At 21.6% G+C, this 241,473-nt stretch overlaps 24 protein-coding genes and 5 long non-coding RNA genes across 83 annotated transcripts; 12 read left to right on the forward strand and 17 right to left on the reverse strand.

Annotated features, from left to right (window-relative positions):
* Positions 1-668: 668 nt before the first annotated feature.
* Positions 669-3,377, forward strand: LOC100870081 (kelch domain-containing protein 4). 2 transcript variants are annotated; one of them, XM_086914962.1, is made up of 8 exons: positions 669-1,095; positions 1,293-1,463; positions 1,587-1,822; positions 1,904-2,070; positions 2,160-2,309; positions 2,455-2,670; positions 2,914-3,096; positions 3,181-3,377. In XM_086914962.1, the coding sequence occupies exons 1-8, from the start codon at positions 982-984 to the stop codon at positions 3,339-3,341; spliced, it is 1,398 nt and encodes a 465-aa protein (XP_086771088.1). In that variant the 5' UTR covers positions 669-981; the 3' UTR covers positions 3,342-3,377. The 2 variants fall into 2 exon arrangements, with proteins under 2 accessions (XP_086771088.1, XP_086771087.1); XM_086914961.1 differs by having other exon boundaries at positions 675-1,095; positions 2,740-3,096.
* A 2,468-nt stretch (positions 3,378-5,845) lies between these two features.
* On the reverse strand, positions 5,846-7,369 carry LOC100863827 (facilitated trehalose transporter Tret1). The gene has a single exon (XM_086914963.1). It carries the CDS (start codon positions 7,367-7,369, stop codon positions 5,954-5,956), a length of 1,416 nt encoding a protein of 471 aa, XP_086771089.1. The 3' UTR covers positions 5,846-5,953.
* Positions 5,846-12,364, reverse strand: l(2)41Ab (lethal (2) 41Ab). The gene is made up of 9 exons (XM_012492023.3): positions 11,998-12,364; positions 11,206-11,828; positions 10,547-10,790; positions 10,066-10,476; positions 9,380-9,901; positions 9,020-9,307; positions 8,740-8,898; positions 8,066-8,668; positions 5,846-7,395 (listed from the first exon to the last, which is right to left on the reverse strand). The coding sequence occupies exons 1-8, from the start codon at positions 12,115-12,117 to the stop codon at positions 8,441-8,443; spliced, it is 2,595 nt and encodes an 864-aa protein (XP_012347477.3). The 5' UTR covers positions 12,118-12,364; the 3' UTR covers positions 5,846-7,395; positions 8,066-8,440.
* A 1,262-nt stretch (positions 12,365-13,626) lies between these two features.
* mRpL42 (mitochondrial ribosomal protein L42) lies at positions 13,627-16,241 on the forward strand. Of its 4 annotated transcripts, none has more exons than XM_031919230.2 (2): positions 13,627-15,043; positions 15,792-16,241. In XM_031919230.2, the coding sequence occupies exon 2, from the start codon at positions 15,792-15,794 to the stop codon at positions 16,149-16,151; it is 360 nt and encodes a 119-aa protein (XP_031775090.1). In that variant the 5' UTR covers positions 13,627-15,043; the 3' UTR covers positions 16,152-16,241. The 4 variants fall into 4 exon arrangements, with proteins under 4 accessions (XP_031775090.1, XP_012347479.1, XP_031775089.1 ...); XM_012492025.3 differs by lacking the exon at positions 13,627-15,043 and adding an exon at positions 15,056-15,315; XM_031919229.2 differs by lacking the exon at positions 13,627-15,043 and adding an exon at positions 15,100-15,560.
* On the reverse strand, positions 16,239-21,161 carry LOC100870441 (uncharacterized). Of its 2 annotated transcripts, none has more exons than XM_086914967.1 (8): positions 21,128-21,161; positions 20,451-20,582; positions 20,172-20,333; positions 19,796-20,025; positions 18,574-19,723; positions 18,266-18,370; positions 17,338-17,372; positions 16,239-17,256 (listed from the first exon to the last, which is right to left on the reverse strand). In XM_086914967.1, the coding sequence occupies exons 2-8, from the start codon at positions 20,525-20,527 to the stop codon at positions 16,436-16,438; spliced, it is 2,580 nt and encodes an 859-aa protein (XP_086771093.1). In that variant the 5' UTR covers positions 20,528-20,582; positions 21,128-21,161; the 3' UTR covers positions 16,239-16,435. The 2 variants fall into 2 exon arrangements, with proteins under 2 accessions (XP_086771093.1, XP_012347473.1); XM_012492019.3 differs by having other exon boundaries at positions 21,100-21,146.
* On the forward strand, positions 21,156-26,447 carry LOC100870559 (putative ATP-dependent RNA helicase TDRD12). Of its 2 annotated transcripts, none has more exons than XR_015294363.1 (17): positions 21,156-21,724; positions 21,890-22,158; positions 22,276-22,475; positions 22,560-22,692; positions 22,768-22,909; positions 22,974-23,138; positions 23,379-23,531; positions 23,616-23,768; positions 23,833-24,067; positions 24,131-24,274; positions 24,347-24,528; positions 24,603-24,728; positions 25,114-25,262; positions 25,328-25,498; positions 25,605-25,721; positions 25,839-26,018; positions 26,094-26,447. XR_015294363.1 is itself a non-coding variant. In XM_086914966.1 (17 exons), the coding sequence occupies exons 1-17, from the start codon at positions 21,548-21,550 to the stop codon at positions 26,304-26,306; spliced, it is 2,961 nt and encodes a 986-aa protein (XP_086771092.1). In that variant the 5' UTR covers positions 21,156-21,547; the 3' UTR covers positions 26,307-26,447. The 2 variants fall into 2 exon arrangements, 1 of the variants encoding a protein (XP_086771092.1); XM_086914966.1 differs by having other exon boundaries at positions 25,605-25,773.
* Positions 26,006-37,370, reverse strand: LOC100870678 (uncharacterized). Of its 2 annotated transcripts, none has more exons than XM_086914964.1 (14): positions 37,233-37,370; positions 36,470-36,740; positions 36,278-36,399; positions 36,098-36,219; positions 35,884-36,026; positions 35,641-35,809; positions 35,116-35,542; positions 34,702-35,039; positions 34,284-34,630; positions 33,617-33,690; positions 33,305-33,536; positions 33,046-33,218; positions 32,706-32,978; positions 26,006-27,552 (listed from the first exon to the last, which is right to left on the reverse strand). In XM_086914964.1, the coding sequence occupies exons 1-14, from the start codon at positions 37,368-37,370 to the stop codon at positions 27,367-27,369; spliced, it is 3,015 nt and encodes a 1,004-aa protein (XP_086771090.1). In that variant the 3' UTR covers positions 26,006-27,366. The 2 variants fall into 2 exon arrangements, with proteins under 2 accessions (XP_086771090.1, XP_086771091.1); XM_086914965.1 differs by lacking the exon at positions 37,233-37,370 and adding an exon at positions 36,851-37,170.
* On the forward strand, positions 37,159-38,967 carry Ntmt (N-terminal methyltransferase). 6 transcript variants are annotated; one of them, XM_012492089.2, is made up of 5 exons: positions 37,159-37,430; positions 37,974-38,163; positions 38,265-38,451; positions 38,515-38,623; positions 38,690-38,967. In XM_012492089.2, exons 2-5 carry the CDS (start codon positions 37,975-37,977, stop codon positions 38,916-38,918), a joined length of 714 nt encoding a protein of 237 aa, XP_012347543.1. In that variant the 5' UTR covers positions 37,159-37,430; position 37,974; the 3' UTR covers positions 38,919-38,967. The 6 variants fall into 6 exon arrangements, with proteins under 6 accessions (XP_012347543.1, XP_086771096.1, XP_003697652.1 ...); XM_086914970.1 differs by having other exon boundaries at positions 37,171-37,240; XM_003697604.3 differs by having other exon boundaries at positions 37,175-37,430; positions 37,971-38,163.
* A 55-nt stretch (positions 38,968-39,022) lies between these two features.
* On the reverse strand, positions 39,023-40,916 carry LOC100864377 (heparin sulfate O-sulfotransferase). 3 transcript variants are annotated; one of them, XM_012492087.3, is made up of 7 exons: positions 40,462-40,916; positions 40,117-40,343; positions 39,965-40,050; positions 39,758-39,896; positions 39,588-39,685; positions 39,348-39,505; positions 39,023-39,258 (listed from the first exon to the last, which is right to left on the reverse strand). In XM_012492087.3, the coding sequence occupies exons 1-7, from the start codon at positions 40,571-40,573 to the stop codon at positions 39,047-39,049; spliced, it is 1,032 nt and encodes a 343-aa protein (XP_012347541.1). In that variant the 5' UTR covers positions 40,574-40,916; the 3' UTR covers positions 39,023-39,046. The 3 variants fall into 3 exon arrangements, with proteins under 3 accessions (XP_012347541.1, XP_086771095.1, XP_086771094.1); XM_086914969.1 differs by having other exon boundaries at positions 40,117-40,380; positions 40,462-40,906; XM_086914968.1 differs by having other exon boundaries at positions 40,213-40,343; positions 40,462-40,895.
* An 873-nt stretch (positions 40,917-41,789) lies between these two features.
* AP-2sigma (adaptor protein complex 2, sigma subunit) lies at positions 41,790-42,755 on the reverse strand. Of its 2 annotated transcripts, none has more exons than XM_012492090.3 (4): positions 42,614-42,755; positions 42,293-42,442; positions 42,049-42,222; positions 41,790-41,972 (listed from the first exon to the last, which is right to left on the reverse strand). In XM_012492090.3, exons 1-4 carry the CDS (start codon positions 42,614-42,616, stop codon positions 41,871-41,873), a joined length of 429 nt encoding a protein of 142 aa, XP_012347544.1. In that variant the 5' UTR covers positions 42,617-42,755; the 3' UTR covers positions 41,790-41,870. The 2 variants fall into 2 exon arrangements, with proteins under 2 accessions (XP_012347544.1, XP_086771106.1); XM_086914980.1 differs by having other exon boundaries at positions 42,293-42,519; positions 42,614-42,749.
* Positions 42,658-52,011, forward strand: LOC100870925 (cilia- and flagella-associated protein 44). 6 transcript variants are annotated; one of them, XM_086914975.1, is made up of 26 exons: positions 42,658-42,775; positions 42,903-43,124; positions 43,197-43,359; positions 43,477-43,616; positions 43,715-44,009; positions 44,102-44,246; positions 44,344-44,534; positions 44,601-44,843; positions 44,916-45,091; positions 45,168-45,306; positions 45,367-45,640; positions 45,749-45,989; positions 46,057-46,324; positions 46,397-46,560; positions 47,354-47,566; positions 47,642-47,749; positions 48,002-48,179; positions 48,251-48,436; positions 48,504-48,701; positions 48,787-49,326; positions 49,405-49,573; positions 49,681-49,979; positions 50,052-50,248; positions 50,314-50,531; positions 50,610-50,752; positions 51,740-52,011. In XM_086914975.1, exons 2-26 carry the CDS (start codon positions 42,910-42,912, stop codon positions 51,905-51,907), a joined length of 5,271 nt encoding a protein of 1,756 aa, XP_086771101.1. In that variant the 5' UTR covers positions 42,658-42,775; positions 42,903-42,909; the 3' UTR covers positions 51,908-52,011. The 6 variants fall into 6 exon arrangements, 5 of the variants coding, with proteins under 5 accessions (XP_086771101.1, XP_086771102.1, XP_086771105.1 ...); XM_086914976.1 differs by having other exon boundaries at positions 42,692-42,840; XR_015294367.1 differs by lacking the exon at positions 42,658-42,775 and having other exon boundaries at positions 42,892-43,124; positions 50,052-50,244.
* Positions 52,012-52,616: 605 nt separating this feature from the next.
* Positions 52,617-56,055, forward strand: Tbp (TATA binding protein). Of its 3 annotated transcripts, XR_015294369.1 has the most exons (7): positions 52,617-53,542; positions 53,624-53,754; positions 53,814-54,057; positions 54,141-54,339; positions 54,442-54,566; positions 54,772-54,869; positions 54,988-55,224. XR_015294369.1 is itself a non-coding variant. In XM_086914981.1 (6 exons), the coding sequence occupies exons 1-5, from the start codon at positions 53,234-53,236 to the stop codon at positions 54,516-54,518; spliced, it is 960 nt and encodes a 319-aa protein (XP_086771107.1). In that variant the 5' UTR covers positions 52,617-53,233; the 3' UTR covers positions 54,519-54,566; positions 55,629-56,055. The 3 variants fall into 3 exon arrangements, 2 of the variants coding, with proteins under 2 accessions (XP_086771107.1, XP_086771108.1); XM_086914981.1 differs by lacking the exons at positions 54,772-54,869; positions 54,988-55,224 and adding an exon at positions 55,629-56,055; XM_086914982.1 differs by lacking the exon at positions 54,772-54,869.
* Positions 55,173-56,958, reverse strand: LOC100864804 (exosome complex component MTR3). Of its 2 annotated transcripts, none has more exons than XM_086914983.1 (5): positions 56,772-56,958; positions 56,328-56,541; positions 55,995-56,248; positions 55,624-55,770; positions 55,173-55,533 (listed from the first exon to the last, which is right to left on the reverse strand). In XM_086914983.1, exons 2-5 carry the CDS (start codon positions 56,473-56,475, stop codon positions 55,261-55,263), a joined length of 822 nt encoding a protein of 273 aa, XP_086771109.1. In that variant the 5' UTR covers positions 56,476-56,541; positions 56,772-56,958; the 3' UTR covers positions 55,173-55,260. The 2 variants fall into 2 exon arrangements, with proteins under 2 accessions (XP_086771109.1, XP_086771110.1); XM_086914984.1 differs by lacking the exon at positions 56,772-56,958 and adding an exon at positions 56,606-56,669.
* Positions 56,959-57,504: 546 nt separating this feature from the next.
* LOC100864566 (uncharacterized) lies at positions 57,505-59,360 on the reverse strand. Its single transcript, XM_031919172.2, has 5 exons — positions 58,850-59,360; positions 58,589-58,713; positions 58,166-58,504; positions 57,812-58,079; positions 57,505-57,732 (listed from the first exon to the last, which is right to left on the reverse strand). The coding sequence occupies exons 1-5, from the start codon at positions 58,882-58,884 to the stop codon at positions 57,654-57,656; spliced, it is 846 nt and encodes a 281-aa protein (XP_031775032.1). The 5' UTR covers positions 58,885-59,360; the 3' UTR covers positions 57,505-57,653.
* Positions 59,361-62,048: 2,688 nt separating this feature from the next.
* Positions 62,049-63,301, forward strand: ND-18 (NADH:ubiquinone oxidoreductase subunit 18). Of its 5 annotated transcripts, none has more exons than XM_086914988.1 (4): positions 62,049-62,168; positions 62,323-62,479; positions 62,615-62,941; positions 63,003-63,301. In XM_086914988.1, the coding sequence occupies exons 2-4, from the start codon at positions 62,424-62,426 to the stop codon at positions 63,178-63,180; spliced, it is 561 nt and encodes a 186-aa protein (XP_086771114.1). In that variant the 5' UTR covers positions 62,049-62,168; positions 62,323-62,423; the 3' UTR covers positions 63,181-63,301. The 5 variants fall into 5 exon arrangements, with proteins under 5 accessions (XP_086771114.1, XP_086771111.1, XP_003697619.1 ...); XM_086914985.1 differs by having other exon boundaries at positions 62,055-62,199; XM_003697571.4 differs by having other exon boundaries at positions 62,067-62,231.
* A 5,177-nt stretch (positions 63,302-68,478) lies between these two features.
* Positions 68,479-87,747, reverse strand: LOC100871164 (sodium channel protein 60E). 2 transcript variants are annotated; one of them, XM_086914990.1, is made up of 22 exons: positions 86,875-87,747; positions 84,581-86,458; positions 83,796-84,004; positions 83,477-83,697; positions 82,698-82,878; positions 82,459-82,536; positions 82,237-82,378; positions 81,764-81,898; positions 81,473-81,702; positions 80,774-81,336; positions 80,216-80,308; positions 78,566-79,985; positions 78,167-78,482; positions 73,635-73,751; positions 73,367-73,525; positions 72,943-73,239; positions 72,675-72,829; positions 72,015-72,501; positions 71,574-71,893; positions 71,108-71,467; positions 70,646-71,026; positions 68,479-69,247 (listed from the first exon to the last, which is right to left on the reverse strand). In XM_086914990.1, the coding sequence occupies exons 2-22, from the start codon at positions 85,979-85,981 to the stop codon at positions 68,860-68,862; spliced, it is 7,653 nt and encodes a 2,550-aa protein (XP_086771116.1). In that variant the 5' UTR covers positions 85,982-86,458; positions 86,875-87,747; the 3' UTR covers positions 68,479-68,859. The 2 variants fall into 2 exon arrangements, with proteins under 2 accessions (XP_086771116.1, XP_086771115.1); XM_086914989.1 differs by having other exon boundaries at positions 84,581-86,752.
* A 1,643-nt stretch (positions 87,748-89,390) lies between these two features.
* ClC-c (chloride channel protein 3) lies at positions 89,391-95,164 on the reverse strand. 2 transcript variants are annotated; one of them, XM_086914992.1, is made up of 12 exons: positions 94,917-95,137; positions 94,687-94,745; positions 92,791-92,900; positions 92,529-92,709; positions 92,078-92,427; positions 91,843-92,004; positions 91,487-91,774; positions 91,245-91,427; positions 90,947-91,161; positions 90,270-90,830; positions 89,755-90,132; positions 89,391-89,670 (listed from the first exon to the last, which is right to left on the reverse strand). In XM_086914992.1, exons 3-12 carry the CDS (start codon positions 92,887-92,889, stop codon positions 89,580-89,582), a joined length of 2,508 nt encoding a protein of 835 aa, XP_086771118.1. In that variant the 5' UTR covers positions 92,890-92,900; positions 94,687-94,745; positions 94,917-95,137; the 3' UTR covers positions 89,391-89,579. The 2 variants fall into 2 exon arrangements, with proteins under 2 accessions (XP_086771118.1, XP_086771117.1); XM_086914991.1 differs by lacking the exon at positions 94,687-94,745 and having other exon boundaries at positions 94,917-95,164.
* A 377-nt stretch (positions 95,165-95,541) lies between these two features.
* Positions 95,542-100,120, reverse strand: LOC100871281 (uncharacterized). 8 transcript variants are annotated; one of them, XM_086914999.1, is made up of 15 exons: positions 99,326-100,120; positions 99,146-99,247; positions 98,680-99,010; positions 98,521-98,565; positions 98,317-98,442; positions 98,070-98,228; positions 97,814-97,942; positions 97,530-97,714; positions 97,329-97,437; positions 97,016-97,237; positions 96,694-96,908; positions 96,404-96,623; positions 96,063-96,246; positions 95,848-95,950; positions 95,542-95,770 (listed from the first exon to the last, which is right to left on the reverse strand). In XM_086914999.1, exons 1-15 carry the CDS (start codon positions 99,575-99,577, stop codon positions 95,660-95,662), a joined length of 2,493 nt encoding a protein of 830 aa, XP_086771125.1. In that variant the 5' UTR covers positions 99,578-100,120; the 3' UTR covers positions 95,542-95,659. The 8 variants fall into 8 exon arrangements, with proteins under 8 accessions (XP_086771125.1, XP_086771124.1, XP_012347484.2 ...); XM_086914998.1 differs by having other exon boundaries at positions 97,016-97,246; XM_012492030.3 differs by having other exon boundaries at positions 99,116-99,247.
* Positions 100,121-100,179: 59 nt separating this feature from the next.
* Positions 100,180-104,613, reverse strand: LOC105736624 (uncharacterized). 5 transcript variants are annotated; one of them, XM_086915005.1, is made up of 9 exons: positions 104,367-104,608; positions 103,732-103,796; positions 103,511-103,668; positions 103,179-103,439; positions 102,485-103,114; positions 102,245-102,407; positions 102,011-102,143; positions 101,351-101,940; positions 100,180-101,279 (listed from the first exon to the last, which is right to left on the reverse strand). In XM_086915005.1, exons 2-9 carry the CDS (start codon positions 103,777-103,779, stop codon positions 101,187-101,189), a joined length of 2,076 nt encoding a protein of 691 aa, XP_086771131.1. In that variant the 5' UTR covers positions 103,780-103,796; positions 104,367-104,608; the 3' UTR covers positions 100,180-101,186. The 5 variants fall into 5 exon arrangements, with proteins under 5 accessions (XP_086771131.1, XP_086771134.1, XP_086771133.1 ...); XM_086915008.1 differs by lacking the exon at positions 103,732-103,796 and having other exon boundaries at positions 104,367-104,613; XM_086915007.1 differs by lacking the exon at positions 103,732-103,796 and having other exon boundaries at positions 103,576-103,668; positions 104,367-104,594.
* A 2,380-nt stretch (positions 104,614-106,993) lies between these two features.
* LOC100865279 (uncharacterized) lies at positions 106,994-114,506 on the forward strand. 5 transcript variants are annotated; one of them, XM_086914996.1, is made up of 6 exons: positions 106,994-108,163; positions 108,383-108,504; positions 108,629-108,781; positions 109,093-109,451; positions 109,538-112,102; positions 112,509-114,506. In XM_086914996.1, the coding sequence occupies exons 2-6, from the start codon at positions 108,384-108,386 to the stop codon at positions 112,665-112,667; spliced, it is 3,357 nt and encodes a 1,118-aa protein (XP_086771122.1). In that variant the 5' UTR covers positions 106,994-108,163; position 108,383; the 3' UTR covers positions 112,668-114,506. The 5 variants fall into 5 exon arrangements, with proteins under 5 accessions (XP_086771122.1, XP_012347547.2, XP_086771119.1 ...); XM_012492093.3 differs by having other exon boundaries at positions 106,994-107,211; positions 107,970-108,163; positions 109,538-114,506; XM_086914994.1 differs by having other exon boundaries at positions 106,998-107,211; positions 107,981-108,163; positions 109,538-114,506.
* On the reverse strand, positions 114,461-116,241 carry LOC100865403 (COMM domain-containing protein 3). Of its 2 annotated transcripts, none has more exons than XM_003697608.4 (4): positions 115,787-116,241; positions 115,373-115,543; positions 115,006-115,277; positions 114,461-114,925 (listed from the first exon to the last, which is right to left on the reverse strand). In XM_003697608.4, the coding sequence occupies exons 2-4, from the start codon at positions 115,503-115,505 to the stop codon at positions 114,755-114,757; spliced, it is 576 nt and encodes a 191-aa protein (XP_003697656.1). In that variant the 5' UTR covers positions 115,506-115,543; positions 115,787-116,241; the 3' UTR covers positions 114,461-114,754. The 2 variants fall into 2 exon arrangements, with proteins under 2 accessions (XP_003697656.1, XP_031775029.1); XM_031919169.2 differs by having other exon boundaries at positions 115,373-115,599; positions 115,787-116,069.
* A 6,024-nt stretch (positions 116,242-122,265) lies between these two features.
* Positions 122,266-123,923, forward strand: LOC100865564 (uncharacterized). Of its 2 annotated transcripts, XM_012492096.3 has the most exons (3): positions 122,266-122,456; positions 122,640-122,765; positions 122,834-123,923. In XM_012492096.3, exons 1-3 carry the CDS (start codon positions 122,445-122,447, stop codon positions 123,014-123,016), a joined length of 321 nt encoding a protein of 106 aa, XP_012347550.1. In that variant the 5' UTR covers positions 122,266-122,444; the 3' UTR covers positions 123,017-123,923. The 2 variants fall into 2 exon arrangements, with proteins under 2 accessions (XP_012347550.1, XP_086771135.1); XM_086915009.1 differs by lacking the exon at positions 122,266-122,456 and having other exon boundaries at positions 122,467-122,765.
* A 1,989-nt stretch (positions 123,924-125,912) lies between these two features.
* On the reverse strand, positions 125,913-140,504 carry gogo (thrombospondin-1 like protein golden goal). Its single transcript, XM_012492095.3, has 18 exons — positions 140,367-140,504; positions 140,111-140,198; positions 139,729-139,945; positions 139,432-139,618; positions 139,050-139,271; positions 137,431-137,580; positions 136,945-137,293; positions 134,450-134,580; positions 134,033-134,281; positions 133,207-133,462; positions 132,794-133,018; positions 132,307-132,454; positions 132,006-132,173; positions 131,783-131,915; positions 131,428-131,702; positions 131,173-131,289; positions 130,829-130,954; positions 125,913-126,424 (listed from the first exon to the last, which is right to left on the reverse strand). The coding sequence occupies exons 2-18, from the start codon at positions 140,169-140,171 to the stop codon at positions 125,950-125,952; spliced, it is 3,489 nt and encodes a 1,162-aa protein (XP_012347549.2). The 5' UTR covers positions 140,172-140,198; positions 140,367-140,504; the 3' UTR covers positions 125,913-125,949.
* A 2,655-nt stretch (positions 140,505-143,159) lies between these two features.
* On the forward strand, positions 143,160-146,699 carry LOC100865683 (SCY1-like protein 2). The gene is made up of 3 exons (XM_003697610.4): positions 143,160-145,243; positions 145,339-145,720; positions 145,837-146,699. Exons 1-3 carry the CDS (start codon positions 143,554-143,556, stop codon positions 146,300-146,302), a joined length of 2,538 nt encoding a protein of 845 aa, XP_003697658.1. The 5' UTR covers positions 143,160-143,553; the 3' UTR covers positions 146,303-146,699.
* Positions 146,700-150,106: 3,407 nt separating this feature from the next.
* Positions 150,107-196,465, forward strand: LOC105736618 (uncharacterized). 3 transcript variants are annotated; one of them, XR_015294380.1, is made up of 4 exons: positions 150,107-150,158; positions 181,760-182,158; positions 182,225-182,354; positions 192,315-192,696. It is a non-coding gene; the product is annotated as an uncharacterized LOC105736618 (long non-coding RNA). The 3 variants fall into 3 exon arrangements; XR_015294379.1 differs by lacking the exon at positions 192,315-192,696 and adding an exon at positions 195,961-196,465 and having other exon boundaries at positions 150,121-150,158; XR_015294378.1 differs by lacking the exons at positions 150,107-150,158; positions 192,315-192,696 and adding exons at positions 175,478-175,690; positions 195,961-196,465.
* LOC147656474 (uncharacterized) lies at positions 175,403-181,772 on the reverse strand. Its single transcript, XR_015294386.1, has 2 exons — positions 181,626-181,772; positions 175,403-175,679 (listed from the first exon to the last, which is right to left on the reverse strand). It is a non-coding gene; the product is annotated as an uncharacterized LOC147656474 (long non-coding RNA).
* On the reverse strand, positions 182,989-189,204 carry LOC147656475 (uncharacterized). Of its 3 annotated transcripts, none has more exons than XR_015294383.1 (7): positions 188,997-189,204; positions 188,521-188,897; positions 187,515-188,432; positions 187,074-187,353; positions 185,861-186,459; positions 183,291-184,664; positions 182,989-183,149 (listed from the first exon to the last, which is right to left on the reverse strand). It is a non-coding gene; the product is annotated as an uncharacterized LOC147656475 (long non-coding RNA). The 3 variants fall into 3 exon arrangements; XR_015294382.1 differs by having other exon boundaries at positions 185,861-185,986; positions 186,318-186,459; positions 188,521-189,204; XR_015294381.1 differs by having other exon boundaries at positions 188,521-189,204.
* LOC147656476 (uncharacterized) lies at positions 189,374-199,671 on the reverse strand. Of its 2 annotated transcripts, none has more exons than XR_015294384.1 (3): positions 199,544-199,671; positions 191,294-191,462; positions 189,374-189,497 (listed from the first exon to the last, which is right to left on the reverse strand). It is a non-coding gene; the product is annotated as an uncharacterized LOC147656476 (long non-coding RNA). The 2 variants fall into 2 exon arrangements; XR_015294385.1 differs by lacking the exon at positions 199,544-199,671 and adding an exon at positions 194,669-194,829.
* Positions 199,672-200,308: 637 nt separating this feature from the next.
* On the forward strand, positions 200,309-227,063 carry LOC147656477 (uncharacterized). Of its 4 annotated transcripts, XR_015294376.1 has the most exons (7): positions 200,326-200,522; positions 224,266-224,542; positions 224,632-224,724; positions 225,004-225,445; positions 225,527-225,821; positions 225,889-225,947; positions 226,918-227,063. It is a non-coding gene; the product is annotated as an uncharacterized LOC147656477 (long non-coding RNA). The 4 variants fall into 4 exon arrangements; XR_015294375.1 differs by lacking the exons at positions 225,004-225,445; positions 225,527-225,821; positions 225,889-225,947; positions 226,918-227,063 and having other exon boundaries at positions 200,348-200,522; positions 224,266-224,301; positions 224,385-224,542; positions 224,632-224,964; XR_015294374.1 differs by lacking the exons at positions 200,326-200,522; positions 225,004-225,445; positions 225,527-225,821; positions 225,889-225,947; positions 226,918-227,063 and adding an exon at positions 212,240-212,376 and having other exon boundaries at positions 224,632-224,964.
* Positions 227,064-241,473: the final 14,410 nt, after the last annotated feature.

Genomic DNA, 241,473 nt, shown 5'->3' on the forward strand with positions numbered 1-241,473 from the left:
AATAAGTAATAATAATAATAATAATAAGTAATAGAGGTAGAAATGATAATTATTTTGAAGATAATTTATAAAAATTAAAAAAAATTTTTTATAATTTATTTTGAATTCTATAACATAACAATTAATTCAAATGTTGAAGAGAAAAATTGTTTTCATTTATATCAAAATAAAAGATGGAAATAAATTAAAACATCACATGCTCTTTAGCAAAAATATAACAATTATTATATATATAATTTTTGAATAATTATGCAATCATGTGTACTAATTTATGATTATATTATATTATAAAAGAAATAATTTATTAATAGATCATGATAAAATAAAAATATAATAAAACAATCAATAATTATAAATAAATGATTTTTTTTTAGACATTTGTGTATTAATATATTCTTATTATTTTTTAAATTAAAAAAATAAAGTAAAATAAAAAAAATAAGATAATAATTAAATTAAATTATCAATATTTTAAAATTATAATTTCCAAAATATATTAATTATAGTTATATTTAATTATAAAAATATAAAAATTATAAAAATTATAAAAATAAAATATGAAAAATAATAAAATAAAATAAAATATATATTTTAGATTTAATAATAATTAAATTTCATTTCGTAAATATTTATATATTGCTTCGAAAATAAAAACTTATTATTTGCCCACATATAACATTAGATAGATGATTTATTTTAATTATGTAAAACTGTGCTTATGAATATTTAATCTTCATCTTGTTATTATACAAGTCATATTATAAATTTTATGGTATTTTATATATATATATATATAAAACGACAAAAATAAAAAGAAATATTACAAAAAAAGGAACTCAGATGTTCTTATTTTCGTTCCTATTTCTAGCTATTCATAAGTTTAATCTATGACCCGCAGTTTAAACAAATATATTTATATCGTAAAAAATTGAGATTTCAAAATTAAGTGTTTTCTACTTTAAAAAAAATTTATTAAATACAATGGGTAAAAAAGATAAAAACAAAAAAAAAATAAGTGGTAATGAAAAAACTGCACTTAAAACTGAAAAGAAGTTGAATGCTAAACAGAAAAAAGAATTAGCTAAACTTGGCGAGGTTAGATAAATATATAATATAAGGCATTTTTATAAATTTATAAAGCATTTTTTAAAAATTTATAAATTATAAAATTTTTATAATTTAAGATGTATTTAATTTAAAATAAAAGATAAACATTTTTATTCAATGTAATCATAATTCCAAATTAAATAACACAAAAATACAATACTGATTTATTTTTATATTTATTTTAGGATGACATAGAAAATATTATTGCTCAAATTGAAAAAGAAGAAGCTAAAAGACAATGTATTATTGAAAAAACTGTAGCACCACCATCTAGACGTATAAATTTTACCTTAACAACACATCCTTTCAAAGATGAACTTATTATGTTTGGTGGAGAATTTCATGATGGACGAATGGTAAATTAAAAATATATTATAAAATTTATAGTATAAAATTTTACTAAATAAAAATAAGATTTATTTTAATTAATTATTTTAATATATTTTGTAAATTATTTAATAAATCTCAATTATCTTTAGACATTTGTTTATGGTGATATGTTTATATATAATTTAAACAAAAATGAATGGATGATTATAAAAGTACCTGGTGCTCCACCTCCACGTTGTGGTCATCAAGCAATAACTACAGCTGCAAATAAAGGAGAACTTTGGATATTTGGTGGTGAATTTTCGAGTCCTTCAGAATCACAATTTTATCACTACAAAGATTTATGGGTTTATCGATTTGCAGAAAAGAAATGGATAAAAATTTTGTATGTTATAATATTTTTTAAATATTTTACTATTAAATATTCTTATTCGTTTTTCTTATTTATTTATTTTTTTTTTTTAAGACGTCCTGGTGGACCATCAGCTAGAAGTGGTCACAGAATGGTTCATATAAAAAAACAATTGGTAATTTTTGGTGGTTTTCATGACAATTTGAAAGATTATAAATATTATAATGATGTACATATATTTGATCTTGAAACATATATATGGCATAAAATTGAATTATCTGGTAAAATCTTGAAAAATGAAAAATTTGCTTTTAAAGTTGTATTATTAAAATAATAATTATTATATTATTAAAAATATATAAAATTATAGGTATTCCACCACTTCCAAGATCTGGAAGCATACTGTTGCCGATTCCTGAAAATAAACTTCTTATATATGGTGGTTATAGTAAAGAAAGAATAAAAAAAGATGTTGACAAAGGATATATACATAGTGATATGTTCTTAATGATTCCTGAAAGTAAGTAATTTTTATATAAAATATGAAATTTATATATAAATATATATATATATATATATATATATATATATATATATATATATATATAATATAAAATATTTCCATATTAAATTTTTAAATAATGTTATACATTCATATATCATAGAACATGATCAGACTGGTTTAAAATGGAAATGGATATCTGTAAAACAAACGGGAATCAAATTATCACCACGATGTGGCATATCAGCCACATTAATTCAATCAAATTTGGCTTATTTATTTGGTGGAGTTTTTGATGAAGAAAATGAAGAAGAACTCCATGGAATATTTTACAATGATTTATTAGTTTTAGATTTGGAAAAATTTCAATGGCACATAGGTAGGTATATTAATTATTTTAATATTATGATTAAATTAAAAAAATAAATATGTTATTGGTTAATATCAGTAACATTAAATGGAAAAAAAAATATAAGTACACAACATCGAAGAAGAAAACCGAAGGAAAAAGAGCAACAAGATGATTTGATTGAAAATAAAGATGACAATAATGAAGAAATGCAAGAAGCATCCTCTATTTTTATTAATTCTACAGTTGTTGATAATGATGGAATATTTACAGTTACAATAGGACCAACACAAAAAACTACTGTTGATAAAAAAGAAAACATATATAAAAATATGTTCATTCCATGTCCACGAATAAATTGTGGACTTGCTGTAAAACATAATGTTTTATATTTATATGGTGGTATGTTTGAAGATGGAAATCGACAATATACACTTAATGATTTTTATAGTTTAGGTGTGTTTATGCTTTAGTATATGCTTAGATAGAATTTTATAAAATGACAATAAATGTTATATTTAGTTATTTTTATATTTTTAGATTGTCGAAAATTGGATGAATGGAAAACAATATTAGAAGATGATTTATCTTCCCAAACTTGGTATGATTCTAGTGACTCGAGTACAGATAATGAAGATATAGATACAGATGATAACAATGAAAATGAAAATGATCTTATAGATATGCAAGTGGATGAATAATGAAAAATAATAATAAATATATATTATGAAATAAAATGAATTGAATATATTATTTTTTAAATTATTTTTATAATATTTAAACTTATATAAAGAAAAAATATTTTATATAAATATTTTATATAAAAAAAAAAAAAAAATCTTATATATTATAATATAAAATAATAACATATATATATATATGTATTAGATATAGAATTTGATTTAATGTCTTTATATCAAATCATTTATAATTAATATAATTTTGATTTAAATGTAAATCAAATATCCTATTTGACGAAATATAAAAAAAGTTTTATTATAAATTATTTTAATTTTCAAGCTATCAATATAAATCATTATCAAATATCAATTGATTCTTAAAAGCAATCAACTTGAATGGATGAAACAAATTTTTTAAGTTTTATGAAAAAAAAAAAAGAAAACAAAAAATAATTTATTTCTTACATCAAGAAATTCTCCTGTATGTGAATCATTTTTCTAATTTGACTTTATTTATAATTATCCATTATTTTAATTAGATATCATACCGGTATTATTTATTATTAATTTTTTATTTTTAAACAAGGATTTAAAACCGAAGTTTTAAAGATATAGTAAAATTGATGTATATATGATATTGTTATGATATCAAAACTAAAATAATATGTCTTTACAATATGTTTGCAAATGAAAAAAGGAACATTATGATTAATGATATTCCAATGATTGTCGGAATGTAGCAAATTGTTAATTTTATATTTTAAATGTTACAACATCATTTTTATTTTTCTAATTAAAAGATGTACTAGATATATAAAATATTATATAAATATTTTATGATTGAAATAAAAATTATTGTACACATGAATCAAAATTATAATTTGTACAATATTATTTATGTGTAGTAAAATCCAGAAATTTTTTCTAGATTATATTATTTTTTTTTGTGTGAAATAAAATAATAATACAAAAGAACTTATATTTAAATTAAAAAAAATTTTATTTTTTATACTGTTTCATAATTATTGAAACTTGATTAAGATTTCGAAAAAATGAATTAAAAAAAAATTATAAATTTTTATAATAACTTTTTTCTGATCACATAAATAATTGATAAATCTTTTACTGAATGATAGTACTTATTAAAAGAACTTTTATTTCAAAATTTCTTCTCTATCTTTTGAATCATAACACAACATCGAAAAAATAATCGATTTCCATTCATTTGGAGTTAATTTTGCCCTTTTAAAATTGAATAGCAAAAAAAAAAATTACGTAAGACATATTTAGACATGCATTATATATCACCAAAGTTTCGAAATTTTTTGAATTTGCAGATTGAAAATCTTGTTAGTAATGTCATCAATGCTGAGAAATTATTTGTATCTCTTAAATTTATTTTATCATCATTAAGATATAATTTATTCGATATTGTTAATAGTATTGTTGTTATTCGATATTATTAATATTTGACAATATTTTACAATTCAACAAATTGTAAATTTATTGTATTATTACAATACAAATATACAATTACAAAATTGTATATTTATAAATTTCTTATTTTATTATTTTTAAATTATTTTTAATTATTAAGGGGAAAAAAAAGTCTTAGTTTTAATTCTTAATAATTTTGTGATTGTGAACGACATATTTCACATGTTATTAATATTGTATTTTATTAGTAAAGATTATAATAAATTTTATTACATTTTAGTAAGATAAATTTAAATTTTATTAATATTATTAATGTTAATATTATTAAATTTTATTAATATTAATATAAACTTTGTTCTTATTAACTATTATATGTAACAATTATATTTGATAAATAGATATTATTATTATTATTATTATTAATAAAACTTACTAATTTTATTAAATTTACTATTAATTTTAAATTAAATTTTTATTAATATTAATTATTAATCAAATATGCAACATATCTCATTCTGTAATATTGTGTAAGTGACATTATATCATGAGATATTTCGTTTATATCGCGAAGCGATTAAACGATATTATTATCCTTCATAATAGAAAAACCGAAAAAAAAAAATTATTTTACTTTGATTTTTAATAATATATCGGTTTCAGTATAGCTTTTTTAGTATTTAAATAGTTTTTAGTATTTAAGGTATTAAAGTATTCAAGATTATATTTTAAATTATATATCAAAATTATATATCATCAAAATCATTTATTTTATTTAAATCATTCAAATAATATTTTTAAAGATTAGAAAAAAGTATTGATAACTTTATTAAAAAACTCGAAAATTATGTAAAAAATGAAACGAAATCACAAAAATAATGATAAATATTTCAAAGAATTATACAATTTTTTTTTATATAAATAAAAAATTTTTTATATAAATAAATGGTAATTTTATTTTAAAAAGATACTAAATTAATTTTTAGATCTATATATATATATATATATATATTATCTATTTTATATAATTTATTTATTAGTAGATTTTAACAATAATAGTTTTACAATACAAATAATTTAAAAACTGTGGATCATTTTAAATGATTTATTTTTAAATTCACAAAAGCAACATTATTTTGTTAATTCAATAAATTGATAAATTTTATAGATAATATAATATAAATAGTTTTTAAACAATATTATAAGTTACTTAATTCTCTTTGAATTTGTTCTAAAGATTTTCCTTTTGTTTCAGGAACTAAAAAGTATACAAAGAAAGTTCCAATAAGACAAATTACAGCAAATAACCAAAATATAGCAGCAAGACTAATTGAAAAATCACTGAAAAATTTAGTTACAATAAAAACTAATATCCAATTAAAAAGACAAGCACTACTTGCAGCTACATCCTTTAGTTCTGGTGCAAAAATTTCACCCATCATCATCCATGGAAGTGGACCAAAACCCACATTGAACATAATAATAAAAATACATATAGAAACTAAAGGTAACCATTTAATTGAATGAACATCTATTTCATTTTCTGAAAGATAGAAATAAACTCCAAGTGCACAAGATGTTAAGCATAAAAATATTATAGATATCAATAATAATACTCTTCTACCTGCACGATCTACTATTAATGTGCTTACAAATACAGCCAAAACTTGCATTACACCTACTATAATAGTCGAATAATCAGAATTTAAACCAGTATTAGCTTTTTCAAAAATATTCTTAGAATAGAATATAACAACATTAACACCACTTAATTGTTGAAAAAACATTAGACCATAAGCAATTATAAAACTTTTTAAAGTCGTTTTAGATTTAATTAAAGTCCAAAAAGAAATCGAATTTTTATTAGTTTCTTTTAATGCATCTTTTTGATTTTGTAATTCATTTTCTATATTATATTGAATACCACGTAGTTTGATTAAATTTTTTCTAGCAAATTCTTCATTGCCTTTTTTTAAATAATAAGATGGTGATTCTGGCATAAACATAAAAACTACAAAAAAAATAAATGGTACAAGAGCAGATATAATAGACAATATTTGCATATTAACAAAAGTTCCTAAAATATATGATAAAAGAATGCCTGTAGTAAGAAGTAATTGAAAATATGATCCAAGAGTTCCACGAATCTCATTTTCAGCTATTTCTGCTGTATATATTGGTGCTACTACACAAAAACCTCCACCACTAAGACCAGTAATGAATCTACCAATATAAAACATAATCACAGAGTTGGCAAAAATTATAAGCAACCAGCCTATACTAAAAGGTATCACCATCAAAAGCATTGAATATTTTCTTCCTATTATATCAGCAAGAATACCAATAGGAATACATATCACGGCTGAACCTATTGCAACTAGTGAACTAATCCATGAAAATTCATCTTTAGATATATGTATTTTATATAAAGATTCTAGATTTTTGCCATCATCACCAGCAGAAGAAGTCCATGCTAATGTCATTCCAGCTGCTAAGGCTCCAAGTGTTGATGCCAAACTAGCAATATATTGAACTAGTCTGTTAGTTGATATAACTTGATTTCCAGTATTGGAAATTAAAGTCTGTTGTGAAATTCCAAAACGATTCTCATTCATTTTCTTGAAATTATTTCAATAAATAGCTAAAAATAATTAATTTAATTTTATTTTCTGTAAGACTTTTTAAACAATTGTTAAAACTTATTGTATATTTGCTAGAAAAATAATATAATTTAAAATTTGCATTTATTGAATTATTAATAAAGAAAAAATTACTTGTATTTTTAATTAATACAATTCTATAAATGAATTTCTAAACTATAAACTTTCAATTTGACATTCTAATAATTCTTATAATAATTCAAAATTATTAAATTTACTTTAAAATTATAATTTTTGCACTGTTGCAACAAGTGCAACAGTGCAATATAATCAAATAAAAAAATTTAAAATCCTAATGAAATAAAAAACTTAATGAAACATTTTAAATATTTTAAACAGAGAATAATTACTTACATTTTATTTCAATTTAAATCTATTACTGGTAGAATTTTATTTATATTAAATTAAATATTTTTTTACATATAGTATTATCTACTATTATTATTATAAGTAATGAAACAAAATATTTCTTATTTTTTTAATATGATTTGCACTATTATATATTGCACATATATTGTAAATAAATAAAATTAGAAAAAATTTAAAACTAGAAAAATTTAAAAAATCAATTTAAGATAAAAATGTTTTTATGCTTATCTGTTTTAAATTCGATTATATATGATTTATAGTAATGATATCTTGATGATTTACCTTAATATTTCATATCAATGATATGACTGGATTAAAATTAATCTTGATCGAATTAATGTGATTCGTCTATCGCATTAATGTGATTCGTCTATCGCATTTGTTAAATATGAAGTTCTTATCTATATTTTCTTTATTCTTCTTAGATTATAATATTTTTAATCTTTCAATTTTTACCAAATTTTTTATTTCTTTAAATATTATTAAATATTTAAATATATAATTCGAAATTACATTCTTTAGAACATTGAAAAATTTTATATAATATTATTCTATTGTAACTTGGTAAAATATTTCCTTACTAGAACTTTGTACCTTTGTATTCATTTATGATAACATAATAATTATTTTACCTTATCTTATACATTCATTAATTTTTTAAAATGTTTGCAAAGTAAGTAACACTCTTTTTATGCTATTTTTTAATGTTGGAAAATCATGATTAGTTTTTTCTAATGTACATTTTAAATATTCTCTGCAATAATGTTCTCTTTGCAAATTTTCTTCAATTATATTTTCGTTTTTATAAATCATTTTATATATACCATTTTTTATATCATATAATTGTTTTACTTTCCTTTGCTTAAGAACTAAACTATGTAAATTCTAAAAATTAAAAAGTAATATTAAAAAAATTATAAAATAATTTTAATGATATGATGTATCTAAAAACATACATGATATTTTAATAATTCCATTTGTTCAATTTCGTTTTCTACAGTTTGAACATGTATTTTTAGATTTTGTAAAAATTCTTGACATTTAATTAATTTATCCTGAATGCTTGTTATTTGAATTTTTAATTTTTCTATCATATTACCCGTTTGTTTTGTAATCTGTTAATAATAAAATATATATAATAAATATATAATAAATATATAATTTATAAAATAATAAAAATAATTTATAAAATAATAAAACATAATAATCTTATAGAAATTAATTATTTTAATTTACCTTTAAAAGTTGTTTGATTTTTACTTTTTGATCAGATAAACGTTTATACATTATAATCTTTTCATTATGTTTTACTTTTGGATTCTTTTTAAGTTTACCAAACATTTTGTCAACTATAATATCTCTTCTTGTAATGCAAAGATTCATATCATGAATTAATTTTTCTTGAATTTTTTTTAAATAAGAAAGTCTCATTTCCATTCTATGAATTTCACTTTTCATTGAAGCTATACCTCCAGTACTTGATTCTTCTTTCATATTTTTAATCGTATCTTGTAATAATTGTACCTTAATTATATTAATATTATAACAATTATAAAAAAATAAGTGATACAGTGAAAAAAATAAAGTATAAATTACCTTTTTTTCCCATGCTAAACTTTCTTGTTGTGCAGAATTTAATTCTTCCTTAAGTATAATTTTCTCTGTACATAAATTTTTTAAATCACTTTGTATTTTTATAACTTCTAATTCTAATTCTTGAAAAGATAAAAGACATTCATTCTTCATTATACAATTTTTATCTTCCAATTCCTTTTCTAAATCTTTTTGTACTACTAAATTTGAATTCATGCGGGATAATTTTTGATTAAGAGAAGTTATAATTTTATTTACATTTGCTTCTTCCTTTATAAGCATTTCTAATGCATATTCCAATTTAAAATTTTTTTGTCCTATTATCATAATTTCCTTTTCAAGAAGATTTAATTCTCTTAACTGTGATTCTCTTTGTTGACTTAATGAAACGAAAAAACCTTGTTGACGTAACCAAAATTGTTGTGCTTTTTTAATATTTTGTTGAAGTTCTTGAATATTTTTTTCTAAACTAACAATTTTTAAGTCTTGTGGACTCAATTCTTCTCCGCCAATACTTGGTAATATCTAAAATTATTTATGTTTAAAATTATTTATGTAAAATTATTAATTATTTATTATATATAAATATATAATTTGTAATTTGTAATAATAAAATATAATCAAATTTATATAATAAAATATAATCAAAATATATTTTGAATTAAAAAATAAAGAAAAAAATGTACAACCTGCTCAATAAGTTTATTTATTCCAAGAAGTTTTGTTTGTGATTTTCCTATCATTGCTTCATATTTTTTTGTCTCCTTTTGTAATTCATCTATTTGTTTTTCTTTCCCAGTATTCTTCTGTGTCAATTCCAATAATTCTGTTTTTTTAATTTCAATGAGATTTTTAAGTTTTTCTAATTGTAAGAGATTATTTCCATATGTATTTTCTATACGTGCAATTGAAATTTCATATTCTAGTACAATATTTTTTGTACTCATTAATAATTCATTTATATATTTAGTTGTCTTATTGCATATAATTTTTTCTTCCAGTTTTTCAAATATTGTTTTTTCTAAATTATTTTGTTTTTGAAAAGTAGTTTCAAGCTTTTTATTTACTTGTTCTTCTTCATAAAGATAATTTTGATATTTCTGAAATTATATCAGTTTATAATAATAGTTGTAATATTTTAATTTAACAATTATAACATATTTAACATACACTAAATATAACATTATAATCATATTCTGTTTGTTCATTAATTTTAGTTAAGTTTAATAATTCTTCTTTATTTTTTGCAATTTTTTCATTGTACATTGATATTGCTCGTGATGTAATTTTAATATTATTTTCTATTCGAAAGTTCCATGATGTCAAATATTCATTATTTTCCATTTCTTTTTCTATTTCTTTATTTACTTTTTGTATTTCTAATAATAATCCATTGTATAACTTATGTGCTTCTCTAAAAAAATTAATTTTTTAATAAATTAAAAAAATATAAAAAATATAATTCATATGAATTCGTTTTTTTCTATGAAAAATTCAATATGAACAAAAAAGACAATAAATTTAAAATAAATAAAAAATTATTTTAAATGTATATACAATAAACTCCTACATACTTAGCATTGCTTTAAATAGCTAGTTAAAATATGACCATATTATGATATTACTAACAATTATTATAACAATTTTTATATTTTATTAACATATTAATAATATTGTACTATATTATATTTACATTTTATATATAATTAAAAAATATTAAGATACATATTTATATCTTATTTTATTTTTAAAGGAGTATATTGTATATAATACACTTGTATATATACTTATAATTTTTTTTTTACTTTTATTTTTTTTTTAATATTTACTTTTGTTCAAAATATAATTGATCATGAATATTACTTCTTTTAGAAATATTAGTTACTACAGATTTCCATATATTATGTAAATCTTTATGTTCTGTATGCAGAGTTTCTAAATCTGTATTTGCATCAATTATCATTTTATTAGCATCTTCTTTTTCTTTGTTTTTAATTTGTAATTGCTCATCAAAATAAGCTATTTCTGATTCAATTTTCCATATTTCTTCTTTTAATCGATATAATATGAAATCTCTTTGTTGTTTTTTATTAATCAATATCTTATTTCTATTAATATCTTGTAATGACAATTGTTTAGATATAATTAAATGATTATTTAATTCTTTCTCCCATTTAGACAAATAAGAATGAAATTCCAATAAATTTTTTAATTTTTGAGATAGTTTTTCTTTTTTATCTTTTTCTTCTTTCAATTTTGAATAATTTTGTTTTAGAATTTCTTTAGCATTTTCTATATTATTATTTTTTTTCTCTCTCAAAAATGTGACTTTTGACAATGCTTCTATATATTGTTGTAACATTGTATGTTGACGTTGAACATCTTGTTGCATTTGATAAAGTTGTATAGCTTCTGATTCTAATTCTTTTTCTGCACATTTTATTGATGTTTCCTAAAAATATATAAAAATATTTTATGAAGATATATTTTTGTTTATATTTAAACATAAATATATACAAAATATAAACAAAATCCCTATCAATAAATATAGTAAATATAGTAATATAAAATATATAAAAAAATATATTATTTTTATCATATTTTTATATTCATTTACTTACAAGATTGAGTATTTCTTCTGAAAGTTTATTATCAACATGCAATAAATGTGCATGTAGTGTTTCTTGAAATTTTTTCATCAAATTATCATTTGGATTCAGAATATGTAATGTAGTTGCCATAATTCAAACACAATTTATTGTGCTCTATTATGAATTTTTTAATTACTTAGAAACTGTTTTTTAAAAAAAATATTTTTTATCTTTTTTATATATTCACTTAAATAGAATTAATCTATATATGTATATATGAAATGTTTAATCTTCTTCTTTAAACTTTTTCTTGCAATACTGAAAGATTTATTTATGTTTCAATTTTATGGTAACCATATTAACAGTCGCGAAGTAAAAAATAATAGAAAGAAAACTTACAATATTTTTATTTTTATCAAATTTTTTCTCTTACTATTTAATTTTTTAATTGATATATATTTTATTATAAAAAATGCTATTTTATTAAATAATCATTTATTAAACATCATGTTCTAAAATTATAATTTATGTAATGTAATGTATATATAATTATTATAATATATACATGGTTTAATAATTATCAAAAATTTCATCAATATTTTAAGTTTTGAAATTGCAAGAAAGTTTGAAAGTTTATAAATTATATATTTCCCAGACAACATACAATATCAAAAGTTTTAATCAAAATATTTTTTTTTTAAATTTAGACTTTTTTTATATATTTTTTTAAATTTTATCGAATAAAATCTAAAAATGTCGATAATTATTATAATTCATTGATTTAAAAAATTGTATATATGTAAATTTTACAGGCAAATAATATATAATAAACAATAAATTATATATATAAATATTTATTAATACATATACAATATACGATTTACAAATTTATTTTTTAAAAATCATTTTGTTCGTTATCAATTGCATATTTCAAAAAATAATTAATAATAATTAATTCTTCTATTATTCGTTTTTTATATATATATTAAATAATTCTAACATATTTTTTATTTATTTTATATATTTTGAAATTCTTGTTATATTCTTATAATTTTCACTTTCATATTGTTTCTGTTTTTAATCTATTTAAAAATTTTTTTTTATGTAGTTAAAAAATATATTTCTATGTTTACATTAGAATGCAATAATGTTAATATTTTAAAAATCAACTCTTCTTTAAGATTCTTAATCATAATTTTATTCTCAATCAAAAATTTTTTTTTATTTATTATTTATTTTTTATTTATCTATATTTAATTATAATTCCTTTTTAAAAAAAATAAAATAACAATGACAACACTATTCATTCAAATCTAAAGCACTTTGAAATTTGTTTTATTTAATATATATTCTAATAACTTTATAATTTCTTTTCATGTTTATTCAAAATTGTTTCAAAAATGTTTATTCATAATTGTATTCAAAATTATTTTTTAAAACTTTGTCAAATATTGATTATAAACTTAAATAAATATAAAAATTTCTTTTTAAATAGTAGTATTTTAAAAGCAATTTAATATAATTAAATTAAAAGATATTAAATATTAAAAATTATATTCATTTAATTTTTTAACCAGTTTTTGAATATAAAAAAATTTGATAAATTTTATTTTTTCATTGTTTTTAACTGAATTTAAACTCTTAATTTTTTTTATTTCTGAAGCTGGTAATAATGGATTTTAAGGAAAATAGATTTTTTCATTGTTGATATTAATTTTATATAAATCATTTATTATACAGAATTTTTTAAAAATTTTTAATTATTTAAAAAAATTCTAAAATATTCAAGAAACAAAATATTAAAATTGTATTACTATACTTTGAAATTATACATTAAAATCTGCAAATATTTGTGCAAACTTATATATAATACAAGTTTTAAAAATTGTAAAATGCTTTGATAAAAACTTTGGGTAATTGAAGATAGTCAAAGTATTTTAATAAAAATATTATATATAACTGTTTATATATATTGTTATAGTATTTTTTTCATGCATTATAACAATATATAACAGTATCAGTTATTATGTCATGGATGATTGAAATATTTCCTTTTGTTTCTTTTGCATGGATTTTTGAATATTTTCTAAAATTCTATCTTTTTAATTTTGTAAAATATATATATATATATATGTGTGTATATGTATATAATTGAATGCAATTTTTCATATTATCAAGTAAATTATTGTACGATATGCATAGAATAATAAATGCATAAGAAAAATAATAATTTCCTTATTGTACTAAATAAGAAATCAATGAAAATAAATAAGAATTCCATCTTTTTAACATTATATATGTATATATTATCCAAATATATTATTTTTCTATGATTGCATATAATATGCAAGTATAAATCTATAATACATAGTCTGTATAGCATATATAATATCTAATATATAATATCTAGTTTAAAGCACTTATGTAAATTTTCTGTAATGCCATCTTGAATCTTGATCAAATATTTATATTTCATGTTCATATAATATATTATGTATGTATTAAAATAGATAAAGTTTTAATATCTGATACATCAAAGCTCATATATATTAGTAATGAAAAATATTTATTTTATAGCATTTATATCTGTTTTAATAGAATAAATTTAATAATAACAATTTTTATGATATTATTTTTATTTTTTTAAAAACATGTTTTTTATTATATTTGAATCAGACCAAACTATATATATATATATATATATATATATATATATATATTTCAATAAAATATTGAATATTCAATAAAAGAAAATTTTTATCTAGAGAAATCTTTAACTTTGCTTTTTTTACATTTTTTTTTTATCAATATCAATGAATTTCTTTGGTTTGGAAACATTGATGAAATTTTTTTTTCTATATTTTTTTTAATTATATTTATAATATAACTGAAGTTTTATATTTCAATAGTTCACTTATTTTTTTTGTAATAAATTTATATAAGACTTTACATTTTGTCTTATATAAATTGTATCATTGCATTTTTTAAATCGAAACTTGAAATCTGGATCCTTTGAAATAATTATTTCTTAAAAGAAATAATTTCTTAAAAGAAAAGGAAAAAACATATTATTAATGTTAGTATCGCTATTATTTATTATATATATTTATTAAAATATTATTATCATGAATTAAATTTTAAATAATTTTTAAATTATATTAATGCAAAAATATTAAATATTTGTTTTATTCGAATCCCTATTATTTATTTTAAAATTCCAAATGATTAAAAAATAGCAAAATTAAAAAAATTCAAAATATTACAACATTATAAATTGAATAACGTTATAAATTATGTTATAAATAACATAATCCAAAAATTAATATGGTCACATAAAAATAATAAGAGGTTAGGTATTCTTTTCGTAATTTATTGGAGAAGAATTGAGTCACATTAAGAAATAGTAGGAATAGTCAACTAAAGTCCGTATTTAACAATGTCTTTATTTAATAAAGTATCGTTTCTCTGCATTGTTATCTTTTGATCATTGGAAGCAATTTTGTTCCAATATCTGACAATTGTATGAATTAATAAAACAAATTTTTATTAAGTGATTGATATAATAATAATATAATAATATTATTTATATTACTGTGAGTTTTTTTAATTTAATTATTTTCATCAACATATTTTATTTCAAATGTATTATTTATAATACTTTTAATCATTTAAAATATACGTAAAGTATGACACAAATATTTATTAATTCCAATTATTTTTTTAATAGTTTAAGGTTATTTTTCAAATTTTCATTCTATATTTTTACTTGTATGCATTATAAAAATAATTATAATATAAAAATATATTTATTTATTTTTAAATAGATGAATGCTGTCTTAGGTATTGGACGCACAATTAATGTATTCTGCAAACGATATCTCAGTTCTTTTAAATTACCTTCAGAATTTGTCATACCAATGAGTAATGATATGATTATCTGTTGGCATCCAGAACGAGAATTTCCTTACAAGTATTCATTACCACTACCACAAGAAGAAGAGACTTTATCAAATTCTATTTTATGTATTGGTGAAAAAGAAATTGCAGATGTTTTTAAGCATAAAAGAAAAGAAGTTGTCATTGAAGAACTTCGTAAAATGACATACACTACAAAACATAGATGGTATCCTAAAAAACGATTGTTGAGACTTAAAAAAATAGAACCAGACAGACCATATCTGTAATATGTTATATATTTTTAAAATGTAAATTAATATAATAAAAAAAAGAATGGAATATTAGAGTAAGAAAAATAATAGAATTTTAAAAAATTATTATTTCAGTCTTTTTATTTATTAAATTAATTAGTTCCATTTTATTGCACCTATTTAAATATAAAATATTCCTAACTTATATATACAACATATACATACACACGCGCGCATATATATATACACACAAAAGTCAATAATATGTATTAATACATCTAAATAAGAATTAGTCTCTCAGAAAAAATGACATTTAAGTTCTATAAATTTTGAGGTAATATTTGTCTTTCTCCTTCATATAAAAATATTTGCATTGCTTGGTATAATAAATATCTTCCAAAGTTACATTTTTCCTCTATATCCCATGTTGCAACTATTCCATAATAATCTCCATTTTTACAATTTCTTAATTTTTGTATTCCTAAAGCATCGATCATAGCAGCTTCACGTGTATAAGCTTCTACTGGAATACTATTTTGAAAAATATGAAGACAAACAATTCCATATCCAGCATTCCAAATATTTAAAATGTGTTGAATTTTTGCATTTTCAGAATTTTTATTTGAAACCCATGTATCGAAAGCATCTTTAAGATGGGAGTATGGTCTATTGCGTGTACCTTTACCTATATAAAAAATAGCAGAAAGGAATGTAGTCCAAGCTATGGGTTTTGTTAGATTTTCTATACGAGAAGGTAAATCTTTTGTTATACGTGGATCTAAGAGTAAATAATTAAAGCAAGTTTTATTCATTCCTTCTCTCCATTTTCTAGAAGGACTTGCTAAGGAAAATTCTTTAAAAGCATTTTTTTCAATGATTTTGTATCTTTCTAAATCATTAACCCAATTTCCATACATTAGAAATGGTTTTACTTGAAATTCATAATAATCCATTTTAAACGAAGAATGATTAATTTCAAAGAATGATGAATTATATATTCCACTTTTTAATTTGGTGAGACGCTTTAAATAGAGTTGCCTGGTTGTATTAGTGATTGGTCCAGGATTATCGCCATAATAAATTAATTCCTTTCGTAGCGCTTCATTTGTTGGATTCATTGATAAGTTTAATGATTTAGGCCCTAAATAAATTTATGTAAAATATACTATAAAAAGTTATAAATTGAAGCATAATTATTAAATAATTATTAATTAAATCTTACATAATTTTTCAGATGAAGTAGAATTTGCAGATTTACTGTAAATAAATAAAAATAATAAATAATTATTTCATTATTAATAATAATTGATCACTGATTCAAAGTACAATAAAAAAAAAATTATAGAATTAAAAGAAAAAATATTTCAAATTTTTTTACCTTATGATTATTTAATTCATTTTTGCTTTAAATTAAGATTAAACTTTATAGTCTCATATTACTTTTTCTTATTATATTTTAATTAACAAATTGATATAGAAATTTTTATTTTTTTTTTTAAAAATTGAAATGAAATTTATTAGAAATTTGGAAATTTCATTGAAAATTGAAAATTGAAATTTCTCTATTTCTCTATTTTTGTTTTTCACTTTTGATTTTATTTTAGTGAAAAAAAATAATAGCTAATAATTTTCAAAACATTTTCTCCTTCACTAATATAATCACTAATAAAATATGATATTTAATCATGTAAATTTAACTATAATTTCTTTTAGTTGTACTATCAAATGAAACTAATAGTTGATCAAAACAAAATTTGATCACAAGAGAATCATAAGAAAAAATATTTGGTTTTAGATTTAGCAATTCATATATTCAAAAAATACAAGTTTTGATAATATAAAAAATAAGCATAAATGAAATTTCATGTATTTAATTATTGTGATAAATATGATTGATTTAAAAAAGGAATAGAAATTGAAATTATTAAAACAAATTTTACTTTTATATATTCAAGCAATGTTTTAAGAATTCATTCATAGTCTAATAATTCATAGTCGAAATTTATTATATATATATTTAATAAATGTATATGTATGAAATATTAAAAATTAAAATTTCATATTTCAGATAATTTTCTGATGATCTAACTATTAAATTTTATCTCAATCAAACATTGATATTATTCAAAAGAATACTTTTACTATCTTACCATGGTGATAATGTGTAAATTCTACGTTCTAAGAAAATTACACCTTCATCTGCATTTTCATATTTATATTCTTCTTGTACACTAACATATGATTGTGATCTGAAACTATTAAAAATAATTTATTAAATTTAAAATATTAAATATTTTTGAGATAAAATCTCAAGAATTATAATATCATAAAAATTAAAAAAACTATAAAAATAAATAAATTTTAATATAAGATAAATTTAATAAATTTTAATAAATTTTAAAATAAAATTTGAAATAATTGTTAAATATAAATATATATTGGACATAGATAATCTTACCTTGAAAGAAAAGTAGTCAAATTTTCTTTAAAAGTATTTATAGTATTATTAACTTTTAATTCTACTTCTTTATCTGAAAATTTTTCTTGTGAAATATATTCCTTTAAATGTTCTTTATTTTTTTTGTTAAAATCTATTTTTTTTATGTTTAAAGTTCTAAAATTATTATTAAGTTCTTCTATTAAATTTTTTTGTGATATACATGTTTTAATATTAATTTCATTTTTCTTTGAATTTATTGGTATATCTTCATCATATTTATTTTCATGTAATTTTATTGCCAGGTTTTTATTAAATTTATAATCCAAGTCTTTTATATAACTTTGATTTGGCGACAAAGAATTTGTTGCATCAGGACTTGTATTATCTGAAGAAATAAATTTATTATTTTTTCTGAGTTTTCTAAGTGATGAATACTGTCTATAAAATCGTTTTTTTCTTCTTGGAGTAGATCTTGCTATTTCTTTTCCTAAATTAAATTCTTCTGATCGAAATGACCGATTTCTCGTTATACAAGGTGTAAAAGTTTTAAATTTTAATTCTTTATTTGATACTTTTGGAGATAAATATTTTTGTTCCATCTCTATTGATTTATTTGATAAAAAATTAGGCGATTTACTTATGATGGAATCACTTGGATCATATACAGATATTAACGGAATTTTAATATTATTGTTTTGACAAAAATTTTTTCGACGGGTAATAAATCGTTTTCTTACTTTTATTTTTAATGAAAATTTATCTTTTATATTATATGATATATTATTATCAGTACTTATTGTAGATGATGGACTTGTATCATATAAAATTTCTTTGAATTGTTCATATTTCTCATTAATTTCATCTTCTTTAGAATTAGATTTTAAAGAATTTGAAAGTTGATTAATAATTTCATTGATTAAGAACTTTTCCTTATCCATTTCTTCACGAATTTGAAGTTCTGCTGCACTCGTCATTGCACTATTAACTTGATTATCATTATTTATATTATTGTAACTGAAATTAAAAGTATTTATATGTTTTATATCAGTAAATTTTTCATCTTTATGTTCTTTAAATGTATCAATTAATATATTTCTTTCAATAACATCTGAAATTTCTGGAACAATATATTCAGCTACTATGTTTTCAGTGTTAATCAGCAGTTTATCTATAAAAAATATTAATTTTTATTCATTTATTAATTAATTATAGATAGATAAAATTTATTTTTTTTACATACCAAAAGTTATTTTATATTTTGTTGGTTTTTCTTCTTTTGTAGTATTATCACAATATTTTCCAAGTATTACAATTGCTTTATAATATTTACCATCAAATGCATAATGAAAAGGACTACGTCCTTCATCATCCAAACAAAGAGGATCTCCACCATTTGCTAAAAGTAATTCTAAAACTGTGGCTCTACCCCATGCTGCTGCTACATGAACTGGAGTTAATCCATCTATTGATCTATAAGATTAATTAAAATAATATTTCATTGTTATATATTATATGAAAAAATTATATTTTTATATAAATATTTTTCTTCAAAATATAAAATTAATTTTATTTTAAATATTATAATTAATTATTTTAATTTTATTTTAATTAATTACCTGATATTTGGATTACCTCCATGACGTAAAAATAATTTAGTAACTTCTTCTGCAAATGCTTCAGAATCATTACCTATTACTAAATGAAATGGAGTCACTCCATATGTAGGAATTAAAATATTTGGATTTGCTTCCTTATTTAAAAGTAAAGTAGTTACTTGTCTATTAAAATAAATAAATAAATAAAAATTTTGAAATATAAGAAATATAATAATATGTAAATTATTTATATAATAATATCAATCTAAATTTATAATTTTTTTAAAATAAAGATCTTACTTTATATTATTATCTTCTAAACCATCGCAAAGAGAAGAAGCCAAAAAAAGACATCCCTTTGTTTTTAAGGTCGACATTATATTTTAATTATAATTGAAATTTTATAAATTTTTGTTCTATTAATTTTTAAACCTATTATATATTGAATATAAAAATAAAATATTTATTGTATGATAAAAATTATATCATAATTAAAATATAAAAGTATATCATTTATTAATTGAATGATTGAAAGAAATATTGTATATAATTGTATGTAATAAAATTATATTGTATAAAATTATAATATAAATATTTTAAAATTTAATTTATACATTATATATGTCATATAATTTTTTATAAAGTTTTTACAAATCATTTTTAAAATATAAAATAAAAAAAAATAAAATATAAAATGCTTAATATTTTATTTTTATATTTAAAATAATAATTTAAAAATTTTTCGATTATATAAAACAATATAGTTTTATAACGAACATAATAAATACTTTTCATAACAATAACTATAACCGATAAAATTAATAAATGTACATGGCTTATTAAAAATATATTGTATAAATTAATTATAAAATAAATGATAATTATATTTTATTAAAAATTAAAATTTTTTATATTAATTTTATTATAAATCTTTATATCAAATATTTACTAAGAAAATTTAAAATCAAGCACATTACAATTCACTTTATCTTTTTTTTGTTTGCCCTGAAGTTGTTTAAGTTTCTATTGACTGTTTACATTCTGTTTAAATTTATTTTTTACTGTATTAAGTTAAGTATGTAAAAGACAATTTTCAAATACTTTTTCATATACTTTATATTATATAAATAGTAAATAATAATTAATATTTATCAATTTTTATTTTAATAATGTACATATTTGTATTTGTTTATATATGTATAATAATAATTAAAGAAAAAATATGAGTAATCAAAATTGTTATAATACAGGTTAAATTCACATTATAAAATTTTTCATTTTGTACAATTTATGATATAAAGAAATAAAAAAGAAATATTTATATTATAAAATTAATTATATTAATAAAAAAATTAATTTATATTATAAAATTATATTATAAAATAATTATAATTATTATGTTGCCTCCTACCGTAACAGTAATTAAAGTAACAAATGTTTTAACACCATATATTATAAGAATTTGTGAAATCAAACATTATAATGAAAAATTAAATTCTATCAATAAGAAATTATTTAAAAAAAAAGAAATTTTTAAGACTGTTAAAAAATACAATGAACCAAAAATAGGAGATGTAAGTTTTTAAAATAATTTAAATATAATTGTTATTTTAATACTAATATTAATTATATTTATATATTAATATTTATATTATATTATATATTTATAAATTAAATATAATTCATATTATTTTACTTAAATTATTTAAAAAATTTATTTTATATATAAATCTTTTTAGGCAGTTATAGTATATAATAAATTACATACAACATGTGATTTTCCTGGATGGTTATCTAGAGGACATATTTGTAATATAGGAAATTTAAAAGATATATATAATATTTTTCTATCTGATCATGGTATTTGTGTTGTATTAAAAAAAGAAGATTTTGTTATTTGTTCAACTGATATAATTACAGAAGAATATTTGAGCTTTACAGCTGGTTTATATAATGTTTTACCTGCTGATGTAAAATATGATTTCTCTATGCATAATGAAACTCTAACGTATGATTAAATATAATAATTAATATAATATTAATATAATATATTATTTAATATATTGAAATAATTTATATATTTAAAAATTATATTATTCATTTTTTCTTTTTTGTATGTATAAAGAATTTTAGACGAATGGAGCACATCTGCAATTGAATACACAAAAAAATTAATAAGTGCATCTGATACAATTTATTTTGATTATTTAGTATCTGATCAATATGGAAGATATTATGGTGAATTTTACCTTAATATAAAAAACAATATAATATGTTTAAGTGAAATTTTAGTTCTTAATCATTATGCTGTTTATTTAGATAAAGGTAATCTATCATATTTTTATATATTTTTAATATTTAAAATTACATTATTCCTGATGCTTATTTTTGTATTTAATTTTTGTATAGAATTATTGCAATTTATAAAAAATCCTTTGAATGAAAAGCTAGATAGAAAAATAATTAATAATGAAATGATATTTTATTTAAACATTTCAAAAGTGTTAAGTAGCAATAATAAAGAAAAAGAAAAAAAAGAAAGGTTTGATAAAAAATATTAATTAATAATTAGAAATTAATATTTTATTAACATTTTTATTACATTTTTTATTAATAGTTTTGTAAACAAAATGAAATTTGAAAAAGATAAGTATTATGAATTTAAAAAAAATAAAGAAAGAGTATTAATTTATGGAGAAGATAAATATGAATGTTTAAATTCCACTTTAGATGCAAAATTTCCTGCAGAAATACACAAGGTATAATTATGCACTAAAATTATCATTAAGATAGATAAAAATTAATTTATATTCATATTTCAAGATTTGGAAATCATTGATACAATCTTCTAAACCAAGAAAAATACAATCATATATTTGGCCTGCTATAAAAAAGGGTTTAGATATAATAACAATTGGAACAGCAAAATCTGGTAAAACTACTGGATATGCATTTGCTATTTGCGGACTTTTGGCTAGCAATGCAAATGTAAAATATTATTTAAAATAATTATACTTTTATATTAATATTAAAAATAATATTATATAATATATTACATTTTTGTGTTTATATGTAAAAGAATCATTGTATTAGAAACTTTATAATCTCTTATTATTTTTTATCAGATAATTGTTCATTTTAAAAAATATATATTAATTTACAATTATTATATTTTTTAAAATGTCATGTTTACATGTCATATTTTAAGAAATATAAATTTTGAAATAGCTTCCTCAAGGAATAAATCCATCTGTATTAATACTATGTTCTTCTTCTTCTGAAGTATTAGAAGTTAATTTCTTATGTACAGAATTCTTACAAAATTATGAAAAAATACGATCAATTGCTGCAATTAATGGTAAATCAGAAAGATCATTAGTGGTATGTAAAGTTCTAAATTAAATATAAAAAAAAAAACAAAAATATTTATTTTAATGAAATAAAAATTAAATATTTTATTTTTAGGCTGAAATGTTTAATGGGTGTCAGATATTAATTTCTACACCTAGATTTTTAGTACGTTTTATGAATAGGAATGAAAAATTAATAAATTTTAAAAATCTTCAATATTTAATTTTGGATGGTGGTGATATTATCTTGAATAAATATTATGATTCTGTAAATTTTTTTTACATTTAATTTTTTTGTTTTTATATTTAAATATAATGAAATATAATTTTAGGTAAATCATTTATTTAAGAAATATAATATTATTTCTAATAGAGAATCAAAAAATAAAATGTTGCAAATTATAATAACTGCAGCACATTGGACACCGCAATTAAAAAAAATTGCTTTTATTTTTATGGATAATCCATGCATATGTATAGCATCTTTTTTAGAAGCTGCGATTTTTAAATCTGTACATATAAATATATATGTAATAAATTCAAAAAAAAAAAATGAAAAACTCTTAGGTAAAACATTTTAAGATTTTTATTTATACTAAAATTAAATAATTTAAAATCATTTTATAATAGATTTACTAAGTAATGGATATTCTTATACAAGAACTATAATTATTTGTACAAATAATGATGAAGCTGAAGAATTATATAACTTTTTACAAAAACATATAGAAATTCTTTTAGCTCATGGAAATATGAATTTTTTTCAATTACAAGGTAGGAATATATTTAAAAATTTCAATTTTTAATTCTATTATTTCTAAATTTAATATTTTTTATTTCAAATAGATATTAAACAATGTTGGAATGTTTGTATAAGCGGTTCTTATCCAATTTTAATATGTACAGATGATATATTATCTGATATAGATATTACAAATGTAACTTGGTTAATACATTATTCAATTCCCTTGCATTCTAAGACTCAATTTAATTTTCGATTTTCGACACTTATAGAAAATTTACAAATGGTACAATTATTTTATATTAACAATTTTTTGCATAATTTAATACAAAATAATTTTATACAATAAATTTATTTAAGGAAAATTGCAATTGCAAAGTAACAATAATGATGGATGAAAATAATGATATACAATTTTTACATGTAATGAAAATTATGCAACGTATGAATATTACAATTCCTCAAAATATATTAGAAAATATTAAGGTATATAATATACTATTAAAATAATTTAATAATTTAATATATATAAATATATATAATAAAAATTTGGAAATCTAATCACATTTTTCATGAAATAAAAAATTTTGTTATAAATATTATAAAAATAATCACTTATAATACATATTGACAATTTAATAAAGAAAAAATAATAAATAAAATGTCTAAAATTAGTAATAATAAAAAAAAAGACAATCATTTTAATGAATCAAAAAATAGATTTTAACTTATATTCATTTAATATTTTGTTTCTTGATATTTGTGTTATATATTATTTAGTATTTATTATTTAGAAAGTTTATTGTTTCCAAATTTTTAATAATAATATATACTAATTTATGATACAAATTTATTTTAAAAATTTGTTAAGTTTATAACAAATGCATTAGAAAAGAAAAAAAAAAATTATCCTATTTGCAATAATATAAAGTCCTGGGGATTTTGTAATAAACAAATTTCATGTGCATTTAGACATAAAATAATTTCAAAAATTGATAAACCACTCACAAATATTCAAATGTAAGTAAAAAACTTATAACTTTAATAAAAAATTTTTAATTAATAAATTTTGGATATTATTTTAGAAATGATAAAGTGAAATTCAGAGTAGTAAGTATACTTGATGCCACACATGTTTCTGCTAGAATTATATCATATATTAAATTTGATACATTAGAAGAAATAGAATTTCCTAATACACAATATATGTTAATTAGCAAAAGTATTCAAGAATACTATTCTAATGCAAAAAACAGGTTAATATATATAAAAATATGTTTATGATGTTTTAAATATTAATAAATTAAAATAATATTTTAAAAATTATTTAATATATTTATTTATATTTGATTTTTTTTACAGGAAGAAATGTGAAATAATAGACATTGGATGTATATGTGGTTTAGAAGAACCAGTAGATACTTTTAAAAGAGTACAAATTTTACATATTGAAAGAGAGAATAAGACAGGAAATCCAAAGTATGTAAATGTAAAATGTATTGATAATGGAGTCATTTTGAACAAAGTAAATGTATGTATTTAATTAATATAAGAGTTAAAAAAATTATATTAATTATAATATCATTTTTATGTTAGGTATATAATTTACTATATATGCCAAAAAAACTTGTAAAATATCCTATCCAAGTATTTGAAGTATTTTTAGTTGGTGTAGTTCCTCATGATGATGAATATGTTTGGAATAATTGTGCAATTGATGCTGTATATGAATGGTTTAAAGAAAATGTTGACAATAGATCATATGTAATTGGAACGGTATGTTATATATTACTTTTTTTTATGTTTTTATAATTTTTATGAATACAATATAATATTGATTTAAATAAATAGGTAAATTTACATCTTGGAAATACAATATGGGTAGATACTTTAAACGTTGGGACAAAATTGATTGGATATAAAGACTTAATTGGTTCGTCTATAAAAACAGAATTATTAATAAAAGATCATGCTATCAAAAATGATAAGCATTTAAATCAAATGTACCAACTTTGTAGAGATGCTGGATTTTTACAAATCAATGGATATGATTTGAATCTTTAAGAAAATTTATGAAAAATTATTACATTTAAATACATTTTCAAAAATCATTATATTCTATATTCTATATATATTTTTTCATTAAAAATGTAAAATAAAATATAATCATAAAAAAAATATAACAAATATTTTAAATATTTATTATATATTGTATTATTATTGTATTATTATTATATATATGTATATTGGATACATATACATAGATAGCATATATATATCATCAATTACCATAATATTAGTAAATTTTAATATTATTTTAATTTAATTTACCAGAAATAAATTCACGTGAAAAATTCTTAAAAAATATCGCTTAATTATTAACGAAACTTTATTAACTTATAAAATTTGTTAAATTATAATTACTTTTGTAAAAGAATGAATGACTATTTACTAAATAATTAAAGTTAGTTATTTTTTCATATTTTTAAAAATAAATGAATATATGAATTATATATATTTTATGAATACTATGATTAAGAAGATATCTATTTTCAAAAATCGATTCGTATTGGTTTAATTGTTGTTAAGATTTTTTTATTTACTTTTTTACATATAATTATAAATATTAATTATATATAATTATAAATATTAATTATTTTAGAACAATCAAATTCATTTTTTCATTTTATTTTCATACATTTTTTCACATTAAATAATATAACATTATATAATTTTCTTGGAATTCTTAATTTATTAATATTATAATTATTAATATTTTACTTAATATAAATAATGTTGTAATAATTATTGTAAAAAAATGTAAATAAAAGAGAAAAAAGGAAAGATCGAAAATATATTTAAGAAATAAAACAATTGAAATAAATTAATTAAAATATTTAATTAAATTTAAAAATTAATATAATTAAATTATAATAACAATAAAATTTAATTATAAGTATAATTAAATTTCAATTTCTGACTATTTATTTATAATCATATTCTGCTTGAGTAAAGTTTCGTCAATAAGTAAGTGGTCTACTTCGAAAATTCTATTAATCAGTATAAAGTACTATTTATATTAATAAGTTTAAAGAAATTATTTAGATAAATTTATAATTAAGTTTTATACAATAGTCAGGTACTCAGAAGCAAGTTGCATTGGATCAACATGATAAGAAGTAACTAAACGAACTTTCTGACCATCTTGTGTTGTAAATTCTATTGCTTGTTCGTTTTCAGCGATCCCAGATTGTTCCGATTCTTCCATTTGATTAATAGTTGCAACAGCATTTGCATCTGTATCTTCATCCTATTACAAAATTATATATAAAATTTTTATTATTAATATTGTATTTATACTATACAAGAATTAAATGTTAAAATTTGTAGATATATAATAATATAATTATTCTAAATAATAAATAATAAATAATAAAGGTAAATAATAAGTAAATTAAAATTATTTATTCGCAAATGATAAATAAATAGATTTTATTGATATTTTTAAAAAATTAATGTATATAATACTAAACACAAAAGTTATAAAAATGACAGAGCTTATTTTTCAAATTATAAACAATTTAATTTTTTTAATTTAACTAATATAATACTGGCCAAAGATGGCCAGTATTATCAGCTATTTGTCTGAAGTTCTAAATGAAAAGTTTAAAAAAAATAATTGATAATATACATATATTATTATACATATATACATATATTAATATTATATCATTTATTATATCATTAATTAAATTAAAAATCACAAATTTTTTTTTGTAATAATATATTAAAAATATATTTTAAAATGCAATTTCATATGTTGTATATAATTAAAAAGTAAAATATTACTTATATAAGATTTTTTGCGATAATAACACAATTTGATTGTTTATTATAATTATGAAAGATTATAATTATAATTAGAAAGATGTCATCATACAAAGAATTGTATTATTTTAAATTACTTAAAATTTTGATTATGAAAATGTGAAAAAACAGAATAATGTGAAGAAAAAGTAATGCTTACAATAGCGATTAAATATTTTATTTAACTAAAAACATTCTAATGAACATATTCAGGAAGAAATTATTTGTCACATAAAAATAAAACAAATTGAAAAACTGAATATAATATAATGTTATTGAAAATGGAATATAATTAAACTGAACTATGATAAATAAATAAAAATAAATAATTAATATATTATAACAACGAATTATGTATATAATGTTAATATATTTGTGGAATATCTTTAGAAGAATTAATTTTAAAACAAATACAAAAGTTGATATTGACAAAAATTCGATTGAACTTATAACCAATTTAAGTTTGCATTAGATAAAAGAAGTAAGAAAAAATTGCGACAATTATGTAATGAAAATAGAATGGCCTCAATCGACATTATTGTATATCATATTTTATATTTGTTTTGGCTTTTAGAATTGACTCCCTAAAAATGTTCTACAAATATATTAATATTCTATATTTCTAAAGATCTAATTATAAATATAAACAGAATACACATACATATAAATATATAAATATATTGTGAAATTTGTCTTCGTCATATTTCGTTTAGATAGATTCTATCTATAGATTCTATTTCATAAAGGATTAAATAAAAAAAAAATGTCTTAACAAAAATTGTTTGTTTTCAAGGGAAGATATCATATTGTGTAAACAATTTTTTTTCAGATCAAATAGTAAATAAGATTTTAAAGTCAATTTTTTTTTAAATGGAATCATAATTTGAATACATTAATCGATTTATCTAGGCATTTTTTATAAAAAAATATTTATTCATGTATGTCGAAAAATAATTATGAAATATTTAAAAATATTATAGTTTCATTTATAATTGAAGACTGCAAAGATAATAATCTCTCGTAATTGATTATAGTTTAATATGATATATATAAATATATAAAAACAAAAAATTGCATTTTCTATGTGTATTATATTCTATCACTTTAATTAAAAATAAATACATATGTTAATAAAATAAATTGTGTTTTATTTGTTGTTCTATATTAGAAGATTATTCTATTGAATTAGAGCTAATCATAAGCGATGAATTATTTTTCCTCTAAATTTTTTAATTTAAATATTATCTAACCAATGATTTTTCAACATAAGTTAATATTTTTTAAAGTAAACGAATTCAAAATTATATAATTTAATTTAAAAAAATGACCTTCGTATAATCTCTAGATATCAATCTATAGAAAAATTATCAATATTATATAATATATCTCTATGAAAAAAGCAATGTATAAATACAGAAATACAGAATTTCATCACTCTCCTCATTGTTTACAATCTTGTATTAAAATTATAATTTTTTTTAGAAAAAGGAGAATCCGTTTTTTTTTCACAATTTCAGAAATAATATACTTTTATATAATTCTAATATAATTACTTCTATACTATATATTTTTAATACTATTCCAAAAATAATATACTTTTCATTAACTTCATTATAATTTTATTATTTTAAATCTGGACAAATTAGTCTTTTTCTCAAGGTATATTTATTCTTGGTTTTGATTCATTATAATTAAAAAAAAATGCCATTATTTATTAATTAGAAGAACATTGATTTCATTGGAATTTTATATCTTGATGCATTGTTCTTCAATTGATTTCTTAGAATCTTTTACTTTATATTTAACTGTTACTATATCAAATTTTTCTTCTTAAAATATATGAAAAAAAAAAAATAAATTAATCCTCAAACTTAGTTTTGGATTTATATATATTTTCAATACAGTATAACAAAACAATTTAAAGAAAGAATACATTTATTATAACACATTTTTTTAACATCCAATAGAATCTACTAAAAATTGAGAATTAAGTGCAGAAAAATTTCAAAAATCTTATTAATACTTAATTATATAAAAGATCACTCATAATTTTTATTTATTTCTATTTTTTTTCATTCATGGTTTTTAATACATAATGGTTTTTAATAGTATATTTCAATAGTCTAATGTTCAAAAACTAATTATTACTAATATTGTTGCTAATATATATTTTTAGTTATTAGTAAAATTGATTTTTCATTAATGATCAAACAGATCATATAATATAATCGTATAATAAATATATTTATTTATTTTTTAATTAATTATTTATTTATTACTATAATTATTTTTTTATTTGTTCTAAATAAAAATATTGGTATATCTGACAACTAAAACAGGATTCATATATTATAAATTTTTTATTTTATATTTATTCTTATTGATTTTTATTTTTATCATAATTGAATATCTATTCAATAACTATTCAGAATAGTTTTCCTTTTATACTTCTATTTATTATAAGAATAAAGTTTAATTTTTATCCTCTTATTTTTTTTATTTTTATTCAAAATTGAATATATAGTAGTTATACTTTTTTTAATTTTATAATTTTTATGAAAAAAATTCAAAATTATTATAAAAGATTATTATATTATAGAAAGAAATAGAAATCAATATGAATTAAATTCATAACAAATTCATAAAAATACATATAATAATAAATAATTATAAAAAAATATATTTGTAATTATTTAGTCAAATTTGGAACTTTTCATTAAAAAAGAACAATTACATTTATTGTTATCTATATGTAATAACAACAATAAATATTAGTAAATGATGAGACATCTTATAATAATTATATAAATTTCAACTTTTATATTAGTTAATAAGAATTATTAAGAATTTTTTTTTATCATAATATATCATAGAAATAATATGACAATTGTAATGCATCACGATTAAGTTTCAAAAATTGTATTTGATATTGAAAGGTCACTTTTAATTTTAAGATAAATAAAAAATAATAATTAATAAACTATCAATAAATATATATTAACGAATAAATTATCCGAATAATAAATTTATTTAATTAATACTTATACAATATAAAATAGTGTTTTGTTTAAACCAATTATATACATTTGATTTTTTGACATGCAATCACTATAAAATGAAAATGTATTACTGAGTCACTTTTCGTAAGAAATTATGATTTAAAACTATACAAGAAATATGATGCCATTATGGAGATATATCTAATGATATTTAATTTGTATTATCTCGAATTATAATTTCATTATCGATTATATATTTAATAAATGCATGTATTAATTCTTCACAAAAATATTTTTATATTTATTTATTTATTTTATATTTAATCAGAAGTTTAATAAAAATTAGTAAAAATAGTGATTATTAAAATAAAGATATTGCATATGAAAATGAATAAAATAATAAAGATAGCAGTAAGTAAAATAAAAATAAAATATTAAAAAGTTAAGGTATTATTACAAGACATTAATACATTCGTGAAACGTTTCTGAAGACTCTAGAGACTAAAATAAACATAAAAAATTATAAAAAATATATATATATATATATATATATAAAATATTAAATATTATATAAAATTATATATATAAAATGTATATTTATTTATTATTGTTTATTTTTATAAGCAATTTAAATATTTATGTGACAAAATTTTATTTTATCTGCATTGTGCTTCATTTAATGAAAATTTATTTATAATTTTATAATTATAATTTTATATAATTAAATAAATCTTAATCATTTTTATATTTATACATTCATTTTGATCTTTAAATTGATCTTCTAAAATTATCCGAATATATTAATACTTTGTATAAAATCTATAAAAATAAATTGAAATTTTGAAACACTAAATTAAAACGTAATATTCAATGTTATAATTTAAAATAAAAGAGAATAAGATAATAAAAAAGAATTTCTTGTTTCTCTAAATGTAAATTTTTATGAATTTTATATAAAAATAATGTATTATTTTAATTTTTATAAAAATTATTTTAAATACTAATATGAGTATGTTAATATGAGTGAATTAACAAGTTAAATGTGATTATTTTCATAAGTATTAGAAATGCAAAAATATGTTCTAAATGAAAGTTATATAGTATTGAAGAGATCATGATAATTATTTAATTTGAGATTATGTTGGAAAACTTTATGAAAGTTAAATTTTTAGATGAAACATTATATTTTTTATTGTATATTCTTATAATTAATATTATATATAATAAAAGTATTCAAAAAATATCTATATATTTTTCATAAGCTATTAATGAGTTATTAACTTTCAAAATTTATGTATCATTGATATTATTAATAGTAATAACTAGCGTTATTTAATATATATTGAAAAGATTACTCAGTGTATATTTATGTATGCGTACAAAATAACACAAAAATAATTAAAATATTTTTTTTGTATTTTTTTTTCATATTTATAGAAATAATCATGTATAAATATTTCAAACATTGATATAATAAATATTTTAATTTAAAAAAAAAATTAAAAATATAAATAAAATATAAAAAAATTATAATTATTTCAATATTAGCTACTTATAATTCTATTTATTATTAAAATATTTTATTCAAAATTATTACCTGTAATGCCTTCACAATTGCTTCTGCATCTGTTTGTACAGTTGAAATATTTTTCACTTTTGCATCTACTGTATTGGAAATGTCAACATCTTTTATATCAGAATTTTGATTAACATGTACACTTAACGGTGTTGTTAATTCATCTTGTATTACGCCAGGATGGACTCTAATTTCTTGACCATCATTAAGTTGATTAACAAATTGACTTTGAGATAAAAGTTGTCTAGCATCTTGAATTGAAAGAGGAATTGGATTACCTTCTTCATCTGTAATCTGTAAATATGATTATTATTTATGTTTTTATTATTATTTATCATTTTTAATATTTTATTTGTTTTACCTGAAGTTGAAGATCAGATTCTGAAAGTTCTACATTTATTCGTTCATTTGAATTGCTATTTCCAGTATCATGATCTGGATTAGAAAGGATTCCATCATTGCTTACACTTAAATGTGATAATGATTGATTTACATTTGTTTTTTCTTCTTTATTTCTCATCATTCCAGCATCAACTGATTTCAATAATAATTGAAAAATATAAATAAACAAAATTAAATATAAATAATAAAGATACTATAAATTATTATTTCATTTTTACCGAAATGTAAAGTTCGAGATTGATTAGGATCATCTGGATCTTGGTATGAAACATATATAATTTGTTGAATACCATCTCCAGATGTATCATCTTGTGTTGCAATAACCTGAGCCATTTGATCAGTTAATGATTGTTCATCAGATTCTTGAGAACTAGGTAAAATTTGCCATACTTCTCCAATTGGAGATCCTTCTATTTCACTTATTGTAGAAAGTTTAGTTTCTCTGTGCACCTACAAAAAACTCGATAATAATTCCATATTATTAAATTTTTTTATATGCATAATGAAATATATATTAATAGAATTCCTACTTTTTTGTGCTTTGTTAAGTTTGAACAATCTGCAAATGCTTTTCCACAAACATCACAAGAATAAGGTTTTTCACCTAATAAAAAAAAATATAAAATAAGTTTAGAATAAAAGGTATTTTACAACTAGAAAATCTTTTGAATAATAAAAATTTATAATTTATCTATCAATTCTTTGGTATACTTTATTCGATTTTTATATATAATGGCTTATTAAATTATGAATTTTAATAAAAAATATTGATCAGTTAAATAAAATTTTTTAATGATTGATAAAATATAATATTAAAATATGTTAGAAAATATTAATAAAAATTGAATAAAATTTTCGTCTATAATCTTTTTTAGCCAATAAAATAAACATGATTATGTTCAGAAATCTTATATCAAAAAATTATTAAGTCAAGATACAATTGAATAAACATATATTAAATAAATATTAAATATTCTTGATTTTTAAAAACAAAACCATATCTGAAAAAATTTTTCATATTTCCGATTTATTTTAAATATAATCCCCTTCCAATTATAGCATCACATTCAGTATATACATTCAATATTACGATATTTGCGATATAATTAATTTTAAATACATTAATAAAATATATAATAAATACATTAATAAAAACAAAAAATACAAAATTCATAAAAATGAAATATAAAAAAATACCAGTGTGCAAACGAAGATGTTTTTTTAAAGCCCATTGTTCTGTGAAACCTCGATTACAATGAGCACACTGAAAAGGTCGTTCTCCTTTATGTCTGCGTACATGACATTTCCATGTATCTTTATGCAAAAAACATTTTGCACAAAATTCACATTTCCAAGGACGCTCGCCAGTGTGTCGTTTAACATGAAGTTTAAATTGTGAAGAAGTAGTAAACTTTCTACCACAATAATCACAGCAATAAGGTTTTTCTCCTGTATGTATTCGCATATGTTCTTGTAAATTTCCATTTTGTGAAAAACTTTTATGACATACCTCACATGTATATGGTTTGTGTCCTGTATGCCATCTAAATATAAAATTATTCGTTTATTTAATAATAAAATTTATTTAATTCAATTTTTGTATTTTTATAATAACCTGTAATGCAATGTAAGACTAGTTTTATGTGCAAATTGTTGTCCACAGATTTCACAAAAATATTTTTTTTCGCCAGTATGTGTAGATTGATGATTGATTAAATTTGCTTTTGTTTTAAAACTGGCATTGCAAGATTTACAAATATAAGGTCTATCATCAGAATGCACAAGTTGATGACGTTGTAATAATTGCTTATGTTTAAAACTTTTCCCACATTTATTGCAAACAAATCGCCGACCATTGTTGTGTTCCGCTTCTTTATGATATACTACAGAACTAGGATGATTAAGTACTTTTCCACAAATATCACATGGATATTCTTTCTCTAATTTATGTCTCTACAAAAATAATAAAAACTATTATTAATTTTATTATATTTAAAATATTTCAATAATTTTAAAACTATTTCTATACTTCGTGTATTGACATATGATGTTTTAAAGCCGTTTGTTGAGTAAAATTTTTATTGCATATAGTGCAAATAAATAACTTATCATGATCATGAACTACTTTAACATGTAATTCATATGCTTCCTTTGTTTCAAATAACTTTTTACATTGCTCACATGAAAAGTTTTTTTGGTAATCACTAGAATTATTTGAAAATTTATTTGTATGTTGTTCTTCAGTTAAAACATGATCTATTACGTTAGAAATATTATCTTCCCCAGATAAATGACGTTTTGATTCTAAACTTGAATCTTGCACAGCATGTTCGAATTCTTGATTAATATCATTTCCAATATGATGAGTTGCCTTTTGATGCAATCCTAAATTTTCCTTATTTGTAAATAATTTTTTACATTCTGAACATTCATACTTTACACCTTTGTGGAAACTCCTAATTAGAAAAATAAAATATTTTTATCATTTAATTAAAAATTAATAATAATATATATAATTAAAAATAATATTAAAAATTAAATTGATTTTGTTTACTTGTGTACAATGTATCTACTACGTTGAAGAAATCCTCGACCACATAATTGACATGTAAATTTATTTCTTCTACGACGTAATTTTGGTCGTCCTCGTCCTCTACCTCGATTTACTATCACTAATTCTCCAAGATCTTTTCCTTCTTCAGACTCTAAATGACCAATTATTTCTAGAATATACAAATGACTATCAAAAAATAATTTTTAGATAAATATTTAATTAATATTAGAATTCATTTCTTACCTTCATGACTATCAGGAACTGACATATTTAATTGTTCTTCAGAATCTTCAAAAGTATCTTGTTCATCATCATCTTCTTCATCAATTACTCCTTCTTCTTTATATATTCTTTCTAATTCTTTACCTTGAACTGCTTCCATATATCTAAATTATTTCATACTCTATTATAAAAATGATAGTAATTATTATCACTTGTTTTTTCTTACAAAAAATACCTTTTCGGAACTTTACGTTTTCTGCGACGTCTTCCATCTCCATCTACTTCATCTGCTTCTTCTTCATGTTTATCTTCTTCTTCTTGACTCACTCCTTCTAATACTTCTCCTTTTGTTAATTCCTAAAATTTAATAATTTAAAAATTTTTTATTTTAAACAAAAATGTTATCTTTACTAACAATAGATATATTTTCTGTTTGAGATTTTGGTGGACGCCCTCTTTTTCGTTTTGGTTTATTTAATCCTTCCATTTGTAAACTCATTTCATGATCCACAGCATACATAGAACCATCTGGCATTACTATATTAAATGATAATATGATAAATAATCTTAATTAAAATAGAAATTAATTAAAATATAAAATAATTACTTTTTATTATAATCTGTTGTTCAAATTGATCTTCTTCATTATATCTTGAAATATTATCTAAATGTAATGCTTCAGATCTAATTTCTGTGTTTTCCTTTTCAGCACGAAGACGTTCTCGTTCTGCTTTACGCTGTTGTTCTACCTGATGTTTCCACATCTCACGAATTTTCCTTTGACCATCCACCAATAATTCAAAAAACTGTATTGTAGCCTCCAATTGAATATTACAACCAGGACAAATAGTACGTGGTAATTTGCCATCATCATGAATCTTTAACCAAAATTATATTATATTATTTATTTTGAAAAATCAATTCTTTTATTTTAACATAACCTCAATAAATCAATAATTATTTCAATTATTATTCACTATTTCATTACCGTAAGAAATTTCTTTAAAAATCTGAAATTTTGTGCATTTCTAAATTCATATAACAAAATAATTGATTGTAAATTATTTTAAATTAAATATAATTATATAAAATTCATAACACACAGTATCACATAAAATAAGAATATTTATAAGAATATTTCAATACTGAATTACGAACATACAAAATTTATTATTGATTTTATTATTAAAGATATTATTCTATAATTGTAAATACACAAAATTTATAAATATTATAATAAATTTTCATATAATAAATAAAGTAAATAATAATGTAACATATAAGAAGGAAATATCGAACATTTGATTCAGGTAGTATTTGTATATGAAGCAGGAAGTCAAGTTAGAGTCTAATGTTTCGAAGCTTCATACCTTGAGCGGCAAATACCGATTGACCATAGAACTTAAATCTGGATCATCACCATCTCCCATGTAAAGTAATTCTCCATTACCATTATCTTCTGCACATAACCGACAAATTGTTGAGTCATAAAGTCGTACTTCTGCCATGATTCCAAGAGAACTGCTCACTAACGACTAACATCGATTTTATCCTAACCAAACTGACCAGTGAGTATGCACAACTACTACACCTATATTTTAACTATGCATAATGTAATCCTTAATTCAAAATTTTATATATGAATTTTTATATAAATAAATTATAATTTTTTTTGTACATAATATTTTCTTTTTATAAATTTATCTTTAAATTATAAGAATGCTTTATACACAATAATCGATATATTACCGATATTTCGATTAAAGAAAATAAGCAATATGTCGATATTTTACAATCGATAAATCGATAATTTATTATATATCGATAAAGTACATTATATTTTATTTTAATTATATTAGTAAAAAAAATTAAAAATTTTTGTTAATATATATCTTATTAATAATAAAATAAATATTATCTAATGAAAAACTTTTATTAAACACAAAAAACATTTGATTTATTTATATTATATTTTTTATGAAAATAAATTAATATTTATTTTTTATTAATTTCCTCAAACATGTGACATGAACTCTTGATAGTTTTTTATTTTAAATAATTAAATTATTGACATAAAAATAAGATTAAATTATATTAACTTAAATAAGTAGGATGTATTACTTATCATCATCAAAGATGGAAAAAGAAGAAAATACACTTGAAGAACATGAATTTTATACAGCAGCTGCTAAGTATTGGGAACATATTCCAGCTACAGTAGATGGAATGCTTGGTGGTTTTGGATTTATTTCTCAAATTGATATAAAAGGATCCACAAAATTTTTGAAAACTTTATTCGAAGTATGTATTGTAATTAATTTTTTAATATTTAAAAATATTTTTTATTAATATTCTTAAATATATAATATAATATTATAATATTAAAATTTATTTTATTTTAGTTAGAAAATCCTCCATCAAAAACATTTGCATTAGATTGTGGTGCAGGCATAGGAAGAATAACAAAAAATTTATTATTAAATCATTTTAAACATGTTGATTTAGTGGAGCAAAATTTAAAATTTTTAGAAGTAGCTAAAACATATTTGAAAAATTATTCTACAAGAATTCAAAATTATTATCCCATTGGTAATATCTTATAGGTTTATTAATAATATAAAAGATATTGAATTAATTAACTCATATTTCAAGGACTACAAAATTTTTACTTTAATACCAAGAAGTATGATGTCATCTGGTGTCAGTGGGTTTTGGGACATTTAAAGCATAATGATTTAATAGAATTTTTTAAAAAATGCTCGTAAGTACTATTTAATTTTAATAAAAAATATAAATTATTTTTAGTTACTTAATATAATTTTTATAGTTGTGGTTTAAGATCCAATGGTATAATAGTAATTAAAGAAAATGTGACAACTTCTGAAAATTTAGAAGTTGATACTAAGGATTCATCAGTGACACGACCCCTTTCTGAATTATATCGTATATTTCAGAAATCAAATTTAATTTGTATAAAAGAAGAACAACAACATAAATTTCCACGTGGATTATATCCAGTTTATATGTTTGCTTTAAAGCCAAATAACAAACTTTAAATCTAAATGTCAAAAATGATACAAAATTAAATAAATTTTTTTACCTGTACATTTTATCAGTTATAATTTTTAATGTTACAAATATATAAATAATAAGGTTTTAATTTTATAAGAAATTATATTTTTCTTTATTTTGGACGTATTTTTTCATACATAAATCGTTGATTTATATCTTGAGGAGATGCATTTATAAATCGTTTTTTTACAGCATGAAAATGCATTAGAGCAAAATTATATAATTCATTTTCCATCTTCCAAACAACAGATTTTTGAATTTTGTCTACCGTTTCAGGTCGCGGATTAATTTTTTGAGTCGTTTGACGTAAATGTGATTTATTATCTAAAATTTAATAAATTATTAATTTATTATTAATTATTAAAAAATCAATTTAATTTTTTTCTTTAATTTCAATTTTTATCTTTTCTTACTATGCAAAAAAGAATTATAAGCTCCTTTAAAGAAACGTGGAAGCACAATTTGCAAAATTTCTACAAATTCTGTTAATTCTTCTGTTACTCCTACAAGAAGATAATGTTTTTGTAAATTTCTCTTTGCTTCTTCTAATGCCCAACTATTTCCAATTTCCCTATTAAATAATATTTGTTTATTATAAATTATTTAATTATATTAAATTATATTAATAATTAAAATGATGTATTAAATCTTACCAACAAGCAGGATCATGACCACATAGAAATGGTATTTGTAACCACATATTATCAGGATCACAATCTGGTTGGCCTGCATCAATACACTCATCAAAAGTCTAAAAAAATATACATTAATAAGCATTATAATGTAATAAATAAATAAATTGTAAATTATAATTGTTACAAACCTTAGTATCTCCATGCTTTTTTCTAATTAAATGTGGTCTAAAATTATCTCCATATCTTAAAAAGTAGTAATACGAAACAAATCTATCTAGAGGTTTACGCAAGAGATTTATATACAAAGGTGTTTGTTTTATACCAAATCTAAAGCATAGATATAATTTTAAGAAACAAAATAAATAATTTTTATAATGAATATCTTATTCACTTACTTTTCAAAATTCAAAAATGCAACATGGCCATGATAAAATGCTGGTTTTTTTGTATTCCAAACAGTTATATTATTTGCAAATTGAATCTATAATTTTTTAAAATATATTAAATATAAATTAAGAAATAAAAATAAAATAAAAATTAATATTACCTGATTAGCAAGTGTAAGAGTATGCATATTATTAGAAACATTAATATGTAAAACATGATATTTGTTGTGTTTGCACAAATCGTAGACCAAACCTACAAAGCTGGTTGATGCTGTCTTTGGTACCCTGTTGTAGATAATGATGAGATCATCAAAAGGTGATTTGTAAGAATGCTCACTAGCTTCTATCCCAGTTTGAATATTGTTTTGTTCTTGCGTGATGGCATTGTCTGGAAGTACGATAGGATACCTATGTTATTCCATCACCTTTAACAGAACGAGATATTAAAAGGATGAAACTTTTGCTGTTATAAATTAATAGAATTAATTGTCTATTATAACGCCTACGCAATAATTTGTAGTGATCCTCCAGGAAATTTAATTTCATTTTTAAATAAATGATAGTGATTGTAAATATCACTACCAAAATCCATTGTAGTAGAAAACTTCTGTGTATCATATTTTCTTTATCAAATTTTAATAACTACATAAAAGACACACTTCATGAATTTCACACTAATTCTAATATTAATTTGTAAATATTTATAAATTTCGTTCAAAGATTTAGCAAGTAATTTATTCTAAACACTTCATCTTTTTTATTTAATACTATAAAAATGTATTATGCATTTTAGAAATATAGTCCTTTTTAATTTCTGAATATTTTATTAAATATATGCAAATATATATATACATATATAAATATATATATATTTTATCTTCATAAAACTCTTTTATCCATATCAATGAAATTTGCTTTCGATATATGATTCGATAACTTAAATTATCGATTAATCGTATTTAACATTTCGATTACACTCGAATTAATTCTCAACAAATATTTTTCAAAATATAACAAAATATTCAAAATTTAATGATTGCAAACTAATATTAATAATAAGAATAAGAAATAATCATTTATTATTAATTTGTATTAATAAATTTTTCATATCATACTTTTATAATTATTATTGTAATTATGTTAAATCATTACAATTATTTAATAAAATATTATATTAATAAATATAATATTATATATTTATATAATATTTATATAAATAAACAAATAAAATATATAAAATACAATTACATTGGATATATGCTTCAACTTCTTAAATTTACTTTATTTTTTTTTATTTTATATAATTATATATGGACATAATTTCAAATTTAATTTTTTTTATTTATTTATAATTAAATATTATGAAATTTATATATATATAAAATTCAATTTTTTTACTTTGTATATAAATCTATAAATTATATATTATTTATTATTTTATACATTAAATTATATATTTATAGATTTTATAGATTTATTTTTATATTATATTATAATTATAATTATATAATTATATTATATATTTATGTATATTTCAAAAATTTATTTAGAATAATGATATTATATATAACAAAATTTAAAATTATGTAATTATTATTTTTTAATTTATTTCAAAAGAGAAAATAATATAATTAGTAAATATAATTAAACAAAATGTATCATATAATAAAATTTATCAATATATATTTATAAATTGTTTGTATAAGATTTTAGCAATTTAACTTACATAAATTATATTAACATTATGTTATTTATAAATATCTAATTTTTGTTAATTTTTACTAATATAAAATTATTATATACAAAACTTAATGAAAATTAATTAAAAGTAAAATTTTTTGTTCATAATATATTTTATTTTTCTTACATTTTTATTATATATTTTATTAATAAAATTAAATAACATTAAATAATTTTATTCTAATGAATTTAACATCAAAAGCTGTTTCAGCACTTTCGTTTGACTAGTTTCCCTTATTTCTCCTGCTAAAAACATTTCATCTACAACTGTATATACCTATAAAAAGTTTTTATTAAAGAGAATTATGGAATTATGGAATTATGTTATAATATATATTTATATTATATATTACCTTATAAAAATTAAAAACAAGATCCAATTCACACACATTATGGAAATATTCATTTAATACTTCAACAAAATTATGTATTGCTTCTAGATAGCAGAGATTATTATCATTGACATCAACACAAATGCAAAAATATAAACCAGCATATCTTCTATATACAATCTTGAAATTACGAAACTAAAATATAACCAATTTAACATTTAACAAGTATTAAATAATATAATAATAAATTATATATAAAATTTACCTCTACAAAGTTTGTATGCTTAGCATCTCGTACAGTTACTACTGCGTGGACTTCTTCTATTAATTTTTGTTTTTCATCGTCATCAAAATTCATATACCATTTTGCTAATCTTGTTTTTCCAGCTCTATTTTGAATGAGGATGAAACGGATCTGTACATTATTTCGTTATTTTTAGAATTTATTTTGTTTAATTGATAAATAATTTCGTAAAAATATAATTTTTACTACTATAAGGAAAAAAAAAATTATAATTTTAACTATGGTAACGAAAACAAATACATTGAAAATACTACATTGAAAATGTATTTAATAATTACTTGCCATGATTAATTTGACTTTATATGTTAAATAATACTACAATTGATGTACTTAACAACCGACGATCAACAAAGAATACACAAAGAAGTCGAATGACATTTGTTACCGCCCCTGACTTATAAAAATTGTGAATTAAATCATTTTAATATCTAAAAATTTAATAAAGTAATTTGGATATTTCCATAATTGTAAAAGTTCAGAGAGAAAAAAAATTTTTATGAAAATAAAATGTAAAATTTTTGAAAAAATAGATGCTTATTCTTTAATAATCATTATCGTATATTGACCGCAGAAACAAAATGGCTAACGGTGGCAAATTTGAAAATGATGAAACTTTGAAAGAAAATGATGAAGACTTGAAAGAAAAAGAAGAAGAAAAAGAAGAAGGAGAAGAAGAACAAGAAGAACAAGATATAAATGCAGAAGAAATATTTGATGTGACAGATGAAAAGCATTCATTTATAGCTTGGAAACCTCAAGATGGAACTATAATTGAAAATATTTTAGAATTTTTGTATCCTTATTTTTCTTTTGCATTTTATATCTTTATTATTTTATATATTATATTTCTTAATATGTATATTAGTTATTCATATGGATATGATTGTCGAAAATATTTCAATCTCTGTGTAGTTGATCCAAATACTATTGCTTTTGCTACTGGCAATTTAATTCAATTTTTTAATGTAGAAGAAAATAAAATTTGGTTTAAATTAGGTTCTATAGGAACTGGTATTGGACACATTTCAGTAAATATTATATTTTCAATTAATATTAAGAAGAATATTATAAATTTAAAAATTTTATTTATAAATTTAAAAAGTTTTTTTATAAAATTATTTAAAAAATATATTTTTTTTTTATAGAAAAACCCTATTTTTGAACATATTGCTGTTGGAGCAAATGGTAAAAATCCTGTGATAAATATTCTTGATTGGCCTCATATGACAACTATAATTGTTTTAAAAGGAGGAACAACTAAACGTTATCTTCATTTATCATATAGGTTTATATTTAATAATAATTTTAAATATATATATATATAATTAATATTATATAATTAATATATAATTAAGATATGATATGAAATAATATTTTTTATAGTCCAGATGGTTTATTATTGGCATCACAAGGTGGTGAACCTGATTATTTCATTTCCCTTTGGAATTGGAAAGAATCAAAAATTGTTTTGCAATGTAAATCGTATGTTCAAAATATATATAATGTTACTTTTTCTAAATTCATTCCTGGTCAATTAACATCAAGTGGTATAGGACATATTAAATTTTGGAAAATGTCTAAAACTTTTACTGGATTAAAACTTAAAGGTGAAATTGGTAAATTTGGAAGTACAGAAATTTCTGATATTATAGCAATTTATCCCATGCCAAATGAAACTGTAAGAAAACATTAAATTAATTGCATAAAAAAAAATATAATTTACAATATGATAAAAATTTATAACTACACATTTTTAAATAAATTTTTTAGGTGATTTCTGGATGTGAATGGGGTAATATCCTTTTATGGGATGAAAGTTTAATTAAACTTGAAGCATGTAGAAAAAATAAAGAAACGGCACATACTGGTTTTATCAGTCAATTTGAATTTATTAATCAAGAATTGATATCAGTTGGTAATAATAATTTATAATTAAAATTCATACAATTAATGTGCAATTATTATAAAAAAGAAGAGAAAAAATATAAATAATAATATAATTTTTAATTTAGGATCTGATGGATGGATACGATTTTGGTTTTATGAAACCATAGATCATGCTGATCTTGCTGATGATGAACAATTTCTTGAAATTCAACCAATTTATGAATTTGAAATTACAGAAAATGAAGAAAATGCAATGCTTATAAGTATACAAAAACAGGAGCCAGATAATCCTGACAAAACAATTTGGTATGCTCAAGTAAGTATAGTGTAATCACACACATATATAAAACATAATATAAATATTGAAAAAAATATTAAACAGGATGGAAATGGAGGTTTATGGTTACTTGATCTTTGTACTCTTAAAAAAAAAACTATACAAAAGAAAATTTTTATATGTCATGCTGGTCCTGTTGTTGATATGGATATAGCAGATTGGGGACCTTTTGTAGCAACACTTGATAAAAATGGCAATTTGCATATTTATAATTATATAGAAAAAACATTAAATTTAATTTACAAATTTCATAATACTGGTAGCCAGATTATTTGGCTTCCATGTAATGTAAATATTTCTTTTTCTTTTTATTTTCTTTGAATAATTTAAATAGTATTATTTCATTAAAACTTTTATTAGATTGAAAAAACAGGCTCAACACTTATATGTGCTTTTGAAAACGGTATTATTAGAATGATTACATTAGAAACTACAAAGATTAAAAACAAAAATGAGAAAAATCATGTAAAATTAATTCAAGTTTTAAGACCACATTCAATGCCAATTACTGTAATGTCTTTAAATACATCTAGTAGGTATGTTATATATACATATATATTTTATATATACTGTGTAATTTTATTATTATTAATATGTATCACTTATTTTTAGTTTATTAGTAACAGGTAGTGATGATGCTACTATTTTTGTATTTAATATTCATACTCCTAATAATTATCCTACAATTGTACCTATTGGCTATGTGAAACTTCCATCCTCTGTTACTTGTATGGCATGGAATCCTTATGAAGTAAGTACAATTATTTAAACAAAAAAAAATATAGATAATAATTTTAATTAATATAAATAGGAAGCTACTTTGTTAATTGGATGTTTGAAAGGAGATTGTGTGGAAGTAAAATTACCTATAACACCTCAATCATATACAACAACTTCTTATGAGTTAATTAAATGTAAACCAGTATCATTTAAATTTGAATCAGTAAAATCTATGATAGAAAGAGAAGCTATAAAAAAAAAATATGAAGAAGAAAGGGAAGAAAGATTAAAAGAAAGAAAAAAAAAATTAGAAGAATTAATTGCTGAAAGTCCTCATATTGTAATTGATGAAGAAACATTTCTTAGTAAATACTTATTTTTAACTATATATATTAATAATTCAATTTAAATTGAGTATAACAATTTTTGTATAATTATGCTACAGTAATTTTTATGTATTTCATTTTTTTTAGTGGAAATTGATGAAAAAGAAATGATTCTTCCAGAAATTTATATTCCAGAAATTCCAAATAAAGTTTTAATAGCACAATATGGTATAAATGGAAATATATGGTTATTTATGGCTGGTTTTGATGCAGGATATATTTATGAATATCCACGTCCATTATTAGCAAAACCAAAAAATATTAAACTAATTAGACCTAGAATAATTGAATATGCAAAAGATATAGAAATGCATAATTTTCTTTTTCAGTAAGAATATTTGAAAGTATTTTTGAAAAACAAAATGCATAAAAATAATAATTTATATTTTTTTTAGAAAAAACAAGAAATATCTATATTTGGGAACACAATATGGACAAGTTTATGTAATTAAGATAAAGGAAGAAGATCCATTAAATTTTTCAGACTGTTGGATTTTACAAACACATGATCATTATAATGGACATATATCCAAAATTTTATTAAGTTATAATAAAGAAATGTTGCTAACATGTGGCCATGATGGAAATATATTTTCATTCTCAATCAATGATATACCAGATGAAAAATATGATATTCCAAAATTAGAGTATTTTCTTTTTGTAGTATGTTACATGATTTCTTAATTAATATTTTAATAAAATTGAATTTGATATAATATTTATAATTACATACAGCCTAAAATTGTTGAAGATATTGAAGATGTTGATCATCCAACTTTAGAAGAAGTAATTACTCGAATAGAACAAAATAGAATTATTTCTGTTGCAGAGGAAAAAAAGAAACATATTCTTGAAATTGTACGTAATTTAGCAGAAGAATTCACTAAAATTACTACAAGGTATATATTTTTCTTCATTTTTTAAATATAAAATCAATGAATATTATTTTTTTTATTTATCTTATTGTTATTATTATCATATTTTTGATTCCTTCAGTTCCTGCATTTATTGGATATGAAATATAAACTAGTTTTTGTGACATTTTTTAATTATATAGTACATTTTTAATATGTTGCATAATTTTTGTATAAGAATGATTTTTGTATTATATATTGTGATATTTACTGGAATAAAAAGAGTTAAAATAAAACAACATATGATAGTTCATGATAATAGAGATATTTCATTTCTAATTACATTATATCTAATGTAAATTACTTATAATTTACATAAATAAGTAATAAGTAAACCTTAATCGACATTTTTATATCAACTTTTATATTTGTTTTGCTTTCTAAAATTAACTCTCCAAAAATGATTATGAATATTATGAATATATTAATTCTTTCTATATAAGAATTGATTAATAACTATATTGGATTATATTATATAAATATTATATAGATAACATAATATAATATATTAAATAATATTTAGTATATAATGTTTCTTTGCCCATTATTTTCTTTTTTTGTTTTATCATTACTGATTATTTATATGTTTTAACTATTGCTTGATGTAGCGTTGTAATTTTATTATAAACATAATTTCTCAAGTTTTTTATTTGTTTCTTGTTTAGTATAAATGCATTTGTTAATTTTCTTGTTCTTTCACTTACTAATGTTATAATTATTCATTATTATCATTATTATTACGATTAAACTCTATGATTGTTTTTTTTTTTTAATTTAGAAATAAATCTCTTCTAAAATCGCAGCAAATATTACAATTTGATTTGGATCCAAGAATAGTAGAAGATTTAGAACAGCAATTGAAAACACAGATAATCTTAACACAACAAAAATTAGAATTTGAAGTAGAAAAAAATAAATTACAATTAGAAAAACTTATGAATCATTTTATTATGCCTATCACTTGTTTACCTTTTGCAGTTTATGGAATATTGTAAGTATTTTTCTTTTTTTAAATTGTTTATCAACAATTCTTAAAAAATTATGCCAATTAAAATTATAAAATTAGGAATGAAAATAAAGCAGTGTATTCTGTAAGAGAATTAAAATTAGATACTGATGGCATTTTAAAATGTATGAAATTGATGAAGCAAGAAGAACGACAGAAAACAGGCAGGTATATCTGTATTTTATTATATTCTGTTATTAAATTTATACTATATTTCTTAATTTTTAATTATCTTCTAAGAAATGGAATTGCTGCAAAAATTGGATAATAATATATTACAGGAAAAAACAATTTTGTATGTTTTTCACTATTAATAATATTAATAATTATATTTATAAGATCTATTTTTAATTGAATAATTTTTAGTAATGATTTTTTGTAACAACATTTTTTTTTTATATGTATATCTTTAAATTACAGAATAATAAAAGAACACATTGAGGAAGAAAAACGTGAGGTAGAAGAAAGAGAAATAAAATATATAGGACTCTTAGGTGAAGATTTTAGTGATTTAACATCAGGATTAGGATTACAAATTAATCAAATGTTTTCAAAATACAAGGAGAAAAAGATTAGATTAATGGAACGACAAAAAGAAGTAAGTAAATTGAAATAAAAAAATTACATTATAATATTTATTATTTTTTTAAAAGTATATTATATATACAGTGGCAAAAATTATATAGAAAAAAACCAAATTTGATTAAAGGTCGTTTGAAAGATACAATTTTTCTTGAAAAGGCAAGACAAACCATTGGTGAATATAATTTAAAAGTAGATGTAGATTTTAGTTTAACAAGAAAAAGAGAAACTGCAGCTATAAAATTTAAACAACTTATGGATTGCAGAAATAAGGTACAAATGCTAGAAAATTCAGTATTAAATATAAAGATAATTTTAAAAATAATTATTTTTCTTATAGCTTCATAATTTGCGAGAGAATTTCAATATGAAGTTGAAAGCAATTGCATTAAAAAAACAAAGAATACAAGAAGAGTTTGGTAAACTAATACAAACTCTTAAAAAAATTCATATAGAAATTCCATTGAAAAATGTAAAACCTTTACCATATCCACCAAAAGTGAATCTTGATATTGAATTTCCTGAACATAATCTTGAAGTTAGTTATATTTATAATTAATAATTAAGTGCATAATTAAAATTATATAGGATTATTTTTTATTACTTTATAATAATCATTACAGCTTGAAAAATATATATCTATGTCAGAAAAGATGCAACAAATAAAACGCGAAAAACAATCATTGATTGTAGATCAATTAATAGATTATTCTGATTTAGAATATGAAGTATTATATTGTGATGACAAAAGTATTCAAATTAATGAAGAACAAGACCTTCTTCATTCTCTTATTTCTTCTTCAACAATAAAAATAAAGGATCAGTCATCTATAGCAGGTGATTTAATTAAAAATCTTAACATAAATGACTCTATTCAAACTAGTTGGGAACGTGAAATGAAACGTTCTCGAATGTGGCGAAAAATATATGAACAAGATTGTATTTTACAACATATCAATACTGAATATAAACAATTGGAAATTGAATTAGATGAATTAGAAAAATATAGATTAGATGTTATATATCAAAGTATATATATGAATCTAAATTTGTTAACTTTATATGAAGAATTTATTATTTTGAGAGAATCTGAAACAATGGAACATATACTTGAAGAAAAAGTTACTCAGAAATCAAATGAACATACTACACTGGTGTTAAAGGTTATTATTCTTCTAATAAAAGAATTAATTTTTAATCATATTTTTATTTATTAACAATATTATATTAATATATAATAGATGCAAGGTACAAATATTAATATTACTACACGAGAAGAAGAAATTCGAAAATTGTATACAAAAATTAAAGATATTGCTACTGAATTCGCAAAAACTACAATTGATAGTAAATTTCATAACTTTCTTCAAAAAATATTTAAAAAAAAATATACAATAAAAAAAGCAAATGGTATTAAATTCTCTTATTTTCATTATGAATATATTTTTAATTAAATTTAAGAATATAATTTCAAATTATTAAAGAATAGTTAATTATATTAAAATTATAATTTTTAGCTTCTTTAGATTCAGTTACAGAATCAACAGAAACTACTGATGAAGAAACAGATGACACAATAGATTCTGAAGCTGAATATGTTCCATTTGATGAAAATATATGTCCAGTAGGATGTGATATACAATTATATGAAATGGCATTTGCCATGAGAGAAAAACGATATGCATATGAATTTCAAATTAGAGAAGAACAAAGAGAAATAGAACTTTTGCAAAAAGAATTGGATACTGATTCAAAATATTTAAAAATCGTTGAAAATATTTTAAAAAGTCATCAGGAAGAATTAGAAAAATTTATGGTATTTTCAAACATATTTCCAAAAATATCCTATTATATATAATTTATAAAATATGAATTTTATTTTTTACAGTTGGATAAACAAAAAAAATTAAATGAAATTAATGTAACAGTTATATTGAAACTTCATCAATTACAGCATATATTAGATTCTGGATCTATTGCAAACATTGAAGATTGTATAGTTTTTAATAAAAAAAAATTATCAAATTTATATGCTAGAGTAGGAGAGTTGCAAGAAGAAACATACAACTTAGAAGAAACACGCAAGTATAATAAAAAGAAATAAAATAAAATAGAAAAATATGTAAAAGAAAATTTATAATTTATTACAGAAAAAATGAAATACATTTAAAACGAATAAAATTGGACCTAAAATATATGAAAGCTCAAAACAAAAAATTAAAAGAAGAAATCAAAGAAAAGATGATACAAAAATTTGGTTGCAAAGTATCTTTGATTGAACTTTATGAAATTATTTTACAGAGATTAATTTATGATACTAAAATTGATGTACGCAAAATTATGAAGAATTTTACTAAAGATATAGAAAGTAAATTTTATAATGTTTATTATTTTATAAAATTATTTTAATGAAAACATATACATTTCTATTATTATAATCTTTCAGATACAAAATGGAAATATAAGGAAAGTTTAATTACCTTGGAAAATTTAATTCAATATAATACTGAAAAATTAAGTTTTTTGACAATATTAGAAAAAGAAAACTTTAAACTTAAAAAAATTTTGAAGCAAACTTTAATTTCAGAAGTAAAATATTTTAAATCTGCTTATTCACATATAGTGTGGACTATTTAATATGATTATTATTTATTTTTATTATTAATTAATCAAAATTTTTTTACTAATATATAATATAATAAAATATTTTTAATATAATAATAAATAATAAATTACTTACTATAAATAATTTCAGAAATGTTTAAAATAATATCATATATTTGTATATTTTTTTTAAATTTTTAAATTCACTTTCAATTTTTTCATATATAATTCTATAACATTTTCATTTATTAATTAACAAGATGAATTAATTTAATAAATTTAAAAACATTTTTTTTTTAATAAAAGAAAAACCATAGAGTAATATAGAAAAAAATTAAAGATAATTTTGAAAATTTATTTACAAAAAAAATATACAAAATAAATCAAATTTCATTATCTTAAAGATTCTTCAAGATTTTAACATTTATAATAAAAAATTTATCAATACATTAATAATGAGAATAATTAATATAATTATATTAAATTCATCCATCTAGTAAAACTTTATCTTGAAAAACCAAAATTTGGAAAAATTTTTTTTATTTACTAATATTAAAAATTATTTATGTTTAAAAGAGCTTGCCATATAATTTTAAAATTATATTAACTTTATTTACAATTTATCCGATAGTAATTGCAAACAAATAATTTTGACAAAATAGAATTAATTTTTAGAATTATTTTTGATCTTATTATTTTTAGAAAATTTATGATCTTAAATATTGATTTGTTTATCAATATAATTTATTTAAAAAATAATTATTAATAATATATCTATTAACTATTAATATTTTTAAATACTTATAATGATTGCTTGAATTCAAAAACTGTTTTTGAATTCTATTTATCAAATACTATGAAGAAATACAAAAATAAACAAATTTTTAGTTTTTCATAATGAAGTTCTAACATTATTAATTCTTAATCAATTAAAAATTATATTAGTTAAATAATTAATATTTTTCTTTATAGAAGGATATGTTAGAAATAGAACTTGAACATAAGACTGATTTAATTACACTTGAAAATATTCTTCACAATCAAATACAACAAAAACACATTCTACAAAATGATATAGAAAATCTTAAAGTTGGATCAAGAAAATTATTTTCAAATTGTTTGAATCAAAATATATCATAAAAAATTAATTTTAAATAAAATTATTAATTGTATAATATAATTGTATAATTTAAAAGTTTTTTTAATACTTAGAAATAAAGTTCTTGATTAAATGAAATTAAAAATTTTTTTTAACAAAACTTATTCTTAATATTTATAATAAGAAATAATAATAATAATAATATTTGATATATATATATATTTTATACTTACTTAATGTAAATTATTAAAATATAAAAAATATGTTTGTAATTTACGTTTATAATTTTTTCAGATTTTTTAGATTTATTATTATAAAATATTCTTATTTTCATCGATTAATTTATAAATTTATAAATTTATTTTAATTTAAATTTTTAAATTCTTTTTATATGTTTTTATAAATTTTGAAAATGATGATCTTAATTATTGGAATTAATGATTTAAAAGTTGTATATATAATTTTTAGAAATTTTAGTAATAATATAACGCCATATTAAATTCTTAATTAAGTTACTTAAAAAATAAAAATGGACCAAATTTGAATTATCTTTCAATAAAATATTTTTATATAATTTTATATAATGCAATTAATATTATTAATATTATAAGTATAATTATTTATATTATATATTCAATGAAAAATTATAAATTATAAATATATTATAAATTATATAATTTTTTTTATCTAAAAAATAATTTGAATTTAGCGCGGCTTTTATCGTCCAATTAAATTGTATAAAGAACTAACATAGAATCATGAAATTCTTTAATCGAAAGATAATTTAGATTTGATGTGTGTTCTTTTTTCTATCATCCAATCAGATTAAGTAAAAATTCAACATAGTCATATAGTTTCCAAAAATCCCTAAAAATGCAAAAATTTGCATGTAAATAACTTTTAGTCACTGAATTTCTATAACTAAAATTGTCATTTTCGAATTTTATGTATCAAAATTTATGAAGATATATAAAAAAAATACTTAAAATTTAAGTATTTTAAATTAAAATTTAATTTTTTTATTTAATTGTTGAATTTATTATATTTAGAAAATAATAAATAATTTTAAAGAAAGTAAATGTTAAAATGAAATGTTAATAACTTGTGTGTATTCTTTTTAAGCGATTCTAATTAACGTATTATTAATGATATAAGGAAATGTCAAATCTAGCTTAACGTTTAAAAAGTCTATGGTAATTTTTAAACTAAGGAGTAAACAAACAAGAATAGAATAATGAATAGAAAATAAAGATAAAAAGGAAGATATAGCAGAAATATAAATTTATTTCTGTATAAAAAGTGTATTTATTTATTCTTTCAAAAATTATAGAAATAGAAATTTAAAGTGCTTTTTAAATAAAAAAAAAATGGATCAAATGTTACCTAGTCCTGGATTTAGCATTCCAAGTATAGGTACACCTTTACATCAACCAGAAGAGGATCAGCAAATTTTACCTAATGCATTACAACAACAGCAACAACAGCAGCAGCAACAGCAACAATCACAACAACAGCAGCAATCACAACAACAGTATCAATTACAACAATTACATACTATGAGTCCAAACATGCAAAGTGGTATGCTAATGATCGGAACACCGCAAAAAAATATGCATGCCTATGCAACAACACCTACTTTTGCAACACCACAAAGTCTTATGCAACCACAAACACCGGTATGGCTAAATATAATAGTTTTTACATTTATTGAATATTATATTTTATATTATTTGAAAAAACTATAATATTGTTTATAGCAAAATATGATGTCTCCATTAGTGCAAAATACTAATCATATAGCTCCTCCATCTATAGGACCATCTACACCTGGTCCTATGACACCTATGACACCGGCTTCTGCAGATCCAGGAATATTACCTCAACTTCAGTAAGTCAAAAAATTATTTCATGATGAAAAATATCTAATACATTTCATTGATCTTACAGGAATATTGTTTCTACAGTTAATTTAAATTGCAAATTAGATTTAAAAAAAATAGCTCTTCATGCTAGAAATGCGGAATATAATCCAAAGAGATTTGCTGCAGTTATTATGAGGATAAGAGAACCAAGAACCACTGCATTAATATTTAGTAGTGGAAAAATGGTTTGTACTGGAGCAAAGAGTGAAGAGGATTCTCGATTGGCAGCAAGAAAATATGCCAGAATTATTCAGAAACTTGGTTTTCCAGTTAGTAAATATTTTTAAATCATTTATTTATTTTTAATCAATTATTTTTAATCAATTATAAATTTAATTTATTTTACATGAAGGCAAAATTTCTTGATTTCAAAATACAAAATATGGTAGGCAGCTGTGATGTGAAATTTCCAATTAGATTAGAAGGTTTAGTACTTACACATGGACAATTCTCCTCATATGAACCTGAACTTTTCCCTGGATTAATATATCGTATGGTTAAACCTAGAATCGTTTTACTTATATTTGTTTCAGGAAAAGTAGTGTTAACAGGTTAGTAATTATTGTATGTGTTACATATTTATATGCGTTATTCTTCTTTTTATATATATTTATGATTTATTTTTTAAATTATTATTTTTATTATTTGAGTAGGAGCAAAAGTTAGACAAGAGATTTATGAAGCATTTGATAATATCTACCCTATTTTGAAGAGTTTTAAAAAGCAGTGATTTTATTTTTTACATGTTAAAGTTATGTATTAAATGGACAAAACTAAGGTAAGATATTTTGATATTATTGCCTTATAATCAATAAAGAAATAAAATAAATTATGTATGTTTTGCTATGGTGCTAAAAAATTTTTAAAAGAATTAAACAAATTCTATGAAATGAATAGACTAAAAAATATTTTTGTTAAAATAATTACTAAAAAAAAAATATGTTTAATTTTTAATTAAAATTTTATTAAACAATTTTCAAAAGGAGAAGCTTCCAAATTTATTATTATAGAATAATGTGAAAAATATAGACTACTTGGAAAACAATTTACTTTCTTGATGATATGGTACTTTGATTGAAAGGTAGTTATTATTCTTTAGAATTGAACTATTAATTTATATAATGTACATATTGTTAAAATTTATAACATTTCATTTTATTTTATACATAAAATATGATCTGTATTTTTTCAATTAATAGAAATAACTAATACCTCATTATGCAAATAATTGTAAAGAGAAGAAAGAAATCCATCTATAGAATAAGAGAAACATTTTTATGTTCGTAAGATTATCTATATTCTTAAAAATGCTTTAACTCTGTAAAAATTAGATAACATTTTGATACATTGTAATATGAATTAACTATTAAATGCAAAATGAGAATTGTACAAATATTAAAAAATTTTTATTATAAAAATATACATTTTATTGTGACAAGAACTTGTTTTAATGAAATATTTTATTATTTTATTTAATTATGTAATTTCATAATAGTTTTTACTAAACATTGTTGAAGTACAGGACAAATATCTTTGTTAACTGTTATTAAAATTTCTGTTGCTTGTATAATAGATTTTGTATCAATGCTTCCAATTAAAAATACTTCAGATACTTGATTATGCTGTGCAAGACTAGCTAGTGTAATTATTCCATGATTAAAATCATCTTGATTATCTGGTTGTGTATTGCATATTACCTCTTCTGTATCAGTAGGATCCATTAAGTAATAATTATCATATATACCCTATATATTTATTGAAATATATTAATATTTAAAAAAACAAATAATAAAAATCAAATATTTATATTCTTAGTTTTTTTAATAATCACTTACTATAGTAGAAGCTGTAACCAAACCAAACATAGGAACACCTGCATTAGCTAAAGCAGTACTAGCAGCCATAATTGCAGCTGCTAATGAAGATCCAGCATTGTCTAAGACCATTGCATATACATCTACTTGAAAATTAGGAAATTCATGCTGAAAAATAACAACTTTTTATACATAATATTAAGAATGATTATCATTAAATAATAGAAATTAATTAAATTATAAAACTATATAATATATTGAATTTGCTTTGAAATATTTTTGTAATTAAATTAATTTTTGAAAAATATATTTCTATTGAAATAATTAATAATTAATATTTATATTAATAATGATTATATATGTAAAAAAATTTATATTATATATATATTTACCAAACATACAGCTGGTTCTAATGCTCTTTGTAAAATTAAACTATATTGTTTTTCCTCTGCATCTTGTTGATGAATTTTTCTTTTTTGACAAGAAAATGGAGCAAATTTGAATTCGCAATAAATTTCTCCCTGTGTGCAATAACCATTCCTATTTGATAATTCTCTAGGATCAAAGACAGAACAAACTACTTTTGTATTTCCTAATTCGATATAGGCAGATCCTTTTGCCTGGCTAACAATACCTGTTTTTAAAACTGTAAAAATAAAACATAAATAATTGCTTTAACAATGTTTAATAATATTTATTTATAAGATAAAAAAATTTAATCTTACATATTTTTCTCATTTCACTATTAGCTCGTTTATCATTTCTTATATTAAAATCATGTTTTACTTTGTCACTCTTTTTATTAAGATTAGAATAAATGTAATAAGGTATAGAGATATCTGGACCATTAATTCGTCTTTGATCAATAGGCATTTTAAAAATGGAATATTTTTTGTTAAAATATTCTTAATTTTCAATTAATATAATAATTTAATTAACCTTAAAAATATGCAATTAATTATAAAATATTTACAATATGTAGTAATAAATTATTATACATTACACGACTTAAGAAGATTCTGTATGAAGTATTGTGCTATGCGCATAAGGGAAATATAAGATACATTGCGCATTGCAGTACACTTCATAACCTTATTTTTACACATTTCGTAAATGATTTAATATATATCAAATATATATCAAAAGATTAATTATCTATAATTTCTTACGTTTTTTTAAATTTATTATGTTTAATATGTTTATTAATTTATTTTAATTATCGGAAATCATATAATTAATAGCTATGAAAATTCTTATTCTTTCTAAGATCTTTACTGTGTCACATAATTAAAAAAAATATTAAAAAGATAAATCTTTAATATATTATAAGTTATTAATCGTTATTATATATATATAATCATTAATTCAATTCAAATAATATTTATTTTGCTATTAAACTTTTTTCTTAATGTCGTTTTTCATCATAAAATTTTTATTTTAACATAATATAATTTAATATAATAAATTATTTAAACATAATTTTTATTTTAAATGTATGACTATAACACAATATTTTTATTATAAAGATATGAGAGATATAAAGATATTTTATTGTATAAAAGTTATAAAAAAAAAAGTAATAATTCAATTTTAAATATATTAAATGTTTTAAACAAACTACAGTATATTAATATTATAATTAATATATTTAGAACATCTTTGATTTTAAAAATCAAAATAAACACAAAAATTAATTTATAAAAATGTCAATTAAAACTTATTTATTAAATTATAAGCAATTAAAATGTTAAAGCAGAATAGAGAGAATAAGATCATTCTATTTCTATTATATTTGTGTACTTTTCCTTTGTTTATTTATGTAATTTTAAATTTATTTACTTATAATTAAATTAAATTTAAATTACTTATAATTTAATAAATAAATTTTAACTAATTTTCATGTTTGTTTTGATATATAAAATCAATTCTTTAAATATATTTCATAAATGTATTAACATTCTATATATTGTTACATGATTTTTTATTATATCATGAATGATTTATTATAATAATGATGATAATGATGAATGATAATATTATATTAATGTTTATTAATCATGACATTGCATCAGGCATAAACATGCAGTTTTTAATACAAGAGCTTGTAAACTACAAAGCATCTTCTCCACTCTGCAAAAATAATAATATTATTAATTATTATTGTAATAATTTTAATATTAATAATTTTAATTTTATTTTATTCCATTACCTTTCTTGATGATTTTCAATGTTATTAACAATATTTACAAACTCTTTAATATGCATATTAATATCTTGATATGTTTCATTTTTTGTTCCAATCAAATCTATAATAGATTTTAAACTTTCTGAACATAACTTTAAAGTTTTGCTTGTTTCTTTCCATTCTTCAGGTGTTTCAGGAAGAATAATATCATTACAGCGAAGTAAATCCAAAGGTTGCAAAAGATTATATAACTTAATGATAATATCTTTTAATGTTTGAAGATCTTCTTCTTCTACAATTAAAATAAATTTAATTATTTCTTATAATATGTATTTAGTTATATGAAAATTTAAAAAATGATTTTTATATAATATTTACTAGTACAATTATTCATATCTATAATTTGTGAATCAATATCATTTTGTATTTTTATCAAATTTATTATATCTCTTTCTCTAGTTTTCAATTTAAATAATTTGTCTTCATTATGTTCATATTCCTTAGTTATTGTAGCTAATTGACATAAAAATAATTCTGTCTTTTCTTTTGCTTTTTTTTTTAAAATTACTTCTAACATCATGTTTTGCAAATATTGATCATAAAGGAGTTTCATTTCTGTATCATCACATTCTGGAACTGTCATTTTAGTTACATCGAGTAATGATTGTGTAGAAAATATTGACATACGATCTAAAGCAAGTTTTTTTTTTGCAAAATCTAAATCATACAATTAATATTGTTAATTCTCACAAATTTATTTTAATAACAAAACTTATTAACAAATTAAAATAAAATTTTTACTCTGTGGTATAGCAAAATCACATGGCATCATTGTTGATCTATGATGAGAGCTACTTGGACGAACATTTGTTATGCTATTTTCTACTATGTTCCTTCTTATTGGTTCTGGTGTAGTATTACGTACCCTAAAATATAGATAAAAATATAAATAAAAATAAAAATAAATAAAAATATAGATAAAATATAAATAAAAATATAAAAAATATAAAAACTGCATTATGTGAAAAATATTGAATATTTTGTCTAAATTATCTAATTTACCTTAATTTTGGTTTCTCTGGATGATCTTTCTGCATTTTTATTCACAATTATTTTTATTTAGTTGATTTATAATTTTTTTAACTAATAAAATATAATGTAAAATCATGACAATATTAATAATCTTTTATAAAACATTAAGAATCTTCAAATTAAAACATACTAACATTAAAAAATACAACGGTTATGAAATTGTAACTGTTTGAATTTCTATTCGAATTATTCTCTGACGTTAGTAATGGAGAGATATCGATAGTACTATCGATAATTTAATTTCTCTATTGATAGTAGAGATAATATTACAATTTTAATATATCAATTATTACAAGTGATGAGTTTAATTTGTTTTATACATTCATACTGTTAATTTTATTACTGCAGAAAAATTATATTTATATATTTATAATTATCTTTATCTATACATGAATTTTTCATTGTTAATTAATTAAATAATTTGTTACTTGTATTTTGAATATTTCTAGATTTTCCATTTCTTAATTTGTGATTTATTATTATTATATTCTTAAATATTTTCTATTTTTTTTCTTTTTTACAATAAAAAAATTTTAAATATAAAAATAAAAGATAATAATAAACGCATATTAATAAATTATATTTTAATTTTATACATATTATAAATTTTGTATAACTAGATAACTAAGATAACTCAGAAAATTTTAAATTAAAAAAGCAAAAATCAGATATGTTTTGACATAAAAGTGAAGATGCCGATTTAAATAAATCGAATATAGATAATTCTATATTTTTACAAAAAAATTTTACAATCTTTTTTGTTTGGAAATATTTAAAAAAATTATATAATCCAATCAAAAACTAACCAAAATATAATATTTATTGCAAATAATATAAAATTAGCGACAAAATAATTTAGCAAATCATATTAAAAGATTTTATTCATATATAGGAAAAAAAATGAATCAAATAATGAATTAATATTGTCAAAATCCAATATAATATCTATAACATAAATTTTTTTTAAAAGATCTTTAGAATAATGAAAATAATTTAAAACAAAAAAATGTTCAACGAAAATTTTGATAGTTGATTTCTAACTTTCTAACATTGTAAATGATAATAACTTCAGGGAATTTGTAAAACGTTTAGATTCTAAATATAAAATATCAAATAAATTCAGAGAACATAATAAAATATATTTATGCACAAATTTTAACAAGATTAAATGAAATATTAAACAAAAGTAAATATGTCAAGTTATAACTATAGTTAATAAACAATAATAATGCATATTTAACAAGAACGTATATCATAAATTTTTATAGATAAAAATTTTTAAATTAAAAATTAATAATTAATTTTAAAGTTAAAAAATGTTTTAGCAATCAAAGTTTTATGTAAAAGTCATATTGCAAAATTATTACAAGAAATTTATATGAAAAGAGAAGAATTGGAAAATAAAAATTCTTGCATTGTCAGTGTAATTAAACAGTGTAATTAATATAATGAAGATATATTTTCAAAAAGAGATATTCATTTATTTTTATATATTTAAGAGACATTTATTTTATCATTTACACATATTTTGATAATGTAGAATTTTTAAAAAACAACTTTTTTAAGTTTTATAACAAAGATAGTCGAAGAAGAAAGACCAATAAATAAAATATTCAGAAATAAAAATTAATTTAAGAAGTATCAACAAGATAAAATAATTCATATTGTGGTCAAAAGAATTTTAGAAATAATCTTTTGAATTGAATTGAATGAATTGAGTATTAATTAAATGAATATGAATAATGATAATGAAATTTTTTTTTACAATTTTATTTTAAACAAAAAAACATATGTATATTCATTATATTTATTTATAACTATCTGTATCTATCAATACATTTGATCGATGGTCTTTTTACTTCTAATTAGAATGTGACATTAGATTTTGCAAACCTAAAGCATTTGGTAATTCTATTAGCAAATTTCTACTTGTTATAGAATCAAGCAAGCAATTCAATAGTAAAATTGAATGCTAGATTTCATTAGATAATATAAATATATGTGCTATTATTTTTTTAAAAATTAAAAATGAAAAAATTTTTCATATAAATATTATATCATTTTGTAAAATTTAATAGTAGAAATTTAATAAAATAATATAAATTCATATAAAGAATAATTAAAAAATATATATAATTTATATCATTAGATTTATTGATAAATTTTCTTAATAAAAATGATATATATAAATAATAAATAAATTTCAGAAAAGAAAATATTTATATAATTTTTTAAAAAATTTAAGAAAATTAATATTGCCTATAATATTTTATTTAGGCATTTATTAAAAATTTGAATTTTTTTTTTTTATATAAATTTTGATATGAAATTAGAACAATTTTAGGAAACATTTTTAGGAATTTTTAGAAATTATATGATACTATATTGAGTTTTTATACAATTCGTTTAATAAAAAAATGATAAAAGAATAAATGTGTTTGAAATTCAAATTATCTTATCTTAAAATTTCATAAACTATATTACTAAAAAAATATTAATTTTTCATATAATTTAATTGTATGATAAAGACATAACATGTAATAAATTTAATTTTCAAGTAAAAAATTGTATCTCAAGAATTTAAATTGAACATACTAATATAGCTAAAACATTTTACGTTAATTAACTTCAATTTAATATTTATGAAAATCATTGAATATAAGAGGAGAATATCATGACATCAATTCTGCATATTGTTATGAGAATATTTGTGATGATATATTTTTCATTATATAATTATCCATATATTTATAATATTAATTATATCATATGAAATTTTTAGTAGAAAAAAAACTTAAATTTAGGACGATTTTATTCAAAGAAAAAACTTTAAATTGAGTAAAAATTCAATATGACATTATATTATTATATAACTTGTTTATCCCTAAAAATGGAAAATTATAAATAATAATTTTTGAATTATTGAATAATTTGAATTTTAAATTTGCCATTTTTACATTTTGCACATCAAAATTTATAAAAACGTATAAATTTATATCTCAAATTAATGTTCATAGAAATAAATAATTAATATACTATATATAATTTTATAATTATCGCATATATAATCTTATAATTGCTTATGTATATATTAATTATACTAATCTTTAAAAATTAAATTAAATTTATATTTCACTAGTAAATTTATATTTATCCTGATTTCATATAGAAACTTAAACTTACTGATGCTACCAGCCATGATATATAGGGAATTTGATAGAATTTTTAATATTTTCGTAACTATTAAATGTATTGTTTAAGACAACTGATCTAAATAAAAACTTTTAAAGTTAAATTATGTATATATTTATAAATATTATGTACTTATAATATTTATTTTATAATATTATGTGTAATTTTTTTTGTAAACATAATTATTATATATAATTGTTATTGTATAAATATTATATATTTAATTATATATTAGCTTTTTGTGTATATAGGTATTAATACATGCGCAAAATCTATCTTAATTCTCGGGGCTTTTTAGTAAAATTGATGTAACAATATTGTGTATATCATTTTAATTATTTTATAAAACAAAATGGCATTACGTGTGTTATCGTTATTATATGTAAATCGTACTTTTACGAGATATGGGTTGGTCATGTCTTATTTTATTTTCACATATATATTTGAGAAAAAATTTCATTACATATGATATAATCTTATATTTAAGTAATATTAATAAGTAATTAATTATATATAATTAAAAAAATATTGTAATTGTTTTAGATTAACAAAAAGATTTTTCGCAAATACGGATAAAGAAATTAAACAAGATAGTGAAATAATAGTAAGAAAAATCAAAACTGACTTAGTATCTAAAGAAGAAAAATTAGCTCAAGAAGCTAGAAAGGAAGCTGTAATTATTGTATCAGATGCTGAAGATGTTGGTATTTGTTCAGGAGTTCCAGAAGAACATATAAAATCTCGTACAGTTCGTATTTATTGTCCTGCGAAAAATGCTATGCAGTCTGGAACAAATAATATAAATCGTTGGCAAATAGATTTTGATACACGTGAACGTTGGGAGAATCCTCTTATGGGATGGACTTCAACGTAAGTATAATATTAAATTTTATTTATTAAACTTTAATTAATATTATGTTTTATTTCATAGTGGAGATCCTTTGTCTAATCTTCATGTGGCATTTGCTACAAAGGAAGAAGCTATCGCACATTGTAATAAAATGAGATGGAAATATTATATTCAAAATCCAAATGTTAATAATCCTAAGCCTCGTAGTTATGGTACTAATTTTTCATGGAACAAACGTACCAGAGTTTCAACTAAATAAAGAATTAATTTATTAGAAAGATTAAATATAGTTTTAAATGTAGTTCCAATCTATATATGTAAATATTTGTGTATGTGTAACATTGTAAATTAGAAATAAATTTTTTTAAATTAATACAAAAGTAATATTATATACTTAAATAAATTTCAATGATAAATTCCACAATTTATTTTTTAATAATAGTTTTATATATATATATATCATTCGTACATGATTAACATTCTTATTATTCACTTCTTGCTTATTAATATTGTTAGCAATTTATTATAATATCAGATTTAATTAGATTGTGTATTTCAAGATTTAGTATTTGCTCGTATTAGCTTATAAACTATATCAAGCATTGTTGTAAAGAGAAAGTTGTACAAGTACATATACTTATATATATATATATATATATATATATATATATATATTTATATACAATTTTTATATATATGTGAGATATTAATATATATATATATATATATATATATATATATATATAAAAATACACAGAGAAACAAGATTTAATTGTAAAAATATGATTTAAAGTATATTGAAATTGATAAAAACATATCAAATTGAAAACATTGCTATTATATTATAATATTGCTAAGGAATTTATGAAACAAACGAGAAAATAGACGTTTACATAAAATTTAATTAAATTAATATCTATGGAAGAACAATGCTCGAGTCTTTGTTTATAAATTTATATGACAAAACAGTCATATTTGCGAACTAATGAGGATTATTGTACTATTTACAAGTTTGACCTAAAGGAACATTTTACTGTTCTTTGTTTTAATTTTTTTGTTTCTGATCATTTCAATACTAGTACAGTATTTTCTGCTCTGTCTGTTTGCTTACTTTTTCGTTTCTTTATTCTTTTTCTCTATATATTTTTCATATTTCTATCACTATCAAATGTTAGAACACGAAATTTATCTTTTCATCTATAATGAACTTTTAACAGCGTGACAATTTCAATTTTGTAATAAATTGAAATTATTATTCATTAACAATAGAATAATATTAATAAATGATATTAATTATCTTGAAATAGTTATACTAAGTTTTTTGAAAGTAAATTGCTTAAAACGTGGAAGAAGAGAAAAAAGCAATTTTTTTCATGATCTCGATTGTCATTAACCCTGTATTAATGGGTATCTTTAATATAATATTATTCCTTAACAAATTTTTCAGAACTATACGCTTTTTTCTTTTCACCCGAATAAGAAAACATTTCATTTCTAATTTCATTATTGTGTGAACAATATTGTCACTGATACGTTTTTTTTTTTTTATAAAAAATATGAGAATGTCAAATTAATTGGAACGAACGATGAATGATCGATCGTACATCTCAGCGTAAAAAGTAAAAGCTGATAGTTGCAATAATAATTTATAATTATGTTTGTGCATATGCTGATGTGTATTTAAATATGTAAGTTTGAGCAGGTGTTATTTTTATCGAATTTTGTTCACACGCACACACACAGCACGCAGACACGCAGAAAAATGCGCAGAAAAGTTATATAATCTAAATAATTTCAGATTCCTGAAGGACATCCGAGTGTGATTGTACAATTTTTGGAATTTTACCATCCATTAGTTTTGGGATAGTCGCATGTATGTCCAGTCTCTTATTTTTGGTATATGTATAATATTGTACGTTATACCTAGACGTATCGTGCGTATACACGCTAATTATGAATAACATACATATTATGCCTTTAATTGACATGATATATAGCTTTACAATGCGTATCTTTTTGCAAAGATCACATTTCAAAATTAAATTATTTTTGAAATATTTCAGCTTTATACCTTTTTATTTTTTTATTTAATTTATTCATCGACTTCGTTTCTTGTGATCCTTAATGTTATATCTTATAGTCGATGCGCGAAAAACAGATTTATCAAGCATTAAGCATTAAATGCTAAACTCTAAAAGTAACGTACATTGTACGTTCTAACAAGAGAGTTACGAAGATTTAACTCGTATTGTATTTACCAATGTTGTATTATTTTTAATATGAAAATCTAATATACATGTTTATACTTTTGTATACATATATATTAACTCGCAATCATTTTCTAACAATAGGCACTATAGGTCGACGAGAGGTCGTGACGTATTAATGATAACGTTTATCCGTGAAAAGGAAAATTGAAAACATCAATGTGAAAATCTATTATTTGAATTAATAAATTCTGTATTTTTCATTTCAGGGATTGAAATATTAAATAAATAAAAGTGAATCTACTAGTAAAAAAACTCCCTATTTATCGAGTTTAATGACTTTGAGATATGTATAAGGCAATTTTATTATTTTGAGTAACTATATGTTTTCACAAATACATATATATAAATATAATTCGATAGTGTAGTACTAAAAATATTTTACTAATTCCAAAATTCCAATTATCGGCTTAATTATATGTAAGATTGATATGCACTATTTATCAACATTTGTTTATGTGTATAAGAATAGATCGGTAAGCAATACTTATAATAAATTTCATTAAAAAAATATATAAACAATATTATTAAACAAATATATAAATAAATATCATTATATTTATTATTATTAATATTTATTTATTTATAATTTGGACATTTTACGAATTCGAAAGAAATAAATATAAAAATAAAATATAAACAATTTGATAAAAATTAAAATAACTGAAGTTATAATGATAATGATATCAATCTCATATAAGTCAGCTATAAAGAAAATTTTAAAAAGTTTATTCATAAATCCATAAAGAAATAGTTTTTCGATAAATTCAAATTTCCGTTATATTATATATTCTTATATATATGTATAAATAATTGATAAGTAGCAATTGCATATGTTCTTACAGACACATTTGTATAGGCAAAATTAAATGTATATATAAATTAATAAAATTCTATTTTTTGTAAATAATTCTAATATTAAAGCCAATATTAATTATAGATAAAGATAAAAGTTGTTCAAAATGTTGCCTTTTATAACATATCTCAAACTTATTATGATCGACAAAGAAGGTATTATAATTGATTGATTGTAGATTAATCTAACAATTAAAAATGATTGATAATAAGATTATAGCAAAAATTTAATTAATTACTACAAAATTCGTTGTTCCTTTCTCTACTTAAATCTTTTTTTCTCTTTTCCTGTCTTTTCTCTTTCTCTTCCTTTCACTTTTTCCAACCTCTCTCCCTTTCTGTCATTAAATATCTTTTAATTCTTTCATAATTAGTTTCATATTATATAAATGTTTGATGATACGTAGCTTTTTTACATATAAATTTTGTATAAAACAGAAAAAAACAAAATGGAAAATAGTTTTATATTAATTTTATATATATTTTATATGTGTATTATATGTATAATATACGTTGTTAATATATTCATGGAACATCTTTAATAGATTGATTTGAAAAATCAAAACAAATACAAAAATTAGTATACAAAAATATCAATTAAAGCTTATTTATTAAACAATTGAAATTTACGACATTTTTATATAACAATTATTATTTGAATTTTCAGAATCCAGATTTTCCAAAGATTTTCCATGAATATATTAAAACTCTATACTCTATATATACATGTATATATATATTTATAATATTTATCATCGAAGATTTTTTTGAATAAAAAAATAAAAAATTGTTTTGATATAATATATTTATATATAATTATAAATATATTATAATCGTCAATAATTGCAAAATCAACAATTGAATAACAATTTATATAATTTTTTGAAAATATGATTTTCATATATTTATTATCATTTATTTTTTAATTTTACATATTAGAAAAAAAATAGTTTGTACTTTATTAATAAATTTGATTTTATAATAGAGAGTTTAATAAAATTATGAAAACAATTTACAATATTGTTTTAAATATATAAAAATTTTTTTTTTCATTTATATTATTAATTTATTAACTATTATTTAAAATTTTTCTTCGAAGATAAGTATAAAATTGTTTGAAATATACAAATTTCTTTCTATATTTTATATATATATATATATGTATATATTTATGATGAATCGAATGAAATGAAAAATAAATGAATAAATAAAAAATCTATAATATTGTTTCTTTTTATATTCGATTTATATGGTTGGTTAACTTCATTTGATTCATCCTTCTATTATATTAGATACAATATGAATAGAAATGTAATTATACCAATTTAAAAATCAATACTTAATTTTAAAATGGAAATTCGTTTCTTCTTTTTTTAATATTAATTAATATGCAATTAATTAATGCAATAAATTAATTGCGTTCTATTATAATAAATTAATGCATTCTATTTTTAAAATGTCTATTATAATAAGGGATAAGAATCTTTTCTGGACATTGTTCATTTTATACAAGTCATAATATACAAGTCTTTGATAAATTTTATTACTTTGATAATTATTGATTAATGATTTTAAATATTCCGTACATCAATGAATTATAAAATTGTATTAAGATTATGATTAATTAAAATATTTTATTTATATTAAATTTGTTTTTTGATTAGAATATAAAAAAAAATATATTTTTTTATTATAATTGAAAAGTTTAAAGTATTAATCATAGTCAAAGTTAATTAATACATATAAATAATAGATATACATGTACATAAATAAAATATAAATATATCATGATCAATCATGATCTATTAGCACTCGATATTAAATTATGCCCAGAAAAGAAAGCATTTTCTTCTAATAAATGCAGGATGAATTTCATTATCATTTATCATACATAAATAGTAAATAGAAGTAAGTATGTATTCTTATTACTTATTAGGAATGTTGTAATTTTAATAACTTTGAATGAGACAAACATCATATACGTTTACGTTCTATAAATGCTATTGTTTATGATATCTGATATTATATAAAATTAGTAGCGGTACTAGCAATCTATGTTCCTTTAAAAATATAAAGAAAAACAACTACCTGACTATTATATGATCTCTTTAAAAAAATGTACATATTCTTCTTTCCATCTTCTCTTTCCCTCTCTTTTTGTCCTTTTTGTTTCTTTCTTTAAAATAATTATAAATTAAAAATCTATGCTATTTAAGGCAGTATTATTTTTTCATGTAATTATTATTCATTTTTTTTTATAACAAATAGATCGTATTAATGATTAAATTTGAATAAGGGATCGGAATTTAAATATATTTCACTAAATTGGTCCAATTACCCTTAATCATGGTAGAAGAATGCGAGTTTAGAGTAATATCAAGTCAATTAAACTACCTGAACTATATTATATTATTCATCTATATTTTTATTGAAGAAGAAAAAAATTTAAGCTCGTTGCAATAAATTGATTAGATATTATGTATAAGTAGGCTATTGTTATTTATTAGGATGAAAAGTATTGTAAAAAAATTTCCTTATAAAAGAAAAATATATCGTAAAATCTAAGAATAATCTAAGAATAAATAGTTTAGTTTCAACAAATAATCGATAAATAATTTAATTGAGATATATTAATAATGAATTAATAAAAAGATTATAAATGATGGTAATGATGATAAGGCAACAGGGTCAAAGAAAGGGGGAGAGGAGAGGGAATTGATTAGATTCGAATCTCGAAGTGATAGTAACGCGATAACAAGCAAATTAGCCTTTCATTAAACTATTTTAGGAAGGATGTCGAGAATAATGATCTAAGATCAACTGGCATTATCGGGTTGTACATCTCGATATTCTTCACTCTCCCTGTGTACGAGGACATGAACAACCGTGGCGGCGGATTGTTGTCTAAGTAATGCCGGTCTTGAAGGCGGTGCTGAATTCTCTGGACTGGGTTCCGTAACAAGTATGCTTACATCGGTAGATTCGATTGGCAGCGGAGCTGGTTCAGGAGCTGGTTGATGTTTCTTTCGAAGGCTACCGCAACGTCTGCTAAATGCTTCTTTGATATCACGATGTAAGGTGTTCAGAGAGAGTGTTGTAGCGCTTGGCGGAAGTGATTTGCGCTTCGTAGGAAGACTGGGGACTTCCTCGTCGGGATAACTTTCAACGGCATTTTGTCGGCCGAGAGTTGGACCCCCGATTGATCTATTGTAAATTATTATCGTATTATAATTTCATTCTTTAAAGTTTATCTAATAAACTTAAAGATTTGAAAAAAAAAAGTATACTGAATAATTCTGGAGTTCAATGATTTTTCCCAATTTTAATTACTTTTAACTATGGTTTTTCATTTGAATTTCGTTTTTCAAAGTTTCATTTCTCAAAGAAGAAGAAATCATCATGAACACTTATTAAATACATTATATTAAATAAAAATGTAATACATTGGTTAAAAAAGCTATTTTCTTTGAACAGAACTTTTTCTTAATTACTTTGTTATGATAAATAAATAATAGAAAAAATTTGCAATTGGACTTAATCTTAAAAAAAATTTAAGGAAAGTAAAAATTTAAGTTAAAAGATCTTTTTATCAAGTAGTGAAAAAAATAATAAGGAATTATTTAACCCAACTTAAATTCAAGACTCATGAAATAATTGGTTACTAATTATTATAAGTACTAATTTTATTTTTTTCAAGATTATTAAGATCCAATTATCGCTTAAAATTTTTTATATTACAACAAAATAATTAAAAAAGTTCTATTGAAATCTATAAAAAAATTATATAATAAATTATATGCTCATAAATTTTTTTATTTAAAAAAATTAAAATCTAAATAATCTTATCATCAGCTTTATTGATTTGTCTTATCATTTCATTTGAAAATGATAGTAATGAAATGTTTTTATTCGATATGAAAAGAGAAATGACATATGTATATGTTTTTATATGGAAACTTCAAGTTAAAGTTAAATTAGATTATGTAATGAATAGAAGGGATTTCAAAGATTAAAGAGATTAAACTCAGATTATGTTTACTCAACTGTTAATGATAGCGATAATTTCATTAATTTTGAAATTGATGCATATAATTCAGATAATTAAGATTTGCTGGAAAAATAATAAATAGAAATTGAATGCAAACATTTATAAGAATCTTAGTGATTGAAAGTATCGATGGGTGCATTCGCATGAAATATAAACGATTAATACAGAATTTAAATAAAATACAATAAAAAAATTTGTTTTTTAATTTTCTACTTTTTTTTTTTGCTGTTTCCGCATAAAATTACATATACATTAGCATATTTATACTTCACTATTAGCGCTTTATAAGAATGATACTTTGTTCATAGAGATAGCTCAATCTATCTATCTATATATATATAATAGTATATATATATATATATAAAACGAAATCTTAGTCTTTTATCTTCAAGATCTTGAAATATTATTATAATATTATTAAAAAAAATTGCTAAAATAAAGTTTTTAAAAAAATCTTAGTCAAATAATCAAAATTGAGAAAAATCATTAAACTGTAAAATCACCATACGTTATTAAACGTGTATTGAAAACGATTAAGAAAAGGAAACGCAAACCTAGTGTGTAGATCAGAGGAAGTAGCAGAAGCAACAGAGGAACCGGTAAACGTTTGTTGTTCTGTAGTCGGCGAGGGACGGGATACGGTCAGAGCGGGAGGAGGCAGGTCCTCGTGAGTACCGGTGGCGCCGGAGAGCAACAGCAGAGGTAAGTTTGGAAAAAGCCATGCCGAAGCTGTACCGAGCTCGCTGAAATCGCTGGCGTCGCTGGCCCTCGAGGACTTGCGACTACTGGCTCGGCTACCTCTATGCACATGTAGAAAAGCCGATACTTTGCCACTCCATCCACCCCCGCCCCTACCCTCGTTCCCACCACCAGGACTCGACGTCTGAGTCTGAGAATCCACTTCTTGAGCCATCCTTTCACGTTCCTTTTTCGCCCTGAATAACGTAATGTTGTAGACTCTTATTGTAGAATCGTGTTTTAAAAACGAGATAGAAACATTAATTAGCATTACTCACGTTATATATTCCCTGATGGTACGTTGAATCAACCTAGCTGCTTTGTCTTGACGTTTCCACATTCTTGTTGAAGAAACAATTTCTAATTCTTTACGAGTGGGAAATTGTTTCTTAAACTTAATATCCATTTGTTCCTGCAGCTTTCGAAAATCTTCAGACTCTTCTACGTGTCCAAGGACGTGCTTGACAAGTGCGTGCAGAATGTCCAGACAATGAATCTTATTACCCTTTGCGATAGGTAGATTAAAACTAACTAATGCAACCATATTGGGCTTCGAAATCCCTAATGGTGGATCCAGGCTTGCTATGAAATCGCTTAATTGCGAAAAATTTATAAATTGTGTCGCGTGCGGATCGTATCTACGAATTAATTATGATTACAAGTGTTAATATCGATCTTGCGATAGAGGGCATAATCAGAAAGAAAAATAGGATAGAAAAATACAAAAGTAAATGTAACACTTACTTGGACCATCGAATGTAAAACATTTCAAGATCGTCTTCGACAATACCGATTTCTTCTTCTTGATGGGCCTGATTAAAATTCTCGAGAATAATAGCAATGTACATATTGATAACGATCATATAGCTGATTATGATGAAAGAAGTAAAATAAGTTATTGCCAATAGAGGATATCCGCAATTTCCATTCAATTGCCGATTAGTTGGAGTCGGATCGCAATTCGGTGGTTGTACCATCAATGATTCTAACACATCGTTCCAACCAGCTGAGGTCATTAATCGAAACAGTAATTGCATGCTTCTACCAAAAGTTTCAAAATTTACCTACAGGGAATGAAACGAGGAAATAAGAAAAAACAAATAGAGAGGGAAAGATAACACGTGATCAAAAAAGTAGGGATATAGAAAAAAATAAATTGGAAAAAATTTAAATGACATTACTCACCATATCGTCAAGCGCACCTTGTTTCTTAACGTGACCAAATACTGACATGCCGATAATGGCATAAATAAAAGTAATTAGAGCTAACAGGGCACCGATGTTGAACAGCGCTGGAAGACTAACCACCAGAGCGAAGAGCAGTTTGCGAATACCTTTTGCTGCTTTTATGAGCCTTAAGATTCTACCAATTCTGAACACTCTCACGACTCGCAGGAGCGTCGGGGACACCGGAAAGTCTACCATAATATCCTCCATTAATATTCCTAATATTGAAGCCAGCACAAGGAGGAAATCGAACAAGTTCCATGGCACCGTGAAATAATGATATCGAAGTCCTATTATTTTCACGATTGCTTCTAAGCCGAAAACAGTTGTGAAAAATGCATTCGACACTTCAAGGACGAAGAAAATTGGATGAGGTTGATCGTAATGCTCGATTCCCATTGTCAGCATGTTGAGAAATATCAAAATGAAAATTGCTATTTCAAATCTGGAAACATTTAGTAGTTGTTGTTTATATAGTAAAATCGATAAAAAATCGTGTTTTATATTTCTCGAAAAAAAAAAAAAAAAAGAAAAGAGAAAAATTCGATGGTAAATAAAAAAAAAAAAAAAAGAAAATGCGTAAAAAAGCAAATAGAAAAGAGATTTAGATTCATTTACCTGCGTGAATTCGATAGATCATAAAACATTGCGAGGATTTGATTCATCGGACGCTTTATCACTTTTTGCGGCTTTTTACGGCCAAGTTTTTTCATGGCAGTGTAGTAGTGTTTTTGACTTTCGGTCAAAAACATTTCTAGCACTCCACCTTCGTACTGAAAATAGGGATGAAAGGGAATGAAATGGGGAAGAAAGTTTCAGCGTTCGACGAAATATGTAAAAAATTATTTTTCAAAAATCTCTTTTCGATCGAGTTTATGTTTCTTACCTTTTTCTTTAACATGTTAAAGTTGTCTATAATTACTCCGATAAAGAGATTTAGTGTAAAAAAAGAGCCGCAAACGATAAATATCACAAAGTAGAAATATGCGTAGATGTTTGCTTCTCTTTGAGGTTGAAGATCTACACCTCTTGCGTCTACCGCATCCTGCATCACCTCCATCCACCCTTCGAAAGTGGCTACTTGGAACAAAGCTAGATATGCTATTCCCACGTGATCAAACGTGATTTTACTATTTTCCCAAGAGTAATTTTTTCTCAAACAATCGTCTTTCGTGTTTACAATCTATAGAAGTAACGTTCATCGATTCAAATTTTCTTCCTTTCATTTTTCTCGACTTTTTCGATAATTTAGCTTTTTTTTTTTTATCATTAAAGCGGAAGAAAAACAATAAAGAAAGATTCTTACTTACCGATATATCTAATAATTCGCCGTACTCGTTAACGCATTTGAAAAATTTGCCGCCAAAAAATTGTACACCCATTATAGAAAATATCAGCCAGAACACGAGACAGACGAGGAGCACGTTGAATATACTAGGTATCGCATACATCAACGCGTTCACTACGATCTAGCAAAGACAAAAAAAAGAAAATACGGGATACTTCTAACTTCCAAGCTTTAGGAATGTATTAGCCATCTAATCTACATCATTAGCATTGATCTACTCAATCTCTTACCCTCATGCCTTGCCATCTCGATATTGCTCTTAAGGGTCTTAGTGCTCTCAAAGTTCTTAGAGATCTTAGCACTTTCAAATTTTCGTTTTCTTCTATCAACAGACTAAATGTTGATACCTGTTCAAGAAAAATTAAATTACGATTTTTGAAGATACTCGTTTATTTTCTTTTTTCTTTCATCATTCAAAGAATATATAACATGCTGTTTGTATATTATAACGAATGATAAAATTAATCGTGAATTTTTTCTAAAAATTTTTAAAAATGTTCTAATTAAAACGAAAACGGTAAAGGCTGAAAATAAATAATTTCTTATTTATATATAAATAGTACATAAGTAAATATTTAAAGAAAAATTTTCATATTTTATATACGATTTCATTAACTGAAATGAAAAAGAGACAAAATAAAAATAATCGGATAGTTACTTTATTTAAACATCTAGGAAACAACAATGATAGCGGTGCATAAAATGCTATGCAAAGCAATACACTTGAGGTTTTTTTTAAAGCATTTTACAAAGCTGAAGCTATCTATATGTATTTTTTTATTATGTTATTATGTTTTTTATTATGTTTATATTTATTATGATTACGATATTGAAATTTATCGAAAATTAATTGTGCATGTATCAATACTAAATAATCTTCTTAATTATAAGATAAGTGCACTAAAAAGGAAAGAAAAATCATATTATTCTTGATATTATTCTTGATTGACTTTTCTTTAGCTATTTTACTTGGAAATTGTTGTATACATGTATTGCATATGTACAAGATATTTAATAACAGATATTCAAATATTTAAATATTTAATAATTTATCACATCAAAATAAAACGAAAAATAAAAGAATTATATTATCTTTGTTATTTATTTGTCATTGGCTTTGTTATTTATTTAGCAACTAAAACTGAAAACGAGCTTTAAATGTAATTCTTAACTTTCATATTTTGATTTGATCATCTAAATTTTTAAATTTTTATATCTAAAAAAAAAAAAATGACTTAACTTTGTTTAAATTCAAATATTTGTAATCTGTTCGTTACATAAAAAAAAAAAAATGAATTTGCCGATTAACTCTTTCCTTATTGATTTTAAAAAATATAATTTTGCGTAACTTTTTCCACTCGCGTAAAGTTTAATTTTCGAATTATTTAACAAAAAACTTTCGATATTATTGCATTGAATTCCACCTATATTATGTATGCATTCGCAGAAGCACGTACGACAATACGCGACCGCTACTTTTCAATTGTTTGCATAAACACAGTGAACAAATATCATTATACTTAGTATCCATAGCAAGTTGGGCATCTTTTCAGATCTCCGGAATGTGAAAATAAAGTATAAAACAATCCTTGAGCGATCGAAATTATTATATTACAATGGTCGAAGTTAGTTTTTCCGTTGTATATAGATTGATCCGTAATTCATAGATCACAAATGAAATCAAGGCTCGAAATAAAACGAAAATGTAGAATGAATTTTTCTCCTATGAATAAAACGTACATTTCGATCCTAAACCAAATAAGAAAAAAATTTCAAATGTAAATAAAATTCTTGATTGAATACGAATGAATTAATCAATAAATGATTATTCTATATGAAAATAAAGAAAAAATAAAAATTTATTATTTAAGTCCTTGTTTTGAAAAAATTAAAAGTCCTATAATCGATGAATTTTCAAATTCTCAATAATTAATTTTTAAATGAAATATATGTATTTTACATTTTTTACTTATTTTCGCGTTTACAATAATCTTTTATAGTTCATTCATATGCTATAGAAAATTAATTTCACTTATATTTGAAAAATTTTCAAATTTGCTTTAAAAAAATGAACATCCATGTAATTTAGTTATTCTTAATTTTCGTATTATTTCAAATCATAGAATCTCTTTGATCTCATTTATACCATAAATTATAAATAATTCTGTATATACAAAGAAAATTTAAAAAAAAATCACGTTCAATTTCATAAAAAAGTAGATTTTCAAGTTCATTTATTATATATGATTATCAGTATTTTAAGTTGCGATTGAACGTATTACAAGCACATATATAAACATATATAAGCAATGATTTAGTATTAAAATTTTTTGCAAATAATTCGAAAATTAAAGCTGACCACCAGTTATGCATAAAAAAAAGTTCAAAAGTTTTTTATAACATATTTCAAGCTCATTAAGATCAATGAGCAGGAAGCTAATCGGCAGATTGACCATGAAAAAAAGTTTCAAAGTTAAATGATAGTGTTTAAAAATCAAAATGTGAAATCATTTGCACTTTGTAATATTTTACAATGCAATATGTAATATTCTATATTGGGATTCGAAAGAATAAATATTAAAATAATTAATAAAAAAACTATGAAAGCATAAATAAAAAAAAAACTAATAGAAAATTATTGAAATATTCATTAAATGAAATTTGAAATATTTACAAACATTATCATTAAGGTTGATGATATAAAAATAAATGTTTCAAAAGAATGTATTTTATTAATCAAACTAGAGAGAATATCATAAACAGACAAATCTTGCACACATTTTTTATTCACAATTTTTCAACACATTTCAATCAAATGTAAAAAAAATTCTAAATATCTCGATAATTAGAATTTTTATAGGATTTTAATCTATATTTAGCACATTTCAAATTTTAATAAATCTTAATCTTCAATAAAATAATATATAATTTCTTAATTGAAAATCAAAAGTTTCATAGACTGATACTAAGAGAATAGAAAAAATTCATTGAAAAAATAAAATAAAAATAAAAATTTTGTGCCACTACATATTAATATATAAGATTAATTGCATGCTTTATTCTATATCTATTATTTTATTTTATTTTATTAATCATATTTTTTTCATAACTAATCATTATAAAAATATTATAGTTGAAATATAATATACATATTATATTAATTTTTATTTATCAATTCTTATTATAACTTAATAAGTAAATAAGTAATTAATAAATAAAAATAAATTAAAATATAATATGGATATAAGAATATAAAAATATATACAGGATATTATTTCAATAATTCTGTTACAAAACGATATCTCTTAGCAAATATCAAGAGAATAAATTCGATTTGAATAATTAAGGTCATCGATATTTTTTAACAATTGCATATTTTTATCATTATAATATAATTAATAATTAAAGTCAGGATCCAATAAGTTAAATAAAAAGTCTTCTTGAATAAAAAAGAAAATTGATTTCTTGATAGTCTAATTTTTTACATTCAAGGTCGCTTGAAAGTCATAGTATCATAGTATTTAGGTCATTTGATCGATCTTGACCTCAGTTATTACGTTATGATGATAAAAATATGTAGTTTCGTTCAAAAAATATTGGTAACCTTGATAAACTTCTAAAAATATAATCTTGACAAAAAATGCTATGTCTTTGTCTATTTTTAACCAAATAATTCATTCCTTTGATATTTCTACGTAGAATTATAAATAAAAAAAATATCACTTTGTAACATAGTTATTATGTGTAGTATACACGTAGGAAATTTCTAGATTGCAATTTTGTTTTGATTTGAAGTGCATATTTGAAAGATATCTTGTTCTAATTGTGAAGTTATATCTGATAATGAAAATTTTATAATTTAATCTGTATCTCTTACATCTCTTTTCGCTTAAATTAATAAAAGATTTTTAACTTTTCGAAGTCATACTTTTGATTATAAGAATAATTTATACATTAAAATTATTAAAATCGTAAAACTAACAACAAAAATATGCATATTTTTCACTAAAAATTCTAGTGGATCTTTATAATTTCATATTAATTTCGTATTAATTTCATATTATTATTTTGAAAATCATTCTATATATTGAAAAAATATTAATATCTACAATTTAGGAGATTATGCAATTTATGAATAGAATTTTTCATTTTATATTATAAAAAAATTATCGAATTATTCCTTATTCATTCTTACAGGAATATTTCGTGTAATGAATATATATAAAAAAATATGTAACGATAAAAAATAGTACAATCGATTTATTAATATCGATATCAAGATTCGAAACTTTACATGAGTTCATAATATAAAAAAAACTAATATTAAGGTGGAATAAAAAAAATTGGACAAATTAATTGGACAATAAATTTTGATGGATCGAATTAAGATATAAAGCGTTGCAAGGATATTTCAGCCATGATCAAATTGAGTAGAAGCAACGTATTAATATTGCACGTACCTGAGTCCGCAAGGCGACACATATAAAAAATGTAAGAAATAAATGCATAAAAATGAAGAAGACAAAGTAAGGCAAAGAGCGAAATCGTAACACGATAGTTACGATCGGCAATAAAGAAAAATCCATGCAGCAAAGATGGACGTAAAATTTACACATGCGCTCACGCACACGTATATGCTTTTGCTTACACATACACGGAACACATATAACATATATATATATATATATATATGCCTGTGTGTGTATGTGTGAGTGTGTACGATTGAAATCGATGCTGGTGTTGAATTTATAACTCTACTTACAAAGACAATTATAAAATCCAAGATTGTCCAAAAACTGGTGAAATATTTGCAGAAACCCAGAGCTAACCACTTGAGTAACATCTCAATACTGAAAAGCGCACAGAAGCCAAGATTGGTCCAATAGAGGATTTTCTTCAAAAAAGGATTATCATCTAGGTAAATATCTTCAAAACAAAGCGTTATGGAAGATGCAAAAATTAAAACTAGGATCATCCATTCGAAGCCAGGCGTGTCAACGACCGATAGAATCATTGTTCGTAGTTTGATCCATTTTTTGCCAATAGCTGTTGCAATACACCGATCGATGCAGGTACACCTGCACATACAATATCGCTATCAAACGTCATTCAACACGGGCAGAAGAAGAGAAATTCGAAGTGCGGTCAGATTGGTTCTTACTTCTGGTAACACTGTCGTGGAAAGCAATCTTGCGGTTCTTTACGCCGATTACTCCTTCCAAATCCGGGGAAAGAACCCATCCCGTCGATATATTTTCCCTTGCTATCTCTTCTACCACCAACCGTCAGCTCGTCGACATAACTGACGAGCGCGTGCCAAGGTCGCTTAGGTATTCGATCCTCGTGTCTAGGAAATGGATCTTTTTGAGGTAGCATCGCCACTCTTTCCTCCGCGGGTGCTTTTTTCGAACACGAGGAATCTCTCACGACTTCCAGATCTTGACATTCCTCTTCCTTGCTTTCGCTCATTTCCATCTCTTTTTCTTTATTCGAGTAATTCTTCTCGTCATACGTTGCTTCGTCCTTTTCTTCATCTTCGTCCTTTTCCCACTGTTCGTATCTTTGCCCTTCCATCTGTGACTGAGAGTAAACCGGATCGTAAGTAAAAACTGGCTGATTTAAACTTTCTTGATAAGACCTGTTGTAAACGTTATCCCTTGGAAGGTTGAGCACTGTCTCTTGAATGGCGTATTTAGTCTCGTTGTCGGATCGATCCATAACTCTCCGCACGATCTTTTCGAAGCGAGGGTCTTTTCCTCTTCCTTTTGCGACAATTTGACCCATCCGGGAACATTTATTTTTCCTTATAATCGAACGAATACGATCGAACGACCTTGCGAGTTTCGAATCCTCGCCGACCTCTTCCTTTTTCTGCTTCAACTCTTCCGAGTTGAAGCTGTTGAGCAGTAAGGCAAGGAAGAGATTCAACACCATAAAATTACCCATGACGAGAGCCGGTAAAAATATAGCGAAGCATGCCTCGGGTCCGTCTTCTTGTTCCGCTCTCATGCAATCCCATAACGGCTCGATCCATTCTCCGCAAAGTATACGAAATATCATCATAAACGAGTGAAAGAAATCATTAAAGTTCCAACGTGGTACAGGATCAGGATAGAATTTGTCTAATGTGTAATCTTTACTGAACAATTGCATGCCGATCACGGCGAATATGTAAATCACGATCACCAGAACTAGGGTGAGATTTCCAAGAGCGCCGATCGTCGAGATAATAATGCTGAGGAGAACCTTCATCGTTGTCCAGGATTGTGCCAATTTTAACACACGCAGAAGCCTCAGTCCGCGTATCACGGAGAGACCGTCTACCAGCTCGAAGGTAAGATCTATCAGAGACGCTGACACTATTATCAAATCGAAATTGTTCCATCCGTTGGCGAAGAAATCTTTACTCAGCGCCAACAGCTTCAGCAAGCATTCGAAGGTGAAGATACTGGTAAACACTTTATTACCGATGTTGAGCGCCTGTCGTATCGATTCGCTCATTCCGTGATGTTCCATTGCCAAAAAGCCGGTATTGAGAACGATGCACAGTGTGATCGTCAACTCGAATAGTGGGTCTCTCACTACCTAGATACGAGCCACTGGTCAATCGAGAGTCGAGCGTTTTCTTTTCCTTTTTTTTTTTTTTTATCCGCTATAAGTTCTATTCGTTTGATTTTAACAATAATTTGTTCATTTCGAAAATGATATATATCCGTAACAAATATCGAATTATATTATGTTATAAAAATACTTGCGTTCTCATTTCCGAAGACGCTCCCCTCTCGACGCTATCTTTACCTTTTTAGCATACCTACCTTGTACAAGCAATTCTGAAATCGTAGCCAACCCTCGTAATCTACGCAGCATTGGATGCATTTTTCACAATTTCTATCCGGTAGATCATCTAGAACACGAGACGAATAAATCGTTAATAATTCTCATTTTGAATCTATATACGATGAAATGTCTCCGAAATCGTAGAATAATAAAATTGAAGGGGATAGATGATTTCTTAAAAAAAATGTAGAATAAAATTTTTTATGTAAGGTAAGTATTTAAAAAATTTGTTGTTTATGAGGGTATTTAAAGACAATCTGCTTCGATCACGTAATTTGGCTAGTCATTCCTATTCGTGTTTGTGAATAACAACGTGAATAAATATTTGGTATAATTTAAAACGTAAGACTGACAATAAATGAACCAAGCAGATTGAGTTTAAATACATAATTGCATACATAATTTGACAAATTCTCAAACTTAATCTTTTCGAAAAAATTTTATTCCATATTTTCAATTCATTCTTTATTTTTTTTTTTTCCACGGTTGCGCCACGATTTCAGAAACTCTCTGCACGTATAAATGATCCTACCTAAAATAACAATGTGCGATAAATACTCTGGCGGTAAAGTGTACATTTGTTTCTTTGTTTTCACACCATTGCATTTAAACACTCGAAATTCTCGAGTGGGTCCGCCAGTAAGAGAGACTGGAACATTTGCAGATGTTCGAAGATAACCACCGGAATGCGTTGCCTCCGATTCTTCTCGTTCATTGTCGTTCACTTCCGTTTCATTGTTCATCCCATTTCTCGTTTGATCCGGATTCGTTTCACCATTGGCGTCGCCATTCTTATTATTGGTGGGCGTCCTCTCCTGCCAGTTGCCTCTACATTCTTTGTTATCGCGTCTATCGTGCTCTTCCACGGATGTGACATCATCGGCATCATGATCGTCGACAACCCCGGAATCATCTAACGACGATTGTTGATTACTGTTGTTACTTGCTTGTCGAGAATGAAGCATACCACGATTTGGCGCCAATCTATGAACTCCATTATTCTCAGCTGTTCGCGGACTGACATTTTGTAGAAGTAAGTGAGACGGTCGAACGTTTGAGTGTCTTGGACTTGGATTCGGGCTCGGTGTCACCGACCTAATCGGTGAGAAAATTATAATAAAAAATCATCTAACTTTTTTTTTTTTTTTTTTTTTTTTCTAAAAAAAATCTTTCAACAATTTTTCCATTTTCCGCGCACAGTTCAATTCTACTCAAGTGATAAAAGGTATACCTGCTTGGCACAGAGCCACCTTTATCTTGACCAGATGAACTGGAACCGGCAGTGCTTCTCCCACGTCTTCTTCTTCGCGTCTTTTTACGAGTGTAACTACTTAAGAGAACCCCTTTTCTTGCATCCAATTTTTTTTGCTTTTCTTTGGCAAGCGTCTTCACATTGATTTTTGTCGGGTCGAAACTAAACGTCGAGTCCTCGCGATGGTCGGTTAAATCCTTCCTTCGTTCCTGTTATACCAATCGTAAGAATGAAAGAAATCGAAAGCGTGCAGTTGAAACGATTACACACCTCGTTTGTAATTTCTGCTTCCTCCTCGTAACTCAATGCAACGACAGCAAGCATCAGGTTGATCAAATAAAATGATCCAAAAAACACGACCACCGTGAAGAACGAGACGCTGATAGGTCCGCACGCCGACAATACCTAATGGACCAATATTATCATTTCTTGATCATGAATATAAATATTGATTATCAAAGCATAATGATAATGATTGCAAAGTAAAATAATTAGAAATAGATAGTGTTAAAACACATCGAAAAATCAAGGAAAATAATAATTTATAAAAATATTATAACTTAGGACATTGTTATGATAATATAAATTTTTATTTAATTAATAATAATTTTTTTGATTGAATTTAGATTCAATTTTAAATGATTAGATTAAATTTGTTAACTTTGTTTTTATGATAAAATGTTTTTATTATAAATGTCTAAAAATAATAAAATAATAATTCGTACAGAAAATTGACTAACTACCTTATTGTAGACGTCTTCCCAATAATCTAAAGTAATCAACTGAAACGTGGTGAGCATTGACCACAAAAAATTGTCAAAATTTGTATAACCATGATTTGGATTTGGGCCAACGCAAAGGCAAATGTAACTTTCGTTGCAATGTCTGGAAGGTAGATTTTTCGCGTTAAAAACGAGATGTTATTTAGAATACTCGCGCCTAGTAATGAACCAAGTTTGGCTAACCTGGCGCCAGTCGCGTTACCGCAAATTATTGGTTCTTCATCTTCGTCGAATGCCCAGTTGGATGAGTTCCAAGTCCACCTGTGGACGGTATAAGGTATCGGTTAATGCCTCTTGAGAGTCAACGAGCTATTGTCTCTCAAGTAGATACATATGTATATGCATACATGCATATAAATACTATGGAAGCAACACGTATATGTAACAAGTATATTCACATGTATATGGTAAACAATACGTACTCTTTCCAATCGACTTGTGTATCATTGAATTCCAAATTTTTAACACATTTATTTCGAAGTTCACCCATATAAACTTGTAGAGCAAAAAGTGCAAAAACCATCAGACAAAAGATCGTGAGCGTCATTACTTCGGCAAGTTGCTTAAAACTATGTAACAATGCATTTATGATGGTTTTTAAGCCTGCAAGAATATTGGGTAAACGATTATTTTTCCATTTTTTAATTCCTTATTTCCATATAGTAAATAAATTTTTTTATAAACTTTTTAATACACGAAAATTAATATTTATATTTCTATGAAAATATGAAATATAAACATTTCTGTCTTTTATTATTGATAAAGCGATTTATTAATATATTAAAAATAAATTTTTTCTTTTATATTTAATATGATAATATATTATTATATATCGTTACAATTCTTAAGATAATATAAAATATGTATAATTACAATGGACTTTTAAATAGATTTATATGCTTTAAATATCCTTTGTACTGGCCTTTAAACAATTTTTTTCCATTTATAAAAAGTCTGTATAATAGAATATTGTAAATATAGAATATTATATTTAAATAAATAAAACTTTTTGTAATAAAATTTTCTAAAAATAGTTCCAACTAAAAATAACCATAAGAATCTTTCACGATATACTACAACACTCTCTGTGATTCATTAATTAGAAAATCGGATTTGTACGACATTTTATATTATAATTACGAGAAGAAAAAGGGAGAAAAAAATTTCCGATTATTAATACTCGCTTTTCTTAGATTCTTACCAGGCATAATTGAAACGGTTTTAAGAGCTCTCAATACTCGAAATGTTCTCAACCCAGCTAAATTTCCTACTTCCATCCCTATAGTCGCATAGCCACTAGTGATCACTACGAAATCCAACCAGTTCCACGGATTTCGCAGATAAGTATATTTATTGAGCACAAATCCCTTAGCTATCGACTTGATCACCATTTCAGCCGTGTATATAGCTAAGAATATATATCTGAAAGAAATAAAAGGAGGCGAAGACACGTGTTACATTACCCTATCCTAAATGTCTAATTAATTCGAACGGTTGAATGGTTTGTGAAAAATGCTTACTCGGCTTCCTCGATAGTTTCCGTCATGGCGAGGAAGGCACAATTTAATATTATCGTAGCCATGACTACATAATCGAAGTACTGATTCGTGCTTAAGTAAATACAATATCGCCTTATAGGATTCCATGGAGAAAATATGAACCAACTGTTCGTCGCCGTAAATCTGTGGATGTAATTTTTACGAAATCTCTTCGATACTACGCAAAATGTCTGAAACACACGATACATGAATCAAATCATCGAATTTCACGAGAATCGGAGAGAAGAGATATAAAAAAATATTGATCCTTTTGGTAATCTTCGAAAAATATTTCTTTTTATTTATTTTCAATAAATATCCAATAAATATTTAACTCTTATTATCCGATGATTGGATCACTTTTGATCCAACTTTTGATAATAACGATAGATAGTAACAAAAATTAGGTAAATTTGTATATATTATTGGCCAGTATAGTACTTTGTATTCTTGATTATTTCTTGATCTGTACTTTGAGAATTAAACGTTTTTTATATTATAACAATTACGATTTGAAAAAATATTTATTTAAAGAAAAAAAGAGATGTTTGCTTTGATTTTGATCATTCTTATGAAATAACATTTACGTATTTTTTATCTTTCGAAATTGAATAAATTCTGCTTATCAATTTGACGATTTTAATTTTCTCTTTTGGTAACATTATAAATTCTATTCAAAATTTTTAATATTTTTCCACGCGTTTCATTAAAATTGAACTTTTATCATAAAATAACAAGAAAAGATAGGTGTGTTTAGATAGACGTACCTCGTCGTAAATAAAATTGTCGATTTCTTCGAGAGGCCTGCCGTAAAGATCGGTTGGGAAAGGTTCATATTTATTTGGAAGCACCGCACCATCTTCGACCGACATCCGTTTCTTCGGTTGAAATCCATAATCCCTGACAAGTTGCACAGTTCTATTCTCCAACCTGTCGAGGCTTTCTTTCGTGAACAGTTTAACCGTTTGTTTATTGTTCGTGGGAGTTTTAATCGTCGATTTATTGGCAGCTTGACCGTTTTCAATCCCGTTCCCTCCATCCAAAATCTCGCCTGCGGTCGTTGTCCTAGGCGTGCCAAGAGGATCCACTTGGATCTCCGCACTTCCGGAATCACCGGTCCCAGAATCGGCCGAAGCGCCCGCCACTGCTGTTAAAGGAGGTCGTAACCTCGCCACGTCCCTCGATCTCGACGCATCCTCATCCGCCGATTTAATCGTTTTAGAAAAATCTCGATGCTCGGATTCGATTTGCCTCGAACCTTTCTCCAAGTGTTCCGACTCAAACCGATCCTCGCTTCTTAAACGTTCCTCGCGTGCTATAAATTCAAGCTCAGCGTCCGAAACGGAGGATCTCGAACGCCTGTGACGCGTCTCCTCCGCGTACGATGTCAACGGATAATTTGGAAATATCGGCGAAGGTGTTTCACTAGTTTCGTACACGTGCTCGGTGTATTCAGGCGGGCTGAGGCCCGTGTACGGTGGCGGTGATGGCTTCTCCACTTCCGGGGGCGAGATCGCATCGCACTCGCTTGTTTCGCTAGCGGGTGAAATGAGTATCGAGGCGGAGGTTGAAGCGAAAGTGGAACTATCTTCTTGCCCCCTTCTCCCAGCAAAATCGCCAGTTGAAATAGGTATTTTAGAATTATCGATACCCGACTCCATCCATAACGTCTGCTCGGAAAATTCAGCGTGGGATCTTCGAATTGTGTCGGGTAGAACGCATCCTTCCTGTTGCTCGTGTTCCCTCCCACGGATTCTCTCGACAGACGGCGATCCATAATGATCCCCTCGCCTGATCGACTCGTCGAATCTGGATCTCGGTTCGTAATGAGCAACGGTCACCTCTGCCCTTCTCAATGGTTGAGGCGTCCTCGAAATCCCGATTCTCGACCGATCCAACAGCTCAAATTCCTCGGCAATACCCGTAGGAAGATTTAAACTTCTTTGGCTTCCAATCTCTCGTGACGATCTTTCAAGAATATCTCGCGCGGGACCATGAGATCGAGCACCAGTCTCTTCTGACGATCGAACGAGCTCTTGTCTGAAGAGATTCGTGGTGTAAAGGCCCGCCACTCGAGGTCGATTAGCGAAGCCATTGTCCTCAGAGCCGTTGCTCGGAGGGTTGGGAGAACCTTTATATCCCTCACGGCCACCTTGCGAAGGGATCATTGGAATCTTTGGTTCCTCGGTTCACCGAAATTTGTACCTTTCATCGTTGCGGTTCCTACACAGAACTTGTCCCGTTCTCGTTCCCTTTCCTCTTTTTTTCCTTCTTTTATCTACGAGATTTGCAAACTCGTATAGACTCTTCTGTAAATATCTCTTTTCTTAAATAGTAAACAAAAGTCTAGGAGACGCATAATACTGTTTACTCCTCGCGACTCGTTGGCTCGTTTCTCCTCGAAATCGTGGTGATACAACCCGTATTAAGGTGGAAGGCAGTTTTTTTTCCCGGTAGTTTGGTCGCCGGTCGTTTGATATTCGATCACAATGCGTTCGCATTCGATCACGTTTGTGGATACTCTTGTATTTGTGGTTCTTTTGAAATTTCAAAGGATGCAGCTGCTATTGACTGAGCGCGAACTCGAATGTATGTCGCGGTACAGTATATAGATTCTTCTTTTTTCGTCGATGACGATCGTGCCGCTGCGACGCGTTTCACCACCAAGCGGTAAAAAAGTCGAGAAGGAAATCGAAAATGAGAGAAACGGAAATGATTAGAAAGAAAGAGAAGGGAAATGTCAAATGAGTAACAAGAAAGAGGGAAGCCGGAAGATATGAAAAAAAAATAGAAAAAAAAAAAAGAAAGGGTAGAGAGTAGTATACTCGAAAGAGACGTTGCGTGATTTCTTTCTTTGATCTCTTGATGATCGATGTACCCCTAATCCGGTCTGCTCTGCGACGTTGTCTCCTGGATATCGTTCACACACGATTCCGTGGCTGATCGCATCGCGATAGAAAACAATGTCAAATAACAAGAAGAAATAACAATAGGAAATGACGCAAAATCAGTTGCTTACTGGTCACTCCAGTAACGTACAACACTCGCGAGTCATATTTACCATCTGCTTTATCCAAGGAGATTCGAAGATCAAGTTCTGAACAGTGTCCCGAATAAGATTTGAATGAGATGACAACGATGTGTCGACGAACGGGGTAAAGAGGAAAAAAGAATTAGACGAGAAAAACAACGTATAAAGCTTGGGGATAGTTAAAATGGCATGTATTAAAGTGAAAATGAGATCGAATAGAATCGGAATAAAAACTGATACGTATTTAAATATAACAAGTGAAAGTAACGTAAAGAGAAATGAGGTAGCAAAGAAAACGAAAGATTTAATAAAAGAAAAAGTGTTAAAAAAAGGGAAAGGCGAAGATAGAAGTAGAGACGAAGGAAAATAAGAAAGGAGACAGCGGTGTACCCTCGTCATATAGTTCGGTAAATTGTGACTTGAACAAAGGTGCAAAATCACGAACGTCTCCGACGAGAACTGTGACGATACTATGGACGAAGTCGATTCGTTTCGCGCGCGCGCGTATTGAACGACCGAGGAAAACGGCTTTGAGGTCTCTCTTTCCTTGTATAAGCGAATCTATCTAAACCTAACACATTGAAATACGTAGGTGCACACGCGCATCGGGGGTTATCGCTACCACGAAACTAGCGAACCACCAGCCTGCACGAATACTCTTTACCACCCTCCACGCTATCCCCCACTCTAGCTACAACTGACCCCTGCAGGTGATATTGTGGTCAGCAAACATTATGATTTCTTCGTCTTTTTCTCTTGACTAATCGTATTTTTTCTCTTTTTCTTTTTTTAAAACGAAACAAACTATTTCGGCGATGAGAGATCATAATGATTCTATGATTTAGAAAAAGTCTAATTTTTATACAACTATCGAATTTTCTATAAAATTATGGAATTATTTTGATGTGTCAACAACGTTGGTTCTTTTCCATTTTTATTTTTTTTTTTTCCAATTTTTTTTCTTTTCAATTGTCATAACACATTTTTTCAATCCAAGATATCTTTGCTAGTTTGAAAATTGTTTTGACGAATCTTTCATTTCCATATGACACATGTGATATTCATCTGCAATTTTCTCTTTGATCGACTTTAAATTTCAAATAAAACGTCCTAGTTCCTCAGGCTATATAGCTATAACTACAAACTGTCTTTCAAATACTTATTGATTTGTCCTCTAGCATTGCTTTTACCAAATAAAATATTTAAGTGATATCAATTTTATTTAAATGTAACATATTTAAAAAATAATTATATTTTAAAAAATAAATACATAATCCTTTGAAAAATATATTGTAAAAATATTAAATTGATATTTTACACTTATGAATGAGTTATTTTGACTTTCATACTTAATTTACTGACTAGTATTATACTTACATCTTTTATATTTTTTTCATAAAATATCAATTACTTAAAAAAGAATAGAAAATTAATTTAAATAAATTAACAATTTATTACTAATATTTCCTTATAAGATTTTACTATAAATATTATTTAAATAATATTTATTTTTACATTTATATTTTAACATTCATATATATTAAGATACGTTTATGTAATCTCAATATTCATAAATTCATTTTATATTATATATATATATATATATATATACAAATGTACATTTTATACATACATATATAGATAACTCTCGTATAATGCGGGATTTAGATTTTTGATTGTGTTGTGCAAGATTTTGATTTCATATAAAAAGTGAATTCATGTTTCAAAAACGTTATTTGTGTAACATGTTTCGAAACTGCATTGTAAAAATACTATATTATGCAAGAGTTACCTGTATATATAATGCGTACATATTGTACTATATTTGCATATATACATATGTATATTGAGAATCGACAGAAGATCAGAAGAATGATCATAAAAATAAATTTATGATGTATAAGAAAAGATTTCATAATTCGTAAATTAGCAAAAATATATTTTTGTTTTTAACATAAATAAAAAATATTGAATAAAATAACTTTTTTTTTAAACATCCTTCATATAAATTTAATTAATTCTTGTTACTTTCTAATCCAAAATATATAAAACAAAATCAAAATTAATTATATTAATCATAATATTTGTACATACGTATGCATAGCAAATATTCCAAGAAACGTAATAGGTTTAAAACATTAAAATTACAAGAAAAATAAAATTGATATTATTCTTAATATTTAAATATAGATTATTTTTAAATTGCTAACAATAAAATTTGTTGCACTATACGCCATTCTACCTATTTATAACATATTTATTTCTAAATGTATTAGAATTTGGTTTCACTATCGATTTAACTATAAAAATTCATTTCATTTATCATATAACGTTTTTAAATATAATATACATAACATATTACATAGCATAATAATCAAGTAATATATAAAGATTTATAAACATATTGAATTAAAATGAAAATCTAAGAAATTGTAAAAAATATTGAGCACTATTCCATGTTTTAATTGTAAAAAAAAAATTTTTTAACATTGTAAATAGAAATTGAATTGAAAAAATGCCATAATAAAACATAAAAACTCGCGAAGTATAGTGAGTTAAAATTGTTTTACCTATTTATTTCTTCATTTTTAATTACTAATAATTAAAACAAATATTAACAGTTATATGAAAATATCAAAACCATACTATTGGCATAGTGTATCCAATTTTTTTGGTTAATACCATGCATTATAAAACAATGTATCTGTCATACGTATATTTTTTTATATAAATTTTTAATTAAACAATACAGAATTAGGATCTTCGTTGTCAAGTTGTTTCACGTGTCTCAATACATCCTTCTTTGTAATAACTCCAAGTAATCGACTATAAAATAAATAAGTAAAAAATAAATATAATTTTATATTACGCATGTAACAAATAATATGCACAACAATAAAAATTAATTACCCATTATGTGTAACAAGTGTTTGTCTTAATCCCAATTTTCTGAACATATCAACAACAGTTTCCATAGGTGTTTGGTCAGTAATTGTTATTGGAGCCATATCAAGAATTTTTTTTAATTTAAGTGGTGGAGGAGAATGATTTTGAATATTGTTTCCATTTGTAAATAAAACCAGTGATTGTCCAGTAATTTCCTCTGTCATACGTTTAGCATTTGCTATTGCAAGATTCAAATCTCTTCGTAATACAAAACCAACAAGATATTGCGATTCCTTTGAAACTATCACTGGGAAACCATTATGTTCCGTTTCTTTTAATAAATTTTCAACATCTTCAACTGTCATTGAATCTTGTGTAAGCACATGCAGAGCTTCATTGCGTCTAAAAAAAAATTAAATTTAATGATTATGAAGAAAAACTATAAAGTATGTTAAATTAAAAATATTTTACAAAAATAATTTTAATAATAATAATAATAATAATAATAATAATAATAATAATAATAATAATGCAATTACTTTGGTTGCATGACATCAGCCGCTAAAGTAGTATGTTGAAATTCATCTTTACTATCAAGAAATGGATATCCATTCAAACCAATATGAGCATCATAAATTCCTTGTTTTCCAAGAGCATCACCAACCCATTTACTTGCCATGGCAGCTGCCATTAACGGTACAATATATCGTACGCCTCCAGTTAATTCAAACATTATTACAACAAGAGAAACAGTCATTCTGGTAACACCGCCAAGAACCGCTGCGGCACCAACCATCGCATATAATCCAGGTGTTATACAATCAACACCAGTTGAACATGCTTCACTAAATATCCAAATATGTGGATAATTGTACGCAAGTTGTTCCATTCCAATCCCAACAATACGTCCCATTATCGCTCCCAAACAAAGTGATGGAATAAATAATCCACAAGGTACTTTCATGCCGAACGTAAATATTGTCATAACAAGTTTTAGAATTAATGCTAAAACGAGAAGCCATATAGCCTTATAAACTCCAGGACCGGCTGCAGCAACTTCAATCGCTGATTTTACAGCAGTAAAATTTCTATTATAATCACTATATGAACAAAAAAAAAAAAGAAATTTATGTGAATAAGAAAGAAAAAAAGTATTATATTTTAATATTAATTAATTTAAAAATTAAAATAAAAAAAAATAAATTTTTTTACAAACCACAAAATATCTGCATTTGATACTCCACATTGTCTAAATAATAAATAAATGAGTTGACTTGTACTCATTCGAGTATATGGATTTGGATACCCAATAACTGCAGTTGCAACTGTCACTATTAAAACTTCAGTAACTGGATATTGACCCAATTTTGAAGTTTTACGATATCGACACCAAAATAAATTTGCTTTAATAAATAAAGTAGCAATCACGCCCTATAAAAAATAGAAAAAAAAGAAACAAATTAAAATTTAACAATATTTTAATTATAAGAAAATTTACAGAAAGATAAACTTACACCAATTATTCCGAGCATGACAAAAGGTATTAGTTCAAAAAATATCCATGGTTTATTATATTCAACATAGAAAAGTACTGAATGCTCATTACCAAATGGATTTATGGATCGTAAAATAAAAGCGGCTATCAAGGCACAAAAAAATGATCTCCATAAAGTTTTTAAGGGAAAATAATAGCTCACCTAAAAATGTTCACAAATACAATTTCATTCAATTATATAATATTTCTTTGGTTATATACCTCTTCAAGACTAAAAAGAACACCCCCAATTGGAGCACCAAAAGCAACTGAAACTCCTGCAGCAGCTGCTGCTGATAAAATTTCTCTTTTCTTAGCTTCATTTCTACCATATTTGGGAAAAAGATAAGAAAATATATTTCCTATGCAACAAGCTATATGAACCATTGGTCCTTCTTTGCCTAAATTTAAACCTGCTGAGACTGATAGTATCAAACCTACTGATTTAATAATTAACGTCCATTTTCCCAAATATCCACGAATAATAAATCCACTTAGAATGGTTTTTATCTAAAAATTTTTAAATATAATTTAAAATTCATTATATATTTTATTTTTCTTTTTATTTCCATATATACCTCAGGTATTCCTGAACCACAAGCATATGGTGCAAACATTCTTACTAATGAGGCAGAAAGTGAAGCAAATAAAAGAGCCCAAGCAATATAGAACATATACGAGATCATGTAAGGTCCTGCACCATCTTTTGATTGACTAAATACTTCTGGCCATGTCCACCACTGTAAAAAATTATAAAACAAAGAATTTAAGCATTATAAAATAAAAGAAAAAATAATAATAAACCTGATATACCTGAGAACAGTTACCACCATCAAAAGTTGTTTCATTATAACTCCAACAACATTGTTCTTTGTTTAACCAAAATGCTTGTGGACATATGCCAAATTTTAAATCAGTCATCCAGGAAGCTCCTATATCTATGATACCTGCTGCAACTCCTGTAAAGAGACCAACTAATAAAACACAAAGCCATCCAGACCAAGCATCATGGGCTCCTTTAATTAAACCCCAAATGGAATCATGTTTTTTCTTCACAATATATCGATGACGCATTCTATCTCGGGCGATATCTCGCTGCCAATCAATTGTATGGAAATCATCATATTGTCCAATACCAGGAATGTCATCAGAATCAACTGAAACTAAAATAATAAAATAATAAAATGCAACAAAAAATAAAATTATATTTTTTATATACATTAATTATACATTAAGAAGCTAACATTATAATTACATTACTCACTATGAGAGGAAGCATCATCTATACGAATATGTTCTGAAAGAACAGCATTCTGCCCGTGATGAGAATTTACATTATTAACCTCCAGCATGTCGTCGTCACTACTTAGATTAGTATCACCTGCAGTAGTTCGATTTTGAGATCGTGCATCCTCTACGAAGTATACATCATCTGAATTTTCTATCTATAATTAATCAAATTTTTATTATTATTATTATTTATATTTTTTATTATTCTTTTATTTAATTTTTCTTTCATAATTTACCTTGGTATCAACTGACTGGTATGTAGTTAATGTATGTTGATGATTTTGTGGAATTGTATTGTTCGATAAAGTTGTACCTTTCAATGGAAATTTCTCCATGGCATTGCGACCTGTAAAAAAAAATTAAATATATCCATGTTTAATATATATATATATGTGTGTGTGTGTGTGTGTATAATACATAATACATATTTATGTATTTATTAATATATAATATATATTTATGCATAAATTTATAAATATGAAATTTTTAAAAATATGAAATATTTGTTTAATTTTTTGCATAAAATAAAAATTAATTTTATCATTATAAAAAGTAAATATAAAAATAAAACTTGTTACTACCAAACATCTCATAAGATTGGAATAATAATAAAAATGCAATAATTTAAAAAAATTATTTATTTTGTAATATAATTAAAATTTCACACAGTATTGATTGTAATCACATGCACTGTAATAATACAATGCATTAACAAAAATACAATTAATTAATATTAGTATGTGGTTTTGACTGTAATACTATTAAGTATATTAGAAATATCCTATAAGAGATTATCTTATATTCAAATTGTATATTTTAATGGATGATATTATAACATTAATGAATAATTCATAAAGTTTATTTTAAGACTTAAAGTATAATATTTAAAATATATTATACTATGTTTTATTATATTAATTAATTTATAATAATTATATATTATTATAAATTATTAATTAATTATTTAATTATTTAAAATAAATTATTTAAATATTTAAAATAAAAATGAAATTGTTAAAGAAAATTAAAGAAAAAATAATAATAATATATCAAATATTTAATAATATTTCAGATTTTATAAAATATATAATTTGTATAGAATTTTATAAAATTATATATTTTATAAAAATAAAAATTATATTAATTTTTATAAAAATTAATATTATACATTTTAAATTGAATTTTTAATAATTTTTTTAATTTTTTATATAATATATAATACATATTTTTAATATATAATATATAATATATTTTTTAATATAATATTAATAAACAATATTATAAATATTATTTTTTAATTTTTTATATAATATATAATATATATTATACTATATAATAAAAAAAATTATATTTTAATGTTTATACTTTTAATCGTAAAATCAAAGATGATATATAGTATTTATAAATAAAAAGAATTGAAATTCTTTAAGATTAAAAAATATATAGAAAAAAAAATATATTCAAGAATATAATCATTTGAGAAAATTAAAAAAAAAATTAAAAATAATATAAAATTTAAAAAAATATATGATACATAAGTGAAATAATTAATTTATATAATTAATTTCTATATTTGATATATTTGATAATTTATTACAATTTCAAATAATAAATTGTCAAAAAGAAGATAAACAAGAAAAAGTTTATATAAACTTCTTTCTTGATTTTATATATTATTTTATATATTACTTGAATATTTCTTTCATTTATAACATAGATATGCTTAAAGATATTCATATGCTTATTTTATTATAAATATACATATATCTAAAATAATTTATTTGATATTAATTAAAATATTTATTTGATTAATATGCAAAATAAATACAAATAAAAAATATAATATATTAATTATTGAAATGAAGTAACAAATACTTTGAAATTATTTTAAAATGATTTGAACTGATTTATCATAGCATTAAAAAATAACAAAAGATGTTAAAGTGATTAACGTACATCAAAAAAGTAATAAATTTTCAATAAAGATCAAGTACCAGCACATTATTTTAATATTTTTAATATTATAATTAAATTTGTAAATTTATCTTTAATTTTCAAATATATAATTTAAAAAAAAAGAAAAAAAAACAATAAAAACAGAAATAGAAATATAAATGAGAAAATTTGATTACTTCAAACAAGTTGAAGATGAGGTTATCGACATCCATTTTGTAATGTGCAGGAAAAAGTTCTGAAAAAAAGGTTGAAACGAATAGATCTTTAAATATGTCATTGTAGATATTTAAATTCTGCTTGAAGAGTTTACTATAATATAATTTTTATTTAATTCAATCCTTGCTAGGTTAAAATTAACACCGTACTTTCGATAGATTAAATTGTTGAGTTGCTCAATCGTACTTACCATTTTTTCGGGTAGAACGCTCCTCAGTTTTCTGTACATGAATTCCTTTTCTCTTTTTTATTGTTTTAAAATTGATTTATATCATTTATTTCCTTTAAAGTAAAATTTATTTTGAAAGTACAAATATCGTTTTAATCAGAGAAAAACTACGAAGATCGAACTAAGAAAAGACTTGTCAAAGCATTTTCTTACTCTCTTACTCACACATATATGTACACTTAGTCTCCATTCTTACTCTTTATTTAATTAAATATGTCATTATGCGCCACCTTACTGAATTATATTGAACAAATAATTTATAAGTTCGAAAAATAAAAATTATAAAAAAATATTTCATAATAAGATGATGAAATTAAATTTATAACAAAAAAATTATTTCAATAATTAAAAAATTTTAAAAACTTTCTAAAGATTTTATATTTATTAAAACACTATTGAAATATTTTTAAAACACTTGTTTACATTCTTTAGATTTTTAAAATTTGACAACTTGAAAAAAAAAATAATTAAAAAATTCAATATAATAATTTATCAATAATTTAATACAATTATGATTTTTATATTTTTTATAATCTTTTAAAATAGAAAAAAAAAGTTAAGAAAAGGATTTCAAGCACAATATGAATGAAGAGAACAATTGCATTTTTATTGTCTTTTTTATATATAGTACATTAATAAAAAATTAAAAGACAAAACATATATATAACATTTCATCATTTTTCAATGTCATTTTGATATTAATTTTAAATTCCAATTTCTGTACCCCTCATATCTTCTTTTATTGTAGCATTTGCAAAACCCTGATATTTTATAGGATAGGCTAATTGATTTCCTTTATTCCAAGTATAAAGTTCCTAAAAACAAATCAAAAATTATAAATTCTAAAACTCATATATAATTTATTTCATTTTTTAAAATTTAAAATATTTACTTTTGTTTTATGGTTATAACTGACTGCTGTAGTTTTATGATAAGGATTTGTGAATGATAAATGAACGGGTATTGTAATATTTTTATATAGATCAAAAGCCAACCTACAAATATATATCATTATATAATTATATAAAATACATCATAAAATATACATTTTTTTGATTTTTAAAATTTTAATGTTTTTAATTATTTCTTTTCTTTTGAAAGTTTTACCTTATTTTCATTGTTTCTTCTGTAACACTATGGACAGCATAAAGCACTCCTCCAGCAATAAACATTTCTCCAAATTTATGATTGTCTATACTAATATTCCATGCATGTTGAATATTCATGTTAGTTGCATCCATTTTTATAACTACTGTATTATTTGATGGTAATCCATATATTACCCATAATCCTATTAAAAATAATATAAATTATTATATAATATTTAAATATAAATTAAAAAATTGTTAAACAAATATATAAATATTATAAATAAATAATTTTAAAAATAATATATATATTATTTATATTATATGAAGAAAATATCTCTTTAAATAAATTATAATTACCATTTTCATCTACATTGAAATCAACATAATTAAAATTATGATTTGGTGTATATAGATAATTTTTTGTATTTACTAATAATCCTGGAAGATGTAATTCACACCGTGAAAATTCTTTATCACATATTTGATCAGAAATAGAATGGAGATTAAAACGAAAAATTGAAGATCGATTTATAGGATTATAAAAAAAAGATCTATTATATACTACATGTCCATTTCCCTGAAAATAAATTTAATATAAAAAATCATGATACATTACGATAAAAATATTATTTATTATAAAATATTACTTGAAATGGATATGGTAATGCAATAGGATGTGAACTCGCATTTTTAAAATGATCTTTTGATTTATATTCAAAAATTAAAGAAGTTTCATTTTTTCGAGTAACCCAAAGTTTTTCCGGATAAATATCAGATTTAGATGTGTCATGCATCCAACTTCCATAATGATCATCCATAGTACCTTTTAAAACTGGTTTTCCTACTGCTTCTATTATACCATCTATACAAAATTAAATAAGAAATGAATTTTATAGTTATTAAAAAATATATATTTTATATATCTATTAAAATTATATTTTTAATGAAAATAAAAAATTAATCTATTACCTGCTAATCTCGGTGGAAGTCCACTAAAAGTAACATTTTTCAGTGGTTGAATATTTAAATATTCAGCGATATCTGTAAAAGTACATCTTAAAACAGGACAAGCAGCACAAGTTTCATGTGGTGCACAAAGTTCTTCTAAATCAACATGTTGTGGTGCTGGCTTTCCATATGTGATATATTGCTGTTTTCCTATTTTTGATTTTTCCATATTTTTTATATCATCTAAAATATCTTAATATTATTCATTTATCATTATTATTAATTATTCGTTTATTTAAATTTAAAGACTAAAAGTTTATCATAAATATACTACCATTAACTATAAAAGAACCTTTAGTAGTATCAACATCATTTTTAACAACACAGTAATAGGTACCATGATCAGCTGATGTTACCTTTGCAATTTTCAAACGCATTTTAAGCTAAAAAATGATTAAAAATAAAAGTAAATAGAAATATAGTATAAATATTGTTAAAATATTATTATTATATATATCTTATACTTATTTCTTACTTTATACATATCTCTTCTGTCATGAATTTCAAATCTATATTTGTCAGACATTTTGAGACGACGACCATCTTCACGTTCCCAATAAGTAATTGGTTCTGGAAATGCCTCTACTTCGCATTCTAAAACTGCAATACTTTGACTACGTACATGAATCATTTGATTACGTATTCGAATAAAAGGAGAAACTGAAAAATAATTTTTTTTTATTTCTTACTACAATTAATAAATAAATAAATAAAATATACAAACACGTATATAGAAAATTTATATATTTAAATATTTACATTTAACTTGAAGTTTAAATTTTTTAAATGCTCTAGGTGGAACTCCATTATCAGCGACACAAGTATACTCTCCCATATGTTCTCGGTTAACTATGCTGATATTAAATGTATGTCCAATTATAGAAGTCACTATTTAATGAATTATATATTTATTATATAAAACAACATTTATAATTTAATTATTAATAGATTATTAGTAAGATTCATAATTACATTAATATTATTAATTATTAATGTAATTAAAATTTTATATTACCATGCCAAGATCCTATAGGAATGACAATACCATCACTTCTAAACCATTGAACAATAGGTTCAGGTTTGCCACTTGCTGCACATTTTAATCGCAAATTTGTCCCTTCATAAACAGAAATTAATCCAGTAGAATTTAATGTTATAGGTAACATTCGATCATCTAAAAAATTTTATAAAATATAAATTTTATAAAAATGTAAAAAGCAAATTTTCAAAATATAATTATTGAAAGATAAAAGAATACTTGCCCAATATAGAAGGAGGAATTAATAAATCATCTGTATTATAATTATTCATGTTCACCTTCCAGGCAGTTATCCCTGGTTTGCCATCTTGTCCTGGTAAGCCTGGTCTACCAGGAGGACCCATTTCTCCTAAAGTTGTTCACATCATCAACGTATCTTTTTTCATCCACGTGCAATTAGAGCGAATTTAAAATAAGATAAAGTTACCACGCGGTCCAGGTGGTCCTTGTGGTCCCATTTGACCTGGCCTTCCTAAAAAGAAAATATATTATTATGTTTTTAGAAACAATATTATTATGTCTTTAGAAACAATATATAAATATATAATAGCTAATATATAAAAGATCTTAGATAAAAAATGCATACCATCTGTACCATTACGTCCAGGCCGACCAGGAGATCCATTTAATCCTGGTTTACCATTTATCCCAGGTAATCCATCTAAACCACTACGTCCAGGAATTCCATCAAGACCAGGTTCTCCTGGGATTCCATCTCTTCCATCAAAGCCAGAAAGTCCTATATCACCTTTTGATCCACGAGGACCAGGAGGCCCAGTCAAACCAGGTGATCCTTTTAGACCTTGTAATCCAGAAATACCTGGTTCTCCAGGAGCACCAGGATTTCCTGGTGCTCCTGGTAATCCTGGTGGACAATATTTCATTGATGATCGACAAAAATTTTCAATTGCATCAAGCTAAAAAACAATATTTATAATTAAAATTTTTATATTATTAATTATTTAATATTAATAATTTATATTATTAATTTTTTAAGTATTAAAAAAAAACGAATATTTAACCTGTACACGAGTATCTGCATTTAACCATACCCAATCATGTCCCACAGGAGTAATCGGAGAAGATGCTGATTTTGCTATGGGAGATGAAGTTACTTTCTTAGATTCTTTTAATGTATCTTTTTCTTGCCAAATCTAAAATATAGAAAAAAAATATAAATATAAAGTGCAATTTTTAATATGATATATATATATATATATACTCATATATACTCTGGATGTATCTGAAACTTTATTATCTTCTGTTACAGGCAATGCACTACTTCGTTTTCTTCGTATCAATTTTTCACTTTCTAAAAAATCTTGTTTTTGCATAATAAGAACATTTGTTTCCACATGAGCCACATAAGTATAAAGATAGATAGATGTTAAAAATTGTACTAAAAATTGAATTAAAATAAGAAACAGAAGACTCCATGGTTGCAATATCCAATGAGTAGATTTCATAGAAGTTTTCTTTTCCATAATATGTTATATTGTTAGAAACCTTTAAAAATTATTTATTTATCACTTTTAATAAATAAAAGATATTATATTTAAATCAAAACTGCGTGCTTCTGAAGAGACTTATATCCGTATATCAAATAAATTAGAAAGAAGGGGAGAGCAAACAGATTCAAATTGTCTGATTGGTTACTATTAAGTAATTTAATAGAGCACTAAATTTCTTTTAGATAGAACTTTCATTCATTTGAGAGTTTTAAACTAGCAAAATAATATTTAAAAGAAATCAATTGACTCTTTTATACACAAATAATATTTTGTCAAATATTAAATATTAAATACAAATATAATATTTTTAAATACTTTATAAGTATGTAATGACAAATATATTGTTTATTTATGTAATAAACATAATAACAAATTAGATACATATAAAAAAAATACTCATCTTGCAATCACTTCTATTTAAACTAATGAACTTAGACTTTATCAATAATCAATGATCAGTCATTATTCATCACTATCACAGCCGGCAAGCAATGATATTTTGATAATTACGCATGCGCGATTACATGTGTGTACTTACATATGTAAGTAAGAATTCTTTTTATTAAAAGAAACAATTAAGTATATAATCAAATAATTTTTACTTTTATATTACATATGGCGACAAATTTAAAGCAATTAAATTCTTAATACATATATTAATGTTTTAATTTTATTAATTTATAAAAAATTTAATATATTTTTATGAAATTATGATAATAATATTTATATGAAATAAATAATTACTTTCATTTTAAATGTAAAACAGAGTATCAATATTTCAGATTTATATACAATGACTTTCAAAAATATTTGGACACTAATATGAAATGTTTAATTTTAACAATTTACTTTTTCATTAATTATGGAAGAACGAATTCAAATTTGTTTTTGATAGAATGTTTATTACTTTACAAATATATGAATATAAAAGAATCAACAAATATTTTATTTTTGTTATTTATATTGCATTATAAAATCGTATGTTATATATTCTATTATATACTCTTAAAATATTTTATGTAGACACTGAAAAATGAAAATCTATTAATTTATTATTTGAGCATTATAAACAAAAAAAAGACATTCTTAAAATGAGATTGTAAATTCTTAAAGTTTCATTCTTCAAAACATTCTTGAACTATTGAATGGATGAACAATATATACTAAAAAAAATTAATACATATCTTTAAAATAAAAATAAAATATACAATGCATTGTTAACAAAAAATAATTTTTAATATCTTAGACTACTTAAAATGTATTATAAAATCAAAAAAATATCAAAATCAATATTTAACTTTTTAAAAAAATTAATCAAAAATTTTTTTATGTCCAAATATTTTTATGATATGAAAACAGTTATGATTTTATTTAATTTTTAATATTTTATTATGTTTACTTTAATAAATTACATATATTTGTAAAATACAATAAAAATACTCTATTGAAAAAAAAAGTTTAAATTTGTTTCTTCTATAATTAATAAAAATATAAATCATTAAAATGAAATATGTCATGTTAATATCAAAATATTTTTAAGAATCACTATAAATACAAAAGTATTAATATTAAAATTATTTTTTTAATTTTTCTCACAACTTTTTCCATTAAGTAACATTATTTCTATATTATTATCACTGCTTTTTGTTTTTATTTCCACATTGTAAGTGTTTGCCTACAAAATATAAAAAAATTATTAGAATTCAAATTAAATTTTAGAATATAAATAGATTATAATAAAAATACCAATTGTAATGAAGCTAAGAAATATCTAGCTACTTCATAAGCAGGTTTGTCTTGAACAATAGTATCAAAATTAACTGTTTTTTGTTCTAATGTTTTTAATTCTTCTATTATACGTGATGAATAATCACGAATTCGAAATGTAGGTCTTGTTTCAACTTCTGATAATTTTGGTTGCAAAGAAGCATGCCATTTTGCTACAGTTTGATCTAATTCTGTTATAACATTAGATTCTTCAAAAATTTCTTTCATTTTATGCTCAATTAATGTTTGATAATCTGGTAAAGAATAGGACAAATTAATGTCCGATATTGAAGTTTCACACCAATTATTACTTGAATCAGGAGATTTTACAGAAGTATCAAATGAATTTTGATAAATTATTGAATGTAATACATTATCAGTAGGTGAAGAACTTCTACTTGTCATATTTTCTGCATTATTTTCAATTGAATTATTTTGATTTTGAGACATATGAAAATCCAGTATATCAGTAGCAATATTTGTTACAGCTTCATATCGATAATTAACATTTTCTCTTTCTGTACCATTTAGACACTCATCAAAATTTTTCATGAAATCTTCTATTTCCTCTGTCAATAAAATACATTTTTTTTATATATATAATAATTTTAAAGCATAAATTATTTTAATATAACTTACGCTTTTGTAAATGTTTAAATTTCTGTTTCATTTGTAAAGTAGTATTTTTCTTTGTAAGTAATTTTGTTTCACGCAAAACCAATTTTGTTAAACATTCACGTTCGCATAATTTTGATGTAAATTTACGTTTTTTCTAAAATAAATGAATAAATAGACACATAAATATAAATATAAATAAATATTCGAATATTCAAAATTTTAAAATAAAAAATATGAAAATTAATCAATACATACAGAACCAAATTTTGTTTCCAAGAATGAAATATAATCTGGAAGTTTTAAAATAGGTGAATTATCACAGAAAACATGTTTTATTCCTTGAATAAGTGGCATTGGCTTCCAATCACATTCATTTATATCATTTACAGAACATATAGACATTTTTGTTGTTTGATTCCTAATAAAAATATTAATATTTTCATTGATTTAATATCATGAATTGTAAAATTAGTAAAATAGTTTTCTAAGAGGTACCCTCTTTTCCATGTATTAGATAATTCTTCCTTCCATCTTACATTATCCAAATTATTTGATTCAAAAATTTCATTCTCTTTAAAAATATTTATTTCTTTATTATGTTTTATTTGATCATTAGTTTCAAGTTGTATATGTTTAACATTTTGATTATCCTTTTTTATTTGATTCACTTGTACAGAATCTTCAGTTTGGGATTGTTTTTTAATTTGATTCATTTCTTTGAAATTCTGAATTGAACTCTTTTCATCACTATGATTTTGTATTATAGTTTGTTCAGTATCTCGTTTCTTTGATTCATTTTTTTTAGTAATAGCTTGTTTTAAATTAGCAAATGAACTTTCACAATTATTATTTATCACATTTTCTTTGCTTACTTGTAATTCATTTATTGATAAATCATTTTCTATTAATGAAGAATTTTCTTCATCTTCAAATTCATGAATAGATTCATTATCATTTAACGAAGTATTTGTTGTATGATATTCTGAAGTTCTAATATCAGAAGTTTTTGGTTCTGAATATGATGACAATGAATTTTTTTCTTCATAAGAATCAAGTATACAAGTAAAATCATATGGTGTTAATTCATCTATTAACATTCCATTTGTATTTATAGATTGATTACACCTTAAAATTATAAGTAAAATATTATAAAAAATTAACTATAGTAAATTAAATAAAAAAAAATTACCGAAAATCATATTTTTTTCCAATAATTTCTCCTAGAACATCATATACTTGAATAGGAATACACAATTGAGTCACACCATTTTCTAATTGTGTAAACCGATGACTTAATAATTTAATTTTTTTTTCTTGAAAATGATGTTTTTTGTTAATATGTTTTCCAATATCTTTCTCTAAATCAATAATTACAAAATTTTTAAAATCAATGTAGGCTTTTTTTAAAATTTTTTTCTCTTTACACATAGATTTTTTTATTTCTTCTTTTCTAATAGAAAAATAAAAAAAATTATTGATTATAGTATATATATTGTAATTAAATTTAAAATAAATAATTACTCATAATTAAAAAATGTTTGTTTTAAAACTTCTGTCTCATTAAGTAAACGTTCAATTCTTCGTACATATACATTAGTTGAATTTTGAAGAACAAGTGCTGCTTCCCCAAAGTTAATGTTACATGGTTCTTCTAATAAAGCATAGTATTCCTCCAAGATCTAAAATAATAGATAATATTTTCTTTTATATTTAATTATAATAAATTTAATATCATAATATACCTGAGATAATGGAAATTTCCAATCAGCAAGATCTTTGGCTGGTTTCATAAGTTGTATACTAATATCTTGTAATGTAACCATTTTAAAAATTTAATTTTTTATATTTTAACAAAACTGAATATATATAAATATTTTTTCCTATTTTAAATAAATAATAATAATGATTAAGACAAAGTGAAAATTATGAAATATTTGTATGAAATGAAATCATTAAATCTTATTATTTAATAGAAAATAGATAAATTGCTAAAGTTTTATATATATAATTTTTTAACATTTTACTAGCATTTATCTTGCTAGTTTAGATATAAATCATAAATTACAAAAATAATAGAGTATGAATCATATTGAATTATTTAAAATTTTATTTTATAAATATTTTTATTAACATATGTACTAAAATAATAATAATTAAAATTTAAATCTATGATTTAAAATAAATTTATATTAATATTTTAAATATTTTTATTTAAAATAGTAAAAACATTTAACTTAACAGGCTACTATTACAAAAAAAAAAATAAAATTTTATCTAGTATTTCATGTATATTAGATATTGTATTTTTACATTTAAAATTTATAATTAAAATTTATAAATTTTAATTAAATTAAAATTTAAAATATAAAATATTTACCTATAATATATTATTTTTACTTTTTTTGAAAAAAAAAATTATTTGAAATAAATTCTTTCATTCTATTCATATTTTAATGAAAATAATACAATAAAATTCTATTACATAAATTAAAATTAAATTAAATTTTGAATTTGTAATTTAATATCATAAATATACATTAATCCTGAATAAAATATAAATCACAATCTATTTTAGATAGATATCAGTGAAAATAAATTCGGCAACAATGTCTGAACTTTTACTTTGAAATTACTAGAAATTACTAGAAATTAGTTTCGAACGTTTTTCTAATTTCATGAAATGGTTTTTTAGCAGTAGAACTAAGTTATAATAAACTACATAAATAAAAACATATTATAACGACATAAACATAATATTAAAACGATTATAGTATGCACAATATAATGTATTTTCTGTACATATATAAATTTATTTTTTTTTGTATGTAACACAATTGATTAATAATTAATTAAATCAAAACTTTCAAATTTTTATTCTATGTTTTATTTTAATCTTTAACAATTACATAATACAATAATTAATTATATAACAATACATTATTCATTTTGTTATAATTGCTATATATATATGTATATGTATATGTATATATAGTAATATTTTGTTTTTTATATTTTAATTTATTTAACTTAAAATGCTTGTAATATTTAATATAATTAATTATTATTTTATAATAATATATAATTAATTATATAATTTATATTCTATAATAATATACAATTAATATATAATTAATTCAGTTTTATATGAATTGTATTACTTTTTTTACTTACGTTATTTTATTTTTTTACTTACACTATATTTATTTTTAATTAATCTAGAATAAATTCTAACTTCAATTCTTAAGATTATAAAGAATAATTATAAATTCTATCTCATAAGATTAAAAACGATAATCTAAAATATATTTCATAAAATTAAAAAATTTTAAGATTCTATTAAAACTAACTAATAAAGAAACGTAAATTCTTCTTCAAACTGCTACTAATTAGATGTAATTTTTTTTTATAATAGATTTATTATAAATCAGCTACTATTTTTTTCACTTTATTAATATTTATTTTCGTAATATTAAAAATCTTTTTTTCTTCTATTAATTTATGCTTCATTATTCATTTTAAAAGTTGCATTTTTATTTAAAAAATGACTTAAATTTACTTTATATTAAAAAAAACTTAATCAATATAAACAGTAAAATGTATGTAAAATAATCCTAAAACCGAAATTTATATATTTCTTTTATTATTTTGAATATTTATATTATTTTTACTTCTTATAATTATAATATACTTATTATTATTTAAACTTAACTATTAAAAAGATTTTGTACATTTAGACTAGTTATTTAGAAGATATTATGTACTTAGAATTCCTATTTACTACAATACATAACCTTTCAATCAAAATTGTCAGACAAAATTTTATTGTTAAAACTATCATTTGAAAAAGCACAAGAAAGTAATAATGGTAGTAAAACTTAGAAATAATACACATGAGAGAAATAATAAGTATTTTATTTACAATATATTGTTAAAATAAGACAAATACTTTACCAAAGAATATACTATAATAAAATAGAATATTTATTATTCCTCCACATATCTTCATTTTTAAATATTACTATCACTTTTTCGCATTGCTAAATTATATTGTTAAATTTATTATTATGTTTGTATCTAAAATAAGCTATGTTCTGTATTTTACCATTTTTTTTTATTATCATTTTAATAATTAACATAGATTGGTTTAAATGATTATCATAATGAATTAAAATAAAAAAATTTAACATTAAATTATTAAATTATTAAAGTATTAAATTTTAACGTTAATATGTATAATATTATGCAAAATATTATACAAAATAAAATAAATATAATATGTTAACATCTTTTCCGACTTGAATTAAAAGAGAATATTGATTATTGAAATTAAATTATTCATTTACAAAAATAATAATAAAAAATAAAATAATGTTTTTTACAAACAAATATTAACAAAATAATTATTTTAATTATAAATAATTAGAATAATTAACGAATCAAAACTAGAATAAAAATTAATCAATCAGGCTACAACAGATCGAAACAGTACACATGTGTACACACAGAATAATATTACCATACTTTCTTAGTAAAAAATAATCAAAGATCTTCGAATATTAAAAACATAGATAGTAATATTACTTAATATTGTTTTCAATATTGATAATATCATTTTTATTAAACTTAATAAAGTATATTTTTAATATTATAATGATTTGTTGCTAATTTTTTCCTAAAATATCCTTTTCAAATCTGGATTGAGATTATAGAAATTATTTTTATATATTTATTAATATATATTAATATATAATGCCATCTCTGAATTGTATAAAGTACTTAAATAGTCATATCGATGAATGATACCGTTAATCTATAATAATTATCTACAATATTTATATCTTTCGAATATTTTCTAAATATAATGTTTTTTGTAATTTATTTATTTTAATTATTGTTTATTTTTCTTTGCTATTCTTTTCTAAAATATGGTTGAAAACCTAAAAAATAACTCATGTTTTTAGAAATGTCATTGGCATGATTGTTTATCCACCATTTTGTTTTGCTGTCGTCTTCAAAGTTTTTCCTGGTACCGTGGCCTATTTTACAATGGGAACATTCCTAATATAGTCTCGGGACACGAAATGCGACATATGATACATTAATCGATTCTTCTTGACGAGTAGATAACGAAGTTCTAAAACTTTTTTTGGAAAAATATATTTTTTTCTGTAAGAAACAAAAAATTAAAAAGTTAACCTATATGTTCATACGTAGTCACAAAGGTACGTATATTAGAAAATTGATATATTATTATTAAGAAAATTACAGCTAATTGCCATATATAACAAATTTAATTATAAAAAATTGTAGGAAAAAATTAAATATAAGAGACAGATTCTAATCTGAATCATTGAAAAATTATTTTGTATGTGCGTTACCAATCGCCTGTCAACGGCTAGATATTTATCTAGCCTAACCAATACTGATGTTTCTTTTGTATTTTAAAGAATTTTGGTAATCATTTCGAAAAATTACTTTTTCACGGATTTAAGTGGTTATATATATAAAATGGAAAAAATAAAGAAAAAGAAATCAATTGGATTTCAACGACCTTGAAGAAATTGAAGAAAATTAGTTTATGCTAGTGTAAACGTCAGTCGAAAAAATTAAACAATCTAATATAGGAAATGATTGATTATGTTAACATAAACTAATTTTCTATTAATTTTTTTTATAAAAAAGAAATAATTTGAAATCCATTACATCAATGTTATACTGCTATGCTATTACAATTTAATAAATAATAATCTTTTCTAAAATATTTATTTTAAATGCAAAATTTTAATACAAAAATTTAAAATGAAATTTCTTGGAAAAGATAAATTTCCATAGAATAATTTTCATGATTTTATAATTTATTCATTAAGATCGATTAAGATAAATCGATTATAATATATCGCATTTTGTGTCCTGAGACTATATAATTATTAGGATTACATCTTGTAATGAATTAAAAAAAAAAAGATTGATTCAAATTTAGAAAAATTATAGAATCAGATAACACTCTCTGTGTTGGAAGAGATTTGCTTTTGCTGGACTTACTCAGTTTTTTAATGAATTTCTCATTATGAGAATTCATGAAATATCATCTCGAGTTCTGATCCAACTTTCCTGACTTCTTTAATCAAATGGCAATTATTAGATAAAACAAAAAATTTTCTCGCCATTTAACACGTAAGTTTAATATCTTAATTGTGACACTTAAATATGATTGCTTCAAAATTCATTTCAGTATATTTTCAATGTGCAAATTATTAAACTTGTCTGAAAAATTATATTATGTTTGTTTGATAATGGTATGTTATATAAGATGTTTGTATTGTTGTAATTTGTGTGGTATTTTCATTGATTAATAATTAAATGTATATAATTAATTTATTTTACTTACTATAGGATGTCAGGTCAGAGTGGAGGGTATCGTTTACGGCTATCTAAACTCAACGATCAGTTGACATGTAAATTATGCGGTGGATATTTCATTGATGCAACTACGATTATAGAGTGTTTACATTCGTGTACGTGTATTCTTCTATTGCTTTTCTAATCCTTTTGTTTGTGGTGAATAAATATGCTTTCATCATTACAAAAGGTGATGATTCCAACATATTGATGTAAGCGGCGATTAACGTCGCACTACAGTTTGCAGGAGCTGTATCGTCAAGTATCTGGAGAACAATAAATATTGTCCAATATGTGAGGTACAGGTGCATAAAAGTAAACCATTACTCAATATTCGTCCAGACTATACTTTGCAGGACATTGTGTATAAATTGGTACCTGGATGTTACCAAAGTAAGTATTATAATTAATTATAAAAAAAACTTATAATGCTAATTGAAAAATTTAAGGGAAAAATGATACAAATGATAAAATTTTTATATTTTTCTATATTAAATATAAAAACATACTATGTATATATTTTTATATAAAAAAATCATATATATAATACATAAATTTGGAAAATCAAATTGAAAAAAAATGTTTAATTCTGGATATTCTGGATTATTGAATTTTTTATTTCTAAAAAAAGTAATGTATTTGTATAACTTATCTATTGAGTTTCTTAATTAATTTTTTAATTAAAATATTTATTCTCATTTCAGATGAAATGAGATGTAGGAGAGAGTTTTATTCAAAACATCCTGAAGCATGTACTCAAGCAACATCTCCAGAGGCAAGAGGAGAACCAATTGAATCACATATATATTCTCCAGATGAATCTCTTAGTTTATCATTAGAATACTTTAGTCCTTCCAAGGATATTAAAGGAATAGCTGTAAAACCCTTATTAAGGCGGTATCTACGTTGTCCTGCTGCAGTAACTATTTTTCATTTACAAAAACTTATACGAGCTAAGTATGGCTTAACTGATGCACATCGAGTGGATATTATGTATAAAGAGGAACCATTGTGTAGTAATTATACATTGATGGATGTGATGTATATTTATCATTGGAGGCGAGTGAGTATCAAAGATTTATTATTTAAAAATGTTTGAAAGTTTAAACATTTTTTTTTATTGTAAATATTATATCATATTCATTTCAGAAAGTGCCATTGCATTTAAGTTACAGAATATTTGAATCTTCTCCAAAACGAATAAAACTTTCAGAAGACAATGTCAATTACAAAACTTCTTTATTCCATGCTGGAATCGATTCTATTGAATCAAAAGAAGAAAAATCAACAAAAAGGGAATGGAAAGAAGTACAGTTGAAAATTTCTGAAACTGGTATAATGAGTATTACAGATATAACGGACCAACAATTTAAAAAGAATACAAGAGTTGAAGAACCTATTACTAGTGTTGAAATAAATACATCAATAATTGAAGAAAATGGCGATAGAAATAAAATATCTGAAGTCAGTAAAGAAAATAAACACTCTTCAGATATTAAGCAAGATATTAATGAATCTGATATTTCTTTCAAATTAAATGAATTTGATGACCAAAACAGCTTTAATCAAATAGAATCTGTAAAGACGTCGACAAAAGAAATAGAAAATATAATAAATTCTAAACATGAAGAAGAATCGAAAAATCGATCAAATAATAATAATAACGAAGATCAAATAATTTTGCAAAAAAATCATTCGCAAGAAACACAATACATAAATGAACATGAAATTAAAAACAATAATATTGAAAATAAAGATCAAAAAGAATCATCAAAAAATAATAATAATATTCTTACAGAAAAAGTAGAAACTTCTAAACAAAATTCAAGAAGTGAAGTAAAATTTGTAAATACGGGATCAAAAATCAATGCTTTAAGTGTAAAATTGCAATTTCAACCGAAAAGTGGACAAATTAGCAGTAGTAATGCTTCTTCAAAGAAAATTACAAAAGATAAAAAAATTATATCACAATTATCTAAAAAGACAGATATAAAAATGACAGAAAATTTGAAAACTACAGAATTAAAAAATTCTTTTGATACTTCAAAAGAACAAATTATGACAAATAATTGTGAAGTTACAATAAATAAATCGTTAGTTCCATACTGTACTAAAATCATATCACAAAAACCAGTATCTGAATTACAAGATAGTGTAGAACCTATTTTATCAACTTGTTTAAATACCTCAATTAATCCTGAAATAAAAGAAACGGAAACAAATGTAAAAAATGTGCAATCAATTGATCAGAAGGAAGAACATTCTCAAGGAGAAAATACTTCAGAAAAAAAATCATGTATATCAGATCAAAATTTAACTGAATCTTGTCAAAAAACAAATGAACAAACAAATACTCTTCCTCAAAAATCACCATATACACAAATTGAATCATTACCAAATAGTAATGCTGCATCTTTAAATCTTTCAACATCTCTATCTATATCTGCTGGCAATGGAGTTAATTCAGTTTCTACATCAACGATAAGTCAATCTTCATCTACATTTCCTTATACAGTTCAGGATTTAGTAAATAGTACAATGTTAAAACATTCTTTCAAAAGTTTAACGACATCAACAACTCAAAAATTATCTGCTACAGTTTCTACAAATGAAGTATCTACATCAGAAAGTCCTCCAGCATTTGCTGTACCTTCTATGAATGTCTCTTCTGCTTTAAAAAATAATTATCCAAGTACAAGTACAAGTACTTCAAAAGAATCTATTACAAAAGCAAATTTAGAAATATCTAATACATATTCAGTGCCTCCTTGCCCTGATGCTATTCCAATTTCTTTAATGAAACCAACAATACGTAAAAATGAATTAATTACAAAGGGTTCTAATTTAAATGAAATTTGTGCAAAAATTGGAGCTTCAGGTTCAAAAATTAATGATATTTGTGCTAAAATTGGAGAAAATTCTAAAGAAAAAAACAAAACAGAAGCAAAAAGTAAATCTGATATTCCAGATTTATTAAAAATTGGTAGAAAAAATGGTTCACCTGCAATTACTATTGATTCTACTAATAAGCATCAGCAACATACAAATATTCCAAATGTACCCATTTATTCACCTAGTAGCAATGCAATCACAACAGAAAGCAAAAATATTTATTCAAATGTAAAGGATAGTGTTAGAGCTACTTCATCAGTAACTACTTCTTTAATAGTAACATCACATTCTTTACAGAAAGTTCTTTCTGTCTCAAAAAAGCAAAGTCAAGCAATGGGTTATAAGACTCTTCGTGATCCTCCAAGATGCTGGAATCCTACACTTTCCAAAAACAATTATGTAGCAGTTAAAAATCAAAGTAAAGAAACGCAAAATCAATTACATCAAACTGTACTTTTTGAAAGAAGTAAAACAATTCAATCTAAACCTGCTAAAATATTTAAAAGAAACATGTTAAGATATTTAGGCAATCCTGCTTCTGGAGTGAAACCAATATATGGCATTGGTAATGAATGTAAAGAAAAAGAACAATCAACAATGACATCAACAACAACTACGAATACATCTAGTAATTCCAAAAATGGAAATTTGAGTATGATGAAGATAGATCCTAAAACTTTATCTCCAATTGTTTCAACAGTTAATTCACCTATTGTTTCACCACCTCCATATTCTCCTAGTGCAAGGAATTATTCAAATCCTCCATTCTCAAGAGATATTTGTAGAAGTACTGGTTCATCAATATCTCCTAAAAATTCTCCAGTAAATATGCTTTCTACGAGTCCTTTTATACCCTCTCCAACACCAAATATGAATCCTGGATTAATTTATCCTCATTTTCCACCACCATTCCCAGATACTAATAGATTTCCAAATCCTTTGATACGTTCACCAATAGGAATTCCATCTCCCAGTGCCTTCCATAGTAATTTACCTCCTTCAATTAATAAATTATATCAACGATCTAGTTATATTCCACAAACTACTGGTTTTTCTCCTGTTTCACAACCTCCAACAGTTCAAAGAATACCACCAAGCACTTATTCTTCACCCAAATCACCTAAAACTACCTCTTTAACAGCAATTTCTCCTGCATCATACAACTTGGTCAAATCTGAAACACAAACAATTGCAACGTCTCTTGAGACTAATAATCTGCTTCTTCCAGAAAATACATCACAGGAAGATGTCAGTGCATTTAATTTGTCTAAGACTGGAAATTTTTGTAATACAGAGACTGTTAAAATACCAACAGAAACAGTTCGAAATTCTAAATCAACTTCACTTTCCCCAAGTTCAAGTATTGGACAGAATAAAAATACATTGATTATTAATTCGAAAAATAAATTAGAAACATCTTTATTGGGTACTGGCGATCAAGATCAAAATAAAGAACGATTGGAAAAAGAAGTTACAAAATGTAAAGAACAGAATTTATATCTTTCAAAAGGACAAAATTCAGAAAAAGGTCGATTAGATGAAAATATTGACAATGTAAATACAAAAAAAGAAAAATCAATTTCTCAAATTAATGGAGATCTTATCAGTGAAAATAAAAACGAAACAACAATTGATAAAGTTACAGAACAACAAAATGAAAAAAATGAAACAAAGACAGTACAAGTATCGGAAAAAGTTATTGAAAAAGAAGAAATAGAAGAACCTAAAAATGAGAAGTGTGACAAAACCGAGGAACAACAGAATAATTCTGAGACTCAAAATAATAAAGCAAAAACATAAATTTTGTATTAAGCAAGTTATTCAATTTATATGTTTTTGCACTAAAATATTTGGATATTGCTATATTTTATTTCAAACAAAACATTTTATCAAATTGTAATTCTTTATATTTCCGATAAATTTTTCCATAATATTACTACTATAAAACAAATTCAATAATTATTATGATTTTTAAATCACAAAACATTAAACATATTAAAATATTATGTTTAATATATATTAATATTAAATTTTTACTTTGTGACTAAAAATTGTAATAATTATAGAAATATTCCTTTGATTTGAACAAAAAAAAATGACTAAATATATTCAAAACTATATTCAATAGGGGATTGTATACAGATCACATAGAAAAACTTACTGCGTATAATTAATCATATTTATGTGACAAAAGTTTTTATAATATAATTTCACGCAATTTGTTAGTTTACATTATTTATCATATTTTTGAACAGATTCTATTATATGTTTCTGAATATATCTTAGTCAAATAAATATGTAACCAAAGCCTCGAGAATTAATGTTCTAAGTAGATTTAGTCAGAATACAGTTTTTCGAGATTGGCTCTTTTTTTGCATACTCTCTTTTTTAAAAAAAACAACTATAGTAAAATGTCCGAGGCCTTATCACAATAATCTTATGAAATAATGTTAGGAAATCAAGAGCAAGATCGTTGTTAGATGATTTAAAAAATGAGAAAAAGTATTACACTATAAGTGATTTCTCTCTTTCCAGCTTAATTAGTTAATATTATCGATGTGTCGCATCGCACCGAATTATTAAAATAGCACGCATGGATAAAAAGTCCATTATTAATTTTAATAAGTGCCGGAAAGAAAGAAAGTTAATGTATAGATAAATTTTTAATATTGGATGATCTTTTTTTCTTTTTAGATACATTTACTTGTAAATAGTGTATAATGATTCGAAAAAGTCTATATCATATATTAGATATAAAAAAATTATCAATTATTAATATAATTTAACACACATATTTTTAGGAATTAAGGAATGTAACGAATAGTATTTTTTGTCTAATATGAGAAAGCAATTTTTAGAGAGATGCCTGATTGTAGAGCAAAAAAACAACGTATTTTTAATAAGTTATTAGTTGTGTGCGCGCGCGACTCTTTTGTATACAAGGTGTACCTGAATGAGTGAGCGAGTGAAAAATGTATGTGTATAATCTTTGTGTAAAAAAAATTTCAATATCGTTTAAATCAAAATGGTTTAAACGAAGTTTTCGAGATTTGTTTTATTTATAAAAACGTTGATCGTCGTTTGTTTTGAAATTTATGTACGTGTCTACGTATGTTGTGTGCACGCGCGCATACTCTCTACACGCGCGCGGTATCAATACAGTAATAATACTACATGAAGTAGAGGATGTTCTTTTAATTATAAAAATATAGTTGATTATACTTTACATGGTCTGTTATTTGTATAAGATTTTACCACTACACTTATACGTACAAATTGAGTTTATTATTAAATGATTACTATAATAATTATTGTGTAAATATTAATATACAAATGTCATAAATTGTTGATTATGCTTCATTTATAGAAATTCATATATTGTAAAAAAAAGTAGTTAAAACAATAATTCCAAGAAACTTTAAAAATATAAATGAGTTGTATTGTATGAAGTAAACTAATAACTTAAAAATACAGCTAAACATTAGTGAGCTTCTCTGAATATCTAATAACATCTTTGAGCTTAAATACCAAATCTTGCAATTGCTGTATTGTACATGAAAATGTTACATAATTTATTGTTTCATGTTTTTTAGTACTAAGTCTCACATGATAAAGAGGAACACCAAGTGAATCGCATGTGTCCAACTGAAAATCACTTTCATAAATAAGAATGAATTAAACATCTTTGGATGAAATGGTCGGTATTTTATTCACCGATCAATTACCTTGATACAATAATCTAAATGCCAGTCTATATCAATAATATGAGGTGGATTATTGCCTATCAATTCCAACTGAGATTGTATTGCTGTTTTATTGTTAATATATACTTCACATAATTTGCTAATTCTTTTTTCATCAATATATATGAGATTTAAAAAATTTCTTAAACTTTCTTCATCTAAGTCATGCCGAGAAGCTTCTATAAGTAAACATACCACATCAGTAAAAGTTTTTTTTGTTAAAATTGGTTTTGAATCAGATGCTTTTACAGTGCCTAAAATTTAATTTAAATATCTTTGTTAATTATCTTTTAATAATTGATAATTAAGATAATATAACAAAATAATATAACATAAAACAAATACTTACATTTTATTTCTGAAGGACTTTCATATATACATGAAATAGCTGTTTCTAAAATTTGTGAGAAATTATCATCAGTAATAACATTTGTATTTAAAATATTAGCAATACCATCAATGGTATCTTTCGATAATTCCATTATTATATTCCAAAAAATTAAATTCACTTATAAGTATGCTAAAATCATTTAGTTGTTTTTATAATTTATATTTAGAAAATATTTGTTCTTATAACTATAAAAGACAAGGGAAAAGGAAACATAAATATTTAAAACATTTAAAATTTGTGAGAATTACATAACAAACATATGAGGTTATCTTCTATATTTAACAATATTTAATCTCTAAATCATTATAATAAGTTGTAATAAATAATAATAATAATAATTTTAATTTTCTAATTTATTTTATAAAATTATACCTTTCTCAGTTAATTATTTTTATTGAATAGAAATAAAATATGTACGTCTAGATTTATATAACCAGAACTAGATAATATATTTTAATTTTTATTATATTTAAAATTTTAACGAATATTTGTAAATATAAATGTATATAGGAATTAAAAATAAATTATTAATTTATTTTAAATAAATATTTGTTTTATAATAAGAACGATCAAATACAAGATACAATGTATGAATCCACAAATAAGATTGATAAATCATACACTGAAATACAAATATTAAATATAAAAGTTAAAAGATACAATTAAGTATATATATATATATCAATGCATATTAATTATAATAAATATACATGTATTACATAAAATAATTAAAATGATTTGGTAAATAACTATTAATAAAATTGTTGCATAAAATTTTTTGAAACTATTAAGAAAAACAGTTTTGTGACTATACAATGATTGTATTCAATAGATATTCATGTGTGTACATGAATTGAATTAATACGATAACGAAAAAAATTTTCATATGTATATCAATTTTAGTTATTTACTATTTTATTATCTCATTTCATTTAAATATTAATTTCCTATCGAATTGACATTAATTTTATATAGAATTCATATTATTTATATTATCATATTATAAAATATAAAATAATATTAGTTTTGAACGATTTTTTAAAACAATTCATTTTTTAATTCTAATAATTCTTACGAAGAAATATTAAAATAATATATTAAATATTACAATATATATTAAAATATACTTACCATTAATAATAATTTTAAAATATGAATAACATAAAATGATGATTTTTTATTTACAGCATTTCTTATTTGGATCATTATAATTCTATTAAATAAAATGTACATTATTAAAATCAAAAGATTTTTATCATTAAATTGCAATGTATTTAATATTTTCTCATATAATATTATAATATCTATATAACATTATATTAATTTTTTAAGTCATATTAAAATTAGAAAATGTATTTTCTAAATTATTTTTGCATCTCATCTGTAATTTTATGTATAAAATATTTTTATAGAAATCCGGTAATATTGCTAATTAAAAACCAATGAATATAATAACCATGAATAGAAAAAAATTTAAATAAAATCATAAACGAGATACAGAATAGATACAACATCTTATAAGAATTCGGGTTATATGTCAGTAAAATAATAATTTCGAAAAAATAAACTGTTTTTTTTTATATCTTCTGCTATTTATTATAAGAAATATAAAATGTATATTATAATAAATGTATCCATTTATGAATATTTAAACATATATTCATTTCATAGAAAATTATATTCTTTTGCTTATAAAGTAAAAATGTTATCGCTTAAATTGCGGTAATTCCATTTTTGTATGTTTATAATATCAATGGAAAATTTTGTTGTAAATTTAAAAATACAGTTGTCTCTGTTATATAATAATCTCTCATATATAGTCAGATAGAATATTGGCTCTTTCAATAAATCATGTATAAAAATTTAATGTAATTTTTTGAAATATAGATAGTGAATAGTGATAGATAGTGAAAGTGATATGATAGTTTTAAAATTCATTGGCGAAAGAATTATTTTAGATATATATATAAAGAATTATATAGGATGTTCCATAGATGTTGGAAAATTAAAATTCCTGAAGTGATTTCAAGTAATATTCAATAATATCCTTTGCAAAAACTTTCATTATGATTTTGTTAATTAGTTATTAATAATAGTTATTAATAAAAAACATTAACAAATCACGGAGCGCATAGCCTAATCGCGACAATAACATTGGCTATATGCTGATTTGATCGAGCATAACAAGTCCAAGCAATGTATTTCGAAAAAAGTGTGTTGAATTAAATATAATAAATATTTTTTTATCAATAAAAATTATATCAAATTATATTATGAACAATGAATAAATAAATAAATATAATATTTAATACACTTTCTTCGAAATATATTACCTAGATTTTTATTCGTGCTCAATCGGTAGCACGTAGCTAATTCTACTTACTATACGTTCTATATAAACATAACAAAAGTTTTAGCAAAAAAAAAATATTGCTTGAAATTATTTCAAAAATTTCCAATTTACAGATATTCCAACATTTTTGGGACAGTCTTGATTGTTATATTACTGCCGAATGCGGATAATACATTCTATCTATTCTATTAAATGTGACCTAATTTCTTTTCGGCTAATATTTTTCGCAAAAGAAGAAACACATTTTAGCAAATGTTAGATTAGATGTTAAATTAGACATGTCACATGATACGATACAACACTTGGCTTTAGAAAATCATGATCATATAACGTAATTTTGGTTTAATAATAACGAGAATAATATGACATTATATTTTTCTTTTCTGAAAATTTGTCGGAGAAAATTGAATGATACAGAGAATACCACTTTATCTTCATTATACATGCCTTGATGAGGATTTAGGATTTAAAAATTTTCTTTTAAAAAAATGATGTTATAATCTCTCTTATTACAAATATCATATGACATAATATAATATGATTGTAACGTGATCTGCAATTATTGTATGCATAATGCAAATTATAAATATATAAAAATAATAAAGTATAAAATAATGAAATATAAAAAAAAATTATCAAAAAAAAAGTTTCTTGAAAACATGTATTTGAATGTATTTATCAATTATTAATATATTTTTATTATTAATATAATTATAAGTTTTTTATATATAATATAAAAAAATAGTTAAGAATTATTCATTGCATATAAAAATTCAAATTTTTTAAGAAATGGACATAAATTATTTGGAGTAAGGTATCGATATATTAAATTTTTTTTTAATTTAAATCTAAATTGATAAATATTCAGAAACAAAAAATATAAAAATAATTTTAAAAACTTCTAAAATCATAAGCACAAGTGTAACTATTTCCATTCTAAATATTGCGGCGCATCGTTTGAAAACCAATATTAATAGCAACAGTTGCTAAACGACATAATTTCCACCTATTTGTCTATAATATGAGTTATGATATCATACAATTACAATGGTATAGTGTATTATCAAGATAGTAACTTTAACGGAAAGTCTATTTGATTCTCGATATTTTAAGATTGTTTTATCTTCGATACGTGATGAAAATAATATCATTATATTATAATTGTTTTATAATAAACAAATTGCTAGTAATTTTAAATTTATGAACTAAAAATATTTTTATTTATGAATATATTAAATATTAAATTTAAAAATTATTTAGCGAGGAATAAAATATATAATGAAATAGATTTTGATAAATATTTTGTTTTTTTTTATATAAAGATATTAAAAAAAATATATATCAATGTTTTTGGAAAATTGATTCTAAACATCAAAATGATGAAAAAAATTCGTATATATATATATATATATATAAACATGACTATCATTTATATCGTAAATCATACCAGATATTCAACTTTTATTATAATAAAAATATGTATTGTCAAATTTATTTATTTTTATCAATATAATATTTATAAACAATAATAATATTATAAACAAATAATATTGTTGGTAGCTTTTACCAAAATTATATTTCTGTAATGTTGTAATATATATGATTCTTCTATTAGAAATATAAATTCATCATTATTATTCTAAATCTTAAATGTGATAATTTAATAATAAGTTAATGAAATTTAAAGTTGACAATAATTTTAATAAAAGAATCTTTCGAGGAAAGTATATTGAATATTATAGTTCATTCATTGTTCATAATTCGATATAATTTTTTATCGATAAAAAAATATTTATCGTATAATATTCTTTGATTTATATAATGCTTGAACTTGTTCATGTTCGCTTGACGATTTATAACCAATGCTACTTTTGCAGTTTGATTAGGTATGTGATTGGTGTTTTTTTTTTGTTAATAACTCATTAACAAAGCTGAAACGAAACTTTTTATAAAGAAAAATATTGAAATTAGAAATCTTCAATTAAACATTTCTATATTTTTGGAATATGTTTATATATATATTTGATCTTATCTTATTTAGAAAAACATTAAAAAAGTTTTATTGAAAAAAATTACAAAATTTCATTATTGCATTAATTTATTTTATTGATATATTTATTTTGATTATCTTTTTTTTGCTCTTTTAGTTGCTATCTTTTCCTAAATTTTTTAAAGATATGAAAAAAAAAATTTTGGAATTTCGAGTTATATTGAAATTAAGAAAGATTAATTTGTTGATATAAATGACATTTTTACATTACATTATTCATGTACATTTCTATTGACTAACAAATTTATTTTTTATATATTATTATTTATATATTTATATTTTTTATATGTTGCAAATAATGTTACACGAATAAAATTAGATAAGAAATATTATGTCAAAATAAAGATTATCTAGAAAAATCATTATCATATATGAATGTTTTGAAACTTTTCATTCGTTTTAGAATTTAATGTGATTTTATTTTATTTTTTATAAATATAATTATTTTTTTTCTAATAAAGATTAATGTATATTTAAATAAATATAAAATATATAATTTTTCTTCATATATTTTATTCATAAATTTTCTTCATAAATATTTTTATATAATATAAATTTTTTTTTTAAAAGCCAAATTAAGTAATTAATAATGATTATAATCGTTATTTTATAACTTTTCATTGAAAAAACTAATAAAACTTGTATTAATTAATCTTTAATACTAAATTTTTTATACTTAATATTAAATTCTCATATAATTTTTGTATGAAAAAAATATTTATTTATTATTTTATTCTTGTGAATAAGAAAAGAGAATCATAATTATAATAAATTAATAGTTTTGAAAACAAAAATTTGTTCTTGCATTAAATAATGCAATGAAATCAGAAAAATTTTAAGAATATAATAATTTGTATTTAGAGATTATCATACGAATAAATTATTTAATACCTAAGTATAACATAATTACCTAAGTATATTGTTTATATATAAGAATGATTAGATTTAAAATATATAGATTTCTTTAAGATTATCAATTGTTTTGATATATATTTTATTTATAATATCATAGTTATATTTATATTTTATTTATAATAATCATAGTAAGACCTAATTTTTATTTTAATCATTTTTAACACTATAATTATTTTTCGTATTGAATTGAGTATAATAAATAATATATTAGTTTTTTATTAATAACTTATTAATATATTATGATTTTCAAATTTTTTGAAAATTATCATATATTATGTTTATTCTATATTTTGTTGCATTTTGAAATTGTATAAATTAAATTCTGCAAATTAGATTTGTATGCACACATTCCAACGTCTTTTTTTAATTTCTTTGTTTCTTCTCTATTTTTAATTTTTATAATCATGCAACATAATGGCCATATTTTCAACAATTTTTGCATTGATAAAATAAGTTTTATTTTATTTTTAATTTTATTTTATTTTAAATTGCACATTTTATTTTTATAAATTCACTTTAAGCAGACAAAAATAAATAACAACTCATTGTATTCATCAACATAAGGAAGTATGATATAATATTAATATTATTAAATAGTATGATATTAATACTATTTATAAATAACATACCATCTGAAATTAATTCAAATATCTTGTAGAAATTAAATTCATGATTATGCTAAGAATGAATTCAAAATCGATTTTCTCGAAAACAAAGTTTCAAAAAAAAAATTTTAGTTTTTATTTTCAATTTATTTTTTTTTTATGTAGAATCACTTCTTACTTTATTATGAAGTTGAAACATAAAACTGAGAAATTATAATCGATCAATTTATAGAAGTTGATTTATGTTAATAAATTGAATTTATTTAATAATATATATCATTAAGTTGTTGGCATATATTTACTTATCACAATCGATGAATATGATGTTTCAAACAATTGGTAGCAAAAATTACAATAAATGATTGTTACACTCATATTTCTCTTTAAAAGTTTTTGAATTGTTCTAATGAAACTTTATATTTAAAAATAAATTAATTTTATTTTTTTATATATGAATTATTTTCTTTATTATTGAATTCAATTTTTCCATGTGTGATTAAATATTTATCTCTATAAAGCAGATTTTCTTCATTTAAATAATTTTTTAAACCACCTATATACATATATATTAAATATAAATTAATAGATCAATGAATTAATATTTCTAAGTGAAAAACTATTAAAAATATATACAAAATATGCAATATATTGTATATAATGAAAAGTATGCTTATAAAGTTTTCTAGATCAATTTTATGATCTTTAGCCATGCAAATATTTGTTTAAAATCAATGAATTAGGACAAATGAATTCAATTTTAAATGAATAAAAAATAAAATAAAGTTCCTTAAAATTATTATATTTTACAATAATTTTAACAAATTCGTGATTGTATAATTATTCTCAAAATATATATATATAATTAATCTTATTTTAAATAACAAAAACGCAAAAGTTGAAATTTCCGCAACGATCGATTCGCGAAGTTAGAAGAGGAAGAATAAGCATACGCCTGCGCTACGTTCTCTATACACTCTTTTACTTCAAGTATTTGTGCAAAGCAATAATAAAAGTAATAGAAACTAAATATGTAGTTTTTTGTAATATTTATTCATGTAATATTTTAAAGTGATCATATACAAAAATTGCCTAAAGACAATAGCAAAAATGCGTAACAATGTAAGATTATAAACAAACAGTTACGAGAGAAAATATAGTTTGTATTATTTTAATAATATTTATTCGTTTTCATATTTTTTTAGTTCGATATATGTATGTATTTTTACTTCTGTACATATACATCAAAATAACGATAATAAAATTTTAATGGAACATACGATTTTTAAATTAATTTTCTTTCAGGAAATATCAACGATATATTTGTTGTTATTATTAATTTTATGTGCAGAAGTATATATGATAAATGCAAGACATCTGATTAAAAAGAGGAATTATAGCGATCAAAGTGTAAGAGGTTATTTAGCAGAGGTAAATAAATAATAAACACAAATGCGACATTTATTATTAATAGACACAAATTAATTTTTTGTTTCTAGCGGACTTGTTGGTGGAATGAAGTTTGTAAAGAAGAATTTCACAGTAAATTTCGATGCCGTTGTCCAAGATGGTCCTATTGCCGTGCTCCTGGTAGATATTACGATGCACATTGTAGTATGACACGTACAGGCTATATTTGGACTCAACCAGAAACTTCGTTAACTCTCGAAGTTAATAAATGAATTTCTTTTTATAAATTTTTTCTCAATTGCATGTATTGCAAATCAAAAGTTCTCAATATCAATTTATGTAATATTATCTTATAGAAGTTAATTAAATTTATATTAATTTAAATTTAATTTTATCGATAAATTTTATCATTATTATTGTGCAACGAATATACTTAGGATAAATAATTACTGTTTATTTCTTACTTACTTCTATTCTTCCCTTGTATATATACATATTTTATTATATCTACGTAATAAGTTAAATAAACTTAATTTCTTTTTGCATTTAATAAATTATAAATTAAAAGGATTAATAAGGATTAATAATAGAAAAACATTTGTTACAAATTTTTGTATAAATTGTAAAACATAAGATTTATAATATATACCATTATTATCATATTTATAATTATAATTTGTTAAATATTGTTAAATATTTATAATAGTAGATATAATTGAATAAGTAGTCAATATTATAGTAGAAGAATAAATGATTTTTTATTAAATATTCATTTCTTTTTTATTTATAGAAAATTATTATTAATTAATATAATTAAATTATTTATCAATATTGATGCTTGATATAATATTATTTATTTTAGGCAATTATAAATAAAAAAAATATTTTATTTTAATTATTAAATTAATAAATAATTTATTAATATTGTTAATATTGTAAGGATAATTTAGTTATATTTATATTATTAAATATAGTCTTATTTCATATTAATTAATTTATTTATATAAATATGTGCAATAAAAAATTATATTTAATTATGAACATTATAAACATATTAGTTTAATCATACAGATACGAAATGTATATAATACAATATAAATACAATTTAATAATTAAACTATATTTTTTATAAAAAGACTTATAAATGATGTACATATAAATAAAATGTATATGTATATATGTATAATTATAATTATTATATACGTATAATTATATAAAAAAAAGGAAAACATCTTTTATTTTTATTTGATTCTATTTTCAAAATATAATAAATTTTTATTGATCATAAAATATTTCAGAAATAATTTGTTAAATATTTTTTATATGAATTTAAAAGCATTAAAAGCATTTACATGATAATTATACAGCTTTATTTTTATTTAAATATATTGAAATGTTTAGAAAATTTAATTAATATTTAAAAATCTAAATATATAAATTGGTATGTCAATATTTTTTACATAGAAAAAATTTTCAAAATTTATATCTTCTAAATAATAATAACATTAAAATAATTATTATTATTTAATTATATTATATAATTACTATAAATTAAAATAAATTATGTTAAATAATTCACTTTATCATTTACATATATACAAAACAATATAAAAGTACTTAATAAATATTTATTTAATTACAATTTTCATTATATTTAGAATATTTAAAATATATCTTAATATTATTTTTTAAAATTAATAAAACATATATCTATGTATAAATATAATTATGATTAAAAATATTAATTAGTATTATATATATATTATTTTCGAATATTCATTATTTAGAATTTAAATTAATGTTGGAAATAAATAATATAAAAATCAATCATATACAATATATTGTAATTATGCAATATTTTTTATTCATATTTATACTTACTTTATAACTTATTAAAAAAAATTAAAATGTTGAATTAGTTAAATAAGAAAATGCATACTTTTACTTATATACTTAAATTTTTATTATATATTATTCATATTCTTATTAAATGCTTTCAGATATCTTTTATATTTCATATAAATACATAAAAATACGTAAAACAATGAATTTATATAATTATACTATATATAATTTGTACTATACCAATAATTAAATTTATGTATTTACAATTGCACATTAAAATGACTAACAATTTTAAAAATTTAAAAATCTTGTTTCAAAAATTAAAAATTAATTATTTTTATTGCATTCAATTCCATGTTTAGTTGGAAATATTTTCATTAAAACTATAAAATTTTATATCTTATATAAAATTCTTATGTTATATAATTATATAAATTTATATTTTGATTATATATGCATTTAATATATTACAAATATATTATTATATTTAAGCTTAAGTTCTAATTGAAAATTAAAAATAACATATCCCAAAATACAATAAAATACAAGAGCGTTTCAAATTAAACAATATTATTGGCAAATATGAATTAATTTTAATTGATTATATTAATTGATCAAATCTAAATCATATCCTTATATAATTGCTATAAATACATTACATAATTGCTTTCTGCTTGAAAACTATACATTTCAATAAAATAAATATATATTTCAAATATTACATAATAAAATAATATTATAATATTATATATAATAATAAAATAATAAAAAATAATATTAATAAGTGACATTTATCATATTTTTTCTTTTTATTTTTTTTTATATTATTTTATTATGTAAAATTAATTAATTTATTACATAATTTATATTATGACAATAAAAAACAAAAAAAAATTAATAAATTTTAGATAATTTAAGAAAATATCATTATATACAATAATATTTAATTAAAAAATAAAATATCACTTAATGGTAGAATAATTAACGAAAACTAATATTATTTTTTATTTTTGCTCATTATTTACCATAATTAGAGATAAAAGAATATTTTATAAAATGTAATTAAAATTTTAATTTCAATCATAGTTGCATTTTCAGAAATATTATTATATTTTTTAAATATTTAGTATTTTTCTAAATCATTATAAAAATAAAAATTTAAATATATTAAAAAAAATAATATTAAAATATCTATAATATTATTAAATAATAAAATTTAAATATTATATTAATTAGAATAACGATAAAGAAGAAATATTAAAATTGAAAAATTATTTAAAATAATATATAATATATATATAATATATATATATAATCAGGATTAAATTATCAAAAAAAAAATCATAATTTTATAAAATTTCTAATTAATGTATTCATCATCATCATCATCAACAAATTTAATGTTTTGATCATAAAAAGATCCTTGTCTTAGACAAAATGTTTCTATACCATAATCTGGATTATGAATATTTAATGTAGTATTAATTTCTTTACTATTTAATTTTCGAACTTGAGAAAAATTTTTTAAAGGACTTCCTGATAATTCTGTCATTGGAATATTTACTGTGTCCTTTAGATTTGTAAATGATTGATTACATTCCATTAATTCTTTATATTTGCAAGATATATTGTCTTCATCTTGATCTTTAGATATATTTTTTTGATTCGAATTTTGCTTTATTTTTGAAAAATCTTTTTGTAAAATTTTGTTCGAAGTAGAATTTGATTTTTCTTTATTATTTTCTTCATTATCTATCATATTTATAGGACTTCCAAGAAGGCTTTTAGAAGAATTAGATTCTTCGCTTGATTCTTCTTCTTTACCTAAACGAATTCTATAAGAAATAAAAGATATTAATATAAATTTGCAATTTAAGAAAAAATAAATGCATCCAATTCTGTTTTTTACATAATTTAAAAGATATCTTTTTCTAACACAGTTTACTCTGATTTAACTGAATTCAATGTTGGTGTCATTTCAAGAATCTCTATTTGAATTTAAATCTCTATTTGATAAAAGATTTTTAAAATTTTTTATATTTATAATAAAGATTTATAATTATATTTTTGTAGTATATATAGTGTAGTATTTGCACCAAAAAGATAAGAAAAATTCATAATTTTTCGATTTTTATAAAAATTGGTATTCTTATATTTTCTGAATTTGCTAAAAATTTAAATATTTTGTCAAAAATTAAAAATTCAATCTGAAGGATCTAATATCATAACATTTAAATTAATTTAAATTATGAAATCTCATAAATGAAACAATGAATTAAATATATTGATTTAAATTCAAAAATATCTTTAAATTAATTATTTTGAAAGTTCTATTTTCTTTGATTTTTATGAAAATATCAATATTTTAATATCTTGATTATAATAAATCATTTAATATATATATTTATTATTTTATGTAAATAAATTTATTATTAGAAAAAGTAATAAATAAAATCTAATTTTTTCTGAAATTATTGCATATTGAAATTTGTATGTAATATTTAAATATTATTATTATTTAATATTAATTTAATATTAAATATTTTAGAGAAAGTAAATATTGTGGAAGTGTATAAAATATTATAATAGTAAGTTTTATAAGTTTTATAAGGGTTTCACTTTTTTAAATGAAATAGCATATTAATTTTTCAAATATAATATAATATATAATATGATATAATATTCTTTAAATGCATAAAAATTTTAAATTGATATTTATATGATGCAATGCTTTCGAAGGAAACAATTTGTAACATTTCATTTGTGCTATTCTGTTTACATAAATTCTATTTTTTTTTCATTTAATTTATTTCATCATATACATATATTATATACTATATACTATATCCTATATATATACTATATATTACATATACTATGGGTTTATAGTATACTTATGTAATATATATGATCATATAATTATTTGTAAATTTATAAAATTACGAAATAATTAATATATGAATGAATAAAAGTTAAAAATAAAGATTTCTTTAACATTTTTTAATATTTTGAACTTGAAAATAAATTTGTAATTTTTGTGTACTTTGACTGAAATTTTTTTATTTTTTCAATATTATATATTTTTTTTTTTGTATAGTTTTTTCTAGCAGTATATTTATTATGTAAAATCAGTATTGGGTGCATTTTAAATTATTTTTTGTTATATATTTATATGTATTAAACAAAATTTCGGAAAAGTAACAAGTTAAATATTAATAACTAATAAATTAAAAACTATTTAAATAATTAATATAAAAATAATACTTAATAACAAATAACAATGTAATTTTATATTTTAATAATACAATTAAAATAATAATAATACAAATAAAACTTACAAATAATACTTTAATTGTAAAAATTTAATAATTTTAATATTTTGTATATGAAATATAGAAAATGTAATATTAGTGTTATTTTAAATTCTTTAAACTTTAAAATTTTTTGAACTTTTGAATTAAAAAGTTTCCTTTAATTATCCTCTAAATAAATAAAATTAGAGAAATAAATAAAAAAAGATATTTTTTTATTTCAAAAACTAATCAAAAACTATATATGTATCAAAAAAATGATATTTGCTATTATAAAATTATAATCAATGATTCTAAATTATTATTAGAATGTTATATCTATTATAATATTAATGAATAATGATTATTTTAATTAATAATACATGATAATGATATAGCAATGAAAAATGATTACATTGTTCATTGATAATAAATTATATTTATTACTTTTGTGTTCATTAAAAAATATATTTCAAAAATTTGATTTTTTGAATTTTAATTTCGAGACATGAGAAAGATTACTCTATTTTTTAAATAAATTTAAAAATAAAACAAATTTTATTTTTTTTCTTAAAAATGTAATAAAAAAAAGTTTTAATACAATTTTCATTAGTAATTTGATTCAAATATGTAAAACTTAATTCAGCTCATTTTGATATTAAAAATTTTTAACCAATTCCTATATTTTTTAATAACATTCAATCTACAGAATTTAAGAATATCAATTTTAAATTTAAGAAACTATTCAATCGAAATAATAATTTGATAACTTAAATATTTTCATTATTTTAAAAAAAAAAATTTTTTTTAAATTTTGTTTATAAAAATTGTATAATAAAGAAATATGACGATAATAATTTTTGTTATAGATAGATAGAAAGTTTTCAGATATTTCCAAGTTATGTACTTATATTTTTTAAATGGTTTGCTTTACTTGATTTCTTCACTATAGAGTGATTCTTTTGTTAGAACAAGGGTGACGAACTGGTGACTCGCACCCTACTTGCTTGGTTTGCACCCCTTTCATACTGATTTGACTCGTACAGTCTATAGTGTTGTTCAGCAATTGGTTGTATGAGAGCTACGAACAATGAGTAGATGCAGGCAATGCAATATATAATGCCCGTTTTAGCATTTGTTATCCCTATCAATTGAAAATGAATTCTCAGAGTAAATTTTAAATTTATCAAATATAATAAACTATTAAATGAAATTTGACAATCATTTTTTATCTGATTCATATTCATTTTTTCTTAAATTGAATTTGCAAAAATCATCTGTCAAATAAACGTATAAAATATTGGCGTTAAAATAAATACTATTAATAATAATAATAGATAATAATAATAATAATGATAATGATAATGATAATAATAATAATAATAACAATAATAACAATAATAACAATAACAATAATAATAATAGATTTAATTAAAATATCAAGCTTAAATTAGTTTTGGTGCTTATAATTTTATCCCCAGCATTTTCACAATTTTAAACTAAGATATAGAATGTTCCATTTGTCGACTGTATGATGGAAGGGGAATTGGCTAATTGACAATGAGTGAATAGAGTACAGCTCATGGCGAGAAAAAGATTCGTCATTCGTCACCCCTGTTTTAGACAGTCACATACTTTTGTTTTACTTCATATATATATAGTGCACAATCATCTCAATATCGGCCTCTTATATCATAATGAAGAACAATCGTCAAATTGTTCCTAGGAACGATATAAAAGTAAGAGGAATACTGTTTTCTTATTTATTGTCATAAAATACTATATGATTTTATTTATAAATGTGAGACATTATATGTATATGTTTGCTTTTATGATTATATTTAATTTGATCAATCAGATACACATTCTTTTTATTTCTTAATTATATAAGTATTTAATTAAGTATTTATTATATATTATTCACAAAAAGTTCTTTGAAACTTTGAATGTAAATTTGATTATATTGATTTATTTTATTAATAAATAGAAACAATTATAAAAATAGAAACACAAATTTGATCGAAAATCTCATATTTATGAATAAAATCAGAGAAGGAGAGGATCGTAAAAGTTCCTATCAACAGTGTACAATAAATATATAAGTATTTATTTACATATAATATCTGAAAAAAGTATTTATTTATTATTAATAGATTTAATTTAAATAATCATAATTTTATTTATAATATAAATTTAATTTATACTAAATTAATTAATTTTTATTATTTGTAAAATGAATTAATTTTTAAAATTTTTATATAATCGTCATATGAAAATTATTATATATGTATTATATATAAATAAAATTAGATTATTTAAATTAAATATATTATAATATAAATATATAAATATAATATAATAAATAATATATTATTATTAAACTAGTACACATATTATATATATTATATGAATTTCATATTATAACTTCTAAGTCAATGATTTCTTATTCTTAAAGTTAGTATTTTTGAATTCTTTTCTATTTTTGAATTTTATTAAATATTGCCGAAAAGATATAGGAATTAGTCAAAATTTTTGCTATAAGATTAAATTGCTTAATTAAAAAATTTACTTAATAACTTTATAAATAAATTTATATAAATAAATTTTATATAATTTAATTTTATAATTTTTTGTTCACAAAATTTATAAAATTATATTATATATTCATAAAATTTTAAATAACAGTGAATTAAAAAAAATTTTAAAAAAATTTTAAATACAAAACATAATGAATAATTATAACTAAATACATTTAATATTCAACATAAAATTTATATTGTAATTAATTCTTTGATATCATTATTATTTTTACGTATATATAATTATAAATAATTTTATTATTAATTAATTTAATTTTTATGTATTAAATTTTATATCTTTCATATCATAAATTTCTTTATGACATATTGATATAAATAATACTTATATGAATAATTATTATTAACTTACCTCTTGTTTGAAATAACACAATATTGTTTTTGTTCAAGAATACCAGATACAGATTCCATGCTTACTTTGATACTAGAATCTTCTAGAAGTTTTTGCACAGGAAGTAATTTCTCAAACTTTCTTGTTCTAGAAGTTTTAGAAATATCATGTTTAATTAAATTTTCATAATCTAAATTTTAATAATTATTTTTTTCTTTTTAAAAATATTTTTCATTATTAATATAAACTACTTTTAATTAAACAATTTTATTAATTTGTTGCATGAAATAATCCATTTATATAAATTAAAGACATTATATCTTGATAACTTATTTATAAAGCTAAATATTTATTTCAATATTTACCCTTGTTCCAATTCAAATTGAAAATCGTCAAAGCTAGAGAGTTTCATTCTTCTATATTCAGAAGGTGTTAATGCAGCACCTTCAGTTTCAAGTGCCAAAATAGAATTTCGTTTGTTTCTGTTCATGAGAAGCAATTAATAATAATAATATATATAATGATAAATAATACATATAATATATATAATATAATAATAATAATATAATATATATATATTAGATAATTTATCATTATTGAAAAAAAGAATTAATATTTACCCTAAAAGAAGATCCTCTGTATTAAGATTTAAGTCTTCAATTGGTGGAATCCAAACTAAAAAAGCAGGATCCATTCCTAAATAAGATCCTGGAACAGCACTAGCATTTGCTACATTGTAATCATAATAATCTAATTCCAATTCTGAATCAGGATTTGTTAGACTAAATTCTGATCCTGGGCCTTGTAAAAGTTTTTCACGATTTCTTCGTTCCTTTGTTTCTTTCCCACTTGCTAAAGTTGATGAACTTGAAAGAATACTTTCAGGTGAAGATTCCTATATCAAAGAAAATATAAAATGATAAAAATTATAATATTTCTATATACTTTACAAAGTTTTTTAATAAAGATATTTACTTTTCTTTCTGAATAATTATTTTCATTATTTTTATAAATTTTTAAAATATTATCATTCATGTTATCTTTCAAATTTTCGCTTTCCATTTTTGATGCTTTCTCTTCTGATGTATCAAAATCTATTGTTTGTAATCTATATATAAATTATATAAATTAATATTATGATTAAATTTTGTCAATTTTGTAATATACTGTGATATTAAATAAAACAAATTAAACTTACTTTATAGGATAAGCATATTTAACTTCAGGTTTATTATAAACAAGAATGCTGGAAGCTGATAATAATTTATCACAGTTTGACTTCATTGAAGTGATTGTTTTATCAGAAGAAGTTTCTATTGTATTACTTAATTTTAATGTACTAGAACTCAATGTTTCATCTTTACATCTATATTGAAAAATAATATTTTATAATTTCTTTTCTATTTTTTCAATTATATAACATTTTTTATTTTATTTATTTTATTTTTTGTTATAATAATATTATTTTATAATTTATTTTATAATAATATTATTCTTACCCTGTTAATGTTTCAGTACTTTGATAATGTTCTTCTGTATTATTTAAAATTTCTTTTGGAGAAACTTTTGTGGTGGTTTCTATCATTGAAATAACTTCCGAAATAATTGTACTTGTAGATAGAAATCTTGATCGATCAGGCATTAATTCTATAAAAATATGTACATATAATTAATATTAATTTCCTATGGATCAATTTATAACAATTATATATAAAATAATAAAATAATAATAATTATTAATTTTAGTTTAATTAATAATTAAAAAAAATTTTACTTTATTAAATAGTTAATTTTAATATAAGTTATTCGCTTTATATGAAAATAATAGTACGAATTTATGTTATAATTATTGCAAAAATATAAATAGTATATTTCAAATATAAATACAAAATTAATAAAATTAATAAAATATGCCAAATTATTCTAAAAATGGTTCAAAAAAACAAATAATAATAGATAAATAATATTATTATTTCGAAGATATACCAGAAACATCACTCATACTGTCCAAATCTTCAGCAATACGATACTTTCTATATCTTACAATGAATTGTAACGTCAAAATAATAGAAAGTGAAAATATAAGTAGCAAGAGCAAGGTAGTTGTTATATGTATTGGTTCCCAAGAGAACCGATCTATTTCAACGTTCGTTGAATTTGTTTTAAAAGGCACAATGGTTGTGGTTCTATTTCTTTTTAAATATTTTTTATCTGTAATTAAATTATATAAAATTTTCTTAATTTAAAAAATATTAATTAAAATTAATTATTTTTACAAAATTAAATTCTTATAACAATTATCTATAAATAATTTACTTAAAAATTATGTAATAAATTATTTTAAATAATTAGAAAAAATTTTAAATAATTAGAATAATTTTTATAATAATTATTTTTACCTAATACACCCGCATGAGCAAGGAAACCACCAATACAAGCATCTCCTGATGCTATAAGTTCATCACTAAAAAATTCCACTAATAAATTTGGTCCAGAGCTAAAGAGTGTCTTGGCAGTAAGCTGCATTTTATCAAATGCAATATCAACTAAAAGATTTGCATTCAAAGTATTGCCATCTCGGATACGAAAATATTGTCCCAAACAAGGAAATTGTAATTGATCTAAATGTAATCCAATTACGAAATTCGGCTGTGCCTAAATAATATAAATTATATTTTATTCGAAATTATTCTTCGCATTACCAATTATCATAAATTATATTTAGATTCTTCTATATATTCTATATATATATATATATATATATATATATATATATATATATATATATACTATTTTATTTCTCTGTGCTTATGTTATGTTTAATAAATTTACAATATAAGTTAGTTTATAAGTAGAAAAGACTATATTCATTTTAATAAATCTAAAATTTAGATTTATTTACATTGAAAAAATCTTTATCCATTAATAACTTATTTTTATGAACATAATATATAATGAAAAGTATAAATATATTAATTTTCATTATAAAATAATTTAAATATTTGTTTAATTTTTTAAATTTTGAACTCATTATTCTTCTATCTTATTTGCATTTGCTGTAGAATAATATACAAAATAATAAATTAATTAAATCGAAAATAAGTTTTAATATCGTTATTTTAATTTAAATAGTATTTCATGATCTAATCTTCAAAAATAATTAATATAATTAAATATTTAATATAATATTTGTTATATTAATAATTTAAATTAACTCAATATTACCTGCAAAAGCCAAAAGGATCGACCAGGACAAGCTTGAGTATTGGCTCCAAGCATTTTTCTTAAAGTTTGTTGTTTTAATACAATACGACATCCACAGCGACATTGTAATCCAATTTCAGCTATAACTTCTGGTTTTGTTGCTAAAACTGTATTATGGCATTTAGAATCCTCAATTCGATTGTGCCATTCATCTTTAATAGATTCATTCCAAAAAATTTTGCCACAGAATTCAGTTTCTATTGCTTTTCCCTGTTATTTAATGAATAAATTTTATTTTTATTGATTTTATTATCATTATATTATTATCATTTTATTATACAATATAAAATTTAAATAAAATAAAATGTAAATTAATTAATTTTATCAATCAATTAAATATTTTATTTAAAATATTTTCAAATATTTTTTAAAATTTACCTGGCAAAATTTTGCCCCATATTTTGGTGGCGGAGTATCACAAAAGCGATATCGATTTCGAATTCCTCCAAAACACGAACTACTGCATGGACTCCATGGACTCCAAGGACCCCATCCCGCAGTATCACTTTCTAGGTAAATTTATGTTAAAAAATAATTAAATATTTAAAAAGTAACTTTAAATTTCAAATGTTTATATACAGAATATAGTTTACACACAAAATATTTCCTTTGTTTGTTGATACATGTAATGTAAATTTGTAATATAAATAATTTTGGAAGAGAAATTAAATCTTTAAAATATTATAATTTTGTTTATAATATTTTCAAAATTATTAATATTTTTTATTAAGAAACGTTAATTATTAAAAAACAAAAAATATATTTTATATAGCAGATAAAAATAATACTGCAATGTCTAAATCATGATCTTTAAATTGAATTTAGTATGTTATATGAATTTTTGAGAAATTTTTTTTTATAAATTCATTAAAAAACAAAACGAACGAACATGGAAAAAATTTATTAAAATTTGTAAAATTATTTAAATTTGCAAAATTTCTTATAAAAGAACGTAGAATTTTTTACTTCATTTTCAATATTAGAAATATAACAGTTAATATAATAGTTAATATAAGTAAGTTAATATAAGTAATAGTTTTCGAAAAAATTCAATTCATAAATATAAAAATAATGGCTTTATTTTTTAAAATAAGTATAGATGATTTTTTTTTATGATGTCACAGTAATTTAATTAATTAATATTTTTATTAAAATTTAGAAATTCTTTTAATAAAGAGCATATTATTTTATTCAATAAAATAATATTATTAGAATATTATAGATTAAAATATATAAAGTAATTTAATTTAATAGTATTAAATTATGAAATTAAATATATTATAATTATATGAGATATACATTTCTTCTTTTTTGATATTTAGAATCAATTCCTAAAATGTTTCATGTATATATATATACATGGATATATATATAGGATATCCTATGAGAAAACTAAATAACTATATGAAATCGTTCCAGAAACGTGAAAAATCGATACAAACTATACAAATATATATAATGTAAATGATAAGATCGAAAATTAAATTTGTTCTTTATTCGTTAAAACATCAAATAGATTTGTGGAAATAGAAATGTTATTTTCTTTAAAATATTTAAAGTAAAAAAAGTTAAAAATTACTGTATTCTAATAAATAATATAGAATATATAGAATTTTTTTTTTAAATAAATTAATTACAAGATTTTCATTCAGAATAATTTGGTACGTATATTTCTAATGTTATTTAATTTTTTCCTTTTTTATATGATTGTATGTAGGTTATATTTGATCTACGGGAATGATATATTGAAGTCATAAATTAAAAGGTTAATAAGTGACATCGATTGATATAGCCGCACCTGTATGCACGCAAGTAAGTACTTATTTTGTACACTCTCATTCAAAAGTCATTAGACATTTTAGATTATGTTTCAGAATACAAATAAATGAGAATTATGAACAATATGACATAATAGTAATTAATTATTTAAAAAAATATCATATTTTAATAATCTTAATATAAATCTACTCTTATTTGTTAAGAAAAATTTGTCCAACAAAAATAATAAAGCGCAACATTATTGAAAAACATAAATAGAATATGTAACTCATATTGTTATATTAAAGTGAAAACATACATATATACATATATATTAAAATAATAGATTACTATAATATAATTTTAAACATTATACAAATTTTAACAAGATTTTCTTAATTTAAAGAAAAATATAATTTATCATGTTATAAATATTTTTATTTATAAAATTTTTTAAGATTGTATGAATTAAATAAAAGAAGGAATCATTGTAAAAAGAATATTTACAAACAAATACTTAAAATTTTATAATTCTAATATTAAAAAAACAAAGTTACAGATTAATGTGAAGTTATTAATAAATTAATAAACTTATATTTAAAATTAATATCTGTCTAATGATTTATGAAAGAAATATAGATATTTGTTGAACGCACATTAAAAAAGATTTTAATATAGAAATATCTTGATTTTTAAATTGCTAATAATGTTTAAATTGATATTTACAACTTCTTATAATCTTTCAATATTTCTTTTTATTAAATCGTAGATTCTATAACATATATTATAAAATTTTTAGAATATACTGTAATGAAGAAATTAATAATATTATAGCTTATAAAAGACCTATTAATAAATTCTAAATTGACATTGTATGGCTTTGAGGTCTTAACTTACCCCAAAATATCTCAAATTATATTTGTCTTATTATTGATCCTCTTATTTTGATTCCCATAATGTGTAAATTTCTAGTTCATTTTATGATTTTATTACTATTTTTCTATTGATCATATATATATATATTTAATATATATTATGAGTTATTTATATCGTATTAATAATTTATTAAAAATTAAAATTACAAATAAGTTTTAAAATATAGAATTCAAACATACCTTGGAAAGGAAATGTAGGTATGCAGGATATTTTAACATTTCCCATAGCACCTGTGATCGCTTGACTAACATAGACAAAACAATATTCGATAAATTTTTCTGTAAAAAGATCGCAATCGAAAGCCAAAGAATGCTTCCCAGGTATTGATCTTGATTCTGTAATGTAATGAAGACTGGAAGGTGAAGCAACGGATGTAACGTCAGCTTTCAAACGGCCATAAACGCGAATACGATCACCTTCTAGACGACACGAAGGATATTCGAAAAGGACGGAGACACCTCCTGATCCTTCACAAGGATATATAGATCTTGCATGAACTGTAAGTTTAAATTCTTCGGACCAGCTCACCTATAATCAAAATTTAACAATGATAAAAAAATATTTATTATTATTATTATTTCTAAAATTTTATTTACAAATTTAATTTTTTTATTTATTTAGTTATTAATTTATATATAATATTAATTCATTATCATATTGATTACTTTAAAATACACGCTAGTATTTGGTGCTGTGGGATTATTATCCGTAGCTTTTAATCTTATAGCATAATTTCCAGGTAATCCAAAAAGTTCACATCGGAAAAAAATAGTCTTTGTTGGTAGAAAATCTCTTATTTCTTCGTAATATAATATCTGGAAATATAGTATAAACTTTATAAATGATATCTAATAATTGTTTCAATATTAATAATGATGATAATTGAATAAAAAAAAAAAATAATAATAATAGTTCAATACAGATCTTAAAAAATTACTGAATAAAACCAAAAGGAATAATTATATCTTATTTCATATATCAAAACAATTATATTGAATCGAAAAGGAGGAGGACAAAAATTAATTATATAAATACTATACATTATACAAATTTGAGATCTCTTTCACGTAACAATATTACTATTGTCATACTTATATAATTATATCAATAGAGCTATTCAAATAAATAATTATTATTTATTAAATTTATGATGATATTAATATCACTATATGAAAGAAACGTAAGAAATTAAGTACAGAAATTAAGAATAATACTTCATTTCACTGAATAATAATTAAAATGTATATATTTGACTTAATTAAGACAAGAAAATGAATCAGAAAATATATATATACACATAATTACAAAAAAAAATTGAATTACACAAAAAATGAAATTATAAACTATACTGAGACAAAACAATAAATGCGGATAAAACAATTACAAGTAACAGACATAATATATAGATATTATATTCATTAGCAAAAAGCTTAATTAATATTAAATGATATAAACATCACATAAAATGAGCAGGAAAAAATCAAAAAATACGTATCATTAGAAATAAATATAAATTTGTATTTATATCTTTTATTATATTATAATAAAAAAGTTTCCGAACTATTTTAAAATAATAGATCTGTATAAGATGTTAATATATTTGGAAGATACCTTTGAAAGAACGATTTTAAAAACTAAAACAAACATATAAAAATGTCATTTAAGACTTATTCATTTATTTATAAGTAATAAAATTTTTTGTTATTCGTATTATATGAAATGAAATAGAAAATGATCATTCTCTCTTCATTAATTAAAATTTATAACTTTATAATATAAGTTTCAATTGATTTTTTTATATTAATTTTTTGTTTTAATCTCTAGAATCAATTCTCCAAAGATGTCTCGCTAATATTTTAATACTCTATACACACACATATATATATATTATAACAACAATTTTTTAACAAAAAATTCATTTCTATTTTTTAGAATTAGTAGAATTATAAAAATGAATCTCTAAATTGTGAATTTTCAATTTGATATTTTGATATGATATTTTTAGATATTTTTTAATGATTTATTATTCATAATCGTTTGCTCTAAAATCGTAATTTTTGAGATATGTGATTATTGCAATGAATATGTGATATATTCAAAGCTGTAAAAAACAGTTATATTAAAAATAATAATCATCAAAACAATTCAATAATAATAAAAAAATATATAACATGGTAAACTAATAGATAATTTTTTAAATAATAATGATAATAACAGTTTTTGGAACATAGATAGAAATATAAAAATATTTAAAAATAAAACTATAAAAAAATTAATTATTTACTTGAATATAAGTATTATTCTGCAAATAACAAGCAGTTACACTAGATCCACAATATATTAATTGTAAAATATAGGCAGCTACAGGAACATTTTCAGATGGACTGCAATTCATTCCATTATATTTAATTGTGGTTTTGACAGGTTTGTTTGGATAAGTAATAATTTGTTGAGATTCTAAGAATATTGCTGGTAATGGCCACTTTACATCTAATATTTTACTTGTCTGCAAATAAAAATATTTATAATTTAATTTATAAAAATGATTATTATTAATGTATTTTTACTGTGAATACATGTGCAAAAAATATAGTAATAAATGAAATTATTAGAACAAAATTGTATTCATGAAAATAAATTATATGCATGAATAAATTAAAAAGGACCTGATGAAAGTTGGCAACAGGCACTGTTGAATTTTCATACACGTGTTCTATTCGTAGAATATAAACACCGCCACGAGTAAAATATCCGCAAGGGATAATAATTGAAATTGTTTCATTTCCTATAGGTAATTCTTTTAATTGAATTTCACCAATTAATTCTGATATGTCTTCAAGAAGGTACAGTATTCTATAAATAATATGAATATTAAAAAACAGGATACAATATCGTTAATATATAGAATTCTTCTTTATATTTTAAAAGTAATTTTTAATAATTCATAATATAGATTAACTCACCTTAATAGCATAAATTGATTAGAAATATTTTTAAACGATTTAAAATTTTCATTTTCTTTTTCTTTGAACTCATATTTGTACTTTGAGTTTTTTAATGTTTTATTTGATTTCGCAACAGTTATTGTAAGGTCTCCCGAAAGAGCAATATGAGAAGAAGGAGAATTAATTTTCAATGCTGAAAAATCTTCCTCATCTTCTGCCATTGATCTAGTGATATCTATATTTTTTATTTTATTAATAATTAATTATATAATAATTTCTATTTAACATACGTTTATATTTACTAAATATAAAATTAAGTCATGCAAAATATTGTTATAATAATAATAATAATAATATATGTAAATATTTAAGTAGCAAAATTAAAAAGCAAAAATTTTACCGATTTCAAGGAGGGTGATAACTACTATTCCAAGAAAGAGCCATTTAAATTTCAAACTCATATCCAATTCCTCATCCGTATTCAATTTCTAAACAATTATAAAATAAAAAAATTTGAATTTATGGATAAAAAGATAATATTTACTATATTTTTTAAAATTTTTTACAAATAAATCGGTTATAAAAATCTAAATTTCTAATATAATAATCGATTAATTTTGAAATATATATCTATACAATGATATTTATAAACTTACAATTTTCTTGTTTATCTCGATGCAAACATTTTCCTTCGGAAGAATTGATCTTGTATTGAAAGAAGGGGAATCATAAATATGTTGTTCGTGGATGCACCACTGCAAATTATAGAAATCGATATCGAAGGACTTGCACCGCGAACTTTCACTTTCTATTTTTCTAAGATTCTTCCATTTTTGTAATTTAAAAATATTTCACAATATATTATATATCATCAATATATTTATATTTATATGCACCATTAGTTTTATAATTTTTCTTACTTATTTACTTTTTTAAATTAAAAACGTAATAATAAATTAGAAAATCCATCAAATGTCATGATTGTATTTTAATAAATTGAAGTGTAAATTTTAACATTCAAAATTCTATAATTATTTTACTTTGTTATTTTATAAAAAAAATGACAATTTAAAAATATCATAAAAATATCAATTGCAAAATTTTATTATATAAATTAACGAAAATTTTATATAAACTATACAAATTAAAAACATATAATAAAAATCATAAAAATTTCAATTTATTCTTATAAAACACAAAAATAAGCATTGCAAAAAGTTATAAACATAAAACATCAAATCTAATATCAAATGTATTTTTAAAATATATTTATATTTTTATATTTTATTATAAATTTCACCTTTTTTTTTTAAATTTCACAACATTCTCATTGAATAATAAATAATTATTAACAATTACGTATTAATTATATATTAAGCACAGAAATATTTAATAGATTTTATTTAATGATAGAAATGTACGAAAAATTTTAATCGAAAAATGTAAAAGCAAAACGCAAACGATTCATATGCAATTCGTAAGACAACTAAACTGTCGGGGTCGACGGCCAATACTCTCTCCCTTATTCGCTGGTTCACCCCACTACGAAGATCGTCCTTTGGGGAGAGAATTCTGACAGAACATCGACTTTAATCAATGGAGGGATATTGACCTAAAGTCTGTTTTAACGAACTGTTTTAACTGCATTCTTTTTTATTTTTTAAAAAATAAAGAATTACTTTAATTAAGAAATATTATTTAAATATTTTTATTTTATATTTTATTTCGTAATGAATAATTAAAATAATTATTATGTATTTACATTATATATATATATATATATATAAATATAATAAAAATGCAAAGAAATATAAACAAAAAAACAAATTTATAAAATTTTTCAATATATTTGATTTTTTAATTCTATTATGTATTTTATTTGATTATATTGAATTTTACTAAATTTTTTGTTTGTTTTTGAATTCTTATTTGTATATTATTTATTATTTAAAAAATAATCTAAAATTATATGAATTATAAATAATTTTTTTATATATAATATTTATATATTATAAATATAATATATATTATAATATAATATAAAATATAAATTATATTCCAATTAAATTTAAATAATGCAATAGATTTATCAATTAATATTAATTTATCAATTAATATTAAATATTTATTAGAATATTTAAACATTAATATGAAATACTAATATTTTGTATATATATATATATATATATATATATATATATATATATATCATGCAAAATTTTTTATATTTTTTTAAATCTTAACTTTTAATAGTTATAAGTATGATATTTTCTGTATAAAAATCTTATATAAATATTTTATGTAGAATAATAAAAAAATGTAGAATTATAAATATTTGAATTTTTCAAATCTTATTATCTATTTTAAAATCTTTATTTTGAGATTTTTTTTATTTTTTTTATATATATATCATATAAAATTTTTTTGAATTTTATTATTTTATTTATATTATATAAAAATATTTAACATTTACTTAAAAATACAATTTTAATTATTATAATTTATATAGTATTTATCGTAAATAAAATATATCATTTAAAATTTAAAATACTTAAATATTAATACTTATATATAAAATATCGTAAATAAAATATATTATTTAAAATTTAAAATACTTAAATATTAATACTTATATATAAAATATTAATTTTTAAATTAATTTTCTAATATTTTTTTGTTTTTGTTTTTAAATATTTACTCTATTTAATATTATTATTAGTTATTTACTAGACTTATATTGCATTCAAAGAAACAAGCTTAAAAGTAAACAAATTTGATACATGGTTATACTAGCTGTTAACGTCAGCTATTGGTTGACTTTGAACTTATCGATATTAAGATCGGTTTATATTATTACATAAAGTATATCAATATTCATTGGTATTAGTTATTGACGTATTGATTACTTATTTTTATAAATATACGTTGTAGAAACTTATGAAATTTTGAAATTATTATATTGAAACTTTATTGTGTTATTTATATTTATATTAATTTATAATATAAATAAATTAATATATAGAAAACTTTATATCTTATAATTGTAAAAACTTGATATATCTAAATTTTGATCACATGATTTTATTGATATCTAGTAATTCGATTCATTGAATGAATCATTTAATCAACATATGTTTAAAAATATAATGCTTATAATTCATATCTGAATATAATGATTTTAATATTTTTTTATATTTAATTGCAATAATTTATATATTTCTAATTTTTTATAATAAAAAATTATAATTTTTTACATTATACAAATGTAAAATATTATTTATCATGTCTTTTAAAAATAATTAAAAAAATAATTTTATTTATTAATTTCAATAATTTAAAAAAAAGAAATATTGAGAAAATTTTATATAATACATAAAGTATAAAAAAATTAAAAAAATTTTTATAAAATAATGCTTACTAATTAAATGTTCAGGTTGGTAATAATAGATTATTAAATGAAGGCTAGTAAAATATAACCACTGATGTGATAAGTTCAATGAAGTCATTGTGTCAAAAGTTATATTTTTTTTAACATAATAGCATTAAGTTTTTGGCATTTAACAGATTTATTGTACGATACTATTGAATATTTGAAGAAATTATTTTTCGTATAATATATAAAACACATATATAAAAAACATATCAATATATAATATTTTCGAGAATTAAAAAATAATAATTATAATAACATCTACCAAACAGAAAACAAAAATCAAAGTGTTTAGAGAGAAAAAAAAATATTATGGAATCCTTAATTTAAAAATATGTATTTTTAATTATTAATGTTCAAAAAACACAATATTAAATCAATAAATGGATACTTAAAATAAATTTTTAAATAAAATGGACGTGCTTACAAAGTTAAGAAATACTGTTAGCAATACAATTTCTAATACTGTTCAAAATACTGCTTATGGCTTGTCACAATTATCAAATGTCCTTCCTGGTAATCCAGTAACCAGAGAATTTGAAGTAACTGCTCATATTGCGAGTGCAGGACCATCATTATTATGGAAAGTGTATAATGGTTACAAAAAATCTACAAAGCAAGAGGCAGCAATTTTTGTATTTGAAAAACGTATTTTGGAAAAATTTTCAAAAAGTGATAAGGAATTAATCTTAGAAATATTAAAAAGAGGTGTTGCACAATTAACAAAATTACGTCATCCACAAATTTTAATTGTTCAACATCCTTTGGAAGAATCAAGAGATAGTTTAGCATTTGCGACTGAACCTGTTTTAGCAAGTTTAGCTAATATTTTGGGAAATCATAATAATTTGCCACAACCATTACCTGTAGCATTGAAGGATTATAAGTTACATGATATTGAAATTAAATATGGACTTTTACAACTTGGAGAAGGTCTTGCATTTTTACATGGAGATGTTAAATTATTACATAGAAACTTATGTCCAGAATCTATTGTTGTTAATAGTCATGGAGCATGGAAAATTTTTGGATTTGATTTTTGTGCATTGAATCAGAGTATTGAAGGTAAACAACCTCAATGGTCATATGTAGAATATGATATTTCAAGTACATCTGTAGCTCAACCAAATTTGGATTATCAAGCACCAGAATGTATTTTAGCAAGCAGTGTTGGTACAGCTAGTGATATATTTTCTTTGGGAATGGTGATATATATTTTACATTCTCCAAAGAATGTACTTCCTCATGAATCTAATAATGACTTATTAAAACATAAACAATTTTTAGAAAATTTTAAAAGTTCAACTATTGCAGATACATTTCTTCCAACTTCAGAAACTCTCAAAGATACAGTTAAATTGATGTTACATCATAATCCTGAATTAAGACCAGATGCTCATCAATTTGTGAAGATTGAATATTTTATGGACATAGGTGTGAAAACTCTTAATTACTTAGACAAAATTTTCCAATGGGATAATTTACAAAAATCACAATTTTATAAAGGATTACCTCAACTTTTGAAACAATTACCACATAGAGTTATATTACATAGAGTTCTTCCAGCTTTATATAAGGAATTATTTAATCCTCCAATGATTCCATTTGTTTTACCTAGTATAATATTTGCTATGGAAACAAGTTCTGTGGAAGAATTTAGAGAATATATTTTACCTAATATTAAACAAGTTTTGACATTGGATGATCCACCACAAATTAGTCTTGTTTTAATGCAACATGCTGATTTATTATTAAAATTATGTACTACCGAAGTAATAAAAACAGATATAGTTCCAATGTTATTAAGAGCTTTAGAATCTGAATGGGAACAATTACAAGAATTATGTTTATCAGCTTTACCTAATATTATAACAATGATTGAAGGACCAGTAATTAAAAATGCAATTTTACCTAGAATGAAAAAGATTTGTTTATATGGGAAAGGAAGCAATAGCAAAAGTCTTGGAGTTAGAGTCAATTGTTTATTATGTCTGGCAAAAATGTTACCTCATTTTGACCGATGGCTTGTTCTTGATCAAGTATTACCTTTTCTACAAGAAATTCCACATTCTGGTGAACCTGCAATTCTTATGGCAATTATAGGTATTACATTAAAATATTAATATATAAAAATTAATATAAGAGTAAAATTAAATAATTACAATAAAAAATTACAAACAATATATTTTTTTAAATAGGTATTTATAGAATGTTATTAAGTCACAGTAAACTGGGAACAAGTAAAGAAATACTAGCAACAAAAATTTTACCATTTTTATTGCCATTATGTATTGAACAAAATTTTAGTTTGCCACAATATGAAATTCTTTCAAATCTTGTAATTGAAATGATAAATCGTGTAACATCAGAGCAAAAAGAAGCCTTGAAACAATTAGATGCCATGCGCCGTGAAACTCAACAATTAGATCAACAACTTTCACAAACTTCTACTATTTATAAAAATATTAATTCAACAAATAATGATATTAATATAGCTCCCATAGTTCCTACTTCAAATAAAACTACAATTTTAAAGTCTTTGCAGATTGAAAATGGATTAACAATGGAAGATAAATTTCGGTTAGTAATTGTTATTTATTGTTCATTAATAAAATTAAAAATATTTTATTTATCATTATTTAAAATATAAGTTTTTTTTAAAAGTAAAAAAAAAATAAAAAATATTTTATTTATAGATTAATTCAACAACAAGAAGTGCATCAAAGATTACAATCGCAAACACCATTAATACCAACAATTGTTCAACCTATAAAACCACAAGTAAAAGATTTAACTGATACTTTACTGAAATCTAATTTAGATCAGTTAAATCTTTCAATGTCAAGTTCAAAACCTGATTATTCTTGGAAAGTATCAAATTCTAACCAATATCAACATTTTAATCCACAAGGAATGAATATACAATTAAATCAAAAAGGAAATACTTACATTCCTAATTCAGTTATTCCTTGTAATAGTATTAATTATTCTATGAATCAAGAAAATATTACACTTAATACATTAGAATTCAAATCAAATTTGAATTCTAATGCAAATAATTTTCCTGTTAATCAATTAGAATTTAATTCAAATTCAATTTCCAATTCGAATCAAAAAATAGAAAAATTGTCATCTTATGATGTAATGGACTTACTTAGTTAATGATTTTACTAATGTAATATAGTATCATAAGATTTATTACATATGAAAAAATAATCAATTTATTAAAACTAGATATATTATTATATTGTTACAAACTTTTTTGTTTCTTTATTATTTTATTTTTATTATCTTAACTAGAATTTTTAATATTAAATTAATTTTTCATTGTCTTATTTCTGAATTTAAAAAAAATGTGATATATTTTTATCTAATTTTAAAAAATTGAAGTGTTTATATTATCATAATATAATTATATTACAATATATTATAATAATGTGTTAAATAATATTATAAATATAATTCAAAAATGGAAAAATATGTTGAAAATTTGAGAAATAGATATCATTTAAAAAATGTACAATTCTATACAATATATGACATATTCTTTCTCTTTTAATGTATTCTTTATTTATTTAGTTTATTGTTAACAATATTTCAATATTATAGAAAATTTTAGCATTTTAAAAGATCAAACAAAATATATAATTTTAGAAATAAAACAAAAATATTGAATAAATATAAATAAATGTTAATAAATAATACATACATATTTACAAACAAATTTAAAAACATGTGTATTTCTTAATATGTTTTTATAAATATCTAAAATAAACTAAAAACTATTATAACTTAATATTAAAAAACATCTATTATACATTTTAAATATAATAATACACAAATTAAATGTAGCACTTAATAATTATGTGTGTATTTATATTATAATAAAGTTATTAGTTACTTTCTTAATTAATATCAAGGGATTTGAATTAACAAAATCAATATTAATTATTAGAATTTAAATCAATATAATAAATATGAATTAATGGAAAATAATTGCTGTTACTATTGCTGTTCAAAATGAATAGTTAAATGACAAAAAAACAAAATTTATTATAATTTTTTACTCCTTTTTTAATAATATAATATAAAAATTGTAATAAATTGATTAAATTTTTTTAATTGAAATAAATTCTGATACTAATTTAATTCAATCAATTAAATAAGTTATATTTTCTCAATATTTTTTTATAATATTTATAATTAATTAATTAATTCTTAAGAATTATATGATAAAAAATGATTCTTGGTAATTTCAAAATAATTTTAAATTTCAATTCTGTGGTAAAATATGATTAAAAATTATTATAAATGTTACTTTTGTAAAGGAAAAATTTTATTTAGTAATATAAAATATTTTTTGGATTTATTACTTCATAATAATTCATAAAAATAATAGGAAATATTAACCACATTTAACAAATTTTACTTTAATAATCATTTTCAAATAATTTAAAAATCAATGAAATTAATGGAAAAAATAAATTAATTAATAAACTAATCTAATTAGAATGTTTGAAATGTTTTTAATTAAAAAAAGTTTAAGTTAAAATTTCATATCATGATTACTTTTGAAAATATAGGATTTGTGAATGCAATATAATTTTTTTTATCATTATATTTATAGTAGTAAATATTTATAGAAATAAAATTTTTTCTATTATATATATCATTATTTATAATAATATGAAAAAGTTTTCAGAAATTCTTCTTATAGTAATAAGTAAAAAAAACTATAGGTATTTCAGTTTATTTATGAACAATTTTATTAAGTACTAAATATTAACATTAGATATCTTAACAAGTATTCTTTAAATTTTGAAGAAAAATATTTAATAATATAAATCATAACTAAAAAATAAATAAACCATCAACAAAAAGAAAAAAGAATTGGTAAATGAAAAATTCTCCATATTTCAAAATAACGTATAAATGAGAAATTCAGGTCTGTTTGAATTATAATTTAGCTGATGTTAAAATTATATTACTAATGTAAAAAAATATTCATAATTGCAATAAAAACAAAGATAATAGGAGACAAAGAGATATTAGTATTAATATAATATATATAATATTAATATTATATTATATTATAGATATTTTTCATTGAAAGGGCAAAATCTTACAATATATTGCAAATATATTAAATATAAATAAATTAATGATATATTTCTATAAATTAATAATATAATATATATAAATAATTGAATATGATGATAAATTACGATCTAAACATTTTAAAAAAAATAAATTTAAGTGAAAAAAAAAATTCGATGAAAAATGAAAAATTACGAAAAATAAGATAAAATTTGAGAATTACATCTATTACTAATATTTAAAATTAAGAAATTTAATAAGAAAAAAATCGATTTCAATAAAATCAAAAGTATTAAAATATGATTATTATAAAAATAAAAATAAATATGTTTCATGGTTTACTTAAAAAAAATTATTACTTACAATTAAAGGAATTAGTCGTAAAAAAGATTTGTTTATACAAGAGATTTTTTGCAAAAAAGATATAGAATTTTAGAAATATTTTGATATTTTTATAAACAAAAAAAAATTCAATTTATATAACAATAATACTATATATAATCTGAAATAAGAAAATTCAATATTGAATTAAATTGATGGGAAGATTACAATGATATAAGCTACTATCGAATATAATAAAATCAGAAATATAGTTTTTACAAATATCATGAATAAATGCAAATATTTTAAAAGAATTTATCACAATTCAAAAATTGGATAAAAATGATTTTCATTTTTATCAAAATAAAAATGATTTAAATGTCTTTTGTTGATTTCCTTATAATTGTTCTTATATAAAACATCTTCGATTAAGTATGCTTGGGCTAATTAAATAATTTTTGCAAAATTTTGAGATAAAGGAAAAAATTTTTTAAAAAAAACCAATTATTCTTAACAGAATAAAGTTTGAACAAAATATGCCAATATATTACTTGTAATGCTTTTGAGAATGATTGTCATTTCAGAAAGAAAATAAATCATTGTATTGATATTGGTTAGTCTTTATAATATAGAACATAAAGAACAATTTCTATATAGTTAATGAAAGTAAATTTTGAATGAATAAATTTAACTTTCTATAAAAATCTTAAGATTTCGAAAACACTATCAAACTACAAACAACACTAAACAAATTTGATGATTATTATAAGATGTTGTTCTTAAAATATATCCTCCATATGTGACTATATTCCAAGAATTCGAAAACTAATCATTTTTAGTTTATTTACAATTATTTATATTTCGATATTTTATATAGTGATATAGTCTTTACGAAAAGCAGAGATATTCTCCGTATTCTGGAAACAATTCTACTAGATCGATATCTTTGATATCATTAACAATCGATTGTTTTATTGCTTTCTGTAGTTTACATTGGTCATATTTCATACTGTGGAATTAATGCTCATAAGATTATTAATTTTTAGAATAAAATTATTGATTTATACTAGATAATTAACTGATTTTTTAAAAATTAAATACATTATTATATAAATATAAAAATTCATATAACTAAATAACTTTTGATTTTTTTTAATATGCTTGTATAATAAATTTGTATGTGATAATTTTCGTTGGATATATCACATAATTAACATGTTGTCTTTTATTAATTTGCTAATAATTTTAACATGTTTACTTATAAGAATATGTTTTGTTATATAAAGCAAGAATATAACGAAACAATAGTAATTTAATCAATAATTGAATAATAATAATATAAATTTTTGCTAAATTTTATTTTGCTCGAAATTTGTGATTTATTTTGTTATTATATATATTATATAAAATTATATAAAATATTATATAAAATTTAAAAATGATAATAAAATAATAATAATGATGAAAATAATTTTAAGATATTAAAATTTTTTTTATTTTACAAAATTATATAAAGTTTATATATGTGGTTTATTTAGATGCTATAGTGACATCATTTATATATTTAATCTAATCGGCGGTATGTTGAAAAGTAGTATAGGTAAGTAGTGAAAAGTTTTTTAAATGTGGTTTTTGTTTTTTAGATGTTATTGTTTGATTTTATAATTATATTATTTATATATTTTTTCTTTTTCTTTCTTATACGTAACTATAAATATATTATTTTTAAAAAATAGATTATCATTCTTTTAATAAACTAAATATCAATTGGAGGTTAACTTGAAATGTTTTTATAAAACATTTATATTTACATATACACATATATTATGTAAATAGAATTTACAGATATTATTTTATTAAGAAATGTTATTTTATGCATTATTTTAATTTGAACTTCATTGTTAATTAAATAATAAATACATTTACAATTTTTTATTTAATTGAAATAGAATTCATAATATTTTTATATTATATATATATATTTTTTTCTTAATAAAGTATATATATATATATATATTCATATTCCATGTTTCATTACTAATGCTTCATATATTAAATCTAATTAATAGATATTAAATCAACAATGTATGTAAATAATAAATTGAAAGACATATGAAAAAAAAAAGATTTTTTTTAAAGAGATTAATTAAATTTAAATATGTTTTTCATATGAGTAGTATCATTATGTAGTAATAAAAAAAGAATTTGTTGAAAAAACTTTATAAACTCTATACATTTTTTAAAACAAAATACTTTCTGATTCATGGAATTTGGTAAAGATATTAGGAGGAATATGATTTAAAAATTCAAGATTTGAATATTTTATGCAATTTATGATCATTAAAAATATAAAATTACCAAAAATACTCATTAAGATTATAGCTATAGTCAGCTAAAATCAATACTCGTTTGTTTTTTAATAAATGCTAATTTTTTATTTTCTCTGAAACTAAGAAATTCCAGTTTCATTATAATTTCAATCTATTTATAGTTGCAGTTATATATACAGTTTTTTTGCTCATAATAAAGAAAAAAAAAAAAAAAAGTACTGAAATTATGATTTTAATTCCATAATTCTAGTAATATATTAATATTGCTTCTAGTGATCTCAATCTGATATTTAATAGTTTAATAATTTTTTTTTAGGAAAAATACATATATTCAAGTTTTTCAATTATTTTTCTTTTTTTTTTTATTAAATTTATTCATCAACTTACTGTTTTATTTTTTGTCATAGACTTCTTTATATAAATATATATTATATACTTATTCTATAGCTACAACTTTAGTGCTGCAACTTTAAAAAAAAAATTTGTGTAAAATTTTTTTGAGATAAATATTGGGAAAAAAAAAATTAATAACATCTTAACATGTTTTTTTAGATGGAAAAAGTCGGTAAATATTAATGTTTTATTATTGAGATAATTTTTATCAAAGTGAACAACATTTACTTGAATCATTTTGTATAATAAAAATTTGACAATATCTAGAAATTTTAATTTGATGAAATTATTATATATATTGGATTATTAAACTAATTATATTTCAAATATAATAGAACGAGAAAAATAAGATTAAAAAGCTAAAATATAGTAATGCAATTTATTAAATATGAAAATAAATATATATTATATAGTATTCTATAGTATAATAAGATAATATATAAAAATAATATAAATGCATAGCTCAAAAAAATATTCGAAAATTGGCTATTGAAATTTTAAACAATAAATATGTTTATTAAGTTGTTTCGAAAGATTTTTTTTATACAGATATATATATTTTTTTAAAACCTTCATGATTTTATTTTTCTAGAATAGTAATCGAAATTGATAGTACTTATTGTAGATATTTTAATGATTTTTTATTATATAATTTATATTTATAACATTTTATATTTATAAGATAAATGATTTTATCATTTGTAAAATTTTATATATCTTACGTACAAAATATCTTAATATCGGAATTCCATTTGGCTAAAATAACCAAAATGACTTTCATACTGTTATTTGAGAAATACAGGTAGTATCATTAGAAAAACTTATTTTTTATTTTTTAATTTTTTAATTTTTTTAAGGAGAATTATTATATCATTTGATTATTTCATTTGATGTGTAATTATAAAATATATATATATATATATTATATATAATATAATATTATATATAAAAATATATATAGTATAATTTGTTAATTTTTTAATATTTGAAAAGAAGAAGGACACGCGTTTTTGAAAAAAAAAAATATTTTTCAAAATAAAATAATGAAAATTTACGCGTGCTAATAACGAAAAGAACATTTAGAACATTTTGGGACAATCTAAAATATTACAATATGTTCAAAATAATTATTATAATATTTATATATAATTATTGTTTGTATTATTATAATAAGATACAAATAATATTATTATTAAGCAAGATATCAACATTGTACATAATAACTCGATATTCGAACATCATGATTTACAAAGGATTATTGCTCTATATTTGTTTTTCGATTATTTTTATATGAGTTGAACTATCGAATATGTACATATTAAAGAAAAATAAAAAATAAAAATAAAATATGAAATTTATTATCAATAAAAGATAACTTTTAATACGTTAAACTGTTTAAAACATGTCACAGAAAACATGTTATATTAAGGAAATATTAAGTATTAAGTATAGTATTATGTATAATTAATTTTTATAAAAAATTGCTATTTAAATAAATTAATATAAATTTGATGTATCCGAATATTTTTTTCATATTAAATTTCATCATTATTTCATTTATCGTTTATTTGTTTCCGTTACTATAATGAAATTACTAAAAGATAATTCAATTAGATTAAAATAAACAAATATATGTATATATAGAGAAATATTTTCTTGCAAATCGTGGTGTATAAATATTAATTCGAGTTATAAATTTCAAATTATATAAATTTTCAAATAAGTTAGATAATTATGAAAATTAAAGAATATTCGTTATATATATGCAAAAAAAAGGGTCACAAAAGTAAACGAATACTTAAAGACGAACTGTGTTTATGCTGAATTTATACAATATTTATTTATTTAGAAACGTTTTTACATTGAATTTACATAATAAATGTTAGGATCTAACTCAGTTCATGCCAAGACATCGCTTAATAAGCTTGGCGTGTTAAATATTTATAGTTATAGGTAAATCAATTGTTAATTAAATTATACCCATGTTATACTGTGGAAACGTATACAGTAGTAAGAAACGAAACTTCTACTGTGTAGATTTTAACAATATGATTGTATGTTGTTGAAACATTTATCGAAAAATTGATTATGTAAGTAAATATTTTTTCTTGAAAATTTTTTGTTTATACTTTATATAATTATACTAATATAAAAGTTAAATGAATTTTTTAAAATTTCTTTATATTTTATTATAACAATATTTTTTTTATATTACAAAATCATGAAGGATAATATTGAAATCAAAATGAACTGACTTGATTTATAAATTTCTATATTTTCTGTAATTTAAATTTTATATTTAAATTTTCTATAAAAATTTTCTATAAAATAATATATAAATTTTCTATAAAAATTTCAATTTTAATTTTGTTATCAGAAAAAAATTGTTCAAAAAAAATTTATAAATTTATAAATTATAAATTTATAAATTTATAAATTTATAATTTATATTTAATTAATTAAAAAGTTTTTATTATTAAAATGTACACTTTTTTGATATTGTATTATTTTATTATTGTTACTAAGATATGTTAATATTTTTTTAATTGATTGTATCTGTACCCTATATATTTTACTAGATAAATCAATTCAGCAATTCTTATAATTATTCTTATAATTATATTTATAATTATATTCATATAATTTATTAAAAAATAAAAACTGAAAAATTAATAATCTTTATTTTTCGAAAAATTTAAAATATAAAAGTGCGAAAAAAAGTTACTGTTAAATCTTTATAAGGAAAGGAAATCTTACAAAAAGATAGTTGATTCTTTTAGTAAAAATATGTCAATGATGTCATTTATTAAATTATTTAATAATTATTATTAAAAAGAATAATACAGAAAATATTACAAATAAAATCCGTGAAAGTCGATAATTAGAAATCGTCAAAAAAAAAAAAGAAGAAATTAATTACTTATGAAAAAAAAAAATTTCTTGATTTTGAAATTTGCGCAATTTATATTTGAAAAAAAATCATTCATTTAAAATTTTATCGAAAAATCTTATAACATAGTTTTTTATCAGAATAAAATAGATAAAGAAACCGTATATTAATAATATACAAATAAGAAACCGTATATTAATAATATAAATAATATCATTTATTCTGAAGTATCATTATATTTTCTGACGAAAATAAATTTAACATTTTACATTTTAATGAACGTAATTATGTTTGAACAAAATAGAATATTAAAATGGAAATATGAAATTCATATTCAATTGTTATAAAATATATATTATGAAATCATATTATCATAATATGAAATTTATGATCTAATAAAGGCAAAAAATTAAACAATTAAAATAAATAACAAAACGTTATTAAAATAGATAATTATTGAAATATGAACAATATAGAAAATAGTTTTCTATATATTATATTTTAGAGATATTATTCCTAAGATTCATCTTTATCAAAGATGAACTAATTAAATATTAATAAAATAATAAGAAATAATAAGAAATAATGCAATAAATACTTTTTTATAATCTATTTTTCTATATTTCTAAAAAATTTTCTCTAACTTCTACAAATATTTTCGAATTTATTTTAGAGTAATATAATCTTGATACTTGTATCTTATTGTAGTTATAATATTAAAAATCTTTAAAAAATCAAATGTAACACATATATCTTTATTGTTTAAAGTTTCAATGAAGTTTAATAAGTATTCGAAGTATTCGAGTATTTTCTTGAACTATTATATAGGAATTGTGATGATTGACGAATGATTTATACATATACGATATAATATATAATATATACGATAATAATTGGATATTATGTTCAGCATATCAGATTGTTTGATATGCTAAATTATTGGATATGAAATTATCAAAATTTATTGTTAAATTTGAATAAATTCCATCTCCAATTAATGATTTAACAAAAAATATTGCTATAAAAAGCTGAACATTATCAGCAAGAATTGATCTTACGTAAGGTAAAATAAAGTAAAATCATGATTCTTATCGCAAGAAATATAATTTAAATTAATTTATATTTAATTTATTTTGTATAAAAATATCCATTGCAACTGGTTGAAACAATGTAACAGATTCTGATTTCTTTGTATAATACAAATTTGACATTATTTTAATGATTATTTCTTTTGAAACAAAGATAAAGAAATAACGAAATATATAATATATTATTTAAATTCTTAAAATTTCAAAATTTTTATTTTTTTTATATTTCCAAATAATGCTATTAGAAATAACTATTTTAAAATAATTATTAATAATAATATTTATAATAATCATATTTTCTATTTAATTTTCAAAATTTTTAATACTTTTTGAAATTAATTTTTAAATAAAAAAGAAATACATTATATTTTGCAGTTGATCAAGAATTTTAAAAGATTTAAGTTGTCGAATAATGAAAATTTTATTGCAAATAATGTTCAAAAAATGACTGATAACACAATAGATTAATGCATATCTACCTTATCATTGGTGAGTATAATATAAGCAAAAAAAATTAGAAACAATTATTAAAATAGTTTTATTTAAATGAATATTTGAAAAACTTGAAGTCATAGTGATGGATATATTTATAAAAAATATTTATTTGAAATATAAAAAATATTTGTATGTCATTGTATTTATTATAGGATTTATGTATTAATTATTTATCATTTATTAATAATCTGATATAGTGCAAAAATATGATTTAAATAAAATTTAAATAAATATTTAATACATAGAATATTTAAATAAAATACATATAAAATATTTAATAATATTAAAATAATCTGATAAAAACACTTCAAAATAAATTATTAATTATATGCAAATATTTTTTGTAGCTACATATAATATATATATATAATAAATTACTAAAATAATAATTTTTTAAGATATACAAGAAATAATTATGTATGAAATGATTTCTATGTAATAATATTTTAAATTTATATTATTTTTTATAATTATTAGTAATTATAAAAAATAGTATAAATAGAAATCCAATGAAAAACAAAAATATATTTTCATAAATTTATAGAAAAAAAATTATTTATCCATTGGATCCTCTAATTTTAATTCTTCAAGACGAACATGATTGATAATATAGAATTAATGTAATCAATATTTTTGTGATATGAAAATTCACTTTTTCTTCATATTTCTTTATATTTCTTAATATATATTTCTTAATATTAGATTGCGTCAAAAATTTTTTTTGTTATTTATATGTTGGTCATTTTTATACTCATTGAGAATTTGAGAAATATAGTTTATATTTATGTTTTATTAATGTTAAAATATCTAATCTTTCTTTAATTTTCTAAAATTTTATATTTCTTCGTTAAATAACTTTTTTGCAATTAATAAATTATAGATTATATGTAGATCTTTTATAATTACAATTACTATAATTCATTGATAATTAAATAGAGTAATTATATGATTTTTTATAAAAAAAAATTGATTTTATATAATCAGTATAATCAATTACTAGTCTAAAAAATTGTGAAGATATAGATATGAAATTTTTTATGTAAGATAATTTAAAAAAAAATTTAATTCGTTTGGAAATGAATTAGATCTTTTAACAAGATAATGATCCCAAGCATACGGCTTGAATTGTTAAGGAATGATGTACTTACATATTATATACCATAAGAATTAAGCATATTCTTTTATATTTGGATTAAATTAAATAATCGATTAGATTAATCGAAAGAAAATGTACCATTAAAGATACGAAAACTTTAAAAATAATTATTAGAAAATTATAATCTGTATAAATATCAAAAGAGGACAAGATATATAATAATAAATTATTTTTTTTATGATTTTTTGAATTCTGATAAATTTATGTAAACATTTTATGAATTGGAAAAAAAGAAAGAAGAAAAATCAGAAAAAGGAGTAAAAAAATTATAATAAATGAATGATAATAAATTGGTTACAGATATTAATAATTAAATTAAATAATAATAATTAAAAAAAACTAATGATAATAAATTATAAACAGTAAGTAATTTATTATATTCATAATAATTTTATCGATTAGAAATCAACAAAGTGACTAAAGCAATAATAATTTTTGCAATTGCAATGTAAAAACGAATATTTCCTTCTTTAGATTATAATATTATAATAAATCTTTAGATTATAATAAATCTAAACATTCATAACATAGTAATGTCTTGAAATGAAACGAGATATATATCTCAAAGTCAAAAATATTTCAAAGTCATTTCTAACTGATATCAATATTTACTAATATACCAATAGGATGTTAATATATTTATGAAATTTTTTAAAGGTTTGATTTTAGAGAATAAAATAAACATAAAATCTTATATAAAAATATTGATTTAAGTTTATTTATTTATTATTTATAAACAATTGTAATTTGTGTTAAATGAAATGAGACAAAGATAGAAACTTTCTATTTCCGTCACAATATTGCCTCATTATATTTCTTTATCTAACGGAAATTTAAATTGTTTAGAACTTAATTAAATAAATCTTAATTGTAATATTTTTTGTTGTAAATGCAACTATTGTATTTATTTTGATTTCTAAAATTAACCTTTCAAAATAGTCTCGTGAATATATGTTACGAGCATTGACGGCTACAGTGTGAAACATCATGACAAACAAGACAATCATTGTTAATGATATTTTTGATATATATATTTTTGATTTTATATATATATATATTTTTTTATTTTATATATATATAAAATATTTTGTATCTGTGTATAAAAAAATATTGAATTATAAATAATAATAAAATAAAATAAAATAAAATAAATATAATAATAATAAAACAAAACTAGTTATGGAGAGTCAGTTTTCGGGCTCGTGTAACATTAATACTCTGTATATTTGAAATTTTTCGTGTTTTTGATCGATATTGTATTAATATTGTAGCTTGAGATCTTTATTGATATTTCTTTATGACAGTTGTGCAAATTCAAGAATCTCACAATTATATTAAGTATCGAATTATATTCGAACGAAAAAGATAATTATATAAATTAAAAATAATTATATTTATTAAATATAGGCAAACATTATTATATTATAATTATTATTTATTATTACTGTCTATACAAAATAAAATTCGAGTATATTTTTATTTAGTTATTTTTACTTTTTTTTATTACTTTTCTTTTGTCATTTCAACTGTATTTATGAAATTTTTTATGAAATCTTATTTTATCTTGATTTTTAATTGTTGTATGTCATATTTCTTTTTGTTAATTTTACTTAATGTCCTCTTTTCTTCTTTTTTCTCCTATTTTTTCTTTTTATATTCCTTTATAGTTTGTTTCCTTATTAGAATTTTTTTCTTTTTCTCACTTTTTTTTCTATCTTTTTTTATTTCTATTTTTAACTTTGTTTTTTAAATTTCATTTTATTAACACTCCTTTTCTTTCTGCATTTGCTTAGAATATATTTCCATCTTTTATTATTATCTTGTTGTGTTAAACTTTACTTTTTCTTTTCTTTTATTTTAATTATTTTCCTTTCGAATATTTTTCTTCTATTCTTTATTATTCTTCTCTCTTTCTTCTTTTCTTCTCCAATTTTTTTTAATCACTATTTTTTTTCTGTTTTCTTTTTTCTTAATATTTTTATTATATCTTTCTTTTAGTTTTTCTCTATTTTATATTTCTTTTTTATATATTCTTTTTTCTTTAACCAATATTTATTGCTCAAGTATTCGTTTCTCCATATATCAATTTTCTTATTTATTTATTTTTTTTTTCACAAATACTCTAAAATTTATAGAATTTAGAATAGAATTTGTTACATTTCTATTTTTATTTTTATATCATTTGTTATATTTTTTATCTATCTCATTTCTCTTCTTTTTTTTTTTGTTTCTCTTCTTTTATTCTCTTTATATTATTACTGCATTCCTTTCTAGTTTTCTTTCCCTTATTTTATCGAGATTACCATTTTCTTGCTAAAATATCTTTTTTTCTTTTTTCTTAACTATTCAAAGTTTCATGCACAGCCGTGATATTATAGGACACGTTATTACTAGATGATTATAGTTGAGTCTAAAAATGGCTTTGGCATTCTACTGTTTCTGTTGACGGTAAGATTGCTTCTGACACAGATTATTGAAAAATAAGAATCATCTGTTGGTTAAAATGGTAGTGACGTTATTGAATCATAAACAAGATATAGCATAAATAAATGTTTGTAATATGCAATAGATATATTATTTAACGTATCTAAAGCCTAGAGATTCAAAATGATATTAACTGTGGGTTCCCAAGTTCTTGTTTTTATGTTACACGAGATGTTAACTAATAACCATATTAGTTTTCTTCTTTTGAATTCGAAATAAGTAAAAAAAGATGATTTAATTTGAAAGAAAATGCTAGATACATGAGGTAAATTTAAAAATTAGAATGATTATTTTTAATCAGAGATGCAGTAATCAGAGAACAATAGATGAATTTTTATTTAGAATTTTTTTTATAAAAATAATCTAAAAAAAAAAAAAAAATAATAGAAATTGATCAATTTTGAAAGTGGTTAATTAAAATTTTTTATGATTCTATAGATTTTAAGAAAATTCACAATTATTTATCTTGATAGAAAGTTTTAAAAAACAAGTTTTAATAAGCTTATTAAAATGTTTTACATAACAAAAATAAAAGATAAGATCAAACAATAGATTAAAATAAAAATTCATTTTTTAATGCATGTTTTTTTAATACAATTCCTTATTGTAATTATAACTAGTCAATAGTCAAAAATTTGCGGTAATATGAAAATATATATCAGCTAATCAATATTTATTTGATAGTGGAAAATGAAATATTTTTTCAATTTACCGATTAAGTTCCAGTAAGTCCGTGTCATTGAACCTTGTGATTGATGAATTTATTGATCGACAATTGACAAATTTAAATTAAATTTAAAAAAAGATAAAAATTATTTTATCATATTATCATAGTTGTCTAAATTATCTTGAACTCATTGAAAGTTATGTATGAAAATATCTGTCAATAATTACGTCAAATTATTGTTAATTGGAAACAACAATTGATAACTATTCATTCAGTGATTTTGTAATAATGAAATAATATTAAAATAATATTAAGATCACAATTATCACTTGTTAACAAAATATTCGAATCGAAATTTAAATTAAAATAATTAAAATAATAATTTTTTATAAAAGATAAATATTGAATTTGATATTTTCTTGATTTTTATCTAAGTCCCACATATTAGTTTTTATGATATAATGTAATATAACATTCTATATGAATAATTGTTTGAATAGCAATAGCTATATATTTAAATATACAGATGATGAAATAAAGAGACATAATACATTCAGCTATTTTCTGACAAGAAGTTAGCAATACTTGAAGTTTTAAAATTTTTCATATTAATTTTATTGTTCTTATTCCAAGATTTTTCATGTTAACGAAATCTTATTATTTTTTAATAATTCTTCGATATTAAATATTTTGTATAATCATGGAATAGAATTATTGCAAAATTTTATGTCCAATTGAAGTTTTCATCTATTTCAAAAAGAAAGAAGATGCACTACCCTCTACCGAAAAAAAATAAAAATTAATTGCACTATTTGAGTCGATATTATAATAATCTGCCCATAAAATCGATTTGATATTAAATATTTTGTATAATCATGGAATAGAATTATTGCAAAATTTTATGTCCAATTGAAGTTTTCATCTATTTCAAAAAGAAAGAAGATGCACTACCCTCTACCGAGAAAAAATAAAAATTAACTGCACTATTTGAATCGATATTATAGTAATCTGCCCATTTATAAAATCGATTTGAGATAATTCAAATCGGTATATTATCGATGTATTATTGATGTATTATGCAAATTTTAATATCAAATTAATTCATGATTTCTTCGTTTTATATATTACATTTAATCCGAGATAACTTGTTATATTAAATAAGGGATTATTACTCTTTATTTTTTCTTATATTCACAACATAATTTCTTTATTCTTTGTCAGTTTTACTACTTAAATAATATTTTACTTTTTCTTTTATTATCCATCCGTTCAGTCATTCCATTTAGATCATTATTTCAATTTTTTTTCTTCTAAATTTTTAATTTCGTGATTTCGATTTCTTCTTCTTTTTTTTAAAAATTTTAGATTTTTTAATATATTATAATCTTACTTGTCTCCAGAAATAGAATAGAATGAGATATTTTATTATTTCATAAAATTACAATATTGTTTGTCGAAAATTTCAATGATATTACAATTATTGCAAAAAAGGAACGATCTAAAAATACAATTTCAGTTCTTCAAATTTTTATTTATATTTTGCATGTTTATTTATTATTTGTATCCATTGCTACCATCTAAGCCATAATTAAATGTTTTATTTACTCTATAATTTCTTTTGATTTTTCAATAAATTCAAATTTAATAGATCTGTAAAATTTAAAAGATCTAATGATATATGTAATAGAATTTCATTTAAAGATTTTTACTTTTTGTTATTTCTTTAATCATAATTCGTATCATAATTTTTCAATATAATCCAGAAGTTTGTTGGTATAATTTTACAATTAGTTTTTGATTGCTCAAAATATCAAAGACTTTACACATAGAGTGAAATCTTCTTATTTGCTTGAAGATATCTTTATCAAGAATGCTAACAATCTTCACAAATTTTTTCTTTTTTTAAATCAAGCAAAGAAATATTATAAATGGCTTATATAGAAATGTTCTAACAATGTTTATATATTTCTGAGTAATTTATAGACTTTATTCATCAGGCCATAATATTGTTTGATTTCCTCTTGAAATATTGAAAATATCTTATGAAATGACATTCTAATATATCTTTGTTGTTACTGTTTTACTTCATTCTTGATCAAAAATTACCTGGAGTGATATCTTTCTTCTTCATAGAAAGTTTATATTTCATTATCTAAATCTCAATAATTTTCGGAAATTCTTTCTTCTATATAGAAAGCTCGTGTTTCATTATCTAAACCATCTTATAACAATCTTCAGAAATTCTTTTTTTTTTTCATAAAGAACCGATGTTTCATTATCTAAACCGTTCTTTGAAAATCTTAAAAAATTCTTTTTTCTTTTGACCAGACCAGAATAGAAGTATATGAATGGCTTAATATAGAGAGTTTTTAATATTATTGGTAGGTTTCTGGATAATTCGAAGGACGCATTTCATCCACTAGATAATGATATTCTTTGTATTCTTTTGATATATTGAGAATATATTACGAATAAATGATATTCCAGTGTGAAATTATTTCGACGTGAATTATTTCAATTCTCTTTTATATATATTGTGCATTGCACATATATATTTTATATCTTACAAAAATTAACTTATACTTATTAAGTATACACCATATCTATGCATATCCAATGATTTTGATTGGGAAAAATGATTTTTTTCTTAATATTTATTCATTGATTGTTTGATTTGAATTAATATTCGCTCATTTTTGAGCTATCATTTTTTTTTTTATGTCTATTCATTGAATGCTTTATTTGATTTGTTTTTGAATGTTACTCATTAATAGACTTGTTTGAACTTTTACTGTTTTTTTATATTTAATATTATTTTATACTTGTATATCTTATACTTATATGTTAGACTTTATCGAGTAATGATCATAATGCAATAATATAATTTCTGTTTTTAGTGTATTACCATTCTCATTAATGTTATTAACTTTCTAACTGCGTTTTTTCAAATAAACTATTGCTTTAATCTGTGTCACTTTAAATATTTGTACAATAATGTACAATAACTCAGGAAATTTTTTTAGCAGAGTGATAAAACATTAAATTTTAAACATTTTTTAATTAAAAAATTTAATTTAATTTAAAATTATTCGACATTATTACAAAATTATATTATTATAAAATTATATATTACATAATAAAATATATTATAACAAAATTTAAAGAAATGAAAATTCATTAAAACATTAATTTCATTCTCTTGAAATATCTTTCATATACAATCTATTGTGCTTCGACGAATACGAAATTACGAAATTTCATGAAAAAATAAAAAATTGTTCATTAATATTTCGTGAAAAAATAAAATTTGATTAAATTGTAAAATCATTAAAAATTTTTTTATATATTATAATCGATATTCCTGATATTAAAATTGTGCTTTTTAGCCTTTTTCCATTATATGATTCATCTAATGAAGACACATTTTAACTAAACTTTATAATTTATCTTAATCATTTGTAAATCATGTCAATTACGGCTGAGGGAGAGATCTTTCAATAATACTATTACTAATTATTTGATAATATGTATTAATTTTTCTCTTTTCTTGAAATAAAGAAAACATAACATCGACAATCAGTTATAATGGCAATAAAATTAATTATATATATTAAATTTTATTTTATTCACTAGATAGATTCGTGGTTGGTATTATTCCAACAATAGCGATACAATAATTTTTTACTTTTACTTATGGAATTGCTCATTATCAATATTTCTAAATAATAGAATAAATAAAATTATAAAAAATGGTATAAATAATAAATTTTTTTATTCAGAATCAATATCAATGTTTGATTTCGAATGATTGATAGTATTATCAAAATTATTTAAATATAATTATAAAAGATTCTATTTTTAGAGATTCGTTATTTATAATTTTTTCTAAAATGTAATTTAATTCCTAAAATTTATTTTCAATTTTATTATGTGATCGATCTTATTATCTTTTTCAATTTTTACAAATAATTATTAATTTTATTGCTCTATTCATTCATAAAACAAATTTTTTTCTTGAAATTAAAATATTATATTTTTTTATAGTAATTTTTTAAATTATAATTCTATGAGATTCAATTCACAACGATATGATGAAAGCCAAACTACATAAAAATAGACCAAAGTAAATACAAAGCAAAAAATTAAACTTTTTCCGATGTAAAAAAAAAATCAAATAAAAAAATTCAATGTTTATTAGAATTAACATATAAAAGTTTTTAAAAGCATAGTAAAAATTTGGAATAAGTGAAAACAAGAAGAATAATTTTATTTTAAAAAATTGAAAATAATTCAAGCATTTGAACACGTGAACTGAAGCAGCATCAAAGAATTATTTTTGTTTTCTCTTGGAAAATTTTGAAGAAAGATCAATTGTATTTCTATCATTGGCTATGCGTACAAGAATTAACAGAACAAAATTTTATATATATATATATGTCGACTTGTATATGATAAAATGCAATAAAGATGAATAAAAGACAGATAAGCATATTTTTTTATAATATATGATGGATACATGTGGATAGAATAAAATGTATTATATTATAAAATAATTTTTAATGGCAATTTAGTATCAATGCAAAGTGAATTAATTAATATATTAATTAATAAATTCATAGTAATTTTTTCGCTTTCCTAACACTAACTTTCGATTGAAATAAAGAAATTTAAAAGCTGATTGTTGCAGATTTCTGTCATTAAAATAATAATAAAAATAATAAAATTTATTATAAATAAGTTTAAAAAATAATAAATAATAATAACAATAAGAATAAAAAAAGTAACAATAAAATTTGAAAATAAAAAAATTTTCTCATTGCAAGTTTGCAAATATTAAATTTTATATATAAAAAATAATAAAAAAAATAACATTTGAAATGGCGTATTCATATTTAATAATATGTTGTTAATCGAATTTTATCGGCATATAAAAAATTACACTGAGAAATTTTCCATGTATATATATTAAATTTATTACATGCTATGAGAAATATGATAAAATATTTGGTTTATGCATGATAGAAAAGAGATAAAAAATATTCAAATGACAATCTACTTGTTATAATCGCAAAAAAAAATTACATAAATAATATTTGAATGTTTGGAATTAAATCCATTGAGTTTTTTAAAATTAAAATATAATAAATATCAACTAATAATAAAAGCAAAAACTTTTGTGTAGGATTTTTAAATATATAAATCTATAAATATATATGATATATAATATATGAAGCAATAAAAGCTTTGAATTTTTGAATGATGAAAACATTTAGAAGAAAGAATTGTGAAAAAGTAATTATGAAATCAAATCAAATATTGATATAATCAAGTGGATTCGAAGATCCACTTATGCAATAGAAGAATTCATAGTGGACATTTCGAACATTGTGTAAATGCGTGAAATATATACACATAAAATAAAACAAAAACATGAAAACTTCTTTCTTAGGAAAAAGAAGAAAAAAAAAAAAAAGAAAAAATTTTCCTGATGGAAAAAATTATAAAATATGCAAATATGCACAGACATATTTTTTACTAGCACGCTGTTCAATGTGTGAATCAATGTCTATTTCTGCAGAAAATATGTTCTGCAGAATGATTGAATCCGTTTACACATACTTTATATTTTCCACAATTCGCAATTACAGACTTTCATTAAATATTTTTTATAAATAAATATTTTAAATAAATCATTAATGAGTTCAATGGATTTAATCGAAGAAAATTCATATTAAATTATATTTTATAAATTATATATATATATTTTTGAATAAATAAATTTATTTATTTATCAGGATATTGTTCATAAACCAAATATTTTATCCTATTTGTAAACCATACTTCTCATTTGCATTTAAAAACTCTTTTAATGTTTTATCTTTTAGATCGATAGAATATAATTACCTTAAAAGTTTTTCTTTGTCTACCATTTTACATTTCTATATAAAATACAATTCGACATAGAAAATTTTGTACGTTGCTAATGTTTCTAGTATTGCAATTGTTTCTTTTTCAAAATTATAAACATAAATAATTGCATGATTTTTTTTAATTATTATTAAATTATTTTCAATTTTTGACATTTTATTGTTTTTCTTGATTATTTGCATTGCTTATTAAAAATGCGTAATAATATACAATATACTATATATCAATATTTGAATGTTTCGTTTGTAACATTATATTAAACTATCTTGCTTTTTTTCCCCAACTTCTCCTCATTCATATGAAATATTTTTGAATTAATATCATTTTAAAAGTTATTTTGTTATTATTATTTTATTTATTATTATTTATTTACAAGAAGAAATAAAATTTATTCTTTATTTTAGAAATAAATATTATATTATCCCAAAAATTATTCATCAATATGTTTCAACAATGATGAATTAAATCAAAATTATAGATTCAATAACTCCATAAGTATTTAATAGGTTCATGACAGTAATTTTAATATGCTGCTGATAAAATCAAGAATTCTTTTATGATGTGTGATTCTTTTTCCTTGGTTTGAATATCTTATAAAATACAATTAAATCTTGTCATTTAAATTAGCCACTTTTTGAACAAACATTTTTTTTATTATAGATTTTGTTTTAAAATTTCGCAATATTTCAGTAGTTTATCCTTTTTGTCCTTAATTTTTTCAACAAGACTGTGTATATTATGTATATTGTATATATCAATAATTAATTGAATATATATATCTTATAACATTAACATTTTAAAACTGAGAGTATTTATTGAAAGTATTTATATTCTAACAATCAACATTATTATGTATATTTGTATGTCACATACTTTTCAAAATTATTATCACAATTTTAATTTTATCACAAATTTTCAAAATAACGTAATAGATTTTCAAATATGAATAAAAAAAATAAAAAAATTTTTGTTATTGAGTGATATAGTATTATTTCATAAATATCCTATTTTGAAACTGTATTGTTTTCGATTATTCTTCGTCAATATTTATAGCTTAATTATAAATATGGAAAAATAAGTGAAAATTTAAATATTGTTAAACTTCCAGATTTATCAAGCCTTTCAAAACTCTCAAGATTTTTCTAAGATTTTTTAAGATTTTAAGAGTTTCAATTCTTTTTAATTCAATCGAATCATTCAAGATTCAAGATTTATAAATTTTTTATCGAATCGAATGATATTCATGATATATACTTCAAAGTTCCCATTCATTTAACTATCAATATATTTATTGTTCACTTTACTTCATTCTATTTCACGATCATTTGTAATCGAGTAAATTTATAAAAAAAACTGAATTTATATATAGTTTTTAAATTATTTCTACATTACAAAATATTGTTGGTCCTGAAAAAACAAATTGAATTTATTTTAAATATAGTTCTATATATTCTTCTTTCGTTGTATGATTTGACGTGTTATAATAATAGTTATATTTGCCATGTATTTTAGTATCATTTTTTTTTGCTAAAAGCAGATGATGACAATGATCATCATAACCATCGATCATTACTATAAAATAAAGACATTTATTATTAAACAAATATTTTTTAAATTATTCAATAATTAATCAATCCATTTTGTAAATCATTTCAGATGACGACTTAATGTTACAAATATTATAATATTTTTCCTAGTTCAGCTTATAAATTCGTTAATTATTGTTAACAGTTTAATTTATTGTAATTGTTTGGTCAGATTTAAATAGCTTACAGTTTATTATTATACTCTTTATTCTATTAAATTAAAAACAAAATTTTTTTTTAATATGAATATTGAATTTTGTCATTGACGTGGATAATTTTCGTTTACATTACGTAGAATCCATTTTAAATAGCTTTAAAATAAGCTTTAAATAGATTTAAATAGCTTACAGTTTATTATTATACTCTTTATTCTATTAAATTAAAAACAAAATTTTTTTTTAATATGAATATTGAATTTTGTCATTGACGTGGATAATTTTCGTCTACATCACGTAGAATCCATTTTCCATTGCATTTCATTTTGATTATGACTATTGCTTGAATATGATTATAATTATTCCACTATAAATATGATTATTTCTTTCGAATCGTCAAAGCAAACATGCTATCGTATTTTTTGTTTTCTCTATTCAGTTCATGGAGAAGATTATTGACATCGTATGCTATCCCTCTTTAGCACTAAAAGTGAATAAAGCTTCGGAAAATTTCCACAGAATATGTTCACATTATCCCCTGACACTTTTAAATTAGAGGTATGTTATGTGATCTGATATAACGTTTAGCTTTGACGAAAATCTAATCATGTAATGTATCTCTGCATTCTGATAGGAACTGAATACATTAGAAATGTTATATAAACACATGTTATATTAATTTTCAACTTATGAATTAAAAAAAATGTTCAATATATATATTTTGAAAAAAGTATTAAAAGCAAATGTTATTATATTATAATTTATTATATTATATTATTATTATATTATAATTTTTAGAAATTATTGTTTCGTTGCATTTGGAATATAAGAGTTTCCAATGTTATAATTAATTCTAATAGTGACTATTTTGAGAAATAAAAATTTCAGGAGAAATTGGTCTCAGTTGATAGATATAATCTACCAAAAAATTAGAAGTATGAGGATTAGTCAAATATAACCAAGATTTTTTTCTTTCATATTAACTTTATATTTAAAATTTTTAAAAAGAACATTTGAATTGTTCTTCTATTTCTTCAATTTTATAAAAAGTGAAGACCTGATAATTAAATATTATTTAGAATTGTTCTATTTCTTCTTTTGTTGATGATGTTCTTCAATCTCTTCAAACTTCTTTTCATCAAAACAAATGTTTATTACATAGAGCGCTAAATCTGGACTGAATGAAGATGCTCTAGATTGTCCAATGAATTTTTGAATATTTTTCTGCATTTGAATGGCAATAGAGTATCAAATTTTTTATCAGCAGTATGTGATATATATAACAATCATTAGTGACTGTTTTCTGTTCATTTTATTCTGTTTTCTGATCATATCACTGCATAATACAAACTCTTTTAATATTTTTTGATTAGATATTATTTGTCTTGGAACATTGCAAATGCAATGTGTTAATATATTAATTATTAGAAAATGATTTATGCTTAGCAATTATTTGTACTCTTCATAAATATAATTTACATGAAATTTTAGTGAGTTTAATAATTAAAAATTGATAATTATACGTTATACAATGGAAATTAGTATTATTTTCTCGATTGTTATTTATTGAGAAAACAAACAGAATATTATATATGAAACATCTATCATCTATAATAGATGAAGTTTATTTCAAACTACTTCCATCTGATTAAGTAACATAGAACATAATGAGATTAATATTTGATTGAACTTTATAATATTATTATAAAACGTATATAATATGTATATAATAAAAATTTAATGTTGTAAGAAACATAATTATAAATTTAAATTTATCAAACGTTTTTTGTAAATATCTAGAAAACTAAGACCCAGTGGTGATAACATATATAAGAAAAAGTTATTCAGAATGTTGACATTGTCAAGATATTTCAAGGTCATTTAAATCGATGATGAAACCACACTTCTAAATAATTATTGTTTGCTTTCAGTGCAAAATATCACATTTTTCCAAAATTGAATAGAAATATACTTTTTGACAAATTATAAATATTTTCTTCAGTTTATATATTTATTCATATGGAATTTTTTGCTGATTATACGATATAAATTTTTTTTTATAATTTTTTGAACTGTTTCATTCAAGAATTTTATCGAAAATTTTGAAAAAAAAAAAGAATTAATTTTTGGTACAATTATTTTCAAGTCTTCTTTGATTTCTTGAATAATAAATCGTTTTTCGAAAAATTTTACAAAACTTTCAGTTTCTAATATTTTATAATTTTTTATTTTATACAATAAAACTTTTTCTTCATTTGCAAAAGTAGATCTGATTTTTGCCGATTCCGGTACCTCATTCAAAATATCAATTATTATAATTAAAAATTGCATTCGGTAATTCAAGACAAAATTCAGATATTTTAGTTCTAATATCAGTTGATTTCTTCTTTTTCATGTATAACATCAAATCATTAATCTCGTGAATAGTTGATAAAATAAGAAGAATAATATATGTTATTCTTCCATAACGGATCGTTTATCCATTCAATCTTAAAATGATCAGACTCGTCAATACTTATCATAAAATGATCAGATTCATCAATACGTATCATTAACATTATTAAAAATTGTAATATTAAGCATTTCAGTAATTTTATAAATTAAAATTACTAATATTAAACTATTAATACTAATTATAAATACTTTTTCTTTGTTTCAATTGATTTTTTTCTTGTTACTTATACTTATATATTTATCTTCGTATCATTTAATTCATTTGATTGCTATTCCAAATAATTTGGAAAAACTTCTTCTTGATTTTTGTACTATTAATAGTTTAATTAATACATTCATATTTTTCGTTTATATAGTCTATTTCAAATTGAATTATTGGATCATAAATTATTATCAGAATAAACATCATTATCAATTTTCCACATCATCATTATTTTTTTACATAATTCCAGCATCATCAATTTTTTCATTCAATTATATAATTATATAATTATAGAGGAATCATTAATTAAGATAAAGCTATTTCAGTAGTTATTTTTATATTATTTTTATTATTATAATTAATTAGTTATAAGTAATTAGTCTATATATATATATCTATTATATTATTCTTTTTAAAACTTCTTATTTTTCTTTTTTTCGACATTTTCATTTTTCTTGTTTTTCATATGAGCCACTTTAACCTCAATTTCGTTGATTTTTTGCTTAAAATTTTTTTTATTATCCATGTTTTGTATCAGATTATATGTATTATATTTTATAATATATAAAATCAAAACAAAATAAATATTTAATAAATTAAAAAAAAATGTATTTATTTTGCAAATTGTAATTTGATATCATTGTTAAACATATTCTCTGTAATGTTTTAAATTGTTGTTATTTCTGTGAGGTTGAGGTTGAGAAAGTGATGACACAATCAAATATGTGAGATATCCAAGAAAAGAAACATTGAGAATTATTTGAAATAGAAAGAATAATTAAAATTGAAAGAAAATGTAGAAAAAAAATGAGGAGAACAGAGCATGCATATTGTACAATATTTAATATTTAGAAATTCTTATTTAGGTTTTAATGCTTTATTATTCTCTTGCCATTCAACTTCTTTATTAAAATAGTTGTTAAATTGTTCTTTTGATTTAAATCATTTATTTCTTCAATGTAATATTTTATGTGTAATGTAATAATTAAATAGAGATTGTATAAAATTAAACATTATAATAATTAAACATATAATTATTAAAAATAAAAAAAAATTAGATATATATTAAATACTATATAACTTTAATTAATCTCATTATTAATATTAATTAGTCTCATTGTTTTTGATAATTAAAGGATGGATTATCGCCTTTTTATTTACTTAGTTTATTCAATTATTAATTATTCTGATCTAATTTTTGGTTACATGATTTTATCTTCAAGGATGAAATATACAAGGAAAAATTAATATTCTATTGAAATAGATTTTCGTAATTTCGAAATTTTTTCTTGTACTTTCTTTTGTCTTTGAATCTTTTCAATTTATTTATTTTGTTTCTTATTCAATCTCTTCAGATTGAAAATAAAGCATTTTCTATAATAATATAATGTTCTTTTATCATGAGTATAATTTATGTATAAAAGCAAATATATAGTACCATTCATAAATCCATACGCTTGTATTTTTTATTTTAGATGAAAAAAAGAAAATTTACAATATTGTATATTCAACAACATCACTATTATTATTTTCGTTTGAATTTCAATATTTTGGAAAAATCTCTTCTAGCTATATTTCTATCGTTGGATAAATTCCTATTCCTTTTTTTAATAATATTTTTTGTTGTATAACTTGATTTTGTATATATACAATTGTATATATACAATATCTATGTAATTTAAACACATCTCACTTATTTTTTATCATCAAAAAAAAAAAAAAAGAATATTTAGTTTAAAGGAGAAAACGTAATAATAGACAAAAAATTTGTTTAAAATTATTTTTTTTTTTGAGATTTCAAGATCATCAAAATTTTTTAATTAATTACAAATAATTAACGACGATTGGATGAAGGAATTATATAAAAAATGGTTGCAATATAAAAATAAATTAATGCAAAATATTATATTTAAATTAGTTAAAAATACTGCAAAAAATCTTACATCTATAATTTAATAAATTAAATAATATGAAATATTTAATTCTCTTAATCGGTCAAAAAATACAAAAACAAATATGAGATATTATTGTTAAAGAAAGATTTATTATATTAAGATTTTTTAGCTATTGAAAATTCATATACGAGATTTGTTATATTTTTTCTTCATTATAATATCTTTTCCGTGTGTCAAAGAAATCTATATCAATCATTGTTTTAAAAGTGATACAATATTTTAAGATATAAAGATTAAAAATATATTAATAAAAAAATAAATTAATAAAAAGAAAAATAAAATTTATTTTTCTAATTTAATCTATTAAATATATAAAATCATATATATGTATCATTTTTACAATATCTACTTTCTATGAAAAGTTTGAATTATGGATCGTGTTATAATTTTCTTATATTTGTATTAAAAATAATTTTATTGATCTCTCTTTTCACGTAGTGTTAGTATTTATAAAAAATATTTTTACAATTCGTTCGTCTATGGATCTGACTTTAATATTTTATTCCAAAATTGAAAATAATTTTATTAACAATATTTTTCACTATATCTTCTTTTTTTTAGAGGTTGAAGGGATGGTAGACTTTTGAAATTCAAAATTCTTATAGTCTCAGTACATTTAAAATCTAGAATTTCTTTGACAATGATTTGTTAATGTCCTTTGTTTTTTTACGGTCCTTGCAAAAAAAATAAATAAATAAAAAATATTCATAAATAGTTCTAATATGGCATTTCTTTACTAAACTGAAAATAATTTATCCTATTATTGCAAATCCATATTTTCATTCCAAACTTGCATGTCAAATTTAGTTGGTAAATATTACTTGAAATATATCTATTCTCGAAAAGGAATCATAAAATTCTACTAAATAAAATTTATAATTTTCCTGTTACATTTATATATATACATATACTATTGTGTGTTATGAACGATCTGTCACAGTATGAAATATCATGGCCAATCATACAGTTCAGGAAATATTATATCGCTTTATAAATAAAAAAGTAAAGTAAATAATTACACACAAATTAAAGTGTAAAAATGTAAAAAAAATTGTAAATAAAGAAATATAATATAAAATCAAATGCAATACTGGTGTTAAAAATGAAATTCCGGAAAATTTCTTTTTAGAAAGAAAAAAGAAAGTTACAACCAGACGAGAGAGCTTTCCCAGAAAAAAACTTTTTTCTTTTAATCTCTTAGTTTTGGATCTTCGAAGTTCCAAGAATAATTTGAACAATGCCAGTCGTTGGAAAAAAAAAAAGAAATATTCAACAAAAAGAAGCAATGGAAGAAGCAGAAGTTCAGAGAGGAATATATGAATAAATCTTGAAGAACAACTTCAAAAATTCAATGGATTATTATCTTTCTTATAAATAGCAATTTTAGAATAATAGAATAATAATGGAACAGACAAGACATTCTTCATAAATACTTTATATAATTCAAATATTAATATGAATAGTGAAATTTTTGCTGTTAAGTCTAAAAAAAAAAAAAAAAAAATGATTGATTCTAACACTCCACTCACATAAATCTTTTTTTATTCGCAATTATGAATTGTATATAATTTAGACGTATGGCGAAACCACGTTTTTATAGATTTAACTTCTCTCTGCTGATTATTTTTCGGACTTTTTAAAATTACCTTCGGTTATAAAATTTCGTTGAGAATCAAATTTAAATTACGTTTTGTTTCGAAATTATCAGCAGTGGAATAACAAGTCGATTGTGTTGGCCGTCGAGATTGAGAAGTTAGTGCAAATGGTTTCTGCCTATTATTTCCTGAAAATGTGGGACAACTAGGAGATTAAAAAATTTTTACATTTCGTATCTTTAAGGTCTGCCTTCATGAAAGCGTGGAAATGACTGTATCTTAAGAGATTGAATATAAATCGGAATACTTTAATAATAAATCAGCCAAATAATAAGCCAAAAAGAAGAAATAAGAACAAATCCGAGAAGCAAGAATATTGCCATAAGAAAAGGAAGAAGGAAAACCAGAAGAAATTGGTGCGAAGAAATATCTGATTTCGATTCCTATCTGAAAGTCACAAAAGTCTACATGTTGTTTTTCAAATAAGAGTATCTTATGTAATATAGTAGCAGATTGAACGAAGTTTGATTATTAAAACTATCGCGGATAAGACATTCAGTTTTTTTTAGAGAAGGGGATAATGTTACGAACGTTGACACTCGTAGTATAAAACATCGTATGAATTATAGAAAACGACAACATTTGTTGTCATTGATATCGAAGATATTGATTAAATGAAGTCGTTTTCTGGATATGGAACGATCGTGTGTTCTTTCTGAGCAAATTGTATTATATTGTTTCATAAATGACGAAACAAAGTGTAAATGATTATAAGTAAATTAAGTGTTGAAGTGTAAAAAAGTTTATAAATAAAGAAATGTAATAGAAAATCGTATGTCGAATATCAAACGCAATAATATTTATTTTAAATAACTATGAAGAAAATATAGTTGCTTCATATTGTCAGGCAAATTCTGTTCCAATTTATGTTATAAATATAGAAAATATATATTCATTTGTGATCTGAGTCGCAAATATAACTAAAAACTATTTTTGCAGATAATAATGGAAATCTTGTTCGATTAGATTTCATCTCAATAATCCTTCGATAAACTCAGAAGTTAAATGAAGATATTGACGAATCATATCTTCAATTGATATATTCTTAAAAAATCAGATGTTACTCTCAAAATTCGCATAATTTCAAAATTTATAAAAGTCAATATAAAAAAATATAACTTTATCACAAATGAAAAAATTTTTGATTCTGGGACAAGTTCGAAGGTTGGATCATTATTGGAAATAGAGAGAGATATAATTGAAACTTTTTCTTTAAAATGATGGAAAATATGGTATTTTCAAACAAGATAATATCAGTGAAAATTCTAACAGATTATAAGATCAACAATAAATTATTTTGCATCAAAATTTATAAACATTTACGAATCCTATCAAAAAATAAGTTTAAATGAAGGAATTGGAGAGGAAGATTATTTTTTAAAATTTATAAAATATATAATGTTCTATTTTCTGTTGTTTTCTTCATCTTTTGAAATTTTTATTTTTATTCTTATATTACATTATATTTATATTTATTTCACAAATAGGCGGATTGATAGTGCGTTCTTATGCCATCTTTATCCAGAGCAAGTCATCGTCATAACGAAATGATTGTATTCCTTTCTGGACATGCCATTGTCTCAAACAATAGACGATCCAAATCGACGAGTTGTCTACTGAGTTAGATTTCAACTCTAGTTTTGGCATGGATAATCCTGATTCCTTCTTGAACATTTGCACGTTCTAAATCATAGGTAAAAATTTGCAACTTTTATATTTTTGTAAATATAAATAATAGCAATATATGACTGAAATATTATAACTAAATATATATATTATACAATCTACGCTCTTTTAACACGATATTCTGAAAACATGATTTTTATATATGACTCAATAAATGTAGACTCATTTAACTTGAATATTTCCATCATATTTTTGTTGATATTTCTTTGATTTATATTTTTAGAATTTGTTTAATAACGATTTGGATATAAGACAGAACGAATTAATCGTGTTATAAGAAGGTAACTGTATAGCTAATAAAATTAAAAATATATATACATATAACGTATGATTGAAAACACTTTATATATATATTTTTATAACGATTTAATAAAAAAAAATTATATTTATATTATATAACATTCTTAAGATATATTTAATGATATTAGAAAACATACCATCAAATGTTTATAGAACATTATATAGTTTTATTATAATGACTGTCCAATATATTATGCATATTACGCATATTACGCTCGAAGAGTGAGAATGTCTTTAATAAAATGTTTTCAAATCGATAGATAAAATGAAGATATTGTTTCCTGGTCAGCTAGATCTCCAGATTTGATATTTCTAGATTTTTAAATTTTTTCTTGAAAAAATTATGAAAAATATTAAATATCATAACAACTAGATCACGATTTTGAAGCATATAATAGACTTTGCTAAGAGAAATAAGGAATGCAACAGTTCGTATCGATATTTCGAACATCATTCAATGAAATAAAAAAATGAATAAAATAAAATATTTCAGAAAGTTTTAGAATAAACATATCTTAATACTTTTTTTTTTATATTTAGAATTCATAATTCTATTAAATATGAAAAATAGAATGTTCTATTTAAAAAAACAAAAGTTCATATCTCTTTGGTATATCGACTTATCAGGAAACTATTGTTATCATATTATATTCATATTCTTTTAAATCTTGTAATTTTTATTTGAAATATTTTCGCGTATTGTTTGAAATAAGGAAGATAAAAGTGAACAAAATTTACTGTATATTTTTCTTTTTTTTTTTTTTCATGTTCATGAATATTGTTGACGATAGAAACATTTCCAGTTCTTCAAAGTTTTTTTCGAATACAATTTTGATTTTTTTTTTATTAGTTTCTAGTTAACAGAATATATAATCCTTATACGTAATATGATATGATAATTGAAATCTTAATGGTTCTTGATTTATCTCATTTTTTTCTGTTAACTTATTGACATCTTTGGATGTTGCTTCATACATATAACATTTCATAAAAGAAATCATCATCTGAAGTGATCAGTGATACATTTCAAGTATAAATAAATTTATATATAGATTTTCGCATTAATGAGAAGTTAATCTCCTCTATATTTGTCATTATATTAAAACAAATACGGATAATACTCGATTTTTCTCATTGATTATTGCTTTTTTTTCCTGTTAAAACTATTTATTCATCTCAATTTATCCAAATATTGGATCCATCTTTTAAGAAATATATCTGTGCCCATATGCATCTCATAAGTATACGTATATATGCAAAAGTGCCTAGCCAGTTACCTATTTTGTTATCTGTTTTTCTGTCTACACGTTCATTGATATCTCAGTTTATAATACGTGCAACGATAGCCATTTATCATTAATATTTCTTATTCTATTATTTATTATTCACGTATTAATAATTCAATATTTATAATTTATCTATTTAGTATTGGCTAAATATAATATTATTAATTATTAATTATGCAATATAGAAAATACAAAACAAACATCACTAAATATGATAGTAACAGCTTTGTATAAAATGCAGAGAAATACTATTCATTATTACTTCCGAAGATAAATTGTCAAATAAATTGAGCATCTAAGTATTCTTATACAAAGATCGTACAATTTTCTCTCAATGCTTTTGATTAGTAAAAAAATTGATCATCTACAGATTTCTGACTCCTCTGCTAATACTGTCACGATATCTATGATTAGCAGAATTTCCAATAACTTGACAATCTCAAACCGTTCGCTTGGATCCTGTGTTTGTTTCATTATCTTGTTCGTATCATGTTTGCATTGTGTGTTGCGTTTGGATAAAAAAATGGCAAATCTACATTTCTTCTCTGAACTGAAGGGCATAACTCTTTTTATTCTTGGAATCCTGTTGTGATCCGATTCACCAATACACTTGGTCTTCATAGAGAAACTTCTTTTTTTTTTTTCTTTTATTTGTTTTCAAATATGTTCAAAAGTTTCTTGGGACTTTTATATTCTTGTTATCGAACATATTCGAAATACACTCGATATCTACATATTTTATTTTTATTTTTTTTATTATAGTTGTTATTAGAATTATTCTTCCTTATCATTTTTGATTTTACTGAACTTTCCAAGATTTCTTCTTTTAGTTTTCTTTTTCTTTTAGTTTCTCCATTGTCTTTTGAAGGAGTTAATATCTTCTTTCTTAATCATTTTCTCTTTTGCTAATTGATCGATTATTGTTTTTTGAATTTTTTTTTATCAATGATTCATTTTAATTCATTTGAAATTACTTGCTGTTTGAATAAATAAAGATCTATTTATAGTTTATAGTTTTGATCTGTTTTATCAAATAGAAATTTTTGTATATTCGTTTTTTGAAAAAAAAAAATCTTCAAAAGAAATAACATAAATAAAATAAGTCTTATATCAAACTAAAGCTTTATTAGTCTATTTCTCTTTTAGATTGCTTCTTTCATTCTTTTCTCTCGTTTACGACTGTCTATATTTTTCATATCGAGAGTATTATTGAGATCTCATTGAGTTATAAATTTGTTATAAACTATTATAAGTTTTATTATATTTATAAAATGTTCTTCTGTATCTCTATTTTTCAATAAATGACATTAATATCTATGTAATTTGTCATACATCTTTCAATGTGCAATAAAATTCTATTCAATTTTGGCACAAAGAATATTGGTTATTAGCTTATTGGCAATTTGGCATATGTAATTATTGTTGTATATTTTTCGATATACGACAAAGCTAATTCATTTACTTGTGATCTAAATTTTATTGAACACTTAAGTTAACATAGTATAAAATGAAACATAAAACGTAAAACATTAAAATTCAATTATAATGAAAAGAATGTACTATAAATTTATATCATTTATACAAAATGCATGTGGACAAATTTAAATAGATACTTTATGATCATCAATCTTACTTTTATAATGGTCTTTAACCGTATGCTTTCAAATTTTTCTAAATAGTTTTTGCTAATCTGTTTAATTTTCAATTGTAATTCTTCCAAAAATATTTGTTTATACGTTTTTCTAAAAAATTTTTGCATCCAACATATTTGACAAATTTTCTATCGGATCAATGCCCGGGATTTGTGAAGACCATTCCAGAATTTCTATTTTGTAATTTTGAAGAAGTTGCTTTGTTTTTGTAACGATATGCTTTGAATCTTGTTGTATATCCATTTTTTATTAAGGTTCATTTTTAAAATTCATTCTTCTAAATTTTCATTTAGGATATTAATGTATTTATCTGCATTCACAATGCCATCTATAGATACTAAATTTCCCACTCCACATCATGAAGAATAAGCTTATACCACTGATCTCCATATTTGAATCAGTAAAACATATTGCTTTTTTAAGGATTCATTTGGTTTTCTTTGTACTCGTGTCCTTCTTTTCTTATTCAATAATTCAAATTTACTCTCATCGTTCCAAATTAATTGTTTTCAATATGATAGTGGCTTATTTATATACTTTTTGGCGAAATTTAAACATTTTTTTTTTTGTACTTTATTACTGTATGGTTTGCGTCTAGTAAACCATACAATTCTTTAAACCTGTCTCTTTTAATTTTCGTCTTACAGTTCTTGAAGATAAATTTAATTATAACTGTTCAATTTCGTGATACTATTGTTGGATTATATTGAAATACTCTTATAATTCTTCTATCTTTGTATGCACTTGTGTTACGTTTTCATCCTCGATCGCTTAAATTATCAATATTACCATGTTCTAAATATTTTTTATAAATTTTATAAACAGTACTCTTAGAAACATTATATTTTTGGACAATATAACGGTAATTTTGATTATTTTTGCAATTAGGGATACTTAGATTTCATAACTGAGCACAAACTTCTTGTTTTCTATTAAATATGTATAACATGTAATATTTCATACTAAAGTTCTAAAATATAATTGACATATATACTTTAGCTATTTTTCAACGATATAGATCCAGTTGATTTATCAATATGATTTCTTCATATCGACATTTGTATAATTTGTTATATATTTTTTGATATACGACATATCTCCATTTAATTTTGGCATGGAGATATTTTTTTTTCATAAAAATACAAATTTTTCTATTCATTTAACCGATACACTTCAATTGTCTTTTGACGTAATAAATCCACTATTAACTCGTAAAATATGTTGACTCATCGTAAATTCATTCCATAATGGACTAATTCTCAGATTAGAATTTTTATGTTTAAGACTTTTTCATTCTCACTTATGAATTAATGTAATACTGAAATTTTGTATATTACATTTGTATATTAATACACTTATGCCTTCTGTTCAGTTTAAAAATAATCTTTACTTAATTTCTTCACTATTTTTAAAAACATAACAGATGTATTATGTTTCAACTAGCATTAACTTGAGTCGTTTAAATCAAACGATATGCTACTGTCTTCTACCATTGAAGTTCAATTTTCGTAGAAGAAAAATATTCATAAATCAATAGTTAATGCTTTTAAATCCCCGTTTTTCATAATTTATTAAAGTTAATTATTATTATAACAATTTTTTTCTTTTTCTTTTCTGAATTTTCGAAATCAGTAATAATTACATTAGCCATATAAATTCATCAATAGCAATATATATCTTTGTTTTCAAAAAACTTCTCTGTATTTTTTCTTTACTTTCTCTTTATCAATAAAATAATTTTCTATTTCTTTTACTTTAGATAGTATGATTTATTTTCTATTAATTTAAAAAAAATAAAAATTTAAAAAAAATATCAATATTATATTAAAATATTATTATTATATATATTATTAAAATAATATTAAAATATTAAAATATTCATGGATAAATTGTAAAAATTTCGAAAAATTTGATTTTTATTTCTAAATTTTCCTTTATTTTGACCTACTATGCATTGCCAACTTAAAAAAAAAAATTATTAAAAATTAAATATTTTATACTAATCTATATTATTCTTTGGTTTTGTATTTCTCTAATCTTTTATCTTTCATTTGTTATGTTGTAAATTTATCCATTATAAATTTCCAAAAGAAATTTTTATCAAAAATAAAAATTAAAAAATATATAATAGAAAAAAATTTTAGAATTTTGAAGTACGAAAATGATTTATATTGGTCACTTTGCAGTTCCTCTTTATATTTGTGTTCTCATCATTTAATAAATAAAGAAACAAAAGATTATTTATTCAATAAATATATATTTATTATATAATATTATTTTCATATTTTTTTGCATAATTTTCTATTATTACAATTATACATTTATATATTTATCTCACTGCTTTATTAATTTTTTTATACCGCTAGGCAAAAGTTTTACTATTTTATTATTTAAGTTGATATGGTACATTAATTTTTATCCTTTTATTTCTATAAAATTTCATTCAATATATGTGCTTTTGTTTATTTTTGATTTGTTCTAAAAAATCAAAAAATTGAACTTCTAGTATCCCAAAAGATCGTCTTTCTTAAAACTTAACTGACCAATGATTAAGTCTTAAATTTTTTTTCTACTCGAAAAACTAATATGTTACTCCATAACAACAACAGCTTTACTATTTTTATTCTAGCTCATAATGATGAATTCACATCTTCTATAAATCACTTGCAAAAATTCATCTGATCAAATGGTGTTTTTTAAATTACCTGTTCGTGCAATAGTAGTATTATAATGATTTGGTTGGTGGATATAAGCAAATGACTTGCCCTTCGACTAGTCGTAATAAGTATACTTTTTAATTGTATATAAGTCACTCGTATACAGCGCTTGTCTATTACAGAGCAAGGTCTCCTAATGTCGCAGCAACTAATCGTGTCCAACAGTCAGAGCACGATATTCACAAACTATCTAATTGTCGTATCCGGCGGCCAAATGACGTGATCATCATGAGATTCCATTTGGAAGTTTACGATAAGTAATCAAGTGGAAACACGGAAAAAATTCTTTTCTAGTTTAATTGGAAGAGTCACAATTTTCCGGGGCATGCCAAGAATCAATAATATCGTGGGCAGCGCCCGGCTCACGATACTACTCAAGTTCGAGGAAATTCCTCGCTTGGATGATGATCTGTATACAAAGATCATAAGACAAGCGGAAGCAGGTCAAGCGTATCCTTCTCAAACCAAAACAATACCAATACCGTTGGTTGAATCAGCCGTGTCTGGAACATGTAGTAGTGGTAAGATCGGCTCAGTCAGGCCGAAGTATGGCAGAAAGCAAACATCATTCTTTCCTTTTTCAACAGGGGCCTGCCAGTCATAAAAACAGGAAGAGGTCTTCTTTGGGGAACTTTCTCCAACAAATTACTCGTAAATCTCAAAAGTAATAAGTACTCGCATATCTTTCCTGCGAAGTCGGTTTCTTTATGATTGCCGGTAAGTTTGGAATACATCTTATGAAAATTTAATTTATTATAAATAATGAAATGGACAATACCAATTATATTATAATTTACAATTTTTTCTGTGCTTAATTTAAAATAAAACTGGAATTGAAAATTGATTATTCTGCACGTACATTGTTATCTATCCAGTTTTTAATTACTTTATTATAGTTGTAAAAATTTGAATTATTCTGCAATTTCTATTATATTATTTAAATATTTTGCACTAAATTTCAGTTGATTTAATATATTCACTCATCATGCTGTTTTTCTAAAATTTCGAAAGAATCTTTGATTAATAAATAAATAATAGAATACATGTGATGAAAAAATTAATAATTAATGTTTTATATTTAACATAAGGATATTAGTTAACAATATTAAAAATATTAAACATTTATTTAGATATTATCTATAATAAAAGTTTTGTCTCTTTTCTTATTGATTGGCCCTAATATTTAAATGATTTTATTGATATAATAATCATTGTTTTATTACAGTTGTATGTATTATTTAAATAATTAAGAAGGAATCCTAGAAAATTTAATTATTGTCTAGATATGCCAATAAATTTTAATTTATTTCTGAATAACATATGTTATTATAATATTAAAGAATGTTTTAAATATACAAGTTGTATGCAAATTATAATTAATACATACATAATATAAAAATCAAAATTTTCAATTGTGTAATATTCGTCTATGTCTACTAAACAAAGAGATGCAGATCTAGTTGGATTCCATGTTTTATCATTATTGGCCGAATCCATGTACATCCATGTATTCTATAACAAAGAAAACAAATTATGCCAAAATTGAATGAGATAAAATATTAATTTCACAACATTGTAAGTGTAAATTCACAATAAAATATCAGCTATTAATTACGAACACAAGTTATTTCACAAGTAGTAATAAGAACTTACTTAATATTACCATAAATAAATTGTTATTATTGTAACAGATTCTATATTAATGTAAAAGATTCATTCACAATTTATTTTAACATTTTCTTCTCATGTTAAAAATTTTTTGAGAAATTAATTTCTTTTGAATCCGATATTTTTTTTTCATTTAAAAATATATTATTCATTTCTTCTTTTTGGAAATGTGTTTTTCGATATTTTCTTTAAATAATCTTCAACAAGTTTGTCCATATATTTTTTCCACAGATTGTAAAATATATATAACAATCCTTTGGTCAAATTTTACAATTCATCAAACGATAAGATGGATTATCTTTTTTTTCATTTCCGGTTTTATTGTGTTCAAAGCATATATTATATATGTTCCTGACATATACATATATGCCAATAATTTTGATACATGAAATCCATGTAATTTCAAAATTTGATTTATTTTAAAGTATTTTCTTTTGGTTTATGTTATTCAATACATTTGTATTGATTCATAATTTTTCATAGAACTGTTTGCATATATTGCATCAATTTTCATAAGTCAGTCTATCGTCTATTTGTTTAATATAGTTGGTGCTATATTCACTTGTATAATACAGAACATTATTACTGCTATAGCTAATTATTTCTATAGCTAAGAAATATTAGAAAATAACTTTTCTGTTACCATTTTTCAAAATTCGAAGAATCTATTTACTCATAAATAGTTATCAATTTTGCTTTTTTGAAAATTAAAAATGCTTTAACAATTATTTAAATAGCACAAATAATTATTCAATTATAAAGAAGAAAAAATATTTTATAGTATTTTCACTATTTTGTCATTCTGATGCATTTTTCGAAACAAACAATATTATTTAAGTGGTATTATTTATTCATCTAAGATTTAATATATATTTACAATCAATTTATACTTTTTTTCTTCCATGATGCTTTCAAATATCTTCTTCTTTAAATTACTATGTTAGCTTTTTCAATTATTTCTGTTTGATTGGAAGAAATAGAGAAATAATGAAATATGTGAGAGGAATTAATTGAAAAATAATTGAAATTAGAAAAAAAATATACGAAAGAAATAAAAAAAATAAAGCATATATTGTTATACGATATCTAATAATTGAAATTTTCACTTCTATTTTAACCGTGGATAGTATCATTTTAAAATTTAGTAGAAACAAAAAATGTCTGTCTGCATTTTTGTTTAATGCTTTTTCATTTTTTTTACTTTTATTTCAAATTTTCCATTAAAATAATTGTCAAATTTTTATTGCATTTTCCCTTTTTTAAATTTATAATAATTCTTTATAATGAAGAAACTGGATATTCATCACTCATTTCTTCAATTCCTCTTCATTATTTTCAGTTTATCTTATAAAGAAGAACCTGCAAAAAAAAGAATCAGATAAATAATTTTTAAAATTTTATTATAAGATTGTACATGTTCATTATAATCAATATGAAATAATAATAATAATAAAAAAAAAATTGAATAATGTCTTCCATATTTCTAAAATTTTCTGCTAAAATTTAATTTATACTTTTTTTATCTTTGCAATTCTCTTTCCAGAAAATGAATTTTGAAATTCATTCAAACGTTTTTATAAATTTTTTTTATAAAAATTTAAATAAAATTCATTATCAGATATCTTGCAACTAATTCTTCTATAAAAAACCATTATTTATATGAAATAAGAATCTTAACAATATTCTTACAAGAAGTATGTAAAATTATTTAAAATTCTATAATATCTATGAATAATAAAACTGTATTTCTGCATATTATCAAAATTAAAGCAGATTGCTTTTTTTTTATTATAAAATATTCTTTAAAATAATTATAGTTGGCCTTGTTCTAATAAATATTTATTTTCATATTATCTATGAAACTAATATTATATAAATATTCTTTATTTTTACAAACAGAGATTGAACAATTGTTATATAAATTATATAAATTATATACATACTTTAACAATGTTGATTGTTAATTTCATATGAATAAAAGAATTAGAGCTATGAAAAATTTATTTATTTATTAGAATAAAAAAATATTCAATGAACTGGCAAAATTTTGTTAAATGATAATTATTTCGTAATAAATTTTATCATTTTTAAAGTAAAAATCTTGTTTTCTATTAAAAGAATGATAATTTCTTTTATCTATAAATAGGTAAATTCTGGAATATAAAGAGTTCATGAAAACTTTTTTTTCGCAGTTTTTCATGAAATAATAAATTGCTATAGATCGTACCATAATTATTTTTCTATAATTTCTAATACCGATATACATGAAACAATGATCAATATAACTAGCAATTGTATAGAAAAGTAATTTTTATAATTGTAGTATAAGGAGTTGCTATTGTGAATTAATATCATAAATATTTTTCATGACATTAAAAAATTTTTTAAATATTTGTAATTTTCAATATTTTCAATATCATTTTTCAATATCGGTTTGGCCATATATTATTATTTCTTTATTTATTTTTATTATTTTTAATTGCTATTATTATTACATATCATTTTGAAAATTTTACATACAAAATAATATAAAATTATTCCAAAAAAATACTTACCAGAGAATTAAAATTTTTTTTTTACATATAGCAATTTATATTTGTTTCTAATTTTTATTCAACTTTTCTCAATTACTCTTATACTTTATCCAATATATATATTTTCTTCATTTTAAGAGGGTTATGCTAGAATAAGTAATTTATTTTCTATAAAAATAATGATAACTTATTTATAATTAAAATAAATTACTTAAATCAATATTAAAGTAGAATAAGAAATTAAAGTATCGATATTTAATCTTATCTGTGTAAAACATTCACGTTGCTTAACTGTATAAAACATACAAATGATATAAGCGAATATATTTGTTTAGGGCTTCTCTCGCTACCGCATGAAATTTTTAAATTAATACTAGTGCATTTTTCTGTATTAATAATCTTTAAATCAGTATTTTTCGAATTCAGGGTATTTATCGAATTCAATATAAGTTAATATATTTTATTTTTCTAATACAACCTTGAATTCATTTCTTTTCTTTTCACTTATTGGATTTGTTTCGCTTTCTCTTGTTTCTGATTTCTCTCAATAATTTCAATATATTGCATCTAGCATGTGTGCATCTTCTTCATCTTATTCGTTATTTACTTCTCCTTGCATTCTGGGAACAAGGATTAAAAGTGATTAAGAATGCATTTATAATAAAAATAAATGAATAAATAAATAATTGTTTAAATCAGTTTGAAATCGGAGGAGAAATCGATATCTAATTTTGTCTGCATAAAATATCTTATCCATGATAAAAATTGATATTATTGAATATATTTGTTTAGGGCTTCTCTCGCTTCCGCAATGAAATTTTTGAATTAATACTAGTACATTTTTCTGCATTAATAATCTGTAAATTAGTATTTTATGTATTTATCAAATTCAATATAAATTAATATACAATTTTATTTTTCTAACACAATATTGAATTCATTTCTTTTTTTTTTTACTTATTAGATATTTGGTTTTGCTTCCCTTTATCTTGTTTCTCTCAATTATTTCAATATACTGCATCTAGCATATTTGCATCTTTTTCATTTTATTCCTTATTTACTTTCCTTTGTATTCTGGAAACAAGGATTAAAAGTAATTAAGAATGCATTTATAATAAAAATAAATGAATAAATAAATAATTGTTTAAATCAGTTTGAAATCGGTGAAGAAATCGATATCTATTTTGTCTGCATAAAATATCTTATTTATATTCATGATAAAAATTGATATTACTGAATATATTTGTTTAGGGCTTCTCTCGCTTCCGCAATGAAATTTTTGAATTAATACTAGTGCATTTTTCTGTATTAATAATCTATAAATCAGTATTTTGTGTATTTATCGAATTCAATATAAATTAATATACGATTTTATTTTTCTAACACAATATTGAATTCATTTCTTTTTTTTTCACTTATTAAATATTTGGTTTTGTTTCGCTTTCTCTCAATATACTGCATCTAGCATATTTGCATCTTCTTCATCTTGTTCCTCATTTACTTTCCTTTGCATTCTGGAAATAAGAATTAAAAGTAATTAAGAATGCATTTATAATAAAAATAAATGTATAAATAAATAATTGTTTAAATCAGTTTGAAATCGGTGAAGAAATCGATATCTAATTTTGTCTGCATAAAATATCTTATTTATATCCATCATATAAATTGATATTACTGAATATAATTGTTTAGGGCTTCTCTCGCTTCCGCAATGAAATTTTTGAATTAATACTAGTGCATTTTTCTGTATTAATAATCTCTAAATCAGTATTATTCGAATTCAGAGTATTTATCGAATTCAATATAAGTTAATATATTTTATTTTTCTAATACAATCTTGAATTCATTTCTTTTCTTTTCACTTATTGGATTTGTTTCGCTTTCTCTTGTTTTTGATTTCTCTCAATAATTTCAATATATTGCATCTAACATGTTTGCATCTTCTTCATCTTATTCGTTATTTACTTCCCCTTGCATTCTGGGAACAAGGATTAAAAGTAATTAAAAATGCATTTATAATAAAAATAAATGAATAAATAAATAATTGTTTAAATCAGTTTGAAATCGGAGGAGAAATCGATATCTAATTTTGTCTGCATAAAATATCTTATCCATGATAAAAATTGATATTATTGAATATATTTGTTTAGGGCTTCTCTCGCTTCCGCAATGAAATTTTTGAATTAATACTAGTACATTTTTCTGTATTAATAATCTGTAAATTAGTATTTTATGTATTTATCAAATTCAATATAAATTAATATACAATTTTATTTTTCTAACACAATATTGAATTCATTTCTTTTTTTTTTTACTTATTAGATATTTGGTTTTGCTTCGCGTTCTCTTGTTTTTGATTTCTCTCAATTATTTCAATATACTGCATCAAGCATATTTGCATCTTCTTCATCTTATTCCTCATTTACTTTCTCTTGCATCCTGGAAGAAATCGATATCTATTTTGTCTGCATAAAATATCTTATTTATATTCATGATAAAAATTGATATTATTGAATATATTTGTTTAGGGCTTCTCTCGCTTCCGCAATGAAATTTTTGAATTAATACTAGTGCATTTTTCTGTATTAATAATCTGTAAATCAGTATTTTGTGTATTTATCGAAATCAATATAAATTAATATTACAATTTTATTTTTCTAACACAATATTAAATTCATTACTTTTTCTTTTCATTTATTGGATATTTGGTTTTGCTTCCCTTGTTTCTGATTTCTCTCAATTATTTCAATATACTGCATCTAGCATATTTGCATCTTTTTCATTTTATTCCTTATTTACTTTCCTTTGTATTCTGGAAACAAGGATTAAAAGTAATTAAGAATGCATTTATAATAAAAATAAATGAATAAATAAATAATTGTTTAAATCAGTTTGAAATCGGAGGAGGAATCGATATCTAATTTTGTCTGCATAAAATATCTTATCCATGATAAAAATTGATATTATTGAATATATTTGTTTAGGGCTTCTCTCGCTTCCGCAATGAAATTTTTGAATTAATACTAGTACATTTTTCTGTATTAATATAAATATAATTCTGTAAGTTAGTATTTTATGTATTTATCAAATTCAATATAAATTAATGTACAATTTTATTTTTCTAACACAATATTGAATTCATTTCTTTTTTTTTTACTTATTAGATATTTGGTTTTGCTTCGCGTTCTCTTGTTTTTGATTTCTCTCAATTATTTCAATATACTGCATCAAGCATATTTGCATCTTCTTCATCTTATTCCTCATTTACTTTCTCTTGCATCCTGGAAGAAATCGATATCTATTTTGTCTGCATAAAATATCTTATTTATATTCATGATAAAAATTGATATTATTGAATATATTTGTTTAGGGCTTGTCTCGCTTCCGCAATGAAATTTTTGAATTAATACTAGTGCATTTTTCTGTATTAATAATCTATAAATCAGTATTTTGTGTATTTATCGAATTCAATATAAATTAATACACAATTTTATTTTTCTAACACAACGTTGAATTCATTTCTGCTCTTTTCACTTATTGGATATTTGGTTTTGCTTCGCGTTCTCTTGTTTCTGATTTCTCTCAATTATTTCAATATACTGCATCTAGCATATTTGCATCTTCTTCATTTTATTCCTTATTTACTTTCCTTTGTATTCTGGAAACAAGGATTAAAGGTAATTAAGAATGCATTTATAATAAAAATAAATGAATAAATTAATAATTGTTTAAATCAGTTTGAAATCGGAGGAGAAATCGATATCTAATTTTGTCTGCATAAAATATCTTATCCTTGATAAAAATTGATATTATTGAATATATTTGTTTAGGGCTTCTCTCGCTTCCGCAATGAAATTTTTTAGATTGATACTGTATTTTTTATATTATAAATTAATGTATTTTTAATTACTTATTTTTTAATTCCACGATCAATATAAATAAATATACAAATTTAATTTCGTTTCTTTTTTTCTCATTTATAAGAGAACTTAGCTTTGTTTCATATTTCATGTTTATTCAACTTTTTTCAATTATTATTATACTTTATCCAATATATATATCTTTTTCTTTATTTTAAGAATATTGTGCTAGAAAAACTAAGAAATAATTTATTTCCTGCAAAAATAGTGACAAGTTATTTATAATTAAAATAAATAAATAATAAGTTGTTTAAGTCAATATAAAAATTGGATAAGAAGTTGAAATGTCGATATCTATTTATATATATATATACAAAATATTTATATTGCTTGTTACTATAAAACATACAAAATGATATAAATGAATATATTTGTTTAGGGCTTCTCTCGCTTCCGCATGAAATTTTTAACTTAATGTTAGTGCACTTTTCTGTACTAATAATGTAAATCAATATTTTATGTATTTATCGAATTCAATATAAATTAATATATAACTTTGCTATTTTTCTATATATATAATGAATTCGTTTCTTTTTTTTTTTTTTTTATTTATATTCGAAGAATACTCAATTTTGCTCCGTTTTTTCTTGCTTCTAACTTCTCTTAATTGCTCCACCTATTCTTAATGTACTTTATCCAATATATCTGCTTTTTCTTTCTTCTTTATTATCCTTCTTCCTTCTTCACTTTTCTTTCTTCATATTGAAAACGAGGATCAAAAGAAAATAAGAACTCGTTTATAATTAAAATAAATGAATAATAATTGTTTAAATCAGTTTTAAAGAAGAGATCTAATTTTGATTTTATTTTTTAGATTTTTAGATATTAACGAATATATTTGTTTAGGGCTTTTTTCACTTTCACATGAAAATTTTAGATTAGTACTAGTGCATTTTTCTGTACTCATAATCTATCAATCGGTATTTTATGTATTTGATCCAGGATCAATATAAATTATACATATAGTTCTGTTATTTTTGCACAAATTTCAAATTTATTTTAATAAATATCGTGGCTGTTTGATTAAAAAAATTGTTTAAACAAAATTTTTTTAAATTAAAAAATTATTAAATAATTTAGAAAAAATTACTGATAAAATTGTCGATCTATTATATTTTAATTAACAATTAAAATAAATGAGTATAATAATTAATTATTTAAATCAGTTTTAAATCGAAGAAGAAAAAGATGTCGATATACAATCCTGTTTGTATAAAATATATATTACTTATTTATATAAAACATATATAATACAATGATATTAATAAATATGTTTGTTTAGGGCTTTCATTTCAATATGCAATTGTCAAATTGGTATTAATGCATTTTTCTACTAATAATTCATATAAAATATATATTACTTATTTATATAAAACATATATAATACAATGATATTAATAAATATGTTTGTTTAGGGCTTTCATTTCAATATGCAATTGTCAAATTGGTATTAATGCATTTTTCTACTAATAATTCAAGAACTAATATTGTATATTTATTGAATTCATGATCAATGTAAATCAATATACTTAACTTTATTGATTTTCTACCATCTTGAATTCGTTTCTTTTCTTCTCATTTATAAGATACTCTTACTTTGCTTTTTTTTTGTTTCTAATTTCTCTCAATTAATCTAGTATACTTCATTCAATATATCTGCATCTTCTTCCTCATCTTAAGAGAATTATTCTTGAAGAAGTAATCTGCAAAAATTATTTAAATTTTTTATTTATTTTTCTCTATATAAGAAATTAAATTAAAGAAGCAAATAAAAGTTCTTTTATAATTAAAATAAATGATTGATTCATAATAATTTAAATCAGTTTCAAAGCATAGAAGAAAGCAGGTATCGATATTTAATCTTGTTTGTTTAAAATATTTATATTGTTCATATATATGATAAAAATCGATATTAATGAATATATTTGTTTAGGGCTTCTTTTGCTTCCATATGAAATTTTTAGATTGATACTAATGCATTTTTTTGTACTCATAATCCATGAATCAGTATTTTATGAATATTTTGTTTGCTACCAATATGAATTATGTAGCTTTGTTATTTTGATACAAATTTTAAATTTGTGTTTCAATCAACACCGTTGCTTCATAAGACCTTGAATAATAATAAATAAAATTATTTAAAAATTTTTTAAAATTAAAAAATTGTTAAATAGTTTGAGAAAAATTATTGATTAAATTTTCAACCTGTCTTATTTTAATTAATATGCATCTTATTTATTATTAACATGCATATCTATATTGATAAGAATATTAAGCTCATAGTTTAGAACTCATTAAAAAATTTCAATTGAATTATTATTTTATCATTTACTAAAACGTTATAAATAATATACATAATATAGATGTTTTTGTAAAATCATTTTTATGAAAATTATATTTTTATTTTATTTTTAATAATAATAAAAAACAAGTTTCCAATATTTATTGCATTTTTAGTTTGATACGTTAATTATTAAAGATATTTTTTTTTAAATTTATTTTTGATTTATTATATTTCTTTAATTTTTAATTTTTTGTTTTTATTTTTTTTACAGGCAATTTATACAGAGTAAAAGAAGTTATATTGACATACAAAATCGATAAATCAAATTTTATTGTTTTATCGGGATTAATTTTTTTTCCTTTCGATAAATTATTAAAACTTTTCAATGTAACTTTATAAAATTTATTATATATTTTATAACATTGTATTGTTAATAGCATTACACACTTTTGTATTATAATCATTATCATTGTATATTTTATTTCAATTTTCAACTTTCAATTTTAAAGAATTAAATTAAATTTTATTATTTTATCAGCTTTCAAAATTATTCAAATTGTTTTTTTATTATAATCAATTGTTTTGAATAGTGTTTGATGTTGCTTTTTCAAATTAAAATTATAAAATATAATAAAAAAATGATAGAAATAGAATATTGTTATATATTTTCCCAATATCCAAAAATTATAAAATTTCTTTATAACTTAAAAGCTTTTAAATTACAAACATTTTGAAAAATAAAAAATAAGATTTATTATTACTAGAAATCAATTGCAAAGAAACTAAATTTAATTTTGAAAAATATGTGCATTGGAATTGGTTTCATTTAGAAATTTTTATTTATATCAAATTTGTTGCAAATCATAAATTTTATCTTATTTTAATATTATTTTTAAAAAAACATTCTCATTTTCATACAAATCATATTATATGTGGTATGTGATTCAATATGTATTTAATTTTATTTCGATAAAAGTAAATGTCGCACGAAATACTTTTTTTATTTGCAATTCTTTTTTTTTTTTGTCTCTTTTTGTTGTCTAAATTTTTGTATAGCAGAAGGAAGGCTTATTATATATATGTATGAACTATTTCATATTGTGTTTTATATATATTACTAGTTTTTAATAATAGCAATTTTTTTCTTTTATATCTCAAGCTTTCAATGTATGTACTCATAATTTATAATAACTTTGAAGATGCTATTATATTATTTATTAATTTAAAAGTTAGTGGAAGTAGTGGCTTGATTTTAATTTTGATTAATTTCTATGATAAAAATTAGAATATCATACATAATATTCTAATTTATTATGATATAATAGTATTATAATATAACTAATATATATAATATAATATATATTAATATACATAATATATAATAATATAATATTCATTGATAATAAAATTCAACTTTTCAGTTATTAAGATTTTTCAGATTTTCTTTATTTTTATCTTAATTCAACAGTTTTTTTGAATATTTATAGATTTAACATTTTTGTAAGTCAATTTCAATTTTGGTTTTAATTGTATTACTTTATACTACTGCCATTAGCTCTTAAAATGATATCTTAAGTTTTTTATTTTTATAATCATAAAAAAATTTATATAATATAAAATCACTTAATAAAAATTAATAATAAATTTATAATTTTCAATTTTATTATAAGGAATATATTTTATCCAATCATGGAATTATTATATAGTAGCGTATAAAATTTACACTTGCATATAATTTGCATATAATTTTTAATAAATATGTATAGAATGTATGTAATGTATAGAAGAATAAAATGCTTCAAAATCTTTAGAATAATTTCTTTTCCAAAGAAGATGCAATTTATTTTTGATATGGAATATTTATTGTTAAGAAATTTTTTGTGAATTTAAAATTTTCTTACCTAATAATGATTTAATGATAAATTCATTGACATATTAATAATGTAATAATATTTATACAAGAATATATTATTTCTTTCAAGAAAATATTATTCGTTTTACTTTATCGAATTATAATAAATTCTTGTTTATTATTCTTCTTCTTCTTTTCTTGTTCTTTTATCTTTCTATTTTGATATTTTAAATCTTTGATATATAATAGTATTTGATATACAATTTGATATAGAATAAATAAGAAAATATATTCAAAATCACATTAGGTTAATTTTTTTTTTCGATTGAAAAAATAAATATATAATAATAGATTTCATATTTATAAATGAAATTTTAAATATAGGAAAAGAAAAAGAAGCAAAATAGAATAAAACATATATAATAGAAACTTCAACATCAAGAATTTTATAATTTAATTTTTTTTTAGTTTAGTTTTTTTTTTAATTTTATTACTAATGATTTAATTTAATTAAATTACGAAAAATAAAAATAACTAATTTTAAAATTAACCTAAATTAAAATTTAGTAACCTAAATTTATAAATAATTGTTCTGCATCCATGTAAATATATTTAAATAAATATTTATACATGTTAATGAACGGTTTCAATATTATGATTATTATATTAATTTATTTCTTTGCATTATACAATATTTAATTAAACTCTTATATAAAAATATAACAATAAATATATAATAAATATGTAATATAAAATAATTTTTTCTCCCTTACGTGTTTTTTCTTCTTTCTCCATGTATATTTCATTATATAATTGTCCGCCAGATATCGCTTAATTCTCGGTTGGTAAGATAGATTTATTGTATCATCACAATTATTACTTTTTATATTTTATCGTATTTCACCACTGCTGTGTTGGTAAATTTTTCGTAGTCATTTTATTCATCAATAATTCGTATTACGAATATTAATACGTCTAGTGTTAATAATAAAAGTAGTAATAATAGAGGATAATATTAAAAAATAATAAAAAGTAATCTCATTGATGAATAATATGAAAAAAGAAATTTTTTGTTTAATTTAATTATTCTTAAACTTATATAAGATTTAATATCATGTAATACGATTTATATATTATGTAATTTAAAATAAAAATTATATACGATAAAGATGACATTTATAAAATTAAAATTTTTGATATATAAGTTTTAATTCCAGACTGATATTAATCCACATATCAATCTTATATCAATAAGAATCATAATTCACTATCATAATAATTAATTTTATTATTTATATTAGTTATATAGAATTTTTACTTTTAATTTTATAAATATTGAGACTACTAGATTTTTTTTTTTTTGAATTTTTCATATATATTTTATATTTATTTATATTTATTATTTATATTTATTTTTATATTTATTTTATATTTATATATTATATTTTTCAAGCGTTTGATACGAATTTGAATATCTTCTAACACATAAACTTTATGGGCTTTAATTGAACTTTTTTTTACTTTCTCTATAAATGAAAGGCATATCTATCTGTTGAGAATATCGAAAATTTAATAGTGCTATCTTTTGTATCTATTATCTTTTTTCAAAAATATTAAATATCTTCGACTATATTTTATAACAAAGTAATAAACAAAATTAAACATATATCTCTATTTTATAATTCTTTAGTCGTTTTTTAATCGTTATCGTTTTGCATATTGAAGCATTTATTAATTCCAATTATATCAATTATTGTTTTAAAAATTTTTTAAATTATTTATATATTATATATATTATATTTATTATATTATATTTGAATATTTTATAATATAATTTATTTCAAAAATAGATATTTCATTTTTTTTATAATTATTTTTTAAATTATTTATATTATATTAAATATTAAATAAATCATTTAGGAATTAATTTTTTTTTTATAATCATTATGTTATTTTTTTTGTTTAATATAAGTAATACTTAATATAATATAATATATAATATTTAATACTATTGAAATCTGAATTAATATTAAAGATTTTTTAAATGGTTTTTTTTCTTTTTCAGGTAATAAATCGTTATTAAGTTCATATGTAAGATTTTTTATTGAAACTTTTGGATGTGAGCTGTGTCAACGAGGAATTCTTAACACTTTGTTAATAAATGTAATTATTTTCATTGTAATTATTTTCTTCAAGAATTAAAAAAACTGACAACAACAACAAAATATCAAACATATCTTTTATATTTATATTAATTTGTTATAATAATCACTAATCCTAGTGTTGCCACATATATTTTTAATTGATCAACTGATTTTACAAATATTATAATATTTGAAACTATCATTGTTTGCCAATTTGATTTGAATTAGATTTGCCTTTTCTATATCTTATTTCTATATACTTTTGTGTTCATGAAATGATTGAAGAAATTCTAAGATGCTGCCTCAATTGAATTTAATAAAAGAAATTGAATTTTATTGAAAATAATATATGTTTTAAAATTGTTAGAAATTGATTGTATACATCTCTGACAATAAATACTAAGTTCTAACACGATCTATCTTTAATGAGGATTTATTTATTTTTCTAAGTCTCAGGTAGTCGTCAGATAATAACAATGTATCTTCTACGAAGCTTTATTATTCTCTTCTTTTACTTTAATTTAATTAAAAAGAAAGTTTGTGCTTATGCAAATCGTCTTTACAGTTATTTGGAAAGTTGTATTGCGAATAATTTTGCGATGGGATACATAAAAGCTAATATTCCTACGTAAATCTAAAGAAAACTAGATTTCTAGAAAGTACAAAGAGAATTGTACTGGAAAATTGATTAATACGATATGCTTTTTCCAAAGTAAGATAATATTGTCTTTAAAATTGTTGAGAATGCTATTTTAAATCTCAGGATTTAAGATTACCTTCCTAAGATTATTTAGCTAGATTAAAATATTCTAGAAAATAGATAATTCTAAATACTCTACTTGTCTTTTTCTACTTTCCTCGGAATTGTTCTTTGAATCATTCTATATTCTGTATTACAATAGACGAGCAGCTGACAATAATAAAAAAAAGATTTGCAAGAAAATTTTTATTGAATAATCACAAATTATAAATTTCATGACCATTTAATAGTTGGGAATAATAAAGCTTATATTATATTTCTAATAAATTTTTCTTTGTAATTCTTTTGATTACTTTCTTTTATAAAATTTTTCTATTTTCTTCTATAAATTAGAAAAAAAAATCTGAGCTCAATGAATATATGTTTTCTTTAATAGTTTTCGAATTTGATTTCTCTTATTAAATGATTATTAAATAAATTATGCTTAAGAGTTCAACAGGGTAAGTAAAAAAGGTACGTAAAACAACGCTTATCAGGATGTGTAATTATCAATTTTATAAAATTCTAATGCCTGTTTTTGTTTATAATGATTTTTTTGCAATTTTATATTTTAACATATTGCAGTCACGAAAATTTTTGCGTTTTCCGCCCTTTCTAGCCGTTTCTCATTATTGTCAACAAAGTATTTATATGGAAACATACCTGATCAGGTAAAGTTAGTAATAAAACTTGATCCGTAAGGTGTTACTTTGAAAGATTTAAATTTCCAGAATTATAGATAAGAATTCAGATAAGATAAATATTTAATATTTTTTTATCGTATCAATATAATTTTAAGTATTATTATTTTTTAATAAATAATTAAATTTTTTAAAAAACATTGTATTAATATTACTAATTAATTAATAATGGATATTTTATAGGTTTTGACAACAAAATGGCTTTTCAAGTTCAAATTTTACCGAAAAAATACAAATATATAATATAATATATGTATTAAAAATATATTCCTAAATTAAATGAATTTTTTTTTAACAATCCTGGTAATTGTTTTTAAATTGACATCAATAAGCTATTAAATTTCCTTCAAAATACGAAATACGATCTGATTGATACAATCATTTATAATGCTGCATCAAATATTAATTTTGAATTTTCCATCATAAATATAAAAGAACCATTGGTATTAATAAATATATTTGTACAATATAAAGTATTATAAATAAAAATAAAATGAACAATTTAAAATAAATATGTTTTCTATAATTCTTAATCATTTATTATTTAATAACCAGAGATATGTTATAAATCGAATATTTCTGAAAAGTAATATAGAAACAATATAAAAAAATATAAACTGCCAAAATTTTTAATTTAAAGGAATTTAACTTAAAAAAAAATTTTAATCTAAATATTTTTCCGAAAATATTGAATAACTCATTGTCGAACGAATACACTACTTCTTATTCTTAAATAGCTCAATTCATGCTTCCCTTCCACATTTCAAAACAATATATGACATCACGTTACTCTTTAATTGCCACTATATATTAGGAAAAAATACATCACGTGACTAAGCTCTTACCAATATCGAGCGTCGTATCATGTCACGTGACATGCCTCTATTTAATCTTGATATATGGGAATAATGTGATGTCATCTATTTTTCTTTTGAAAATTCGTAATTTAAAGAAAAAGAAAAAGATACAACACTTAGTTTATTAATTTCTTATATTTAGTCATCATGTTAATTAATTATATTTATATTCATTTTTAATTTAATTAATTTTTTATCGTATTTTGCAAATGATTCATAATTATGTAGAATGTGAATAAAAATATTATATAATCAAAATTTTTTATATCTTTTATTTTATTATATTAAACCCTTAACAGTTAGATTTGTCAATTTGTATTTTGCTTTCGATTAATATATTTTACCAAATTTCACCAATTAACAAAATATAAACTGAAAATATGAAAAAAATGCTTGTAATTTTCTATAATATATAGTTACAATATATCAGAATATTTGTTGTAATGATATTATTACTTTTATATATATTTTTAAATTTTACATCGGATATATGTATATAATTCTATTCCGTAAATAAGAGTAAAAAATTATAAATTTCATAAACGTATTTTATCTAAAATTGAGGATGTATTGTAACAATCTTTCCTCGATTTTATCCATACAATATGATAGATATCTCGGAAAAATTTGAAAAATTCTGTATATAATTAATATTTTTTATATATTTTTCATTGCATATTACATATATTTTTAATATATATATATATATATATATATATATATGCAATTATGAAAAATATAATATATAATATGTATCCGCAATACTTATGAAGTTAATTTTAATCGTCTCAGATATACATATATTTTTTTGATTTATCAATCAAGTTGTATTTTTTCAATTCTGATTAATAATATTTCTATAAAATTTTATTGGTATATTTTTTATTGTTGTTGGTGTGTATAATTTTCTGTATTTTGTAATTTTTTTTATTTATTCATTTGGATTTTATAATACTGTCATTAAACAACGGATCTATGAATAGCGCGCGTAGTACTATGAATAGTGCGCGAAAGTATGATATAGATGTATTTATTGTCTCTAATAATCCTGTATATTTAAGCCATTTTAAGCCATTTCTAGTCCATATTGTTATTTATATTTTATTGTAAAATACTGTAAAATAACATTAATTTACAAAATTTATTGTATTTTGAAATTGATTATTACAAAAATGTTACAAAATTAAAAATTATAAGAAATACATACTTTTCTCAAAACATACATCATTTAAAAAACATGTCATCATTTAATAATGATCATTTCGGTTTCGATAATCGTTGCTTTGTTCTATTTTCGTAAGAATAAATTTCTCCATCTTTTTTTTTTTCAATCGATATCTGAAATTAACAAATAATGTTTTTATTGGATAAATTTTTAGATCGTTATGATTTATTTATAATATCATTTTTATATGTAAATATTATAAAATATGTATTTTAACAATTATGTAATAAATTAGTTTTAATTAAATTCTAAAATCATTGAAAATGACTTGAAAATATGGAAAAATAAAATTTTCTAAATTGTATATTATTTCTCTATAATATTATTGGATGCAATTAATTAATTATTATGTCGGATTCTATAATAAATTTTTGAAAAGGTAATTAATATTTTCGAAAAATCATTGATAATCAAAATTTCAAAAATGAATTTTTTCGATGAATTTTTCGAGGAATATGTTAATTATTATAATAACAATTCTATTATAAATGATAATCTATTATAATAATACATATGTAAAATAAATATAATTTATGTTATAAATATAAAATTAAATAAAAATTAAATATACAATCATATAGCAATAAAAAGTAAATAAAAATTTAAATTATAGGGGCGATGCATTCATATAAATACATCCCTGCTTATGCTTGAACATCAGCCAATAGCTGTAGCCGCTGCCCCTCCCATGTATACGAATGTTTTGCAATTGGTGATTCAATACAATGAACCGACTATATATATAGGTTGGGTATTCTGATAATATAGTTAGAGAAAAATCGAGAGGTCCTACCATTTATACCTAGAAAATGCTTAAATATGGTCAGAATTCAAGCGCTGCCTTCATTCGTCCTACAGTTCTCGTGTAGTAAAGTGAAAAAGATATTAAAGTGCAAAGTGAACAATTTTAAGAAAATTAAATTAACTTCAATTCTACAAAATTCTGATGCTGTTCCTGAAAGTAAGTACAATATTTATTAGTATTATTAATAACAAATTTAAGATAATTAGTTATTATATTACAGTCTCTGAATAAAAAAATTAGGCCGATTTTTAATTACAAATTATATTAATTATCAATATATTTCACATGCATATATTAATAATTTATATAATTATTATATATATCTTATAATTTTTTTACTATACTTTCTTCCCTAATTAGTTAGACAATTTTCCCATGATACGAATTCAAATAAAAATATCTGAAGTTCATTTAAAATACTTGTACATCAATAGCCATTTTCGCTGATTTAAAGGAAAAAATTTTTTATTTAATAAAATATGTATATAAATGGTGTATATATAAAATATGAAAAGAATATACGTTATAATCAAAATAAATAAAAGAAATACAAATTATTAATATATATTTATATACTTTAATAATTAATAAAAATAATAATTAATAGAATAGTTGATAAAAATTATTAAATATTCTTCAGATCATTAAATTTTACTAAAAATATAAAAAATATTGAAAATTGTTGTAAATGATCTTAATTTTTTAACTTTTTATACGATAATAAGATATATTATAAAAAATGAAAAGTAAAATTCTATGTACAAATATTAAAAATAAATGCAATAAAAGTTAATTAAGTTATCTAAATTAAAATTTTTCTAGTTAATATTTTTATTTTTCAATATTTGTAAAAATTAATTTTCATCATTGAATATCTTGATTGCAATAACAGCCATTTTTATGATGCAATATAATTATAGTAACAGCAGTTTCAACCAATATTTTTTAAAAAATTATAGAACAAATTTTAAAAAAAAATTTTTTTTAAATTAATATAATAATTATTTTGGCTTATTATTAATTGCTAATGCATATAAATCATATTTAAAATTAAATTTATATTTTTATTGAATCATTCGATCTATTTCAATTCATTTGATTAATTATAAAAAGATATTAAACACAAAAAAGCACGTAGAATTAAAAATATCATGAAATAATGTTTCAAACAAACATATGTTTTATAACAGACACTAAATATGTCCTGTAAACAATCTTATTTTTCGTTCTTTTTCGTTTGAATTTAAATAGCAAATAATACAGTGAGAAAGAAAATGCTCACATCATTTTATAGATAGATTTTCGATCTCTTTTTTAATTCTTTTACATATAATGTAAAAAGGCTTTTGCAATTTTATATCAAAAATTCAGAATATTTTATTCGACAATAATATTATCAGAAATTATTTATCACATGCAATAATATACTATTTACATAATTTATTGCATGATTAATATAATAATAATTCTTCTTATAATATACTTCTTATAATATTAGTATTTGTAGAAATATATTATTTTTAATTAGAGCAGGAGATTTTCGAAATATAGGATAAATTTTGATTTTAAATTAAAATGATGGTTGTTGATATATTTACAAAAATCATTATTATTTACAAAAATAAAAAATTCTATTATTTGAAAACATATAAAAAGATACTTTTTTTTTGTATTTTTAAAATTTAAAATTTATAATATTTACGAATATAAATATGATCGAGAAATATTTAATTTAATTTTTTTCTTAATTTATCCGACATATTTCTATTTTTTTTAATATTATAATATTTTTGTAACTTTTATTATTCACCTAATTAATCCAATAAAATATAAAAATTATTATAGATTATTATTTTATTATAGATTTTTATTGCCAGCCATTTAAATTGATCAAAGAATTTTCGACTAATATGTCAATACTTCATGTGCACATTTTAAAGCTTACAAGATATTTATAATGGTTTTATTTAACAAATATTTATTAAAAAAAAAGATTTTAACAAAAGTTATAATACATGTTGCTGTTCACATTCTCAGAAAAAAAAAAGGATCTAATAAAAGATAATCGATGGAATTAATATTATTCGACCAATAGATGTCGTAGACATAAAAGGAATCTAATTTATCGATAAAATTTATGGTTACTTTTTTAACGTTTTCAGATATAATAAATAATAATTACAAATATTAAGTAAATATAACGCAAAAACTATTATTATTTTGATAAGTGATAATAAGCGATGAATTTTTTCGATTAAGGATTAATAAGCGATAATAGAAAAGGATACTCTGATGTATTAACTGTTAGGCTTATTCATCTAATTGGTCTAATTGGTCTAATATATAGAAATGTTTTTCTATTGGACAGACATTTATGTGTAAACAATTCTACAGATATGTTGTTTTAATGTAATACAAATGTAGACAAATTCATATTTTTTCATAAAACAACATCTGTTATTTTTTAATTAGAGAAATTTTCATATTTAATATATTTCAATTCTCTGGTATTCTAATCTAATATTCTATGCGAAATAAGGGAAGGGCGGATAGCTCTGGATATTTAAGTAAAACACAAAAAAATATATGTATATAATCAATAAGTTTTAATTAAATTTTTTTCAAAATATAAACTTAAAAACTTCTTAATTCATATAATAATTAGAAATAAAACATTTTTTAAATAATTTTACAAAAAAATAACAATATAATAAAATAACAATAAAATAACAATATAATAACAATATAATAACAATATAATAAAGTTTCGTCTTCTCGAAAATTGATCTCGGATCCTGGACTCGATTTTCATTGTTTCTTTATTTAATTTTTCGCATTACAAATATTACAGTATTATAAGGCATATAGGATCAATATCTAACACGTTTATCTTTGCATTTATCTTTGCATTTATTGCACTTAATCCAATCTCCTTCGAAGCTTTCCAAAGAATGCATTCTTGATTTTGAATATTCTTTTTTATTTTGATCTGTTTATTCTTAGTTAGTTTCTTTTTATATAGAAAAGATATTAAAACTTTGACTTCACTGTGAACGAATTAGAATGCGTTCTTAGAAATTCTTAGAAGTATCAGACAAAGGTAATAAAACATCAATCGCATTTTGAGTCATTTTTTCGTTATTAGTTGAAATGGGAATAAAAATGAAAACAAAATTGGAAAAATATACATGATTACTACTAATTATTATTAATTTCTTTAATCTTTCGCTATTGTGAATCTGGCCGCCTGATTTTCTGCAGAACCAAAAGTTTTACTACAATCTATGCGCAAATATGTATTCTTATGCCTTAAAAATTTATTTTCATAATACTTTTTTTAAGAAAGAAATATTTGTACTTAAAAAATTATAATAAATAAATATTTTTTTCTTTTTACTTTGTTAATTAGTTTCATATTTAAATAATAACCTTATTTCATATTTGTCTACAGTTACTTTACTTGATCTATATTAACTTTATTACAAGTTCTTTTTTTTTAGAAAAGCATTTTTATCTTTTATATCATTGTTGTGATATATCAATTTATTAATTTTTCATCGTAAGAGATTTTAATTGTCTATATAGTAGCGAAAAAATTAAGAATTTATTTATAACGTTGTATGGAATTAAATAAATTTTCAAAATGTCTTGATATTGATATATTTTTTTAAAGTTTCTTCAGCTCATAATCATGCAAAAATCTTTCTTTTTTTTATGTAATTGTTTAAATTGTTCTATTGTTCAATGTCATATCATTTGTAATTTTGAACTGATTGTCGAAAATTTCCAACAAATTAAACGTTTTTCGAAAGAAGCGCATAGATTATCCATATTAGATAACTGTGTTACTGTGTATGTTATTTATGTTATAATAAATGTTTGATTCTTTATTTGCAATTATTGCATTCGTTTTCTTCACAAATCAATGAATTAAATAAAATCGATAAAAATCCATTAACAATTTTTAAATCATCTATCTCTTCGGATAATTGGCATAATTAATTAGGCAATTATTATAATAATTTATAATTGTTATAATTAAACAAATTATTAAATGAATGTGATTTATTATATAGAATTAATAAAAATGAAATGTAAAAAAGAGATTACAATTTGGCCATATATTTGGTACAAATATTCTAATATTTAAATATTGATCAATAATAAAAAATAAGGATAATAAACAAAATTTATCAATATTGATCTATTTAAACATTTATCGATTTGATATCTAATATTCAAATATGACAATAATTTCTAAAAAATTCAAAATTCATAATCACTTAAACATAATTGTGGATTCAATTTCCTTCTACTGTGAATTATGTATAATTTCAGAATTAATTTCGCAATGAAAGTCAATGCGATTTCTGTCACAAATTATTCTGTTTTTTGTAGATTTCGATTCGTATTAAAGATGAGTTCGTAAAAATCGATGAAATTAAAATAGAAAAACGAAAATATAACAAAGGATGACTTTTAGAGGAATTGAACATTCCAATAAACGATTATTTATCGAAATATTCAACGATAGAAATTCCGAAATTCTGAAACTTTGTCCAACATCATTTCTGATTGTTGATAACTAAACATCGAGCTGTAAATCATAAACTTTATTTCATGGAACAGATAATATTGAATGGGCATGATACAAAACGCTGTTCTTTGTGATAGTTCTTTGTGATATAAATGCATCTTTTGATATTTGAATTTCAAATTGAAATTAAAATTTGAATATGCATTGTATATTAAAAATGGAATAGAAATAAAAAGTTGATGTGCCACTAAAGGAAAAAAAAAAAAAAAAATACATACAAGAAACATTATGAATAAAGGGAAAAAAAAGATACGTACAAGAAAGATTATAAAAAAAAAAAAATAGATTGTCATTCAAAAATCAGGATATAATTTCATATATCACACGAATTGTGGATGAATTCATTTCATGGAACATATAGACAAACAAATAGATAAACGCAAAATGTATATGCAAAATATCGAATATGCATGATACAAACGCTGTTTTCCGATATGATAGTCATATAAATATATTTTTTAATATTTGAATTTCAAATTTTAATTAAAATTTGGATATTACATGATAAAATATAGAATATAAAAAAGATTATGAAAAAAAATGAACTTTCTCATTATCATTCTAAAACCAGGATATGAAATATTACATGAAGTCTGAATAAATTCATTTCATAGAACATATAGGTAAATATAGATAAACGCAAAATATCGAATGTGCATGATACAAACGCTGCTCTTCGTGATAGTCATATAAATGCATTTGTTAATATTTGAATTTCAGATTTAAATTAAAATTTAGATATTTCATAAAAAATACGGAATATAAAAAAAATTATGAAAAAAAATGAACTTCTTCATTATCATTTTAAAATCAGGATATGAAATATTACATAAATTCTGAATAAATTCATTTCATAGAACATATAGATAAATATATAGGCAAAATATCGAATGTGCATGATACAAACGCTGTTCTCCGTGATAGTCATATAAATGCATTTGTTAATATTTGAATTTCAGATTTCAATTAAAATTTAGATATTTCATAAAAAATACGGAATATAAAAAAAATTATGAAAAAAAATGAACTTCTTCATTATCATTTTAAAATCAGGATATGAAATATTACATAAATTCTGAATAAATTCATTTCATAGAACATATAGATAAATATATAGGTAAAATATCGAATGTGCATGATACAAACGCTGTTTTCCGTGATAGTCATATAAATGCATTTTTTAATATTTGAATTTCATATTTAAATTAAAATTTGGATATTTCATAAAAAACACAGAATATAAAAAAGATAATGAAAAATAAACTTTCTGATTTACAAAATCAATGTGAATATATATATATAGTTTTATATGTCATATTAATTGTGGATGAATAATTGTGGATGATAATTCATTAATTGTGAAAAAATTTTTCAAAATTGTTTTACAATATAAAAAGGTGCTATTTATATTGTCATATATCATTCAAAATCATATGATACATAATGTTGGTCAGAAATACATGCTAATTTAAAAATGCAGCAAAATTAATATATGCAAAAAAGATTATGAAAAGATACTTTCTCATTATCATTCTAAAACCAGGATATGAAATGCCACATAAATTGTAGATAATTGATAATTTATTAATTAAAACATTTTTTATTCTTTTTTTTGTAACATAAAACTTTTTGTAACAAAAAAACTTGAAAAAAAAAAAGGTGTTATTTATATCATCATTATATCACACATCATGCAAAAATTATATGATGCACAATGTTTTGCACAATGTCGATCAGAAATATTTATTCATTTAAAAATGCAGCAAAGATGAAAAAATATAGGGTGCTGTTTATGTCGTCATTACATCATATATCATACAAAATTGTACGATTTTGCACAATATCGATCGAAAGTTGTTAATTTAATGTAATATAAAAATTACAAAAAAAGTAGAATTTCAAAATCAAGATATGGAATGTCATATGAATTGTGGATCAATAATTATGAACAATAATTATTAAATATAGAAAACTTCATGTTTGTTTTGTAATGTAAAGTTTGCACAAATAAAAGGAAAAAAAAATATAGGGCACAAAAAATATAAGGTGTTGTTTATATCGTCATTATATCACATATTATGCAAAATTATATGATATGATTTATATATCTGCACAATATCGATTTTGCTCATCTAAAAACGCAGTACAAAAAATTAATAAGAAGATAAATCACAATTTTATAATTAATTGTATTATTAATTACAAAAAAAAATTAGCAAAACAATATGTTTTAATATTTTTCTTTGTTTGAATGATGTCATTGACGTCATTGATTTAAGTCAATTATGTCTTTTCATAGGATTAAAAGGTATTATAGATAATAGAAGTAATAGATAATAACTTCTTTAGCAAAGATTGCTATAATATATATAATATATAATGTATATAAAGTACCATTGCTAAGTTGCACAATGCAAGGAATTGGTATATTTAAAGCATTTTTCAAAAATACAGAATATCGATTCTAATTGGATTCTAAATTGCAGTGCTATTAAGAATGGATGGTTTTTGCCGTTATAAAAGCAAAAATAGATAAAAAATTAGAACAAGAAAAGGAATTAAAAGAACTATTTAAAGAAAAATTAAATTAGAAGATGAAATTAGTTATGTAATGCTAATTTATACTAACATTATACTAATACCAACCATCATCCACATCTATCATTCTTAAAATATAATATTATAGTATATATTATATATGTAATATTATATTATTCATTAGAAGATACTATATTATAGAGGAAATTGTAAAAATGAATTCAATTATAAAAATGATTATGAAATTTAATCAAAAATAGAAACAAAAGATTATTATATCGAAAATTTAAAAAATTTCTTCAAGAAATGAAATTTTTTTGTAGTGATTTAACGTTATTTGATAAAATATGATGGTTAAATGCGGAGAAAACTTTAAAAAAATGATTTTCCGATTTTTTATAAGTTTGAATTTTTATAAACAGATATATTGTGAAAATAAACATGAACAATACTTACTTAATCAAAATATTGCTCGATATTAATAAATAATTCATTATCTTCATTAATGAGAATTGCAATAAATATATTGCAAATAAAATATTACAAATACACACGCAACAACGTAACATAACTATAATATTCATTAATAAGAATTTAATCAAAAGCTATCTATAAATATCATATTAAAATAATGACATAAGTTATATTTAAAAATTTATATTTAAAAAAAGAATAGCTTTCTTCGTATGCTTTTATGTTTTCTGGTTTCGATATTGGATTTGGTTTTAATTTGTAACTACTATGAGATAATCTACAAAATAATTAGAAAATTTATGGTTATATTATATAGTTCCAATTTCTATCGATTGAATTATGATTCTCAACTCTTCACATATATTGAGTTATTTTTACAAAATCATCATCTTATCCCCATTAAGTAACCATCTATGATTATCAGCTATCTATATCTCAGCACAGTGTCTTATATAATTAAAACTATGGTGAATTAAAACTCTATTTTTAATCATCAGCGATTATTTCTTACATCAGTAGAATGAAATAGAATATTCAGAATATTCAGATGTATACTGAAATATTATGATATTAATATCTACAATTATTTAAATATGAAAAGTTACAAAATTTTAATTTAACGACTAGCTATGAAATGAATTTTGTAGATACTGATACAGAAGTACATAAAAAACATATCGAATGTGCATGAAAGAAAAGAAAAAATAATTCCAATTAGCTTCCAGTAATTATTTGGAAGAATATATTCATATTTCGCCAAAAATAATTGATAATGAATTTTGATCAAATGAATTTGATTAATAAATTGTAATGATTGCATATTTAGACCCACAATAAATTATCAACATGCCGTTAACAACAATTTAAGCCCACTGTGAATTAATATTATGTTTTTAACATTTAACACTTGTGTTGATAACACTTGTTTAAATATAGAAAAACATATATAACTATACAAGTATTTATACAGGGACATGCACAATGTATCGAGTATATCACATATTCACATTAATAGGAATGTCACTTCCGATGAATTTGACCTTGACATATATTGCCTGATTAATTTTCAAACATTATGACTTGCTATTCCTGAAAAAATTAATAAAAAACTTTAAAATTACAATGAATTCTGTTTATAATTGTGCACATGCATTAGTAAAACGGATAATAATATATTTTTAATAATATTTAATTCTTATCCACAAGTATAGTCTCTTATGCACGTCCATCGGCTCAATCTTTGTTTATATAAATGATAAGACAAAAATTAGATTTGGGTTAAATGTTATTTTATCAAATGCTTTCCAAATCAAAAAATTGGAATTCCATTTTCAATTCTTGTGCAAGATAATTCACTTTTCTATTCTTCGGCGAATTCAATAATCAATATTAACATAATTATCACAAAACCAGAATTGTCAAAAAAATAGTATTCTTAGTACATTATAATGGTTTAATTTTTCTATGACGAATTTCTATATGAGAAAAATACGTCGCATTATTTTTATGACCAGACTTCTATCAATATCAAAATAATGTGATGTCATATTTTTCTCATGAGAAAATTCGCCATTTGAGAAAAATTAAGATAGAGAGGATAGTGTATCATGCTTTTTCAGTAATTCGAAATTCTTGAATATGCATGATATTTGATATTGTGAATTGCTCAATATAATCGAGCTTATGATGAGTTTATCTTTCTCTAATTTTTGCTAAAAAATAAATATTAGCGGTTGATAATCAGTACATTCCAGTACATACATTAGTTGATACATTCTTGATACTGATAAACTTGAAGATTATTTGATCTCGATCATACACTATATCGTGTTTTGCATATCGAACAATTTCCTTGATAAAAAAATCAATGGTTTTTTTTCTCCATCATCTGTTATTTGACAACAACAGTTCCAATTGCCATGTCTATTGTATCCATAATTAAAATCAACGGCAGCTTCGAATATACTAGTTTCGTTATCATCTGAATGTCGATTTATCATTTTACAATTCTCACGTAGGAATTAATTCAATACTTGAAATTTGTATTTCTGGTAACAATTAAATTCAATAATAATTCCAAATCATGATTAGAACAGTTTTGATCTTAGATGCTTGATTATCTGGAAGTGATTGAATTCCTAAGAAATTACAAAATTATTCAAAAAATTGTTCTTTGAACTGTAATGCGAACAATTGCTGATTTGAGATGTAATGTGTATGCCAACTAATTCGAATATCAATTTGTTATATGATTATATAATCAAGATCGATGACGATATATCGATGCTTGAGCCGATCGTTTCGCAAAATTAAAAAATTGAATTGGCTGTGTTGTAGTAAAAAAAAAAAAAAATAATATCGTTAAACCAAATAATTACAAATCGGTTCGTGATTAATAATCAACACAATTACGTTATTTTTGTGAATAATCAATACTTTTATTGTATAAATATAATTTCATATTATAAATTATAAAAAAATAAAATAAAAAATAGCAAATGTTTTTAATTTAAATATAATTCTATATTATTATTACGAAAGAAAAATTATATGGTATATTTTAAAGAGTATATTTAATATTCGAAACTATGTAAATGCTTAAAGATTTTCTTCAAGTAAAATTAATAAATTGTATTATACTTATCGAATAATTATTGAAAAAGCTCAAGAGACTAGAAACAAGCATAATAAATGTTACCGTGAATTGCTTACACGGAAAACAAGAAGAAATACAAATTTATATAGATATTAGAATACAGATTTGATAAATAGATTTTTTATAACATCAGATTCTCTTATTATTAACTTATGCATTCAAAACTTAAAGCAATAAATTCGAAAGTTTTGAAATTAATATAAGAGGAAAGTAGAATCAAATATTCTGATTAAAATAGAATCAAATTATGTATAAAATCTATACCAAATCTTAATTGAATGAATAATTAGTATTTTTTAAAAATCAAAAAAGTATATATACAAAAGCTATTTTGTCGGAAATGACGCGCTATTTTGTACCTTAGACTAATTTTTTATAAATATATATAATCTTATTTTTATTTATAATCGTATATTTTTATTTATAATTATATCATTTAATTTTTAATTATAATTTATAATTATTATTATATATATATATATATAATATTATAATATCATATATTCGAAATTTTTGAATGTGCATGATATTTGATATTGTGAGTTGCTCAATATAATCGAGCTTGTAATGAGTTTATCTTTCTCTAATTTTTGCTAAAAAATAAATATTAGCGGCTGGTAGTCAGTATATTCCAGTACATACATTAGTTGATATTTTTCGATTGTAAACTTGAAGATTATTTGATCTCGATCATATACTATATCATGTTTTACTATATCATGCATATCGAACAATTTCCTTTTCAATTTATAGATTATTTCATCTAGAAAAGAAAAATAAGCTGTAATGCGAACAACTGCTGATTTGAGATGTAATGTGTATGCCAACTAATTCGAATATCAATTTGTTATATAATTATATAATCGAGATCGATGATGATATATCGATGCTTGGGTCGATCGTTTCGCAAAATTAAAAAATTGAATTGGCTGTGTTGTAGTAAAAGAAAATAATATCGTTAAACAAAATAATTACAAATCGGTTCGCGATTAATAATCAACACGATTACGTTATTTTTGTGAATAATCAATACTTTTAGTATAAATATAATTTCATATTATAAATTATAAAAAAATAAAATAAAAAATAGCAAATATTTTTAATTTAAATATAATTCTATATTATTATTACGAAAGAAAAAATATATGATATATTTTAAAGAGTATATTTAATATTCGAAACTATGTAAATGCTTAAACATTTTCTTTATATAATATTATAATATTATATATATAATATTTTTAATTATAATAACTTATTAATTATATCATTATCAAATATATAATTATAAAAATATGTATTTTTAAACAAAATTAATCTTATGATTTCTTTTTTGTAATAAATGTCACCATTAATTGTTCCGAATTCACCAAACAGAAGAACAGGGCACATTGTGAAGTTGAACGTCCCTGTCGATCTGATCATGCGTGCGCAAGTCCGGCGTGAGCATTGATTGGCTGTCGATGATGATACCGTTGTGATCGACGACTATAAATGCTCGAACAGCGCGCAATAATTTAGAATTAAATAAAATAAAAAAAAAAAAGAATTCAAAAGTGAAAATAAAATATAGATATATTAATGATTGTGATTTTTGATATTAACTTAATCAAACTAATTTAAATAATATTAAGATGAATTTTTTATTCGATTATTTATTATAAAATAATGTGTGTAATATCAAAATATGTGTAACAAAATGTGATTATCTGGCTGTTAAATTTTTGTAATAATAACTTCAGTAAGTAAGTATCATAGATTTAATTCAATTTCATGATTTAGATTATTGTATGTATATTTCGAAATATTTTAACTTTCAACTTGTGTTCATTTAAAATTATTTCACGTTTTATAGAATGCGGTGATTGAAATTATTTTAAGGCAATATTCCTGTACTTAATGTAAATTAAATACTTTTTTGCCTAGTTACTATTTTACGAGAAATAATTCTTTTTATCGACAAAATATGATTATACATTTAAATTAGAAACTATTGTCGATTAAAAATCGTCAAATCTTTATATTGGAGAATAAAAAAGCTTAAAATTTGTCAAACACTATTAATTTTACGATTCTTCGACTTGAAATCGGATTATGCGATTAAATCCAATTTTTTTATTTTAGAAAAATTAAATAATGTTCTAAAATTTCGTATATACCCTTATATTTTGAAAACCGAAATCTACATAAAATCGGGATTTCGTTTTTTCAATCGATTACCTCTCACACAACGACCTCTAATGTTTTGCAGACATATATAATATTTTTCAAATCATTATTTACATAAGTGTTCGTTTCGACAAATAAGTCTCGTAACGATTCGACATCGCTTAAAACAGACTCATTGTATCATAATTTAAATTGATTTTTATGCAGGCGGCATCACACCTTGCTTTCGTTTTGAAAGGAATTTTTTCAAATTATCAACTTCTCTCTTTGAAAAACCAATAATCTCGTCGTATATATTATAATATATTCGTAATAAAAGCGAGCATTCATTAAAGCGATTATTTTTATTACAAACATATTAATAAAAATTCGATCTATATCCTGATCCTTCATAATTGCGTGCATCAATGTAGAGAATTAATATTTGAGCATACTTAACAATCAAAATCCTTAATCAAAAAAAAAAAAAAAAAAAAAAAAGAAATTAGCCCAACGATTAAAAATTCGTATACGAATGTATCTTATAACCGACGTCGGTGAAATTCATTGTAAACACGCGACGACCGTTACGATGCAAACAAACAAATTCAGCGTTTACCGTTTTTGATTATTGTTCGCTCTCTTCCATAATATTCAAATTTAAATTTTCAACATAATTTTTCATAATTTCATTTCTGATATCTGATGCATTCTCAGTAAGACGATAGAAAATGTTCGTTTTCGAATGAATATTGTTTAATCCTTTTTCAAATTCTCTTTTTACAAATTCTAAATCTCCATTTGATTTAGCAGTATAATTATTGGCCCGTTAAAAGTCGACTTCCGTCGATTTTAAGAGGTGAAATTTCTTAATCGAACACACTTTCGCCTGTCGAACATTTCATAAATATACATGCGCCTTTGGGCAATCGTGTATGTTTACCTTTTATTCAAATAGTTATCATTTCTGATAAAAAAGAAAAACTTTATTAGAGAAAACGCGACTTTTCGAACTTTAAATATGGTGGAATGTATAAGATATTGCAATATATATCCGAGATAAACGAGATCCATGATTTTTTCTCCTCTGACAAGTTATTGATGACAGCAGCTCTATAATACAATTTAATTTTACAGCCCCTCTATTACAAATTATTGAGAGAGAAAATTCATACTAACGAAGATTATGAAACAGAATGATAGGCGTTCTTTTTTCATTAAAAAGCGGCATCTTTTATTCTGTAACGCATACGTGATTCATAAATCTAAGACAAATTTAGAAACAGAAAACAATGAGATCAGAATGATGAAGAAAAGAAGACTCGTTCGTGAATATATTAGAAAAACTATTATATATTCAACTGGTCACCACATTTCTTGTGGATGGCCTGCAGAAACTTTTCAAAATGCATCGTTAAATCTTTTTTAGAAAGATTAGAAAAAGCTGCTTTTGTGATAATCGATAATCAATTTTATTTTTTTTTTTTCTGTGGAATATACTGGAGGCGTCTCCTCGAGAATTCACGCGTCTAGAACGAGAAATTCCGATTAAGAAAAATACGGAATCTCGCATATGGTTCTATATTTATGTACGTATGCATATGAATCACTTTAATGTAATATCATTGAAACAAAATCAATTAATTTGGGGTTCTCTGATAAGACTTTATTTTTTTCTCTGATCACTTTCTGCGAGTGAATCAGCCTCAAAAACAAGGATAAATGTAGATAGAACCATAATCGAGACAAATAACCCATTAAAATTATGAATATACATAATTTTGATGAGATATTTGATTTTTGGAATTGATTTCAAAATCTGGTATCTAAAAGGTATTATTACCAAATTTAGAAAAAGCAAAACGGACGGAATGCATAATTTCTATATATTATTAATAATTTTAATAAATTATTAATGATTTCTGCAGTTGCTTTTTAAAAGTATTAAAAATCACCACCAATTATAGGTGCCACACCCATCGTTTTAAAAAATCAGCAGATTAGTATTCATCGTTAGTGGTATCATATCCTCGTTTTAGTTTATCTACTATAATATCTAGTTCCTGATTTGAATCTGCTTTAAATTTTAATATTTATTGATTGAAATTTAGTTTCCTTTTTTAACTACCAACTTACAATTCTAAATTTTTTAATCTTCTATTAGACAATGTTTTTAATTCAACAATTCCTCCTCTAGATTTTTCACACGATTATAGAATCCTTCTTAATCATTACAGCTTAATCTTGACTCACATTTTTTTTAATCGATTTTTTTCTTGAATTTTGCAGAAACCACTTTTTTCTGATTTTTAATACTTTTATATCAGTTTACTATGATAATTCCTCGGGGTGTTTAGTTATTAATCGATTTAATTCAAAATTCTCGGATGTAGCAATGTCCCTTATTTAAGAAAGAATAAAAAAAAAAAAAAAATCGAGGAAATCGCCAAACTATCTTGTTTCGAACGAATAGCAGATTATTAATCAAACCTATTTTGATTAAGATTTGCACGTCTTTCTAACTCTTATATCCTTATCGTGCATTTCGTTACAATAACAATTTTTTTCAATCGCACGATTAGCCTACAACAACAAATTGCCATATTTGATTTCTAATTCAAAACGCTCTTTGAAATTAATCGTTATCTATACATAAGATTAAATTTAATCAAATTATTATCATTTGATAAAGTAAATATTAACATAAAACAATACAGAATACAATGATATTAGTAATATAATACGAAAATAATATAAGATAAATTTGGTTTTAAAGTTATTAATTCTTTGTTTATTTGTTTATATTAAATTTCTTTGAATCGAAAACCATTTAATAAGTCCATCCTAAATACAATTCAAAAAACGGCGCATCAAAGCCACCATCCTCACTTTTCTGGGCTTTACTGTTCATCCTGTAAACTGACACGAACAAGACGAAGACTTGGACTCAAGAAATCGAACGAAGAAATTATATACTCAATGACATGAGAAGAACTCTTCGACAATTTCGAGTACTACTCGTCTTAAAAAATACAACAATACCTCAAAGATTATCATTTCATCGTGTCCATCGACCATCATGTATCGAAATGATTAAAATGGACAATCTTTCTGGATAACTTGCAAAGTGGAACCTACAACATGAATAATAATAACAAAGTATCTCGAAAATTATCGTTTCAATATAGATATTGCCGATTATGCATTAATTAATGATTAACTAAAATAGACAATTGAATGGAGCACGATGGAATCTAAAATTTCAATAATACTGTGAAATACGATTGGGAATTGAACTATCATTGTTGCACAGATTTTGCTTATCCCAATAACAGAAAATGAAGAAATAAAATGCTTATAATAGTATTAAGAAGCATCAGAATAGGTAAGAATTTAAAAATTTTTGAAGATACAGAATATGCGATGGATGCATCTGTTGGAAAAAGGTATTAATCCAGGAGAAAATTAAATTAAAAATCCTTTCCCGTTCTGTTGAAAATAAATATTAGAAGACACAAAACTGCCAGTCATCTCAGAATTATGAAAATAACATTATAATATTTGTGGCTCCATTATTCCATTATACATCGAAAGAAAACTGGACTATCTCAAATTTCGTTTAATAAACCAAGGACTTTCTCTATCAAGGAGATTTGAAAGATGGATATAATATACAAAGAAAGTATCTTTCAAGATTAATAATTTCTAGGGTGATACCTTCGACATAGAAAACAAATTTTGGATAATAAACAAGGAAATCAAATAAACATGTTATGATAATATTGGATATGATACGATGTCAATGTCACAGTGATCAAAATTGCTTTTCGTTAAAATTTTTATATCTACACGCGGGGATATGCAAAAACTCCCGCGAAAACAATTCAATAGAATATTTTGCGAAAAGCTTATGCATGCCATAATATTTCGGTGATTGATCCATAAGAAACGGTCTCAGCAGATTAAAAACAAATTCACAAATGGATGGAATTGCTTTGTCAAATGCCACGGTAATGGCTGTTTAAGAAACAAATCGTAATGCATTTTAGCTATCCATAAAAAAATAATCACCGACAAAAGTCAATTTGAAAATTAAAGAAAATCTTATGAATAATAATAAACTAAAAAACAGTATACATATTTCAATCCTTGAAACAAAAGATGAACAAACAAAAATCATCAATTCTGAAACCTAAAAGTTTTGGAATTTTACAATGTATATTAATAATAATACTCTAGAATAATATATTAGAAAACACTTCATATAATCAATTAAAGCGTATAATATAGAAAATATATTACCAACTCGAATACATTTTGAGTTCGTAATATATTTAAATTGATGATACTTTTAAATTATGGAAAAACCATCACCGCTAGCATTATACTATTGATTTCAAATATATTTGATATATCAAAAATAATTTCTAACCATAGAATGTCGAATTCCTTAAGATGATATTCGATTATAATATCGCACAAAATCATCAAGTGATATATCTATGATTGTTCCTAAATTATAAACTGAAACCGTCACCGCTAACATTATACCATTGATTTTTAGATATAACCACTCGGCATAGGATGTCGAGTATTCTTAACATTCCCGTACAAATATCACGTGTCACAAGCACATCGCATCGCGTGTTTAATATTCCTAAATTACGGGATAAAATCGCCATCGCTTGCTAATAATACTGTGACCTCGCAGTACAGTGGTGTTCGTAAATTATAGATTAAATTCGGTGTAGGTAATTTCAGGTACACGTGGTCTTCCTAAATTATGGATTAAATCCGTTAACATTATATTATATCTCGATACACTTGGTGTTCCTAAAATTAAATGAATTAAAATTATATTATCCATCTCCAGATACGCTTGGTGTTTCTAAATTATAGATTGAATCTGTTGCTAACTTTCTATTGGATCTATTCGATCTCCAGATACGCTTGGTGTTTCTAAATTATGAATTAAATCCGCCACCATTCTATCATCATTCTATTGATCTTCTGGCGACATAGCTGATTCTTTACGAGGTGAAATCGTTTTCGCTAACATTATATTATTGAATTTTAAAAACGATAGATCAAATCCAATCGAAACGTTCGATTGGAGGAGATATATCAGATTTACATACAATGGTAAGAGCAATGACAAAACAAGAAAAATTTTATAATCTCAGGTATCATGATTTTTTTTTTGATTCTCTTCTAATCAAATACACAATTCGTATGCATTGAAGCACGTAGATTCGTACTTAAGTAATTAAAACCAGGAACAAGTAAATACATATTCAAATATATTTAAATTAAAAAAAACAAACGATCCATGTGCATGTATATCATATATGTATGTATGTATATCCATGCAATTTCAGAATTCTTTCACTTTTCATATAAAAGTGTAAAAAAGACAGAGAATACTTCCTTACATGGATCTATGAAAATAAGATGCAGTTGCAATATATCTTACTAAATTGAATCTTTCGCCATCACGCGTTAGCGATAGCATTCGTTATCATTAGGATTAAGCACTGGCAATTTATTACTGATCTAATATTACAATATTTTTTTTTCTTTTTTTCGTAGAGATATTTTCACAGAATTTAAAAATTGGCAAATTATTATTTATATATAGATTTCAATTTTGAGCTATGGATAGCAATATCTTTTTTAAACGACAATTAGCGTGGAAAAATTGACTTTTTTGCACAATTTCATTAAATTAAGTGGATGCAATATGAACTATATTTCATTCAAAAAATCCAAAATCATCTGATTTGGAAAATAGTCATAGCATAATAAGAGTTCTTTCACCATTATCGATGGTGTAATAATCGAATCGTAAAAACGAACAATTATCGTTGAAAGTTTTGAAAATTGGCAAATTATTAATGATTTAATATAACAATTACTTTGTTAGAGATACTTTTTCAGACTTTAGAAATTGGCAAATTATTACTGATCTAATATTACAACATTTTTCTTTTTTTGTTTCAAAATTTCAATTGACAAAAATCGCACATACCTATTATTAGATTTCAGATTTGTGAACAGCAACATTTTTTTTTAAACGACAATTAATGTGAAAAAGCTGATTTTTTTTATCAATTCTTTTTTTTCTTCTTCGATGAAGATTTTAAATCGTAAAAATTAGCAATTAGAAATAATCTTTTCTAGATTTTTGAAATTAAATAAAAATATAGCATTACAATATTTTTTTCTTCTTGACTGTCAAAAATTGTACATACCTATTACTAGACAATGGATTTCAGATTTGAAAAGGTTGATTTTTTTTTACAATTCCTCATATTTTTATATTAATCCTTCTCCCTCCTTTTTTTATTGGAGTCTTCGCAATTTGAAATATGCGGAAACGTAAGAAAATTGCAAAAATTCCACTTGTGAAGTAGCATAAGTTTTATTTTGTCCCAAAAGTCTAAAATCATTTGACTTAAAAAGATGGCGATAGATCAATAAAAATTTATTTTTACCTAAGTAATAGCAACGAACAACTATCGACTAACTTTTATAAAGGAATTTTTATAAATATTATGTATAATATATATATATTCTTGCGCGAAAACACAAGAAAATTGCAAAAATTCCACTTGAAGTGAAATAGCATGCGTTTTGTTCCAAAAGTCTAAAATCATTTAATTTGAAAGATGGCGATAGATCAATAAGAATTCATTTTCAACTATCGGCTAATTTTTAAAAAAGAATTTTGACCTACGTGATAGCAACGAACAACTATCGATTAATTTTTAAAAAAGAATTTTCACCTACGTGATAGCAACGAACAACTATCGATTAATTTTTAAAAAAAAGTTTTAACCTAAGTGAAAGCAACGAACAACTATCCATCAATTTTTAAAAATGAATTTTGACCTACGTGATAGCAACGAACAACTATCGATTAATTTTTAAAAAAAAGTTTTAACCTAAGTGATAGCAACGAACAACTATCCATCAATTTTTAAAAATGAATTTTGACCTACATGATAGCAACGAACAACTATCGATTAATTTTTGAAAAGGAATTTTCACCTACGTGATAGCAACGAACAACTATCGATTAATTTTTAAAAAAGAATTTCGACCTACGTGATAGCAACGAACAACTATCCATTAATTTTTAAAAAAGAATTTCGACCTACGTGATAGCAACGAACAACTATCGATTAATTTTTAAAAAAGAATTTTGACCTACGTGATAGCAACGAACAACTATCCCTTAATTTTTAAAAAAGAATTTCGACCTACGTGATAGCAACGAACAACTATCCATTAATTTTTAAAAAAGAATTTCGACCTACGTGATAGCAACGAACAACTATCCATTAATTTTTAAAAAAGAATTTCGACCTACGTGATAGCAACGAACAACTATTGATTAATTTTTAAAACAGAATTTCGACCTACGTGATAGCAACGAACAACTATCGATTAATTTTTAAAAAGAATTTTGACCTACGTGATAGCAACGAACAACTATCCCTTAATTTTTAAAAAAGAATTTCGACCTACGTGATAGCAACGAACAACTATCCATTAATTTTTAAAAAAGAATTTCGACCTACGTGATAGCAACGAACAACTATCCATCAATTTTTAAAAAAGAATTTTGACCTACGTGATAGCAACGAACAACTATCCATTAATTTTTAAAAAAGAATTTCGACCTACGTGATAGCAACGAACAACTATCGATTAATTTTTAGAAAAGAATTTTGACCTACGTGATAGCAACGAACAACTATCGATTAATTTTTAAAAAAGAATTTTGACCTACGTGATAGCAACGAACAACTATCGCTTAATTTTTAAAAAAGAATTTTGACCTACGTGATAGCAACGAACAACTATCCATAAATTTTTAAAAAAGAATTTCGACCTACGTGATAGCAACGAACAACTATCCCTTAATTTTTAAAAAAGAATTTTGACCTACGTGATAGCAACGAACAACTATCCATAAATTTTTAAAAAAGAATTTTGACCTACGTGATAGCAACGAACAACTATCCATCAATTTTTAAAAAAGAATTTTGATCTACGTGATAGCAACGAACAACTATCGATTTATTTTTACAAAAGTAAAAATTATATATATATTGAACCGAACGAAATCGGTGAAATTGTTGTCGATACAGAAATTGCTGCCAATATATCTACAACTTACTGGATATGAATCAGCCATTTTTTTTATGGCTGTAAAAAAAGTCTGAAAAAAAAAATTATTTTTTTACAAGATGAGGGAGAAACGGTTTCGAGGAGAAATACGTGTGTTGAAATAAAAATAGCACGATTTAAAATCGTAAAAGTAAAGAAAAGATCTTTTGTTATAAAAATAAATCAAATAAACAACAATCTTGATCTCTTTTTGTTTGTTATAATGATATAAATTTTATGTACATTTATAATTTTCGTATGATGTCTCATATCCTTGCGAAATGAATCCAAATATTTAAGATTTTTAGATACGAATTGAATGAATACTAGTTGAAATACTAGAAATAGAATAAATTTAAAAAAAAATGAAGTTTTCAATTTTTAAAAGCATACAAAATCACTATCACAAAACATGGCAATTTTAAAATTTACACTAAATATCACTAGTGTTCCAAATTGATTGCAACAAAGTCGAAAAATGTCAATTATAATACATAAATAATAATATATATACATATTTTTTCATTGATCAGTTAAAATTGATAAAATGAAAGATTTTCATAATAAAATAATCGACGAAACTAAAAATATTATTCTTTTTGGATATTCTTGATCAAAAACATTATCTCTAAACAATGCTAAGTATAACAGTGAAAATCATTATTTTGGATTATAAATATAAATCGAAAGAAATATCTCTGCAATCGGATAAAATCAAATTTGACGAAATTTTAAATTATATGTTCGATAAGAAAATATAAATAATTAGACTTCAAGCAAATATAAACTTTCGATAAATGAATTGCCAAGAATTCAAAATTCTTCGAATCTGTATAAAAAAAAAATATTGCACACATACTGCATGTATATATGTGTATATATGCTGTACATATTGTCCACTTCCTTATGGAAATATTAATCATTATGTCACAGTTTTTATTAATTTTTTCGTTGGTACAAAACTGTAAAAAATAATTGGAAATAATATAATATCATATATAAAATACATATAATATAAAATACAAAACTTTTAATTAAATATAAAATTAATTAAAAAAATAAAAATATTTTAAGTACAAATATATTTTATTATTAAAAGAAATATGAAACCAAATCTTCGAAGTGTAATAAGTGTAATAACTCTAAACACTGAAATGCGCGTGAACTTATAGCTAGTGTTTGGTTTTGCAAGAAACTAAATCTACATAATGAAAGAATTAATCCTTTGATTTTTCATTCCAGTTGATCTAGTTAAATGCCATTATTAAAGTATTATATTGTTTTCTATTTATTTTTTATATTCTAATAATTAAAATGGCTATTTGTTATACTTTTTGTCCAAAAATTTATTAAATGAAAAATGATGTCGAATTATAGAATTGCAAATAGTTAATCGAGAAGTATGGTGTAAGATGTCACATGAAGTTATGTCACAATGATAGCGTTTCATGAAAATAATAGAATATAGGGCAATCGTGTATGTTTACCTTTTGTTCAAATAGTTCATTCGAGTCATTTTTGATAAAAAAAAAAAAAAAATAAAAAGACTTTATCAGAAAAAATGCAACTTATATAATATTCTTCTTTGACAAGTTATTGATGACAGCAGCTCTATAATACGATTTAGTTTTACAACTCCTCTATTGCAAATATTATTGACAGAGAAAATTTATACTAACGAAGATTATGAAAATAATAGATTAGTGTGCTTCAATAAAAATTAAAATATAAAATGAAAATTGCACAATAGAATTTTTTATACAAAAAAAGTAGTAATATAATATAATATATAATATACAATATAATATATTCACAATTTACTTATTAACATTTTACAACTTATTAATATATTTAATAAATATTTTATTTTTTGTTTTATTTTCTATGCTCAAAAAATTGCTCTAAAAATTAAAATTAAAATATATAATAGTTATGGTATAGATAGAAATTTATATAATTATAAATGAAAAAATGTCAAGATTAATAAATATTTAAATTTTTGAACATAATTTGTAGCATAACTTCTTCTTACACTAGACTCGATCAAAAATTTTTTTGTTGAATATATAAGAAGAAAATTCGAAAAAAAGAGTTGAATAATATGATAAGTGTAATATTACTTATCAACTGTTTAATATAAACATATGATCAATACCTATATATCTATAACTAAATATGCATATTTATAACTAAAGTTTGATGTAGTAGTAATAATAATAATTTTTTGCAGATATCTTAAAAATTAAAATCTAACTGTAATTATATAAAAAAGATTTGTTCAAAATCTTGTCTCGTAATTCAAAACTCAAAATCAATAAAATATATCCATTTCCATATATTATAAAAAATTATTATTGCTCATTAAATTCACAAATGTAATTCAAATTATGTTATGTTTTATATTATTTTTGAGAAAAAACTGTACAAATATGCTAATAAGTCAATTTTCAACTTAACATTCTGTCTTCTATTTTTTCAATACTTAATGTTTTTTATTTTAATCATATTAATTTCTTGCTTAAAATTATGTATGCATATTTATATTAGCTTTTATACTAATTAATTTCTACTAATTAGTTATACTAATTAATTATACTAATTATGTAATATAATTTTGCAGATAGCAATTTTTATGCCTTTAAATGAATTTAGTATATATTGTTATCAAAAATGAAAATTTGATTGTTCAACAGTGAAAATGGCTAATTTACATTATTTTTTTGCAAATTGATTTAGTATATTGTTAACAATAATCAATAATAATCATTTTTTTTATGTGTAATCTTTTCAACTACTATCATATAATAAATATAATAAATATAATTAAGAAAAATTGAGATTTTTTCCAAATTTTAACAATGTGATAACTTTTATACAATTTATATATTATAATTCTTTTGCTGGAAACTCATCATTGTTTTCAAATAATTCTTCAAAATTTATAATAATGTAGCTATTGAGTGTAAAACAATGTTTTTATAATTTTAGACATTATTCTCAATATATAATTCAAAAATAATCTTTTCTTACGATCGTGTATTATAAATTCCACATGTGTAGATCACATGATTCATTAGAACACACCAAGATGAAATATCTTATCGCATTTTGGTTCACATTAAATCATTTTTTTTAATATTTTAGTTTTATTATTTCGAGAATTTTAACTTGGATTTTGTTTTTTTTTTTTTAAATAATCTTGAATTATTTTCATATAATCTTGGAAAATTATTCTTGTTTGTAAGAGAAAGATTTATTTGTAAAAATTTCTTCAAAATCTAATTTAATAACCTTTGTTTTTTTTTTTTCAGAGAGACTGTAAACGAAAAACATTCGCGTAAAAATATGTATCGTATATATTTAATATTTAAAAATATTTAAAATAGCCATTTTTGAAATCACATTGGATTATGGAATTCTTCCTTTTTAGACCTGATTTTGATTGATGATTTTCATTATTTTTGTTTGTATTGGAGAAGAATCTATAATGAAACTTTTTGGAAATGATATAATCTAGCATTATGCATTTTATCAGAGCAATTGTTAAAGACAAACCCAAAACTTGTGAAGCAGCATCAGACAGCTTAAGTATCTTCAATAATTCTAACAATAATTTATGCACGGATATAATTCCCAGATTCTCAATTTAAACAGAGATATTGATTTCTTTAACTTAGGTTGTATTTTCATGAAAAGTAATGATTGGGAGAAAAGCCAAAGTCCGCGACAGCAGATCAGATCAGTTAGAATAGAAATAGAATACAGATCAGGTAAAATTTAGCAAATTTACAGTTCACATTAGAGTAGAGTTAAAATCATTACATTTGCGCATTCAAAGTTCAATCCACGGCAGTAGATAGTGTTTCGATAATAGCATTTCAGACATACTTGTGTAACATTCAAAATTGTTCAGTTTAAACTTTAACAGAAACAGTAAATGAAAAATATTCGCATAAAAATGTGCATTGCATATATTTGATATCTAAAATGGCTATTTCAAATAACCTTTCATTTAAATATAATATGCTTTAAAAATACATTTATTGCAGATTGATTGTGGCACAATACGAATTTACTAAAAATTGAACTCAAGCAATTTTTAGCAACAATTTTTGTGGAAAAGTAAATAATAGGAATGTTTCTATTAAAAAAAATATAATATTACATTTTTTTACAATCTACGACTGCAATAACCATTTATAAATTCTACAATGATCAGAAGACATGAAAAAGATAGAAATGTAGAAATAAAGTTAAATTTGAAAGAAGAAAATGCCCAGAAAATATCGGGAAAAGAAAAATATTTGAAAAATTTTTATTTTCGAAAAACGTAATATTGGCGTATCATTAAACGTAATTAAGAAATAAGCGTTTTCAGGAATAATGATTATGTTTGATTATTAAAACAGGTATAAAGAATACCTGTATAACAAGAAATATCACATTTAATTGTTAATTAATCATATTTTATAATTTCGTATAATTAATCTGGTACGAATAATTAATTTCATATAGATTACAAAATATAAACTAAAATCTTTGTAAATTGATTATTTATTCAATTTTATGTAGATAGAAATGCAACAAGTGACGATGCGATATATACGATAATATAACAAAATATATATAGGACGAAAGAAAAGATTTACATTCGTTCAAGAAATCCTCCAGAAAGGATCGATGAATTTTTTAATAAAAAATAAAGAAGAATTATACATAAATATTTATGAAGAAATAAATGCATCGCCGATATATAATTAAAAAATTACATATCATACTATTGCACTTTTGCATTTTTTTTCAAAATAAATATTGAGAAGTTATTTTAAGAATATATTTAAAATAAAATATTTTATGCTACAAATATGTAAGCTAATTATACATGGTCAAGAGATAATAAAGCATACTTCGGATTACATCTATTCTTATTGCAGAAAACTATGATAACGATGGAAAGAATGATTATCAATGATGGTCCAATTTCTGGAACCAGGTAATAAAGAACAGTTAAGACAACTAATTATATATAATTATATAAAATTAAACTAAAATAACATTTTTATTTATTGTTATTTACATATTATTTTATGATTTAACTTTTTTTCAAACTTCTCATTCTTTTCGAGAATAAAGTTCAGTTCAACAATATATCTGATCCATATTAAGCAATTGATCAGAAATTTGCTTATTTTAAAATAAGTTAAACTTATTTTCTGTTAAACAAATAATCATCTTAATTATTAATTATAAAAATTTATATTTTGATTTTGATGTTCTATTTGAACGTTTTAAAAAAACTAAAATAAGATGAACTAAGATAATTTCGTTAATTTATTCATGTGTAGTATTAATTAATAACGAGATTTGGCTAAATTCTGTATCATTCAAAGAATTTTGAGAAATAAATCGTAATCATTATATTCATTAACTACTTTTAATGAATTTTGTTTTCGACAAACAAAGGGTCAAAAAAAGCATGTTTATTTTTAAAACTTAAAATCTTAATATTCTTTATGATCAAGAGATTATCATTAACTCAATTTTTGCTTAATAGTCTCTTTTCGGTTGTATCTTTTTCTTGAAATACTTTTTTAGGGAAGTCTTTGTATTTGTAAAATATAATTAGATTTATTATGTAAATTTTCTCTTGGTTTTTTATAACCATATTTAATAATTCTTTTTTTTTTTATAATAATTTTCCATAATTTCTATTTTAAAGAAATATATTGCTTTCAAAAGATTACACTTTTTTGTAAGATTACATTGTGTGTTTTTATCATAGCATAGTAGTAATGAAAGTTCTCTTTGATCATTTGTTTTAATTCATTTTTTTAGCTATTGTAAATATAGCTTTTATTGTAGCTTATTTTATGTGCAATTTCACTTTTTAATGCATTTACTTAATCAATCATATTCATTCTTTTTCATTTTTTTAATATTCTTATTATTATATGTGTTTTCAGGGTTGCCAGATGAAGTTGGACTTTCAAAGTTTGATGTTATTACTCTGATTGGGAAGGAAGGCGAAGTTCAATGGAAAGCATGGATAATACTATGAATTTTTATAATAGTATTTTATATCATAATTATATGCAGTTAATTATAACAGGTAAGTTGCAAAAAAAATATTGCTATATTATAACTGTCTTTATATTTTTGTTAAAAAAATTCATTTTCTCAGAAAAGTAACAGAGATATTTAGATGTTTCCATTTAAATTATCCTGTACAAATGAATAATTATAAACTCAAAAATATATTTTTCATAATATTAAATATAATAAATTAAATTTAAAAATAATTTAAAAAGTTTTTTATATTTAATATTTCTTAATATTTTATAAGATAAAAATTTTAATTTTTTTTTTTTAAATCTGAAATCTGAATCTTAAAGATGTGAAGAAATATTAATTTGATATTAAATTTTCTTCACTTTTAGCTTTTGTTCTTTACTATCTTTAACAATCAATCAAAAAACATTATCACTTTGTTGATTTAAGAAGTTTTATTAAGAATATGTATTTAAGCATTATACATTCTTTTTTTAACTTTATTAATATTTTGAGTTTATAATTTATATAATTCTCTCTTCCTATTATACTCTTTTCTTGCAAGAATACATTATAAATTTTCTAAACTAAATGCTGATTATAATAATAATAATAATTTAATTGTATATTTTTCAAAACACTTTTTCATACAGGAAACTACATAAATAATTGCATTATCTTGTTGAAAAAACATCTTGATATTTTCTGTTATTATTATAAATAATTGTTGAATATATATAACATATTGTTAATAATTAACAATATTCTATTTATAAATGCTATTTCATTTTTAATATCTCTTTTAAAAGATATCACAAACTATGATTGATTCATTTTCTAATTTCTATATGAAATGAATTTTTTTTTCTCATAATCATTAATAGTATACTGAATCAGATTCATTTAAATTAAACTTTTTTTTCATCATATGTTTCTACATTTTTAAGCAAATTTTAATCTAACATCAATATGATTTTTAATATCTGTTTTTATAACCATTTCGATATTTAAATTTAATAGAAACCGTAATCTATTTTCTTACAAGACTAGAATCACATTGTAGATTAAAATCGATTTATTCTTTTGACTCTCAAAAAAGCTTTTTGATATTTCTCTTAACAGTTGAAAATATAAAATATCTTCGTCTCTTATACTTTTCTTATAATTTTCAATTCTTCAATTTTTTTTTCAATCGATATTCAAATTAACATATATGCATGCAAAATAAGAAAATATTTCTTTACTTGAATTTGAAATTACTTTTCACTATATTTGAATTTAACAAGCAAACAATTATGAACAATAATTGAGTTTATAAATATTCATAATTCTATAAGCCTATTACAATATATTGAACAATTAACTTTGCATAAATAAAAATAAAAAATTGTTTGTGTACAAATATTTCTATTAGCTACTTATAATAAATATATTCAAATATAATTAGTTTTCAGATAATGAAACGAATAAAACTATAATTATTTGCAACACTATTGATTATCCAAGTGATTATCTGATATATTAATATATTACTTGCCCGCTCTTACGTGGTACCTGTACTAATAAATAATATATAAATAATATATTTATATAAACTTATTATATATACTATATTTATTATTATGCATTAAATAATAAATTAAGCAAGAAAAATTTTTGGATGTGCTTATATTGCAAACAAAAATGGAGAACAATAGACTCGAAAGTTCGAAAAAAATTAAAAATTATTTTCATTTACTAATGGATTATTGAAAAATATACCAATTAAAATTCATATCAATTTTCCTTTTATTCATTATAGTAAAGTACTATAATAATATAGCACTATTAAAATATTAATAAAGCTCCTTGTAAAAAAAGGAAAAAAAAAGAATAGATAATATAGATAAAAAAATAAAAAATAAAATGCAGAGTTAATAATTAAAACGAGTTTGTTCTACAATCATGAATCAATCGACAAAAACTTGCCAGAAGGAAATAAAAATATTTTCATAGCCTAAAGTAGCGATGAAAAAGTAGCACAATTTCACAAAATCAAATAAATTAACAAAATTATAATTAGAAGTATTGTTTTTAATATGAAGTATGTTTAACCATATTTGTGACACTTATGTACAAATGAGTCTCTCATTGTGCACACTTGTTTTTTGTGTGTACTAGCATATCTGCTATGAATTGGTAAAACAAAACCTGCATAAGAATAATTGTAAAATATTAGCGATATGTATATGTAAGTGAGTCTCCGATTGTGTATGTTTGTTTTTTATATGGCGAGAGTCATGAGTCGCAAAAGAATATTTTTAGTTATAGAATATTAATTTAATTTTATTATGTTTAACTTATAAATGCAATTTAAAAAAAAAAATTGTAGAATCTGCAAAGATAACTTTTCAATTATTGATTAAAGTTTATACTGGAAACTTCTTGCAATTTACGTTTTTAAAAAGCAAAGAAAGAACGAAAAATAATGAGTTTTCTGATCATACGTACAATGATATGACAGATGACAATACAACGATATGAAAAAATCAATTGAAAAAGTCAATTTGAAAGAAGGAAAATTTAAAAAAAAATGAATTTTAAAGAAGAATTAAAAAAGATATCACAAAATTTAGATATCACATTCTACCAAAAATGATTGTTTTCACAGAATTCATTGCTAAATTATGAAAAGAAATGTTATTCAATTTTATTCAAAGAAACAATGAAATAATTAAAAATAAAAAGTATACATATTTTTATAATCATAAACATCTTAACATTCATTTTTTTCAAAATGTAAGTTATGCCATTTTCAAAATAAAATTGATATATATATATATAATAACTAATAATTAAAAAAGAGATATTGTCATTAATTTTTATTTCATTAATCGAAAGGATTATGTATTATTCAAATTTCATGTATTCCGTAATCTTTGTTATAATTAATACATTCAAACAATGATAAAAGAGTTGATAAGTTCTATATAAACAGAATGACTCAAGATAAAGAATATTCCATCAGAATAAAAATATGAAAATAAAACATCAATTTTTAATCCACATGTTTCTAGATATTATATTAGTTGTGGATCTCTAATAAAATGGTAAAAAAGCAAAAGAAAAATATAATTTCAAATGAAAATATATTTTGTTCTGGTTCAAATTCAGAAAATAATCAAATAGCTGCAAACATTTGACATAGAGAAAATAGAGAAAAATGCAACTCAATAATAATAAGAGAAAACAATTTGAAGGAAATCAAAAAATCGTTTTCATTCGTGCAAATTAAAGAAGCATTGAAATTACATTAAAATTTTTTTTCTTTTTTGACAATGAAATAAGAGATTTTTTATCAAGAAAAAGAATGTAGAATAAAAATTTTAAAAAATTAAGAATCAATTATGCAATTATGAATTGATCGATGGAAACTAGAAATGAAGAGGAAATGAAGAATGTCTACATGAATTCTTATTTAATCAATTAATTTTGACTCATGCTATAACGATATTAAATGATATTTAATATCTATATCTTAGATATGAACCAAAAATGACCAAATTAGTCATTTTCGAGGATTAATCATTGTGGATGAAACTGCTAAAATGGAATTGATCCTAGTATAAATATTGGCCATAAAAATTGTATTCTATTATTATCATATTCAATCATAGAAACATTTCATTGTGCATGTGAAATATTACAATTTAAAGAGATTTTTTTAACAAATTTGAGAAATATTAGATTATTAAAAAACAAATTCTTCAATCAATGACAAGCTTTTTACAAGCTTGCCTGAAAATATCAATTTTCATTTTGAGCATTTATGAATATCAAATAATCAGATATAAACAAATCTTGGAAATATTTATAACTTCTTTAAATTTTATTTTTTTTTTCTTTTTCTTTGCAGAATTTGTAAAGTACACTTAAAAGATTCGTTACACAATATTATTTGATCTATTAATGATCCAAAATTATAGATTAGAATTATTTTATTTTTTGGAAATAATTGTTGAATAATACGGATATAAAATTCTTCTTACTAAGTGAAGAATCTTCAACAAGTTAGGAAAAAAGCATTAACACGTTAAGAACTGAGTTAAAAATCTCTTAAAAAAAAAGATGATTGATAAAAATATTAAAAAAAAATTTACAAATATTTCATACATTATATACAAAATGTAATTAAAATTGAAATTATTATTATTTATACTGTTACAATATGCAACATTATATGCTTTTCACTCATAAGAAATAAGTAACAATAATTTCATTGTTTGATAATGAATGACAAAACTATTTATTTTAAATGATTTCAGAATATGAGGTACTGAATATTCATTAATAATAATTATACTCTAATAAATTTTCAAAGATACCCAATACTTGGTTTCTTTTCATAAATAACATTTAAAATTTTACTGTTAATAATTTAGATTTTTTGATATTTTTCGTAATTGTCTTTAATTCTAGAAAAAATAATTAATTAAATTATAAATGAAAATGTATTGATCGATAAGGTTAATTCCATGCATATGTACAGATATTTGAAAGATTAAATATACGGTATGTTGTGCTGTTAAAGAATTATTGAATCATTCTTCTTAGAAGATAATGATGATAGTATCAGTATTAATAACTAGAGGAATGATGTTGTTGTGTGGTCCAAAATTTTTTAATAACTCTTATATTCTAAAATATGATTTCAATAGCAATGATTTCGAGTCACTATGTTTAATTTTTTAAAAATTTAAAATTCAATTGATTTCTTTCTTTGGCAATGCCTTAAAAGATTAAGGCGTTAATAAATCAAAGATAATATTGAATTGAAGGAGAAAATTTGAATCAAAATATGGAAGTAAAAAATTAAGATATTTTATAAAAAATCGGAAAATATTCTCGGAGGAATTCAAAATCTCTATGAATTATATATTTTTTTTAATGAAATTTTAATGAAATATTTTTTAATTATTATTATTGCAAATCGTACACCACTTATAAAATTTGTCACAAATAAAGATTGTGCTTAAAAAATAGGATATATATTTATATAAAATTTTTTCATTTTTTAATTAAATGATCACATATAATGATGTGTTCGATAAAAATGTAAATTTAAATTTAAATTAAATGATTTTCTATTTCTTTTCTATTTCTGTTCTATTTATATATTTGATTGCAAAATGTATAATTAATTCCATTTCAATATATTATTTCAATTTTAATAATTGTATTTGCTTCATTGCAACATTAATATGAGATATGTAGTTGTTTCCATTTTAAAATACATCATTAGCAATAGATTATTTGAATTAACTTCCATATGCATCGGTTTATTCAAATAAAATTCCTTCCTTTTACAATAATTTTTGGTATATTTAATTTTAATACAATTTTATAATCTTTATGGTTATTATCATGACTTAATCTTCGATATACGTTTCTTCTATAATCTTCTTTCTTTTGTCTTCTTTTGGATACTTTTATCTTGATAGTAATAGTCCAACTATTTAATAATTTGATACTAGTTGAAACGACTCTTTTTAGATTTCAGTTCTTTTCATTTGCTTATAAAAGCATTGCAGTTAATTGTAGGATCAAATATATAGTAAAAATATGCAACAAGTAAAATAGATACAATGTTCAATTTTATAATTTTACTTGAAAATGACTCACGAATCCTAGAATTCTTTTCAACATTGATAATTCCATCAGTTGCTATGATTCTATAATTTTATTTGAAGACGATTCATGAATCCTATTTCATTCCAGCATTGATGATTCCATCAGTAGTTACTAATTTTATAATTTTATTTGAAGATTTACAAATCCTACATTTTGTCTTCTCATTGACGATGATCAATAATAATATAAAAAATATCATTTTGCCATGAAATCGTTTCATACAAATTTAATAACTTTACAACACCATCAAAATAATTATGATGTATTGGGAAAAGTCAACAAATATTTTTTTCAAAAATCGACATTTTATTAACTATCTTCTTAGCGTGATATTTTTGTGCTAATACGTGATAATTTACGTATTGATCATTGTTACTATTCATGCAAAAAGATCATCGCTTATGATGAAATTAGAAATATTTTTGCACACAGTTGACTCCAAAGTTAATCATTGTCACTATTCATGCATAGAGATCATGGCTTATGATGAAATTAGAAATATTCTTGCACACAGTTGACTCCAAAGTTAATCATTGTCACTATTCATGCATAGAGATCATGGCTTATGATGAAATTGGAAATATTCTTGCAAACAATTGACTCCAAAGTTGATCATTGTCACTATTCATGCATAGAGATCATGGCTTATGATGAAATTAGAAATATTCTTGCAAACAGTTGACTCCAAAGTTGATCATTGTCACTATTCATGCATAGAGATCATCGCTTATGATGAAATTAGAAATATTCTTGCAAACAGTTGACTCCAAAGTTGATCATTGTCACTATTCATGTATAGAGATCATCGCTTATGATGAAATTAGAAATATTCTTGCACACAGTTGACTCCAAAGTTGATCATTATCAATATTTAAGCATTATATAGATATTGTATACTGAATATAATGCATTTGTAAAATGAACTTTGAAAGAACTTATATGGAAACGGCAAATGAAAAAGAAATTTTTTTTATAAATTTGGAAATTTTATGTTAGTATTATATAAAAGTATGCAAGTATGCAATAAGTGTTATAAAATTATCAGTAGGAAAATTATAAAAAAATTTAAAAAAAAAAAAGATGTTACTTGCATGTAAAAATAACAATATTCAACTAAATGTAATTTGTGACATATTTGTAAAAATGATACCATTCAATTCTGTACAATTGCATGTAATTTATGCTGTAAACAATATAATATAAATATAATTTCTTTCTAATTATACAATCGATTTAATTCATGTGATATTGTAAATAATAAATAAATATAATTTTTTTTAATTATCTTATCTAATAATTGCAATTACGAAAATCTAAATATATACATATATATCACTTTATAGTTCAATTCAACTATATATTCAATTCAATCCACAATTTTAATAAGTGGCCATCAAATAATATCATTATTTTATAATAGTAAACAGATAGTTGACATTTTATGTTTATGGTTTTAAATATACAAACAAAATCTGAAAAATTAACAAAAGAGTTATAATAATCGAAAATTTTTCCTCTAATATTTGCAAGAATTTAGTCTTTATTCTATTTTATTACAATAAATATAGTTAAAAAATTAAAAATATTAATAATAAATTTTTTATCTACTATAAACTTTACAAGTGATTCCACACTGAAAAATTCAATGAATTCAAAAATCACATTATCATATAATAATCATGTCATTAATTCATTTATTGAAGTATTTGTCAAAATTTTTTTGCATTAATATAAACAAATAATCCCATTATGCATAAATTTATAAAATTTATGAAACAAATTTAATATATTCTTTAAAAATTTAGCATTATCATTAGATGATCCATTAGCTAATTAGTTATATTGGTAAAATTTCATTAATTTACAAATTATTACATTTAAGCAAATATAAATTTCTATTGAAAATTATTTTTTAATATATAATTTTTTGTTTTGTTTATGTATATTAAAAAATTCAGTATGCGGAAACATATTACTTCATTAATAAATAAAATACATTTGCTATAATATAATATAATATATTTCTGTCTTTTTGAAATTTTTCATGCATTACATTATAAAACATAAAAAAACGCAACTTCTTTCAAGATTTTCCAACAAAATTAAAAGAAATAGTTTTAATTTGTCAAAATATATATTGATAAAAATTTTTAATATTATGGATAAAAGTAAATATTAATGCAAAAATAATAGAATTTTTGTCATATCACTTGAAAAAATGTGTTTAATATTTATTAAATCACAACAAATATACAATCTGTTGTTGAAGACAATTAAAAATATCACTATTCACATTTCCTGTTTTATTTTGCTTTTTTTCATATTCAAATTATTGTTAATTTAATATAACAAAAACATGTATATATTTAATAATGTCTTATGAGTATAGAAAAGCTGTTGCTAAAATATTATGTAAGAAATATTTGTAAAGTATTTGAAAATACTATTTTTTTAAAAAATACATCATCAATATGAAAAATTTCAGTTTAGAGATTTTGATTTAAAAAATGAATCGCGTAGAAAACTATCTAATGACAATAAGAACAGAATGAAACAAATGATTGGACTTAATGATTTAGTATGTGCGTTATTACTTATTTGATGAAGAAATGAAAAATTTTTGAACAGAATCATGATAAGAAATGAAAAATGAATCTTTACGCTTTACGATCTTTAAAGAAGTTTACGTTGTTGATAAAATTGTTGTTTACATTGAATTGTTAAAGCACAATTAGACTATAAATACTTAGTTATAATATCAGAAATTGAACACGTTGAACATAACAATTAAAGAAAAACGTCTAAATTTAATTAACGCATCATTTTTCATAAAAAAAACAATGATGGTTTATATGTATATGATATAGATGTAAATATATATATGATTATGTAAATACTGATGAATATAACAAAAATTGTTTAAATAAGATATTTTGATATATTCACTGTATTTTTTAATTTGCTATACTTAATATTGAAGCAAAATTAAATTTTTATTGATATCTTCTTTTTATCTAAACACATTAATTTATCGAAAAGATATTTTTTTTTTTTTTTGATTTTGACAAAAATTTAGAAAACATGATTAAATTAATATAATCATGTTGTTAATTGTTAGGTCATTGAAAAATGTCATTTATTCTCAATTTCTATTTCTCGCATTCTTTTCACACTGATGATATAGTATCATCGAATCGTTATATATTATAATCAATAATTATAACTGATTATATGATTCAAAAATAAACTTTTGAAAATCAAAAATTTAAAATTTTAACAATGTGAAATTTTATGTCAAAAATAATATGCTCAAGAATAATAAATTGTCTCGTCTTTGAAAAACGGCAAGAAAATTGAAAGATTTAGATTACTATTATAAATTCAAAAAATGTTACTAAAATTGAACAATTATGTTCAAGTCATTACTCGAAGAAATTTTGTTACTTAGAAACCCTTGTAACCAAGTCAACAATGATTCTACATTGAATAAAAATTCTCATAGAATGACAGTGAGAATTTACAGTAAACAAAAAAAAAAAAAAACAATGCAACTCCAATGGAAACAATCACAGTCACTAAAATTCAAAAAGGCACAGTAAATGAGAAATTTGATGAAAAATAGATTGATTGTTTTTTTTTTTAATTAAAGAAATTGTGCAAAGAATTATATTCGTTTATTATCTCTAATAAATAGTCAATGTTAAAATTTTTATTATAATATTATATTAAGATGATTATTACATAATGAAATAATTGAAATTCAAAAGAAATTCGAACTTGATCTTAAAGTAGATAGACCAAAACAAGGATATGACATCACTAACGGAAATGTGGCTTCGCCATCTTTTGAAAATTCTTCTAAAAATAGTTACATCATAAGAATGGAAGAATAATTAATTAAAAATTTAAACTCTATCTTACAAATGATATTTAATCATATAATTGATGTGAAATAATTAAAAAATTTTTATTTACAGGTAAGGAATATGTGTCTAAAATTAAACGTTACATAAAATACTTTATCAAAACTGTGATATTTTAAAATATTCTGTCACTAATTTTATTGGCCAGTTTTTAAAAAATGAACAAAAATCTCGCAATAAAGATTTTTGAAAATTGAGAAAAGTATCACGAGTTGCAATAAATATAAATTTTTTCACAATACAAACTTAATTTAAATAACAAACAATAATTAATAAAATGTTCCATAAAATAAAATAATAGAATAAAATCAAAGAATTTGTAGAATTGGAAAGTAATTGTCCAAAAGATTTCTCATATATTACAATAATGTTCATTAACAAAAATAAATGATAAAGATAATAATCAATTATTTATACAAACGCATATTTTTATAGAAAACAAATTAATTAATGAATTCAAGTATTTGTTGCATAATGCTTTGCATAAAATATTACAACTGGAAGTAGAACATTTAAAATTTTCTTTTTGTAAATTTCTTTTTAAAAAGCTTATTTCACTATAAAATAATTCTCATTGATATATTAATGAGTTGAAAAATAAATTCTTTTTTATATTTTTTCTATTAACTTGTTTATTCTATGTTATATAAAAAACATAAAATATTTTTAAATTTTTGCCAAAGTTCTTTACAAATGAAGCTTCATTTCAAAAGCAAAATTCTTTTGATCATTTTATTTATTTGATCAAATTGATCAATAATAAAATGGTAGTAGCAATATTGATTGATATTGATTCAGGAAACGAAAGAAAATAGAAGAGGAAGGAGTGACAATGATCGATCGATTAACAATATTTTTTTAGAAAAGAATAAAATAATATATCATTTCATTGTCATTAAATGATTGTGAACGAATGTAAAGATTTATGGCTTCCTGCTTTCACAAATCTCTCCTTTGCAAGCAAACAAAGAGAGATGAAGATAATTGATTTTTCAAATTAGACAATTGTTATCTTTGAAGAAACAATGTAATTATATATAAATAATTATATATTGTGTTCTTTAATATCTATACGAATGTTTTGAATATTTAATTTATAATTTGTAAAGATTTTGTAGATAATTTTTTGCTAAGAGTAGATTTATTCTTTATATTTTTATCTGTAATAATTTTTTAAGAAAATTTTTTTATATTATGTCATTTAAATATCCTTATGATATTTTTATTTAAGTATATCATTGTCTGACATAAATCCTTGTAAAATTGACTTTCATTTGATACTACATTACTTGCATTTGCTTCTCAATTATTATCTTCCATAAGTAGCAGTATTTGTATGTTGAATTAATTATAACTTACTATCATAGGTAATTTGTTTTCTTTTAAAAATTATATTTTTATCTGCTACTTCATTTGTTGAATATAATTTTTTTGGAACTTCTTATTTTAAGTATTGTACAATAATTATGAAAAACTTATTACTATCTTTGAATCGTATATTACGATCTTGATTTCTTAAATCATTTCTTCAAACAAGTTCAAATTATGTTGAACAGATTTATTAAAAATTAATAATATGATATATAATGAAAGTTTCACGATTCATGATTTGTAGCCATACTTGATAAATTGTTGCAAAAAAAGAAACTAAATAGATCAAAATACGTATGTAATAATTCAGTTATTTATCTTTTATATAAAATATGCAAAGCATATGCAATATGAAAAATATACATTCGCATAAATATCCACAGTTTAGTCATTATATATTTTATTATTATTCCATACTTATATATTTGTAACTTGATGCAAATATTGTCAATATTTTTACAAAAATGAATTAAATTCCGTTAAATTGAAAAAAATTGAAGAATTATTTAAAATTATTTTAAAATAATTTATCAATTGAATTGATAATATGAAACAGCTAAAATCGAAAGTGGTTATAGAACTTCCTGCCTGCTAAAACAATAAAATATCGGAAAATGGCTCTTTGCTTGTTCAGGAGAACAAATAAACAAATTTTATAAATTTCATGATCTCCAAAAAATACGGAATTTTTTCAAAAAGAAATTTTGAATATTATTACAAAAAAACAATTGTAATATATCTTAAATAATAAAATTAATAAAATTATATTAAAATGTATGTAAAAACATATTTGATCTATTTCGATATAAAAATCAAGTATAAAAAATTATAAAAGTCGAGAAAATTAGTCTTATATTCATTTGTCATACGGCCTTAGAGCGTCAGAGAATTCAGATGTTCTTGTTAGTAAATATTTTAAATATTAGAATAAAAATATAGTTGATTAAAAAATAAAATAATTAAAACAAATGAAATATTACAGATCAGCTCAGGATTTAGTTAATGATTTAAATAACTACAAATTATTTTATCAATTTAACATCCTTAATTCATTATTACGTAAAAATAAGCGATATTTTGAAAATGAAGAAAAATTAATTAATCTGTGTCATCTATTTGAAATACAGTATAAAAATCAATTAAGTAAATATTTAATGGATAGTTACTGAAAAGAAATAGATAAGATCTTATGTGAAACAAATTACGAGCTGATTAATCAACTATTATCATGATTGCTTGTTATACTTTTATACTTGAATAGTTTAGTAAGACAATTATAATAAATTATTGCACTGAAAATTGGATAAAGATCATCAGAAATTTTTTGAATCGGAAATCGTCAATAATTACAATATTCTTGAAAAAAAAAGATACTACCACGAAAATAACAATTTAGAGGAAGAAAAAATTAGAATAATGATTCCAGAAAAAAAAGATAATTAAAAAGGCGAACATTAAAAGAAAAAAAAAAAAAGTAATGACAAAAGAAAATTATATTATCGATAAAAAAGAAATCAGAATGAAGAACAATAACCAAGCGCTTAATTAATTTTCTAATTATCTCAAATAATTATGCAAAAAAGTGAAATTTCGAAGTAATGTTAAAATTTACAGATTATATCCAGAAGTTACTATAATGGATTTATTCGCTGCAAACAAATAAATATATTTCTAATTCAAACAATAAGTAACTCTGTCACAAAATGGATAGTTAAAATTTAAAATGTGTTTATTACAAAATTTCAATCAGATTAAATCACACATCAAAACACTATCCACTTGTAAAGATTTAACGATGAAATGAAAACTTCATGACATTTGTCGATAAATTATTCAAGATAAATTGCACGGCTTGTAAAGGAATACCAGAGATTACTGAACATAAATGCGAATACTGCACAGAATTCTTTAAGATGATTTATTAGTATAGACAGACATAGACAAAATATAGAAAATGATAGAATAACTGAAACAACTACGAATAAGAATAAACCAAATAATAGAATCACACAAAAACTGAAAATTTTATTTACAGATTTAATGATATTTATCGCAGAGTTAACTATGATGAATAAAGTGATGGTCGATATTATAAAAATAAAAAAAGGCGCAGGAGAACATTAAGAGAATGCTGAATATTAGTACGGCTACTGCACAGAATACTAAAAGGTTTAAAAGAGAGAAAAAAAAAACATCGATAAACAAAATGAAAACAGGAAAAAATAAATTTTCCAAAATAGGGAAAGACCAAAAAAAATTCATAAATCATAACGATAAACATTGTTGATAAGTACATGAGTATAAATACGAATTCTACGTAGAATCTTTCAAAACACATCGCAAAAGAAATAACTGATTTCTGCAGAAAAGAGATGGATCAATAAAACCTCGCAAATCATTTATCATAACTATCAAGACTGGAGACAGCTACATTAGAATACTAAATATGTCTACGAATTCTACGTAGAATTTTATAGAACACATCAAAAAAGAAATAAATGATTTCTGCAAAAAAGGGATGGATCAATAAAACCTCGCAAATCATTTACCATAACCATCAAAATTGCTGACATGTGGACGAGAATACTAAATATAAATAGGAATTCTACGTAGAAACTTAGGAAACACATCGAAAAAAAAAAAATTACTTCTCCAGAAAAAAGATGGACCAATAAAACCTCGCAAATCATTTATGATAAACATCAAGATAGCAGGTGCAATGTGAATGAGAATACTGAATATAAATTCGAATTCTTCGTTGAATCTCACAAAACAAATCAAAAAAGGGATGGATCAACAAAACCTCGCAAATCATTTATCATACACTTCAAGATTGCTGATAGGTGCATGAGAATACTAAATATAAATACAAATTCTACGTAGAATCTTAGAAAACACATCGAAAATGAAAAAAATGACTTCTCCACAAAAGGGACGGATCAATAAAACCTCGCAAATCATTTATCATACACTTCAAGATTGCTGACAGATGCATGAGAATACTAAATATAAATACAAATTCTACGTAGAAACTTAGGAAACACATCGAAAAAAAAAAAAATTACTTCTCCAGAAAAAAGATGGACCAATAAAACCTCGCAAATCATTTATGATGAACATCAAGATAGCAGGTGCAATGTGGATGAGAATACTGAATATAAATTCGAATTCTTCGTTGAATCTCAAAAAACAAATCAAAAAAGGGAAAAAATGAATGACTTAAGCAGAAAAGGGATGGATCAATAAAACCTCGCAAATCATTTATCATAACCTTCAAGATTGGAGACAACTACATGAGAATACTAAATATGTATATTAGAATAATAAATACTACGAATTCTACGTAGAATCTTACAAAGCACATCGCAAAAGAAATAAATGAGTTCTCCAGAAAAGGGATGGATCAATAAAACCTCGCAAATCATTTATGATAACATCAAGATAGCAGTGACAATGTGCATGAGAATACTAAATATAAATACGAATTCTTCGTTGAATCTCAAAAAA

The sequence above is a fragment of the Apis florea genome, unplaced genomic scaffold, assembly GCF_048593485.1.
Source record: "Apis florea isolate Af1SG1 unplaced genomic scaffold, ASM4859348v1 contig_3758_pilon, whole genome shotgun sequence".
In the NCBI taxonomy this organism is placed as follows: Eukaryota; Metazoa; Arthropoda; class Insecta; order Hymenoptera; family Apidae; genus Apis; species Apis florea.

Excerpts from the sequence above, each read along its gene's own strand:
- LOC100870081 (XM_086914961.1), top strand. The coding sequence starts at position 982 with ATGGGTAAAAAAGATAAAAACAAAAAAAAAATAAGTGGTAATGAAAAA. Across the intron at positions 1,464-1,586 it reads AATTTCATGATGGACGAATG|ACATTTGTTTATGGTGATAT; the intron begins GTAAATTAAAAA and ends AATTATCTTTAG. Across the intron at positions 2,310-2,454 it reads GTTCTTAATGATTCCTGAAA|AACATGATCAGACTGGTTTA; the intron begins GTAAGTAATTTT and ends CATATATCATAG.
- LOC100863827 (XM_086914963.1), bottom strand. The coding sequence starts at position 7,369 with ATGAATGAGAATCGTTTTGGAATTTCACAACAGACTTTAATTTCCAAT.
- mRpL42 (XM_031919230.2), top strand. The coding sequence starts at position 15,792 with ATGAATGCTGTCTTAGGTATTGGACGCACAATTAATGTATTCTGCAAA.
- LOC100870441 (XM_086914967.1), bottom strand. The coding sequence starts at position 20,527 with ATGTCGACCTTAAAAACAAAGGGATGTCTTTTTTTGGCTTCTTCTCTT. Across the intron at positions 19,724-19,795 it reads AAAATATAAAATAACTTTTG|ATAAACTGCTGATTAACACT; the intron begins GTATGTAAAAAA and ends TATTTTTTATAG. Across the intron at positions 17,257-17,337 it reads TACTTCATCTGAAAAATTAT|GGCCTAAATCATTAAACTTA; the intron begins GTAAGATTTAAT and ends AAATTTATTTAG.
- LOC100870559 (XM_086914966.1), top strand. The coding sequence starts at position 21,548 with ATGTTGCCTCCTACCGTAACAGTAATTAAAGTAACAAATGTTTTAACA. Across the intron at positions 23,532-23,615 it reads AATCAGAAAGATCATTAGTG|GCTGAAATGTTTAATGGGTG; the intron begins GTATGTAAAGTT and ends TTTTATTTTTAG. Across the intron at positions 24,529-24,602 it reads TTATAGAAAATTTACAAATG|GAAAATTGCAATTGCAAAGT; the intron begins GTACAATTATTT and ends AATTTATTTAAG.
- LOC100870678 (XM_086914964.1), bottom strand. The coding sequence starts at position 37,370 with ATGGCAGAAGTACGACTTTATGACTCAACAATTTGTCGGTTATGTGCA. Across the intron at positions 36,400-36,469 it reads ACAACAGATTATAATAAAAA|TAATGCCAGATGGTTCTATG; the intron begins GTAATTATTTTA and ends CATTTAATATAG. Across the intron at positions 34,631-34,701 it reads AGTCTTACATTGCATTACAG|ATGGCATACAGGACACAAAC; the intron begins GTTATTATAAAA and ends TTTTATATTTAG.
- Ntmt (XM_012492089.2), top strand. The coding sequence starts at position 37,975 with ATGTATTACTTATCATCATCAAAGATGGAAAAAGAAGAAAATACACTT. Across the intron at positions 38,164-38,264 it reads TTTTGAAAACTTTATTCGAA|TTAGAAAATCCTCCATCAAA; the intron begins GTATGTATTGTA and ends ATTTTATTTTAG. Across the intron at positions 38,452-38,514 it reads TCAAAATTATTATCCCATTG|GACTACAAAATTTTTACTTT; the intron begins GTAATATCTTAT and ends TCATATTTCAAG.
- LOC100864377 (XM_012492087.3), bottom strand. The coding sequence starts at position 40,573 with ATGATACACAGAAGTTTTCTACTACAATGGATTTTGGTAGTGATATTT. Across the intron at positions 40,344-40,461 it reads GGATCACTACAAATTATTGC|ACAATGCCATCACGCAAGAA; the intron begins GTAGGCGTTATA and ends TCGTACTTCCAG. Across the intron at positions 39,259-39,347 it reads TTATAATTCTTTTTTGCATA|ATAATAAATCACATTTACGT; the intron begins GTAAGAAAAGAT and ends ATTAAATTTTAG.
- AP-2sigma (XM_012492090.3), bottom strand. Across the intron at positions 42,223-42,292 it reads AGCATACAAACTTTGTAGAG|TTTCGTAATTTCAAGATTGT; the intron begins GTAAATTTTATA and ends GTTATATTTTAG. Across the intron at positions 41,973-42,048 it reads TTGTTTTTAATTTTTATAAG|GTATATACAGTTGTAGATGA; the intron begins GTAATATATAAT and ends AACTTTTTATAG.
- LOC100870925 (XM_086914975.1), top strand. The coding sequence starts at position 42,910 with ATGGCTAACGGTGGCAAATTTGAAAATGATGAAACTTTGAAAGAAAAT. Across the intron at positions 43,360-43,476 it reads CTGGTATTGGACACATTTCA|AAAAACCCTATTTTTGAACA; the intron begins GTAAATATTATA and ends TTTTTTTTATAG. Across the intron at positions 45,641-45,748 it reads TGATGAAGAAACATTTCTTA|TGGAAATTGATGAAAAAGAA; the intron begins GTAAATACTTAT and ends CATTTTTTTTAG.
- Tbp (XM_086914981.1), top strand. The coding sequence starts at position 53,234 with ATGGATCAAATGTTACCTAGTCCTGGATTTAGCATTCCAAGTATAGGT. Across the intron at positions 53,543-53,623 it reads TTATGCAACCACAAACACCG|CAAAATATGATGTCTCCATT; the intron begins GTATGGCTAAAT and ends TATTGTTTATAG. Across the intron at positions 54,058-54,140 it reads TTCAGAAACTTGGTTTTCCA|GCAAAATTTCTTGATTTCAA; the intron begins GTTAGTAAATAT and ends TTTTACATGAAG.
- LOC100864804 (XM_086914983.1), bottom strand. The coding sequence starts at position 56,475 with ATGCCTATTGATCAAAGACGAATTAATGGTCCAGATATCTCTATACCT. Across the intron at positions 55,771-55,994 it reads TAGAACCAGCTGTATGTTTG|CATGAATTTCCTAATTTTCA; the intron begins GTAAATATATAT and ends GTTATTTTTCAG. Across the intron at positions 55,534-55,623 it reads TGGTTACAGCTTCTACTATA|GGTATATATGATAATTATTA; the intron begins GTAAGTGATTAT and ends ATAAATATATAG.
- LOC100864566 (XM_031919172.2), bottom strand. The coding sequence starts at position 58,884 with ATGCAGAAAGATCATCCAGAGAAACCAAAATTAAG. Across the intron at positions 58,505-58,588 it reads TGATTTTGCTATACCACAGA|ATTTTGCAAAAAAAAAACTT; the intron begins GTAAAAATTTTA and ends TGTATGATTTAG. Across the intron at positions 57,733-57,811 it reads ATTGAAAATCATCAAGAAAG|AGTGGAGAAGATGCTTTGTA; the intron begins GTAATGGAATAA and ends TTATTTTTGCAG.
- ND-18 (XM_086914988.1), top strand. The coding sequence starts at position 62,424 with ATGGCATTACGTGTGTTATCGTTATTATATGTAAATCGTACTTTTACG. Across the intron at positions 62,480-62,614 it reads CGTACTTTTACGAGATATGG|ATTAACAAAAAGATTTTTCG; the intron begins GTTGGTCATGTC and ends TAATTGTTTTAG. Across the intron at positions 62,942-63,002 it reads CTTATGGGATGGACTTCAAC|TGGAGATCCTTTGTCTAATC; the intron begins GTAAGTATAATA and ends TTTATTTCATAG.
- LOC100871164 (XM_086914990.1), bottom strand. The coding sequence starts at position 85,981 with ATGATCCCTTCGCAAGGTGGCCGTGAGGGATATAAAGGTTCTCCCAAC. Across the intron at positions 82,537-82,697 it reads ACACAAGTCGATTGGAAAGA|GTGGACTTGGAACTCATCCA; the intron begins GTACGTATTGTT and ends TACCGTCCACAG. Across the intron at positions 73,752-78,166 it reads TGGATTTTATAATTGTCTTT|GTATCAACATTTAGTCTGTT; the intron begins GTAAGTAGAGTT and ends TTTCTTGAACAG.
- ClC-c (XM_086914991.1), bottom strand. The coding sequence starts at position 92,889 with ATGGAGAAATTTCCATTGAAAGGTACAACTTTATCGAACAATACAATT. Across the intron at positions 91,775-91,842 it reads GTGGTTCAGGAATACCTGAG|ATAAAAACCATTCTAAGTGG; the intron begins GTATATATGGAA and ends AAAAATTTTTAG. Across the intron at positions 91,428-91,486 it reads TTCTTTTTAGTCTTGAAGAG|GTGAGCTATTATTTTCCCTT; the intron begins GTATATAACCAA and ends GAACATTTTTAG.
- LOC100871281 (XM_086914997.1), bottom strand. The coding sequence starts at position 99,577 with ATGGAAAAGAAAACTTCTATGAAATCTACTCATTGGATATTGCAACCA. Across the intron at positions 99,248-99,325 it reads AAGTTTCAGATACATCCAGA|ATTTGGCAAGAAAAAGATAC; the intron begins GTATATATGAGT and ends TCTATATTTTAG. Across the intron at positions 97,715-97,813 it reads ATTTAAACTTCAAGTTAAAT|TTTCTCCTTTTATTCGAATA; the intron begins GTAAATATTTAA and ends ATTATTTTTCAG.
- LOC105736624 (XM_086915004.1), bottom strand. The coding sequence starts at position 103,812 with ATGGTTACATTACAAGATATTAGTATACAACTTATGAAACCAGCCAAA. Across the intron at positions 102,144-102,244 it reads TGGAAACAAAATTTGGTTCT|AAAAAACGTAAATTTACATC; the intron begins GTATGTATTGAT and ends CATTTATTTTAG. Across the intron at positions 101,941-102,010 it reads ATTTAAACATTTACAAAAGC|AGGAAATAGAAGATTTCATG; the intron begins GTAAGTTATATT and ends TTTTATTGACAG.
- LOC100865279 (XM_086914993.1), top strand. The coding sequence starts at position 108,384 with ATGTCAGGTCAGAGTGGAGGGTATCGTTTACGGCTATCTAAACTCAAC. Across the intron at positions 108,505-108,628 it reads TATAGAGTGTTTACATTCGT|TTTGCAGGAGCTGTATCGTC; the intron begins GTACGTGTATTC and ends GTCGCACTACAG. Across the intron at positions 109,452-109,537 it reads ATATTTATCATTGGAGGCGA|AAAGTGCCATTGCATTTAAG; the intron begins GTGAGTATCAAA and ends TATTCATTTCAG.
- LOC100865403 (XM_003697608.4), bottom strand. The coding sequence starts at position 115,505 with ATGGAATTATCGAAAGATACCATTGATGGTATTGCTAATATTTTAAAT. Across the intron at positions 115,278-115,372 it reads AAGTCCTTCAGAAATAAAAT|GCACTGTAAAAGCATCTGAT; the intron begins GTAAGTATTTGT and ends ATTAAATTTTAG. Across the intron at positions 114,926-115,005 it reads ATTTAGATTATTGTATCAAG|TTGGACACATGCGATTCACT; the intron begins GTAATTGATCGG and ends AGTGATTTTCAG.
- LOC100865564 (XM_086915009.1), top strand. The coding sequence starts at position 122,604 with ATGGAACATACGATTTTTAAATTAATTTTCTTTCAGGAAATATCAACG. Across the intron at positions 122,766-122,833 it reads TAAGAGGTTATTTAGCAGAG|CGGACTTGTTGGTGGAATGA; the intron begins GTAAATAAATAA and ends TTTTGTTTCTAG.
- gogo (XM_012492095.3), bottom strand. The coding sequence starts at position 140,171 with ATGAGTTTGAAATTTAAATGGCTCTTTCTTGGAATAGTAGTTATCACC. Across the intron at positions 131,703-131,782 it reads ATAATTATTCAGAAAGAAAA|GAATCTTCACCTGAAAGTAT; the intron begins GTAAATATCTTT and ends TCTTTGATATAG. Across the intron at positions 126,425-130,828 it reads TGTGTTATTTCAAACAAGAG|AATTCGTTTAGGTAAAGAAG; the intron begins GTAAGTTAATAA and ends TATTTCTTATAG.
- LOC100865683 (XM_003697610.4), top strand. The coding sequence starts at position 143,554 with ATGGACGTGCTTACAAAGTTAAGAAATACTGTTAGCAATACAATTTCT. Across the intron at positions 145,244-145,338 it reads AATTCTTATGGCAATTATAG|GTATTTATAGAATGTTATTA; the intron begins GTATTACATTAA and ends TTTTTTAAATAG. Across the intron at positions 145,721-145,836 it reads ACAATGGAAGATAAATTTCG|ATTAATTCAACAACAAGAAG; the intron begins GTTAGTAATTGT and ends TTTTATTTATAG.